This window comes from Lontra canadensis, unplaced genomic scaffold (assembly GCF_010015895.1).
Source record: "Lontra canadensis isolate GAN:19392208 unplaced genomic scaffold, GSC_riverotter_1.0 scaffold1, whole genome shotgun sequence".
Taxonomy (NCBI): domain Eukaryota; kingdom Metazoa; phylum Chordata; class Mammalia; order Carnivora; family Mustelidae; genus Lontra; species Lontra canadensis.
Window position 1 is genome coordinate 46,302,308 of NW_022630995.1, and position 288,358 is coordinate 46,590,665.

The window sequence follows — 288,358 nt, forward strand, 5'->3', positions numbered from 1 at the left end:
GCTTCTCTGCCTACTTGTGATCTCTCTGTCAAATAAATAAATTAAATATTTAAAAAAAAAAAAGATGCAAACATACCAGGACAGTCAAAACAATTTTGAGAAAGAACACAGTTGGAGAGCTAAAACTGCTTAACATCACATTTATGGGCATAGGTTTTTCATAATATTTCCTATAGTTAGAGCATGTCATTCATTTCTGATTCTGGTAATTTTTTACTTCTTTTCCTCCTAATCAATTGAGATAGAGGCTTATCAATTTTATTGATCTTGCCCAAGAAGCAGCTTTTTTGTTCTATTGATTTTCTCTATTTTTTTCTATTTCATTGATTCTTGCTGTGATCTTTATTATTTCCCCTTTTCTACCTATTTTTGGTTGAACACTGTTATTTTTTCCCCTAGTTTTTTAATGGAAGCTAAGATCCTTGATTTGGAATCTACTTTTCTAATATAGACTTCTATAGTATTTCCCACCAAACACTGTTTTATCTGCATTATAAAAATTTCCAGATACTGTGTTTTCATTTAGTTCAAGTATGTCTAATTTCCCTCTTCGATTTAGTCTTTGATTCATGGGTTTTTAAGCAATGTGTTAGTTTCCAAATAGTTCAAGTTTTCTCTAGATATCTTTGCTATTGATTTCTATTATAATTCCATTGTCATCAGAGAACACACTATATGGCCGGAGTCCTTCTAAATCTGTGGAGACTTGTTAGCTGTCCCAAGATATATTCTGTATTCCTAAGAGTTCTGTGTGCAGTTGAAATGAATGTTCATTTTGCTGTTGTTGGGTAAAATGTTCTAGAAATGTGATTAAAGTTGGTTAACAACATTGTTCTTTTATATCCTTACTGATTTTTCTGCCCACTTTTTCTGTAAATAATTGGTAGAGGAGTGTTGAAATCTCTGACTATAATTTTAGATTTGTCTATTTTACTTTTTTTTAAGGCATTTGTTATTTTTTAAAAGATTTTATTTACTTACTTAGAGAGAGAGGGAGAGCACAGAGGGAGAGAGGCAGACCACCCCTGAACAGGGAGCCCAATGTGGAGCTCCATCCCAGGACCCTGGGATCATGACCTGAGAAGAAGGCAGATGCTTAATCAACTGACCCACCTAGGCATCCCTAGATTTGTCTGTTTTTCTTAGCATTATCAATTTTGCTTCAGAAACTCTATTGTGTGCTTAAATGTTTGGGACTTCTATGTCTTCTTGACGACTTCACCTTTTCTCCTGGTGATGATCTTTGCCCTGAAATCTGATTTGTCTGATATTAATACAGACACTCCAGCTTACTTTTGATTGGTGATAGCAGACTATATCTTTTTTTCATTCTTTTGCTTTTAATATAATTATATTTTCATATTAAAATGGGTTTATTATAAGGACCATGTAGTTAGGTATTGGGTTTGTTTTTATCCAATGTGTAAATCTCTACTTTTTAACTGAAATGTTTGCATTTAAATCTTACATTTAATATAGTTATTAATATGGTTGAGTATTTTGTTATTTTCTATTTTCTCCATCTGTATTTTGTTTCCTTTTCATTCCTTTTCTGCCTTCTTTTGAACTGCATGTTTTTATAATTCCATCTTATCTCCTTTAGCTTATTAATTATACCTTGGTGGTTTTATTCTAGCGGATGCTTTAGGAATTTTTATATAAGTCTTTAACTTATCACAGTGTACCTTCAAGTGAAGGTGTTTTCATGCCATTCATGTACAGAAACTTACAACATATGTATATTCACATTTTTACCCTACTTGCTGTTGTGCTACATTGTCACATATTTACTTCTACTTCTATATAAACCTCAAGATTTATTATTATTTTTGCTTTACATGATTTATTTTTTATAGTTTATTTATTGATTTATTGACTTACTTAAGTAATCTGTACACCCAACCTGGGGCTTGAACTCATGACCCTGAGTTCAAGAGTCATGAGCTCTTCCAACTGAACCAGCCAGGTGCCTACATGGTTTATTTTTAAAATGAATTTAAATACTAAGAAAAAAGTTTTTTTTTTTTTTTTAAGATTTTATTTGTTTATTTGACATAGAGAGAGAGGGAAAGAGCACACAAGCAGGGAAAGCAGTAGAGGGAGATGGAGAAGCAGGCTCCACACTCAGCAGGGAGCCCAATACAGGGCTCGATTCCAGGACTCTGGGATCATGACCTGGGCCAAAGACAGACACTTAACCAACTGAGCCACCCAGGCACCCCAAGAAAAAAGTCCTTGTGTTTATTCACATAATTATTATTTCTGGGGCTCTTTATTCCTTCTGATGTCATTTTTCTTGTTTGAAGACTCCCTTTACCACTTCTTTTAAGGCATGCCTACTTGGTGAAGAGTACTTTCAGCTTTTCAATGTGTGAAAAGAGTCCATTTCCCATTCATTTTTGAGAGATATTTTCACTGGGTAAAGAATTCTAGATTGACAGTATGTTTTCTGCAGCATTTTAAAGATGTTGGTCCACACTCTTCTATTTGGCATGTTTCCAGCAGTAATATGCAGCCATCCTTAACTTTGCTGTTCTGCACAGAATGGGACTTCTTGGGCTGCTTTTAAGATTTTTCTCTTTATCACTGATTTTAATCAAGTTTATGATATGTCTTACAGTTTCTCCAAAGACAGCAAAATACACATTCATTTCAAGTACACATAGCACTCTTATGAATACAGAATATATTATGGGCCAGCTAACAAGTCTCCACAGATTTCAAAGAACTCCAGACATATAAAGTATATTCTCAATGACAGTGGAATTATGGTAGAAATCAATAGCAAAGAAACTAGAGGAACCTTGAACTATTTGAAACTAACCCATGAATCAAAGAATAAATCAAAGAGAGAAATTAGATAGTATTTGAACTAAATTAAAATACAGTATCTGGAAATTTTTAGAATGCAGCTAAAAGTGTTTAGTGGGAAATTTATACTGTATGCCCTATTTGGCACTGACTGGCATTTTATAGATGAAAAAATTAAGGCTTTTAAAGGTTAGGTAATTTTGCCAAGGTTGCAGAGCTAGCAAATGCTGGAGCTGGGTTAATAGAGTATATACAAAAATATAGGATTTTGTGAAAATATTTGCTTTCAAAGTGGTGACTATTCCCTCTGTGTCTAGCACAGGAGTTACTAAGATGCATAGTTCCCTGGCACAGGTACAGGAACTCTTCCTGTCTCTTCCCACAATCTCCATCACATGGAATAGATGTCTGTTGTCTGGTGGTTCCTTAAAGGCAGGGAGTCGTTCCTACTCAGCAGATGAGTCCACTGACCTTATCCTGGGGCTGAAGTCTAGGGTTGGCCTTCTGTCCAGGGAAGTTCCTGTTCCTCATACACTGTCCTGTTATTTCTGTACTTTGCCACCAGCCTGGCAATATCAGACCTCTGACAGAGTTGGGCTTCTATCAGCCTGTCCACTGATCCAAATGTTTCTTTCCATATATGTATTCAAGCCTTCTTATTTGCTTTAGGCTCTCATACATGAAATAATCATTCAGCCACTTTTCTCCTACACTAGGGGAGGTTGCCCAACAACACAAAAAATTGTGTGCCCCTTTTGAAGGTTAGGCACACAGTTCTTTGAAAGTTGAGAGAAAGAGAAAAACCTGCATGTTTCTCCCTATAGAATCTTACAATTGACGTTCTAATCCCCATTCATTCATTCCTTCATTCATTCTCTCTGTCTCTGGGTCAGTCCATCACCGTACATGCTATCGGTGCAAAATTAAGTTGTGTACTAAAGATAATTTGTTGCTTTCTGTATTTCATGAATACTTTGCAGTGATTTCATTTATAAAGGAGGGATCCTTTTGTCTAAGCCAAGAAAATAGTTTCTGAGTTGAAACAATGAATAGGCAAAAGCCAAAAGAGGGGAGGAGAACTAAATTCACTGGGTGGGGAAAAAAAAAGAAAAAAAAGCTAAGTCACCAAACTAGTGCAGTGCTCTCTCAGAGACAACCACAACTGCTGTCTGCAAAGGCAGCTGACTGTAATTAGCGCATGACAACCTTAAGTTGCCACAGGGAGCAGCTGCCCCACCAAGGAGAAATGGTCTGGACCACAGTGGTCAAACTGGTGGCTTAGTCACCTGTGAGAGGACCAGCCCATCCACACATCCCTATTTATCCCACTCTCCATCAGAATTCCAAGCTTCTCAAGTCATCAATTATCTAAACTTTCCTTTAATTGGACCTAATTCCCACCCCACTTTTCATTTCCCTCCCTGGGAAAGCATTTCCCTTTGTCTCTTGGAATTCCCAATTCACAATGTGAGGTGAATAAACTATTTTCCAACCTCTTCTCTGAAAGTTCTCTTCACCTTTTCACTTAACTAAAAGCAGGCTGTATCCTGGGGACATGGTTTCTTTGCTGCTCTCAAATGGATTATTTCTTTTCTCTTACATTCACAGTGATTCAGCACCAGGCTTACTTGGCAATGTCAATTTGAGTTTTACTCCCCCTTCCCTCTTGCAAACTCCTTCTGCTCCTTTGAGGCTCATACCATCTGGTCACACCACTCTTCCTCCTCCAAGTTACAGTTACTAACTAGTAGCTTTGGAGTCTTTTCTTCTGATTCTCAGAAAAAGTAACTTGCAAGTCTGTTTTCTTCTTCTCCCCTACTTCTGTCATCCTCTTTGGTGACTTCAATATTTATATGAATGATTCATCCAACACACCACAGACTCTTGGTTTCTTGACTTCCTCATATTTTCAGTGATGGTTTCCTCTACTCTCTGTCTGCTATCCACCATGCCTTTGATCTTGGCATCAACAAAAATGGCATCAAGTTCAAAATTTCAAATGCAAATATTCCATTCTGGTTACAAACATTATCATTCCAAGTTACTTGCTGAAGTACCCTTCCTTCAAAAATGCTTTCTCTTTTTTTGTATTTACCTTTAATCCTCCCACCCCTCTTTATCCATATCTATCATCACCCCCTAGTTATCCTTCATTTCTCTTCTTTTCTAGCTTACATCCCATGACCCATCATTACAATTTCTTCCTTGCAACCCTTAACTTTCTTATCCATGTGAGTAAAGCTTGAAGATCCAATGAACAGTACCTGTGTTCCTGCCTGAGTTCTGAGTACTTCAGAGATAAAATTAAAAACTAAGCAAATGAAAGCTTATGAAGATGATATATCAACTTAATTGCTGATAAAATTAATCTCATGGAGTGTGACTTAATTTTGCAGCAAGGACAGGTTTTTCAAAACTTATGCACTCAGTGTTGCACTGAACAACGACAGCCACCCCTCCAGGCACCTCCCCTGCCATACTGCGGGATCCAGACTTTCTAAAGCCAGGGTGTAGAGGAGCAGTACAGAATATATGCTTGCTTTGGGTTGTTGGATCCCAAGAGAAATAGAGAAAGGAATTGGCTTTATATGCCCACTCACTGATCCCAACTTCATCAATAATATAATCTACTCCTGGCCACGGGAGGAGGGAGTGAGGAACATTACACCAGTGAGCAACAACCACACCGAAGGAAATGTTAAGACTTGGCAATACATTTCCCCCAACACATCTCTTCCTCTCTTACACTTGTCTTAAAATAGCCCAGCTTTGTGGGGTCTTTTCCCTGTCAGTACCAAAGCCAAAAGTTATCTTCAAAATACTTTTACACGTTTTATCTTATTTGATCATTATAAAAACCCCACGAGAGACCCTGGACAGGTAGAATCACCTATATTATAGGTAAGAGAATTGAAACAATGTGAACTTATATCATATGTCACAGCTGATACAGTAAATCTAATTTATCTCAGAGGAGGTGGATTGATTTCCTGTTCTTGCTTCAACAAATCACCATACACTTAGTGGCTTCAAACAACACATAATTACGATCTTATAGTTCTGGAGGTCAGAAGTCCTAAAATCGAGGTGTCAGCAGGGCTGGGTTCCTCCCAAAGCTGTTGGGGAGAATCCGTTACCTTGCCTTCTCTAGCCACTGAAATGACCTGCATTCCTTCCTCCATTTTCAAAGCCAGTAGCACATCCTCCAATCCTTCCCTGACTCTGACACTCCTGCCTTCCCCTCCTTACATGACAAAGGACCCTTGTAACAAAGTGTCTTTTGTCATGTAAGGTCACATACTCACTGGGTTCAGGGACTGGAACACGAACTTTTTTGGGGGACCATTATTCTTCCTACTACTGGAGGGATGGCATCATTGCTTGCAAAAAGAGGGGTTACTATTTTATTTACATAAGAAGTTCTGTCTCTTACCATTGTTACTGAGAAAGGGAACATACAAATACATATATATCAACATTGAATGCTCAGCATAATACCTTGTTCTGAGTAAGCATTTAGTATTTGTTGAGTAAATATATACACACCACATTATCTAAGAACAAAGTTTTAAGGATAAACAGTAATTGAAGAAATAATATAAAAACAATCACCTAATTAACATAAGAAAGACATTGAAAATACTTTAAGTCAATTGCTTAAGTTAAAAGGAATAATTTGAAGAAGCCGTTTGGATGATTAGCAGCAAATTTATCTTTACTGTGTATCAGTACGTCTCCCCACCTCATTCTGAATCTGTTTCATTTCCTCCCACTGTTTTATTCTTAAATTAACCAAACTATTACACTGGTATATATTTAAAATATTTATTGCACTTATTCATGAAAGAAGTACATTTAAAATTAGGTGAGCTGTAAAACTTCTATATCCTATTGGAAATTCTAGTCAGCGAATTAAAAAAGCATATAGATTTGGAAAAAAATGTAAAATTGTCTTTATTTATAGATGACATTGTATATGTAGAAAATCTTAGGGAAGCTACAAAAAAAGGTTTTAGGGATGGTAAGTTTATCAAGGTCTCAGGATACAAGGTCAATATTAAAATATCAATTGTGTTTCTATATATTAACAGACCATTGGGAAGTGAAATTAAAAATAACATTTACAATAGCATAAAAATGTGAAAGAATTAGGAGTATTTTAACAAAATATGTACAAGAGCTCTACATGGAAGACTACAAAATATTACTAAATGGAATTGAAGAAGATGTAACTAAATGGAAAGCTATCTCATGATCATGGATTGGTAGGCTCCGTATTGTTAAGGTATCAATTGTCTCCAACTGATTTATAGATTCAATGCTATCTCAATAAAAATCCCAGCATCTTCTAAAAAATTTTTGGTACAAGTGGAAAAGCTGGTTCTAAAAGTTATTTAGAAATGCAAAGAACTTACAATAGCCAAAATAATTTTGATATAGGAAACAAAATTAGAGGATTTGAGACTACCTGATTTCAAGATTTACTCTAAAGTTGCAAAATCAACACGGTGTGGTATTGGAGAATGACAGATATAAATTGGAACAGAATAGAGTCTAGAAATAAGGCCACAGATTTATGATCAACTGATTTTATATAGAGGTGCTAACATAAAAGGGATAGCTTTTTTTTTTTTTTTTTTTTTTTTTCCAAATAGCACTGGGACAATTGCATATCTATATGCAGAAAACATGACCCTCAATCCTTAACTCTTGTACCATACTTAAAATAAACTTAAAAAAAAAAAAAGATTATGGACCTAAATATAAGAGCTAAAGCTATAAAGTTTCTAGAAGAAAACATAGGGAAAAAATCTTTGTGACCTTTAGTTATGGAAAAATCTCTTAGCTAGGACACAAAAAACATGAACCATAAAAGAAAAAAGATAACCTGTTTCAATAAAATTAAAATTTTTGCTCATTAAAAGACATTTAATAAAATTAAGAGATAAGCTATAGGGTGGGAGAAAATATCACAAGATGTAAGTGTACCTAGAATAAGAAATTCTTACAACTTAAGATAATTAATTAAAAATGGGCGAGATATTTGAACACGTTTAAAAAGATTATGTGTAAATGGCAAATAAGCATGAAAAGATGCTCAACGTCATTAGTAATCAGGGAAATGCAAGGTAAAACCACCTATCGGAATGACCAACATGATAACACCAAGTGTTGGTGAGGATTTGGAGCAATCAGAACGCTTACACACTGCTGGTATGAATGTAAAATGGTAGAACCACTTCAGAAGAGGGTTTAGAGGTTGCTTAGAAAGTTAAATTTATGCTCACGAATGACTCAGTAAGTCTACTCCAATGTATTTATTTACTCAAAAGGAATGAGGATCTACATCCACATAAAGGCTTGCACACAAATGTTTTTAGTGGCTGTATCCGTAATACACCAAAGTATGAGAACATGGATGCCCGTTAGCAACAATGGATAAACAAACTGTAAGAAATAGTGATACAGTGAAACACTGCTCAATAAGAAAAAGAAATGGACAACTAATCACACAACATGGATGAATCTCAGACATTACGCTGAGTAAAGAAACCAGACACAAGAGTACCTATATAGGGCGGTTTATAAGCATTTCTAGAAAGGACCAGTCTAATTGGGGACAGAGCAGATGAGTGGTTGTCTGAATGGGAAACTGAATGGGAAACCAAATGGGAACGGGCTTAAAGAGAATTGTTTCAGATGATGGCAATGTCGTATACGACAAGTGATTGTGGTGGTGGGTGTGATGGTGATGTGGGTCTATACATTTGTTAAACCTCATAGAACTGTACAATTAAAATGGATATTTCACTGTACATAAATTATACCTTAGTAAAATAGACTTAAATGCAAGAAGTTGAGTGAGCTAAGGTGTTATAAAGTTGTTTATGAAGTGTTTTCTTCTCTCAAGATATTCTTCCCTTTTGGAAGGGAAGATATTCTCCCTGTGGAGGCAACTCCACAAATCAACTTTGTGGGTAAAAGAGCTGCGTGACACTGAACAAGTTAAGTTATTACTCTGAGCAAGTTTCTTTCTCAGTATAATGAGTGAATTAGGTTAGATAATTTCATCTGTTCATTCAATAAACATTTATTAAAGCCCACTATGGGGCAAGCACAATGCGAGGTTCTAGAGATATAAAGCTGAAAAAGAAACCATTGTGGGCCTTGGGGAGTTATAGTCTAGTGCAAGAAAGACAAGCTAACATGATTATGATATAGCTTATGTATACTTAGGGTATGAGGAGAATTCGTAAGAAAGCAGTCTTCCCTGATGATGCAACACCTGAGTTGGATTTTGAGGTACAAGTAAGAGTTCAGTAAAGAGGGAAGAGAAGGCATTCTGAGCAGAGGGTGCTGCATGGGCAAAGGGCCGAAGTCGAGAGACATACTATGTGTTTAAGGTACTTCAGGTGGCTCAGTAGGTCTGGAACATAGAATTTATCCTTCTAAGGTCATGGTGTGTCTTGATTGAAAAAAGGTTTAAAAAAAATCCCTCCAGTTTCAGCTGTGTGTAGACAGGAGTCCTGTACCACCTAATGACATCCATGTTGTAGTGGATCATATAAAATGTAAAATGACTGCACCTTCAGTTAGGATCCTGTGTCAAAGAGAATCTTTTGGCTCATGTAACACAACACTCCTGGGGCAGATTGGTACGATGTGACTGGCGGATCAACAAGGTCAAGAGAGCAGCTTTTTACATTTTCCATTTCTAGGCTGCAGCTCCAAACACTATATCCTTTCTTTTTTATACCCAGCTTTCCCAAAAGATTAAACCAAAGTCTTATAATCAAGTTTCATCAGTCTTCATTTTTTAGATTTTTGCACTGATCCTGAAGCAATCTCTGTGGCCAAGAGGGATGGTACATGGTGACTGGCTTGAGCAGGACCCAGAGGTCCTGGGGTGAAGTCAGCCTCATCTGAAGCATATGGCACCAGGGGTGGGGGTGGAAATCTCCAAATAAAAAGGGAGACTAGTAGCTACTTAGGAGGAATTATGTTTTAAGAAAAGGAGACCCCCAACAATTTTTAGAACAGGGGATACAAACACAAATGAACAAATTCTTCTTTCATCCTCCATACTTAGGACCAGTAATGAAAAGTGACTTCAGAATAAGGTGATGGGAGGGCGCCTGGGTGGCTCAGTGGGTTAAGCCTCTGCCTTCGGCTCGGGTCATGATCTCGAGGTCCTGGGATCGAGTCCCACATCGGGCTCTCTGCTCGGTGGGGAGCCTGCTTCCTCCTCTCTCTCTCTCTCTCTCTCTACCTGCCTCTCTGCGTACTTGTCATCTCTGTCAAGTAAATGAATAAATCTTAAAAAAAAAAAAAAGAGTAAGGTGATCGGAGAATCAACATGTATACAAAAAACTGTCTCTCAATATTCTAAGCACCCATAGTAGTGGATGAGCAGTTTTAGGAGAGCAAAGAGAAGGGTGTAATTAATTCTAACATACAGACTCCAGGGTGTCTTCACAAGAGAGATTTTTCAGTTGGGCCTTGAAATATGGAAGTCCTTCTGGCAGAGACAAGTGCGTGGCCACAGCTGACTGAAGATGAGCAAGTAACCTGGTGAAACTCAAGTACAGGATAATGGACCAGAGTAGGGGCCTAGGAATAGAAAGCCCCAGCTGTGGAGAATCTGTCATGCTATGCTACGGAGCCCGGACTTTATCCTTGAAGCAGTAGGGTGTTGTTGAATTTTTAAGCATGGAAGTGACAAAACCAAGTGTAGTTAGAAAGCTGTAGGAATAGATTAGACACTTCCTGAGAGAAGAAGGAAGGAGGTAAGTATAGAGGGAATAAAGGTAAGTTTTGAAGCAGAAGGCTGAGGGAGGTTCAAACCTAATGGTCTTTATTTTCTCTCTGAACTAGGAAAAGAAAGTACCTGCGGAGTGTAAGAGGGTGCTAGGCAGTTAAGACCAGCTGGAAATTTCAGTTAGCCAGAGCACTGCACTACCAAAACATTCTATCAGAAAGATTGTTCAATAAACTCTTCCATCATATAAAGTCATACATATTACATTAGTGGGTGAACTGTTTTCCAGAAGAGCCAAATACAATTTGTCTACTAGCCTGTTTTACGGTCAGTGGGAATGCTGCAGATAGAAAGATTACATGAAATCTTACATGGTTAACACGGGTCACTTGGGTTCTCGTGACCACTAGCAGAACATTTGTGGGGGTTTTGGAGGTTGGTAGGAGGTGGCGCAGGAAGACACAGGAGGAAGGAAGCCAAGAGGGGTAGCGTGAGGAGTGCGGTGAGAGGTGTGTGTGTGGGGGTGCGTGTGGGCGAGACAGCCCTAGTGCCCTTGATGCACTATTTTAACAAGCAATTAAGAGCAGCACCTGGCCTGGAGGGGTTTGTGATGGCAGCAAGATGTGTAGCAGCTTTGGGATTCAGATTCAAAACTGCTGGCTGGAGCCACCTGTTTCAAATGAAAGGATCTGCTCTGCCATGTTCCAGGTTTCATTTTTTTATAGTCACAGTCTCAAATTATCAAAAAAAGTCAGACAGTTGCAAATGAAATTATGCATTTTTCATATGTATCTTCTACCGCTTGGCCTTAAAATGTCGTATTTAAAATTAATTACCAACAACATTTGTTTGGTGTTTTGCAGTTAAAAAAAAAATCACTTTCAAATATATTTTCTCATTTAGTCTTACTCCACCTGGAAAGGTAAATAAGAACAAATGCAATAATTTCCTTTTGCCAGCCCCTTACACCCTCCACCCCCTCAGCTGTAAATAAGAGAGATTAAATTATCTAGGGACTCACTGCTAGGACAGAACTCTCAGTCTGGAGTCTTTCTACTTGACCACTACATTGGAGCTTTGAAAAAAGGTTTATGAATATTCTCTTAAAGAAGCTAACAATGGGTGTATCTGTACACAGTTGACCTTAATCATTTCAAACTCTAACAAGGAAGAAAGTCAAAGGCGTGTGCTCATCTTTGTGATGAAATGCATTTGCATATACCCAACGGCAAAGCGCATGATTATAGCTGAATCACTTTCAGAAGCAATGAAATGTGGCTTCTTAAGAATCATTCACTGAGTCATAAATTATTATTTTGTTTTCAATAAGTACCTGATGAATAAAGCATATAATAAAGATTTTCAAATGAAGAACTAATTCTATCAAACTCCATCATACTTGCAGTCTTGTGCTAACCCTCCGACATTACCTAATTTATATATACTCTTTAAATAAGAGTGTCAGAAAATACTTCTGGACAAAACTTAATATAATTCTAGGCATTCAGTAAGAGCATCAATGTCTTGATTTGAAGTTGTGTTGAAATGATCAGCATCTTGAATTTGGACTTTTTTTTTCACATTCTGTCATTCCAAATTACAGAAATGGTAGGTCTTTAGGAAGTGATAGAAAATAAAACCCTTCATTTACAGTAAAGACCAAAATAAGGCTGATGCCCGCCATAATGTCTTCAGTTCTAAAATAAATTTATATCATACCTACTGCTAGTTTCTCAGCTGCTCTGTCCTGGAAGTAAATCTTGTTAAACCAAGATTCAGCAAAAGCTGATATGCCTTTGATTTTTCATTCCCTTCATTGACTCCGTGGGTGTCCTCTTTGCGTACTTCCAAAGTAACAGACTCCGGCAGGGTCAAGTCTTCTAAGCAAGAGGTGGAAGGTTGAGAAGTCTGAAGGGATCACTCCATAATTTTCTTTTTTCAGAAAGTGATGAAGAAAATACTGTTCGATGGAGACAACTGTCTTTGACCTGTGCCACTGAGACCTTTCAGGGAGAAATAAAGTGGAAAGGGATCTAGAAGATCTCCGTGAGACAAAGTCGCTAAGAACACCAAAGTACATTTGAATTCCATTAACTTTTCCAAATCTTCCCAGTCTACTCCACCCCTGGCTCTGAGCGAAGAGCAATTTACAAGACAAAATGATACATTATCTAGAGACAAATTTACAAACTGACATCAGAAAACTGTCCCAGAGGCTATATTACCTCTTCAAGTTTATTACAGTATCTTTAGTTCTTATTGCATATATTGTTACATGCCTTTTACAAGTCAGGAGTATATATATAGTATGCTCAATTCAGCAGAAGTCATGTCTATTGCTTCTCTTTTGAAAACCAGCAGCATGCAGTGCAGTATTTGGTGTGCGGAGTTATTGTTTCAAAAAGTGAAAAACTACTTAGGTTTAACTGAAGAGGGAACATGATCTTTATTGGCTTATATGCAAAGTTTCATTTTGGTTTTATGCAGAGTTTGCATAGTTCATGATTATTTTCTAATGAAAAACTAGATGTGTTGTCAGTGACCTTGAAGAAGATCAGGTGACAGTAGCAAACAGAAAAATTTGAAGAAGAGGCATAACTTTTAAAGTAGAAAGGTCAGCAAGAACTGCCTGAAACAAAAGAACAAAAAGGATTATTAATATCAGTATTCTAATGGGCAAGGGAAGCCACAACAGAAACACCACTGCAATGTAAGCCTGGCATTGACCCCTCCTCTAAGTTCTTCATGTGTGTCCTAAATCTGTACAGAAACTATAACCTCCCTTCTCTTTTCTGAACGTATTAATGTCAGAACATGGGCAAAATGCTAAAACCTGCAGTAGAAAACAACCTGGACTTTTGTCTTGAGCCTTCTTCAAATATACAAGGTAGCAGGAGTTTATAAGAGGTCTAACATTTCAACTTGCTTCTATAAATAAACGTACATTATGAATCTTGGTCCCGTTATTCTAGTATACGGAGTATCTGGCTTCAGGAAATCATTTGGAGATGGAACTAATGTTTATTCAATTGCAAGATGCATAAACATCCTCTTCCCTTTAAACAAAGAATGTAGGCAGCTATTTTAGGGGTAATATTTAAATTTCTATGTGAGATAACAAATAGACTAATATGGTAAGTCACTATTTAATTGAACTATGTTTCAACTGAAAACATATTGAAAAGAAACCAGCTTTAAAGAATTAACTCATTATTAAAAATAACCAAAAAGGCTTGTATCTTTACTGTATCATCTGAATGCATGCTCTTTAACTCTCTCAAATAGTTTTTCTTTGTTCTAGCAGAATACATAATAAGAAAATAATAAGAAGATGCAACCAAAGACCCAATAGTCGCTACTAAAATTACTGGGTATCTTGTTTCCCATAATGGTTATAATGGTTTCCTGTAATAAGCTTGTTTGTGATTCCTTCACATGAAGATTGTCTTCAACTAAGGAATTTCGAATACTTACTATGACTTAGATTGGAACTTACAGGTTTTAACCGAGTTAAAAAATTAGGTTATGAGTAATGTGTGTCCTATGCATCTGAGACTAAAGGGCCTGAGCCTGGCAATCTCTCAGGAACTATTTCCATCCCCTCCGAGTAAACTTATCCTTACTTCAGCTGCGGCCAGTGATGTCACCTCCATCAGGTTCACTGCTCGGAAAGCAAACACAGCAGCTGCCAGCACTGGAAAAGAATGCACACTATTTCAACAGCCTGACACACTGCCTGCGATGCCCACACCCCACCAGGAGAGCTCAGAACGCGCGCTTTACATGACTGCATGCACGCATTCTGCACGAAGGCCTCGTGTGGACTGGAAGTTGTCTCTAGAGGACGGAGTGCCTGATGGCTAGATAGACCAAAGTCCACAGTTTTGGAAAAAAGGAAAATTCAGTGGTCTTAAAAGAGCCATTTTATAAATTGCTTCTTTCCTACCTATCACTTAAGTTGTAAGTTTTTAAATATAAATAAATAACAAATACAATATAATAAATACAGATAAATAAAGGTTTATTTTGATGCAGGTATTTCTTACTAATGCAACAGGATTCTGAAGTTATATGAAGACTGTATTTTTAAATTCATCAGATTATGTTTTGTATGTATGAAGGAGGTGTCCTGATAGACATGTATAATAAACCTTTTCTTAAAAAATATTTTTTTAGTATTTTGTTATAGTTACACTTTTATATTCAGCATTGCCTTTCATAGAGTGTCATAAATGGATAGTTCTGTGGGGAGAGCTGCTGTGGACTGATCCTGAAAGTTATATTAATGTTGGCTATAGGAAAAAGAAGTTGAAACTTTGAAAAAAAATCATAGGACACCTCACAGGTTAATAATGTACACGGAGTAGAAACCAATATTTGTCATATCCATCATATACATGTGACAACGTGTAATCCTTCTTACTACATAATCTGCCATAAAACCCCATGTGACGGAATGCATCATACTGAACAGCAAAAGGACCCAAGTAAGAGGTGGGTACCCTGACCCAGAGATGGTGCTGCCTCAAGATAACTCTTGATCTTCCCTTATTTCTTCTTTTTTATCACCAGTGGTGGTAGTTTCCTCTCTACCCAATAAGTCATTGAAATTTGGGAAATAAATGGTAAGGAATCTTCAAAATTATTGAAAGACTGGCTCCCAAGTATATGGCACAGCTAATGCAAATATATATATATATATATGTATACATATATATACACACACACACATATATATACATATATATGTATATTGCCAGATACATATATATACACACACACACATATATACATATGTATTTTAAGTACATTTTTACTATGGGAAGAATAATAATAATGCTAATGATAATTTTCACTCCAATTCTATGAGTTAAGTACCACTGCTAGCCCCATTATATTAAGATGGAAATGGAGGCCCAGTGAGTTGGGAGGACATGTTTGGAGTCCCACAGGTAGAAAATAATAGATTGAAAACTAACCCTGGCTCTGGAGCCTGCACATCTAACCATTCACTCTGATGACTTTAGTGAGATTGAAGGTAAGTAGTAATGACCCTTCCCTGATATGAAAATCTGGGTGCTCTCCTATGAATCGTCATCTCTGCTATCCTTCAGAATGGTTTTCCAGAGATGGCCTGAAGCACAATGCTATGGTGACCCTGGGCTCTGACAGGTAGGTGGCTGTGCCTGAGGAGTGGAAGTCAGCATCCAGACCTCTTAATTTCCCCAGACAGACACTGAGTGCAACCAGACCAGACTGGGAAACATAGGCATTTTTCTAGGGTACAACAGATTTTGGACAGTCTGACAAAAAAAACCCCAAAACCAAAACCAAAACAAAACAAAAAAAACCAACCAAAAAAAACAACAACATTGTAATTAGTTAGGAAAACTCTGAGGAAAAAAAAAGATGATAGCAGTAAAACAAAATTTAAAAGGTCAGATCAAGCTGGGATTATTTAATATGTAACAAGGGATACAAGAGATCAGGGACAAAGAATTTACCTTTTAACTGAAAAGGAGAAAACTTAAGCACTTTAAAGTCACTAAGCTTCTAAATTTATAAGAATATCAAAGAAAAGAATTTCTGTGGACCAGCAACGTCTTTATAGATTCCTAATATCTGGAATCATTTTGACAATGGGGACATTTGAGAAGCTAAGGACTGTGTGACTGTTACTTCCTTTTTTATGTGTGATTTAAGAGAGTTGGTGAAAGCTTGACAGGATGGCCACATTTTCTGCTGTAGCAGGAAAGAGTTTTACATAGCGGGAAATTGTTTTTCCAAAGGTAGATAAGAGGGAGGAAAAAAAGATCAGTTCACTAATTGACCTCAGCATCCTAAGTGCTTATGTGCTCATAACCTTTATTTATCTTGGTGTCACATCACAGAAGTTCCTTTGCGTCTGCTTCATGTTTGATTTGCCCAGCCCTTCCGCAGAACACATTTTTTTGTCAAGGAGTAAAAATCTCCACTTTGTAATATTCTCAGCTGCAATCATGCTTCACAGGAAACACAGAAACTCTCACATTTACCTGTAGTTTTTTTTTTTTTTTTAAGGATTTTATTTATTTATTTGATAGATCACAAGCAGGCAGAGAGGCAGGCAGAGAGAGAGGAGGAAGCAGGCTTCCTGCTGAGCAGAGAGCCCAATACGGGGCTCGATCCCAGGACTCCGAGATCATGTCCTGAGCCGAAGGCAGCGGCTTAACCCACTGAGCCACCCAGGCGTCCCTTACCTGTAGTTTTTTAAGCTATTCCCATCATTTTAATTCTAAGCAACTCTATCATAAGCATCAAGACACCTATGCTTTAAACTGTTTTTAAAAAGACCCAATTAATTTAAAATTAAAGCCAGTAATATTTACTAACAATTTCAAAAGACTATATAATGACTAACTTGAGCAAAAAAGGTGGCCCCAAAATATCCATTTCAAAAACATCTGAAATAATAAAAACTAATTTGGGTGCACCTACATGAAATGATCTAACCCGTGGCTCCTTATTTGGATTCATGGTAGGGGAGTCCCCACCAGTCTAGTTCCATTTCTAGATGTTCTATAATTCTTCTCTGTTGATTTAAAAAAAGACTCAGGGAAAGGGGATGGGTACAACAGTGCAGACTGCATTTCTCTACCTATCAGCAGTAACATTTTTATTAATGTATTAAGTCACAGCAGAGTACTAGTTTAGAGCAAATGCGTTATTCAACATTTCATTTATTTCTCTCTCACTTGAGAATTTGCTGGGGAGTGGGGTGTGATAAGTCACAAAGTGAGAAAATTTAAACTGAAAGAGGTCTTGAAGTTCTTCCAATTCAACATTTCTTTCCCAGTAGAAAAGCTCTTAACTTTTGGGTGACAGTTAAAAGCCCATTCTAGTTTTAAAAAATCCTAATATTAGAAGGTACTTTCTTATACTGAACCCCCTTCTTTAACATGCTCTAATATCTTTTTGCAATAATATAAAAAGCTATACACAACACTCTTCAAAATTTATGACATACCCAGAAGAGGTTTATTTGCTAGAAAGTCTAAAATCCTGTTGCCTGAGAAATGGTAGCAGAAAACAAGGCTTCTTAGCTTGGAGAGTAGAAGCTTTGGGGAAAGGCAAGAGTAGAAAAAACATGATGATGACCACGGTTTAACAGGAGTACATTATAACAAGGTATATTGTCCAGAAGTGAAATGGGCTATGTTGGTAGACAAGGACTCCAACACTGACGAGTACAAGCAGAGGATGAGAACTGCCTATCAGAAACATCTAAAAGGAGTCATACCTGAGGACCTCTAGGATTCCTCTACCTCTAGATTATAAGTATCACTGCCATTCAGCCAAGAGAAATGAGGGCAGACCCTTCTTTCCTAAGTCGTATCTGTGTGGGCTTAAAACCCAATTGAGATAGAAGGATAGTAGGAGTTATTAACATCAGTGAGTGGTATCTGTGATTATACCAAGGGTGACATTGATCTTCCTGGCACTTTATTATTACTGTAATTTTCCTTTTTAAAATGCCATACAATTATTCTAGACCTCTCAGCATTCAAGAATATGTTAATATGGTACCTAAAGAATCTTCTGCAAGAAAAGGGTCTTCTTTAATTAAGCACTATTTCCACAAACCCAGAGAGGTGTCTTTACAATGCTATCAGTATAAGGTAAGAAAATGAAGGTCTCACACAGGTTATATAATTTATTCAATATTACACAACTGGAAAAGGTTGGACCCAGCACTCTGCCAACTTTTCTACTCTCCATCCATTATTGTGAAAACCTTGTGCTATTTATCTGAACTTCCTGATAATCCCAATGATTAAAAATAACTGAGCCTATTTTGGATAAGAGAAACAAAGTAATATAATTAACAAGAAATCTGTGCCCTATGTATTATCATACAGTTGTCTTGTGTGTATATCTATTGTAAGAAGTACTTAATTATAACTAAAAGATAAATCTGTGGCTTCCTAGAAAAAAAAAAAAATATTTTTTGGCTTAAGAGAATACCTAAGAGGGGAAACTCAACCACCAGGAGTCAGAGACTGTTAGCAAAAAGGAAAAGGTTGGGGTGCCTGGGTGGCTCAGTGGGTTAAAGCCTCTGCCTTAGGCTCGAGTCATGGTCCCGGGGTCCTGGGGGATCGAGCCCCAAGTCGGGCTCCCTGCTTGGTGGTGAGCCTGCTTCCCCCCCTCCCCCTGCCTTCCTCTCTGCTTACTTGTGATCTCTGTCTGTCAAATAAATAAATAAATAAAAAATCTTTAAAAAAAAAAAAAAAGAAGGAAAATGTCTTGAGTTCAGTAGAAGCTGAAGTCCAGGAGAGCTGAGATTTCCACTCTGTAGGGAGGCTCCACGTCAGTGTGGATTTTAGGCAGTGGTTGGGAAGGGGCACAGCCCAGACGCAGAGATATCAGGGAAGCCAGGAACAGAAATGGAGTATACAACCTGCCGCATGGACGTCACAGAGGTATAGAAAGTTCTGGCTCAACTAGAAATGAGGGAAGAGAAATGGACTTTCCTGGGAGCAAAGAAAGAAAGACAAGGAACACACTAGTGTTGGGAAGGTACAGAGAAGTATCTCGATCTTAGAACTTCAGTACTTGTTTTCTAAGGCAGACAAAGCTATTAAATATTTATGAATTAGAAATGACAGATAACTATAGACTCAAACTGCAGTTACAGATGATGAAAGTTAGAAAGGAAAAGGGCTTTATTATAGAAACATGTGTTTTACAAACAAGCACTTATTACCAGCAAGAATTTCCAGAGAGTTGTATCCTAGGATTCTATCCCACAAAAGCAGGAGTTGATCTGTAGCTAAGTATCCAGAGAAAGCTCGAACCATCCACTTAAAGGATATGCGAAGTCTGTAAGCAAAGAAAAAAGAAAATGCTTCTTAACAGGGGCTTTTCTTCTTACAAAAAGGCAGTATCAGAAGAGCCAACCAATTCTACTGTTCAGGTAACTTCTCTGTAAGGCTTAGAAATCACCTGATTTTAAATTTCACACGCCCTCTTAAAAGCTGCAGAAGGGTAATGGTGAGAAACCATGAGTCTTCAAATTATTGGTCTCGACATATTAAGAGGAAAAATTTGACCTGCTGTGTTATATAGTTCAGCTTTCAGAAAACTCACTTCTATGTTCTGTTTTTAGGGTCTGAACTCATTAGGTATCAATGAGGTGGTCTTAAGAGTCAATAGTTCTTAACAGTTGGAATCATGATTATTTGAATTTTTATTCAAAATGCTTGAACAAGTGCTTGCTAGCTGTACGCTTTTCCAATTCAATGCATTATATGCCTATATTTTTTAGTCAAACGGCTACATAGTATGAATAAAATAAAACAGGCAGGAGTCTTTGAAGATAAAGAAAAATAGTTTTAAAGCTATAAAGGACCTTAAAACTAGATTTCTGACTTCAAACCCTCCATTTTAATGGGAGGTTATCAGAACTCTGAAAGGTCAACCAGAAAATTCAACTGATTTTGCAAAAAACGACAAACAAACCCCCTGCCAAAACCCAAGAGATATGGGATCTCATTACTTATAAGTAGGTTATGTTATAATAATAATTTCTCTCTGCAATCAGGAAATGAACTCTGTACTATCTATTAGCATCTAAACATCACTCGATTGCCCCTGAGAGGTGCTAGGCAAACTCTTTGCTGGAGCTGTTACAATATTACATAGGTAAATATCTGTGCTATTTTCTTAAAGCAAGAGAACGGGACCTGGAGATTGCCATTGTTAATGTGGTATTAATTCTCTTAAGACCGAAAAATACCCCTAGGTTTTCAGAAATTCCTCAAGACTAGATAACTATTATTCTAATATAACAAAGTACATGCAGAGAGTAATATTGACAAATTAAACTTTTTGGTTGGTTTTAAGAGTATCTGTTTATAAATGCTGAAGAAAGTTTTGGCTACCAGATATTTTAAATTTAAAAAGATCATTTGACTTTTAAGTCTAAGTTATTAATGTCATCCAGTTTCATTTTACTGGATCCCTCATGGCGTGTTATTAGAACAACAGCACCACACACTGTGCTCCACCCATATATAATGCAGAATTAGTTTCTTGGAAATAGTTTATTGAGGTATAATTTATAGGGAGTAAAATTTACCCTTATTAAGGCACAGTTCTATGAGTTAAGAACCAAATGGAAACTTTACAACTGAAAAATACAATAACAAAAACAAAACAAAAAACAACCTTCACTGGATAGATCCAATAGCAAAATGGTAATGACAGAGAAAAGAAACATTGAATTTGAATATAGATCAACAGAAAGTATCTAATTAGAAGAGTAAAATGGATTGAAAATAAAATGAGTAGAGTTTCAGGGACCTCTGGAATGAGACCACAAGTTTCAACATTTGTATCACTGGAATCCTAGAAGAAAAGGAAAGTAAGTATGGTGCAGGAAAAAATATTTACAGATACATCCTAATTAAACTGCTGAGAACTAAAGACAAAGAGAAAAAACATTTTTCCTGAAATGTTTGGCAGAATTTACCAGTAAAGCCATCCAGGGAGTTTATTTGAAGGTAGAATGTGATTAATTAAAAAATGTATAGTGTGAGCCCTAAGACATTGTTATGGACTAAAAGTTTCCCGTCATTCCACCAGCCCCCCATTCATGTTGAAACCTACCCCCAGGGTGCCTGGGTGGCTCAATTTGTTGAGTGACCGCCTTCAGCTCAGGGCATGATCCTGGAGTCTGCTGATAAGTCCCGCATGGGGATCCCTGCTGGGGGGGGTCTGCTTCTCCCTCAGACCTTCCCCCTCTCATGCTCTCTCTCTCTCATTCTCTCTCTCTCTCTCAAATAAAAAAAAACAACAACAACAACAAAAAAAAAACCCAAACCAAGACCTACCCCCCCAGTGTCATGGGGAGTAGTCAAAGAGGGAGGGTCTTTGGGTGGTAAGTGAAATGAGATAGTTAGAGAATGAAGCATTCAGGGTTGGGCTTAGTGCCTTCATAAGAATCATGACAGAGTTAAGTTTCTCTTCTCTGCTCTCCACCATGTAAGAATACAATAAGAAGTTGGCAGTCTGCAGCCTAGAAGACTAGGCTCAGTAGAACTAGAACTCAACCATGCTCTATCACCCTGATCTTAGACTTTCAGTTTTCAGAACTGTGGGAACTGTTTCAGTAGTTTATAAGCTACACAGTTTATGGTAATTTGTTATAGCAGACTGAATGAACTAAGACAGGCATCTATCAAAACAATGGTTTAAGAAAGGTATAAATAATAATCCAATAGTAGAGATAAAATGGAATAAAAAATACTCGGTTCAAAAGCAGGCAGGAAAAGAGGAAAAATAGAATAAAAAAGACAAATAGGGGCGCCTGGGTGGTTCAGTTGGCTAAGTGTCTGCCTTCAGCTCAGGTCATGATCTCAGGGCCCTGGGAACGAACTTGCTGAACTGGGCTCTCTACTCAGTGCGGAGCCTGCTTCTCCCTTTCCCTCTTCTTGCCACTCCCCCTGCTTGTTCCCTCTCACTCTCTGTGTTAGTAAATAAGTACAATCTTTCAAAAAACAAATAGAAAATGTCTACCAAGATAGTAGATGATATTAATTGCTATTACTTTAATCAATAAAATCAATTATAAATATAAATGGAATAAACACAACAATTAAAAAGACAAATTGCTGTACTGGAAGGCCCAGCTATACTTTTGACAAGAAAGCCACTTAGAAAATAAAGAAATCGATAATCAATACACTAAAACCAAAAGGACATATGAATTATAATTGAAAGAAAGCTGGGATGGCTATATCAAATGCAGTAGATTTATTACCAGGAATAAAAACATTAAATAATGATAAAGGGACCAGTTCTTCTAAAAACAGAGCTTCTAATGCATGAAGTAAAAACATATATAGCAATGAAGGAAGAAATAGACACACTCCCATTAATAACTGGAGACATTTCTTTCTCAATAATTAATAGAGAAAGTAGACAGAAAATTAATAAGTCTATAGAAGGCTTCAATATTATCAAAAACTTGACTATGTTGCCATTTACAGAACATTCTGCTGAATACCAGTAGAATATGAATTCTTTTTAAGCGTACTTGGAATAGTCACCAAGACAGAACATATTCTGGGCCATAAAACAAACTTCAGCACATTTAAAAAATTGAAATCTCATGAAGCATGTCATCTAATTACAACATAATTAAAATAGAAATCAATAATAGAAAGGTTTCATAACTTTCCAAATATTTGGAAATTAGACAACACACTTCTATATAACCCATGATCAAAGAGAAAGTCACAAGCGAAATTTAGAAACACTTCAAGGGGCGCCTGGGTGGCTCAGTCAGTTAAGTACCTGACTCTTGATTTTGGCTCAGGTCATGATCTCAGGGTTGTGAGATGGAGCCCTGCAACAGGCTCTGTGCTGGGTGGGGGTGTGGGGGGAGTCTGCTTGAAATTCTCTTTCTCTCTCTGCCCACTCCCTATGCCCCTCCCACACACGTTCTCTTTCTCTTGAAAGAAAGGAAGGAAGCAAGGAAGGAAGGAAGGAAGGAAGAAAGAAAAAGAAAGAAAGGAAAAAACATTGTGAATTGAATTAAAATGAAAACACAACATATCAAAATTTGCTGCGTGGAGGTAATGTGGTGCTTTGAAGGCAATTTATAATAATATTCCTTATATTAGAAAAGAAGAAAGGTCTCAAACTAACGATCTTTAAACTTAAACAAGAAAACAAGAGCAAAATAAACCTAAGGCAAACATAAGGAAGGAAATAATAAATATAAAAGCATAAATCAGTGAAATTGAAGACAGAAGAACAATAGAGAAAATCAAAGAAAATCAAAGAAAACCAAAACATGTTTCTTTCAAAGAAGAATAAAATTAATAAAGCTCTAGCCAAACAAGAAAAAAGAGAGAAGATATAAATATCAATCTCAAGAATGAGAGAGGTGTTGTCACTGTGATTCTCTAGATATTAAAAGATTAATTAAGAATATTTAGGGAATATTATGAATAACTTTATGTCCATAAATATAACTTAGATTATATGAACAAAGTACTAAAGCTTATTCAAGAAGAAACAGATAACCTCAACAGTCTTATTATCTATTAAAGAAATTAAATTCTAATTAAAAACCTTCAACAGCATCAGTTTTAATTCATAAAAGCCTATGAGAAATTGATTTCTAGCTTGACAATTACATTTTTACGCTTTCTTCTACATAAGAATTTTAATGTTTGCTGTAAGTCATTGAAATAAATGTGTTCCGTTTTCATGATTAAAGAGTATAAATTGGCCAAAAAAAAAAAAATCAGGACTTTAGTTTTAAGCAGTAAACTAAATGTCTTCATCCTAGTAAAGCTTCATTATATACAAATATCCATTGCACAAGAGTAAAACAGAAGCCAATTTACTACAAGTTTAAGAAAAAAAGACTTATGTGCAATATAAAATATTTCTGCCACATTCTTGTTTTTATCATCTTAATCATTAACAGAATCTTGTTTTTTAATGGCTACAAAGGAAAGAGTATAATCTCAGTATTATCAATGGATGAAATGAGGTATTGTTTTATAAAAGGTATTTCTAAGATCTAAGATGTCTGACATTCAAGATCTAAGATGTGCTTTAGAGAAAGTATACATATATGTATAAAATTTTATTTTATTTACATATATATACACACATACATATGTATGTATGTATAAAATCCTTGACTATTGAAACAACCTCATGAGGTAGGAATTCTCTTGATTTTAAAGATGAGGAAGTTGAATTATCTTGATTTAAAGAAAGAAATTCAGACTTAGATGAATTAAATAACTTCATCAGGATTATACGGCTTAGTAGATAGAATTCAAGTCCTGGCCTGTCTTTTAAACTCACCCACTCATCCATCCCTCCATCCATCCATCCATCCACCCAATCCATCCATCCACTTGATGTGGATTCAAGTATGGAGAAATCAATACTAAACTACTGCATTTCCTATTAACTACATTTGTGATCTCAAAGAGTTAATGCTACTTTCAAATATGCCCTGCCAATAGGGGAAACTGGTTTCACAGAGGGGAAGACAGTGACAAAACATTAATAAATCATTTAGAAACTTCTGTTGCCTTAGACATTGTTATTTTAAACAAAGAGAAGGGACCAATAATATTGAAGCCCAGAGGTACCGTACCTACATGTTCACTGATAACTCATACTGAGATAAACGAACAAATATTCAAACTTCTGGAACAAGATAATCACAGTGTACAATCATTACTAGGTAACTGATACAGTTTCCTTGAACAAAAAAGCAAACTTTAACCTATATAGCTTTCATTAAGTTGTTCTCTGGTAAACTTAGCCTAAAATGACTTAATTTTAGTATTATCACATTTCTTACATAGTATTTGTGTTCAAAACTTTTTTCTCAATTTTGGCAATACCTTTCCTTTTGAATAGAAATCAGCTCATTTTGGTGATCCTTCTACCAGGCACAAAAATCCCAGCAAATAAGAATTCATTAGGATTTTGGAAGTTCTTCTGAGAATTTTTGGCACAACATAGAGCTACACTCTATTACTTGATAATCTGTGTTTTATTGGAGAAATTGTTAGTTTAATTTCCCTAAAGAATTGTTGTATCTTTACATTGTATGCTTTCAAGTGATATAATAGTACCTTCTGATGTCAATCTATTCTTTAATTAGGAGAGAAAGGCACTCACGGTTGAGCCCCAATTTCTCGTAGATGATAGAAGAGCTGAGGGAGATAGGTCTGAAGAAGAGTTTCAAACAGCAAACAGAGGGACACAATACCCTGGATATAATAAGAAAACACAAGAGAAATACATATTTTACCATTTAAAAATTAACTCTGACAATAAATTATTCAAATAGAAACGAGGAAAAAATTATCAACATATTTTTATATTGTCGAAAAGTAAAAAACAGGAAATGCTCTAATGATCTCCAATACTTTGTTTAAAGATACATTTTTCCCCCTCTTACTATTATAGGTATGCTAAGGAGCCTCCTTTTTAACACAATAGGATCCCCATATAACCTGGTGTATAATATTCAGAGAGTCCAAGGAAAACATCATTTTATAGAAAACCTGCTACTCTGTAAGCCCTGTATTATCACTTATGTCCAGCAAACCAGTTTTTTCTGGATACATTCCAGTTTCCAGGTATTTCTTTGTATTATGCCCACACCCTTTACTCTCTCCCTCCATAAGTCCCTTCCCTTTCAGCTGCCTCACCCATCCAGAAAAATATTTCCTGCTTTTTTTCACTCTTTCTTTGAAATCTATTCTCAGGGGAAGACTGACCAATGACTGTTTGAAACTTGCACCAGGAAGTTATCAAACAAGAATGCCTGATTACCTTAGTATAAAGCTCTATCTTTCTATCTATATATAAAAATCTACTTTTTATAAGGGCATCATTTGTAGAGGACAAAAAGTAACCAATTGAAGCAGATGGTTTTTCAAGTGCGTTTATTACTTGACGACTCTGAATAAAGTCTTTCTTGTACCTCAGCATTCCTCAGGGATCTTTGTGAGGAAGTCTGAATCCTCTTTGTGAGTTTCTAAGGAAAAAAAGGGCTGGCATGGTTCCAAATAGTTCAGTCTGGCTACAAGCCAGAAAAGGAGCTGACCGCCTGTAAGTCTATTCCATTGAATAAAGAAAGGGCAAGATGCAGGGCTGGCCCAACCAATTCACTGAAAAAGGACACCTCAGGGTCAGCATGGAGGTAGAGGAGGAGTATACAGGGTTGCTGGATGTCAAGCTTCAGTGCTCTGAACAAGGAAAACACTGTGGGTGTATCCTGGGCAGCCAGTTAAAAAATTTTTTTTAACTCTAAAGCATAAAATGATACAGATATGGGAGTAAGAAATCTGAGACTAAAAATAAGGTTATTAGAAAACAGAATTATTTATATATTTCTGATTACACTAGAAATTAATATAAGATAAGCACTAACTCAAGTTGTTTCAGAGAACTGGAAACCCCCCAAAGATAATGGGTGGTGCTTCATTTGTTCATTGGAGAAACCCTGGATTTCTGTTACTTGTCAACTTTTACCAGCAATGTAGGAGAGCAAAGGTGGAGACAGAGGGAGGTGGACTAGGAATACACAGGGTTAAACTGTGGGAGATAAAGAAAAGTGATTTAATTTAATAGTAGTGACAGAGTATTCTCTTCAGGGAAATCTGGTAGCCCTGATACATTCCCATTTAGTGTTTCTTCTGGAGAGTCAGCTGAGTTCACCACCGGTGGACCAGAGCAGGCCCAAAGGTGAAAAAGTATAATGAAAGTAAAATACTCTTTTTATTCAGGCTCATGGGTGGAAAAAAAGATGTGATAGAGGACCAGCCAACATAAAATAGATAAAAATGTTTGACTCCCGGGGTGCCTGAGTGGCTCAATGGGTTCAGGCCTCTGCCTTCAGCTCAGGTCATGATCCCAGGGTCCTGGGATTGAGCTCCGCATCGGGCTCTCTGCTTAGTGGGGAGCCTGCTTCCCTCTCTCTCTCTGCCTGCCTCTCTGCCTACTTGTGAACTTTGTCTGTCAAGTAAATAAATAAAATCTTAAGAAAAAAAAAAGTTCGACTCCCAGTAGGTTCCTCTTAGAGGTCAACGGAGCTATCTACTGAACACAAAGAAATTATCTAGTATGGTAACTGATAATTAGTCAAATATGAAATTGAAAAATAAGTGACAAATAAATGTTGGATTTTCATTAATAGATGACAATCACAACAATAGTAATAAAAACAGCAGTCATTTATTTACTGAACAGCCACCATGAGCCAAGTGCTACCCTGGCAGTCTATAGCCCTAGAGAAACATACTAATCTCATTTCCTAGATGAGGACATCAGCGTTCAAAGAGGGTAGGCATCCTTGCCAAAGTGAATAATAAAGACATTTTTATATGTTTTCTCAGTTAACAGACAAAAGACAATGTAAGTGCAATTGATAAACGCCCTTTTCCCTCCTAATTATCACCAAAAATATTTAAATATCAATTTCTTCTTCGCTTTAATTTCACTTATTTTGTAGAAATATGCTGCTTGACATTACAAATTAAAATTTGCTGCTTTACAATTTAACTGAGTAGGAGACTTTTCCTTAAGGAAAGGAAACAGATTAGAGTCAAATTTGATCCAATTTTTATGAACTTACAGAAGGATGAGAAGAGATGGAATGGAGTCTGAAGAAAAAACGCACATACATCTCACGGAATATCTGATACAATTTGGAAGGTTCATGGTAGAGAAAACAAAGTGGTGCAACTGAAAGAATAAAGAAATTAATCAATAACACCGCAGAACTATTACATTTTGAGAAAATAAGTTAATGAAACATGAAAGAATAAATATTTTACAGTAATATTCATTCAAAGACAAGTTTAAAATCACATATATTGTTTTTCCATGTTGAAAAGGAAATAAATACACATGTAAAAAGTTCAGTCCTTAAAAATGATAAAGAAAGGGGTAATTAAAAACTACCATAAACCCAACTTAATGGAATGACACAGTGGAATTACATATAGAGGGATATTAAAGTTCAAAGTAACTTTAAAAGACTATGTAAAGTCAAGTCTCTCTTTTTTAAACTGAAATAGTAAGAAAGTGAGACGGAGGTCATTCATTTTCACTTTGTTCCACAAAGGATGCAGAAGGTTTTTCAAAATTTTTTATTTTGGAAGTGAGGTAAGTAAAATATAAGATGATTTATGGATCCTGGATATCAACCTTTTGTCTGTACTGTCATTTGCAAATATCTTCTCCCATTCTGTGGGTTGCCTCTTTGTTTTCTTGACTGTTTCCTTTGCTGTGCAGAAGCTTTTGATTTTGATGAAGTCCCAAAAGTTTATTTTCGCTTTTGTTTCCTTTGCCTTTGGAGACGTATCTTGAAAGAAGTTGCTGTGGCTGATATCGAAGGGGTTACTGCCTACGTTCTCCTCTAGGATTCTGATGGATTCCTGCCTCACAGTGAGGCCTTTTATCCATTTTGAGTTTATCTTTGTGTACGGTGTAAGAGAATGGTCGAGTTTCATTCTCTTACATATAGCTGTCCAGTTTTCCCAGCACCATTTATTGAAGAGACTGTCTTTTTTCCACTGTATATTTTTTCCTGTTTTGTCAAAGATTATTTGACCGTAGAGTTGAGGGTCCATATCTGGGCTTTCTACTCTGTTCCACTGGTCTATGTGTCTGTTTTTATGCCAGTACCACACTGTCTTGGTGATCACAGCTTTGTAGTAAAGCTTGAAATCAGGTAGTGATTTCAAGGTAGTGATGCCGCCAGTTTTATTTTTGTTTTTCAACATTTCCTTAGCGATTCGGGGTCTCTTCTGGTTCCATACAAATTTTTGGATTATTTGCTCCAGCTCTTTGAAAAATACCGGTGGAATTTTTATCGGAATGGCATTAAAAGTATAGATTGCTCTAGGCAGTATAGACATTTTAACAACGTTTATTCTTCCGATCCAAGAGCATGGAATGGTCTTCCATCTTTTTGTGTCTTCTTCAATTTCTTTCATGAGTGTTCTGTAGTTCCTCGAGTACAGTTCCTTTACCTCTTTGGTTAGGTTTATTCCCAGGTATCTTATGGTTCTTGGTGCTATAGTAAATGGAATCGATTCTCTAATTTCCCTTTCTGTATTTTCATTGTTAGTGTATAAGAAAGCCACTGATTTCTGTACATTGACTTTGTATCCTGCCACGTTACTGAATTACTGTATGAGTTCTAGTAGTTTGGGGGTGGAGTCTTTTGGGTTTTCCATATAAAGAATCATCCAGGATCTATAAAGAACTCCTCAAACTCAACACACACAAAACAGATAATCATATCAAAAAATGGGCAGAAGATATGAACAGACACTTCTCCAATGAAGACATACAAATGGCTATCAGACACATGAAAAAATGTTCATCATCACTAGCCATCAGGGAGATTCAAATTAAAACCACATTGAGATATCACCTTACACCAGCTAGAATGGCCAAAATTAGCAAGATAGGTAACAACATGTGTTGGAGGGGATGTGGAGAAAGGGGAACGCTCTTCCACTGCTGATGGGAGTACAAGTTGGTGCAGCCACTTTGGAGAACAGTGTGGAGATTCCTCAAGAAATTAAAAATAGAACTTCCCTATGACCCTGTCATTGCACTACTGGGTATTTACCCCAAAGATAGAGATGTAGTGAAAAGAAGGGCCATCTGTACCCCCAATGTTTATAGCAGCAATGGCCACGGTCGCCAAACTGTGGAAAGAACCAAGATGCCCTTCAACGGACGGATGGATAAGGAAGATGTGGTCCATATACACTATGGAGTATTATGCCTCCATCAGAAAGGATGAATACCCAACTTTTGTAGCGACATGGATGGGACTGGAAGAGATTTGCTGAGTGAAATAAGTCAAGCAGAGAGAGTCAATTATCATATGGTTTCACTTATTTGTGGAGCATAACAAATAACATGGAGGACAAGGGGAGTTAGAGAGGAGAAGGGAGTTGGGGGAAATTGGAAGGGGAGGTGAACAATGAGAGACTATGGACTCTGAAAAACAATCTGAGGGGTTTGAAGCGGCGGCGGGTGGGAGGTTGGGGGAACCAGGTGGTGGGTATTAGAGAGGGCACGGATTGCATGGAGCACTGGGTGTGGTGCAAAAACAAGGAATACTGTTATGCTGAAAATAAAAAAAAATTTAAAAAAGATGATTTATGACTAGCATTTAGAATCACGGTCTTCAACTAATTTAATTAGAAAATAAAAATTTTGATTAACAGTTTAGAATAACTGGTCCTTGAGACTGGTGTTATCTCAACATTTGTACAAAGAAGTTTTTATAGACTTAAAATAAAACAACTCTCAGGCAGAGGATTTATTTCTCTAATGAATGTTGAATTAAGTTTTCCTTTGCACCCAATTCTTGGCAATTAAACACAGGTGAGCCAACTCAATCAGACATCCCCAAACTGAATGTCAAAAGTCCTCATCTCAGATGCTGATGTGACAACATGATTATTTTGGACTGACATGGTCATGCTTTTCATCTTTTCAAACCTTGAGAATTTTATGTAGCATGAACACATCCATAATGCAGATACATAAAACTGCATTACCTAAATATTAATTTTAAAACACAATGACTTACTGGGTAATTTTAGCTATGACATAAAATGGACAATTTAGAAATTCAGGCTCCATAATCCATCAATACCGTCCCTGGCAGTAGGCAGTTAAATTATCAGGGAAAGCAATAAGCCAACTCAACTCACTTCTTTTTGAAAAACCGAAAGGAAAAAATGATAAAAAATTTTAACTCTTACAAAAATAAAAATTCAACTATCTGGAATAAATGTCAGTGCACAGTATTATAGATGAGTAAATCATCAAAAGCTAGCATTGCAAGGGCGAGATTTCACTTTTTCTGAAGAAGAAAAGAGAGAGAAATCAATTTTAGGGGAGTAAATAAATACCTACAAAAATAAACTAATTTTATATATAAAGAAAAAAATTAAATTATATACATACACGTTTAAAAACTAACTGGCAAATCTTTCCATTTTAAAACTAACTTTAAACACTTACTCTACTATCAAAATGAATTGCTATTTGTTAAAATAGCCCAAATTAATGTATTCTACACATTTAAAAAGAGTAATTCATATTCTAGTTGCAACTACCTAAGAAAAAGCAATGTGGCATAAATACATGGCATTATTATAAATTCAAAGTGAAGCTTTGAAATTTACTTACCTTTTTAGGCATTTTTTCCCTTTAACTTTGAAAGTTATTGATATGTAAAAACCTATAATCTGAGTCTAAAGATTTTATGGATTCAGTACTCATTAATTATCATTTCCAGTGAAGGAATAAAAGAGATAATTTTAAAATCAGCACTTTTTAAACAAACATGTATAATGCAAACCTTTACAATTGGTTATTATTTAAGATACCACTACTGGTTTGTTGAATTCCCTTATAAAGCTATGAAATGGAAAAGCTTTTGTCCTTTATATGTGACATGTAAGAAATCTACATGAGCTTACTTTTTATTTATAGCACATTTCCCATTTGTTTCTTCCATAAAAATGAATTAGCTCATTATCTTTTTAATCAATTAAATATGGTATCATAGGAATTTCTTTGTGAAATCATCAAACTATATTAATTGGCATAAATGGGAGAGGGGAAGGCCAGTTTAAAAATAAAAAGTTTTGAATCAGTTTTTTAATGAGAGAAGTAGTTATATAATTATTAAGAAACACAGTAGCTAAAACTGAATTAGTAAAGTATTATGTGGAGTCCTTGAGGATGCTTGGGTGATTATTCTAATATACTAGTTCTGAATAAGCGGTGTTGCTAAGGTGTTTGTGGATGCTTAACATACATTTCTAAAATAGTATAAAGAAACTCTGTATCAAACATTTTGTATCATTTAATTCCTTAGTGAACATTAAACCTTCGCCTATTTAAGTAAGCATGGGAATAAGCAGAGACAGAGTCAATGATGTGTTTTGTTCCCTAAGAATCATTAGGTTTAAGCTTTTATAACATCATTAATATCCTCCAAATCTCTCAAGTTCACTTTTTAAAAACTGTTTACTTGAAAAATTCTTACAGTTGGAAATAAAATAGATAACAGGCTAACATTTTTATTATTAGATGTAAAACTTTATATTCTTAACCTTTTTGGGGTTTTCTATTTTAAATTCCTCACATATTTATAAAAGAGAAATGTGCTGAAAGGTGATTATAATTTTACGTATTATGTTATGAAATTTTGGTTGCTCAAGAGAAGAAAGCAGAGTGCCCTGTAATTCAAGCCTGTGATTAACACCGTCAAGGGTAGCATAATGCAATGTTCCTAGGTCTTCTGAACTCCTCCCATTGTCTGCTAGTTTTAAAAAATCTAACCTTCTGTCCTTCACCATTATTGTCTGATGCTGAACACAAAGAGGGGCTTTTACAAAGAAAAATGTTAATGTGTCACTGATTCCTTTTATAAAAGCAAAACATTAAAGTATTTCTGTTTAGTATAAAGGTGGGGAGATAGCAGGTGGGGTGACAACACTCTTCAACATGTTTATATGCAATGTGTGACAATGTAAAAATTATATCCATTGGAGTATAGAGCATTCTTCCTCTTGCTCATCTTCATTAAGCTTCTTGCATTCCTCATTCAATGACACCTGAGGCTGGAAGGCATGCATTTTTCACATGGTCCCTCGGGATGTGCAAGCCTTCAGTGAAATCTGATGTCTATGTCAGCAGTCTGGAGAAAGCATAGACTCAAACTCAGTCTTGGCCCTCCCTTCACATTCTTTCAGACCTATTATTTGTTTAAAAGACTTAGGAGAATTAATTCGGGAATTTAAGCAACCTCATTTTCCACCTATGAGAACTAAATATTAACATGTATCTCTAGTTTCCATCAGATTAGTACCTGATCAACACAGAAGCACTTTCACAGTATGTTCTGATTTTAATTCATCAAGCAATCATCATCTGAGAAATTATGAGGACACTTTACTTTTAAAATATTTAATAGGAGATATAAACAAATACTAAACTCAATGTTTAAAAATGTTCACAATAACTTGTTAAGTGGGTGGGTGATACGGTATAAAGTGTGATCTTCATGTTTAATTTTCTAAAGTGTGATAAAAAACAGTGACTATTTTAAAGCCAACTTACCATACATTGAAAATCCATGGAAAGGGATTACACCTAAAAAAAAAAAAAAGAAAAAAAAGTTTCTTTTCAATTAGTATACCCACTGAGTTATTAGGTAAACTTGAGAGGATTAAACTGAAATAGAAAGGTTTCCTATCTTTGCTTCGTTTGTTCACGAATGTTAGAAAGATTGAGTGATGGTAACCAACAGCAACAAAAATGCTTTTTAATACCTGTATAAAAACAAACTAGAAGTTTTCAAATAAAAAAGTCCAGTTAACTTTCTATTGCTAATGCTGAAAAACTAAAACTTTGAATATGTTACAAAAAGAAGACAAAAACAGAATGAAGCATATCACAGAACTAAGTTTAAGAACAAACTGTAATGGTCTCAGAAAGTCAATAGATTATGTCCTTCCTGAAACAACTTCATCCTGTATATTAGAATCCAATCTGTTAAAAAGATAAGTGGCCGGCTTATACAAACCAGCTGGGTAACCTCAGGAAAGTCACCCATTTCCTGAGTTTTAGTAACTGCTTGTCAAGCACAGGAACTAAGACTGTCTCTGAAATATCATCTAGCTCTAAAATTCTATGTTTAACAATTATGCTTAGAGCAAACACAGGAAAATTTGTGAGATCTAAGGAAAAGTGGACATAGGAGGATCTTCCAGTTTAAGATTCTTCAGCAACTTAAAGGTTTGTTGCTTCTAGAAACTGAAAAAATTCAAAACCAGATTAGGTTCTCATTACAAGTCAACATTCCTAATGTGATAGCCACCAGCTCAAATTCCAAGGAACACTTAGAATGAGGGCCCACGGGACACCTGGGTGGCTCAGGTGGTTAAGAGGCTGCCTTCAGCTCAGGTCATAATCCAGTTCCACATCAGGCTCCTTGCTCAGTGGGAAGCCTGCTTCTCCCTCTGCCTGCTGCTTCCCCTGCTTGTGCACGCTCTCTCTCTCTGACAAATAAATAAAATCTTTAAAAAAAAAGGCTGAGAGCTGAGGGCCCACCCACCATCTTTCTTCAAGTCTTTCTCTCTGCTTATATCTTTGGTTGAGCATCTTTTTTCTTCTTATGAATGACTATCTTTCCCTACCTTCCCTCTCAGCTACTTAATTTTGTTTCTTTTACTAATTATAGGCTTTTAGCAAATAATAAAAAAGTCTGTCTTTTCTAACTTTTCTAATAAAAATAAAATAAAATAAAATAAAAACAAAATAAAACTGTTGATGTCTGAAAATAAACTGAGAGGAAAATGAGTTAATAGTAGACATATTTTGATGCTTTACAGAAATGTAAGTACATATTACATCTTTCTAAATACTACATCTCAAAGCAAATGGATATTATACAAAATCCCTATATTCTTACTGCAAAGACCCTTTTTCTTTCCTCTGTTAAACTACTGCAGCAACATTCGAACAAGCAGGGAAAGGTAGTCAGAAATGGAGGTGGTACTATTATTATTATTTTCATATTCTACAAATAGGTATTAAGGATCTGCTAAGGATAGGAGTACCCTAGTCCAGACAAGATACTTTTTTTTTTTTTTTTTTTTAAAGATTTTATTTATTTATTTGTCAGAGACAGAGGGAGAGAGAGTGAGCAAGCACAGGCAGACAGAGAGGCAGGCAGAGGCAGAGGGAGAAGCAGGCTCCCCGTGGAGCAAGGAGCCCGATGTGGGACTCGATCCCAGGACGCTGGGATCATGACCTGAGCCGAAGGCAGCCGCTTAACCAACTGAGCCACCCAGGCGTCCCCAGACAAGATACTTTTAATTAGGAAGCTTATACTGAGTGAATTCATGAACTGCCAGGCAACAAAAAGGGATGCATATATTAAGACGACTTGTGGCCAATTGCACTTCCCCCACATTTTCCCCAAGTTCTGCAATCTACAGCTGCTTTATAAGCAGTTAGGTTATAAACTCTTTGAGGCAAGGGGCACAATTCATACTGTGTATTTTATCTTCAGCACCCAGCACAGTATCTTCTGGAAATGAGATATAAATTGATGGAAATTTGAGGATTTATAATCAGGTCTTTTAAATAAGATATTAAAATACAACAGAGAACCAAAATAATGGTTGCCAGGGCAAGAGAGTAGGGAGGGGGACAGGCAAATGGGCAAAGGGGAGTCGGGGAAACAGGTTTCCAGTTACGGAATGAGTAAGTTATGGAGACAAAAGGCACAGTATAGGGAATACAGTCAGTGGTACTGAAGTAGTGCTCTACAGTGACAGGCGTCGCTGTACTTGTGGGTGAGCACAGCATAATGTGTAGACCTATCCAATCAGCATGTTGGCCACCTGAAACTAATGTAACATTGTGTGTCAATGATATACAAATAAAAAAATTAAAAAGTGAAAAAACATTAAGGTGTAAGATTCATTTACGAATAAGTAACTAACATGTAGGATAAGATGCTCTCAAAAACTCAGTGTTGAAATTAGAAATGGCCAATGAAGTCATACAGACATGAGTATGAATTCTATGTGACTCCAGGCAAGTTACTGACAGCATCTGAGTCTCTATTTTCAGTTTTGAAAATGGAGATAAACAAGACCAACTTCACCAAGTTGTATAAAGCACATGTGAGTTAATGTCCTTAAAGTGCAAGAGTCCAGTATTTAGGACACAGCAGATGCTCCACAACTGTAGCTATTTTACGCTTTCAGAAGGGACAGCACCACTTTTAAGTATCAGCTTAAATCTAAGAAAATCTTTTTTTGGTGAGTATTAGGTAAGATTAACCAGGGCTTACGATTCCAAAAAAAAAGGGTGCATGGTCTGCTCTGTTGAGGAAGGACAAAGTGAAATTCTGGCCAACAAAAGTAGAAGGCATAAGAAGCAGTGATGAATCCATTAACACTCTCGGGCACGTATCGCCTAAAACATTTCTTTGATCTCAGAGGTTGTCATGTTCTTGGGTCAGTTTTCCAAAATCCTTTCCTTTGCCTCTCATCACTTCAGCCTTTCAAGGGTCAAGTTTCATACACGTGGCCATCATCCAAGAGTGTACTTCTAACAGGCGTCAGGATGCTTGGGACACCATCTCTTCTCTGGCCTTAGAGTTCTGCAAGTCTGCCATAACTGATTATTTTAAGATACTAGGCTTTGTCTATCTAAAGAAAGTCTAAAGTATGAACTGCCTGTCCCATTCAATAGGGAATAACTTTATAAAGTAATGGTTTCAGGGGCATTTGACATAGCTCAGAATGGTAAGCATGGTCAACAAAAATAAGATATAAATAGTAAATATGACTCAGAAAATACACCAAATATTAACATGCTTTGCACTTACTAAATATTTTCTCTTCATTTCCTTACTGTCTCTGTTAATACTCAGCATTTATAGTTGTGTCACAGATCTCACCTCTGACTCAATTTGATATCATTCCAAAGTTTTACACTCCTTCATTTGGGATTACTTAGTACAGTTTATTGAATTCATTTCTGGAAATAAAAATTTCCCTTGGTTATCCTCATTCTACACATAGGCAACAGGTAAAAGTAGGCATTAGGACAATGGTTACATTGTTTTCTAGCTGTTTCTGTCATTTTTCTGAATTAGAACTTCAGAATATGACCTTGTTACTTTATTTCAGTAATTAAAACTTCCCAAATACTGGAACACAACCATATTTAAAGATCAATCTAAAAATCATATTTTAAATACAATTTTCATTAGGTTTTCGATTTATGGCTCAAGTTACACATCAAATAAATTTTGGATTATGAGATGTTTTTATTTAATTCATAAAGATGACAAAGTACATTGCTATTTATAGACTTGACACTTGTAAGGGGATTTTTAAAAAGATCTTATTTATTTGACAGAGACCACAAGCAGGCAGAGAGTTAGGCAGAGAGAGAGAGGGGGAAGCAGGCTTCCCGCCGAGCAGAGAGCCCGATGCAGGGCTCCATCCCAGGCCCCTGAGATCATGACCCAAGCCTAAGGCAGAGGCTCAACCCACTGAGCCACCCAGGCGCCCCAACACTTGTAAGAGGATTTAAAATGACATATTTTCACTATGTCTTCTAAGAGCCTTTCCTAATCTTTGTTTTGAGGGGCTATCCTGTGTACTACAGAATGTTTAACCATATCCCTGGCCTCTACTCCTGAGATACTGGTAAAACCCCTCTTTCCTCTGACTCTGACAACCAAAAATGTCCACAGACATTGGCCAATGTTTCCTGGGGGTTGGAAGGCGGGGCATGGAATTACCCTTGGTTGATAACCACTGATTGAGAGTCCCCAAACTCCTCTGCTTAATGTTCACTAGCAACTAATTATTTTCTCTTTTCTTGTAGGAAACAAATGGTATTAGTGAATTGTAGTGTCTGTTTACCGAAGTCTCAAAAATCTATATGTATTTCTCTTGTTAAGTCTTGTCCCTTTGCTTCTATTTTTGTTCTCCATATTCTTCAATATTCACTCCCTCATTCATTTGCTCTCTCATTCAACGATGTCTACTGAGCAATGAGTGACTTTATGATATGCACGATTCTTGGTGCTAGATATGTTGGTCCTCAAAAGGTCTGTGTTCTCTTGGAGTTTACATTAGAGTGATACTTCTATTCCACACAGTAGGTAGGATGATTTCAGAATTGGAGAAGAGATATCACTGAGAATAGTAGAGTAGGGAACTCCAAAACTCTGTCCTTCTGTAAGGTGATGGCTAGAACTGTTAGATCAGTTTTTTTTGAGTTCTGGAATCAATAATAATAATAAACCTCACAATCAAGGAAATGCTTAAAAAAAGAAAGAGCAGCTGAATTTTGGAAAGAGAGCACTGTGGTATTTTAATTTATCTGTCTATCATCACCCACTGTCCAGTTTGGAGGCAATTGTGAAGATATAGCTCCCCATGTTCCTGAGGCAGTTTGCTGGTCCCAGAGTGGACAATATGGATCTTGAATCAAAAAACTGTGGTTGTGTACCTTGACCTGTCTAGTAGCTACCTGAGGGACTGGGCTGAAGTGGCCTACCCATCATCAAAAGCCTATAAGTGCAATTATACTCGCTACAGCTCCCTGGGGCAGCAAGAACAGATGGGGCAAGCCATAGACAGACCGGCAACCCTGGGAAGGAAGAGGCTAGGGAAGGAAGAGGCTGGAAAAAGCTCCTCTCTATTCAGGGGAATCTAGAAAGGACCTAAGAAGCACTTCAGCTTTCACTTCTGCCAGACTCCTGCACTCTGTGCAGGGAGGAAGTACAGGCTAAGGTGGAACCACAAATGGCCTGGCCTTGAAAGAATACCTCAACACAGAGCCAGTCTACAAAGCCTGGGGTAATTTTTTTTCTATTTGGTTTCAGATGTTTAAGGAAATCTCTATCAAATTATCAGCTCACCACTAAGCTAATGGAACAGAGACTTCAGTGGGCATTCCCTACAAAAAACACAATCCTGACAAAAGCAGTTTAGAAAAGTCACTAAACAAATAACTAGTGCGCAACAAACAACAAGAGATTCTGGGGAGGGGAGACAATCCGATTCCTAGTTACCACACTATAATAGTCAAGAGATCTAGTTATCAACAAAAAAGTTACCAGGTGTGCAAAGAAATAAGAAAGTATGGCCTAAGGGGATCAAGAGTACACTTAAATCATGACGAACACTGAGTAAGGTACGGAAGTGCTGAACCACCATATTGTACACCTGAACTAATACAACACTGTATGTTAACTAACTGGAATTAAAATTTTTTAAAAAAGGATAGCTCATTCATAGGAAACAAGGAATTAACAGAAATAGTCTCTGAGGAATCAGCCCAGACACTGGACTGACCAGACAAAATTTTCGATCAATTGTCTCCCTAGCTGACCTGGTCCCTAAGTCTCCTACCTCACCTTGTACCAGGTTATGTTTTGCTCACTGTCACCAGTCCCACGGGCCATCTTGTTCTTCAAAGCATTGGGTACATGTCTGTCATAGGCCCTTCACCAGGCTGTATATTCCTTCTGGAATGTTCTGCCTCTTTGCACAGCCCACTCTGCATATTCTGGTCACTGTTCATATTCTACCTCCTCAGAAGCACTTTTCTGATCACCTGACCTAAAATAGCCATGCCCGCCACTATCAATTTTTGTTCCCCTTTATTGTTCATGTCCTCTCTGAAATTATTTTCATTAGCTATTTATTTACTTATTTATTGGTTGTCTCCCTCAATAGAATGTAAGCTCCTTGATAGCAGGTGCTTCAGGTTATTACTGCAGCTCACCCAGCTAGAACAGAAGAGAAAGCCAGAGCAGGACTAAAGTATTAAATGAATAAAGTTATATAAAGTGAACAAAAAATAAAAACGATAAGTTTATGTAATTCCTGTGAAGAGTCTCCTCAGCTCAGAAATTATGCTCACCAGTTGTTCAGTGAATCTACTACAGAAAAGCCTGTCCACTAACAAGGCCTCAAATGAGGAGAGAGGGTAATGTCCAATGCCACTATGGCCTGTCATTTCAACCCTACGAAAGGTGATACGGGGAGGGAGGTGCCCCTGGGTAAGCACCTGCCTGATCAGGGACGGAGAGTGTGTCAGTGGGCTGTAGGCAAGCCTCTCTGTGTGGACCCCTGAGACCAAGAAAGCCAGGCCAATTCTGATGGCAGTGGTGGTAGAGGTGTCCTTAAGATTTTATACTTTTAATTTTCCAGATTTTATCTATTTACTATTTGAGAGAGAGAGAACATGCAGAGAGGAGAGGCAGAGCGAGGGGAAGAAGCAGGCTCTCTGCTGAGGAGGGAGTTTGATTCGGGGTTCGATCCCAGGACCCCGAGATCACGACTTGAGCCAAAGGCGGACACTTAACCAACTGAGCCAAACAGGCACCCCAGAGGTATCCTTAAGATTTTAAAGTATTCTTATCTTTGGCAGAAGAGAGTGAGTAATATAAAATGTTGCTTTGTATTGCCTTGAGTAAAGAATAAAGGGACAGCACACTAACTACTCTTTGTCTCTTCTTATTCTGCAACTTCAGACTCATTGCCCAGAGAGGAGAGTTCTCTTTGATTCTGGTAACATTCTAAAATAACCTGAAAGAAGAAATAATTCTGAAGAATTAAGTTTACGGAAAGCTGTGGGTTTACCCTATTTAGCAACAAACTATTTTTATTCTGAATGAATATCTTCCTAGAACCTATTATATACATCTAATTTTTCAATATATTTCAATATATTAGCCCCTTCCTTTTCTTCTGAAAGACACTCTAGCGTACACAGTAACATTTCCAGAGGCAAAAGGGCATGGTGATGGAGAACACTGCAGTCAAAGAGCTTTGGGTTCAAAGCCTGGCTTTGAACCTCACCAGCTGGACAAGTTGACATGCTATGCCTCAGCTTCTTTATCTACAAATAGGGATAATATTAATGCATGCATCCAAAGGTACCTGCTCTGTAAGCATTCAGTGAATGAACATAAGCAATGTGCTTAGCACCCTGCCTGGTACACAGTGCTGCTTGGAGAACACTGGCAGCTGCCACTGTGGCTACTCTTAACTGTTATTACAGCAATATTTTTCCTTGGTGTCTTGAGTTCCTAATAAAAGTCTTAAATTATGATAGTATGCTACACCCCCAGTGAGACCTTTTAAAAAGCTTTTACATAAAATGGTCCCAGCCTGATTTTCTGGAGTGCTCTTATGTGCTGGTTTATCGTTTTTCTATTTTCCTTTGTGAAGCCTCTGATTTTCATTTTTACTGTTGCTAGTCATCTTTCCTATCTTTATCGGCCCCTTTCCATGCTTCTAGTTTTGCAGGGGACCATAAACACTGCTAAACCAAGCTTGTTAGGCATGTGTGTGAAGTAAAAGCTAATATATATTTTTTAAGATTTATTTATTTATTTGAGGGAGTACAAGTATAAGCAAGCGAGGGAAGGGGGGGGAGAGGGAGAGAAACCCCAGCTCAGAGCTCAATACAGGACTCAATCTCACAACCCTGAGATCATGACCTGAGCTGAAACTGAGAGTTGGACACTTAACCGACTATGTTCTAAACTAAGTTGAAAAGCTCTCCTAGGAATGGAGAGAGGAAGAACTTGACTCCATGGACACTTCTTTGGGCTCTTCAGAGGTATTTTTCCTTTGATTTCCTGATTCTTGGATAAACATAAAAAGTTGTCTGAAAATTAGGTCTCTGAGGAGTCAGAGGTATAACATAAATAAAAGTTAAAATTAAAAATCCTCTAATTTATTTCAGTTAAATACTCATTAAACCCCTGTGATGACTAGATGCTGGGGGAACAAAAATTAATATGGCCTTATACCTCAAGGGTCTTGCAATCTAGAAAGGAAGATAAAGCATAAACAAATAATGTCAAGATAATATAATAAGAGTTATGAAAGATTTTTACACTGGATACTATGGGAGCTTAAAGAAAGTGTCCTTAACCTAACCTGGGGATGTGGGGAAAGCTTCTGGAAAAGGATTGTGCCTGAGGTGAGCCCTGAGAGCAGGTAAAGAAAGGTTTCTCCATACATGAGAATGGAGAGGTAATGAGGCAGGAAGCAGCACGGTGCTCTGACAGAGTGCACAGGGCTGCGTGTGTGTATGTGTGTGTGTGTAGCTAATCATTTGATATTGCTATCATAAAAGAAAAGTGAGATAGGAAAAGGGGAGATACAAAGCTAGGAGTCAGACTGAGTAGAGGCCTGAGTCAAAAGAGGTCCTTGAATGCCAGGCTGTGAGGCTTGGACATTACTTATAAAGAGATGGTAAGCCTGAAGAAAACTTTAAGGAGAAAAATGGCAATTTTCAGATTTTCCTTTTAGATGTAAAACTCAGACAGCACTGTGAACAGTAAAGCAAAGCTAGAAAAGGCTGGAAAAAGACAGACCAGTGAGGTGTCTATTAAAATTAATAAGCTAGAGACGGTAAAGCCTGGTTGAGGACAAAGCAGCAGTTACGGTGAAGAAGAGAGAAGGGAGAGGTCCCAGACGCCTTTTAAAGATGAAATGGGATGGCTCTGGTGACTTATTAGATGAGGGGATGCAAGACTGAGAGGAGTGAAGGATGACTACCTGGCATTTGGCCTTGAAGGACTGGTTAGATGAGAGTACAACGAACAGAGAGAGAAAAAGCACAGTTTTGTTTTGTTCTTAATTTCATCTTGTTTTTGCCTTTTTTTTTTTTGGAATAGTGGGTAGAGGAAGATAAATGAATGAGTTCGTGTTGAGATATGTTAAGCTTGAGTTAATTATTTTAGAGGTCAGAATTGAAGATGTAAATTTCAGAGTAATGAACAGACAGAACCAAGAAAGCGGGTAAAAAAGCCTGAGGAAAACGTGTGAAAAGAAGAGCAGCAGAATCGGGGTGCGATGGGCCATGGGAGAACACCGGTCCTTCAATTAAGAGGGGCAGAGGAGGATGGCTGGGGGAAGAACCTGAGAGGTCACACTGACAGATGCGTGGAGAGATCAGTGCTGTGAATGCCAAGTATGACTTTCACATGGAGAGGTTGACAAAGAAGCGAAATACACCAGTAGCAACTGTATTTTTTGAGCACTGGCTACTTATTAGTCACTGTGCCCTTTTTATAGATCGAGTCTCTTCTAATCCATGTGCTATCGATGATGCATCTGAAGCTCGGCAAAGTCATATAACTTATCCAAGGTCACAGGGTGAGCTGGCAGAACTGGGATCTGAACCCACATCTGTTGGATTGTAAAGTCCATTTTCTTAACTCTACTGGGGTCGACTTTTTCAGGATGCAACTTAAAATTATCAGAAAGAAGAATGTTCTATATTGCTTTTCCGAAAAGCAGATCTTAAGAAATGTCCAATAATCTCAAAGGAATACTTAATATCTAATGAGGTCATTACACATTTGATCAGTTTATACAGTCAAAATAGATTATCTTAGTGATATATTTCTTCAAAAATTTTTAAAGATTTTATTATTTGACAGAGAGAGTGTGAGAGAACATAGGCAGGGGAGGGGCAGAGGGAGAGGCAGAAGCAGGACCCCACTGAGCAGAAAGCTTGAGGTAGGTTTTGATCCCAGGACCCTGAGATCATGACTTGAGCAGAAGGCAGATGCTTAACTGACTGAGCCACCCAGGTGCCTCTTCAAAATCTTTTTATTTCATAAATACCACACTTGTAAAATTATGAGAATAACAAAGTTTAACACCAGGCAATGCACTCAAGTGATTTGAGCACTGTTGCAGGGAAATCAAAAGGAAGGCCCTGGGCCTGGGTGCCTCAGTTGGTGAAACATCTGTCTTCGGCTCAGGTCATGATCCTGGAGTTCTAGGGTCAAGCCTACATAGGGCTCCCTGCTCATTGGGGAGTCTGCTTCTTCCTCTGCCTGCCACCCCCCCTGCTTGTGCTCTCTGTGTCAAATAAGTAAATGAAATCTTAAAAAAAAAAAAAAAAAAAAAAAAAGGAAGGCCCTGGATGGACCCAGGCAGTGTCCTGCAGAAGAAAATGAAGCACCCTAGACCTAAGTCTGATCAGCTTTCTCATAAACATCATTACTGGTTTCAAGGAAAGCCAGAGAGGGTGTGCACAGATTAGCACAAACCTACCACAAACATGGGAAAATTCGCTAAAATAGATATTCTTTTTTTCTTTTCCTTTTTTTCTAAAATAGATATTCTATAAAAGGTTTACTTTAGATAATAAATTATCCATCTCAACATAGACAAGGTCACATTTGTTACAAAAGTTGCAATTTTCCTATTTCCCACTAGAGGAAGCAATGGTATTACTCTTACCATTTGGTGGATAAAAGACTGCATATTCTTCTAGTCCTAGTTTTCCTGTAAGAAAAACCATAGAAGGTTCAATATGATTAAAATAAATCTTTAAAAAACAACTAATTTTGTGGATGTACTCATAATGGTGTTTTGAAAACTACTAGAGTACCAGCTCCTTTGACTTCGTTTCAGGATATGGAATTAATTTGAAAATCTACCAGCTAATCTTTTGATATTAGCAAATCTTTTCCTCAAAGTCAACAGTATAAACTCAAGTATAAGCAACTGATACAAAGTAATTAAAAGAACAAATGCTTTCAACTTCCTTAAGAACTTAAGAAGAGAAGCGTCCATTTAGAAGCATAGACTTGTTTTGCTAACTATAAATAATTCTAATCTATTCATTAAAGTAAGTCCTAAGCCTCACAATGCCTCATTAGTTTACATGCCTTTGGAATGTGCTGAAGAGTTAAAAATTAAACGTCTTAAACCATATAGTGGTAATATTTTCTGAATCCTAAAACAGTTTATGTAGTCCAAGAATGAGGCTAAATATTGGGAATCAAGCTTGTTTCAGAAAATTAAAGTAATTTCACCATAATCAAACATTTAAAAGTAGTTCTAAAAAATAGCTTTCCCTCAAAAAAACAAAAACAAAAACAAAAAAACTAGCTTTCCCTCAACTCTTAAGGTTCTGAGTTTTTTCCTGCTTTCCACTGAATATGTTAAAGTAGCTTTTATCTTGACAGTTCCCCCCCCCCCCAATACCTTTGAGTCTATTGACTAGTCTCATGCATTCTTGCACTTGGCTTTAAGGTAAGTTTTTAGTGGAAAAATTTTTTTTTTTTTTTTTTTGGAGAGTGGTGACAGAGAGGAGAAAAGAATAAGGAGTATGAGCAATTTAGGTTAGGGTGGAGATAATAAAGATAACAAAGATAACAAAGACTGAGCTTGTGAGTAAGGAAAGATTGGAATAATGAAAAGTGGATGTGTGAGAGAGAGAGGGAGAGATATGGATGGTACAGAGCGCCAGCTGGATATTAAATATAGGGCTAGGTGAAAACCCTTGTAAATTTCTCAGTGGTAAGAGACTGGAAGCATCTGTTGTTCTACTGGAGTGACTCTGGTGGACTTCTGGATGAGGACTGGTCACCAGAAAGACCAAGTAATTATCAGAACCTTGGAATTTTCAGCCCCGTCTGCCATTTTCCAGAGAGGGAGACAAGTGCTGGAAATGAGGTCAATAACTGCTCATGCCTACCCCAGGAAGCCACCATAAAATCCCAGTAATAAGGCGTTCAGAGAGGTTCCAGGTAGGCAGACACACAGTCACTGGGAGGATGACAAACCACCCTGCCCATGGAGCAGAAGCGCCGACGCTCAGGACACTCCCAGACCTCATCCTATGTATGTCTTCATCTGGCTGTTCATCTGTGTCCTTTATCATGCCTTTTAAAAAACTGGCAAATGTACATGTTTCCCTTGGTTCTGTGAGCCCCTTTAGAAAATTAATTGAATTCAAAAAGCAAGTTGTTGAACACCCCCACCCCCCAATCTACAGCCAACTGGTCAGAAGGACAGCAGGTTATGTAGACCTGTCCTAGGGCAGGGACTATAGTAATCAGGTTAGACAGACTTGGGAGATAGAGGAGAAATAGTTTCTTTCCTTATGGGAACAGCAGAACCATCATACACAATGGGGTTATAAGCTCTCAGTGTTGGGTGTTCACCACTTAATAAAAAGGAGAAATTGGTAAAAGCTTCCAGCTGAAGTCAGATCTGTTATCAGGTGACAGCAAGATACTGAAATAGCAATATCTTATAGTCAGCTAGTGATAAAGAAGAGCAGAAAGCCCTCAAATAGAAATTAGAGAGCTAATAGCATATAGATTACATCAAATTATAAGGGTGGTAGACCATTCCAAGGGAAGGAATAAAGAAGGGAAAAAAGGAAGTAGAAAAAGCAAATTTGTGTGATAAACTCATAATTAGGAGGGAAAAGAAAAGTCAACAGATATGACAAAAACAGCAACAGAGAAAGAGGCAGGAAAAATAAGAGAGGCAACTCTAAGTGCTGCTTCTGGGAACCACTTGCTTGTGATTATGATGAGTTGCTTGAGCCCTGATTTGAGTAGGAGTGAAATCACAGTTACAATAATCTGAGAGAAATCTTAAGTACTTTATAATAAAAAGTTCAACACCAACAAATGCTATAAAATGTAACAGGCTTGGTATGACTTTGTAAGTCTTAAAGAATACTCCCTTAATGTAAATAAAATTTTACCTCTTATGTATACAACAACACCAATAAATGCTATAAAATGTAACAGTCTTGGTATGATTTTGTATGTCTTAGAGAATACTCCCTTTATGTAAATAAAATTTTAACTAAAATTTTACCTCTTATGTATGATTTCGGTGGTGAAGCACTGTTGTACGCAAAATGACCCAACACAGATGTGTCCCGGGAAAAACAAAGTAATACCTGGGTACAATAGTGTAAGAAACAAACAATTAAGCACTGTTTTATAACAGGTAATTTATTGCTATTTCTCCGCTTAGGAGGAACAGGGTGGAATCTTTGCAGATCAGTGTGGTGTCTGGAAATGGGAGGAGCGCCCTCTATTGGTAAACCTATGCTAAGTGTTTTAGTGGATGCTAATGTGATTTTTCACTCAAAGTTGACCCAAAGATTTCTCACTGTTAGCCACAGAAACCTTGAACAATAGCAGATAATGTATGGTACTAAATTACCATTTGATTCTTTTATTGTTTTCTATCTGGAAATGAGAAACAGCTGGGAGAAATTTAACCCAGTAACAAATGTGTAGCGGGGGGGACCCTAGTTTAACTAGAGTGGCACAGAGTCGTTTGGAAAGTGCAGGAAACTGGACCTAGAGTCTTCACAGGAATGCAGCAGCTGGCAATTGGGCATGTCAGGGTAGGATGGAAGGCAACCCATGGCATCTAGAAGGGAAGGCAGCTGGAGAACAAGTGGCAGCCCAATACAGGTTAGTAGCTGGTTGTTCTGCCCAGCAGGTGAAGTGTGGCATCTGCCTGGAGATGAAAATAGGAAGGGCAGAAAGTCAGAATCAAGGATATCCTTAGGAGGAACAGGGTTGCTGACATCAGCTTAGAACCTGGGGGCAAAATGTTGATCCCAAGGTGAACAGTGGCAGGAAATCTGGGTCCTGGTATTGGAAGACCTGGGATTCAAAAGATATTACTGAGAAAAGAATTGGAAATGACAGGAAAAAGGCAGAAGTCCAGTTAATAGAATAGGGGCACAAGGTCAGGGTTGGACTAGCCGCAGGAGCCAATAGAGAAACTGTAGATCCAAGGCCTAAGAACGGGGCCCAGCTTTAGAAAAAAAATAGATAAGGAGATTGCACATCAGTGAGGCCCGATGGTGAAATGTATACCAACCACTGCCACTGATTTATTTTTATTACATTTTAAAAGATTATACAAGGAATACATGGTTATGGTAAAAATTAGAAGTACAGATCATCAAATACTCCTAAGCCCAGCTGTGTTAACATTCTGATGTATATCCTTTCAGACTGCTCTTATATGTACATCCATTTTTCAAGAATTATGTATGCTATTCTAGAATCCATTTTTCTCAATAATATAAATATTCTCTGCTCATATTTTTAATGTTGCAGAAAATGTGTCACTATATGGATAAACAATAGTTTATTTAACCTGTCTTTTATTGTTGAACATTTAATTATTTCCACTTTTCCGCAGCTGTAACAATGTTGCAATAAACCTCCCTATAGTTAAATATTTATGTACAGCTTTACTTAAATTCCTAAAACTGGACTAGCTGTCTGGTGAAAGCAATGGGCATTTTATTTTATTATTATTATTTTTTAAAGATTTATTTATTTATTTATTTATTTATTTATTTATTTGACAGACAGAGATCACAAGTAGGCAGAGAGGCAGGCAGAGAAAGAAGGGGAAGCAGGCTCCCCGCCGAGCAGAGAGCCCGATGTGGGGCTTGATCCAAGGACCCTGGGATCGTGACCTGAGCCGAAGGCAGAGGCTTTAACCCACTGAGTCACTCAGGCACCCCGCAATGGGCATTTTAAATCTAAACCTTTTGATACACATTGCCAAACTGTCCTCTAGATAGAGTTTGCTTTGTTTTTGTTTTTAATAATTACAGTGATAACATAGTGTATCTTTTCTATTATTCTCATCAAAACAGGTTATCAGGATCTTATAAGTAAAAATAGCATTTTACTTTAATTACTAATAAAGTTGAACACTTCCACTTGCATTTCTTTTGCTATTTTCCAGCTCATCATCTTAGTCCATTTTAAAATTGATGTCTTTAAAATTATTCCTTTAAGTTTTTTTTATATGAAGAATTCTAGCCTTTGATCTAATAATATGTTAGGAATGGCTTTGCTCAAACAATTTGTTATTTCTTTTTTTTTTTTCAAGTTTTTTTTTTTTTTTAAGATTTTTATTTATTTGACAGAGAGATCACAAGCAGGCAGAGAGGCAGGCAGAGAGAGCCGAGGAAGCAGGTTCCCTGCTGAGCAGAGAGCCCGATGTGGGGCTCGATCCCAGGACTCTGGGATCATGACCTGAGCTGAAGGCAGAGGCTTTATCCCACTGAGCCACCCAGGCGCCTCCAATTTGTTATTTCTGACACAGAGATGTTATTTTTCAAATGCTGAAATCTACCAACACTTCCTTTCATGCTTAGAAAGCTCCTTCCCATATTTAAAATACTATTTTAAAATATAAAATAAAATCTTTATATATTCACCTAGATTATGAAAGTTTTTAGTGTTTTCACCAAATATTTCTGGTTCTTCCCCTTTGGGAATATATGTCAGCTTGTCTTTTCTGGCCACTTTGGGGTTAAATGTTGCCATGTGATTTGCTCTCTAGTCAATGAAATAGATACGTGTTATTTGAAAATTTCTAAATGGAAGTTTCAAGAACTAGAGCAATAACCATATTCCCTCTTTCCCTCTTCACAGCAACCATGATTACAGTAACAGTGGTTACTCCATCAGCCTAGGTTCTGGAGTGAAGACGACACAAAGCTAAGTCCCATCCTATCAGGTGGACATGACCATGAGCAAGAAATAAACCTGTGTTGTTTTAAGCCACTGAGATTTTGGATTTGTGCGCTATTGCAGTATAATCTAGTGCATCCTGACTAAAACAGGAAATTCTGTCTAGCATTTTTTTAGTGGCTTAAAACAACAAAAATTTATTCTCTCACAGTCCTAGAGACCAGAGATCCAAAATCAAGGTATTGGTAGGGCCACACTCCCTCTGAAGCTACTGGGGGAAAATCCTCTCTTGTCTCTTTCATCCAGTTTCTGGTGTCTCCAAGTGTTCCTTGGCTTGAAACTGTACAACTCTAACCTCTGCTTCTGAATTCACACATTCTTCTCTTCTTTCTCCTCTAGGTCTCTCTTTTTTGTTGAAGTATAGTTGACATACAATGTTATATTAGTTTCAGGTGTACAACATGGTGATTTCACAATTCCATACATTATGCAATATTCACCTCGTTAAGTGTACTTACCTTCTCTCAGCACACAAAGTTATTATAATACTATTGACTATAATCCTTATGCTCTACTTTTAATCCCTATGACTTATTTATTATACAACTGGAGGTTTTCACCTATTTTGCCTATCCTCCCACCTCTCTCCCGTCTGGCAACCACCAGTTTGTTCTCTGTATTTATAACTCTGTTTTTGTTTTTTGTTCATTCATTTGTTTTGTTTTCTTAGGTTCCACATATAAGTGAAATCACATCGTTTTTGTCTCCTCTGCCTGACTTATTTCACTTAGTATAATACCCTCTAGTACCCTGCAGATGACGAGAGTAATGAATGGGTAAAGAGGGTGTGGTATATAAATACAATGGAATATTACTCAGCCATAAAAAAGAGTGAAATCTTGCCATTTGTATAGCATTTCTGATAAATTCATTTTGTGGTAAAATCATTACCTATCTGGAATTTATTTTGAAACTGCACTGCTAGAGTTCAAATTAGAATTTGAACTCCACCACTTATTCGCTGTGTGACATTGGGAAGTTACTAGACTTCGTGGTGTTTCAGTTTCCTCACATGCAATATGCATACCATAATATCTACATCAAAGGATATTGTAGGGATTAATTAATATACATAAAGTGTGTTGAGGTGCCAGAGCGGCATAGTCAGTTGAGTATCTGACTCTTGATTTTGCCTCAGGTCATGATCTCAGGGTCATGATATCAAGTCCCATGTCAGGGGGAGTCTGAGAGTCTTTCTCCCTCTCCTTGACCCCCCTCCTTGTGCTGTCTCTCACTCTCTCTCTAAAAAAAACAAATAAATCTTTTAAAAAAAGTGTGAACAGTGCCTAGCACATGGTGAATATTATTAAGATGTTAGCTAGTATTACTACTACTATTACTTTAATTTTATTCTATATTCTGTATTTCCCCACTCCCTAGTATATTTTACTTGGTGTTTGTTTTTATTTATATGGCTCAAGACTGTCATGTTTCTTCAAATTTAAATTTTGTTTATCCCCATTTCTGGAAAATTCTCAGCTATTATCTTTTTGGATGATGCCTTTACCCCATTCTCTGTTCACTTCTACTTGACTTCTGTAAGATGTGACTGAGCTACACTTACTTGACCTGCCATATTTCTTAATTACTTTTATTTTGTGCTCCATTCTGAATGATTTCTATAGATGTTATCTTTTTAAATCAGTTCACTAATTCTTTCCTTCTGTTTCTAATATGCCCTGGACACTCTTCTAGGTGCCTGGTGTTTGGGATACAACAAAGGAAACAGACAAACAAATTAAAAAAAAAAAAAAAACACCTCTCTGTGGAGCTTAATTATGGTGGGGGTAATAAATAGCAAACATAACAAATAATTACACGATATGGTATTTTAGGTTGTAGGTGTTATGGAAACACAGTAAAGGGGAAATGGGAAAGGATGGTTAATTTAAGAGCAAGGGCTCAGAACTTTCTCATACTGTTGGTGAGAATGCAAGCAGGGGTAGCCACTCTAGAAAATAGTATGGAGGTTGCCCAAAAAGTTGAAAATAGGGCTACCCTATGACCCAGCAATTGCACGACTGGATATTTACCCCAAAGATACAAATGCAGTCATTTGAAGGGGCATCTGCATCCCAATGTTTATAGCAGCAATGTCCATAATAGCCAAATTATGGAAAGAACCCACCAGGTGTCCATCAACAGATGAATGGATATATATATTATTCATATATATATACACACACATACACACACACACATAATCTCCACACAATGGTATACTACTCAGCCATCAAAAGAATGAAATCTTACCATTTGCAATGATGTGGATGGAACTAGAGGGTATTATGATAAGTGAAATAAGTCAATCAGAGAAAGACAGTTATCATATGTTCTCACTGGTGAGTGGAATTTAAGAAACAAAACAGAGGATATAGGGAACTTGAGGGAAAAATAAAAGAAGACAAAACCAGAGAGGGAGACAAACTATAAGAGACTCACAATCATAGGAAATAAACTGAGGGTTGCTCAACGAGACGGGTGTGGAGGGATGGGGTAACTGGATGATGGACATTAAGGAGGGCAGGTGATGTAAGGAGCATTGGATATTATATAAGACTGATGAATCATAGGCCTGCTGAAATCAGTAATATATTATACATTAATTAAATTTAAATAAAAAATGTCTAAACGTTAAAACAAAACAAAACAAAAACAGAGTGCTCAGGGTAGAAATCATTTAGAAGATAACTTTTTTTTTTAAGTTCAGTTAGCCAACATATAGTATATCGTAAGTTTTTGTTGTAGTGTTCAATGATTCATTAGTTGTATTTAGATAGCATCTAATCAAAGACTTGAAAGGACTTGAGAAAGTTAACATACAGATATCCAGGGGTAGAGCATTCCAGGCAGAAGAGTCAACAATCTAAAAGCTGCTAAGGCTGGACAATGCCTGATATGTGAGAGGAACACCATGAATACAATTGTGGCTGGAGCGGATGAGTGGGAAGAGATACGTGAGGAAAGTAAAGAGAGACGGAATTATGCAAGGCATTGCAGGCCACTGTCAGGATACTGGCTTTCATTGTAAGTGAAATGGAGAGCCACTGCAGGCAGGGTTTTCAGCAGAGGAGTATAATGATCTAACTGATATTTTATAACGATCACTCTAGCCACTGTGAAGAAATTGCCATGGGGGTGGGGCAGGGGCAGAAGGATGGAGACCCTTTAGGAAACTACTGATAACAGCTTGGACTAAGCTGGTAGCAGTGTGTGCTGGGCACCTGGATGTGGGCACACACTATTCCTAAAGAGAATCAGGATGTGCCACCCTGATTCTCTTTAGGAATAAAGGACTTAGCTGCTAGTGGTGCTGAAGCAGACGATCCTCAACTGCCCTCAGCAGCCAGCTCCTTTCAGGGAATGCCTCTGCTCAAGAGAGCGATTTTGCTCAAGGATCATGCCCCTTTCCTGGAATGGCCTGCATCCAATGACAACTGATACTTGGCAAAAAGGTCTGAACTTCCTGCCCCCATCTCAGGATTAGCTGAGGCTTCCATTTATACTGTATTGCAACTAGACTTCTTCCTCTGCTCAATCCTGCTTTATTCATTGCCATTCTACAGGTGTTGATCGTAAGAGCACTCTGTAATAAATCTTTGGCATGCTAATCTCAATTTGGGTCTCCTTCCCTGGGAACTCATCTTGCAACAGAGTGAAAGTGGGGGGAAAATGGTCAAATGCTAAATATAATGTCAGAAAAATAGGAATCAAGAATAATGCCAAGTGGAAGGATGTTTGATTTGAATAAGTGTAAAATGGGGTTACCATTAACTGAGATAGGGAAAGCTGAGTGGAACAATTTTGGGAGTGATTTCAGGGCTTCAGTTTTCAACGTACTATATTTCAGGTTATCTGCAAAATACCTAAATGAGGTATTGAATAGGCAATTGGAGATACCAGTCTGGAGTATGGGAGAGAAGTCTGGACTCAAGGTATGAATTTAGAAGTTATCAACATACAGATGATAATGAAAGTCACAAGATAGTTGAGCTTGGAGAAATCAGCAAGTGAGTAGGTATTACTAGAGAAAAGATCAAGAACTGAGACCTGGGACACTTTAACCAAAGATATGAGGGAGAAGGGAAGGAACCAGTCTTGGAGATTGAGGAGTAACCAAGAGAGGTGAATTTCCCATGATGCTAATGCAGGGTCTCTTTAGGACCCCTCTTTAGGACCCCTCATTAGGATGGGTCCCTTTGAGTGCTGGGAATTGCTGGGAGGTGTAGTGTCCTCTAAGTAAGGAGGGCAAGTCAGGATGTGACCAGAAAACATTTCTAAGTATGCATTTCTAGTAAACTGCCTAATAAGATCTCAGAAAAAGGGTACCTGACACTCTTACTGTTCTAATAATTAGTTAAGATTTTCCCCCTTGTTCTAAACCATTATGCATGTGCTTACCTAATTACGATTTATTTGTAATATATTTTCTATGTTTCCCAAATCATATAAACTTTAGTTCCCAAAATGCTAGATTTGCCTCTGGTGACCAGAAAAGTAAGAGAAGAACCAAAAACAGTGTAGTGTCTTAATAGCCAAGTGAAGAAAGGGCACAATTAGGTCAAATGCTGTTGAGAGATCAATTAAGAAGAGGACTGGCCATTGGTTATTAGAATTAGTTATTGGGGACCTTCACAACAGCTGTTTCAGCTCAAAAGGTAGAACACCATATACAGTGTTCAGTATCTGACTTTTTTTTAACTTAATAGTGGATTTTAGAGATCCTTTCATACCAGTACATATGAATATATTGCTGCTTTATATAAAGCTATTTCATTTTAAGAGCTGTACTGTATTTCATTATAGATATATACCATAATTTAATGGGTTAGTCACCAATAAATGAACATTTAAGAAATTTTCAACTTTATGCTATTTCTGGCAGACCCAAAATAATTTGCCTTTGTGTCATTTTCACATATATATGAATATCTCTGTAGGACAAATACATAGAAATAGAATTGTCCAGAGGATAGGTGCATTGAAAACTGTGATGAATGTTTGGTTATGTAGTTACATTCTTTGGTATCTTCTATCCAGAATTTCTTTATATTTATAGTGTGAGTGAACTCAGTCTCTTTGTCATCCAACTCTTTATTTTCCACTGTATAGTCTAACTGATTACTTCTCATTTTTAAAAGAGTAATTTTAATATTTTATTGGGTAAACACATATTTAACTAAATTATTTTATTAGTTCTAATAGCTTTCAGTTAATTCCTTTGAATTTTTATGTATCTATACTTGATAATAATTTTATATTTTTTCTAATATCTGTAACTCTAATTTCCTTTTCTTATCTTGTTCATTGGCTAGGAATTCCAAAATGATTCATGCTCTTTCTTTGCTTTAGTGGGAATATCTCTAGTATTTCAACCTTAAGTAACATTAACTTATGTTAAGATGGCAAAGGTTGGTTTCACACAAATATTATTTATATGTCATGAAAAAATACTTCCATTCTTTTATATAAAGATTACAGAAAAAAAGGATGTTAAGTGCATAACAGTGTAAATATACTTAACACTACCAAACTGTACAGTTAGAAATGGTTAAGATAGTAAATTTTATGTTGTGTTTTTTATAAAAATGTAATAAAATAGTTGTTATTAAATACAGTTTCAAATATGCTTTGGGCATCTATTAACATAATCATATCTTTTTTGTTGAGATATAATTAACTCATAGTAATATTATAACAGTTTCAGGTATACAGAATAATGAGTCAATATTTGTATATATTGTAAAATGATCATAATTATATAATTTTTATTTTTAGACCTATAATTGTGATGAATATCTGTCAATAATTTAGTAAAATCACTAAGTTCTAAAAAATCCTAAATCTATAAAATTTTATCAAATCAGTAAATAACATTAATCTCTTCTCCTGTCAAACTTTCCTGTACCACCATGGTAGATAAAATAATGCTCCCCCAAGAAACACCCACATCTTAATCTCAACTCGGTGCTTGGTCCCAGGACCCCAAGATCATGACGTGAGCCAAAGGCAGATGCTTAATCGACTGAGCCACCCAGGTGCCCCTTAAGTATTTTTTTTTTAAGGTTTCTTTCTATTTATTTTTTTAAATTTTTTTATTTTTTATAAACATATATTTTTATCCCCAGGGGTACAGGTCTGTGAATCGCCAGGTTTACACACTTCACAGCACTCACCATAGCACATATCCTCCCCAGTGTCCATAACCCTACCCCTTTCTCCAAACCCCCCTCCCCCCAGCAATCCTCAGTTTGTTTTGTGAGATTAAGAGTCACTTATGGTTTGTCTCCCTCCCAATCCCATCTTTCTATTTATTTTTGAGAAAGAAAAAGAGAGAGTGCGTGCGCACAAGTGGGGGGAGGTGTAGAGGGAGAGGAAGAGAGATAATCTCAAGCAGACTCCAAGCTGAGAGTGGAGCCCAACGTGGGGCTCCATCCCACAACCCTGAGATCAGGACCTGAGCTGTCATTAAGAGATGGACGCTCAACTGATTGAACCACCCAAGTGTCCCAGGAAGGGATTATTCTAGATTATTTTGTTAGGTCCAACATAACCACAAGGATCCTTGTAAATGAAGGAAAGAGGGAACAGGGTCAGAATCAGAGAAATCTGAAGATACTATCTGCTAGCTTTGAAGATGGAGAAAGGGACCATGAGCCAAGAAATACAGGTTTATCCTAAAAGCTGGAAAAGGCAAGGGAATGTATTCTCCTTCAGAGCCTGTAAAAGGAACACAACTCTGACAACACCTTGATTTTAGCTCACTAAATCTCATTTTAGACTTCTGATCTTCAGAACTGTAAGAAAATATACTTGTTTTAAGCCACTAAATTTGTGGTAATTTGTTACAAAAGCAATAATAAACTAATACAATTAATATAACTAATACAGTAACATGGCTAATATAATAATAAACCAATGCAACCAATAATAAATTAATATAATTAAAGTAAAATAATGCAAAAGGAAAATATACTTACAAATATCTTTCCAGCATTGCCTGGAAAGAAAACAATTTCTAAAGAAATGTTCATATTAATTCTCCCTTAGCAGCTGGTGGGAACATACTAATGTTAGGAGAAGATCTGTGCTTAAATATAAGCACAGATATAATATAAGCCCTGAGTCTCTGTTGCCCTAGAGAAGACGATATCTGAGACTGCTCTAGAGAGAATCCTGATGACTGTAAGGTGATAATGCCGGAGGTGGTATGTCAGACATTATGTTCTGATGGGCCACCCCAGCATACAAGCAACGATCTGCCAACTTCCATTCTAACCCAGGTTTTTTAGCTTCCGAGATTCCAAATTTGTATCTGTAAGGAAGTAACACTTCCAGTTGTAAATTTGCTATAAAATTTTGTGATTATATAAAGACAACAATTTCAATTAACCAGACACTAACTAGCAAATTAACTAGGAAGTTTTACTTTGATTACTTACTAATTAAGTGAAAATTAAACTTTATGAGGTAAGGTTATACATGGTAATGATTTACTTTATGTAGGAGAACTATAAGAAACTGCTTTGTGATTCCTAGCTATGGTTTATACAGCAGAATTACATCTAAAATGTCCACATATAGCTACAAAAGATTGACTTGAACCTATAGTTTTCTTCAGTCTCTTGAAAACATACTTACAGTGAATGTTTCTAAGAAATAAGTTATTTATGTAATAAAAAGCACATAAGGAACAATTGATATCAATTGGAAATCGCTTTAACTTAGAATTATTACACAATTTTTTTCATTTGTGGCTTTTGCATTTTTATTCAAACCAACTTAGACAATTTCCAACGATAAATTTTCAAAAAAGATTCTTTAAAACGCTCTTCCCTGATTTAAATTTTCATAAATTAAGGGGCAAAATTTACAAGGACTTTGAAACTGGGCAGCCCTAGCTTGGGGTCATGGTAGCTGTACTGAGCTTGGGCTCTGAGCCTCTGCTTCTTCACCGGGAAAAACGGGAATAAACCTGCCTTATGGTTTTCGGGTAATTCTTATGGGTTAGAATAACTAATAACATAACATAATATATAATATTACTATGTATAATATATAGCAAATAACATAACTAATTCTTATGGGTAAGAATTAGTTATGAAATACATAAAGTATCTAGAGTAGATCCTGGAACTTAACAGGCAATGCATAAATAAATGATAAAAGGACTGACAATCTCTCTTGCAATGATTGGAGAAAACTGGGAGAAAAATAAAATACAAAGCCTTTTTCTGGACTAATTTCTTGCTTAGGTATTGGCTCTCATCTTCTTATCACATTCTTTTAGAGAAAAACAAACATTTAGAATCTTTCCCTTCTCTGTCTCGCTGGCTTCCAACCTATACATTCTTTCTGTATGACTAATCTGAATTCCTGGAACCACCAAGCTTGTAACTACCAAAAACCTGAAAATCTGGTCATTCTTGAATCTTACATTTCTCTCAACCTGCATATTTAGTCAGTCACCAGAATCTTCCTTTGATAGTTGCTCTTCCTTCCTTCATTCTCCCCTTCCCTCCCACAAGTATTTATTGAACACATACTGTGTGGCAGGCACTGGTTAAATTTATTATATGTCACATGGTAAAAGCAATGGAAAAAAATAATGCAGAATGAGGGATAATGCATGCACACATGCACAAGTATGTATTGGGAGGAGTTTGCTACTTAAATTAGGACCTAAAAGTAGTCAGGAAGATGTAGTCAGTACTCGAGTAATAAGGCTTTTGGCAGAAGAATAGCTCCTGGAGCACATAGGTAAGCCTGGAGTTTAAGGGAGAGGTCCAGAAAATGGGGAGTTGTTAGTACATAGGTGATATAAAGCTGTGAGAATAGATGAGATCACCAAAGGCAAAGACAAAAAGAAAAAAGAGGCCTGAAGACTTATCCTTGGGGTACTCCAGGATAAGACACTGAGAGGAGGAGAAACCAGCCAAGGGGAATGAGAATGCCAGCTAGTAAGACAGAAGGAAACCAAAAAGCAAAATATCCTGGAAGAGAAGAGAAGAGAAGAGAAGAGAAGAGAAGAGAAGACAAGGAGACTGGATGATTAACCAAATGAGATGAGTAAGATGAGAGATGGAAACTAAACTAATGGGATTCAGCAATATGAAGTCACTTGTGACTTTAGTGGAATAGCTGGGCAAAAAAAAAGTAATAAAGAAGGATACAAGAGAGAACAGGAGGATAGAAATTGAAAACAATATGGATTTTCTTTCTTTAAAAGACGTTATTTCTTTGAGAGAGAGAGAGCGAGCACGAGCACAGGCTGCTTGCTTATGACCTGAATCAAAGGCAGACTTGTAACCCACTGAACCACCTAGGTGCCCCAATATCTATGGATTTTTTAAAAGAAGTTTTGCTGAATAAGAAAACAGAGGAATGGGACTGTAGCTGGAAGGAATAGGGATCAAGAAAGATTCTTGTTTCAGGGTGTCTGGGTAGCTCATTCAGTTAAGTGCCTGACTTCGTTGAGCTCAGGTCATGATCTCAGGGTCCTGGGATTGAGCCCTGTATTGGGCTCTCTGCTCAGTGGGGAGTCTGCATCTTCCTCTACCTCTGCCCCTCCCCCAGCTCATGCTCACTCTGTCTCTCTCAAATAAATAAATCTTTAAAAAAAAGATTTTTGTTTCATTTTATTTTGCTTTGCTTTTTGGATGAGAGGAATAACAGCATATTTGTATACTGAGAGGAGTGACCCAATAGATACGGGAAAATGGACAATTGAAAAACAAACAATTGCACTGTTGTTGAGTATCTCTTTTGAGGTTAGTGGTCATGAACATAAAGCACAGCTGATTATCATGGTTGCATGTTTTTCTCTGGCCACATTCAAAAGCATACTACTGTCACAGAATTGGTCAAGAATTGTATTTAACCAGGGTTAAGGTTTGGTCAGGTCATTACTACTAGACAGTGGGAGGAAGGCAAGGGAGTTGAACATGTATTCAAGAGGAAGTGATTATAATGATTGATAGATCATGGTACTGACATTTCTTTATTTGTCCTCTCTTGTCTATTCACACAAACCTTGCTCTCTAACAGGTGCTCATTAACACTTACCTGAACCACTAGAGCCATTCATTGCCATGCTAATCTCTCCTCACCAGTCACTGTATGTAAGTGGTTCATGTGCATTTTTGTTTTTCCCATTCTCCTCCTAATTCCTTGCCTTTAAGAACCAGACATTTCTTATAACATTTCTATTCTGAAGTCACCACTAAACTGTACTACGCCTAGAATTTATGTCTACTTTAACTGTATTTGCATGGAACATTACATAGACTTAGAGCATTTATCAAATTATAAGTATGTATTTGCCTTTCCCTTCATTTTCCACTAAAATGCGAACTTAATAAAATCCTTTTATGTGGCACCTAACAGAGTGCCTGTATCAGAACACACTCAATATAATGTGACATGGATACATGAACAAATGATATATGATTGCCCCTCGGCCTTCCTTAAACTCCATTCAATGGCATTAAAATATCTGTAAGTATAGCATACTCTAAAATGTCTGTATGGCTGAGTATATGCTAGATAAGACAAGCATAGGATAGAAGATCTGTCACACAACAGAATGAGTAAATCCCCATGTCTTCCCTTTACTATATGGGGATTCTTCCTTATGGATATTTTATCTACTTTGGACCACAAGTTAACTTTTATAGGTTGTCATGATTTACTAGAACCCCAAAATGATTAAATTACCCAATTTACTTCTGTGGAATAAGGAGCATCTTCTGTTTGAACACATTTTAAAGCTGGCAATTTAAAATTTTTAACATCACAAAATATTTTTAAGAATTTCATGCAAAATAAAAACTAAACTTTGGAATACTAAAAAGTTTACCTATTACTCGAAGCATTATTTGTATAATAGTGTTGTTGCCTATAAAATTTAGGTAACTAGCATGAGACACTTGGGAACAGTGCCTGGTGTTTCCTTGTAACATAGGCCCAGATTTCCCCTAAAAAGAAAATCTACTGGAGGTTTTTTCATCTATCTATGGACACAGCAATGTCACATGTCATCTAACTTTGTAGTCTAGTCACAAAACTCAATAAATGGCTTAGGACCCTGGGCATGGCCAGAAACATTAAATTCACTTTATTATCATCAACAATTTCCTCACATAGCAGTTATGTAGCTAGGCAGTTCTGCCAAAGGAAAGCCTATAATTAACGATTAAAAAACAAAACAAAACTATGCCTTCTCTCTCACACACACATACAGGCACATCTATGAATAATTTTTTTTCCCAGAGAAAAATCAGAATTCAATTTCTGACAATAGAATATTGTTTTCAATACATATAATTACATATATTTTTACTACATAAGATGAACTTTTCTTTAGTCAGACTAATTATAAAATAAATCATTAAAAGGTATAATCATGGAAAGTGTTTCCTTAATAACTATGCATAATTCCCCAAGACAAAGCTTATGTATTATAATTATCCTTTTCTTTATTTTATAGGGATAAATATCCACATGAAAGCTTATTGAGTATTATTCCTGAAGTACTAAGAGTAGCAAAAGCCATGAGACCTATGGCTGAAAAAAACTACGTAAAATCTAAAAAAAAATTACAATCGGGACTGGACTATTGATAAGAATAAAAAATAAAAGTTAAAGCACACTACTACAGTATCACTGTCTGTGGTATGAATTAATATCCAATGCTTTACATAAACACCTTAAAACAATTTCAAAACATTTTTAATGTTGTTTTTGTCTCCTTAACTAGGATAGAATGTAAGCCCATCAAAGGTAATATAATTTATGTATAATATAGAGATCAATAAAGATCAATAAATAATTACTGATGACTACTCTGCTTTTCTCAGAGAACACATCCATTGTTCATAAATAATTCTGTTTGTCAGACTTAGAGTCACTTACAAGTTTTCCATGTTTGTGTGGGAAAATGAGTATCTTTTTATATCCCCTCTTAGCCATAGGGAGTATGTTCCAAGACCCCCAGTGGATGACAGAAACCACAGGTAGTACAGACCCTGTATACATACACTATGCTTTTTCTTACATATACATACTATGATAAAGTTTAGCTTATAAATTAGGCATAATAAGAGATTAAGAACAATAACTCAAAGAAGAACAATTATAACAATACTCTGTAATGTAAGTTATGTGGATATGGTCTATCTCTTAGAAAAGGTCTTGTACTGTACTCAGCTTTCTTCTTTTTGTGAGTATATGAGATAGTGAAATGTCTACGTGATGAGATGAAGTGAAGGGAATGATGTAGGCATGTGATGGAGCCTCAGGCTACTATTGACCTTCAGACTATACAGCAGAAGGAGGATCATCTGCTTCTGGACCACGGTTGACTATGGGTAACTGAAACCATGGAAAGCAAAACTGTGGATAAGCAGGTACCACTGTAACTTTAAGGGTTAATTCTGGAACTTATTTCAAGAAATTGTTACAACTCTCATTTCAAAGGATACCCTTACTGATTCTGTTCACTGAAGGAAGCAGATTTGTTACCTGGCAAGTCCCTTTTACCACCCCTAAAAAGCTTTTGTAATCGTAACTTGAAACTGACCATCCTCTTCTCCCCAATCACCAAAGGGGATGAAATTGTCAACTTTACACTTTCTCTTTATACTTTACCCACACGCTGAAGTAGAATAGTCAACATGCTATAAATCATGTCATTACTGATCTTTAGTTGATTTTATAATATATATATTCCTGTGTTTAGCGTTGTATCAATTTCATGTTTAGGATCGAAATAATTTGCACAGGAAGGACCAAAAAATTTAACAAGTTAAATTAAAATTTTTGCCAAGCAGTAGATATTTAGTTTGTTTGGTTTCATTTGTTTTATATCTTTAATATTGAGTAACATTAACTGATCTGTTTCCCTTAGGAGTGAGTTCACAAAAAGGATCTATCACATCTAGACCTAAACTCAACTTAAGGAAATCTTGAGCCCTGTATAATGACAGCCAATAATTCCTAAAATTCAGACTTCAGATAAAAGAAGAAATCTTCCTTCTCAACAATGAAAAAAAAAAAATCAAACCGTATCAATGGAAAAACATATGATGTTAAGATAAGCATTTTCATTCAGTATCTACAGCATGGTATGCACTGGGACTAACACTGAGGACCAAAACACTATGGAATTTATATGGGAGAGAAAATCTTAAATAATTAAGCCATAAGAAGAGCTATAAATATAAGGTATGAAAAGTACTACATAGTACTTTAAAAGCACACTTCAGATGGTCATGACCTTGTTGTGTGTGTTTGTGTAGGGAAGTAGGGTGTAGGTCAGGGAAGGTATATGTCAGGAACTGATATTTTAGCTGAAAGCTAAAGGAAAAATAGGAATTTACTTGGTGAAGAGGAGAGGGTAACGTCTTTCACATCAAAGGAACTGTAGATCTGATGGCCCTGGAGTAGAAAGGTACACAGGGAACTTGAGGAGTGAAACAATCAGTAGTTGGAACACACTGGGCCAGAGAGTTCAGGACAGAGGTAAGCAATGCGGCAGGGGAGCTGGGCCAGGCATGTAAGGTCATGTAGGCCCCATGAGGGATTCTCGTCTTTTTGGTTTTAATCACACAAGAGGCATGAATTGATTGGTGTTTTTAAAAGACCACTCTGGGCAATCAGGTAAGAAAAAGAAATAAAAGACATCTGAATAGGCAGGAAAAAAAAAGTCTTTATTTGTAGATGATCTTGAGACAGGGAACCTGAAGGGACCCCATGAAAAAAAAAAGAGTTGCTTTATTTTTTTCCCTTTGCTTCTTTTCTAGCTTCTATTCTTACTAGGACCTGCACCCCTGCCCTATGCATGCCTTAATGTATGTCCTCCTCATAAGGGATGAAGATTTAATGATTTCTTTGGAGGCTTCCAGCATGACAGATACCATCTAAGGAATGACCAGGTGAGGCCGTCATGTGCATATTCCAGACCACTGTCACTGAGCACCTTGACGCTAAAACCTTCTGGCTCTAGGGAATAAGTGACTACGATGGACACTCGGACCCTGTCCTTGTTTTGACCACTTCCTGGATGCCTGAGAAGACACGTGTACCAGACCACAATGTCAATAAAAACCCGGGGCCCCAAACACAGGCTGCCTTGTTTCCTCTCTGAGGCTCCCAGACACTATCTGATCTGCTCACTCTCTACTCTTTCAGTAAACTCTGCTTTTGCCTCCTGCTGGCTCGAGTTTGATTTCCATCCCATGTGCAGCCAAGGACCTTCTTGGCTGGTCCTATAGGACTCCCTCTGGGTCCTCAGACCCAGCTTGCCCGCATCATCTTGGCGACCACAAAGGGACCCACAGAGGAACATCGGTAACCCCAAATTGAGTCTGCGAAGCACAACTTGTCTTTTGGGAACTGGTAAGTTCCTCCTCTTGGAAACAGAGCTGGTTTAATGCTGATGTAATTTTTGTTTCAGTGCTTCTTGTTTTCTTCCTTCATTCTCCAGGAGGAAGAAAAACTGGGAAAACTGGTCTGTGAAGCTGCGTTTCTTACTCCCCACTCTCTCTGTGCTCTGAAATTCTTTTTACTCTGGCTTTCAGACAACTTCAAGACTATTAGTTGTCATGAGGGACTGAGTCACTCAGCTCTAAAGAAAAGGGACACTTGCCCCTTCCCGCTGAAAGGTGTTCTGAGACAACTAAGGACCAAGGGGAGTATTACAGATTATTTGAGACAGGTGTGGTCCCATAGAAAAACTTCTGCCCAACCACGGTAATCAATTTTTGGCTCACCCAGGGATATGCGTGCATACATGCGTGTGTGCACGCACACACACACACACACACACACACACACTAAAGAGTGATCCTGGTGCTCCCAGTGGCAGTGGGTTTTCAGCTTATAGGGATGAGACACATGGCATCTTATTGGATAAGGGAGGACAAATGTGGCAAACTAGAATCTTTTGCACCCTTTTGCTCAATATGCCAGACCCTATCACTCCTCTACACCTGTATCTATCCCTCTGAATTTTTGCCTTCTTCACCCACTGTTCACCCCATCATTGAGGAATTACATTGTCTGACCGTAGTATTCAGCATTAGCAGGCTTCTGTATCCTTAAGAGATTATGTTTTGGTTTCTAGGAAACTCCATGACTTCTGATTCATTTGGCTGGGGCCACTGTAGCCAATGACTTTCTCCTCTGCCTTAGATCTCTGGCATTCTGAACAATATTATCCTAGAATCTTATCCTCCCTGTGCCCTAATCTGACTCCTTGCTTACGGTCCTAAATGGGAGCAAGAATGAGCATTCCCACAGATTCCCGATTGTTTCTTAACATGATTAGGCACAATTTATGCTGAGAAGTTGAAAAAGAAGTTAATATTCTACTGTAATGGGGCTTGGTCCCAGAATCACTTGGGGGAGCAAGAAACCCAGCCTGCAAATGGGATTTTGAATTACAGTACCATTTTACAGCTTGATTTATACTGTAAGAGGGAAAGGAAATGGAATGAAGTACCTTCTGGGTTACCTTTAAGGCCCTGTATCAGGACCCCAAAGGACAATGTAGTTTGCATGGCCTGGGTTCCTAAATCAGTGGAGGCACTGGACATCCTGGAACTGATTTTGATGTTTGATCTGACTTGGGGGAAATCTACAGACCTTATCGTCTCATTGCTGCACTTTAGAGGAGGGAATGAGACCATGCATAGTTAAGCCAGTTAATTCAATAAAGTAAAGAAAGAAACTCAAGGAAAGGATGAAAATCCAGCTTTCTTTAGAGACTCTCTGGTAGAGGCTTTCCAGAAGTATACCAATACAGACGCCAATTCTCCAGAAGAGCATTTACTGTTTGCTGTGCATTTTATCCTGCAATCTGCAGCAGATATCAGGGGAAAATGACAGAAGGCAAATGGTGGGCCCCAAACTCCTAGGAACCAATTATTGGATATGGCTTTTGCTGTCTTTAATAATAGAGACAGGGCAGAGAAGGAGAACAAATTTGTCTAACATAAATAGCATGCCCAACTTTTGGCCATAGCACTGGTGATCACTGTATATGGAAACCTGTGAGGCTGGACTTGTGACAGCTCACAAAAGGCTGGGTCTCATTCAATATGCCTTCAGTAAGATGGACAGCCACTGGAAAAAGGATTATCTCCATCTTGGAAGGAAGGTGGGTTTAGTCCCAAAACTTTTGCCGGCCAAAGTTATGGAGGACTGAAGGGGCCTGAGCTTTCCTTATGACTCTTTCTGAACATCTCAACATAATGTACCAGGAGCCTCAGGCCATCTCTGATGGGGAAAGTAAGGATATTGAGTTTTTATTGGACACAGGAGCCATTTACTCTGTCCTGACTCAGCCTAATGGGCTTCTACCCCAGCACTCCTGTATAGTTACTGGCATAGATGGATGGCCACAGGTGGAACAATCTACTTGTCCATTAGCTTGTGGCATGGGCTGTCTCTTGTTTTCACATAGCTTTCTCCTGATACCTGAATGCCCTACTCCCTTACTGGGAGCAACTCACTTGTTAAGCCACAAGCTATCATCCAAAGAGGACTGACAGACCCAAATGTAGACAAAACAAAGTTTATAATGGCAATCGGCCTAAACCTGCAAGTGGTAAATAACATTTATGTGCCAGACAGTATACCATCCCATATTACAATCAGAATAATGCCCAATGTAGGGGAAACAGAAGTTCCCAGGCGAGCCAATAATGTTTTACCCATTGTTATCTCCCTAAGATGACATGTAGAATATTCTTAGAATACCTAAAAAGGTATTCAGCCTCTAATTAAGAAATTTTTGAAATATGGATTATTAACTTCTTGTCAGTCACCCTGCAATATCCCCATTCTACCAGTTAAGAAGCCAAATGGGAAGTACTGTTTTACCCAGGATTTGAGTGCAATTATTGAGGCAATGATTCCTATTCATCCTATAGTCCTTAACCCTTACACTATACTGACACAAGTTCCTCCAGATGCAAATTAGTTTATGGTATTAGACTTAAAAGATGCTTTCTTTTGCATACCAGAACACCCTGACTCCCATTGCTTTTTGCTTTTGAAAGGATTGATCCTGACACTTGTGAGACCTCCCAGCTGATCTGGACAGTGCTGCCTCAGGAATTCACAGACAGCCCAGATTTGTTTGGGAATGCTTTAAAAAGGGAATGGCAGGGGGAACAGGGGAATTTACAACTGATTAGTGGAACTCTACTTCAATATGCGGGTGATATATTGATTCCCAGCCCAACAAAAGAGGATTTTTAGAACCCAGACTTCTAAGGAGAAGGTTCAATATCTGGGCTATGTCCTCACTCCAGGGGTACAGACACTGGCCCAGAACAGAAAAATCAGCCATACCAAATATTTTAGTACTTCAAGCAAAAAGGCAATTGAGAACCTTCTTAAGTGTTGTAGGCTTTCGTTGCATTTGGATTCCAGCCAAACTTCTTTATAAAGCATTAGAAGGAAGTGATTTAGAACCCCTGGAATGAAATGATGACTGCTACCAAGGCTTCGAAGGTATGAAAGAAAAACTGAGCACTGTTCCTATCTTGGGGCTCCCAAACTGGAAAAACTCTTCACCTCAAATGTGTGAGAAAGGAAAGGAATAGCTTTGTGTGTTCCAGCTCAAAAATTCAGACCCGTTCCTAGGCTAGTAGTTTCTTTCTCTAAACAATTAGTTCTGGTAGCAGAAGGATGGCCAGGATGTTTATGAGCAGTGGCTGTGACTGCCCACCTAGTTGGAGAAGCCAGCATATTTACTCTAGGAAAACATCTGGATATCAGGATTCCACATCAAGTCCAAGGGGTTTTAGAAGCCAAAGGGCACAAATCCTTAAAAGGAGAGAGATTAGTGAGGTATCAGGCCCTCCTCCTTGACACCCCTGATGTAACTAACCCTCCAGTTGTGTGGAGGCTTAAACCCAGCTACCCTATTACCTGATGAAGGCAAGCAGGAGCTTCTAACCCACTCCTGTGCAGACACTGAACAACACATGTATTCAGGAAAGCCTGATTTAAAGGACAACTCTCTGCCCAATCCAGAGGCCGAATGGTTTACAGATGGAAGTAGCTTCATGCATGAAGGAACCAGAAAAATTGGATATGCTATTGTCAGCCTACAGGATATAATTGAGGCAAAATCTTTCCCTCCCCATACTTCAGCACAAAAGCCCAAACTGATTGTTTTAATCTGAGCACTACAGCTAGATAAAGGGTTAAAGTTAAATATATATCCTAATTCTAAATATGGCTTCTTTATTTCATGCCCATGCAGCCATCTGGAAAGAAGGGATACTATCAAATTCAAAAAGCTCCCTATGAAACACAAAGAGAAAATTTTAACATTATTAGAGGCTATACAGCTTCCTTGGGAGGGGGCAGTTATACATTGTAAAGGACACCAAACAGACCAAACTATAACGAGTACAGGAAATGATTTTGCGGATAGAATAGCAAAAGGGGCAGCAAAGAAGAAAGAGCTTGCTACACAGGTTTTAGCTTCCAGAAGGTCCTTTGCAAGAAAGAAACCCAAACTATACTCCCTCTGAGGCTCAATGGGCCTCACAAAAGGGATCTGAAATCGACTGGGATGGTATATATTAAATAACAAATATGTACTCCCCAAGGCACTCCAATGGAGAAGAATTAAGCCTTCTTCTGCCACTCCTGGTGCTGCTTGTGTGCTCGCTCGGTGTGGACCTGGCCCCTCTCTGGTGAAGCGGCAGCTGAGGAGACTCCAGTGCTCGCCATGGCCGAGGAAAAGCCCAAGGAAGAAGTCACGACTGAGAACAGCAATCATATTCACTTGAAGGTGGCGGGGCAGGATGGGTCTATGGTGTACTTTAAGATTAAGAGGCATACGCTACTTAGTAAACTGATGAAAGCCTACTGTGAACGACAGGGTCTGTCCATGACGCAGGTCAGGTTCCGATTTGACGGGCACCCGATCAAGGAAACAGACACGCCAGCGCTGCTGGAGATGCAGGATGAAGATATAATCGATGTGTTCCAGCAGCAGACAGGAGGCATCTGCTAAAAAGGGAACTCGCTACTTTATTCCAGGACTCCATTCCTCCTGACCAAGAAGACATTCTCAGTTAGAAAACTGCAATTTGGTCCCATAACACCCTGACTACTGCAGTATAGTTTTCTCTATTCTTACATTTTCTCCTGCCCCATTCCCTTTGTGGACACAAAGTAATCAGATATGTGCACAAGCACATTGCCTTTTTTTTTTTTTTTTTAGCTAAATGGCCAATGGTATGTTTTGATCGACATCAAATGGAGATGGGATAGGGGAAAATACTGGTTCTGTGAGAATACCTCCTCCTTCCATTTATGGCATGCTCAAGTCAGCTCTTATCTTTATATTCCAGCAAGTTGTTTTGTTTTCACAGTTTAACAAAAAAAGAACAACAAAGACATCTTTGCATGCCTTGTTTGATTGGAGAATTTTAATGTTTTTCATTTAGCATTGTAAAAAAACCAAGGACAATTTTATAACTTTTTTGTATGTAGCTGTTACATGTTAAGACGATCTGTCTTTAAGTGGGGATAAATTACTCTAAAAGAAATGAATCCTAGATTGTTTTCTTGTCAAGTCAAGCATCTTGTTGTTTAAATAAACTTCTTGTGTAAAATGAAAAAGAAAAGAAAAGAGAAGGAAAGAAGAGAAAAGAACTAAGTAAATCCAGGACTCCACTCAGAAGTTACCAGAGCATGTGAGATTTGTGTCAGAAATGACCCAAGGTCCTATCCTATGCCTTTCCTCTTAATTAAGTCTGTTCAGTTTAGAAGAACTTACCATGGGGAAGACTGGCTAACTGACTTCACTCAAATGCCGCCTTCTCTGGGATCTAAGTATCTGCTGGCTTATGTGGGTACGCTGACAGGGTAGGTAGGGACCTTCCCTATTAGGACAGACAGGGCTTTAGAGGTTTCTAAGATCTTATTAAAGGAAGTCCTACCTAGGTTTGAACTTCTCTGGAGTTTGCAAAGTAATAACGGACCCTCTTTAGCTGTTAAAATAACACAACAATTATCAGTGACTCAGTGATCATCTGTCTTGGAGGCCTCAATCTTCAGAAGTGGGCAAAATGAAGGACATCTTTAAATGAACTTTGGCAAAACTCTGCCAAACTCATGGAACATGGTGTAGGTGTTGCTGATTGCTTTTCTAACAATAAAAGTGGCTCCAAAGGGGAGTCTTAGATTAAACCCCTTTGCAATAACATACGGAAGACCTTTTCTCACTGCAACTTTATGGTTTGCTGAGGAACCCAATCACATTTTAAAATATATTACTAGTCTGGGTAAAGCACTAGTCTCTCCAAAAGTATGGGAATAAAGTACTTCCAAACCCCGCTGAAGATAAACAGTCTGTGCCAATGCCATCAGGGAGCAAGATATCATTAAAAACATGGAGAAAGGGGTCACCAGAAGGTCAGCTCAAACCAAGGTGGGAATGGCCCTAACCACTTTGACTCAGCACTCCCAGAGCAGTACAGCTTAAAGGTATCTTTAGCTGAGTTCACTTGTCCAGAATCAAACCTGTCTCCCCTGAGTCTCTGCAGGAGCCAGCTCTGATACTGCCTCCATGGGAAGAAAGGGACACACATGCCTGTGAGCCTGTCAACGAATTAAACTGTCTTTTCAAGAAAATACCTGCTGCAGTGTCTACCTGAAGCTCCTAGCATCCATCCACGCCTGAGAACCTGAGGAAAAGACTAAAATTGCTGTTCTGACGGACCAATAAGTAAGGTTCGATGGCGCTTTTAAAATCTTTCACTTTTCTGAATTTACTCTTTACTTACCTATCTCTAGGGAGAACTACTGGCCCCAATTTATTTTTGCAATGGGCTCAACACTATGCTGACAGTTTACAGAAAAGTTCCTGCTGGATTTGTGGCCTCCTCCCTTTATCCAGCACCTCAGGCCTCCCATGGTGGGTTTCTCCTTTACAAGGCACAGACTGGCAATACTTACACCAATATGTAAAGGATATGGTTTTCCAGCCAGATTCAAGCATATACAGGGACATCTCTATCACTAACAGAAATGTTTCTTGTTGGCCTATGGTAAATATTACCTGGAATTCTCCAGGCCATAAAAGACCTTTTTCCTACCCCCAGACTGTCAAAATCATGACTGAATATGCCAACTCTAAGATTGAAAATAAGAAAGCATTGTGGGCAACAAGTAAGTCTAATAATATGAGATATACTGAGGATGGTTATTTTCAAGTATGGGATGAATTTATGTGGCTTACTCCTACCATAGGCCAATTAAACAAGAAAGCTCTTTTATGTTGGGAGCAAAGAAATCATTCCTACGATGCCTGGCCTAATAGCACCCGTAAATTAGGATGGCTCCCCCCAGAAGTTTGTACCCATATCATTATTTTACAAGCAACTGATTGGTTTGCTACTGACTGGATGAGACGACCAGGCATCAGATGGTTAGCACCTAATGGAACTCAATGGCTATGTGGCACAAATTTGTGGCCATGGCTACCCCCTGGATGGATAGGGCGCTGTACCCTGGGCTTTCCCTGGATACAAGGGAAAGTGCGTAAAAAACTACCTATGCCTGCAAATTATCCCCATCTACTCCATCGCTGGACACGGTCAGTCTTCCACTGGTATGATCACCTGTTAGGTATTTTCCTGCCCCAAATAGGAATAGAAGATATAATCTGGCATGTAGAGGCCCTCACAAACTATACCACACATGCCCTTAATGATACTATGCTGGCACTCGGGCTATTAAATTCTGAAGTTACATTAATGAGAAAGGCTGTATTACAAAATAGGATGGCCTTAGATATAATAACAGCAGCTCAAGGAGGAACCTGTGCTATCATTAAGACTGAATGTTGTGTATATATCCCAGATAACTCAGCTAATGTATCTAAACTTTTATCAGACATGCACACCCAAATTAAAGAAATGTCTGACTCCTCTAGTTCCCTCAATGATTGGATTTATTCCTGGTTTAGTGGAAATGGATGGTCTTGGTGGAAAAAACTTCTTTTACTGGTAGTAGCAATAATTCTGCTAGGGCTTTTTCTTTGCTGCGGGAGCTACTGTTGTTGCATGTTCTGCATAAATATGTCAGAAAAATTATCAGAACGGATATTCTCTAGGAGGCGTTCTATTTTAATGATGCGGCCTCATGAACATCTCTGACAATCTACAAGTAGGAACCCTTCATTTAATCGGGATTTTTATGCATTCCAATAGGCAGGGTCTACAATCCCTTTCAGCCTGAAGAAGCTACAGAAGATGAGACCTTCGGCCTTCAACACCCCTTAAGAATAGGAGTATGAGGGGCACCTGGGTGGCTCAGTGGTTTAAGGCCTCTGCCTTTGGCTTGGGTCATGATCCCACAGTCCTGGGATCGAGCCCCATATCGGGCTCTCTGCTTGGCGGGGAGCCTGCTTCCTCCTCTCTCTCTTTCTCTCTCTGCCTGCCTCTCTGCCTACTTGTGATCTCTGTTTGTCAAATAAACAAATGAAATCTTTAAAAAAAAGAAGAAGAAGAAGAAGAAGAAGAAGAAGAAGAATTGGAGTATGAAAATCCCATACCAGGGAATGAGACAGTGAAACCAAAGGGGTTCCATGAGGAGGGGAAAGAAAAAAAAAAAGTTAGTTTTTTTTTTTTTCCCCTTTGATTCTTTTTCTGGCTTCTATTCTTGCTAGAACCTGCACCCTGCCCTATACATACCTTAACGTATGTCCTCCTTGTAAGGGGCAGAGTTAATGATTTCTCTGGAGTCTTCCAGCACGACAGATATTATCTAAGGAATGACTGGGTGAGGCCATTATGTGTACATTATAGACCACTGCCACCAACACCCTGATGCCAAGACACCTGGCTCCAGGGAATAAGTGACTTATGATGGACACCTGAACCCTGTCTTCATTCTGATCAGTTTCTGGACGCCTGAGAAGACACATGCACCACACCACAATCATCAATAAAAATCTCAGATCCCAAGCAAAGACTCCCTCTTTTCATTTCTGAGTCACCCAGATTCTCCATCTGTATCTGTTCTCTCAACCTTCAATAAACTCTGCTTTCACCTCCTTCTGGCTCATGTTTGATTTCCATCCTGTGTGAAGACAAGGACCAGCTAAGAGGGTCTGAGTCCTCAGACCCAGCCCACCTGCACCAATGTGAACTAATAAACATAAAAATCCTAAAGACGTCACCAACAAGCTGCTAGAAATAACTAATCAACCAATTCAGTAAAGTTGCAGGATATAAAACCAACACCAGGAAACAGCTGCACTTTTTTTAAAATACGTTGATTTGAGAAAGAGAGAGAGCATAAGAGAGTGGGAGAGGGAGAAGAAGAGGGAGAAAGGAGACTCCCGACTGAGCAGGGAGCCCAACACAGGGCTCAACCCCAGGACCCTGAGATCATGCCCTGAGCTGAAGGTAGACACTTAATCGACTGAGCCACCCAGGTGCCCAACAGTTGCATTTCTATACACTAATAACAAAACAGTTAAAAACACACACACACACACAATAATCCCATTCATAATAACATCTAAAAGAATAAGATACTAAGGAATAAATCTACCCAAGGAGGGAAAGATTTTTTACACTGATAAATTTAAGACTTTGATGAAACAAACTGAAGAAGACACAAATGGAAATGAAAAATCCCTGTTCATGGATCAGTAAAAATAACATTGTTGAAATACTGATAACCCAAAAGCCATCTACAGATACAATGGAATCCCTATCAAAATTCCAGTGGAATTTTTCACAGAAATAGAAAACCTGATCCTAAAACTTTGTATAAAGACAAAGGACCCCGAATAGCTAAGGCAGTCTTGAGAAAGAACAACAAAGCCAGAGGCATTACACTTCCTGATTTCAAACTACACTTCGAAGCCACAGTAATCAAAACATATGGCACTGGCATAAAAACAGACACAGAGACCAATGGAACAGAATCAAAGAGCACAGAAATAAACTCCTGCATATATAGTCAACTCATATTTGACAAGGGAGCTGAGAATACTCAATGCAGAAAGGATAGTACTTCAATAAATGGTGCTGGGAAAACCAAATAATGACATACAGAAGAATGGAATTAGACCCCTGTTTTACATCACTCACAAAAATAAACTTAAAATGAATTAAAGACTTAAATTTAAGACCTGAACCATAAATCTGCTAGAAGAAAACATAGAGAAATCTTCTTGACATTGGTCTTGGCAATGGCTTCTTGGATATAATGCCAAAATCACAAGGAACAAAAGCAAAAATAAATAAGTGAGACTCCATCAAACGTGAGTTTGCTTATTTGTTTACTGACTTGGTTGGAATATTTTATTGAAGTTCATTTCTCTCACAGTGTGAAGCCTCTGATGTATGTCAGAGGGCACAGCCTTGCCTATGCAGTCACTCCTCAATAACAAGTTTTAACAGGGCTCTCTCTAATTGTCTCCCTCTCTCTGACCTATCTGCTAAGCTTTCTGCCCCTGCCTGTATCACAACCAGATGTTAAGCTCCACTAACTGCTAGGTGATGCTCTACTGTTTTCAACAATGTTCTCGGGCATAAATTGTACCACAGTGTGACACAATTAAATTTTGAATCCTTTACCAAAGTCATTTTTGAAGCCAGTCTTTGAAATTTGTTACTACCCCGGCAAGGCTCTTTCCAGCTGTCTCTCTCTCTGGTCTCTTTGGTAAAGTGGGTAGCTTGTAATTTTAGCTCATTACCCTTATGAAGCTAATTGCTTCCTCTTAATTGCCTATTGGTAAAATCTCCATTGTTTTAAGAAGCCCATTAAGCTTGAACTTTCCCACATTCCATTTTTTTTTAAAAGATTTTATTTACTTATTTGGGAGAGAGGAGAGAGATCAGAGGGAGAAGCAGACTCCCTGCTAAGCAGGGAGCCTGATGTGGGACTCCATCCTGGGATTGCAGGATCATGACCTGAGCTAAAGGCAGTTGCTTAACCAATTGAGCCACCCAGGTGCCCCCACATTCCATTTAAGGTCAGTTCTTTGTGGACAGCTTCATTAGTCTCTTTTCTTATGTCCCTGGACAAAATCTCTTGAGTGACCACTCTGGAGCTAGGGGAAAGGGCAGTGGCCCACTTCTGATTTCTGAGAAGGGCACTGGTTGGCTACAGTAACTTCTAGTGTTCTTGGCTTGCCTCTTCCAGTGAGGAACTACCACCCTATAAGCAAAGTGGGGTGAGGGAAGGGGGCTCCAATATTCTCAGCCTATTGAGAGCAGGTAGAACATTTGCGGCAGATGCCTGCTCCATGAGTGGAGGCTAGGTGGAAGAAGGGAGCTTATGACTTCTTGGCAGAAATATTCTGGAATTTAGCATCTGCAACAAAGAGCTAAAGGATATGCAAAATACTAGCTATGTACACCTTCTGTAGAGCTACTATAGCCCTTGACTGGAAGTTAGAGGGAAAGGGAGCCCCATTTTCTTGGTCACACTCAGATGAATTGAAGCTTCTGTCTTGTTGATCTGGGGGTGAGGGGAAGGAGAGAGTGTTATGGCTCAAGTGCCACAGACTGTTTTTCCTGGGACTAAGTAGCTTCTCTTGAGCAATTTTCTTTTTTTTTCTGATTTGATGTATAACCTTAGGACCATTTTCAGATACTTAAAATGTTTCTGTTTTTAAAATAATTTTCACCAGTTATGGTTTTTCTGCTGGGGATGGTTCCATGCGACTCTTCTAAAAGTGGTAACATCCATTCAATTTTTTTAAGTTTAGAGGTAATCAATAAAATAACAATCTATAAATGAAATTCAGAATTTAACTGATTACTAACAATTAGACACTGGGGTATAATACTGGTGCCATAAGTAAATAAACTTTCAGATTTTTGTATTTTCTAAATTTTAATTAATAACTGACTTTACATTAAAAATAGAATTTTAAAACATTATTTTTTAAACTTAAAAATATAATCACATATGTGAAATTAAAATCCTCTTAAATTTGTTTCTAGGTTATTTTAAACTTTAATTTTATCAATGAAGTCTTTGGATTTCAGTTCTTTGAATGAATGATTAATTAAACCTTGAGAGATTCTTTTCTAACTCTTTTTCTTATATAGATGAATACTACTACCACTATTACTAACAGAAATCTGCTAATCCAAACAGCTGGAACTAATTTACATTTAATCAAGCTGAAATTACTATGTGAAAACTAGATATTTATACCATGAAATTTATATTGACACTCAAAATAAAATTATTAATATCTATGTGTGATCTTTTAAAAAATAATATCATCTAGGCAATTCTTTAGAAATTATAAATTTTCTACTTATGATAAAATGTTTTAATTTTAGTAGATATGAAAAAGACTTAGGTAAGGACCAAAACATCTACAACATCAGTACATGAAATGATCAAAGAATAATCAAGACACCTCAAATTGATTTCAAAACATTTAATTATTTACTCAATACTTTTAATAGAAAAGTGTCATGTAAAATGCTTTTCCTAAACATCTTGGGTTCTATTAAGTATGAATTTAATACCTAATTTAAGGCTCTGTGCCTACACCTCTCTTGGTCATAGCAAATATGACCAAAAGAAACAGTCCAAACACTCATTTGAGAACTCTTAATCTCCCACACAATTCCCACACATAAGAACAAATGTTAGCCTTATTCTAAACTTAGAATATTTGATAAAAAACCAATATGGCTTAGATTTCAGGAGGATTCAGCTAAAAACAGAGATACCTCCTAAAGTATGCTGAGTTAGAGCACTTAAAATAAGAACATTATATATTTTGATTTTTTGACTTACCTGATACAAATAATCTTCAAATACAAAATAATAATCATCGTTGCTTGCTGTCAACTTCACATCCTATAATTAAAGGTAGAGAGTATAGAAAAGAACCTAAAGGAGTATGTCTATAGTACTATGACATAAATGCATTATCTAGAAATAATACTGTAATGATTTTACTTATGTATGATTATAAATGTGTCAGAGTTCATCACTGCTATAAATTTACTTGACTAATACATGTGACACATTATTGGACCTCAATTGTTCACAACTTTTTAGGTTCCATTACCAATTCCTTACCATTTATTTTAATCTTTATCTTCTTTAATCAGATTTTTTTGTGTCTTAAAGTTGGAAAAGCAGATGTATCACAACAACCAGAAGAAACCATAACAAGTTAGCTCTAAATTACTGCTCCAAAATCATCGTCTACTGTTCAAGTTCACATTCTTGCCATTACCTTGAAATACAAAACATCTTTCACATGACAGTGATTATTTATTTGCAAGTCATTGTATATTACCCAACGAACAATTGCTACCTTCAAAAAGTCTATAATCACACCAGCAAGAAAACATATGTAGTAAAAATATGGGAACAGTTAGAAAAATTAAAGAAATCCAAGATAATATTGCTCAATCTACAAATTTCAACCAGGGTGTTGAGCAAAGCAGCAATCAAGGGAGGATGAAATGAATCATGGATGATCCTAGAGGGAGTGAACATGTGCTTAAATCTAGAAAAATTTAAAGGCACAAATTAAGAGAAAAGAAAGGGGTCAGTCTTCTAAGTCAGAAGATAATACGGGTAGAGATAGAGATCATGCATTCTCAATAGGGATGACATTACCTCCAAGGGGGTGAGTATAAGCTCTCTGAGGCCAAAAAATTTCATTATTACAATGGTTTATAGGCTTCTAAATCTTACTCTTTGGTATTATTTTTTTATATTAGAGAAAAATTAATTTTTCTCTTTAGGGAGCTAATAATGAAGAAAAGGTCAAGAAACTCTGGTATAAACTGTCAGATCATAGTAGGTGGTGCAAAACTGTGGAAAGTGTGGACACGAGGCAACTTTGTGGGAAAAAAAAATTCAGTCCAGAGAGAACAATTTAATAATTTAGCTTAGGGAGGGTTTGGTGATGTTCTAAATTTAGTATTGCCTTGTTACATCCATTCCTTCAACAACTAACATAATTTTGTTTTATTTTCAGTTAAATTAAAAATTAGTCTTTGTCATAGGGAGCTTTAATGAAACTTCAAATAATTTTTTTTAAATCCCCATTCCTTCAAAAGCTGACTTTAATAACATTTGGAGTTGCTCCCAAAAGATCAGCAAAGCTCAACACACTCAACTCAGGAACAACCAGAGACAGATATCTTCCTAAAAATACTTGTGCTATATGAACAGTCAGGATTCATTCTACTAACTTACAATTAATTTTTCAAATACAAACTGTTTACCCCTTCCTTCACTGATTCAAACTGAAATTCATCTTGTCAGCAAAGAGAACTCCCATGCTAGCCCTCCCTGACTTTCTGAACTTCTTTTTTGAGTCTTCTTTCGTTTGAATAGAAAAGGCGGTTGAAAGGTCTGAAAGCCCTGAAGATCTCTTAGGCTAGTGCTAAAATAATCCCCTCAGCATGACTAATTGACCTCAGTTAACAATAGTATCTGTGATCCAAACCTATGTAAAACTTCTGAGAGAGTCAAGACTTTGCTTCCTGTAGTGAATAGTGATTTTAAAAGTATGAAGTCAGATTATCTATATTCAAATCTTGACTTTGCTAATTATTATGTGAATTTAGCTAATTAATCTTTATTTACTTCAGCTCCCCCCATACGTAAAATGGTAAAAGAAGAGTACCTCCTATTTTGCCATAACACATGTCATATGTGGCTGGGGGGTAAGGGAACGATATATGTTATAACATGGAAATTGCGTTGGTTCATATGCAACTTTTCTTTTAATAGGGGTGCCAAAATTGCAAGAGTAGAATTAGAACCTTTGGCAAGAAAGGAAAAATGCCTTTCGCTCAGCGGCTGCACAGGAATGAGCCTTTATAATTGCATTTCAAGAAAATTAAAAATAAATGACCATATGAGGGGCTCCCTCTTCAGACAGACACACCCCTGGCCTACACATCTCCTAGTTGCTGTACTTCCTCTTGTGCCCACCTTAACAGCAGCCCCAGGGGCCCAGCACACCATTCCATCTGCATTCTGTTAGCATTTCTATTTGGTTATATTTGTACATTTTTAGTAACTCCTGCAGGAGCAGCCTGCTGGAGCTGTCCAATTCATCTTCCAAACTATCAATAATTGTTTTTGTTAGTATTCTGGTTATAAAATTGCAAAAGTTACCCCAATGCTATTTTTCCCAGGAGCTCTATTATCTTTAATGTATGATTTTACTGAACATATGGCTTTTTCTCCGGGGGAAAAAATTCATTCATCTATAAATGATACCTAAATGCTGGTATCTGATACTCTTAAGATAGCTTTCAGGATCAAGGACAATCTATATGAAGAGTTTGGAACACTGTATGGCACATGGTAGATAGTCACTAAATGCCAATCGTTATTAGCCTTGGTCAAGTTCTACCCATAAAAATCTTCAGGTCTTCTATGTGTTTTCTCTCTCCCATTTTTGAGACCTGAAATAATATGCCCTTCTTCTCTGTCTTTCAAGTCCTAAATTAAAAATCCAAGTCTTTTATTAATCTAGAATCAGGCATATCCTATTTCATGCTTATACTATCTATATCTCAACCCTCAACTCAGTATTAGATGCCTGGAACAAAAACTCGGTGTACTCCTATCATAAAACTTGACACGTGCTTGACCAGATGTCCAAAACTATAAAAAAATTAAAAATAAAAATGAGTTCAACAAAGAGAATAAGCAAGTAGCCCCTAAAGAATCATTAGATAATAAGATAAAAATATTAGTCTAATTTTGACTCTGAAAAATACAGTCTTATTTTTTCAGTTGCATTTTTATTTGGTTTGTGTGGAAAACTTGAATTTATAGGAAAAAGGAATGTTTATCATTCTTTTAATTAAAAAAAATGGAAGTATCAGGAAAGAATCATGAGGACAGTTTCAAAGGGAAGGAGGATAATATTGACTGGAGACTAAATATTTTGAAAATGAACCTTACCTTTACAGGTACAATGATCACTTAAAATTATTTTTAAGATTAACATGTATTATCATACAAAGTATAGGTCCTATATGTTAAAGACTCACAATGATTGTTTAATGATATTACTGAAGTGAAAAAACTGTGTACACCTTTACTTACTTTATAGATTAGACTGTCCACCAAAAGGTCATGTTGTATTACATTGGTCTTAAGCTGCTCATAATACAAGATATCCTAGATTTAAAAGTAAGACAAAAACACAAAATTAAAGGTCAGACACATTTATAAATTCAGCCTCAAATTTTAATAAATAATATTCATTAATAGTATCATAAACACTAAGAGGACTTCATTTTACTCACTTCTATATTCTCCATGCCTGGCCAATAGTAGATACTTAATAAATATACCTAATCCTATCACTTAGGATAAGAATTGGGGACCTGGTGGGTATTTAATCAATGTTTGCTAAACTGATTAACTATTATTTAACTTTAATAGCAAATACAGTAATATTTATTAATTATTAGATGACAGAAACTGTTTTACCCACCATACATGTTAACTCATTTAATCCCATACCAATATAATAATTCAGTGATTATTATTCCCGATTGTATTTGAGAAACAGACCCAGAGAAGAAAGCAACTTGCTGTCAAAGGCCACAAAGGTAATAAGAGTTGATTCCAGGAAACCTGGCCTGGAATCTATGCAAAAACCCAAAAGGACACTCTATACTGCTTTCCTAATATCTAAATTATTATAAAATAAAAAGGTTAAAATTCTTAAATCATCCCAGCAAGTAAAAGCAATCACATAGCATATGAAAGAAGTCAGCTTTTTTTTTTCTATTAGAATATGGTCCCATAACATCAAAAAATCTGATTAACAGTATGTAGTGAAAAGATTATGCTAATTTTTTTTTAAAAGATTTTACTTATTTATTCGACAGGCAGAGATCACGAGCAGGCAGAGAGGCAGGCAGAGAGAGAGGAGGACACAGGCTCCCTGCGAAGCGGAGAGCCTGATGCGAGGCTCGATCCCAGGACTCTGGGATCATGAGCTGAGCTGAAGGCAGAGGCTTTAACCCACTGAGCCACCCAGGCGCCCCTAAGCTAATGTTTAATTTAATAGATAATAAGATATAGAAGACAGAGAGGGAAGATGGAAAGGAGAGAAAAAAAACGAAGGAGGGAGGGAGAGGGAAGAAGGATTTGAGACTATAATCCAGTTAAGCATCAGGTTAATGTTGGTCAGGGCATTCAGAAAATAGAATGAAGGTAAGAATCAAGTGGATAATAGTTGTCTTAAAGACAGATGGAAATATCATCTCATTGCTTTAGCTGGCCCTTGTGTTTTTCCAATCCCTCCATTCATCTCTCAGGCACTTTTAGCTCTGGTTTCTGCTGATATCCAAACGCTGCTTAGCTCCGCTACACACCAATCTGTATGATTCTTTCTGAAGACATTTCTTCAGACAAATAAGAGGTGAGGGACAGGGTCATTAGGGACAAAGAATATCTGTTGTGAGCAGCTGCTTTAGCAGGATGGTGTCTGACCCTATGTTTCAAGAAATATGATTTTAATCTTGAAAGATGTTTAATACACAGTTCTCTGATTTGGGCTAAAATGCTCTTTGCCTAAAGATAATCTGGAGATTTACTGGCTATTTTTAGTCATTTTAATTTTAATAAAAAAGCCTTACTTTGCTCTTATTTATGATGCTTTGATTTCTTAACTAAGGCAAAATTATTTTGTTATTTTATTTAACTTCCACTGTATCTACTGAATCCATTTCTCTCACTAGAATGAAGAACATTCTTAAAGACAGGAATAGTACCTAATTCAAATACCAATCCTCAACAACTGACAAAGAGCCTAGTATTATACTTTAATGTTTTCTAGAGTGGAAAAGCTAGTAAGTCTAGAGTTATGCCTCTTTTTAAAAAAATCAAACAAATTTAAAATCACAAACTGATATGTGACTGTTAAGGAACTAAGACAATCTAAAGCTGGATAAAGAAAAAGGTAACAATCCTTCCTTTTTCCATTCTGCCTTCCCAAAGAAACTAATGTTATTTGCATTGTATTTATAATATTATTAGTAATTTGTATTTTTCCATAGCTTTCTCTATGCTTGTATAAATATATAGTTATATGTAGGGGTTTTGATTGTCATTTTTTTTTTTTAAAATTATATTTATGTATTTGACAGAGAGAGAGAGATCACAAGTAGGCAGATAGGCAGGTGGAGAGAGATGGGGAAGCAGGCTTCCTGCTGAGCAGGGAGCCTGATGTGGGGCTTGATCCCAGGACCCTGAGATCATGACCCGAGCTGAAGGCAGAGGCTTAACCCACTGAGCCACCCTGCCACCCCTTGATTGTCATTTTTTAAACATAAACTGGTATCACACTGCACTCCTTATTCAGTTTCTCTAAATTAGCTATATAGAAAGATCATCCCTCTAGGTTAATAGGTATACATCTATCTTTCTTCTTAATAGCTATATACACTTCAATATTTTTAAAGCTGTGCCATAGACAGATCACCATTTATTTAATCATTCTCTTATAGATGGATACTGAAGTGCTTGTCACTACAAATAACACTGTAATAACTATCCTTATTCACATGTGCTTTTGTATGGGATATACCAGCAAAGGAAGGGTTATACGCTGAAGGTTAAATATATATCTTTAGCTGGACTACAGTTTGCCTGATCATTTTCCAAAAATCATCAATTCAAATTCCCACCAGCAACAGATGAGAGCAAAAGTTTACCTATATCCTCACCACTTTTAACTTTCTCACAGATGGAAAATGGATTCTTTTTTTTTTTTTAAAGATTTTATTTATTTATTTGAAAGAGAATGAGAGAGAGAGAGAGAGCATGAGAGGGGGGAGGGTCAGAATGAGAAGCAGAGAGCCTTCCACCAAGCAGGGAGCCTGACATGGTATTCAATCCCAGGACTCCAGGATCATGACCTGAGCCAAAGGCAGTAGCTCAACCAGGTGAACCACCCAGGCAAAAAATGAGGTCTTAACTGTTGTGTTAATTTGCACTTTCCCAAATATCAATAAAGTTGAACATCCTCTCATATGTTTACTGAGCATTTGAATTTATACTTCAAAGATAATGCCTTTTATAACATTTCCCTATTTTTCTATTAGATTATATTTATTTTGTTATTTTTTGGGGGGGCTATTTATAATGAGGATTAACCCTTTGTCATTTGTATTACAAATACTTTTTCTTCAAAACAAAGGGGTTGTTTGATTTTTGTTTATGGTACACATTGACAAATTTTTAAAAAATTCCTTATGGCTTTGGGTTTCCTTCCTTGCCTTAGGTAAGGCATCCTACCACATATTTATGCAAATATTTTTCTATTTTTTCTAAAATTGCCATTTTTTACTTGAATATTGATAATCTTCCTGAAACTTATTTTTATATGTCATAAGCAAAGTTTTCTTTTTCATAAGCATATGTTTTCATTCAGGAAGATGTTTAATTATCAGCATCACTTATTAAATAAACCATACATTTATGATAATAAACCATACAGCTGAAATAAAACTTTATTACTTCTCTATCAGAAATAGACAAATTCAGCAGGCAAAAAAATCAGTAAAGGATAAAACTGAATACAACACCATTAACTGGATATAATGGAAATCTATACATTACTTCATCCAACAACATCAGAATACATATGCTTCTCAAGCTCACATGAACCATTCATCAAGACAGATCAATTCTGGGTCATAAAGCATCCTTAACAAATTTAAAAGAATGAAAATCACACAATGTCTGTTCTCAGAACACAACAGAATTAAACTAGAAATCAGTAACAGAAAGATAATGGAAAATGACTGAATACTTGAACATTAAACAACATATACACATGGGTCAAATAAGAACTCTCAAGAAAAATTTAAAATATTTTCAACTAAATGAAAATGAAAACAACATAAGAAAATTTGTGGGAGGCACTGAAAGTAGTGCTTAAAGATAAATTTACAAAAGCAATGAATGAATATATTAGAAAACAAGAAAAATCTAAAATCAATATCTAGGTTTCTACCTTAGGAAACTAGAAAAAGAAAAGCAAATTAAATTCAGAGTAAGTAGTAAAAAGCAATCATAATATTTAGAGCAGAAATAAATGAAATTGAAAACAGAAAGTCAGTAAAGAAAAACTGTCAAAACCAAACTGGTTCTGGGGCACCTGGCTGGCTCAGTCAGGCAAACATCTGACTGTTGGTTTCAGCTCAGGTCACGATCTCACAGTCATGGGATCAAGTCCCATGTCGGGCTCTGTGCTCAGTGGGGAGTCTGCTTGAGATTCTCCCCCTCTCCCTCTTTACACCTCTCCTACTCATACGTGTGCATGAATGTGCTCTCTCTCTCTCTCAAATAAATACAATCTTAAAAAAAAAGAAAAGGGCGCCTGGGTAGTTCAGGGGGTTAAGCCTCTGCCTTCGGCTCAGGTCATGATCTCAGGGTCCTGGGATCAAGTCTTGCGTTGGGCTCTCTCCTCAGCAGGGAGCCTGCTTCCTTCTCTTTCTCTCTGACTGCCTCTCTGCCTACTTGTGATCTCTTTGTCAAATAAATAAATTAAATCTTAAAAAAAAAAAAAAAAAGAAAAGAAAAGCTGGTTCTTTAAAAAGATCAATAAAACTGATGAACCTCTAGCCAGACTAAGAAAAAAAGAGAGAGGACACAAACCACTAATATTGGAAATGAAAGTGGGGACATCACATATAGACCATCACATATAGACATTAAAAGGATAATTAAGGAATACTATAAACAACTGTATAACCACAAATTTGATAACCTAGGTGACATGGACCAATTATATGAAGTACACAATTTTCCAAAATTCACACAAAAAAGAAATAGACAATCTGAATAGGTCTATAACTGTTAAAAGTAATTGATTCAATAATGGATAACGTTCCAAAACAGACAACACTAAGCCCTGAGGGGTTCACTACCAAACTTTTAAGAAAGAAATTCTACCAATCCTCTACAATTTCTGTCAGAAAACAGAAGCAGGGGAATACTTCTTAACTCATTCTGTAAGGTCAGCATTACTCTAATACAAACAAAAAACAAAAAACAAAAATAAAAAAAAAACATAAGAAAAGAAAAACACACCAATATCACTTATGGACATAGAAAAAAAAATCTTCAACAAAATATTAGCAAAACTGAATCCAACAATGTATAAAAAGAATTGCACACCATGACCACTTGGGCTTTACCATGGGTCTATAAAGTTGGTTCAACATTTGAAAGTCAATTAATGTCATCTATCACATCAGTGGATTAAAAAGAAAAATAACATGATTATATCAATAGATAAAGGAAAGCATTTGATAAAATCCAGCACCCACTTATAATAAAAACCCTCATAAATTAGAATCAGAACTTCCTCAACTTGATAAAGAATACCTATAAAAAACTTAAAGCTACTGTTAATCCTTATGCTGAGAAACTCAAAGTTTTCCTCCTAAAATTAAGTACAAGGCAAGGGTGTCCCCTCTCACCACCATTTTCAATATCATGATGTAAGTTCTAGCTAGTGCAATAAGACAAGAAAAGGAAATAAAAGGTATACAGATTGACAATGAAGAAATAAAACTGTCTTTTTTTGCAAATGATATGACTGTCTATGATGAAAATCCCAAAGATTTAACAAAAAAACCCACCTGGAACTAACAAGAAATTATAGCAAGGCTGCAAGATAAAAAGGTTAATATACAAAAGCCAATCACCTTCCTGTACACAAGCAATGAACAAGGGGAATTTGAAATTAAAAAACACAATATCATATACATAAGTCCCCAAAGAATAACTTCAACTTAGGTATAAACCTAACAAAATATATGAGCTATATGAGCAAATCCACAAAATTCTGATGAATGAAATCAAAGAAAAATTGAATAAGTGGAGAGATAGTCTATGTTCAATATTGTCAAGATTCAAGATGTGCATTCTTCCTAACTTGATTTATAGATTCAATGCAATCCCAATCAAAATCCCAGAAAGTAATTTTATGGACATCAACAAACTGATTCTAAAGTTTATTTCAAGAGGTAAAACCCAAAATAGCCAACACAGTGTCGAAATAGAAGGAAAAGATTTTAAAAGTCTATTTTAAGAGGTAAAAGACCCAGAATAACCAATACAATATTGAATAACAACAAAGTTAGAGGACTGATGTTACTGAACTTCAAGACTTACTATAAAATTATAGTAATCAAAATGTATAAGCCTGATGATTCACAGACCTGTACCCCTGGGGCAAATAATACATTATATGCTAATAAAAATAATTTTAAAAAATTATAGTAATCAAGGCAATATGGTATTGGCATAAGAACAGATAATAAATCAATGGGACAAAATACAGACTCCAGAAATAGACCCACATAAATATAGTCAACTGATCCTTGATGAAAGAGCAAAGAAAATATGAGGGAGTGAAAAAAACTAAAAAACAATCTTTATAAAAAATGATGGAATAAGTGGACATCCACATATAAAAGTTAATCTAGATAAAGACTTTATACCCTTCATAAAAATTAACTCAAAATGGATTACAGACCTAAGTGTAAAGTGCAAAACTGTAAAACTCATAGGAGGAAACCGAGATGACCTTAGGTATGGTAATGCCTTTATAGATATAATATCAAAGACATGATTAATAAAAAGAAAATGGATAAGCTTGCTGCATTAAAATTAAACACTTGTGCTCTGCAGAAGACAATGTCAAGAGAATGAGAAAACAAGACACAGACCAGGAGAAAATATTTGTAAAAGATACATCTGATAAGGGTGCTTACATGACTCAGTCGTTAAGCATCTCCCTTTGGCTCAGGGCGTGATCCCGGGATCCTGGGATCCAGCCCCACACTGGGTTCCCTGCTTGGCGGAAAGCCTGTTCTCCCTCTCCCACTCCCCTTGCTTGTGTTCCCTCTCTCACTGTCTTTCTCTCTCTGTCAAATAAGTTTTAAAAATTTAAAAAAATACAACTGATAAAGGACCGTTATCCAAAATACACAAAGAACTCTTAAAACTCAACAATATGAAAACAAACTAAAAAATGGGCTAGAGACCTTTACAGACACTTCAACAAAGAAGATGTACAGATGTCAAATGAGCATATGAAAAGATGCTCCACATCATATGTCATCAGGGAAATGCAAATTAAAACAACAAAATACCACTACACATCTACTGGAATGACCCACACCTGGAACATACCAAATGCTGTGGAAATGGAGAAATAGGAACTCATGTTCATTGCTGATTGCAGTGCAGAATGGTACAGCCCCTTTGGAAGACAATTTGGTGGTTTCTTACAAGACTAAATATTCTATTACCATATAATCCAGCAAGTTTTCTCCTTCGTTTTTACACAAAGGACTTGAAAATTTATGTCCACACAAAACCTTGCACACTCATGTTTATAGCAGCTTTATTCACAGTTGCCAAAAGCTGAAAGCAACCAAGATGTCCTTCAGTAGGTTAATGGATAAACTGTGGTATGTCCAGACAATGGAATATTATTCAGCATTAATAAGAAATGAACCATTAAGTCATGAAAAGACATGGAGGAACTTTAAATGCATATTACTATATGAAAGAAACCAATCTGAAAAGGCTGCACAATATATGATTCCAACTATGTGACATTCTGGAGAAGGCATAATTATGTAAGCAGTAAAAAGATAACTGCTAGCATGCTGAAGGGGAGAGATGAATAGGTGGAGCACAGAGGATTTTTAGGGCAGTGAAAATCCTCTGTATGATAGTATAAGGATAGATCTTGTCATTATACATTTGTCCAAATCCTAGAATGTACAACACCAAGATGAACCCTAAAGTGAACACTGGATTTTGGGTGATTATGATATGTCAGTATAAAAGTTCATCCATGGTAGCAAACGTACTACTCTGGTGGGGGATACTGATAGCTGGGGAGACGATGCATGTGTAGGGCACAGCAGGTATATGAGAGATGTCTGTATCTTCTTATCAGTTTTGCTATGAAACTAAAATTGCTTTAAAAAAATAAAATTTAATAATTTTAGTATGAGTGATTTGAGTGCTTTTAATTTATTTTTATACTTTTTATGGATTTATTTACTTATCTTGAAGAGAGAAAGCGCACACTTGCACAAATAAGGGAGGGGCAGAGGGAGAGGAAAAGAATGTCAAGCAGACTCCGTGCAGAGAGCAGAGCCCCACGCAGGGCTTGATTTCACAACCTTGAGATCATAACCAGAGCTGAAACCAAGACTTGGATGCTTAACCACCTGGGCCACTAAGACACCCTGAGTGATTTCAATTTATTATTATTTATTTAATTTGCTATTTTAAAATCTTGGGTTTACATTTTTATTAACATAAAAAAGTGAAGTAAAATCAAAGAAAATATTTCTTTAGGTAATATATACTACAAACATATATTCATAAGTCTATTATTGCCTATAATTCAGAAATTCCCACAGGGAATTTAATTTTAATTGCTATCCTAAATAGCAATTTGTAATTGTATTTGTAATGCCTTTTATTATAAATTAATAATAAACACACTTCATGACCAATGATAGAAAGCTAATAAATATTTTAATAAAAGTCCTTAAAATTCTAATTTTAGTAAGTATGCTTCCATAAAGAAATACATCTTCGGAATGCTGTGAATAACTCAACATCTATAACTCTTGACATATAATGGTGCTACTGACAAAAATCAACTTTTAATTCTAGAAGAAAAAAACATGTTGGACAATTTGAATCCTGGAAGGGACCTTGGAAATATCTAGTCCATTTGTCTTATTTGCACATTAAGAAAATGAGATGTGGTCAAGTTAATTGCCTTAGCCAACATTATAGAACTGGCTAGTGAGTGAACTAGTCTTCCTAATTCCAGTCTATGGTATTTGGTTTCAATAACCTTTAGTGTAATTTATCCATAGAAAATGAAAGAAAAACATGGGTAGGAGAGTTGAAATTATAACATGTGATGGTGATTAAGGGATTATTTTTATATTGATAGTTTAATTTTAGTCTATAAAATATATAAGCATTTATAAAGTGCAATGATTACCAATAATACAACAGGATATTCTTAAAGATTGTTTTGTATAAGCTCCAGTAATATAGATATTTAAGAGTAATAAATTATAATTATAAAAAGCAATCTCTGAAAACAAAGCAGCTCAAGTTTTTAGTATCAGAGAATATTTAAAAATATATTTGTTTGGTATTTTATGCAGACTTACACTACCTCTTTAAAGAAAAAAAGGAAATGTACTTTCAGGAAATGAAAGAGGTCAAAGAACATTCCTAACATTTTATATAGTTCATTAAACATCTAGACACAGTACAAGATACTGACATTCACAGATGGTGAAGAGAAAAAAAAAAAAATCTCTGTCCTCAGGCACTCAACTTAGAAAGAGTTGCGGCCAAATAGAGTAAGTACGGTACATTTTCCTCTGTCTTTAGGCCTTTGCTCCTGCCCTGGTTATGAAAAGAGAAACAAGTATCTAACTGTAATGGTGATGGAACCGGGAGAAGGCAAGGGAGAGGAGAGAATGTTAGAAAAGCTTCCCAGAAAAGAGGATGGAATAAGCTGTATTTGAAAAATGAGTAGGAGTCTCCAAGCAGACAAAAGTCTGAGTAGGTTTTTTTGCCTGGTGCAAAGAGAAACAACAGAGCATCTCTTGAAAAACCACAAACACATCGAGGTAAAGATTGTGCCTTTTCTTTTAGACATCTTGAGTCTGGCATACTTTCCGAACACATATTGGTGGGTTTTTGTTTGTTTGTTTTGTTTTGTTTTTGTTTTTAAGATTTTACTTATTTATCTGAGAGAGAGAAGACAAGCAGGGAGAGGAGCAGAGGAAGAGGGGCAAGCAGGCTTCCCACTGAGCAGGGAGCCTGACTCAGGGCTCCATTCGAGGACCCTGAGATCACGACCTGAGCCAAAGGCAGATGCTTAACCAACTGAGACACCCAGGCGGCCCCACATATTGGAGTTCTGTAGGCAACTGGAAATAAAAGTTTTAGGCTTATGAGAGAGTTTGGTTGAACACAGAGTCAAAGCCATTAGGGAGTAAATGACTTGTGGATGAGACAGTCCAAGAAACATGTCCAGAATGAAAAGAGGACCAAAATGGAATTCTTAAAAATACAAGCCCTTAAGATCTAAAAAAGGAACTCAAATGGGGACAGAAAAAAGGGGAACAAGAAATTGAAGAACTAAGAAAACAGGGCAAAGTAAATTAGAGACCAAGAATATTTCAAGGGCAGAGTAGGCAAGAGTATCAAATGCAGTAGACGTAAAGACTAAAAATGTGTCCACTGTTTCTTGGTGACTTTAGCTAGTGTGGTTATAGTCATGTAGTGGGGTGTATGCCAGGACTATGGTAGACTGAGTAATTGATGATTTTAAGGAAGTAGATGCCACCATCATAGACTTTTTTTTCAGAAGGGTTAGCTATAAAAGTAGAGGAGGTATGAACAGGTGCTAATGCAGTTAAGTCTACAGGTTTGGTAGAAGAAATCTGAATGAGTTTCTTAGGATGATTTCTATTTTCTCTGGGTAGGAGAAGGTGAGGTGTTTTGCTAAGACTCTAAAAAGAAGTGCTGAGGAGAGTGAAGGTCAGAAACAGGCACTGTGAAGACTAATTGAGCTGACGAGAAAAATCTAGGAAGCTCAGGAGTTGTGGACTTGTGTAAGGTTCTGGGGAACTTTATGAACTCACTAAAGAAAATGTTAAATATATATTTTTAAAGATTTTATTTATTTATTTGACAGAGATCACAAGTAGGCAGAGGCAGGCAGAGAGAGAGGGGGAAGCAGGATCCCTGCTGAGCAGAGAGCCTGATGCAGGCCTGATGCGGGGCTCGATCCCAGGACCCTGAGATCATGACCTGAGCCTAAGGCAGAGGCTTTAACCCACTGAGGCACCCAGGTGCTCCGAAAATGTTAAATATTAATAGTAGTCCTGGCTATTTTATCAGTAAGGGAGTACTTAGAGCAAAGTATAGAAAAATTTTTCTGCATTCTTTAATTAGCAAATTGAACTTAAGCAAAAAAGTTTAAAATTTGAATAATGTTTATTAAATATAGATATTTTTATATATACCTAGAGATTTGCATAAAAGAAAAAATATAAAAGCAATCCTTTTAAACATATCACATATTTTCTTGATAAGAGAAACAAAGTTAGTAATGTTCTAGTGAAATAAATAAATTATTAGGAACTTAAACCATTATATCCAGTCTTTCTGTTGAGATAAGATTTTTAAAAATATCCTTATGGGTGTGAAATGTGAAATATTCCACTTATCTAACTCCTTAATTATGATGCATTTGTATGTGTAGCTTATTTTAAGTGATTAAAAAGCAATTGAACAAAAAGTTCTGAATCAGTATTCTTATTAAGAAGCAACCATTCTCCCTCTCTTTCCCCCCCTCTTCACCCTCTAATGTATTACCTACAACCATTATTTTGGAACTGTTCCAGTTTGTTGAGGTCATACTTTAACAGCTGAAAACAAGTATAAGTGAAAGAAAGTGTTTTATTCAGTAAAATCAAAACTGTTTTTCTGATAATATTAATTTCTATTTATAAACTTGCCATTTTACATTTAAAAATTAGGATGACCATTAGCTCCAAAACTCAAGTGTAAAAACTGCCTTTGTATATTATAATAAACAATCATTATCTAGGATTACTACTTTTATTCTAGAGTGATACTTCTGGAAAATTCTAAATTTGTTTCTAAATAGCAGCAGTTTGTTCCTCTGGAGAGACAGATTTTTTTACTGTAGCTCCTGATTAGGGAACATGGGAGTTCATCTACACCATTAGGTCAGAACAAGAGTTACCATCTTTTCTCCAAGTGTTGATACACTCACAAAAAATGCCCAATATATGCTCAACATCTATTCTGTAAACTGTTACTTCTAGTGTCACCACAAAAGATCAGCAATATCATTTCTTATTTCAAAACTTCTCTGAAATAAATCACAATGTTTATTCTTTCAAAAAGGAAGAGAATAATTTTTGACAGTGCTGTTCATGAAGGGAGATTTAAAAGACACATATACACACAAGCGCACAAGTATATATATAATTTGCAAAAGTCAGAGGTGTAGTTTTTATAATATTAATAATATTTAATTTTCTTAACTGCATTATAAATTATAATTAGTTGTAACATAATAAATGCAACATGTAAGCATTATTTTATTACTATCATTAACGGTGATTATTTGTGTCAGGCACTGTGTTAAAAGACTAACATACATCATTTCACTTAACCACCACCCCTCTATGATATAAATATTATTTCCTATATATAAGTGTGGGTAAATTGAAGTTTCAAGAAATTTAACTTGCTCAATGGCTCATTTCAAATAAGTTGAGTAAGCTAGGAGTTGAAACCTGGTCCATATGATTCCAAAACCCATGTTTTTAAGGCCGAGGCTAGGGAAAAACTAATAAGTTTATTTATTAAAATCTTTATGTAGATGGATTATTTGATCAATGGGCTTAAAGTAAAAAAAAAAAAGAAAATTTTTTTTCAAAAGGAATTAATATCTTATATAATTTTTCCTTATTGAATCTATTACCAGTCTGTTGGTGATTTCTCTTCATATTCATTTTATTTCCTAAAATAAAATGTTCCTATACTTAGAAAAATAATATTCCTATATCATATATCACTTTTTAGAACCATAAAAATAGTAATATGTTTCAAAAGTAACTGTAGGGAGAAAGGGCTCATTTACATGTACTGGGTGGTCCTTCTTTATTTCTCCTTAGTCTAACAACACAGTTCTACCAGATGTCTTCACTGACCTCTACTGGAGGACTACATTTCTTACAATTTCATTTACCGGTTTTTGTAGCTTTACATTTAAAGTATACAACTAATTATCAATAACAAAAACTTCTGTGTTAAGCACACAGTGATTAAATTCTGTTAATCTTTTCTTGGAACTCAAAACTACAGTGATTTTGAAAATAAAAAAAGGGAGTGAACACATTAGACTAAGAAACCATAGTAGAGAAAAAGAAAACAAAAGTATTTCTATTTTGAATAATTTGTCACTGAAAAATAAATATTAATAGCTCAAATTTGGCCCATCCTTTTTCTTCTTACCTCCGGTTGACTGGAAATATTCAAAATGAGAGCCCATAATTCTGCTCTCAGTGCTGTGGGGCTTCCTTGTCTGATATACTGTTGAGCAGCAGCACTGTCTTGTTCTGCTAGAACTGTCAAAAGTATAGAAAAATCTCATTAGAAAATTCATAATTTAAGAAATAACACTGAAATCCTTAATTAAAAATCTTTGAGGAAGTTAACATTTCATCTTTATATCTAACATTACATCATGTCTTGACAACCTTCTTTTACTCTCTGAATTTTGATGTGGCCCTGTTTACAGCCCTATACATGTCAAGCTTTAAATTCCCCCACCTCTTACCTAAGTGGTAAAAGTTTTTAATATAGGTATCTGGAAATCACTTTGCTTTAACCATAGCTCACATATTTATTTATTTATTTATTTTTGGGTGGGTGCTCTGATTGTCTTCATTTTTTTTTTTAAATTTTATTTTTTTAAAATTTTTTAAAATTTTTAAAATTTATTTTTTCAGTGTTCCAGAATTCATTGTTTATGTACCATACCCAGTGCTCCATGCAATACGTGCCCTTCACAATACCCACCATCAGGCCCTCCCAACTCCCCACACTCCTCCCCTCCAAAACCCTCAGCTTGTTTCTCAAAGTCCACAGTCTCTCATGGTTTGTCTCCCCTTCCGATTTCCCCCAACTCACTTCTCTCCTTCACCCAATGTCCTCTGTGTTATTCCTTATGCTCCACAAGTAAGTGAAACCATATGATACTTGACTATCTCTGCTTGACTTATTTCACTCAGCATAATCTCTTCCAGTCCCATCCATGTTGATACAGAATTTGGGTATTCATCCTTTCTGATGGAGGCTTAATACTCCATTGTATATATGCACATATATAGTTAATCTTTGTATTCCATGATCAAGTAAAGTCATATTTACACAAAACTCAAATTTCTTATGCATATTCTCTAAGTCATGGATGCTCTAGTATTTGGAAGTAGTATGGTATTTGAAGTATTATGGTTAAGAATTATAAAGGTGATGAGCACTGGGTATTATATGCAACTAATGAAGCGATCAGAAACTAATGATATATTATATGTTGGCTAATTGAACATAATAAAAAAAGGAATTATATAGGATGTAAGATATCTATTAGATGATTTCTTAGCTACCTGCCAAAATCAACAGAAAAAAGAGATTTAAATAAAAAGAGGTAGAAAATAAAGGATCTGATAACCTTTAAGAAGGCCAAAAACTATTTGAAAGCAGCCAAGTATACAAAATTAATACATTATCCTGCTTTCATTTTCATTTTTATTTTCTTTAATGGAAATACCAGCTATTAGGTCTGGAAATAAAGGCTCTCCCAAACAAGCAAAACAAAAAAAAAGCAAAAAAAGATATTCCAGACAACTGCTGATATTTATCTAACATAATGTTTTCTTATTATTTTCTTCTTACTATTTTTTTTAAGATTTTATTTATTTATTCATTTGTCAGAGAGGGAGCGAGAGAGAGTGCACACACAAGCAGGCAGAGTGGCAGGCAGAGGTGGAGAGAGAAGCGGGCTCCCACCCGGGAAGGAGCTCGATTCGGGACTTGATCCCAGGACCCTGGGATCATGACCTGAGCCGAAGGCAGCAGTTTAACCATCTAAGCCACCCAGGTATTCCTATTTTCTTCTTAAAAGGGAAAAAAAACTTAGACTAAATGAAAATTACTTAACCTAAAGAAATAAAGGGATCATATAAAATTTGAAAAGCCAAGGCATATTCTTTAATTTATAAATGTGTTTAATGCAAATGTCAAGCATATGAAGGAAAAATGATGAAGTCTGGAATAAATATGATTTTGAAAACTGAACTAGTTAGTTTAGAATACGACAATGCAATTGCTGTAGAAGGTCCTTGTGACACAAAGACTTATCTGCACTTTGTATATCAAAGACAAAACAAGATTTATAAAAACAAGGAAAATAATCTTCAAAGGTGGGGAAAAATTATTCCCCAGAACACTAAGAGCTGCTTTGGTTATTAAGCCTTACCACTGTGAACAATCATAGAGAAGCATGAAAGTTATAGTTTCTCCTGATGCAGGGGCATATTCCCATTAACACTAATGAGAAGTGTGTGGGCACATCAAAGAGAGAGCCTGACTCTTTGATTTTAAAATGAAATTCTGTTGAATGGAATAAGCTAACATTCTTGAAGAATGTGTGTCTGCATTTATTATTTTCTTTTTAGTGAGCCATCTGTGTACTTCTTTATCTAACATTTATTGATGAAGTGAAAATGATGCATTTCTCCTCTTTATAAAGATTCCCATTATATTAACTACACAACTAAATATTACTCTTTTTAGATTTTTGACTTTTTAGAGATTGAATTTCAGTTGGAGGTACAGAATGCAGACATTTACTTCAGACTATTTCATTTTCAGAAAGTATAAATATAATCAAAATCTTACCTTTTTGCCCAATACGTACATGCTCATTTTCAAAAAGTTCTGAAAATGATAAAATAAAATTATTTGACACAAATATGATTAACCATGTTTAGAACAATATTAAGTATATTTTTCTGCTATTGATACTGTTTTAAAGCTAAACAGCTCTATGGAGAACTATAAGAATATATATCTTTATATGTAGAAAATCTTTTTTTAAAGTTGTTTAAAGTTTAAGGAAATTAAAAATGAGTTAAGTACATTTAATCAGAAAAAAAGGTGATAACTAATTTTCCTTTGTTAAAATAAAACAGTATCTTTTCAGAACAGAAAAATGTTTACTCATCTTGACAGCTTCATTTGCAAAGCCCTACTTTTGCTCTCTAATCTGCCAGGACAGCATAGCTAAAAAAAGCCTTAATGCTATTATAGGTAAAATCCCACTATACAAATGCCATTTTAAAAGATTATATTGGAAAAACAAAGACTTACTTTAAAAAAAAAGTTTTATTTATTTATTCATTTTGAGAGAGATAGAGAGCTAGCGAGCAAATGCAAGAGAGCAGGGGGAGGGGTGGGGGAGAGGGAGAGAGAAAATCTCAAACAGACTCCATGCTGAGCTCAGAGCCCAATGTGGGGCTGGATCCCATGATTCTGGAGATCATGACCTGAGCCAAAGTCAAGAGTCAGGTGCTTAACCAACTGAGCCACCCAGGCACCCCAAAGATTTGCTTTTAAAGTACCAATCATAATGGGGAAAGACTCAATAAATGAGACCACATTAAAAAAGAAAAAACTTCTATTCATCAAAAGACACCATTGTGGGGCACCTGGGTGCCTTAGTGGGTTAAAGCCTCTGCCTTTGGCTTAGGTCATGATCCCAGGATCCTGGGATCGAGCCCCACATCGGGCTCTCTGCTTAGCAGGGAGCCTGCTTCCTTCTCTCTCTCTCTGCCTGCCTCTCTGCCTACTTGTGATCTCTATCTGTCAAATAAATAAATAAAATCTTTAAAAACAAACAAAAAAACAAAACAAAAGACACCACTGAGAGTGAAAAGGTAAGTCGCAGAGTGGGGAACTGTATCTGCAATGCATGTACCTGACAAAGGACTTGTATCTAGAACATGTAAAGAACTGGTAAAGACAGATGACTATCTGACAAAATAGACAAAACATGCGAACAGGTTATTTACAAAAGAGGAGACCCAAAGGACTACTAAAGTTATGAAAAGAGACTCAACCACATTAGTCATCCAAGAATGTAATTAAAACCATTATGAAATGCATACCCATCGCAATGATGAAATGGAAGATGGACAATTCTACATGCAAAGAAAATGGAGTAAATGAACTTTTCATATAAAGGCAGTGGGACTGTAAATAGTGCAGCCACTTGGAAAACCAGAAGCACCTACTAACACAGAATGTATGCACATCCTAGGACAATTAGCAATCTGCTTTTGGGTATACCTTAATGCATTCATATGTGCCCCAAGGGACATATACTAGAACATTCATGGCAGCACTACTGCTAATAACCAAATAGTGGGAACAACTCAAATGACCATCAACAGTAGAAATCATCAACTGTATGGTCCCATACCTACAAAGTAAAAAATAGGCAAAACTAACCTACAATGTTAGAAGTCAGGATAGTTGTTACCCATGAAAGTTGCTAGAGTGTAGAATTGTACCTGGAGGCTTCTGGGATGCTGGTAATACTCTATCTCTTGATCTAGTCAGAGGTTTCACAAGTGTTTTCACTTCATAAAAATTCACTGATCTGTATACTTAGGATCTGTGTCCTTTTCAGTATGTATGTTATACTACTATAATGTTACTCAAAAATTAGAGGAAAAAAAAGGTTATGCAACTATGAGAGGGAAAAATTTTAGCTCTTTTCCCCACCCCAGAGAAAATCAGTTTTTCCATTTCCTCTTTCTCTTTCTCCCCACCAGCTGAGAAAGGAGGAGCTGTTAATTGGATTTGTTAGATTCTACAACAGTGATTCGTTTACCTCTTCTAATGAATGGGATAACCATGTGTTAAGGGCCATGAATTTATATGTGACTGTCTGGGTAAGTACAGCCTGGGTCCCCTGGCAACCTGATGACCATCTTGGCACTTGATTCCCTCCTCCCAATTTCTAGCAGTCCTGCTTTGAGGAGTAGAGAATAAAAACAACTGCATCAACTAAAGAGACTATCAGCCTCCTCTAGCAGATGTAGCGTTCCTTCCTCTGCTGTATGTATGTATGTAGGTAGGTATATATATATATATATATATATATATATATATGCATATGTATGTGTGTAATAATATACATATGTATGTATGTATATATGTAATATGTAATGTATATTATAACAGCAAATACCACACTGATTCTTATCTGAATCTTACTTTCCACTAATAAAAAATTTTTTATGTAAATATTAATAAATATTATGTCACACCTATGTGTTCACTAGTCTCTGGCCCTTAGCAGGGTCTTATATTTGTTGTGTTACAGTGAATCAAAAAAGAAAGAACTGTATTCTAGATTAAGAAAATAATTAGGCTTTCTAAAGCATAGGTACTACAGGATCTAGAATAATTTTAAGCAATTCTTAAGGGTTATTTCAAAAATGAAAAACATAAATATCATTCAAAGTTATATTATTATTATTTTCTTTTCCTTTTGTTATATGTATGGCTATCACTGGCCATGAACAGAAATACAAGGTATCTGTCTTAGTCTGTTCAGAATACTACAATAAAACACTCACAGACTGGGTTATAAACAACAGAAATTTATTTCTTACAGTTGTGGGGACTGGAAGTCCAAGATCAGGGTACCAGTATGGTTGGGTGCATGCCCTATTCTAGGTTGTAAACTGCTGACTTTTCTCTGTGTCCTCACATGGTGGAAGGGGCTTGAGAGATCTTTCACAAGGGCACTCATCTCATCCGTGAGGGCACCACCCTCCTGACCTAATCATTTTCCTGAGGACTCACCTAATACCATCACCTTGGGGATTAGAACTTCAAAATATTTCAGGACAAAAACATCTAAACCACAGCAATATCTTATTCTGTGAGATATATGATATCTTCTCATAAAATAAAAAGGACTATCAAAGGTCAAGGGGGAGGCAGCATATAATGGCAGACTTTGGAGGCAGACTTTTTAGTTTTGAATCTTGGTTCTAGCACTTACTAGCTTTGTGACCTTGCACAAGTTACTTAACATCTCCACTTCTTCAACTTTAAAATGGTAGTAAAACTTCTATCTCACATGATACTAGAAAATTAAAACCGTAATCAAGTATAACTATATACCACCAGAATGACTACAAAGAAGATGGCATACATTAAACATTAGCAAGGATATAGGACAACTACTTCTACTCTCATACCTTGTTGGTGGAAGTGTAAACTGGTATTATCCTTTTCGAAAATTCTTTAGAAATTATCTACCAAAGCTGAACTTATGAAAACGCCAGGAGAGAATAATCATCTTCCCGGGTATATACTTGACAGAGGTGTATACATACGTTCACCAAGAGAAACAAACTAGGATGTTCATGGCAGCCATATTTGTAATAGCCCCAAACTTGAAACTTCCCAAATACTCATCAACAGTAGAATACTATAATGCAAAAAAATTGCTCACAAATACACAGAATATGGCTGAACCTCGCAAACATAATGTGGAACAAAAGAAGTCAAACATCAAAGAGTACATGCTATATGCTTTCATTCATACAAAGTTCAAGAATTGGCAAAATTAATCTATTCTGCTAGAAATCAGAATAGTGGTTATCTTTGACAAAGCGAATAAAGATTGAAAGAGGATAGGATGGGGCTTCAGTTTATTGATCTGGGTGGTATTTTAATATTTGTGTCCACTTCATAAAAATTCAATGGGTCATTCTCTTACAATATATGTATTTTTCCTTTTTAATAAAAATATAATCTCTACACGTAACGTGGAGCTCAAACTCACAACCCAGAGATCAAGAGTCACATTCTCTTCCAACTGAGTCAGGCAGGTGCCCCTGTAATTGTCCATATGCATTATATATTAATAAAGTTTTTAAAATGGTAATAGAACATACCTTCTAGAGCTGGGGGTTAAAATTAGATAATACACATGTAACATATAGTATGTACTCAATGACTTTATTATATTTGTTATTGTTATTAATAATAAGAAACAGCCAACTTCTTTATTTTACAGAGAAAGAAACAAGTCCAGAAATGTAAAGTGACTTGCCCAAGTCACACAGCTAGCCAGTGGTGGAGGAGAGACCGGCACGATTCCACTACCATATAGGCCTCCATATTTTAAGCCAATTTTTACTTCTTGTTTATTAAAGCTAAATACCAATCTGGTCTTTTATGAAAATCACATTTATCCACAAAGAAGAAAAGTTGCGGAAGTTTTCTACTGGGTTAATATTTAAAAGATACTAATTTTACAGCCCAAGTTTATACAAGGTAGAATATATGTATACAATTAACTTGGTGATACAAATAGTTATGAAGATAGTAACGGCCAGTAAAGGAAAACATGAGTGCTGCCAATGACAGTTTTGCCAACCAAATGATGTATTTTTTTTAAAAGATTTTATTTACTTATTTGAGATAGAATGAGTGAGAGAGAGCATGAGAGAGAAGAAGGTCAGAGGGAGAAGCAGGCTCCCAAGGAGCTGGGAGCCCAATGCGGGACTCGATCCTTAAGTCCGGGATCATGACCTGAGCTGAAGGCAGTCGCTCAACCAACTGAGCCACCCAGGCGCCCAATGATGTGAGTATGTTTAATGACTTTTCAAAATTAAAGACCTTCAAATTAAAAGACAAAATCTAGTTGAATTCTGATAATAAAAACATACAGAATTCTATTCAATAATTAACAGAAATCAAGGAGAAGCAAAAAGTATGCTTGGTTTTCAGACATTAAAAAGTTACTAGATTAATTTGGAAATGACCAGATAAGCCTTCAACTCATTCTCATTTAGCATTAATTATATGGTGTATGGGAGAAACACTCACCAGGAGGCACTTGTGTAGAGTCATCTATACCCAGCTGTCCTGTAGTTAAGCCGAGTTCTACAAAGAATTCTTTCTGAAAAATAACATAGAATTAACATACATCTCAGACTTTGCTACACAATATTTAAAAAATCAGTCTCCTCCAAACATCAGCTTAAATAAAAATTACAATGTAAAATGAATCTTTGCTTCATTCAAATATCTTAAAAAGGTTTTTATTGAACTTTTCAAAAGTAATGCGTTAGTCAGAATTTTGCCTTTTTAAGTAATAGATTAATCAGTTAAGTAAGACATGATAATTATACTTTTTTTAAAAAAAGATTTTATTTATTTATTTGACAGAGAGAGAAACAGAAGAGATGGGAACACAAGCAGGTGGGAGAGGGAAAAGCAGGCTTCCCGCTGAGTAGGGAGCCCGATGTAGGGCTCGAGCCCAGGACCTCAGGATCATGATGCGAGTTGAAGGTAGATACATAATGACTGAGCCACCCAGGCACCCTGATAATTATACTTTTGAGTAAAGAACTAAGAACATTCAAATCTTTCCTCACACACACACACACACACACACACACACACAGTATGTATAGAACGCAACAATTTTATTTTTTAAATTCATTGCCTAAAATTACCAAAATGATTCTCTACCTGTTTTCTATGGTACTATACTTCACTTCACCTTTAATCAACTAAACACTGCAAATATCCAAAACAACTTAAATTAATTTTTAATTAAACTACCAAGCATTCTGCTAAACTAAGAACAAATTAGATTTATTCTCCAGACTTCCTCCACTTATCTAGTAATATCCAGGGAAAGTAAACATGTTGGTCTGTTATTTTTTAAATATACAACAACCTCATATTATTCACATTATGTTTATTCCTTAAGTAATTAAATATTTCTATTAATATTTGCCTCAGTGTTTTGTTATTATTCTAATTGCTAAAACCAAACTTCCTTATCCTTTAAAAGATGAAATTAGTTTTAATCCTTCATAATTATGTATTATTATTTAAGGTAGTGATTTATTTCTGCCCCTCATAAGACAGTTATCCAGCCTAACATGCATAGTCATTTTATTTTTGTATTGATTTAAGTAACTGATGTTATACTTCAATTTTTAACTAAATTTGAATTTTATATATACTTTCAAAAAGCACTTCAATTTATGTTTCTAATTTTTAACGACTAAAGAGGAAAAGTCCCTTCATACTACGGAAGGGACCTAGATCCGATAAACATGTCGATATTAGCTTTTGTAACCACAATGGAGAAGAGAATTTTACTTATGCTAAGTCATGTTAAGGTGCAGAAACAGAACTCTGAACATTCATTTTCTATCTCACTGCTCTGTACTATTTTTCACTCAATAGCAGTAGACCTGCACCCCAATCTCAGATTTCCTTCAAAACTTACCAAGATACTAGGCTTTCTGGGATGCCTTCCTTGAAATTCTGGGCTGATAGAAACAACTTTCTATGCTACATGTATTACCTTTTATACACCTCTAGCAAAGAACAGAATCATATCATATTGAAATTATCTTCTTACTGTCCATCTCCCCAGTAACCCGAAGCTCCTGGAAGACAAGGACTGTGTCTTACAAATATTTGCAGCCCCAGTACTTAGCAGTGTGCTAAGACATATTGCAGAGGGACCCCATAAATATTGAGTCACCGTGCTGAGCTCTAGTTTTCAACCTGTTGCCTCTTTGTGACTGAATCGGTAAATACCAATGAACTGACAATTTCACTTTAGAGTTAAAAATTTTTAGTTTATTAAAAATGCCCTTTTAACATGGATGAGTTTACATAACACTGTGAACTAGGTTTGAAAGCCATCTATTATAGGATCATTTGACTCAGGGAGCCTCAGTTCAATACTCACACACACAGACCAGGGTCTCAAATAAACTATGCATCATGGAGTCAGAACCATATCCCCAGGCCACATGACTCAAGGAAAGCGGAAACAACTAGCCCTAGTCACAGCAGGAAGAGAAGGACTAACTATACTTTTAGTGGGGACAGCCACAAGTTTTTTGAAAATTAGCCACAGGCTTTTGGTTCTTCAATAGCTAAGAACAAATCCACATCAACTCCAGGTCCCCCCAGACAGACAGAAGGCATAACTAGTCCCACTCACACACATACTAAACTTTTTCATACAGCAGCATCCTTTTCCTGCTTCTTTACCTAGCAAACTCCTTCAAACTAGTCCAAATAGCAGTACCTCTAAGAAGACCTCCTACCACTTCCAGCAGAAGAATCTGCCACTGCCTCTTCTGTATATTTTATATAAACTACTACAAACAGGTCTTCTAATATTTAAAAAAAATAACTTCTTAAAAATTAATTTTTTAATTGATTATTTTTTTTTTGCCTGTCCTTTTGTCTTTTTTTTTTAATTTTATTTTTTATAAACATATATATATATTTTTCCCCCCCAGGGGTACAGGTCTGTGAATCTCCAGGTTTACACACTTCACAGCACTCACCATAGAACATACCCTACCCAATGTCCATAACCCCACCCTCCCTCTCCCAACCCCCCTCCCCCCAGCAACCCTCAGTTTGTTTTGTGAGATTAAGAGTCACTTATGGTTTGTCTCCCTCCCAATTAATTGATTATATTTTTAACAGTAATGATGAATAGTTATATACTACTTACTAAGTGTCAGGTACCAACTATATGTCTTATATTTTAGTTTCTTAGGTATTCCATTAAAAAAAAAAAAAAAGTCCCACTTTAAACAGAAATTTATTCTCACAGTTCTAGAAGTTAGAATCAAGGTGTTAACAAGGCCATGCTCTCCCTGAAAACTCTAGGGGAGATCTGTTCTAAGCCTTTCTCTTAGCTTCTGGTCTTGCTGGCAACTTACAGTGTTCCTTGACTTATAGATGCCTAACTCCAATCTCTGCTTCTACTGTCTTTAGAAACTCTCCTTGTATGTCTCTCTTCTGTGTCTCTTCTCTTCTTATAAAAACACTGGTCATACTGGATTAGGGCTCACCGTATTTCTGTAAGATATCATCTTAACTTGATTGATCTGCAGTAACCCTATTTCTAAATGAGGTTACATTCACAAGTACTAAAGGTTAGGACTTCAACATATCTTCTTGAGGGACACAATTCAACTCATACTTTACATCTTAACTTGTTGATCTATATAATACTTCTATGAGATGTTATTATCCTTCTTTACAAATAAGAAAACTAAGGCTCAAGGAAACTTGCCCAAGGTCACATAGCCAGTAAGGGGAAGAGCAAAAATTTAAATCCCAGTTAGGTGGCTTCAGAATCTAATCAATTAACCATCATGCTATACTGTTTCCACATACAGCAAATAGTTGAAGACATCAAATCAGCTAAAAACATGTAACAACAAAATAGCAGTTCCTCATCTGATACATTCCTCTGCCATACGTATACACACACGTGCACACACAATCACAACTGGCCACTACTCAGGGACAACTATTTACAGCTTTTTTTTCTGGTATTTACCTCCATATTTCAAGTAACACTTATTGCTACTTTTATCAGTTTCAAATATCTATTGACTTTTTACTGTAAATAAGGATTTTAGCTCAGGTACATTCTCTTTTCCTCCATCATTCCAATATAATTACATAACAATTCTTTATTAAATCCATATTAAGAGTTTGCATTATGACTAAATATCCACTGCTGAGCCAGGCAGTATGTGATAAATGTTTCCTTTTTTGTACTACTTTTTTGTAGCTCTTAATTAAATCCTTTTTTCACATACATAATCTTCTCTAATCATTTATCTCTTCCTGTACCTCCAACACCTCTGAAAAGACCATCCACAATTGAATTTTTTAATTTAATTTTATTTATTTATTTGACACAGAGATCACAAGTAGGCAGAGAGGCAGGCAGAGAGGGAAGAGGAAACAGGCTCCCCGCTGAGCAGAGAGCCCAATGCGGGGCTCGATCCCAGGACCCTGGGATCATGACCTGAGCTGAAGGCAGAGGCCTTAACCTACTGAGCCACCCAGGTGCCCCACAATATAATTTTGCATGTGGTCAAACTTTTCTTGCAAACACTCATCCTGGAACCCTCCCAGTCTGGAATCCCTGTGCTCTGGTCTTATGCATACCCTTTGCCCTGAAACTTCTTTTCACTCTCATTCTGGAAATTTTTCTTCTCTTAGGTTGGAACCCTGTTTCCTGGGTCCCCTACTTTGCTCTTTTTATGAGCTTGTTTTGGAGGCTTTCTTCCAATAGGTCCCCTAATAAGAGTAAATATTTTAGATCATACACATCTGAAAACATTCACTCCAACCTCATATTTGATTAACCGTTGGCTACATACAGAATTCTTGGCTTGAAATCATTTGGATTGTTAAAGGGATTACTTTGAAATCTCCTCGCTTCCGGTTTTGCTGCTGAGAAGTCAGATGCCACTCTAATTCCTGACACTTTACATGTATTCTCTTTCTCTTCTATAAAATGTTTTTAGAGTCCTCTTTTCAGGGGCCTTTACATGGGTCTCCTTTCATTCATGGCATTGGAAAGTAGGTAGGCCTTTTCATTCACAGGATTCATTCATAGGAATCGGAGATTCCTATCTTTCAGATCTTGGGATTTTTTTTTTTTTAAGATTTTATTTATTTATTTACCAGAACAAGCACGAGAGAGAGGCAAGCACAAGCAGGGGGAACGGCAGGCAGGGGAGAAGCAGCTCCCCACTGAGCAAAGAGCCTGACATGGGGCTCGATTCTAGGACCTGGGATCATGACCTGAGCCCAAGACAGCCGCTTAACTGACTGAGCCACCCAGGCACCTGAGGTCTTGGCAATTTTAAGAATTCCCCTACCACTGTTTTCTTTTTCTGGAACTCCTATTAGTCAAATGTTAGTTCTTCTGGATTTATCATCTAGTTTAGAAAAAAAATCTTTTCCCTCTTATTTTCATCTCTTTGGCTTTTTGCTTTTGTTTTGTCTTCTGATAGAGATTTCTTCACCTTTGTTTTCAACTCTCTTACCATATTTTTGATTTCTAAATGTTCTTTCTCATTCTCGTGTTTTGTTTTATTGTTTTAATGAAACTCCGTTCTTTTGTAATTCTTGTTTCACGAGTAGTTAACTTCTCTGAGAATATTAATGGTTTAAGTCTCCTGTGGGGAAGAAATGTTTGACAGGCTAACTTCTTTGTCCATGTGAAGATGACCCTGGGTTTACCTTTACCCAGTACTGTTGCCCTGAAAATGTTCTGGATCTCACACACACCATATATACACACAGACACACAAATTACTGCAAGAAATGCCAACTATATTACTAACCAATGAGCTTTACAAAAAAAAAATATGACCCTTGATGGTAAATTACATTTGAAATGGGAGACTCTGAGTGGACTATAAAAATCTATTGGAAAACACAGGCGTTAGCTTTCTGGTGTGGTGTCCCTTGACAGGACTTGGAAGTTATGCTCATGTGCATTATAAGAAACAGTTCCTATCGTGTATGACTTCCCTATGTTGTGCTTATGTAACTGTCACTTCCAATTGCATGCATTACTTGTCTGGGCTGGGAAGTAGCATAGGATTGGCTATGAGGACACCCAGCGAAGATCTGCGTGATATACAGACATGCTGTGTCTTCTATCCTGTACTATTCTACAAATCTAAGGGAACCTGATGCCAGGTTATGACCTATTGTATCCTTTGAGTGTGAATGTAACTCCAAACCTAAAACAATTACTAGTGCTCATGATAAGTATTCACTCCCTAAACTGCCTATTTTTCTTTTCTTTCTTTCTCTCTTTTTTTGGGGGGGTAGGTGGTTTAATTTTGGTTTCTGCCTTTCAAATTGGAAGATTTCAAATAAATGTCTGGAGATCCTAGGCTGGTCAGTCATATTTAGGAATGAGGCAATTGACTAGAAGCTGTGTCAGCAAGGATGGGGCACAGGATGCAACAGAGGGAGAGAACTGGGCAGGCACAGTGATGGAGGTAGGGGATGAGGGTATTAGTCTCATCATTTGGTCAACTTTCACTTAATTTCTCTGTTTTCAAAGCAGTGTCTCATTCTTGTACTGCTGTAAATCTGAAATCTCTGAATTCTTCGCCTTTCTGATTCTCTCTCATGAATATGTCTCTGGTCTCCTGTGGGGAAGAAGGAATCACCTGAATGAATATACAACGTGGTAGGAGTCTGGGGGTCTGCTATCTCCTGATACAGACTTTCACGCAGTCTCATTTTCAACCCTATGGCTTAGCAACATGTGGTGTCTCCACTTCTTGAGCCTTTCCAAAGTTCTGTGAAGAAAATCATGCTGCTTCTTGTATCAGTCAAGTGTCCAGTAAAAAAACAGAAATCATACCAGAAATGTGAACAGGGAAAAACAGAATTAGCAAATGCAAAAAGCAACTATGACTTCTAGACTGATGAAGAGGGAACCAAGAAGGAACTAGGAACTCTGGAAAGGGTTCCCCCTGCCCTCAAGACTGAGATTCAGACTTTTTTTTTTTTTTTTTAATGAAATGCTCACCATGCTAAGTTGTAGTTACCATCTGTTATACAAAGTTATTACACTTCTACTGACTATATTCTCTATACTGTACTTTCCAGCCCATGCTTTATTTATTTTGTAACTGGAAGTTTATACCTCTTAATCCCCTTCACCTATTTTGCCCATCTCCCCACCACTCCCCACTCTGACATCCAATAGTTTGTTATCTATTCATTTCTGTTTTTTTGGTTGTTTTCTATCTTAGATTCCATGAGATTCAGTCTTCTTTTTTTTTAAGATTTTTATTTATTTATTTGACAGAGAGAGAGAGAACAAGTGGTGGGGAGGGGCAGAGGAAAGGGAGAAGCAGGCTCCTGGCTGAGCAGGATCCCAGGACCCTGAGATCATGACCTGAGCAGAAGGCAGACACTTAACTGTCACCCAGGAGTCCCAGATTCAGTCTTTTAAGGAGAGAGAATGGCTACCCCAAGAATGTGCATGGGGGTTTAGTGGGTGGGTGAAGAAACTTGCCAGAGGGCACAATTTGGAGCTGGCTTCTCCATGCTTCTGAACATAGGAACCAGGAAGGGAACCTCTTTTTTCCTGTTCAGTCTGCAGTGTCCCCTCCAGAACCCTCTACTGCTAAAGCCTAACATCAAGCCAGTTAGCAGAAGAGGAATGTTTGTAAGGTCTAGCTCTAGCATAATAAAGCAGAGCAAAACAAAGAGGTGGAAACAGAGCTGAAAGATAAACTGATTGTTGCCATGCCTCTCATCTGTATCTCCCATCTCCTACAGCAAAGCATTTGGGCTTGACCTTCTTTCATGTTTAAGTCATTTTCCTACCAGCTCTCCAAAGGAATATATTAACAGAGTTATAAGCTGTTTCCTAGTTTCACCAATGATGGTATTTATAGTTCTGTGCTCCTTATTGCTTTGGGGAGATTAGCAGAAGAAGGAGTGATAATTTCTTAACTCCACCATCAGGAATTCTCTTCACCTTTCTATAATTGCTCTATTTTAAAACTAACTTCCTCACTAAAATGTGATAGTTTCCAGAGCAAAGACAAGCTCTACCTCATCTTCCCTTCCCTTTATCTCCCTCAGTACCTCATCTTGTTAAGCTTAATATAGGTTGGTTGAATTGTTAAATGTAAATTGTTAAATGTTGAATTGGTTAAAATGTACATTCCTTAAAATTTTTAAAATTCACAATTTAAAAAAATTTTAAAATTTTTAAAAATTCACATCTTGTTTCAATGAGTTTTATTGCCATAGATCACACACCTGAATCCCAACAAGCTGTCTTATAAATCTATGCTGTTGATTAAAATGAGAAAAAAGCAAAAGTGTTTATAGGCCCATGAAAGCTCATTTTTAGTTGTACCAGCAAAGCAATTCACTGTCTATATAACATATTGACAATAAAAAAATAAACCTTTCACTTAATTTATTTAATAAGCAGTCTTGTTGCTTTAGATATATGCTTCAATAAATATTTTTCTAATGGCTGTCTTCTAAAATATGTAATATTTTGAAATGCCTATACTTACCAATTCAGGGATGTCTTTTACTTTCAGAGGTACTTGGATTAAGCCCAAATGGGTCCTGAAACTAAGAGAATCACCATTTTCATAATTTGGGTTGCGAAGATTAATTAACACCTTTAAAAACAAATCCAACAAAATTGGTTAGTTTCTTTATAGAATGTTTACACTTACAAAATTGGCAATAATATACTTGGTGTATCACCACAAAATTAAAAACTATTTGGGGTTATGCATATACTTTAATTACGTTCTAAAAAACTATTTAATTGTAATGAAATGTTAAAATACCAGAAACATGCTTTAAATTTAATATTCCAATGGATGATCTGCCATATGAAAGTCTAGAAAGTTAAGAATTTATTTAGAATGAAAAACCTTTTATGCTAATAAAAAATAAAAATTGTTTGATTTTAATATTTAACAAGGAAGGTGATAGAAAAATAAAAATTGCTTGATTGTAATATTTGCCAGATTTTAGACTCAATTCTAGCCCTTTTAAAAACAGCAATTAACAACATTTTTAGAGAGATAGGAGACTAATAACTGCAGGGTATTGCCTCTAAACCAAATCCACAAGGAAAAAAAATTCAGAAGTCAAGCTAACAAGAAAGACCATTTATATACTTCTCAAAATTATGCACATAAAAAAAATCTTAGACATTTACATACCTTTTAATCTAGAAATCATACTTCTATAAATATGATTTTGGAAATAATTAAGATGTTTACAAAGATAGTGCAGAAAGAATGTCAATGAAGTAGTTTATAGCAGAAAAATATGAAACAGCTTAAACATTCCATTAGAGGGAATTACTTAAATAAATTATAGTTAATTGATAAAATAAAATACAATGTCATTTGCCTCAGTTAATACAGGTAAGGTAGTAATGACATGAAAAAATATTCACAATACATTCAGTTAAAAAATGTATAATAATGCAGTGTTTTTTGCTATGTGATGGTATTAAAAATAATTTTTAAAAAATTTTCTTCTTATGTATGCTTTCTTATTTTTCCAACAATAACAATACATTTTTGGGAAAGAATAATTATAATTAAGATATTTTTTAAATTGAAACTCTTGAGAAAAAAAATTAAAAATCCAGTGCAATGACATAGATGGAATTAGAGTGTATGATGCTAAGTGAAATTAGTCAGAAAAAGACAAATACCATGAATTCACTCATATGTGGAATTTAAGAAACAAATGATCATAGGGAAAAAAAGAGACACATCAAGAAACACAATCTTAACTATAGAGAACAACCTGATGGTCACCAGAGGGGAAGCGGGTGGGGGACGGGTGAAATAGGTGATGGGATTACGGATGCACTTGTGATGAGCACTGGGTGATGTATGGAAATGTTGGATCACTATATTGTATACCTGAAACTAATATGACACTTTATATTAACTAACTGGAATTTAAATAAAAGCTTAAAAAATAAAAAGCATCCTGTGAAGGAGATTAGGTAACAGAAATGCTATCATATCTGAGGAAGGGATTAATGAACTGATAACTAATCACTGATGAACGGAATGTGAGATAATGCCAAAACAGTTTCTTAAAATTGCAGACACTAAATTGAAACTAAAAATATCAATGTTATTTGTTAAAAAAAATATAGCAAAGAATCAACAGTCTGCTAAATGCAGACTAATACAGAACAATACAATTTTAGCCTAATTACACAAGTAAGGGATTATACCACACAGGAACTTCACAAATGGATAGAAAAGAGAAAGAAATGATGAATATGAGGGTAACAGAAAAGAGAAAATATTAGAAATGCAGTAAGTATAAGGATATAATTATAGAAAATGTTTTTTAGTTAAAGAAGCATCTCAGCATGAATAATCAGAGATCAATTCATCAATAGTCCTGAAAGAAACAGAATGTTATGACTATTAAGGAGAAAACATAAAGATAACCATACAAAAACCACATGAACTTTTGGCCCTTAAGTGCTAGAAAGGGAAAGAGTTTGGGAGAAATCTTTAACAAGCCAAGAGAATTAAGGCAGTTTCTGATCAAACTAACTTCTCCTTAGAGTTATAAGGAGATTACAGGTGGAGAGTCGGGTGGCTCAGTCAATTACATGCCTGACTCTTAATTTCAGCTCACGTCATGATCTCAGGGGGTTGTGAGACTGAATCCCACTTTGGGCTCTGTGCTGAGCACTGAGCCTGTTCAAAACTCTCTCTCTCCCTCTCCCTCTGCCCCTTAAATCCCCCCACCTCCCACTTGGTCTTTCTCTCTCTCTCTCAAAAAAAAAAAAAAAAAAAAAAAAAAGGAGACATCCTACAGTTGACTTTTAAACAACATAGGTTTGAACTGCATGGGTCCACTCAAATGCAGACTTTTTACAGTACAGTATTATAAATGTGTTTTCTTTACTTTATGATTTTAATATTTTCTTTCCTCTAGCATATTTTATTGCAAAATTAGAGTATATAACACATACAATATATGCTCATTGACTATTATGTTATCAGTAAAATTTCCAATCAACAGTAGACTATCAGTATTTAAGTTTCAGGGGAGTCAAAAGTTTTCTGTGGATTTTTGACTATGCAGGGGATCAGAACCCCTGGGTTGTTCAAGCATCAACCATATGCCATATGTTTTATGCTGGCAAACTAGTATCAGGGGCAACAGTTCAGAAAAGAAATAAAAATAAATTGTGAAAGATTCATTACTTCTTTTACTCATTCATTCAACACCTATTTATTGAGCAACTATAGTGCTAAACACTATTCTACCATAGCAGCTGGTGTGTGGTAGCGCTATGCTTATCTCCAGGGACACCTGGATGTCCGGTAGTGACCCTTGGCCATGATGGGATGAAATATACTAACCAGTCATTTATATTGTGCTATTTAATGTCCCCTGGATATAGTCCATATCAGTTTACTTACATTGTTTCTTGAAAATGTACAGATAGCTCGTTTCACCTGATTTACCAGAGGGGCTATAAAAGACCCCTTGGGAAACTTGTGCCTCAACTCCCAAGGCCAGTGTATCTCACTTGTATCTTGACATTGCATAACCCAAAGACAAAGCATGTCCTGTGCAACTGAGAAAGAATCCTAGGAGCTCATCTGAAAGTTTGGATCTCTTTGTACTTGTATGTGCTTTCTTTCTCTTGCTGAAACAAAAACCTCCTATGGTTAAATCTTGTGAAGTCCTGTGAGTCTCTTGGATTATCTGACTCTGTAATTGTTGCAGCAGTGCACAAAACAGAAAGAGAAGCTCCTGCCCTTGTGGATCTTCCATTTAATAGGAGAAGGGAGGCAATAGGAGAAGGCAGAAAAAGACAATGTTATATAATGATAATGCTATGAAGAAAAACAAAGTAGGAAAAGGCTAAAGGGAGTTCCAAGCAGGAGGTACAGGGAAGACTTTGCTGAAAAGGTGACATTTAAAGCAAAGAGATAAGGAGTTGAGGGAACATGCAAACAAACATCTGAGGAAAAAAATCACTGTGGGCAGAGAAAACAAGGAGCAAAGACCCTCAGATGGGAGGAAAGCTGGGAGAAAGCAAGGAGGCTAAACTAGCTGGAGTAGAACAAATCAGGGAAAAGTTATAGGAGATGAACTCAGAGAGGTAATGGGGTACCAGATCAAATAGGATGTTTTAGACCACTGTCATGACTTTGGCTTTTAAGTAGAATGAGATGGGAAGCCGCTGGACATGAGAGGAGTGATTTATCTGGAATGGTACCTAAAGGGCTTCCTCTGGGAACTGCACTGAGAAGAGATTCTGGGTGGTCAAGGGTGGAGCAGGAAGACCAGTAGGAAGCCACTGCAGTGGTCCAGACAAGACACCGGAGCTTGGACCGTGGAAGTAGGAGGGATAGTGATAAGAAATGGGTGGATTCTGAATACATTTTGAAGGTAAAGTTAACAGGATTTGCTGATAGATTATGTGTAAGGTATAAAAGAAAGAGGAGAGTCAAAGAAGGGTCAATTAAAATAATTAATGAGTTCTAACTGGCTACTATAGAGTTGCACTTAATGATCGATGTACCTATCAAACTTAACTAAGCTCATCATCTTCACTAACCTGCTCCTCCTCCTGTACTCTCTCTCATGGGAAAGGTACTTCTGTCCAGCTACTCAATCTAGACACTTAAATCATCCTTATCTTTTATTTTTCTCATACTCCCCAAACCTAATCAGGTCCTAAATCCTCCTAAAAATCTCTTGCAAATCTGTTGAACTCTTTCCATTTCCAACACTGTTCTTTTGCAGCAGATTCTTTTCACGTCTTGCCTAGACTACTAAAACAGGAAAGGACTTAAAAAGGAAAAGATTCACTGAACATCTGTCTAGGCCAGGCAACAGGTTACCTGATTTATAATTACTGTTTTTTAATCAAAATCTTCCTAATTGATTTTCTTGCCTTTAATCTCTCCACATTCCAATGTATTTTCCGGGAGCTATTTCCAAACACAAATCCGATCATGTCATTACACTGCTTCAATGAATCTAGGGCTTTATACATGGCAATTCCTCTGCCTGGAGATATTCTTATATCGTCATTTCTTCCTCTTTTACCCTCATTAATATACCTATATTGATCCAATATAACCTACCTCCAGAAAATCCTTTGGTGCATAAACAGGTCTGAAAAGGCTTAAATCTGGAATTAATAAAATAGATTAGAACAAAATTTCAATACAACATATGAATGGTTATTAATAAAAAATGTTAATGACTCTTTCATATGTTACAATGCAGCTAGGTTAATTCAGACTTGTAGAGTATTGACAATTTGTCATTCATTGTCTTAAGTTTTGGGAACACAAAAATGAAAAGGCAGTCCCTTCCCTTAACAGCCTAAGATGACATATGCTGAAAGAAATTAAGAGACTGCCCTTCATAAATCTGTAATAAATTTATAACTGAATTGAAAAAACAATGTCAATATAACATAAAAGTTCTATATGAGAATTCTCAAAGTACATAGAACATAAATAATACTTTCTTAGTGAATTCCTCTAGTTGTATTGAACTGTTCTCCCTTTTGAACTTATATAACACACTGCTCCTCTAGTAGGGTACTTATTTCTTGCCCAGTCTCCCACACTTATTTTTAAAGGAGTGGTGGTGGGACGCCTAGGTGGCTCAGTTGGTTAAGTGTCTGCCTTTGGCTCAGGTCATGATCCCAGGGTCCTGAGATCGAGTTCCACACCTGGCTCCTTGCTCAGCAAGGAGCCTGCTTCTCTCTCTGCCTGCCATTCCCCCTACTTGTGCTCCCTCTCTCTCTACCTCTCTCTGACAAATAAATAAATAAGATCTTTAAAAAAAAATAAGGAAATAAAGGAGTGGTAAGGGATTATGTACATGTCTATCTATACAATTATATACATCTGTTTATCATAATAAATGAGACATAGTTGTCACTCATATGTTTATAAAATTGATTGATTCCATTTTAACATTAAAATAAACCAAAATACTTAAAAACATTTAGAAGTTTCAAAACTTTTCACCATTTAACCTACCTTTAAAGCCTGAAAAATATTTACCTTAATTATGAGTCTAAGAAATCCACTGAAAGATTTAATCTACTTTTCTATAAAGATGTTTTCAAATGCTGCTTTAAAAATGGATAACTGATTTAAATACTCTTGAAATAAGGCAAAACATTGGTCAAAGTTAGGAATTTTTAAATTGCAAAGTAGAAGTTTAAGCAATAAAAGTAGAGGATAGGAATTAGCAGGGAAGGAAAATTGCTCTCTTTCCAAAAGAATTGTTAACATTGTTATTTTGGACCCAGAATTAAGAGCGCAATTTGTTTCCTACTACCACATTTTGCAAAAAGTTGTTCGTATACCTGGTTCATCAGTTCCCATTTCATTCCATTTATTGAGAAGTTCTTTCTGTTCTCCAACTGGCCTCTAAAAAAGGTAATTTTAAAATTGGTTTCATTTTGTGAAGTTTAGCAATGCAGCTGAAAAATAAGAACCAATAACTTACCGAAAAGTTTGAATAAGCTACCATAACATAAGAAAAAAATAATTTTACTACATACGGAGAACTTTTTTTGGAATTACTCTTAAATTACTGTTATTTAACTATTATATCTAGTCTGAATGGCTCAGGTAGAACGTGATACTAATGAGCCCCCCAAAAAGAAGGTAAATGATCTCTACTGGACAGTAAATTTCACAAAGAAATACTGCTCCTCAGCCACATACTCCATCTCTTACCCCATCTAGCAACCTCAGAAAGGCATCATAAGGGGGACTGGCAAAGACAGTGTGACTCCGAGTCAGTAGCATCATCTTCCTATATGAAAGACAGTATATTGCCCAATACTATATACTTCAACTTTATATGGAGAACTTTATAATCCATATAAATTTATCTGCTTTTTACACCATCCTTCTGGTGCCTTCAGTGACTTGTCCTTGGGTATTACCCAAAGTTCATCCACTATATCCTGTCCCACAACAAGGAATAAATAGCAGGTAGGGAGAATAAAGTGAAGAGAAACTTGTGTTTTCCTATTCAGGAGCTGTCAGAAAGAATCTTGAGCATTCTTCAGGTGGCTTTTCTTTTCCTCTTTATCTCTCCCCGCTCAAAACCCATAGTGACATGTATGCAGCCACGGACTCAGCTAGAGGCGAGGGATCAAACCAGGCCCTGACTCGTGCCTCCTGAATATCAGTTGAGTTGCACTTGAGAAAGAGCCTGAGCTATGGACCCTAAGACTCGCTGACGTGACTGCCTGCATGTATTAAGAGGCAAAACTGGGTTGTACGTTTAACTGTTACAAGATTACCCTGTACTTGCACGAATTATAAATTGCACCATTGTAAGCTAGTGAATTGCTAGTTAAAGATTAGCTAAGTAAACAAAAGTTACTGGCGTCAGAAGATCCGCTACCAGCGCTTGGGAAATGGGTTTCGTAAAAGCTTAAGGGGTTTCATGTGAATGTTATGTGTGTATGAGCAATCAACCAAAAATAGATCCTTCCTTATAATTGTTTCTGTTAGCTATATAATGCCTCACAGCCTTGAATAAAATTGGCACTGCTTGGACATCATCCACTGTGTCCCTCCTGTCCTCATTTCTTTACATGTCTTACTCTCTCTCCATTCTCTTACCCTCTCGACCCTGCTTGTGTGGTCGCACCGGTGGTGACAGTGACAGATAAATGTTGAGAATTAGATCTAATAATACTATTATTAGAACTAAATAGTTCAACAGAGAAATGAAAAATCATCATTCCATTCTCTATGTTAATACTGAAAGATGGTACCATACTGGCTATTACAAGATGATAGTATGCCTCAACCCCATCTCCGATTCAAAAAATATGGTTATTGTGCTAATTAGCCAAAAGGAGACCAAAGGTAAGTAAAATTCTTAAAGACCATTTATAACACTTATAACCTTTATAACCAGATTTCTAAATAATCTATATGTAGATTATATATTGTATTTTTATTTATTCTCAAGATATGTTCATTACAAAAAGCATTACAATATATGTAATAGAAATCTATATAGAATATACCCACGTAAGTGGCCTTTTACAGATTTTTGTTTCAATATAAACTGGTATACTGGTTAAAAAAAAACAACTGCCTAACAGTTACAACTTCATGGTACTCCTAGTATTTGATTCACAATAAAATACTTAAATATTAAAATTACCTTTCGTGCCAATGGGATACTCAGTTCAGTGCACATGCTATTTAAACTCTTCAAAATTCTTTTTTCCCAACTTCCCTGAAATATAAAAAAATAACTTATTATTGTTTCTGGTTAATAATACCAAAACTAATTTTTTAAAAAATTAAAGCTATTATGAGTTATATAGAAATGGTGAGGTTGGTTGAGATTGGTTAACTTCATTCATTAGTTCACTCAACAAATATTGATTATTGCCTACTATGTGCCAGATACTACCCTTAGTGCTGTGAACTAAGCCATGAACAGAAGGTCTCAGTCTTCATAAAACTTATGTTCTAGGGGGAAGGATGGCAATGAGATTAGAAAAAAAAAAAAATCAACAACTCATATTATAAGAAAAAATAGCACGTAATAAAAAGGTAAATTACTTTTAAGCATTTTGTAAATATTTGATACTCAGAAATCCCATTAATAACCTAGTAAAAAATGAAATTTTATAGGAATTATTATATTGTGATTTTTCCAAACAAGACATTTCAGTCCTAAATACTTCACCATGCATGTTCTAATAAGAACCTTCTCCGACAATAATAACCACAATACTGCTATCACACCTAAGAAAACTAGTGTTAATATTTCACACCATCTAATACCTAGTCCACCATCAAACTATTCCAGTCGTCCCCAAAATATCTTTTATAGTTTTTAAAATCCATAATCCATTAAAAATGCATGCATTACATTTCGTTGTTATGTCACTTTCCATGTAGCTGAATCTAGAGTCTCTTTGTTCTTTTCTCTTTCATGATATTGACTTTATTGAGGAGTCCAGGCTAGTTATCTTCTAGAATGTGTTACAATATGGATTTGTCTTATTGGGTTTTTTGCAGCATTGATTACCTTCTTCTCTAGCCCCCATATCTCTTTTAAGCTTGAAATAATAAGTTCTTTTTAATAGCCAGTCATAAACTGAATACCCATGTATACCATGTTTTAGTAAATTATTCTTTTTAACAACAAGCTAAAATGTCATAATTTTTTTTTGGTCTTTTTACTAAAACATGCCTAGAGGCCACTTCTGGCTCACTGAAACCAAAATAAAATAATACCAAAGCTTCAAAATTTAGATCAAGAGAAGAGAACTATATATAACAGCATTGATAATGGACAGTTATATCCAGGCAATAAAAGTAGAATAATAATAATAATAGCTCCTTTATGTGGTTGTTATAAAGCTTAAAGATGTAAAGTGCCTGGAACAGTGACATAATAATGATGATAATAATAATCATTCAATAATCGATAGATTTTACTATAGCTATTATTGTTCACAGCTTCGTCTTTAACAGACATATTTAAATACATTACCCTCTTTATCTGGAATATACTCTCCATGTTCTACTCTAATCCCCAACATATTTTTTCCTATTATCTGAATAAATCTTATTCACTTCTCAGGTCTTCATCTCTATTAAGATTTCTCTTCCTGGTCCCTCACCCCAGATAGTAGTAGGTGCATTTGCTTATAGTCTCTCACAGCACCCCTTCCTTCACCTATCATGCACATAATCACACTTTCTCTAGCACATAATAGATGATCAATGATTGAATCGATTTTTACTCTAAGTAATGTTGCAAGCATTTTTAAAAAAATTTGATACAACAGCCTAAGCAATGAATGAACAAAAAAGCATTTATCTGTATGAGAAATATATAGCTGTGTGAAACGTATAAGCCTTAGTTCACTAAATATTTAGAAACAGATTTTCAGGAGTAAAAGAATAGTCTTCATAAATTATATGAAATGCTGACAAAACTAATCCCATTTACTGGTTTATTTTCAATTATCTCTCTCTCTCTCTCTCTCTTTTTTTTTTCTGTAAATACTTCCTTAAATCCAAGACCTAAATAAAACACATTTGAGCACCTTATTCATGATCAATGAATTAACAATTATATATTGTTAGTTATAACAGTATAATCTTCTTCCACCCTCAATGTCCTATCCTCAATTTATCTGAAGAAATCTTATTCAACTTTCAAGTCTCAGCTTAAATATCATCTCTTCTAATAAGCCTTCTGTCACTTGCTTCCCCCACTTCAGACTGTGGGGGAAGGAAATACAAAAAAGCTTATTTTGGGAAAAAAAAAAAAAAAAAGGAATTTTAATTCAGTCATTGCTATAAAAATAAAATTTGCATAAAGATTAAAAATCTAGTCTCTGGGGCGCCTAGGTGGCTCAGTCGGTAAAGTGTCTGCCTTCAGCCCAGGTAATGATCCCAGGGTCCTGGGCTCAAGTCCCACATTGGGCTCCCTGCTCATTGGGGAGTGTGCTTCTCCCTCTCCCTTTGCCCCTCCACACTGCTTGTGCTCACTCTCTCTCTCATACTCTCTCTCAAATAAACAAATAAAATCTTTTAAAGAATAAAAAAATGAAAAAGTCCAATTCCTGAATTCATATCACTTATCCTATTATATAAAGAAAAACTTAACTGAAATGGTTTAAGTTAGTGAAATCGTGAGTTCCCTGTTTCCAGAAGTACTCAAGCAAAGGGACATGAACTTCAGGGGTTGAATGAGATAAATTTGGGTCCCCTTCAACTCCAGTCATAGATAACTTTTTTCAGGCTCTATCTGCAGAAGTGCCTAAACAAGCCCAAAGTCTCAAAAATAAATGCTTAAAAAAAAAGTCCTATGCTATTTATTTAAATTAAAATGTTAATATATATTTAGCACACACAGAAAAAGTGGAAGTGGCAAATAAACTATTGAGAAATGACAGTGCACTAATGCAAGATACAAAGAAAATAATGGTTTCTACCCAAAAGACATGAAATAAAGCTTTAAAATGCTACTTAAAAGAAAAATGAATGGCCTTTTACGTTTAAAATGTTTAATAGGAAGACATTACCTTTTACTCAAACCCACATCCTCTCCAAATGAAATTATTGTTGCCTTCAAATCACTTCCCTAATAATTGCAATCTATGGTATTAAGTCAAAGGATTTCAAGAGTTTTATAAATAAGGTAATTTCTAAGCCATGAGATGCAAAAAAATTACAAAAGAATCACAATTGTATTGAAAACTCTAATTGGTTATTATCTATTGCCTTGCTACTTTTTTATAACGTTTGGGACTTCATCAAGATCAAAAGCTTCTGCACAGCAAAGGAAACAGTCAACAAAACAAAGAAGCAACCCACAGAATGGGAGAAGAGATTTGAAAATGACACTACAGGCAAAGGGGTGATATCCAAGATCTGTAAAGAACTCCTCAAACTCAACACACAAAAAACAGATAATCATGCCAAAAAAATGGGCAGAAGGCATGAATAGACACTTCTCCAAGGAAGACAAGCAAATGGCTAACAGACACATGAAAAAATGTTCATCATCATTAGCCATCAGGGAGATTCAATTCAAAACCACATTGAGATACAACCTTACACCAGTTAGAATGGCCAAAATTAACAAGACAGTAAACAACATGTGTTGGAGAGGATGTGGAGAAAGGGGAACCCTCTTACACTGTTGGTGAGAATGCAAGTTGGTACAGTCATATTGGAAAACCGTGTAGAGATTCCTTAAGAAATTAAAAATAGAGCTACTCTATGACCCTGCAATTGTACTACTGGGTATTTACCCCAAAGATAGAGATGTAGTGAAAAGAAGGGCCATGTGTACCCTAATGTTCATAGCAGCCAATGGCCACAGTCACCAAACTATGGAAAGAACCAAGATGCCCTTCAACAGATGAATGGATAAAGAAGATATGGTCCATATATACAATGGAGTAATATGCCTCCATCAGAAAGGATGAATACCCAAATTTTGTATCAACATGGATGGGACTGGAAGAGATTATGCTGAGTGAAATAAGTCAAGCAGAGAGAGTCAATTATTATATGGTTTCACTTACTTGTGGAGAATAAGGAATAACACAGAGGACACGGGGAGATGGAGAAGAGAAGTGAATTGGGGGAAATTGGAGGGGGAGACAAACCATGAGAGACTGTGGAATCTAAGAAACAAATTGTGGGTTTTGGAGGGGAGGGAGGTGGGGCTGGGTGAGCTTGGTGGTGGGTACTATGGAGGGCATGCATTGCATGAAATGGAAAAAAAAAAAACAATGAAACTAAATAAGTCTTTAAAAGCCATATAATTTAGTGTGTAAAAATTTTGAAATCATAAAATTAAAAAATGATTTCCTTCACACTGAAAAAAGTAAAGCAAAATATTTATAACCCTGCTATCTAAAGGAAAAAGATTTTAGTAATTCTCTGACTATACAAGTAATACATTTATTCAACATAATTTGGAAAAAAGTATAATATGTGAAGAATAGAATAATAAATAAGTATCTATAAGTTTCTATCAAAATAAACCATTGTTAATATTTTGTTCTCTTCTTTCATTTGTTTTATGCATGTGTGTGTACAGCTGAGATACACACCTGTGTATACATATTTAATTAGAGTGGAATTAAATTGTTTTATATTTTGCTTTTTCCATTTAAAATTATATTATATACATTATCCTATTTCATTATATTCTTTCAAAAGTAACATTTTTTTTTTTTTATTTGACAGACAGAGATCACAAGTAGGCAGAGAGAGAGGAGGAAGCAGGCTCCCCACTGAGCAGAGAGCCTGACGCGGGGCTTGATTCCAGGATCCTGGGATCATGACCTGAGCTGAAGGCAGAGGCTTTAACCCACCCAGGCACCCCAAAAGTAACATTATTAAGGACCATGTAACATTGTCTTTTGGAGATACCATGCTATATATATGCAAGCATTACTGTTACTCATTTAGATTCTTTTAATTTTTTTTTAAGATTTTTTATTTATTTATTTGACAGACAGAGATCACAAGCAGTCAGAGAGGCAGGCAGAGAGAGAAGGGGAAGCAGGCTCCCTGCTGAGCAGAGAGCCCGATGCGGGGCTCAATCCCAGGACCCTGAGATCATGACCTGAGCTGAAGGCAGAGGCTTTAACCCACTGAGCTATCCCAGCACCCCTCTTTTAAATTTTTAAATATTATCATGAACATAAATTTCTACATTTCCCCGATTCTTCCCTTTAGATAAGGTTCTAGAAATGGAATTACTAGGAAAAAGGGTGTGAATATTTTCTGAGAGGGAACAATTTTCTATTTTTTGTTTATTCAATTCATCCGTCATTCCATCATTAAAAAAAAAAAAAAAAAGGTATCTACTGAGCATCTGCCAAGAGGCAGGCACTGTGCCAGAAGTTGAAGATACAGTTCTGAAAGGAGACACTGATCCTGCTTCACAGAGATGGCAGAATCTAGAAGATAATATAGACAACCCAATATTGTGGGAAGAGGTCTAGGGAGCCTCCTGTATGGAGGATTGGAGACAAAGAAAAAGTACCTGAGAATCCGAGATCTCAGGGTCAGAGAGCCTTCCTACAGAAACCATCATGTAACCTGACACCTGAGAATGTGCAGAAGTTAGCCAGAATGTGTGAGATTTGTGGGGAGGCAGTTTCAGGTAGAGGCAACAGCATGAGCAGCAGTTCTCCTGCTGGAACTACTGAAGGAAGTCAAGTATGATTAGATAGAGGTAGATGTGGTGGAAGTATGCAGGGGAGTAAGGAGGGGGAGGAAAAATGTGAGGACACAAGAGATAAGACTTGAGTAGTAAAGAGGAGCAAGATAATTTATAGTTTTTATAAGGAAAAATAAGAAGTTGCAGTTGTGTCCTAAAAGTCTGGGAAGTCTTGGGTTTTTAAAAAAGATTTTATTTATTTATTTAAGACAGAAAGCATGCTTGCACTTGAGCTTGAGCAGGGTGAGCAGCAGAAGGTGGGGTGGGGGGAGAGAATCTCAAGCAGATTCCCTGACGAGTGTGGAGCCCTATGCAGGGCTTGATATCAGACCATGAGATCAACACTGGAGCCAAAACAAGAGTCGGACCCTTAACGCACTGAGCCATCCAGAAACCCCCTAAAAGTCTGGAAAGTTTTAAGAAATGGAGTAACAAAACAGAAGGTAGAAAGATCAATTAGGAAAAGGATGAGAATTGAAGTCATATAAAACTTTTCATTTTTATTTAGGTTACTGGATTCACAGAGAACTGCACAAATTCAACCACATAGCATATTTTGAATTTGTCCGAGCATTTCTGGAGTGGATAAAGAAACAGGCTGAATATCATCAGGTAGTACAGATTCTAAAGCCAGACTGTCCAGGTTGAAATTCCAACTCTTCCATATACTAGTTTTGTGAAACTGGACCAATCTAAGATCCTAAGAATAACACATCTCGGGCCTTGTCACAAACGTTAAATGAGTAAATAACTGTAAAGCACTAGAATGGTATGTGGCACATAATTAGAGCGCTATGTGCTCACTAGTACTATTTCACAAGGAAATAGTACTTAAGGATATTGAGAATTAAGTATAAGGATAATTATACTTAATCGCACACTGTATATGTTTCTTCAAATACTGCTTTTCTAAAAGGTGTAGCAAAGTAGTTCTCAAATTATTTTACATGGAAATAGGGTTTCACAGTCACATCAGTCTGAACAACACTGAATTAAATAAAATTAAACAGCTTCTTTATTGCAGAACATCTCAGAGCCCTTAACATGCCAAAATAAATTGTATGTAACAAAATTAAGGAGTATTGAACTAAAACCCAAAGTATAAAATAAACATCCATGAGCCCACAGTTATATAATAAATAAATGGGGGGGAGGGAGGAGACTCTTCCATGCAGAAACACCAAATAATTTCTGCATAGACTCCCACCTCACGGAGGTGGAACATAAATGTCTCACCTTACATGTGAACCATAAATAGTGACTTCCTCCAAAGAGTACAGTATACAAGGGGGTGGGGACCGAAAAGTGACTTTGCAGTGGGGCAGCCTCACAAATACTACCCAAGGCAGTAGAGCCAGGTCAGCAACAACAGTGCCAACCATGTCGACAGTATATACCCTGATGTGATATGAGGAACATAAAGGGCACTTTCTATCTGTGGTCCTCCTCCAAAAACCTCCCCTTGCAGTCTAATCATGAGAAAAACATCAGACAAATTCCAATAGGGGGATATTCTACAAAATACCTGACCAGTACTTCTCAAAACTGTCAAGGTCATCAAAAACAAGGAAAGTCTGAGAAACTGTCATAGCCAACAAGAGCCTAAGGAGACATGACAAAGACATGACAAACAAATGTAATACAGTATCCTAGAACAGAAAAAGGAAGGTTAAAACTAAGAAAATACAAATAAAGTATGACCATTAGCTAATAGGGGAGACTAGGTGTGGAATCTATCGGAACTCTATAATATCTTCTTAATTCTGTAAATCTAAAACTCTTATAAAAAATCAAGTCTATTAAAAAATCATAAAGTAAGTTGTGATTCTAGGAGTGAAAGGAACAGCACAGTACCACAATAGCAGCGTATGATGACAGATGGCAGCTATGCTTCTGGTGAGCATCGTGATGTGCATAGAGTCATCAAATCACTATGGGATACAGCCGAAACTATGCTCAACACCTGAAACTAATGTAACATTGTGTGTCAACTATACTTCAATAAAAAATAAATACAAATAAAAACCATGAATTTTTAATCAATCAATTAATTAATTAATTAAACTGTGTTCACCAAGTGGAAGGCGGTATGGGCCTCAATTTCCAAACTCATTTGTCCATCGAACCCTTTTTTGTGGAGCATCTCTCAGGGCTAGTATTCAGCAGAAAACCCTCCGGGAAATGCTGATGCACTATAAGAAACCTCTTTCCCTCATCAACCCAGAAAACTGAACACCAATCTAGCTTGCCAAAACCTGTAGAAAGTTGATTTACATCCAACTCTGAAGACACAAGAGCAGAGTAAAGTTCAAATAACTCATGAAACTTTAATAGAAAAAAAAAAATCAAATTTTTCCAGGCTCCAGTTCCAATATATTTTCTGCTGACTTGTTTAATGAATAAAAGTAGAAGGAAATACTGATTTTTTTAAAGTTCTTTTTGATTGTAAAGAGCAAAGAACAACTTAATAAGGAACCACCTATGCCCAGGTCCTCCCTAGTGCTCCTACAGAATGTTTTAGCCAGCTCCCCCATAGCACATAGTACTTTCTACCTTACGCTCCAACTAGTTATGCCCACGTCTTCTTTCAATGATTAAAACATGAGTTACCCACAGGCAGAATCTTTATCTAATTTCTTTCTTTCTTTTAAGATTTACTTATTCATTTGAGATAAAGAGGGAGAGACGGAGAGCGAGCTGAGGGGAAGGGCAGAGGGAGGCAGAGAGAGAAACCTAAGCAGACTTGACACTGAGCATGGAGCACAGCATGGGGCTCAATCTCACAACCCTAAGATCATGACTTGAACTGAAACCAAGATTTGGATGCTTAACCGACTGTGCCACCCAAGTGCCTTATATCTAGTTTATTTCTGAATCTTCATAGCACATAGTAGAGTGTCTTTTAGCAGGCATTCAGTAAAGATCTTTTAAATGAATATCACAATAACTGGTAGAAGAGATGACAAGCACCTTTACTATTAATTTGACATAAACTTCCCAAGTTTTTGCTACTTAAAGGTCAGTATGCTAGATGTAATGGGTATACAAAAATATTTTTAAATTGTTACTGCTTCCAAGAGGCTTATAACAAAAGCCAAAAAGATGTACATAGAAATTGCTCTAACAGAACACAATTTGTGATAAGAACTGTAAAATGACAGTGTGCTACAAGAGTCTAAAAGAGGGAGAGGTCCTTTTCAACAGGGATGATAACTATCACAGAGAAGAATGTCTTCTGAGCTGACCCTCACAAATTAGATGGATTTTCATAATGCTAAGCAGGCAGAAAGAGCTTTCTGGGACAAGAAAAAGAAATGAGGAAAGTGTTAAAAGATGCAAGGGGAAAAGGTAAAATGATTCACTTGGAAGGGCACACAGAACAGTTATAAGACAGTAGAGACTAATAAAGTAGAAGGGGAAGCTAGGGACAAACAGTAAAATTCTTAAATGTTGAGCTTTGGAGTAGGAACTTGTTAGGCATTGGTAGTCACTGAAGAGTTGGGAGAAGGCAGTGAGATACATTATAAGGTTTCACCTGCTTGTACCTAAACTTAATTGTAGTAAGAGTATATAGGATGATGGGGAGGGAGACAAGTTGAAAATCAGGAGGTGTAAGAATAAGACAAGGATGTGAATTAATGTTTGAAACAAAGCTAGCACTTGTCTTCCTCATCATCTCTGTGATCACCATGGTAACGGTCTCGAGGATAAAAAGAAAGAAGAGGCTATAAGACTATGGGAAGAAATAATTTGTAGAACTTAATGACTATTTGGATATAGAAAACAGAGATCAAAGATATTTCAAGTCTAAATTACTATAGTAACGATAAATTAATAGAAATAGAAGGTCAGGAAGAGATGCTCATTTTAGGAACAACGTAATAAATTCAGTTTTAGACATGTTGATTTTGACCTCACAGAAGAAATGTACAGTAGATAGTTGATTATAGAGGGTTAGAGGCAAAAAAGATGTGGCAGCAAAGAAGAGGGAAGCTGTGGAAATCTGAATGAGATGACCTGAATGTTCTTAATAAACTAAGTGGCAAATATTAAAAGCATTTAAACATTTAAAATGAGAGAGAAGTAGAATTAGGGGCTACACCAGCATGAAAAATTCTGGGAAAATCTAACCAGAAAGCAGGTAAGGCATGATGAATAATAAAATAATTGACAAGCAGCGAAATGAATCCACTGAAGGACAAATAAATGGATTTAAACTGATGGTAAATACACAATTCATGTAACTTTCCTAAGTAATTCCACAGTTAGGGAGAAGAAAGTAGATGACAGAAGGAGCCATAGGCTGGGGACTGGAAAGGCAGACAGAAGTCAAACGGGGCAAGAGGCGATGTGGTGCAAGGGGGCACACTGATGGAGTGGTACTTACGCCATTCAGACTAATGAGCTTTTGTGCAAAGAGGAGAGAACTGCCTAATACAACAGGGAGCTTAAGAACTAGATGACTCGGGTGCCTGGGTGGCTCAGTGGGTTAAGCCGCTGCCTTCGGCTCAGGTCATGATCTCAGGGTCCTGGGATGGAGTCCCGTATCGGGCTCTCTGCTCAGCGGGGAGCCTGCTTCTCTCTCTCTCTCTGCCTGCCTCTCTGTCTACTTGTGATCTCTCTCTGTCAAATCAATAAATAAAATCTTGAAAAGAAAAAAAAAAAGAACTAGATGACTATGCGAGAACAAGTAAAAGAAGATAGCCAGACACTGACTGGTAGAGGACGTATTTAGTGTGACTACAGTTAAAGAATCAATTATTTCAACAAATCGTGTTCCACGGGCTAAGTACTGTACCGGACGCCGAGAATTAAAAAACATAATCCCTGCCCTTAAAGAATGAAAAATGTGGTACGGGGATTGACAAGGTTCCTGTAAAAAGACAAGTGGCAAACATTTTAGACTTTGCAGGTCATAAGGTATCTATGCAACTACTAAACTCTGACATTGTTGTGTGAAAGCACCCACTGACAATGTGTAAATAAATGAACAAGACTATTTTCCAATAAAATATATTTTATTAATTCCTATAATTTTCATGGGTCACAGATATTATTATTCTGCGGGCTTTTCAGCCAGTTGAAAATGTAAAAGAAAACAGTCTTAGCTTGCCAGCTGTACAAAAATGGGCGGCAGGGCAGATCTGGCCCAGGGGCTGTGGTGTACCAACCCCTGAGTTAGTGGGTAAGTCTGGAAAGAAAAAAGAGGAGTAGCATAATATATAGCATAATATAGCAATACATATACTTACCCATCATACGTGTTCTCAGCAACTGCAGTGGGCTTGAAGAATGGACCTATTATTTACCTCTCTACCACTTCTTTTCCATCATGATAGAAAAATAACTTTAGTAACTTCTTTCTCACACTTAATATGCTAAAACTGATACTTTCTCCAAACCCTTTGGAAATTTTCAAATTTCACCAAAAAAATATTCATACCCAACCTTTTTACTTTTTTGAGTTTATATCTTTATAACAAAAGAGCAAACTATCTTTTCACACATGTATCATTTAATGATTATGCTTTATGACTTATCAATAATATTGTCCGATTGCTAGACCTAAAGTTACCACCCAGAGATAAGAATATATTACATATTTCCTCAAATATCTTCATGTTATTGCTTCCTTTCACCATCTGATTTTGAGAGCTTTTTAAACGAAAATAAAAGTTGAGAAATAAAAGAGCTGCCTCACATCCACTGCTTGAATGATGATAACTCAAAGCAGCAGATTATTTCCCAGGAGCAAAACAAACCACTATGATAACTGAGGTTGAGTGACGGGTTCATGGAAGTTCTTTGGGATATATTTGAAATTTTTCATGATAATCTCTGAGACTATGATCGAGAAAGGTCCACTTTGTGTTGCCCATTAAACACCTTGGCAGTGGCAGAGAGTCACACTCAGTGCCTTGAGGAAGGCTCACAGAGGCTACCTCAGAGGCTACCTTATAGGCTACTTCATAGGCAGGTGCACGAGGCCCTGCTGAGGTGAAAAACAGTCTAGAGGTCAAGGGCATGTGACAGAACGTGTTTCTATTTTAACAGTTCTTTACAATTTTCTGTGTAAAATCATTTCATTTTTAAAGTGAATTTTAGTTGTTTCAGCCCATTTTAGACAGCAGGTTCATTTGCGTTCCATGACAGAATACAGTTAGTATGTTAGCAGCCTGCTGTGAGAACAAACCAATTTCAAATACAGTATCAGTATCACTGGCTTCAAAAGCCAATATTTCAAAGGAAGAGTGAATCAGTTCATTCCCATCTCATTCCTTTACTATCACAGAGCATGAGAAATAAATGGTCACATAATACTTTTATCACATTTACAATTTTAGGCCAGTATGGTACATTATTTTTTCTCCTTCTACTCAACATTTTCAGGATAACTGTAGTTATGTACATGTGCTTCTTGGTTACTCAAAGTAAAATGGAAGAGCATGTAAATACTATTCAGATTGCCGGAGTGGGTCCTACCCAGGCTACTATACAATGAATAATATATACTCCTGATGTCCATAAGGATCTTCCATTCTGTATTATATAACTTGGCATGGAAAATAAAATTGAAATGAATGATAGCCAACCTGAGCTTTCCTCATGTAAACCAAAGGTTCTTTCAGATGTTCAGGAGGTGCAGCAGGGTGACTAGGTAAAGGAAACCTATGGACAAAAAGAGGCAGCTAAATATTGTGCATTACCTTGATAACTAATTAATTTTCTTTGTTAGAAATCACTTACCTCTGTGGTCCACGTCATAAGTGAACTAGAATATCTGTTAGCAATATTGTGTGTTTATAGAAGACACAACAACATAATAAAGCGTTCTTATCCTACTAGTATTGTAGTTTTAGATTAGAAATTTAATCACTTGTTAAAAGTTGAATTGCACAATAATCTGAATTCATAATTTGAGGTAATTTTAAAATCACTGATCTTTGTAAATGCTCATATAAAAATTGTCAGAGCTGTTACTTTTAGCATAAAAATATTGTAACATTTAGAGGAATTTTTTAAGAAAAAAAATCCATGAACTTGCTAACATATCCACTGTTTTCATTTCTCCCAATTTCCTTTTCAATATGATTATATATTTTTTACATAGTTGAAATGATAATATAAATACTATCTTTCAAAAGAGCCATGTTCTAATATATAATCCGTGAGTTTAATAAAATGTTAAAATGTTAATGTCTTATGGATTCTTTCTGTTTTCTATGTAACTTTATATTCATATTCAAAATATATTGTTTTTATTAAGAAAACATTTATTCAACAAATATTTGAGCCATTCTAGGTACTAAGTATACAGTGGCAATCAAGACAATATCCCCTGTTCTCATATACCCAACATTCTAGTGAAGAAAGACAGTCAATAATTATAAAAAGAAACAAATTAATATAACAATATCAGATAGTAATACATGCCATGAGAAAATGAGAGTGGGGTAATGAGATAGAAGTGATTTGGAAGGGAAGGTGTCTATGGGAGCTAATACTTGAACTAAGACATAAGTGAGAAGGAGCCAACCATACAAAGATCTAGGGGAAGAACATTCCAGGCAAGAACATTTCAGGCAAGACCCTGAGTTAGGAACATTTAGAATGTTTAAAAATCAGAAAAAGCCATAATGGTTGGAATATAATGATTGAGACACAGACTGACATGAAATCACAGAAAGCACAATAGGAAAACATAACAGTTCAACAGTTACTTAGAGATTCCAGTCTCTTTCATAGGAACAAATAACTCCTATCGAAATTAGTCTTAACACTTGTACCTACAGCAAAGCAACCATGTTCCAATACTCAAGAACCATACACTGAATTTCAAGAAATGTCTCATCCAAAGTGGGACACCAACACATAAAGTGTTTATGATATACCAAGCTTAATTATACTTATCCCAGGACTTAAGAGTAAAATGCTCAAACGTCCAAAGGAAACACATCTGGAATAGAAAAAGCAACTTGTTCAATCCAATCTCTAAAACAGTTTCACTAACTATTTCTAGCTAATTGTTTTTTCCACTAAAATCTATACTCCATGTACCTAAATAAATCATCTTTCCCCATTCACAAATGAAAAAAAAAACTGAACTTCAGTTTTCTCTTCTGTAAAATGGTTGTAATAAAAAATTCCACAATCATAGAGTTGTTGTGAAGATAACATTCCATAAGGCAATGTATTTAAAGTGCTTAGCACAGTGCTTACATAAATATCATTTACTCATGTAAATTACCTATTAAATATTAACTATTAACACAATAATTAAATAAGCTTGACCCCATGATCCCAAGATCATGACCTGAGGCAAAACCAAGAGTCAGTCACTTAACAAACTGAACCACCCAGGAGTTCCAATTAAGTAGTAAATATGAAGTGGGAAGAACTAACCTAGCCTACAATTACAGTTTCAGGTAAATAATAGAATACAAAATTTTTTCTCTCTCTTTTAAATAAGAATTGGACAAAAATCTTTGTCATGTTTTCTAAAATGAAGTTAACAATTTTCATGTATCATCTGTATAGTTCATGTGTTTACACCTTTATTAGGTAAGAGCATATTTTTTTTTACTTAACCTAGTAAATTCTTCTACTCTACTTTTTGCGTTCTTCACTTGTCCATCTAATGATTTCTGCCAATGAAAAATGCAACACAATATACTAAGTCCACTTTATTCTTCTGATTTATGTTAGTGGAAATACTTCTTCTCCACCCTGGATGTGTCCTTCCCTGTGAAAAGAGGTCCATTACTGTAACATTCTTGGCCTCTCTCTAGGGCTTTACTTGTTATACCACAGAAGAAGTATAATGCCTTATCCAACTTTTAAATTTTGGAATAATAAACTGACCATGCTCACCAATGTTATCTAACTAGAAAGTAAGTCTATTTAATTCTGGAGTTCAGTTAAAGGACTCATTTTGCTTTTGCATTAAGCTATGTCCTCTTATCTAGTCTTCACCAGTAATAAAAGTATAATTTTGATCACCCATTTACCTTTACGTTTTATCTTATTTCTCAATTTCTGCAGAACCCAAGTGAGTAAAAAAGGTATTACTCCTTCAAAAATCCCAACAACTTATTAAAAAATATTTATTTAATGTCTATTGTTAGGATACTGAAAATAAGACAATGAATGAAATATTGTCCTTCCCATCAAGTAAAAAGGCACTCACTGTTCACTCACAGAACAATTTTCAGGAATGAATTAGACAAAAATAGCAATCCCCAGTAATATCTCCTCAGATGAGAATTCAGTTTGTAATTACATAGAACCAGATGCTTTTATTCCACCAATACTGGACATAAAGACAAAGTTACAAGCTTTCTGTGTAATAGGCAAAGAGATAAATCACTATGTTCATATTAGTTTAAGTAACCTGTGCCATCTCTTTACATACTGTACATTTAAGACCTTACTTATCATGATAAACATCTATTCCTCGGTGACTAGTACCAGGGGTATGGTCACAGTCAACTTCCATTAACAGATAGCACTTAAATATAGTATTATTTAAGAATTTGTAAATCTGTTGGGAAAATGGTGATAAGCAAAGAAGTAAATACTAGTTTTTTAAATGTGGGTCTAAGCACAGGTCCACAGGCCTCCATCTGAGTCTCTTTATTTTTAAAAACAATCTTGATAAACTGGGTTATCTTGTTTCCTAGTTAATAGCAGATTAGAAGGGGCAATTATAAACAGAAGTGTTAGAATCTAGAGAATGCTAGAGACATAAGCACATTGATAGCAGTAAAAAAGAAAAGAAAAGAAAAGAAAAAGACATAAGAACTCCATTAGACTATAAGCTCCATGAAGGTAGGAATTGATTTCTTGTTCTATACTATATTCCCAGTGCCTAGTATAGGGCTAGCACATTGTAGGTGCTCAATGAATAAGCGATGAATAATGGGATATTGAATAAACTATAAAAGCTAACTCTAGATCTTTATTCTTTATAATAACAAATAGTTATATACACCTCAACACACTCTGAGGGCAAGTCCACATTAACAAAAACATTGATTTTTCCTAATGACACCAATTTTGCAAAAAAAAAAAAAAAAGGAAGTTAATTATATTTTATATTTAGAATGGTTGCTTTATAAAGATAGAAAAAGGGTAATATCCAAAATGGCAATAATAAAAAGAATATTGATAAGCTTCAGTTATCTGAAATATTAGCTTAATTCCCTTACTATACTAGATAAATGAATTGTTAATATAAAAATATTGGTGTAAAAAACAACACTTATTAATTCTTCATTCTCAGGCAAGACTTTGATTTTTAAATGTATTAACTTACATGAAATGTTATATAAATACTAATGAAAAATAACAATATAATGAGTGTACATAGCAATACTATATTCATTATTTACAAAGTAAATACAGCTAAACATAACAGTAATCTCAAAATACGTAGGAAAAACTCACACACTCAGTTCACTATAAACAGCATTCTGAAGTTTCTTCTCCCAACCTATTTTTTAAAAAAGAATAAAATATATAAACATATTAGTTTTAAAAATAAGCATACAACATAATTAAATTTATCTCACTAAGACTCTAACATTATATTCATTTGTGGAAAAACTTTATCAATTGCCAATTGCTGTGTGTTATTAAGGAATTATTTCCTATACATTCACTCTGTTGGCAAATACTGAGTACAAAATTATCAGTATGACACTATTTTTTAGGTAAAACTATTGCACCATTTTCTCAAGATGGGAGAAATCCTTCTTCCATTGCTAAGGTACCCAATGAATACCAAAACAGTGCTGGCTACTGTACTACCAGTCTATCAGGAATGTACCAAGGGAAGGGCAAGGAACAGCCAGGCACTTGACAAAGACTGATCATAAGCAATTAGTTACAACTAACGAGTCAATAAACTCCCGAAGAACAAAACATTACTATGGGTATTGGTGAGGGCACGGATTGCATGGAGCACTGGGTGTGGTGCAAAAACAATGAATACTGTTAAGCTGAAAATAAATAAAAAAATTAAAACAAACATACAAACAAAAAAACATTACTATGAGGTACCATCAGACCAGTGAGCTTGGCTGCTAACTACTTGAACTTTTCTAGGTAAGTAAACCACTTAACATCTCAATTTCCATGTGCAAAGGTTAGAATAGGGAACTTTTTCTTGTTCTAAAAGAAATCAGGATTTTCTTTTCTTTGAAAGGATAGAAAAGAGGAGGGGGAAAAAAGTATAGAAGGGAAAGAAGTATAGGAGAAAAAGAAGCCACAAATGAAAATAAGAGAGGGCATGGGGTGCCTGGGTGGCTCAGTGGGTTAAAGCCTCTGCCTTTGGCTTAGGTCATAATTCCAGGGTCCTTGGGGAGCTTCCCTTCCTCTCTCTCTCTCTGCCTATTTGTGATCTCTGTCTGTCAAATAAATAAATAAAATCTTAAAGAAAAAAAAAAGTAAAAGAGGAAGTACTTAGCGAGGGGGTCTCTTCATACATTCAGGATGTATTTTTATCAGGAAGCAAGCAGCATTCAGAACTGATTACTTTAATGCAGAGATTCCCACAGTGTTCCTGGATTTTTGCAGCATTTTATTGAAATATCTGAAAGTTCTAATTCTCCTCAAACAGAAACCTATCCAGCCACTGTTTCACAATTTTGAATAAGTAATTGGAAGTTTAACGATAAAATATTCCGTCCAAATAAAGTATTTTCTTATTTTGCCTTAAAGAATTAGGGTGGGGGAGCAACTTACAAACCTGATATTTTAAAGAATTCCTTAATATCTTCTTTTAGTGACTGAAGTTTAATCTCAGGTCTCTGAAGACTGGCCTAATTTTAGAAAGAAGAAGAAAAAGAAGAAAGGAAAAGACAGAGGTCAAAAGGAAGCCATTGGGTTATTTGATATGAAGGAAAATTTTTAAAAAGGAGTGTCTAAATGTGCATACAATTTTAAAAATTCCTTTTTGAAACCAGAGCACTTTAGAATTATCTAGAATAGCTCTTAAGAGAGAAAACTTTTTCCACCTACTCTTAAAATACAGGATCTGTGATGGTACACTGCAGTCTAATACTTAACATTTTTACCTAGGATTTTTACCTTTGTGAATACTTAACATCTATTTTTCTAATAGGAAAAATACTCAGATTTTATAAATTCTCTTAATATTATATCAAACATATACGGTAGCATTTATACCTAATGACCAAAAACCCAGTTGCCTCCCTTATAAATCTTCAAAAAGTGTCTTCCTCAATGTAAATGTCTTGCTCAATGGAAATCTTCATTTGCTATGCATACTTATGGAAAACACATAAAACTATTAGTTCACTAATGTCTCCTTTATCTTCAAGTGCATGCTTCCTATTCTGTTGGTTTTTCACACTGTAATTTTAACAAAAAGTAGTAATTTCTCCCATTTATAATGTCTTTGATTATTTTCAAAGTGTTGCTCTTTTACCTAGTTATTTTTATCAAATTCTAAAAGTCTACTCCTTAAGAAGGTATTAATATTAGAATAATTCATGATAAGCATTTTAAACCCAAGAAATAAAAAACTGATCTTATCTTCCACACATACTTTGTTCCTTCTCTTCTATTTCTTAATCCTCATCTATGAAATCACCATGCACCAGATCTTCTAAGTCAGAAATTTCAGTTATTCTTGATTCCACTTTAACTCCACAAAGATTCAACCCCTTTCTGGGAAGATGGCATTGGAAGCAGTGAGTTATTTTTTGGTTTGGGTGGGTTTTGGGTTTTTTTGTTTTGTTTTGTTTTGTTTTTTTAATCTCCCTGATTTCCACATAAAAACAGACCAAGCAACTCAATAGGAAAACCCAAATCCCCTGGAAAATATTTACAAAACTTGATGATAAAACTTAAAATACAAACAGTTGGGGACAAACCAACAGCTACAGACCTGATTGGTATTAGCATTTGTGCAGGAAAAAGCAGAAGGAGGCAATGGGTTATGTGATGGATGTGAAAACAGCAAGACCCCCAAAATAGCCAACACTGTTTTCATTGGAACATATCAAAGGCCAATTTTAGAACAGGAGCTAAAACTGAGAGGGGTTTTTGCCTAAGTGAATAAAGCAGATGAGGTCTGAAAAGACTGTGGCAGCCTAGCACCTATGAATTCTTGACACTGGCCAACCAGCACCCCTTTCCAGACAAGGCCATACTGAGGAGAAAATACTGATAGAGTAATAAAAATTGAGGATGACAGAGAACCAATGTATTACCTTGAAAATCAATAAATAAAGGAAAAGGCGTGTATCTTATCATTCCTATAGAAACTGCATCACAGGATAACTAAATAATAGATAAAGGGAAATGTCTCTTGATAAAAGTATTCCAGATAATAACTAAAACAGATATAATGAATATCAACATTTTACAGCCCCTAATAAATTACTAATTCTAGGCACTGAGCAGAAACAGCTGTTAATAATGCAAAAGACAACCAGACATTATGTGCTTCTTAATGAACTTAACAAACACTCCACTGCTAATAGTTATGGCCAAAGGAATGACACCTCAGTCTGATCAAGCCCCTAGTCCAGCTGTCAATTTACAAGTCACACAAAGGACAGAGGACCATGTTAAGCTGCACCATGAGGGTACAATCAGAAAAATCCACAATAACAAGTTGTTCTAAAGGTCAAATGGCTCTGCTCTTCGGCTCATAAAGTATAAGGAAAACAAAGGGAAGGAGAAAACCCATAGATTTAAAAAGATATCAAAATAAACTTCTTTAGGCATGGCTGGGTGGCTCAGTCGGTTAAGCAACTGACTCTTGGTTTGGCTCAGGTCATGATCTCAGAGTCATAGGATTCATCCCACGCCAGGCTTCATGTTCAGTCAGCTTGAGATTCTTTTCCCTTCCTTCTCCTTCCCCTCTGCTCCTCCTCTGGCTCGCACAAGCCCTCTCAATCTCAAATAAATAAATAAACTAAATTTTCCAAAAAAAAGTTTAAAAATAAAAAAAAGTTTAAACTTTTTAAATTGGCAAGATCAAGTTAGAGTGTCTTCATGTGAGGGATCTACATTTGGTAAATAAAACTACCAAATTCAGGAAAGTGATTACCACAAAGATGAGATTGCTTGGGAGAGAGGAGTTTATGATTGTGATGGGGTGGAGCAAACTGAGGGATCTGTGTGGCTGGCAAAGTTTCATTTTTTTTTTTTTTTTTACCAGAGTGGTTGTTACAAGTTCATTCATCTTATAATTGATTACATTATAGGTTTGTTTTATACAGTTTCTGTGTTTTATTTTAGGATAAAAAGCATCAAAAAAAGAAAAAGAAAAATATGTCTCCCAATTTATTCCTTCTCTCCATTTTAAAGTCCCACACTTAAGCCTAAGTCCTCATCATTTCTCATTTGGATCACTGTAACAGCTTCCAAACCATGTTTTGCCAGTTCATTCAAATTGCAGTTACTCCCCACCTGGCATTTTTACACTCCCTTAGTCTACCTTCTTTCCTAGTATTTATTACCTCCTTACATGCCATATGATTAATGTATTTACTATATTTATTGTTATATTGTCTTTCATCCTAAATTATAAGTGATAAGCTCCACTAAAACAGATATCTTTGTCTTTCTGTTCACTGTTATAGCTCAAGTTCTTAGAATAGTTACTTTTACATAGTAGGTTATCAATAAATATTTATTGAATAAATGAACAAATTTCTCCATTTATTAATCCATCCTCTGCCATTTCTTCCTAAAACATAAGGCTTTCTTAAATGCAAATCTCCACAGCATAAATAAGAAATCTAAATTTTTCAACAGGGCACACTTGGCCCTTCACAATGTTGACCAGTTTCTCTCTCCAAATTCATCAGCTGCTCTTCCACTAAACTAACTATATCTTCTCTTTTCTCACACTTTCTCTCCCCAAGACACCCTGCTCTCTAGTCATAGTGAACTACATTCAATTATCCCCCAACTGTTACATATTTTAAGGTTTCCAGGCTTTTGTTCATGTTGCTCTTCAGATACAAGTGCTCCCTCACCACCCTGACAAATACCTACTAGTTTCCAAGACACCTCTCAAATACCACCTCCTTTATCAATTTGTTCCTATTACTTCCCCACAAAGGTAGTACAGTTCGTTCTTCTGTTACAGCACTCATCAGATTATATTGTAATTTCCAGCTTACCTATTTTTTTTTTGACTCTTAAATTCTAAGGACCATGATTTCATTTTTGTATCTCAAGTATTAACTCAGTATTAACTGTTGCTTGGCAAAATTATGTTGATCAAATCACATTCTATCCTTTTTATCCAGTTTTCACCCAAATAAACAAGGAATTTTATAAAAGTTATTTTTAATTAAGGAAACTGGTTTTCAGTCTGTTATCCCTAGAATTTTAAAAGTTGCAAAACCTTGCTCATTATTCAAAAATATCAAAGCAAAAGGAAATAGGCTTTCTTTTACAAGTGTGTATTTGGAAATGACTCTAAGGCAGCAAAATTAAAAGAATTTTAAGAGAAAAAAATGGTTAATCCTTCTAAACATTTTCAGTATTTTAAGATTGCTAGACCTCCTAGATATACTTTTTAATCAAAGGCAAACCAAATTCATAATCATCAACATAATTATAAAAATCTTGAGAAATTTGGGGTGCCTGGGCAGTTCAGTTGGTTGGGCATCCAACTCCTGATTTCAACTCAGGTCATGATCTCAGGGTCATGAGATTGAGCCCCATACCAGGCTCTGCACTGAGCACGGAGCCTGCTTGAGATTCTCTCTCTCCCTCTCCCTCTGCCTCATACCCCCACTCACACACTCTTAAAAAAAAAAAAATTGACAAATTTGAAAATCAAAAGCAGGCCAGTGACAGGAAGACAACATGGTAAGGCAGTTTTCATACATGTTTTAGCAGCATAACCGTTTTTTCAAATGAAATCTGAACCCAATTAAAAACCTCACTATAAAAAAAAAACCCTACTATATGAAACTCATTGAAAGTGATACTAATAGACAATAAAAATGAGTATTCTCTCATTGCTAAGCTATAATTATGTTAGAAATTTGTAGATTTATTATGATACAGTTTCAATATCCAGTTTGTTTTTGTATGTTGTTTTGGTTGCTCAACATAAATAGTCTTAATACACAGAGATAAATGGTTGCACTTTTAATAGCCTTCTTGGCAATCTCAGCACACTCCCAAATTAAACTGCTGCAGGAAATCAAAAGAAGAGTACTTGGAAATATTTATTTTGAACACAAATCACTGAAGGGGCGCCTCGGTGGCTCAGTTGGTTAAGCATCCAGCTCTTGATTTCAGCTCAGGTCATGCTCTCAGGATTGTGGGACTGAGCCCTGTGTCAGTCCCCACATTCAGCTTGGAGTCTATTTGAGATTCTTTCTCTCCCTTTCCCTCTGCCTCTCCTCCCAATCACTCTCTAAATAAATAAATAAATAAATAAAATCTTTTTAAAAAGAAAACAAATCACTGATATTAGTTTTCATAAATACAAAAATCAGATGCAGAGCTTCTTACACTTATGATTGCAGAACTACACATATCATGATATTACTACCATATGACATGTTACTGGCTCACTAGTCCCACATTGTGGCAGTACACCATGAAGGGAGACTCTGTTGAGCAGATGAAACTTCACTCTGCCTACTACGTGAAGTAATATCCTCACCTGCACAATGAACCATGAGTGTACATCTGCAAATCCAAATATTTTGAAAGACCAGTGCAGAATTATATCCTTCCTCATCAATGACACATTTATAAGTGTCTCTAATATATGAAGAGGATGAAAGGAACAGGTTTTTTTCCTGGGACTTATCTAGAGACAAGTTAATTTGGAAGCACAACAGTGGATTATGAAGTATTTAATATAGTAACAATGCATTTGAAAGAGTGGTGCTTCTTAATATACTTTTTAAATTAAGAATTTTTAAATAAATAGGACATTTTCTGAGTCCTTGGGTATAACAAAGCACAATTTTAAAACTATTTGGAACTAAATGAGGATAGGATTTGGCATCAGAAGACCCTGAATTATCTCTCAACTTGATCAAGTCATTTAACCTCTCTGTATCTCAGTGTTCCTTACTTTTTTAACAGGGAAAGTAATACCTGAACTAGGTTATTGTGAGTCTTAAATAAAAAATTTTTCAAAGTTATTTTTAGTTGGGAAGTCCAGTGTAAATTAAAGTTGTGTTATAAAATATGAGATATCCAGATGACAATGGACTAAATGTAAAAGACTAGCAGGGAGGGAGTAACTAGAGATAGAGGTTTTTTAAACATTTACAACAAAATTTAACACTTTCTTTAAACAAAACACCTCTAACTCACTATAAGAGCTGGTAAAAATATGATAAAAAATAAAATCCAGGGGTGGCTGGGTGGCTCAGTTGGTTAAGCATCTGCCTTCAGCTGAGGTCATGATCCCAGAGTTCTGGGATCAAGCCCCTGTCCCCCAAGCGCTCTGCTCAGTGTGGATCCTGCTTCTCCCTCTCCCTCTGCCTGCAACCCCCCCCCACACACTGTTTGTACTCTCTCTCTCTGTCAAATAAATAAAATCTTAAAGTATATATATATTTATATATATATATGAGATCCAGCAAGCATGTACATTACCCTGCATATATTCATCACCCATTTATTTATGTTGACATTTCTGACATCCTCCACCATTCTGCACTCTAAAAACATGATCGTCCCTGCCCCTGACACACACACATGAATTCAGTTTCTTTCTACTTCTACCAGAATAGTCTTAATCCAAGCATTAGCCACTAGCAATCTTAAATTTCTAAACTTGGTAAGTAAAGGAAATGAGAAGCAAAGTGGCTGATGTTGTGGCTGAGTCCAAGAAGCTGGGAGGTAACCTGAGACTAAATATTCCATGTAGTACAACCAGGGCCTAGCATGTCTAAAAAGGTGGTTCCAAGGATCTTTTAACTCCCTTTAAAGAGGTCCCATCCTCTCCACTTCTCACTATGCCTTCATGCAAATCCTGGACTTCATCTTTCTGTGTCTGAAGACTCACAGAATTTCAGGATTAAATGAAGCTACAGAGTTCTTCTAGGTCAGCTAACAACTTAATAAAACTCTTCCCCAAGTGGTTTTTCTAGCTTAGAAACTCTAACTTAGAAACTCTAAACTTAAGACTTAAGATGGCTGAGAAACAAGGAAACCCTGGGTTTTCTTCATCCCTCAAACACAGCTGGGCCAACATCAAATCATTTTGAACAACTAGGAAATTAATCTGAAGATTAAGAAAATAATCTGTACAATTAAAGGGAGATGAAAGGTTCAGAGATGTGAATTGGGGGAGAGAAAAGCCACGGTGCCATAGAGGGAAGAGAGCCCTTTACATGGAGAGAAGTCACAGAAAGAGGGGAGGAGAACAGCAGGTAGGGTTCCTGCAAGATGCTGTGGGTGGGGATTCCTTGGGTCGCACTGGGAGAGAACATGGTCCTTCCTGAAGTCATTTGGAAGAGTGTATCTTGCCTCTCCAAGGACAAAAGGCCCACCAGGTGCCACTGAGTAGCTGTTGAACAAGCTGGGACAAAGGCTCACTTAGAAGGCAGATAACTTGATCACCGTTTTTCGCGGTGCTTCACCATAGACTCCAGGCACCAGTGTGGCCCTGCAACTGCTTTTCTGAGACAGAGAAGTGCCAGGCACAGTGCTGTGAGGCTCTCCTCCTTTAAGACTTGGAGTTTTGAATCCCAGCCACACTCCAAAGATAAAACAGGAGAACAATGGCTTGGGCACAGATTGAGGGCAGGAATCTGACAGAAGCCTGGGACCTCAGGGGAGGGGAGGGCAGATTGTTTGCCTTTCTATGAGGGCCTTCTGAACAACCACACCCCTGAATTCCCCTCCCTGGGGAAGAAAGAGCAAGGTGATGCCATTTTTCCCACCACACCCCACCCTGCCCACCAGCACTATCAGACTTCAGAGAGAAACACAGTGCCCCTGGTGGAGGCTGGAGTTGCTTACAGCAAACCTCAGTCCCCTGTGCCTGGCAGGGGCATCTTTACCAGGGCAGGTCTGACTGCGAGCCAATGCAGTGCGTCTCTCCCCCAGAGGACCAACACAGGCCCTTTGCAAGTACCAAATCAAATGAGCATAGAGTGTTCTAAAGCATCAGTTTCAGTTCTGGTGGAAATAGGACCAGGCTTTTTTTTTTTTTTTTTTTTTTAATTTCCCTCCCCTTTTTTCTTTGGAATCAGGCTTACAGGTTTTGTTCATTTGTTTGTATGTTGCTTTGTTTCCTTTTCTCATTTTTTGGATCAGGCTATTTTTTCATTTTCTTTTTTTTTCCTATTCTTTTTTTCTTCTTTCTTTTTCTTTGGAATCAGGCTTATAGTATTTTGTCTGCTTGTTTGTTTGGTTTTTTGTTGTTGTTCCTTTTCCTTTTCTCTTTTCTTACATCAGGGTTTGTTTGTTTTCAGGCTTATCTTAACAAACAAATCAAAGTACACCTAGTTAAAAGTCCAAAGACCCCTCACTGCAAGCAAGGAGGACTGACCTGTGGGAAAGAGAAGCCAAAACACAACAGCAGAGTGCATACAGAAAAACTTCCTGAAGTGCCAGGCCCTGGACAGTGTATGACCCCCTTCTTAATACCGTACTCTCAGGAGCAGGAAACATAACAAGCTTTCATAATATGCAAAAGACATAATCTAGACATAATGACAAAATGGAGAAATTCTCCCCAAAGTAAAGATCAAGAAGAAATCATAGCCAAAGATTTGCTCAAAACAAATATAAGCAATATACCTGAATAAGAATTTAGAACAACACTCATAAGAATACTAGCAATACTAACCAGGCTTGAAAGAAGCATAAAAGACATCAGAGAAACCCCTCCTGAGGAGATAAAAGACCTAAAAGCTAGTCAAGCTGAACTAAAAAATACTATAACTAGATGCAAAACTGACTGGATGTAATCATAACAAGGATAGAAGAAGCAGAGGAATGAACAGGTGATACAGAAGATAAAATTATGGAAAATAATGAAGCTGAAAAGAAGAGGGGGAAAAAAAACCTATTAGATCCTGAATACAGACTTAGGGAACTCAGTGATTCCACAAAGCACAATAATATCCATATCATAGGAGTCCCAGAAGAAGAAGAGTAGGGGACAGGGGCAGAAGGTTTGTTTGAATAAATTATAGCTGAAAACTTCCCTAGGGAAGGAAACAGGCATTCAAGTCCAAGAGGCATACAGAAGCCCCCTCAAAATCAACAAAAACAGGTCAACACCAAGACATATCATAGTGAAACTTGGAAAATACAAAGAAAAAGAGAGAATTCTGAAAGCAGCTAGGGACAAAAGGTCCTTAACCTACAAGGGCAGACACACAATGTTAGCAGCAGACTTGTCCACAAAAACTTGACAGGCCAGAAAGAAGTGGCATGATATTCAACATGGTAATGGGAAAACTGTGCAGCCAAGAATACAATATCCAACAAGGCTGTCATTCAGAATGGAAGGAGAGATAGAGTTTCCAAAACAAGCAAAAACTAAAGGAGTTCATGAACACCAAACTAGCTTTGCAAGAAATATTAAGGGGATGCTTTGAGCAGGAAACAAAGATGAAAAGCAACAAATATTAGAAAGAAACACTGACAATCTACACAAACAGTGACTTTATAGGTAATACAATGGTATTAAATTCATATCTATCAATAATTACTCTGAAAGTAAATGGACTAAATGCTCCAGTCAAAGAACATGGGGTGTCAGAATCAATAAAAAACAAGATGCATCCACATGCTGCTTACAAAAGACTCACTTTAGACCCAAAGACACCTCCAGATCGAAAGTGAGGGGGTAGAGAACCATCTATCATGCTAATGGACATCAAAAGAAAGCTGGAGTAGCCATACTTATATCAGACAAACTAGATTTTAAAACAAAGACTGTAATAAGAGATGAAGAAGGGCACTATATCATAATAAAGTGGTCTATCCAACAATAAGATCTAACAACTATAAATATTTATGTCCCCAACTTGGGAGCAACCAAATATATAAATCAATTAATGACAAACTTAAAGAAACAGATTGATAATAATACAATAATAGTAAGGGACTTTACCACCCCACTCATAGCAATGGACAAGTCATCTAAGCAGAAGATCAACAAAGAAACAATGGCTTTGAATGACACACTGGACCAGATGGACTTAACAGACATATTCAGAGTATTTCATCCTAAAGCAGCAGAATCCACATTCTTTTCGAGTGTACATGGAACAATCTCCAGGATAGATCACATATTGGGTCACAAATCAGGCCTCAACCAGTACAAAAAGATTGAGATTATTTCATGCATATTTTCAGACCACAACGCTATAAAACTTGAAGTCATAGAAAATTTGGAAAGACCACAAATACACGGAGGTCAAAAAACTTCCTACTAAAGAATGAATGGGTTAACCAGGAAATTAAAAAGAAATTAAAAAATACATGGAAGCAAATGAAAATGAAAACATGACAGTCCAAAACCTTTGGAATACAGTAAAGGCAGTCATAGTGGTAAGTATATAGCAATACAGGCCTTCCTCAAGAATCAAGGAAAGTCTCAAATATACAACTCAATCTTACACCTAAAGGAGCTGGAGAGAGAACAGCAAATAAAGCCTAATATCAGCCGGAGAAGAGTAATCATTAAGATTAGAACAGAAATAGTGATACAGAAATTTAAAAAGAGAGAGAAAGAGAACAGATGAATGAAACTAGGAGCTGGTTCCTTGAAAGAATTAACAAAATTGACAAACCACAAGCCTGACTTAAAAAAAGAAAAGAGGAAGAACCGAAATAAATAAAATCACGAATATAAGAAGAGAGATTACAACCAATACCAAAGAAATACAAACAATTATAAGAGAATGAGCAATTATATACCAACAAATTGGGCAATCTGGAAGACATGAATAAATTATTTGGATAAACTACAAAAATTGAAGCAGGAAGAAATAGAAACCTGAACACATCCATAATCAGCAAAGTAACTGAATCAGTAATAAAAGATTTCCCAACAAACAAGAGTCCAGGGCCAAATGGCTTCCCACAGGAATTCTACCACATAGTTAAAGAAGAATTAATACCTCTTCTTCTGAAGTTATTTAAAAAAAAATAGTAATAATAGAAAAGGAAGGAAAACTTCCAAACTCATTCTATGAGGCCAGTATTACCTTGTTCCCCAAACCAGACAAAGACTCCACTAAAAAAGGAGACTTATAGACCAATATCCCTGATGAACATGGATGCAAAATCATCATCATCATCATCATCATCATCCTGTTAATGTACTCTTGAATTCAATTAACAAGAGACTAGTTAACTGAATTCAAGAGTATACTAACAGGATTATTTACCATGATCAAATGGGCTGTATTCCTGGGCTGCAGAGGTGGTTCAGTATTTGCAAATCAATTAATGTGACACATCACATAAATAAAAGGAAGTTTAAGAACCATATGATCCTCTCAAAAGATACAGAAAACACATTTGGCAAAATACAGCATCCTTTCTTGATAAGAACCATCAAGAAAGTAGGGATAGAAGGAATATACCTCAACACCACAAAGGCCATATATGAAAGAAACACAGCTAATACCATCCTCAATGAGGACAAACTGAGAGCTTTCTGCCTAAAGTAAGGAACATGAGAGGGATGTCGATTCTCACTACTGTTGTTCAACACAGTGCTAGAAGACCTAGCCTCAGCAATCAGATAACAAAAAGAAATAAAAGGCATCCAAATGGCAAGAAAGAAGTCAAACATTTACTCTTTGCAGATGATGTGATAATCAATGTAGAAAACCTGAAGGACTCCACCTAAAAAATTGCTAGAACTCGCACAGCAATTCAGCAAAGTCATAGTATATAAAATCAACATACAGAAAACTGTTGCATTTCTATGCACCAATAATGAAGCAGCAGAGAGAAACCAAGGTATTAATCCCACTTACAACTGCACCAAAACCCATAAGATACCTAAGAATAAACCTAACCAAAGAAGTAAAAGATACATACTCTGAAAACTACAGAACAATTATGAAAGAAATTAAAGATATGAAGAATGGAAAAACATTTCATGCTCATGGATTGGAAGAACAAATATTGTTAAAAACTATACTATCCAAAGCAATCTACACATTCTATGCAATCCCTATCAAAATAACACCAGCATTTTTTATAGAGCGAGAAAAAAAAGTTCTAAAATTTGTATGGAAACAGAAAAGACTCTGAATAGTCAAAGGAGTGTTGAAAAAGAAAACCAAAACTGGTGGCCTCCAATCCTGGACTTCAAGCTCTATCACAAATCTGTAATTGGTACTGGCACAAAAACACATAAATCAATGGAACAGAATAGATAGTCCAGAAATGGTAACCCACAGCTCTATGGTGAACTAATCTTTGACAAAACAGGAAAGAATATCCAATGGAAAAAAGAAAGTCTCTTCAACAAATCGTGTTGGAAAAACTGGACAGTAATATCTGAAGAATTAAAATGGACCACTTTCTTAAACCAGACACAAAAATATACTCAAATGGATGAAAGACCTAAATGTAAGACAAGAAATCATCAAACTCCTAGAGAATAGCACAGGCAGCAACTTCTTTGACCTTGACTGTAGCAACTTCTTTCTACATGTATCTCCAGAGGCAAGGGAAACAAAAGCAAAAATGAACTATTGGAACTTCATCAAGATAAAAAAACTTCTGCACAGTGAAGGAAACAATCAACAAAACTAAAAGGCAGCCAATGGGATGGGACAAGATATTTGCAAATGACATATAGGATAAAAGGCTAGTATCCAAAATCTATAAAGAACTTATCAAACTCAATACCTAAAAAAAAAACAATAATACAGTTAAGAAATGGGAAGAAAACAGGAATAGACAGTTCTCCAAAGAAGACAAACAAAGGGCTAATGGACACATAAAAAAATGCTCAATCCCCCCGCGAATATCATTCTCAATGGAGAAAAACCGAGAGCTTTTCTTCTAAGGTCAGGAACATGGCAGGGAAGTCCATTATCACCACTGCTATTCAACATAGTACTAGAAGTTCTAGCCTCAGCAATCAGACAACAAAAAGAAATTAAAGGCATCCAAATTGGCAAAGAAGAAGTCAGACTATCACTCTTTGCATATGATATAATACTAAATGTGGAAAACCCAAAAGACTCCACTCCAAATCTGCTAGAACTTGTACAGGAATTCAGTAAAGTGTCAGGATATAAAATCAATGCACAGAAATCAGTTGCATTTCTTTACACCAACAACAAGAGAGAAGAAAGAGAAATTAAGGAGTCAATCCCATTTATAATTGCACCCAAAACCATAAGTTACCTAGGCATAGATCTAACCAAAGAGGTAAAGAATCTATACTCAGAAAACTATAAAGTATTCATGAAAGAAATTGAGGAAGACACAAAGAAATGGAAAAATGTTCCGTGTTCATGGATTGGAAGAACAAATATTGTGAAAATGTCTATGCTATCTAAAGTAATCTACACATTTAATGCAATCCCTATCAAAGTCCCATCCATTTTTTTCAAAGAAATGGAACAAATAATCCTAAAATTTATATGGAACCAGAAAAGACCTCGAATAGCCAGAAAATTACAGAAAAAGAAAGTCAAAGTTGGTGGCATCACAATTCCAGACTTCAAGCTCTATTACAAAGCTGTCATCGTCAAGACAGTATGGTACTGGCACAAAAACAGACGCATAGATCAATGGAACAGAATAGAGATCCCAGAAATAGACCCTCAACTCTATGGTCAACTAATCTTCAACAAAGCAGGAAAGAATGTCCAATGGAAAAAGGACAGCCTCTTCAACAAATGGTGTTGGGAAAATTGGACAGCCACATGCAGAACAATGAAACTGGACCATTTCCTTACACCACACACGAAAATAGACTCAAAATGGATGAAGGACCTCAATGTGAGAAAGGAATCCATCAAAATCCTTGAGGAAAACACAGGCAGCAACCTCTTCAACCTCAGCCGCAGCAGCTTCTTCCTAGGAACATCGCCAAAGGCAAGGAAAGCAAAGGAAGCAAGTTCATTCAAAAATGAACTATTGGGACTTCATCAAGATCAAAAGCTTTTGCACAGCAAAAGAAATAGTTAACAAAACCAAAAGACAACTGACAGAATGGGAGAAAATATTTGCAAATGACATATCAGATAAAGGGCTAGTATCCAAAATCTATAAAGAACTTATCAAACTCAACACCCAAAGAACAAACAATCCAATCAAGAAATGGGCAGAGGACATGAACAGACATTTCTGCAAAGACATCCAGATGGCCAACAGACACTTGAAAAAGTGCTCCACATCACTTGGCATGAGGGAAATACAAATCAAAACCACAATGAGATACCACCTCACACCAGTCAGAATGGCTAAAATCAACAAGTCAGGAAATGACAGATGCTGGTGAGGATGCAGAGAAAGGGGAAACTTCCTACACTGTTGGTGAGAATGCAAAGCTGGTGCAACCACTCTGGAAAACAGCATGGAGTTTCCTCAAAAAGTTGAAATAGAGCTACCCTACGACCCAGCAATCGCACTACTGGGTATTTACCCTAAAGATACAAATGTAGTGATCCAAAGGGGCACGTGCACCCGAATATTTATAGCAGCAATGTCCACAATAGCTAAACTATGGAAAGAACCCAGATGTTCATCAACAGATGAATGGATAAAGAAGATGTGGTGTATATATATACACACATATATATGTGTATACACACACACACACACACACACACATATATGCACAATGGAATACTATGCAGCCATCAAAAGAAATGAAATCTTGCCATTTGCAATGACGTAGATGGAACTAGAGGGTATCATGCTTAGCAAAATAAGTCAATCGGAGAAAGACAACTATCATATGATCTCCCTGATATGAGGAAGTGGAGATGCAATGTGGGGGGTTTAGGGGGTAGGAAAAGAATAAATGAAACAAGATGGGATCGGGAGAGAGACAAACCATAAGAGACTCTTCATCTCACAAAACAAACTGAGGGTTGCTAGGGGGAGGGGGGTAGGGAGAGGGTGGTGGAGTTATGGTCATTGGGGAGGGTATGTGCTATGGTGAGTGCTGTGACGTGTGTAAACCTGGCGATTCACAGACCTGTAGCCCTGTAGCTAATAATACATTATACGTTAATAAAAATAAAAAAAATTTTTAAAAATGTTCAACATCACTCATCATCAGGGAAATACAAATCAAAACCACAATAAGATACCACCTCACACCTGTCAGAATGGCTAAAATTAACAACACAGGAAACAATAGATGTTGGTGATGAAGGAGAGAAAGGGGAACCTTCTTACATTGTTGGTGTGAAAGCAAATTGGTGCAGCCACTCTAGAAAAGAGTATGGACATTCCTCAAAAAGTTTAAAATAGAGCTACCCTACAACCCAGCAATTGCACTACTACATATTTATCCAGAGGATACAAAAATACTGATTCAAAGGGGCACATGCACCCTGATATTTATAGCAGCATTATAAACAATGGCCAAATTATGGAAAGTGCCCAAATGTCCATCGACTAATGAATGGATAAAGAAGATGTGGTACAGCTATATACAGTGGAATATTATTCAGCCATCAAAAAGAATGAAATCTTGCCATTGGCAATAATGTGAACACAACTAGAGTGTATTATGCTAAACAAAATGCTAAGCAGAGAAAGACAAATACTATACGATTTCACTCATATATGGAATTTAAGAAACAAAACCAATGAATATAGGGGAAGGGGAAGAAAAATAAAATAAGGTAAAAACAGAGAGGGAGGCAAACCATAAGAGACTTTTACCTACAGAGGAGAACAAAGTGAGGGTTGCTGGAAGAGAGGTGGGTGGGTGTTGGGCTAAATGGGTCATGGATATTAAGGAGAGCACATGTTATGGTGAGCACTGGATGTTATATGTAAGTATGTAAGTGATGAATCACTAACTTCTAAATCACTAACCAACCAAATAAGAAAGAAAAGAAAAAACACCCAATGAAACTCTAAACCAGCTTTCTAGTTTAGAAACTCACTACATCCCTACCTTAGCCAGTTCCATCTTTGAATTATTACCTTAGAAAATTATTATGAGCTAAAATTGATTCCTCATACCATCTGCCACCATCACACCCCCCAACAACACACACACACAATGTCACAAAATATAAATCTAATCCCTTTTCTATAGGAGACCTTCAAATATTCAAAGAAAGCTACTGAGTCTTCTCTAAAAGCTTCTTTTCTCAAGGTCACATATATTTCCAGATTCTCCCAAGTTGTCTTCATATGACAGATTCTTCATACCACCCTTCCCATTCTTCTATAAGCAACTTGTCTGCTACCATAGTAACTTCCTAACAGATCTCTCTACTTCACTCCTTTCACTAGACCACTGATTCTCAAACTTTTAACCCTCAGGACCCTCATTCTCTTAAAAATTGAGGATATAAGAGTACTTCCTTTATGTGGATTGTATCTACTGATATTTACAGCATTAGAAATTAGAACAGAAAAAAAAACTATTTGTTTATTAGTATGGAATCCCCCCCCCCCAAATTAGAAACTGAATTATCTCATGATCCAGCACTTTCAATTCTAGGTACATACTTGAACATATATTTATACACTCATGTTCATAGCAGTACTGTTTACAATAAGTGCAATGTGGAAGCAACCCAAGTGTCCACAAACAAATGAACAGATAAGCAAAATGTGGTATGTGCACACAATGAAATACCACTCTCCCCTTAAAAAGGAAGAAAACCTTGACACATCTACAACATGGATGAACCTTGAGAGCATTATGCTAAGTGAAATAAGCCTGTCACAAAAAAACAAATCCTATATGATTTCACTTATATGAGGTACATAGAACAGTCAAATTTAAATTCAAAAATTCAAATTCAAATTCAAAAATTCAAATTCAAAAAGTAGAATGCTGGTTGCAAGTGGCTATGTGGAAGGTTGGAATGGAGAGTTAGTATTTAATGGGTACACAGTTCTAATCTGTGATGAAAAAGTACTGGAGATGGATGGTTATTGATGGCTGCGCAACAATGTGAATGTACTGAATGCCACTGAACTGTACACTTAAAAATGGTAAAAATGGTAAACATAACACTTTAGCCCATTATATATTAGCCTAAATATTTTTTAAGATTTTATTTATTTATTTTAGAGGGAGAGAGAGAGAGCACAAGCCAGGGGAGGGGTAAAGGGAGAAGGAGAAGCAAACTCCCCGCTGACCTGGGGCTCAATCCCAGGACACCTGAGCCAAAGGTAGACGTTTAACTGACTAAGTCACCCAGGCACCCCTGCCCTAAATAATTTTATTTCAAAGAACTGTATGTTCAGATACAAAAATAGTGAGAAAAGAGGCACTGTTTTACATTTCTGCAAATCTCTGATGTTTGGCTTAACTGAAGACAGCCTGGAAACTTCAATCTGCTGTGATACTCCATTTGCAGCACTAGGTTATTTTGATTGATGTATATGAAAAAAATCAGTGTCACACAGATATGGAATTGGAAAAGGGAAGAGTATTTTAATATCTTTTTCAGATATTGTAGATACTCTCCTGTGATAGTATATCAAAATTTGACTAAAAGTTCCCTAAAAATTAGTTGCACAATAGTATCTGAACCTCAGTAAAGTTTTCATGCTTTATTACACAAACATGTATCACTCTACCTTGCACTCTGAATCAATCTTCTACCTATACATGATTTCACAACATTATACACTGATCATTTTGAATATATTAAGTGATGCAGTGGACACAATTCATTAAATAATATAAAAAAGTAACATTCTTTAACATCACCATAAATGTTATCAGAAAAGTCTTTAAAGGGGCACCTGTGTGGTTCAGACAGTTGAGTGGTTGCCTTCAGCTTGGGTTGTGATCCCAGGGTCCTGGGATCAAGCCCTGCATCAGGCTCCCTGCTCGGTGGAGAGCCTGCATCTCCCTCTCCCTCGGTCTGCTTCTCTGCCTACTTGTGCTCTCAATCTCTCTGTCAAATAAATAAATAAAATCTTTTTAAAAAAAGAAAAGTCTTTAAGTATTAAGGAGCCATCAAATTCACAGTAGTGATTTCAAGTTTTCCAGAATCTAAGTGTCTTTAATCTCTGTACCCCAAGAATCAGCACAATAACTATCACATAGTAAGTACTTCATAAACATGTTCTCAATGAATCCATTTGCACTAAAGATTCCTTAGACCTACAACTGCAAAACCCCATGGGAAACACAAGATGATTGGCCTAGTTTTCTGGCATTTTTAGTCCAGACATGAAGATACCTAATATAAAATAATAATAATGCTACCATAAGAAAAAAAATGTTACAACAGAGGTATCATCCTTAGAGACAGAAACAATTAATTCTAACTGAAGAACTGGAAAAGGGGAACAAAAGAGTATAGGCTAAGTAAAGAGACTGAGTAAAGGCCTGGGGATGTTCTTGTACACTGTCACTTTGTGGAATAGCAAAAGTTCCAAGAGAATGCAAGAAAGAATAAAGTGGAAGATGAAGCTGGAACACTCTCTCTTATTCCCATCTATTGAACTCACCAGATTTCTTTATAAAATCCTTCATGTCTTCACCCTCCTCAAAATACCTCAATGACCCCTTCAATACCTACAGAATAAAAGAAAATTCATTCTGGCCCTTATGAACTTCTAAAAACCTAGTACTACCCAACGTACATAATCTTATCTTTTGTTGGGAAGAAAAAAATCTTCCTCTAGCCTTTTTTTTTTTTAAGATTTTATTTATTTGACAGAGAAAGACACAGTGAGATAGGAAACACAAGCAGGGGGAGTGGGAGAGGGAGAAGCAGGCTTCTCATTGAGCAGGGAGCCTGACGCGGGGCTCGATCCCAGGACCCTGGGATCATGACCTAAGCCAAAGGCAGACGCTTAACAACAACTGCGCCACCCAGGCACCCCTCCAGAGATTCTTCCAGCTGGTCTAAGAATTAAGTTGACAATAAACAGATTAACAGGAGAAAATAAAATTTAATTTCATTCATATGGGAATCCCACATACATAAAATGTTCAAAATAGAAAGGTAAAATGAGGTGTATGTGCCATCCTAAGCTAAAGAATGGGATAGAAGCCTGGGACTTCAAAGGGAAGGAAGGTAATTATAGAGCAGTAAGAGCAGCAGATGTTTCATAATTAGATGTTTGCCCTGCCATATAGATGGGTCACTCAGATAAAATTTATCTCTGGTAATAATTCTTATTCTGGGAAACACCTAATTTAGATTCTTCTAGGTAGTTAAGTGCAAAAGTTTCTTTTGAGGCTGCAGGATCTTGATTGCCTTCAGCTCAAAACAGTCCACATACGAAAGTGGTACATTTGGGGGAGACTTGTTCTGAACTCCTTCACTCTTTAGAAGTGCCCTATAATATAACAGAAAGCTTCTGCTTAACCTTCTCACTGTTCCTATATTGGGAATTCACTCCAGTCTTCCCACCTTGAGTGCTAACCAAGCTTTCTCTACCCCCATCTGTGTCCTTTCACTATATTTATATCCTAGTATATGCCTTTGAATTTACATTCTTCTTTCAATAATTAATTGAACACTTCCTATGTGCCAGTTGCTAAATATAAAAAGAAAAATAAGACATGATTCTCCCTCACTCTTGAGGAACCTACAGTTTATTGAGGGACATAAAAAGCTGGGGTGCTGGCTATTTCAGTCAGTAGAGCATGTGACTCATGAACCTGGGGTGATAAATTTGAGCCCCACATTAGGTGTAGAGATTACTTAAAAAAAAAAAAAAGCTAAGAAAAAGTGTGACAAATAACTGCTCTTTCCTGCATCAATCCACATTCTTCTCATTAACATCACTGTTTTGAACGTTGTCAAATTTTTCCCATCACCACCACATAAGAGAGGCTCAATTAAAACATGCTGAATTGGGTATCTCATTCCTTCCTAGTATTTTGGTTCTTTATGAAATGGTAGACCAAATCTGTTTCTGTAATCCAAGTAGTCCCAGTGGATATGCATTGTAGCCAGGAATGAGTTTTAGTTACAAATTGGAAATTGTGGCTCTGTACAAGCTGACTATGCCTAATACTCAGTCTGTGTTGTATAATTCAAACCCTGCTCTGGTTTCTCTCACCTGAAGATAGATTCCTCTCTGGTTTTCTTTTGCTGACATCTCAAAGCTGACCCACTTTTCTGCCAGCACTGTCTGTCTTATCCCTCTAATTCCACATCTTACTTCTTAGCCTCCTTTCATAATATACTTTATGCCTGAGCCTGTCTTCAGTTCACATTTAGTAATCAATCTTTTCTCTCTTGTTTCAGCTTGGCCTTACCTAATTCAAAAACCCTATTTGACCTTCTCTAAGCAAGTCAGTCCTGAAATAAAATTCAAAAAGATATACTTACTTATTCAAAGTAAACCCATATTTTAATAGTTATCTTGCCTACCACCCCCTGTCCCCAGTACATAAATTCTATGGAAAAAAAGGCTTCTTATTTTGAAATCTATATACAAATAATTCATTTCCATACTGTTGTTAGAAGATGGGAGAAAGACAGTAAAGTATCCCCCAAATTGAGAAGGTACTTTGATAGTACAACTGCTCTGGAAAACAGTATGGAGGTTTCTCAAAAAGTTAAAAATTGGGTTACCCTACAATCCAGCAATTGCGCTACTAGGTATTTACCCAAGGATACAAACATACTGATCCAAAGGGACACATGCACCCTGACATTTAAAGCAGCATTATCAACAATAGCCAAATTATTGAAAGAGCCCAAATGTCCATTCATGGATAAAGAAGATGTGGTACATATATACAATGGAATATTACTCAGCCATCAAAAAGAATGAAATCTTGACATCTGCAATGATGTAGATAGAGCTAGAGTGTACCATGCTAAGTGAAATGAGTCAGTCAAAGAAAGACAAATACCATATGATTTCATTCGCATGTGGAATTTAAGAAACAAAACAGAGTAACAGAGGGGATGGAGAAAAAAAAAGACAGAGGAAGGCAAACCATAAGAAACTTTTAACTTTAGAGAACAAATTGTGGGTTGCTGGAGGGGAGATGGATGGGGGATGGGCCAAATGGGTGATGGGTATAAAGTACAGCACTTACTGTGATGAGTACTGGGTGTTATAGGTAAATGATGAATCACTAAATTTCATTTCTGAAACCAATATTATACTCTATGTTAATTAACTAAAATGTAAATAAAGACTTGGTATCAAGTCAATCAATCAATCAATAAAAGAGAGATAGAAGGAACTTTGAGACAAGAAAATGGAACTCCACACAAGTTACATAGAGTTTTACCAGGTAACTTATTGATGGGGGTGGCAGGCAGATGACAATTCAGGCACCATACAGCTTTTCTCCACAAAGTCTAGACCTTTGTCCACAGATTTTATAGTGTGACAGAATGTGCAGAAGGGCAGAAGGGCACTATAGTGAGATCAAAGGGTCTGCATGCATTCACAGGATTTGCATGCACCTAATTAACAGCTAACCTTGAATTAGATCTTGTGGTACCACCTGTGCATCAGAAAGGAGAAAGACTGTTATCTTTAATGGATTCACGGGAGGTCAAAGCAAGCTTCTCCCCATCTTAGCCTTGGTGGGCATTTCTAAGTTATGTATATTAATCTCCAAAGAACCAGAAACACACAGCTCCAAGAAAGATCATCCAGTGAACATGAACAAAATGAAGGGACAAAGATGGAGTCAGAATTGTGAGCATTCCTACAATTGTCTTACTTTCCAATATTGAACACAATAAAAGCCATGACAGATACAGGTAAGAAAGACACAGTCCTTGGATCACACCAAACATAGAGTCCCTGAATTATTAATTTTATATCAACTGCAGTAGTTCAGTCTAAAGCTTAATAATATATATGCCAAATCCTACCCTAGAGAGAGAAAAAAAAAAAGATGGAAGTTCTACTCATGGCACAGGCCTTTCAATATCAATATATGTTCTAAGGCACCTGCATGGCTCAGTCAGTTAAGCATCTGCCTTCGGCTCAGATCATGGTCCCAGGGTCCCAGGATCAAGCCTCACTCTGGGTTCCCTGCTCAGGCGGAAGCCTGCTTCTCCCTCCCACTCTCCCTCTGCCCTTGCCCCTTGCTTGTGCTCTCTCTCTCTCTCTCTCTCTCAAATAAATAAAACCTTTAAAAATATATACATGTTCTATCTATGTCTTACAGAAAATATAGTTAATTAAAATTTATTTAAATCCATTAAATTTTCATTTCCTTAAAATAAATGATAAATGAATTTCAGTTTCTTCTCTTTTTATGATCGCTAAATTCCTTACACACGTATACATTTCTAATAATGATAAATGAAAAAACAATATTTGAAATATAATTTCTTAAGTTTTTTAGTAGGGACATTAGCATTGAGATGCTCTGGGGTTCTAGATTTATGACAACATCCTATCGATTATATTATTCCTTCTCTCTCCAAAGCTTATCCTCTTTCAGGTTCCTTCCTTTCACAATTCTATTATTATTATAATAACAATCAAAGCAACAGGATTTATTAAACACTTAATGGAATGCAAATAACATTTGAGGTTTTACATAACATCCATTTTAAATACAATAATGAATGATACAAAATAACAATGCTGATCTTTGTGCTAAACATCAAATTTAGATTAGGTTATCAAGCTATTGTCTAGAGGATGAACAAGCAAATTCGATTTTAAGAGTAAGTTGGCTTCATAACAAAGTACCTCAAGAAAACTCAGAAATCAAAAAAATCACCCCTTTCCAGAAACACAAAATTCCATGTTATCCACTAAGATCTTGATAATTAAACTTAAATCTACAAAAGGATATGTTAAAATACAGTTTAATTATACTATTAAAAAAGGAGTGCTGGGGCACCTGGGTGGCTCAGTGGTTTAAGTGCCTGCCTTGGGCTCAGGTCATGATCCCAGGGTCCTGGGATTGAGCCCCACATTGGGCTCCTTGCTCAGCAGGGAGCCTGCTTCTCCCTCTGCCTGCTGCTCCCCTCCTGCTTGTTTTCTCTCTCTGTGTCTCTCTGAAAAATAAATAAATAAAATCTTTAAAAAAGAATTGCTAATGGTGGGGGAAAAGTCTAGATTTCATTTACATTTCTCTTTGAAATCTTCTGTGTGATTTTATTTTTCTAATTAAGTTGAACCAATATTGCTCTAGCATTTTCACAGTATACCCAAACAGACAAAATAAAGATAGTACAGAAAAATGCTGGTGGCAGGAAACTGCCCTCATGATTAAAATCATAAAGGCATGTAACAAATAGCCAGTTGTTTAAAATTATGTTACTAAAACTGACTATAGAGTTGGCTTTTAAGAGTTAGCTTATTTCTATTAAATGTCTTCATTAGTGGATATAAGCTAAGGCAAAGTTGTCAACACATTTTTTCAGGTTCAAGTTTGTATTAATATTAAAAGATCTGTAATTATATACTTCTAAAGTATCAATCTGTAATATTATGGGTCTTTTACTTTAGTTATCTTAAGAATCAGCCAAATATTAGTTGAATTCCCATGTAATCATCTCCTTACCCTGCTGTATCTTTCTTTCTCTTTTCTTGCCCTAATTTTTATTATATCAAAGCAATTAGCTGATGTTATATTGCAGACACATTATCCTTTACTTGAAATTCTCTAAAAGCCAACGTTTTTTTCATAACTGAATAGGTGGCATAATCGGTCCTGACTTGACTCATTCGGCAGCAAAATCTGATCTGACCTGAATTGACATGAGACTATTTATAGTCCTTATTTATCACAATTAATGCGAAAATTCATATATTTTATTGCAGAAATATTAATTTGTATAATTACAAGGTACTATAAGACCATGGTAGGGTATTAAGTAACACAGAATATGCCTAAATTAACCTTCTAAAATTTGAAAAAAATCTGAATTCCAAAAACATACCTGGCCCCCAGATTTTAGATAAGGGATTACGGCCCTGTTTTACCTGTAATACTATCATCTCTCCATGATGGCAGAACTTTATTTTATTTGCTATTGTATCCCCTGGCAGTAAAACTGTGCTGACATATACTAAATGTTCAATAAATACTTGCTGAATAATCAAATAAATAATCATATTTAATTAATGTAAGTGGAGTTCAAAATAGAAAGCAACAAAAATACTTCCTCAGGGCAATAATCTCCAAATAAGGTTATATTATACACATGTCTTTAATCTCTTACTTGTAATTCTGAAATACAAAAAGCTTTAAAAATAAAAAGTTTTGTCATTCTTGCTTATTATCTGGAACTTTTAAGATTTTTTTTATAAATTGAGAAATAGCTATTAAGTTATTAGATCTCAAGTTTGAAAAAAAAAAGAAATATTTAAAGGAAAAAAATCTTTTCAAAGAAAAGCAGAGTCCCACATAAGACTTTGAATGGTTAGGATGCTTTCTGTAATCTTATATCACCTAGTAGAGTATCTGGCACATAGTAGATATACCATATATGTCATTACAATCAACATTAAAGAAGAATCTGGATTTATTCCATTTAATAAATACATGTTGAGCACCTGGCTCATGCCAGTCATTTTGGTAAGTGTAAAATACAGCAGCTCAGTGAAGACATTACACTCTTCATGCTTCCATGAAACATATACTTTAATGGGGAAAGCAGACATTTAAAAAATAAATACAGGCATGATAAATATTACAAAAAGAAAGTTCCAGGTACTATGGGCCACTAAACTGAGAGATTATAGAAGACCTACAGAGCTTAAATGGTCTTGGCTGAAATAGTAGAGTAGGTATGATCAAGGATTTTGACCATTTTTCTAAGGGCCATTAGAAGCCTCAAGGGTTTTAAGCAATCTTTTTGGACTTTGAAGGATACCCAAGCTCCCATTCACTAAACACTTACAACATGCCAGGAATATTATCTTCTTCAGTCCTCACAAAATGGGACTTACATTTCCAAGCTAATAAAAGAACTGGTGGCTGATCAGGACCCCTGAACAGAACTAGCAAAGCCAAGGGGGGGAGGCGTGGGGAATCAACTATCTGAAGGTAGAAGAGAATTGCTGAGAGAACAAGAACTACAGTAACAGAAATGGAAAAATACTGATAGATGAACTGCTGTTTATAGCCATGTTTTCCCTGGAATCATTATTGAGCACGGACAAGAGGCTGAGAATCAATACAAACCCAACATAAAGCAGGGCTACCAACAGTGGACAAAGAATTAAGGACAGCTTTGGCAAACAGTTGGAGGTCTTAAGCACATGGCTGGTTTTGTCCCCAAGAATTTTTTTGAATATTAGAATTCTTTGAAGTAGAAAGTTAAAAATCTAAGGAGGAAACCTGTGAAAAAGTCTTTTTAGCAGTCTGACAAGAGAAAAATTAGAGTTTGGGACCCACAGAGGAAAGGACCCCTAGAATACATCAAATTCTTATTTGAAAACTTTGGAGAGCCAGGAAAGAACTAGATGAAGATTGGCCTAAGAGGCTAAAACTCAGCCTCAACCCAGAGCATTCCCTAATTGGATTACAGTAACCAGGGACAAGAGTATCTTCCCAGTGGAGAGGGAACCCTCAATAAAGTAAGATATCATCTACAAGCTATACAGTTTTTCACACACAATGTCTAGCATAAAATAAAAATTTACTAGTCATGCCGACAGTAAAAATCCGATAGACAAAAGCTAAGAGAAAATAACACCACAGAAACAGATCTACATGTGATCCAGATATTGGTGTTAACTAACAAGGACTTTAAAATAATTACAAGCTATATGTTTTTTTGAAAAAAGAGGAAAAAATGATCTGTTCTACTGTTCTTTTGGTTTCTATTTCATTGATTTCTGCTCTGATCTTTATTAATTCTTTTCTCCTGCTGGGTTTAGGCTTTATTTGCTATTCTTTCTCCAGCTCCTTCAGGTGTAAGGTTAGGTTGTATATTTGAGACCTTTCTTGTTTCTTGAGAAAGGCTTGTATTGCTATATACTTCCCTCTTAAGACTGCATTTATGCATCCCAAGGGTTTTGAACAGTTGTGTTTTCATTTTCATTTGTTTCCATGAGTTTTTAAAATTCTCCTTTAATTTCCTGGTTGAACCATTCATTCTTCAGTAAGATGCTCTTTAGCCTCTATGTATTTGAGCTCTTTCCAACTTTCCTCTTGTGATTGAGTTACAGTTTCAAAGCATTGTAGTCTGAAAATATATAAGGAATAATCCCAATCTTTGGTACCAGTTGAGACCTGATTTGTAACCCAGTATGTGTTCTCTTCTGGAGAATGTTCCATGTGCCCTCAAAGAATGTATATTCTATCGCTTTAGGATGGAACACTCTGAATATATCTGTGAGGTCCATCTGGTCCAATGTCATTTAAAGCCCTTGTTTCCTTGTTGGTCTTCTGTTTAAATGATCTGTCCACTGCAGTGAGGGGGGAGTTAAAAGTTCCCTACTCCTATTTTATTAATATCAATGTGCTTATTTAATTTTGTTATTAATTGATTTATATAATTGGCTGCTCCCATGTTAGGGGCATAAATATTTACATTTGTTAGATCTTCTTGTTGGATAAACCTTTTAATTACGACATAGTATCCTTCCTCATATTTAAGTACAGTCTTTGATTTAAAGTCTGGTTTGTCTGAAATAAGGATTGTTGCCCCAGCTTTCTTTTGATGTCCATTAGCATGATAAATGGTTTTCAAACACCCCACCCCATTTTCCATCTGGGGGTGTCTCTGGGTCTAAACTGAGACCCTTGCAGACAGCACATCAATGGGTCTTACCTTTTTATCCAATCTGATACCCTGTGTCTTGATTGAGGCATTAGCCCATTTTCATTGAGTAAATATTAAAAGATACGAATTTAGTGCCATTGTATTACCTATAAAGTCATTATTGTTTCTGCATGTTGTCTCTATTCCTTTCTAATCTATGTTACTTTTGGGCTCCCCACTTAAAAGATCCCCTTTACTATTTCTAACAGGACGGGTTTAGTGATCACAAATTTGTTTAGTTCCTGTTTGTCCTGGAAGCTTTTTATCTCTCCTTCTATTTTGAATGACAGCTCTGCTGGATAAAGTATTCTCGGCTGCATGTTTTTCGCATTTAGCTCCCTGAATATACGATGCCAGTCCTTTCTGGCCTGCCAGGTCTCTGTGGATAGGTCTGCTGCCAGTCTAATGTTTCTACACTTGCAGGTTACAGACGTCTTGTCCTGAGCCACTTTCAGGATTTTCTCTTTGTCTCTAAGATTTGCAAGTTTCACTACTATATGTCAAGGTGTTGACCTATATTTATTGATTTTGAGGGGGAATTCTCTGTGGCTCCTTGTGACTTGAACACCTGTTTCCCCCTCCAGATTAGGGAAGCTCTCTGCTATAATTTGCTTTAATTTACCTTCTCCCCTCCTTCTCCTTCTTTCCTCCCTCTTCTGGAATCCCAATTATTCTAATATTGTTTTGCTTTATGGTATCACTTATCTCTCAAATTCTCCCCTCAGGATACTGTAATTGTTTAATCTCTTTTTTTTTTTTCCTCAGCTTCTTTGTTCTCTATCACTCTTTCTTCTATATCACTAATTCTCTCTTCTGCCTCATTTATCCTAGCAGTTACAGCTTCCATTTTTTATTGCATCTCCTTAATAGCCTTTTTTTATTTTGACTTGATTAGATTTTAGTTCTTTTATTTCTCCAGAAAGGGTTTCTCTAGTGTCATCTATGCTTTTTTCAAGCCCAGCTAGTATCTTTATAATCAGTATTCTGAACTCTAGTTCTGACATCTTACTCATATCCATAGTGATTAGATTCCTGGCAATCGCTACTGCCTCTTGTTCTCTTTTTTGAGGTGAGTTTTTCCATCTTATCATTCTTTCATAAAGTGGTTGCTTTTCTATTTGTAGAGCTGCAGCTATTCTTTTCTTAGATCTCCAGTTGAGTTCATAGTATTCAGAATGATCTGATAAGTATCTAGCTGAATTCCTGGGACCAAATGAAACTAAGATTTCCTACTCATCTGCCATCATAGAAAATCTCTCTCTTGAGGGATTTAAATTACACATAAAAGGCATGGCAAAAATAATGAAGGGAAAAAGTCATAAATGAATAAAATGTTCTAAGTTCTAGCATTAGCTAACAGGGAAATAGTAAAGTGATCATTTATATGAGACTATAATTAATCAAGAATAAATTCTGTGACCTCTAGGGTAGCTATTTAAAGAATAGTAAAACAATGTGTAACTATCACAGTAATGGAGAGAAAAATAAATAATAAAATATTTGAATAATATCTGAATAATCAAAACAAAAGAGGGAAAACAGAATATGAAGCAAATGGATCAAATAAAAAAAATATTAAGACCAATAATACAAACTAAATCAGTAACATATAAATACAAAACTAATGTCAGCAAACTCATTAAATACAAATAGACTAAATAATACAATTATAAGACTATGGCTATGAGACTGGATTTTAAAAATAGCTATAAGATGCTAAAGTTTTCAAGAGACACATTTTACATGCAGTAACAGTAGAGTGAAAATAAAAGTATAGGAAAAGTCATACCATGCAACCACTAACTAAAAAAAGCTGGCGTAATTATACTAATATCAGACAAAACAGACTCTATGGCAAGAAACTCACTAGAAATAAAGAAGGACATTTCATAATGATTAAGTGTTTAAGCTATCAGGAAGATAACACAATGTAAATCTTTCACAACCAATAAATTAGCCTTACAATATAGAAAGCAAAAAATTGAGAGTATTAAAGAAATAGACAAATATATAATCACGGTGGGAGATTTTAACCTATTTCTTATAATTGCTAATAAAACAAGCAAAAAAAAAAAAACAAGTCAATAAGATTATAAGAAAGTTAAACAGCATAATTAACAAGTGGACCTCAGAGGCACATGGAGAGAAACCTAACCCAACAGTGACAGTACACACATTCTTTAGAAGTACACATGAAACATTCAGCAAAACTGATTATGCACTGGGTTATAAAGCAAGCCCCTAAAATTTCTAAAATATTTAATCAATCAGAGGACGTTCTCGGACAACACTAAAATTAAGCTGTATATTGGTAACAAAAATAGAATATCTGAATTGCATAGAAATTAAGCAATATACTTCAGAATAAGTCAGAATAACCCTTGCATCAAATTAAAAATCACAAAAAATATTAGGAAATATTTTGAATGAAAATATGACTCATTAAAACTATGGGGATACCATTAAAATAGTGCTTAGTGGGGAAAGTATAACCTTAAATGCATATTTTAATTTTTTTTCTTTTGCATATTTTAGAAATGAAGAAAGGTTTCAAATCTTTGATGTAAACTTCCATTTGAAGAAACTAAAAACAAAACAAAACAAAAAACAGTTAATCAATCCTAAGGAATGTAGGAAGCAATTAATAAAGATATGATCCAAAATTAAGGCAAAATCATCAAAGCCTAAACTACTTTTTTAATGAGATTAGTAAAATTGAGAGACCCTTAGCAAAACTGTCCAAACAAACACACCACACAGGCACACATATGAATTAACATTATCAGAAACTGTAATCAAATTTTCAGACATTAAAAAAATATGTTTATTATAAACAACTTTAGGCCACTGATTTATATCATTTAAGTGGAATAAACAAATTCCTTGAAAAACACAACTTATTAAAAGTCACAATAAAAGAAATAGAAAATCTTAATATTCCTATATCTATTAAATTTAATGTTATTAAAAATCTTCCCAACACAATATTAAAGAATAAGAACAAAGTTGGAGGATTGATACCACCCAACTTCAACCTATTATAAAGCTACTGAAATCACAGTATGGTAATGGTGAAAGAATGGACAAACAGATCAATGGAATAGAATAGAGACCCAGAAATACCAACACAAATACAGTCAACTGATCTTTGACAAAGGAGCAAAGACAACTCCATGGAGCAAAGATAGCCTATTCAACAAGTCAACAAATCGTATTCAAACAACTTGACATCCACATGCAAAACAAACAAACAAACAAAATCTAGATACACACCTCATACCCTTCACAAAAATTAAGTCAGAATGGATCAAGGATCTAAATTTAAAGCCCAGAACTACAAGACTTCTACAAAAAGATAACATAAGAGAAAGCCTAAGTGACTTTGGGATTAGCAATTAATGTTTAGACACAACACCAGAAGCACAATCCATAAAAGAAAAACAATGATAAGATGGACTCCACTAAACTTTAAAAACTTCTTTGCAAAAGATATTGTTAAGAGAATAAAAAGACTAGCCACAGATTGGGATAAAATATTTGTACAAAACACAGCTGATTGAAAAAACAAAACAAAACAAAACAAAAATAAAAAATGTGTACCCAAATTTTACGACAAACTCTTAAAACAATAAGAACATACAATCTAAAAATGGGCAAAAGATCCAAACAGACACCCACCAAAGAAGATATATAGATGGCGAATAAACACCTGAAATGATGCTCAGTATCATATGTCATTAAAGAATTGTAAATTAGGGACGCCTGTGTGGCTCAATTGGTTAAACACCTGCCTTCAGCTCAGGTCATGATTCCAAGGTTCTGGGATCGAGTCCCACATCTGGCTTCCTGCTCAGCAGGGAGTCTGCTTCTCCCTCTGCCTGGGCTCCACCTGCTTGTGTATGCTCTCTCTCTGACAAATAAATAAATAAAAGCTTTAAAAAAAAAGAATTTCAAATTAAAACAACAGTGAGAATATCACAAAACATCTGTTAAAATGGCTAAAATCTAATGCACTGATAACACCAACTGTTGATGAGGACGTGGGGCAACAGAAACTCATTCACCGGTAAAGGAAATGGAATATGGTATAGCCACATTGGAAGATAAGTCGTCAGCTTCTAACAAAGTTAATCTGTCTTACCATACAAGCAGTCATGCTCCTTGGTATTTTATTTTAACACAAACATTTACACAGGAATGTTTTAGCCTTTTTATTCGTAACTGCCAAAACTTGGAAGCAACCAAGATGTTCTTCAATAGGTGAATGTAAAAATGACCTGTGATACATCCACACAATAGAATATTATTCCAAAAAAAAAGCTATCAAATCACAAAGAGACATCGAGGAACACAATGCATATCACTAAGTGAAAGAAGCCAGTTTTAAACTGCCACATACTGCATGAGCCCAACTATATGACATTCTTCAAGGTGAAACTACGGAGACAGAAAAGTCAGTGGTTGCCAGAGGCTTGGGAGGAATATAGGGAGGGATGAGTAGATGAGGCACAGAGGATTTTTAGGGCAGTAAAACTATTCTGTAAGATACTGAAATAGCAAATATATGACATTACACATTTGTAAAAACCACTAGAACAGTACAACACAAAAAGTGATTCCTGATGTAAACTATGGATATTATTTAATAATTATGTATCGATTGATTCACCAATTATTAGAAAGTACCACATTACTGCAAGATGTTAATAATAGGAAAATTGTATACAAGAGAAAAGGAAATATATTGGAACTCTGTACCTTTTGCTCAATTTTGCTGTAAACCTAAAACCATTCTTAAAAAATGAAGTCTGCTAATAAAAGAGAAAAAAAAATCTTCCGAAAAGAAAATCTAAGACACACAGTTTATTGGAGAATTCTTCCAAAAATCTAAGAAATAAATAACACAATCTCATAACACTCTTTCAGCGAACAGAAAATAAAAAAGGAGAGACCATTTCTCTACTCATTTTATCAGGCCAGCATAACCTTGATAATAAAGCTTTTCAAAGATATTATAAGAAATAAAAATTACAGACCAATTTTTCTCATGGACATAGATGCAATCCTTTAGCACTTGTTATTGGAGTTCTACTAATATATAGGATGTAGAAAGCCAGTACAAGAATGTCTCTCCCACCCTAACAATGAGAAGAAAAAAAAAAAAGGTATAATCTACCAAATCTTATTTTGTTCTTGAACCCATCAGAAAACTGAAGTTGTAGACAATCAAGTGAATTAAATTTCAAAAAAATAACAAGGCTCTCCAAGGACAGAAGGGACTCCAAACTATCTCACCTTTGGCAAAGAAGAGGAGGAAAAAAGCAAAAAAGACGAAATCAGTTAAAATTTTAACTGTAGTATGTATGTGGGCTAACATTTCAACTTAAAATAACTAAAAGTTCAAAACACATGGGGGTGGCGGGCATGTTTGGCTCAGGTCATGATCTCAGTGTCCTGGGAAAGATCATGATCTCAGGGTCCTGGGATCGAGCCCCACATCAGGCTCTCTGCTCAGCAGGGAGCCTGCTTCCCTCTCCCCCTCTATCTGCCTCTCTGCCTACTTGTGTGCTCTCTCTCTCTCGTCAAATAAATAAAATAAATCTTAAAAAAAAAAAAACACATGGGGAATTATACTCACATTCATTCTCTTTTCCATGGGTCTCTAGCTGGTGCTCATCCAAAAGAATGGGGGCAAAACCAGGAACTGCAGAGAGCCCTCTTTTGTGGCACAGGTGCACAAGAAGAGATAAACTGCCACTCTAGGACAGGCATAAAACCATGCTACCTTGCCTAACTTTCCACTGATTTAAGGAAAAGGCCTTAAACTTCTGAGAGTGGGCTCAGAAAACTTCCCACTCTGAAGACAACGCAATAATTAATTGCTTCTGGGGGTGAGATGGATTAAAAAATGATCTTCCTCATGGGAATTTAAGAAAAACTTTCCTAGGCCCAGGATCCTACACTGGTAGGATCTACACCAGATCCTACAAAGACAAGGTAAGCCAGCACTAGTGAGGATCAGGAATCTCTCTTTCACCCAACATCAGCAACAAATACAAGGCAGAGTTGGGTGCCAAGGGGAGAAGAGAAAGGAACGCTGAGAAAGACCCACTCCCAAGGCACATGGACTAAGACAGGACCAGTAGAATAGAGAATGCCTGTACCTACCATGAGCTTAGGACCGATAAACAAACAGCATTCTACTGCTGAGGAAAAGATTAAGAGCAGGAAGAAAGACTTCTCTCTGTGGCAGAGGCAAACAGAGGCAGACGAAAGCACAGGATGTAGAAAAAACACTGAGAAAAACCTTCCAGTCTTCCAGGGCCCTTTCTAAGCACAAAGTTACAGCAGCCCACCAACTTTGAAGCCTATGGTACACTGAAGCTAATGACTGTATTAACAAAACTCAAGCCTAGCTTGATCCCCAACTATACTGCCTGAAGCTTCCATACTCAGTCAGCCTCCACACTCAAACAAAATTGCCCCTCTACTTGACTACTTTAACTGACATTTGTAGAATACCAAGAGCGGAATGTTCATTCTTTTCAAATGCACGCAGACCATTCAACAAGATAAACAAACTGAATAGCCCTGCATGTATTTTTTTACTTAAACTTTTTATAAAAAAGTTTACAACCAAGAAAACTCCAGGCCCCAGTGACCTTACTAGGAAGTCTACCAAGTATTTAAGAAGGAAATAATATTAATTCTATACAAATTCTTCCACAAAATAGAAAGGAGGGAACACTTCCCAACTCAACTTATGAGATCAGCATTACCTGATAACAAAATTAGATGAAGTTGTTAAAGCTACAAACTAATATTTTTCATGAAAATATTCACATAAATTTCAATTATGCTAGTATTTTTACTAGCAGATCAAATCAAGAAATATATATATAAAGGATGATGCATCAAAACCAGTGGAATTTATCACAGGAATGCAAAATTGGTTCAACATTCAAAACCAATCAATATTATTTGCCATATCAACATATTAAAAAAGAAAAATCACATGAGCATCTCTACAGATACAAGAAAAGTATCTAACAAAATCCAACATCCATTCATAATAAAACCCTCAAAAAACAAGGAATAAAAGGGAGCTCCTCAACCTTATAGAACACATCCAAACACCACTGCAGTAGAGACACTAGGCAGTGTGACCAGGCAAAGAAAGGAAAAAAGAAAAGAAAGAAAAAAAAAAGAAAAGAAAAAAAAAAAGAAAGGAAGGAAGGAAGGAAGGAGATGAGAGAAAGGGAAAGGAAAGAAAGAAAAGGCATACAGATTGGAAGGAAGAAATAAAACTATCTTTATTCACATATGACATATGTTCTTAGAAAATCCTATGCAATCTACAAAAAGTGGTACTATAACTAATAAGTAAGTTTAGTGAGGCACAGGATACAAGGTAAATATACAAATATCAATCATATTTCTGCATACTAGCAACAAACAATTGGAAAATGAAATGAGAAAAAATCAGCATTTATAATAGCATCAAAAAATATTTAGGGAAAAATCTAAAAATATTTGCAAGATTTGTATGCTGAACTATAAAACACTGACAAGAAAAAAAATAGAAATAAAGAGATAAAATATGTTTATAGGCAGAAAATTCAACACTGTTTGCATGTCAATTTTCCCAAAATTGATCCACATATTCAACATAATCCCAATCTAAATCCCAGCAAACTTTGTGTAGTAATTTACAAGATGACTCTAAACTTTAATATGGAAAAGCAAAGGATGTAGAATAGTCAAAACAATTTTGAAAAAAGGAACAAAGTTGGAAAACTAATTATCTGATTTCAAGACTTTCTATAAAGTTACAAAAGTCAAAACAAATAGATCAGTGGAGCAGAGCAAAGAGCCAGAAATAGGGGTGTGTATGTGTGTGTGTGTTCTAAATCAATTTTCAACAAACGACCAATGAAATTAGTGGAGAAAGGATAGGTGTCTCAACATAGAGGTACTGGAAACAGGTGTGGTACTGCACATCAATCTATCTACATCAAAAAATTAACTCGAAATGGATCACAAACCTAAACGTAAAATCTGAAACTATAAAAATTCTAGAATGAAACATAGGAGAAAGTTTTTGAGACTTTGGGTCAGGCAAAGATTTGTAGGTAGGGCACAAAAAAACACAAATCATAAATGAAGAAACAGATTAAAAAATGGTCATCAAAATAAAAAAAAATTGCTCTTTGAAAGATCTAGTTAAGGAAAGGGAAAGATATGCCATAGATTGGCAGAAAATATCTGCAAGATGCATGTCTGATAAAAGACTTGTGTCATATATAAAGTATCCTTACAATCAAACAATAAGAGAACACCATTTTTTTAATGGGCAAAAGATTTGCACAAACTACTTGACCAAAGAAGATATTAACCTATGGTAAGATGCTCAGTATCATTACTCATACAGGAAATGTAATCAAAGCCACGATGGGATATCATAGTCCTACCAGAGGTATGTAATTAATAAATAAAAACTGATACCAAGCACTAACTAGGATGCAGAGCAACTGAAACTCTCATAATTGCTGGGAGAAAGGCAAAATAATACAGCCACTTTGGAAAAGTTTGGCAGATTCTCATACAATTAAACATACACTTACCATATAACTCAGCAATTCCCACCTAGATATTTATCCAAAAGAAAACAAATATTCAAGCAAAGAACCTGTATCAACATGTATATGTCAGTTTTATTCATAATCTCTGTAACTGGAAACAACCCATAGCTGTAACGGAAAATACCCAGCAACCAATGAATGGATAAACAAATCATAGTACATCCAAACATGAAATATTACGCAGCAGTAAAAAGGAAAAGAACTAGCGAAATACCAACAATACGATTAAATCTCAAAAACATTATGCTAAGTGACAGAAGCCAGACACGAAAATTCACATACGGTACGATCCCGTTGACATGACATTCACACAAAAAGGCAAAGACCAACCTCTGCATCCCAAGAAACCTAGCACCTTGGGAAAATACTCCGTGAACGCTGGATGCGGAGAAAGAGGAAGAAATCACTGCAGGGAGGACAGAGGGCAAGAAGGTGACGGACTAACGGTGAGCAAAAAAAAGCACCTGAGGGCCAAACGCCCTCCAGACGAAAAATGTGCAGGAAGGCGTGGCCCCATCCGTCTCTACTGATTCCAGAAGCTTAAAAAATTAGACCCTGGAAAGGACTATGGTCTCAATGAACAGCCTCAGCATTCTCTGGCCTAAAGAAAGGCGGGGTGCGCCCCACCCTTCTTTAAAAATCGACTACCCCACGCGCGAGGCTGAGCAAGTGCAGCCTGCACCCGCAAGGGAAGCTTTTCCGTGCCCAGGAGCGGAGCCGTGCAGACTAGGAGCCGGCTCCCGCCTAGGTTAGCGGGTTGCAGGCGGAGTGCAGGCATCCCCGCGGCCCCGCCCGTCTCCGTCCCTTCCCGCTCGGCCTCACTCACCCAGGCCTGCCGTTCCAACTGAGCGTATAAATTGGAGCCCTTGAGCTTTTGGACTATCTGGGCAATAATGAGAGACAAATCCGACTCCTCCTGCAACATTTCCGCTGCCCTAGCTCGCCAAGCCGCGGGGACAGCTGGCGCGGGGAGAACGGGCTACGGGGTCTCACTCGGGGCCAGTGACACTTCTCCGGGACCTTCTTACGCTGGGACTCCTCCAGCGGGCGTTACCAGGCAACTGCCTGGCGGTGAGTCCGTTCCTCTCTGGTCCCCCCGGCGGCTGAAGGTCCCAGCGCCTGAGTTCCGCTGGCGGAAAAAAAGACCTCGTTGGGAGTAGCTTTTCATTCCATTGTTCCTGCTTGGTTTACATCGAAAATGCACAAGAAGAGCTCTTTTCTCCAGAACTGCAGTGCGTCTAATGGGGAAGGCGAAGTCAGAGTCGCGTATTTTTGTGTTTTATCATAATGGAGCATGCCTTCCCCACCTTGGAATCTCTGCAGAAACAGGACTGTGCGCACAGTTACACGGGAAATTATTGCCAAGAATTATCCGGCTCTGACACTAGCTGTGTATACATGGGTGGGGTGCTTACATCTCAGAACTCAGTTTCTATCTCTGTAAAATAACACCAGTTCACAATGTTGTGATGATTAGCTGAGGTAACAATTGTGAAGGTGGCTAACTCTGTATGTAACCATTCATTTTTTTATTTCCACGTCTCCTGTTTCTATTCTCTGGGGTCTTATGCCAGGAATAAATAGACATCTTCTCCTCAAACAGCTACAACTTAACCAATAGGGATTTCTTTATTAATAGGCTTTCTGTGAGCCTTGGCAATTCAAGGATGACTAAGACACTGTCCCAGTCCAAAGGATGTACCATCTAGATGCCTCTTCTATGTATTTATCCATTCAATCATTATTCAAAATTCATTCAGCTTTCAAAAAGAAAAGTCATTCAGCTTTCAACTTACTGAGCATTTACATACAAGAAACTGTGTGGGAACAAAGGTAAATAAAACATGGTTCTTGCCTTCAAATAAACATATCAAAGGTTTTTAATAGAACTAGAAGAAACAGATTTAGCTAATTGAATGGCATTCCCAAAGGCAACTAGAAAAATCACTGTGGAATAATATAAACATTAGAATAATTTCACCAATATAATCAAGAATTAATTTCAAGTGTGAGTATGCATATATTTTAAGCAAAGCAAAGGTAAAATTCCAAGAAAACAAACCAAGATTACTGCAAAAATTACTCTAGCTTAACTACATTAAACTTTAATTTAATATTGAACCAGATCCTCTGACTCAATAGGCTTGTTGTAAGACCTGTTAATCTGTTTTCTGGCAAGTTCCAAGGAGATTGTGATGCTGGCAGTTCAGGAACTACACTCTGAACACCAAAGGAATAAAGCTGATACATGATAGAAATTCTAAAGAACTGGACCTTTGGCACCCATGCACAACACCTTGGCACTCAAACACCACTGTTCAGAATAGTTCAATGGTAAATACAGATTCCAAATAACCTATCTGGTCATGTTTGTTTATTAGAAACAAATTTGGAAAAAGGCAGGCAGGGAGAAAATAGTACTTAAAGTCAATTAATCATAGACTTCACAAAACAGGTAGTTTCTCTACAAAACATTCCCCCCACAATTCAGAATTTCTGCAAGTTGTAGATAAGTAAATCTCCTCAACCCTTTACAGCCTCTCCATCCCCGACACCCCCACCCATGAATGTCCAGCACAAATCTCACTTAGAAAAAAAAAAGGAAACTATGGAGAGAGTTCTTTTTGAGATTGGAAAGAGGAAAGTGATTAATAACTAAAGAGATAAGAATGCTTAGGTTGAAGAGGGTCATAAAGCCTAGGGAGAAAAGAAGATGAAACTGGGGAGTGGAAGGAAGCCATGGTACCTGGAGTCAGAAAACAACCTCACTTCTTCTCTGCTATGTACCCTTGGGTCTCTTCCCTTCTCAGAGTTTCAGCTTTTTTGTCTGTAAACAAGAGGATAAAATAATGACCTGAGGGGCACTCTGGGGAAGGATGTAGTTAGTGTTAAAATATTTTTTAAAGTATCAATAAATGAATTATTAAAAATTGTAGCAACATGTGTGAAAATGCCCAGCACAATTTTTTGTACAGACAGAAGCTTTAAGAAGTTTTTTTTTTTCCCTGAGGAGAAAACAATTTGCAGTCTTACAGAAACAATTGAGAAGTTTGGATTTGATTCTGAAGATATGCCCAAGCAAAAAAAAAAAAAAAAATCTTAATCCTAATAGTAAAGATTTGTTTCCTACACTCATAGAAGGGGATGTGTTAGGTTATAATTCAATTCTAGAATTCCCTCTGTTCTCTTTTTCCAATACAATTTAGCAAAACTTTTCAGAACACCTGCTCTGTGCTAAGAAAGGCAAGGAATACAAAGATGAGTAAGAAAGGGTCCTTTCTTCTAAGACATTCTCAATCTCAAAGGGATGGTGAGATCAGTCCACAAAGAGCTGAAATGTTAGACAGGCCACTTTAGACTCCCACATGTGTATCTGGAAATTTTATTACTCTAAAGTCATTGCCCAGTAAGAAGCAAAAGATGCAGATTTCCATCTCCATCTCACCAGCACAACTTTGCTTTGGAAATCCTTATTCTACTCAGAGTCGGGGGGGATTGGGAAAACACTCTATTTCTGACATTTTAGAGTGAACCATGACCCAACCTAAGAGATGAATAGCAAAAGGAATCCAGTGTCATCTGAGTAGCTAAAATCTTATGAACAGAAACAAAAGTAAAATAAATACAGAGAGAATTTTCCTCAAAATCCCCTCAAATTCAAAGCAAACTCACTTTTGGGCCAACAGGTGTAAGGTTCTGGGCTCAATCCTGCCCTTTTTCAGATCTGCTCTGCTTTGATCTATTTTATATATAATATTGTGTCAGACTTCACTGTGGTGAGGAGAAGAAAGGAAACCACTAACCAGTGGCCTCACACGAGCAAAGATGAGGAGCACATCCGAAACACCTTGTGAGCTCAACACAAAACTGAGGCTTGCATAAACTCCACAATCTACAATGAAGTATGTTCAGCTGTTGTTTTAGGAGACATTGCTATTAGCATGCTGTATCTGCAGAATAGATTGAATTGTGTGTTGTCAGGAATTCACTTAAATAAATAGAAAAGTATTTTCGTGTGTGTTCTATGTACCACAAATGTCACAGGCCTCCTTGTCTTTGGGAACAAATGAGCTCATTGTGGTACCAGTTACCTGTCACTGGATTGTTAGCGACCATATGCTAGCACAGGATCTCAGGCTCCTCTTCCAAGCCTCTTCCTGTTACTTCTGGGAGTCCTCAGAAAGTGGTACGTGTGTACTGAGGAGCAAATCTGGCTGTGATCTGCTCTGCCTGCTTTGGTGGTATCTGAGGTCTCAAAGCTACTGTCCAAGGTGCTGCTTTTCGGTGCTCCCAAACCTGCAAAACCCCAGAGATGCTTAAATCCCAAGTCTCACAAAACCCCTCAAAAACAAAGCCCCTTACAGTTCTGCTTGCCACCTCTCATTGCAAGGTGGTCAGATCTCCTTTCTGAACCCACGCTGAATATCAGACCATGCTACTGGATGAGAGCAGATTTTGCTACCCCAAAATATGTCTCTTTGGCATAAAGATTACTTTGAGCTAAGGCCATTTACAACCCAGGAGATTCACAAAAAGTTCTTTATTCAACTGCTTAGATTGATATAGGAAAGGGGACCTGTACCAGGAAGAAAGCTAGTACTAGAGACATCGTTTTCACTAAGAAATTTATCTGCGTAAGAAGTTGTCTGCAAAAGTTGTCACCTTTGTTTCCCAGGCATCTTCTTTGCCTTCCTGTGAATAACATTCTCCCCTTTGTATACCAAAACCTCTACCCTTTTCCTTAGCTCAGGATGTTATATTTTTAAAAAACTGTCTTTTGAGTCTTCATATCTCTCCCCTATCCATTAAATTTTGTTTGTTTTCCTCCTGTTAATCTTACTTATATCAATTTAATCATTAGACAAGCCAAAGAGTCTAGAATGAAAAAGGGAAAATTTTTCTGCCCTACACTATACTCCATTTCTCCATCTTTCCTGCTTCTGGCCCCAGGCACTTATGTGTAAATGGGGAGGATTGGGCTATTGGTTCCATAACACTCTCAGGGACTGTGTTGGTTTCATGCTAAATATAAAACTCATGAGAAAAATCCAAATAACAGTGGTTTAAATCATAGGATATTTATTACTACCAACAAGTCTAAAGGAATGTACAAAGGCTGTCCACAACATCATCACAAATCTAAGCTCTTTCCATTCTGCCCTCCTTAGCATGTTGGCCTTCACTATTCAGCTTACCGTCTTAAGTTCGAAATATGACATTCTTCCACCACTGCCTGCAAAGGGAGGCAAGAAGAAGACAAAATAAAGGAGTTCTCAATGACTTTGTATGTCTCTTCTTCTCCTGAGGAAAGATTATTTTTCCAAGAAGCCCCCCAAAAGACTTTCCCATGCATCTTATTGCCCAAAGCTGAGTCACCTGACCACCTGTAACCACAAGAGAGTGGCAAGAAATGATCTGGTATTTTATCCTCAATCCTGGGAGAAAGATGTAGGAGAGGAGTGGGTTGTTGATTCTACCATATTGTCCAAAACAACTTCAGGTCTCAGACTGGCATTGTGATATGAACGCTTGTAGCCGAGCATTCCTGACTGACATTCAGGCCAATTGGACCACAAATAAAGTAGAGCTGAGCAACAGCCAGATCATTTATTATCCACAAAACTGTTTGTATGAAGTTCAGAGTCTGGAATCTAAATTATAGTACTTATTGATGTGACATTTTCTCCATATTATGGTGACATTCTAAAAGCTAAAAATAAATAAGGTTGACCCATTTGCAAAATAAGATGTATAAGTAAAAGATGGTGTGACAAGAACAGAATATTTGCAAGTGTTATTACCTTTTAAAAAGACAAAATTGATGACCTGTGAAGAAAACAGCTTTTTCATAAATAACTTTCGTGAAGTCCTCCCTACCTCTAGAATTCACTCTAATGGAGTTCTAGGTTATTCTCTCTGGTTGTACAAGCAGAAGTGAGCACTGGAAATAACCTATTCTCTAATACAACCTGTACTTCTTGGAGCAAAAGAGGCTTACTATTGCAAAGTGAAGGATGGCCTAGTTTCTCCAGATACTTCCTCTAGGTTTCAGATAACACAGTAGAGCAGGATCTTCTTGACTCATTTTCTCTTCATTTCTCTAATCATAGCTCTACTTTCTCACCTGTCCCAGCCAAACTACATTCCCCCCCACACACACACTTCCATTCCACAATGCTTCCTTTTTAATTATCCTTTCTTGTTTTGTACAGCCTTTCCTCCATTGCCTCCTAGGAAACTTATATACCATCTGCCATCTTTTTTTCTTTCCAGTTTTTTTGAAGACAGCAACATGTAAAAGGCAATGTATGTATATATTTCTATTCATATACATATATATGTATATGAATAGAACAGCTACAATATTAAGTACTCGAGATCAAATTGAAGGTAGCAGTGGGGCCTGTCTCTGTCTATTAGGGAAGGAAAAATTGTCCATATGGTTGCATACGGGAATTAGGATTAAGTTATAGACCTAGAAAGAAGATCAAAACCTATCTGTCACAAGCTTAGTCATCTAGGAGCAGCGTCATTGAGGAGCAGAGGATGGAACTCTAGTGCATCACCAGCAGCCCCACTGCAGATGCTTGTTAACAGGAGGGATCCTAGGGAAGGGGCCGATGGGTCTGTTACCAGGACTTAAACCCAAGACAAGCTTTGTGCATTGCAAAGAGCAAAACCATGGGCTCTGGAACAAAGTGGGTGTTGACAAGGGTCTTGCCAAAGAGAAGTCTTTCAAGTGGGAAACAGGGAAAAAGGAGGACTTGGCATGGTGCCACCATTTCTTCCTCTTGGGTCTCAGTGCCTTTCACAGAACTTCCACCTGCACCATCTTGGGACAGAGTATCTAGAGATTCACACACAGGAGTCACTGTGAGGAGGGCCTAGGGAAGAATTTGCCATTTTCAGTGAAAAACAAGAAGCAGTTACTAATTATGATGACCGTGTACTTTGGATCTGAATTTGCTGCATCCTTTCTTATAGCAAAACACCAGCTACTTAAGAAATAAGAATGTTTAGTTAATCCATAAGATAGATAAGAAGAAAAGCCTTATTCTTCTGTTCCTGGTTTGTCCCTGCTGAATGGACTCCACTCTTAGGAAATGGCCTCTTGAGGTGATCCAGAGCCCCTAGCAGAGTCCCTCTTGGGTATCATCTGGGTCCAGAGTGGTCCATTCTGGTGGATCCCAGATGTTATTTCCTCCAGAGTCCCAAAACAATACAAAGTTTAATTCATAGAACTAAGCATGAAATATGTCAAATAGCACTTCTGTTAAGGGATAGGGAAAGTGGCAGAATCAAATTCAGCCCCAAGGAGGAAGGGAGGGGAGGCTGTGATTCATCACTGGTATTTTAGTCACAGTCTTGTGTGCGCACACGTGTGTGTGTGTGTGTGTGTGTGTGTGGTGTGACTTAGTATCTAAACACACTGGAAACATTTTAAAAGAATATCTTTGACACGTCACATCAAGTAAGTACCTTCAGCTCAAATGACTCACGTGCTGGAACAACTTCATTTGACAATACAAATAAAGCAGATAGGAAACGTGGATGGTGGAAGAACTCGTTTTAAGGTATTCAATATATGAGTAAAGATGTAGAGTTTTTTTAAATAAATTTTAAGAATTACAAATTTTAAGAGTTACTTTTTATATTCCTGCAACACATACTGTCAGAATTAGAACAAACCCGGGAAGTCAAAAATTTTATTTCCTTTTGACAAGAGTGAAATTTGTTCTTTACAGAGTAAAATTAAAAGAATTGTTTCACATCACGAAATAAGATAGAGGCAGAGTTCCAAGTTCACACCCAAATTTTCTAATAATTCCGCTCATGCTTTCTCATGATTCCTGGATATTTACTTTTGGTGCCTATGGTTTGTTGCTGACATCCTTTTCTATATTTCGTCCTTCCTTCCCTCCCTCCTTCCTTCTTTCTTTCCTTCTCTCCTTCCTTCCTTCCTCTTTCTCTCTCTCTTCTCCAGAGCTGCAGAGTTATTTTCTCTAAGTTTTTCAGATTAAGAAAATGAGACTTGAGAAAAAAGCCAAGAAAATAAGACTTGAATGTTAGATAACTTATCAAAATTCACAGTGAAGTTCATAATAACAGAGCTTGGATTTGAACCCAACTTCTTTTATATCACATCCCTCTCTGGGATAAATGAGGGTAATTTTTGCCTCAAAAATATTTAGGTCCTATTATTGCCTTATAAGCCCAACTAGTAAAACTAGTGGTACAAATGATAACTTCAGAAGTTTTCAGAAATCCTCTCTTTTAATAATGATAAATTTAAATTTGGGAACTTCTATTGACTAAAGAGTTTACAAAGTTTAAAAGGGGATAACATTTCCTTTTATTCATTGTGCATTTCTGCACATCTTTATAAGAAGTTCCAATGAACATCTTCCAATATCTTCCTCTACAATATTAATTTCTAGGCATTAGGAGAATAATAAGGTTTTATTAAATCTTAGAGATGCAATCTTGAAAATGTATGAAACATGATTAGTAAGAAAAAAAGAATGTGGGACTCTGCAGCTAAATAATACTATTTTGATCTATTCTTCTTGAAAATGTATGATGTTTTTCTAATAATAAATGGAGGGACCTAAGGTTCAGTTTGCTATTCTTCACTTCAAAGATAATAATAATATTCAGGGAATTATTAGTTTTGTATCTGAGAGCAATTATTCCTTCAAGCTATTGCTTGATTTAAATAGGTTTTATTAGACTTTGAAGTTTGTTGCACCTACCCTAGAGACTATTGTTTCGCTAGAAAGATTTTTGTTAGCCCAAACCTTTTCTTTAATAACTAAATGACCTGATCACAGAGACTGTGATATTGTTGTTGCTGTTGTTTTTGTTTTAAGATTTATTTATTTATTTGAGAGAAAGAGAGAGGAGGGGGTAGGGGCAGAGGGAGAGTGAGAATTTCAAGAAAACTCCCTGCTGAGTGCAGATCTCAATGTGGGGCTTGATCAAAGGAACATGAGCTCATGACCTGAGGTGAGATAAAGAGTTGGACACTTAACTGACTGAATCTCCCAGGCGCCCCAACACTGGGATATTGTTATGTTTTAAAAAATTATTTGGAGGAATCTGATTTAAATTTAAATGAGACTCACCTTAGGCTCTTCTGAGAAGAGAGAATTCATGCAGAAGAATGTAGTGGTCATGAGCTTGGGGGTCTAAGTCCCTTGGTTCTTGGGTTTAGGAACTAAAATCTACTTATGAACTGTGTGATCTTGGGTACTTTTCCAAGGCTCTTTAGTCCTTGGTTTTCCCATCTAAAAAAATGGGGATAATGCCACTTCCTACTTCATAAGGTCAATATGAGAATAAAAAGAGTCACTGGGTATCACACGCTTTGGAGATGCCTGGTCCCTAATAGGTCTGAGAGAATTTTAATCCAGAACTTCTCAAACTTTAGTGGTTATTAGAATCTCATAAGGAACTTGGTAAAAATAAAAATCTTATTTTTTCTTGGTGAGTCTGGGCCTTCATGTTCATTATTGGCTTCTAGGTAATGATGATACACATCAAAGACAAAGAACCACCAGTGTAGGCAACAATGATAAGAGTTTGTTCATCTACTACATATGCCAGGCATTGTGCTCAATGCTAAAGACACAAAGAAGAATGCATCAATCCAGGTTCAGTTGCAAAAACCAGACACTGCTCTAGCTTTCTTAAGCAGAAAGAGATTTTATACAGATCATTAAATACTTATGACATAGCGAGAGAGTCTTGAGGAGGTACTTCTAGACCAGGGTTCCACAAATGACTCTCAGAACATTGTCGAGGTGGCCTCACCAAGGTGGCTGTTACTTCTGCCACAGTCGGGGGTCGGGGGGAGAATCAGATGATCCCATTCAGGGGATGCCTGGATAGCTCAGTTGGTTAAATGCCTGACTTTTGATTTTGGTCCATGTCATGCCCTCAGGGTTGTGAGATCAAACCCTGTGTTGGACTCCGTGTACAGTGTGGAGCCTCCTTAAGATCTTAAGATTCTCTCTCTCCCTCTTCCTCTGGCCCTCTTCCTCCCTCTCCTTCTCAAAGAAGAGGAAGAGGAAGAAGGAGGGAGAGGGGAGGAGAACAGGGGGCTGGGGAGGAGGAGGAGGAGGGGGAGGTGGAGGTGAAGATCATCCTATTCAGGAGCTGTTGAGTTTGAGGATAAATTGCTTTAGCTGCCATCTGACAATCAAGAGTCTACCTTGATCACCACAATAACTGCCTCAAAACCTCTTTCCAACTAGGACTGTACATTAGCATGCTGCTAGAGAGCAACCCAGCACTTCATGACTGTGCCTGTCCCAGAAACACCCACAGCAGCCTGAAGATGGCCCTGCCTCACTTCCACCTTCTAGCTTTCCCTTGAGAGCATCTAATCAGTAAGACTAATTTACATTTGAGATGAAGGAGACTATTTTAAGCTCTCTGGTCTCTACAGTAAAGGAGGACACACTGGAAGGAAGTTGGAAGGGATGCTGAATGCCAATCTTCCAGTTTCATCATAGATAAATGTATTCGTTGGCTAAAGCAGCCATAACAAAGTACTCAAATACCAAACTGGGTAACTTAAATAAAAGAAGTCTATTTTGCAAGGTTCTGGAGGCTAGAAGTCCAAGATCAAGGTGTTGACATGTTTAGTTTCTCCTTAGGCATCTCTCCTTGGCTTCTGAATGGCTACTGCTCCCTGTGTCCTCACCTGGCCTTTCATCTATAAGTGTGCATCTCTAGTGTCTCTTCCTCTTCTTATAAGGACACAAGCCCTGTTGGATTAGGGCCTAACCTTTGTGACTTCATTTAGTCTTAATTACTTCTTTAGAGGCCCTATTTCCAAATACAGTCACACTAGGAGTTAGGACTTCAACTTATGAATTGAGCGGGGGAGAAGGCACATCTCAGCCCATAACAGTAACTTTGACAGGCCTCTTCCTTAAAAGAATTTCGTCTAAGAGAAAAGGTTATGAACACAGCTACACATGTTAAGAGCCACAACAGAAGTAGGTAGAGATTATGGTAAAAATACAGCACAGGACGGAGGTGACCTTTGATGATGGGTTGCATGTGTCTGTGCAGAGCTTATAACTAGAATTCTTATGCGTATTAATTCTCTTTTTCCATTTCAGAGGTAGAGTTCTAATGCAAATTCCAATGCCCAATAATAAGGGGAAAAGATAGTACAAAATGTTTCCTGTAGGAGATTGCTGACATTCTGTACAAATCTCTATTCCTTTGACTTCGGGAGCAACCTGGTGCCTGATAAGACAGTTTGCTCATTAGCAAGTGGCTAAGTACCCTGATTTAAAACACAAAATAAAGTACAAAATAAAGGTGACAGTTTTTAACACTAAGAAGCAGGTTCAGTGCTAAGACCTTTATATGTTTATTTCCTTTAAGCCTCATTTCAAAATCATCTAGGCTTTCCAGGATTTGAATCTGGGCTGTCTCCAATAACTGGTTTCTTATTTATGGTGTCAAGAACCAAGATTCTCTGCCTTTCTTATTCATCCAGGATTCTAATCCCTGAGGATCACTGCAGGGAGCATCCCAACCCTGCAGTTCAAACCTTCCACTTAATACCTTACCTACCTTTCTTTCTTTGCCAAATTTATTTTGCTTTTTAATCTTTTAGGCTTCTTTTGAATTTTACCCATAAAATCATTTAAATTATTTAATAATAATTAACAATCATTTCACTTTATTCTTTATTTTCCAAACATCTGGCTCTGTTTGTTTTATTTAGTCTTGTTCTGTAGTCATTCCTAACTGTTTCCAATTTCTCTATTTGTCTTAGAGGAGTTTCTCCTTTGCACAGCAACTTGGAAATTAGTTTTCATTCCAAAGGAAAAGAAAAGATATAATTAAAGCCATCTGCCTTCAGTTTTTGACTCATTTAACAAATACATACTCCATGTCTCTCATGTGTCAGGCTCCATCCTAGGCCCTGGAGATCCAGTAAGGAACTAGATCATCAAGAAAACTAACCTTATAATGCTCACACCCCATGGAGGAAATGGACAAGAAAAGAAAGGATAATCACATTTCCAAAAAACAAAACAGTGTGATGGGTGGAGGTGTCCGAATGTGGACTGGGTGGTCAGGAAAGGCATCTCAGAGGTGGTGACATTTGACAAGGCTGGCACAGGGTACTTAGCCATTGACGTCAAATTCTATTCATCACCCAAATAATTAACACACACTTGAAGGTAATTATCACTTCTGTGGAAGAAGTAAAAAACAAAGGAAACAAAGCTCAAGCTGCTAGTGGTTAGATGTTTGGTAGCTGTGAGCAGTAAAACTTCTGAAGACTCATGAAACGCTGTAGCTAAGAACAGACCTCCCTCATTTGATACAATCTCTTATTTTTGTGTGTGTTTTTCTCCCATTTTCTAGGCACTAAGAATTTCTTCACTGAACTCGTAGATGACTGTAAATCCTTGAAACTGCAAGTTATGTGTACATGTGTTTTCTTAATAGTAATCAGTGGCACTAAGGACTTAGCATTCCAGAAACCCTGCCATTCTACTGAAACATCTCCAACAATTTTTTAAAAAGATTTATTTATTTATTTGAGAGAGAGAGAGCACAGGGGGAGTGGAGGGGCAGAGGGAGAGAGAGAATCCCAAGCAGACTCCCCACTGAGTGTGAGCCCGATGCAGGGCTCCATCCCAGGACCCCAAGATCATGACCTGAGCCAAAATCAAGAGTCAGTTGCTCAATGGACTGAGCCACCCAGGTGCCTTATTGATCATGTACATTTAAAAAACACCATGGTTAAGCTAACAGTGTGCTGGCTTCTGATTACAAAGTTGCACTGGTTCATTTCAATCTTTTCTCTTACATGGTATTTTTCTTTCAGCGAGTTTTTGAGCATTTGAGTTGTGCATTGCACACCCAACTAAGCTATGTTCTTTCATCAAGCCCATAATCATCCAGATTGGTGCCTTAAATGTCCAATTATATTCTAGGTAGAAATGAATCGCTCCCTGATGCTACTACAGGTTTGAATTTGACTGTGTCCATTACTGAAAATCTGGATGATAAAAACTCAGGTTAGAGAGTATGATTCTAAGCCAAGTAAGTCAGTCAGAGAAAGACAAATATCATATGTTTTCACTCATATGTAGATTTTAAGAAATAAAACAAATGAACGTGGTGGGGGGTGAGGGAAGAGAGGAAAACCAAGGAAACAGACTTAACTATAGAGAACAAACTGATGGTCACCAGATGGGAGGTTGGTGGGGGACGGGTGAAACCGGTGATGGAGATTAAGGATGGTACTGGTCATGAGCACTGGTGTTGTATGGAAGTGTTGAATTTGCTGTATTGTACGCCTGAATATTACACTGTATGTTAACAAACTGGAATTTAAATAAAAAGTTGGGGAAAAAAAAAAACAAAACCTCAGACAGCCATTTAATGTTTGCAGATAGCTATCTATTTGTCATTATGTAGTCAAAATACCCAGACAATTGACTGTTGGGTTTTGTTTTTTTTAATATTCCAGATGATTCAGTGTAGATGCAGCCAAGGAAATCTTTGAATCATAAATGTCCAATTTTCATGGCAGATTACAAATTTCTACAACCAGCATGACTCATCAGTCTTTTCTCAGAAAGAACAGTTCCTCCAAGGACAGGATTTTTGTTTCTCAGTCAATTTTCCCAGAAATTTTTTAATGCTAATCTTAAATGTAACCTTTGTTCTTTAAGATGAACTTCTGAATTTTAAGCACAAAATCGGACTACTAAATGAGGAAAATATAGAACAAACAGCCAATTCAGATCTCATTGACTTTATCACTCAGTTACACATTTTCCTTCCTCATAAGGCCAAGCAAAACAAAAGAGAGCTGAATGGAAAAATCAAACCCTTAGAGGCTCACACATCATCTGTGAATATTTCTTGTGATCTCAGGAAGGCCGGGAGAAGAATAACTTTGTCTCTCCTCTCCTCTTCCAGAATTTGATCTACAACAAAGGAATCATACCAGTCACTATTCTCTAGGTTTGAAGTATATGGGATATGCAACTTTCTGGAGCCACAAGAGACTTCTGGGCTTATAAAATCATGCCATGTGGCATGGTGGGCAGAAACCTGGACATAGATTCAGAGGATATAGGCTCTCAGTCTGGTTCTGCTACAAATTAAGTGTGTGGCTCTTTGGATCTTAGTGTCGCATCTGAAAACATGATGTGGCTAACCAACAAGATCCTTCAAAACCTATGTTGATGTAAAGTTAACAAGGAATCCAGTGGCTCAACAATTTTAAGGAAGGACATCTTTGGTACTGTGATGAAAGAATCCAGCATTAAAAAGAATCTGTTGACTTTTCTAGTATTCTACTATACATTAAATTCCATGAATATACAGACAATTAGAAGAGTTTAATGCAAGTAATAATGATTAATCTAGGGATAATGATTATACCTATATAATCTAGGATAATGATTATACCAGATCAAAACAACACATCGATAAGCACAGGAATAGTAACATCTCCTACTGCTCAAATACAGTTGAGTTAGGTCTATGCGACGACAACAACAACACAAAGAACCCCAAGCATACTGTGTGTGGCCAGTGTCTAAATAACAAGAACACGCTTCAAGATATTTTCCTGATCAATTCAATGTTTAGTCTTCATATTATCAGCTCCTTGTTTACCAAAGCATTTGGATCTTCTGGCTTTAACTAATCAGTATGATTTAGACTTCCTTGTCTTCAATTTTCTTATCTATAAGATAAGCGCTTTGGCCAATAAAACTCGAAGATGCTTTCAGTCTCTAAAGTTCTGAGAGTCAATATTTTGAGGTCTCTAAAATTCTGAGAGTCTATTTTGGGGCAGGTTGAAAATCTGTTCTAATTAACTAAATTCAACTGGTCTAAGAAATGTATGCTATCAGATATACAGACTCAGAGAGAGGCATATCTTACCAGAGAACAAAATGACTTCCTAAATAGTTTCATTGCAGAGATATCAAAAAGGACACTGCAAGTCCTATGCCCTCCCTTCCCCCAGAAAATCTCTCCTGATGCCTGATTTATAAAATTATAGATTCATCTAAGACCTTATCTTCTGGTAAAATACAAATGCCTTCAGAAAGGTCACACATTAAATATTATCAGTCATTTTTACCTTTGTTTGAATGATTTTTTTTTTCCAATTTGACCCTGCCTTGTTCCATAAAGGATTTGAAGCAGCTTACTGGAAATGAATTGATCAGATTTGATGAAAGCCCATGGGGACCAGGAGGGAATGCAAGAAGGAGGGTGCCACCAACAAGAAAAGTTTTATGTAAATTGTAAATTGCAGTGTTGTAAAAATATTAGAAATTATTATTAAGAAAGGAAGAATCTGGATGGCTAAAGTTCATTTCCCAATGATTCAGTCTACTATTTCAACAGGTCAAATTATTCTCCATCCTTCTTATGAGGTTTAATGTTCTTTGTCTAATTCTTTGGGCAGTCTGTTAGAAAAAGAAATACATTCGTAATTTGCTCTTTACCTTGCTCATGTTGCTTTCCCATTTCCTGAATGGCATAAAATTCTGTTAGCCACTGTGCTGTCTGGGGGCACTATTTGCAGTCTCATGATCTATTTTCTGGAAATGCAAAGATCCTTTCTCTGTCTTTGCATAAATAGGTGTCTATTAAGCTCAGGAAGGAAAAAATGACTAATTTTAAATGGCTCTCTCAATGTTGCCAGAGCTGATTATAGCAAAATGAATAGTTCTAGCATAAGATGGCAAAGAAAACCAGAGCCCATTTTCAGAGATAAAATCTTTAACCAAACACAAAAAATTCATGTCATTTCTGTATTTTATTGTACAGATTATATTTTGTTTAGGTCACAAAGATAATGGAGCTTCGAAAAAAGAAAGCTTTAAACCCTGAGAATTAGACTGAAAATAACTTGCCTTCCTGGAAAATACCAGCCCATGAAGGAGATCTACTACAGGATCAGAGACCAAAAAAGAGAAGCAGGCCTTTTGAGCTAGCCTTTCTAACCCCACTGGTACATTCAGGGCACCTGGGTGGCTCAGTCATTAAGCATCTGCCTTCAGATCAGGTCATGATTCCAGGGTCCTGGGATAGAACTTTGCATTGGGCTTTCTGCTCAGCAGGGAGCCAGTTTCTCACACTCCCTGTTCCCCTCCACCCAACTCGTGTTCTCTCTATCTCTCTCTCTCTCTCTTTCAAATGAATAAATAAAATCTTGAAAAACAAACAAACAAACAAACAAAAAAACCCAAAAAACTAGGACTTTCAAAAACAACCACATATATAGGAGAAACTGGAAAGTCACCACACATGCCCAGGAAAAAGCTTAGATTCAGAAAAAAACTAACAATGCCTTAAGTTTACTCCTCAGGCTGATCCAGAAATAGCTTACAACAGTCAAAACAAAGCCAATCAGAACAAAACCCAGCAAAACCTAGCAATGGGGAACAATCTGACTTCATTTGACTCAAATGTTCAGTTTTCAATAAGAAAATCATAAGGCATATGAAAATATAGGAAAATATGACCCACTCATAGGGAAAAATAAACCAAAACACTGTCTCCAAGAAAAACCTGACAGATGTATTGGACAAAGAGTTGAAAATGACTATCTTAAAGATGCTCAAAGGCAAAAGAAAGACCTAAGGAAAATCAAGAAAATCATGTATGAACAATATGTAAATATCAATAAAGAAAGACAAAACTAAGATAGATGATAGATAGATAGATTGATTGATTGATTCTGGAGCTATAAGGTATAATAACTAAAATAAAGAATTCACTAAAAGAATCCAAAGGCAGCTTTGAGGAGACAGAAGAAAGAAACAGCCAACCTAAAGATAGGAGAATGGAAATTAGAAAGATAGAAAGATTTTAGGAAGAAAAAGTTAGAAGGAAAGAGAGATAAAACATTTCAGAAAAGTAAACAGAACCTAAGAGACTTGTGGGACATCATCAAGGAGAAGAAGAAAGGGAAATAGGCAGAGAGAATATTTTCAGAAACAAGGGCCAAAACTCCCCAAATTTAATGGAAAGCATGATTATAAACAATCAAGATACTCAACAAACTTCAAGGAGAATAAACTCAGAAGGACCTCCACTGAAATGCATAGTAATCAAACAGTTGAAAGACAACAAATCTTTAAAGTAGCAAGAAAGAAATAACTCATCACATACAAGGATCCTCAATAATATTATGAGCAGATTTCTTATCAGAAACTTAGGAGGCCAGAAGACACTGGGCTGATATATTTAAAGTGCTAAAACAAACAAACAAAAATCCCTGTCCATCTATATTTGGCAAAACTGTCCTTCAAAAGTGAAGGAGAACTTGAGACATTTCCAGATAAACAAGCTGAGGGAATTCATTACTTCTAGACCTTCCCTGCAAGAAATGCGAAAGAGAATTTTGCAGGTTGAAAGGAAAGGATACTAGACTGCAACTGGAATTTGCATAAAGAAATAAAGTTAGAGTAAAAATAAATACATGAGAAACTATAAAAACTAGTATTATTATAACTTTGGTTTGTAACTCACATTTTGTTCTCTACATAACTTAAGAGCCTAATTTATTTAAAAATAAAACAATTGGGTGCCTTGGTGGCTCAGTCAGTTAAGAATCTGCCTTCGGCTCAGGTCATGGTCCCAGCATCCTGCCATCCAGCCCCACACTGGGCTCCTTGCTCAACGGGGAGCCTGCTTCTCCCTTCTGCCTGCTGTTCCCCCTGCTTGCTCTCTTTCTTTCTCTCTCTCAATTGCTCACTCTGGGTCAAATAAATACATAAAATCTTAAAAAAATTATTAGTTTATGTTTTTGGAAACACAATGTACATAGATGCAGTTTTGTGACATCAGCAATCAAAAGCTTTGGGAAGGGAGCTATAAAGAGGCAGAATTTTGTATGTTATTGAAGTTAAGCTGGTATAAAGTCAAATTAGAGTGCTATAACTTTAGAATATTAAATGATATCCCCATGGTAACCACAAAGAAAACAGCTATAGGATATGCACAATAGGAAATGAGAAGGGAATTAAACATTTCATTACCAAAAAAATCAACTAAACACAAAAAGTCAGTAAACACAATAATGTGGGAAATAAGGAACAAAAAAAGCTATAAGGCACGTAGAAAACAAACAGTAAAATAACAGAATTAAGTAACTCATCAGTAATTAATTTAATGTAAATTGATTAAATTCTCTAATCAAAAGACAAAGATTGGTAGTGTGGATTAAAAAAAATCATCCAATTATATGCTGTCTACAAAAGACTCACTTTATTTTTTTATAGTTCTTTTTTTCCTTAAGTTTTTTTTTTTAATTCCAGCTAGTTAACATACAGGGAAATATTCATTTCAGGTGTAGAACTTAGTGATTCATCACTTACGTAAAATACCCTCCTTAATCCCCATCACCTATTTAACCCATCTCCCCCACCGATCTCCCCTCCAGTAACCATCAGTTTGTTCTGCATAGTTGAGTCTGTGTCTTGGTTTGCCTCTCTTTTTTCCTCCTCTCTTCATTTGTTTTGTTTCTTAAATTCCACCTATGAGTGAAATCATATGGTATTTGTCTTTCTCCGACTGACTTATTTCAGTTGGCATAATACTACCCAGCTCCGTCCATGTCATTGTAAATTGCAAGATTTCATTCTTTTTTTGACTGAGTAACATTCCCTTGTATACGTACATACCACATCTTCTTTACCCATTCATCAGTCATGGACATTTTGACTCTTTCCATAATTTGACTACTGTTGGTAATGTTGCTGTGAACAATGGGGTGTATATGCATCCCTTTGAATCAATATTTTTGTATACTTCAGAGATATCTTGTATACCTAGGAGAGCAATTGATGGATTGTAGGGTAGTTCTAGTTTTAAATTTTTGAGGAAACTCCTTTCCAGAATGTCTGTACCAGCTTGCATTCCCACCAAAAGTGTAAGAAGATTACCCTTTCCCACATACTGGCCAATATCTGTTGTTTCCTGTGTTGTTAATTTTAGCCATTCTGACTGGTATGAGGTGATATCTCATTATAGTTTCAATTTGTATTTCCCTGATGATGAGTGATGTTGAGCATCTTTTCATATATCTGTTAGCCATCTGTATGTCTTCTTTGGAAAAATGAAGAAATTCACTTTAGATCCAAAGACACAAACAGGTTGAAACTGAAAAGATTGAGGGGTGCCTGAGTGGCTCAGTCAGTTAAGCAGCCAACTCTTGATTTTGGCTTAGGTTTGCTGATCTCAGGGTTGTGAGATCAAACCCTGTGGTGGGCGCTATGCTCAGTAGGAAGTCTGCTTGAGATTCTCTCCCTCTGCTCCTCCCCGGGATCATTCTCTCTCCCTCTCTATCAGAAACTGAGAAGATTGGAAAAGAAATTCCATTCAAACAAGAAAAAAACAACAGGGGTGGCTATAATAAGGTCAGACAAACTAGACTTCAAGTCAGAAGAGGTTATAAGAGACAAAGAAGGACATTACGTATTAGTAAGTTTTAATACAACATTTACACACTTAATAACAGACCATCAAAATATATGAAGCAAAAACTAACAACTGAAAGAAGAAATAGACAATTCTACAGTGATAGAGACTTCAGTATCTCAATCCCAATAATGGATTGAACAACCAGACAGAAGATATGTAAGGATATAGGGGACTTGAACAACACAATAAACAAACTAGCTCTAACAGACATATATGGGATAGTATACCCATCAAAAACAAAATGCCCTTTTTTTTTTCAAGTGCACATAGGATATTTTCGAGAACAGACCATATATTAGACAACAAATTAAGTCTCAATAGACTGAAAAGGATAGATACACAAAATACATTCTCTGACCACAACAGGATGAAGTTAGATATCATTTAACAGAAGGAAAATTAGAAATTCAGAAATTTGTCAGAATTAAACAACACACTCTTAAACAACCAGTGGATCCAAGAAGAAATCACAAAGGAAGTTAGAAAATACTTAGAGGTGAATGAAAATAAAAGCACAATATACTAAAACTTATGGGACATAAAGAAAGCAGCGCTAGGGGGAGGTTATTTTTAGATCTAGACACTTACATTAAAAAAGGAGAAAGATTTCAAATCAACAACTGAACTAGAAAAAAAGAACAAATTAAACAAAAGCTAAAATGAAAGGAAATAATAAAGATTAGAGGAGAAATAAACAAAATAGAGAAAAACAATAGAGAAAATCAAACAAAAAATTGGTTTTTTGGAAAAAATCAGCAAAATTGACAAAACTTTAGTTAGATGGACTAAAAAAAAGAGAGAATACTTAAATTACTAAAGTTGGAAATGAAAGTGAGACATTACTACTGATTCTACAGGAATGAAAAAGGAAATCTTGTGCATTTTTGGTGGGAATGTAAAATAACACAGCTACTGTGGAAAACAGTGTGACAGTTCCTAAAACAGTTAAAAATTTAATTACCATATAATCCAGTAATTCTACTTCTGGGTATATATCCTAAAGAATTGAAAGCAGAGTCTGGAAGATATATTTGTATACCTGTGTTCATAGCAGCATTATTCACAATAGTTAAAACATGGAAGCAACCCAGGTGTCCATTGATGGATAAATGGGGCATTCTGACATACTACAACACAAATGAATTTGAAGATGATACGGTAAGTGAAATAAGCTAGGCAGAAAAAAGGCAAATGTTATTATGACTCCCCTTAAGGTTCTTAAGAGTGAGGTCCTTAGGGTAGTCAAAATCACACAGGCAGAATAGAATGGTGGTTGTTGGAGATCAAGGAGAGGGCATGGGGAGTTACAATTTAACAGGTGTATATACAGTGTTTAGTTTTGCAAGATGAAATAAGTCCCAGAGAGGGATGGAATTGGATAGTGGTGATAGTTGCACAACAATATGAATGTTTTGAACGCACATTTAAAAATGACTGAGATACTAAATTTTGTGTTATGTTTATTTACCACCAAAAAAAAGAAAAAAAAAAAGAATGCTTACAGAGTGCCTAGGTGCCTCAGTTGGTTAAACATCTGCCTTTGGCTCAGGTCATGATCTCAGGATCCTGCGATTGAGCCACACATCAGCCTCCCTGCTCAGTGGGGAGTCTGCTTCTCCATCTCCTTAAGCCCCATTCCCCTGGCTCATGATCTCTCTATCTCTCTCTCTCAAATAAATGGATAAAATCTTTTTTAAAAATTATTTATTATGTGATTTTAAAATAGGAACAACAAACCCATTACATATTGGACTGCATTTTCAGAAACAAAAATTAGTGAGAAAAAGGACATTATTTTAGATTTCTGCACATCTCTTCGATGTCTATCTTAATAGAAGACTGCCAGATTCTTTAATCTGCTGGGGAGTTAAATTTGTGGTGCTATGTTATTTGTGGGTGATGAAAAAAATCAATTTTCACACAGATAGGTAACTGGAAAAGGGAGGTGTGCTTTTATATATCCTTTTCAGCTATTGTGAATGTAATCCTTTGATAATAAACCAAGTCACATTAAAACAAACAAAAAAATCAAGTAGGCAAAACATGGAAGAGCCCTACCACTTTTCAGCAATATTTGAAATAATGTGATATCAATCTAGTACTCTTCAACATTTCATTAAATTGGATGATAAATATTTAGAATGCTTATATGAGATGTTTATTTGTTTGTTTGTTTGTATGTAAGATTTTATTTATTTATTTGACCAAGAGAGAAAGAACACAAGCAGGGGGAGAAGCAGACAGAAAGAAAGGGAGAAGCAGGCTCGTCATGGAACAGCGAACCGAATGGGGGGCTTGATCCCAGGACCCTGAGATTGTCACCTAAGGCGAAGGCAGACGCCCAACCAATTGAGCACCCAGGCACCCCACATGTGAGATGTCTTAAGGCTGAAACCCAAAGCCACACACCACCAGTGGAAACACTTGTTCTTCCCATGGTGGTGAAAATGGCCAAAACAATATATCGAAAGCAATATAGTTAAAAACAAATACATATTTATCTGTCAGAAGATACTGTCCGGAGTTTTATTTTTAAAAACCGCTAGGGGTGCCTGGGTGGCTCAGTCAGTTGAATATCTCACTTTTGATTTTGGCTCAGGTCCGGATCTCAGGGTCATGAAGTCAAGTCCTAGGGCGGGCTCCCCAAATAGCAAGGAGTCTGCTTGAGATTCTCATTTCTTTTCCCTCTGCACCTCCCCTCTCCTGCACCTCTACCTTCTCTCTCTCTATCAAATAATTTTTACAAAAAAAAAAAAAAAAAAGCTGTTGCAAAACTGAATCAATATCAGTATATGTTAAGCAGTTTGGGAAGTTTGTTATTCTGTTGGAGGAAACAGATGTTGCAGGCATGCTTCAACATGACAGTTTTCAAGGTTGGTGTCACTCATGAACAGAGGAAGGATTTTTGTATATCCATGAGAACCTCAAAGGAAATGTGTCCAGTAGAATTCAATGGGGAATGCTTTCCATTGAAAAACAAAAAACAAAAACAAAAAAAGTTTTAGCTTTGTTAAAACCCATGTAAGTGTAACTCCTGATGGGGCAAGAGCCTTGATAACTCACATAGGACATTCCAGGGGAAAAGTTACAAAGATAACACCCACTGCGGTGAAGTTTGTATAATATGTTTTAGAGAGATGAGAAGTGACCACAAAAATCTTAGGAACATGTGGTGAACTGAAAGACTGATCCCAATTCTCCATTTCCCTGCTAGGAAGGTATATTTTAATACTCCTGACACAGATTCGTGGTGGGCAGACTTTTTCCACTCCTGACTTTGGGTTTACTGTGTGACTCGTTTTGACCTATGGGATATTAGAGGCTGTTGCACTAACCAATCATGAGCCGAGGCTTACAATGCAGTAGCCAATCCCTGCTCACATGCTATTACCACGGGAAGACCATTCCCGGCTGCCCATCACCCGTGGGCTCTGTAGTAAGACGAATGCTGCAGCCGAGAGCCAAGCTCAGTGACCCACAGTATGAAGCAGAGCCTTCTTGGACCTGCAAGCAGGAAGAAATGCTCTGCCCTAGGCCATAGGTCCTCCACTTGTTTGTCAGTACAGCAACAGCAGATAACATGGTACCCCACGGAAAAGCAGTAATCTCAAGGTAAAATCATTGCCAAACTTAAAGATGATACTATTTTTTTTTTTACAAAAATTAGAACCATTACAAATCTGCTGACCTTTCCTGTGATGAGCAGTAAATGTCACTAGAATGCTAACTACCACATGTTTAGTAGATTTAATCTCATCTCAAGGTAAAGCTAATTTTTAATGATGAGTAAAAAAAAGTCTTTGTTTTAAAAAATATATTTATGCTATGGAAGGATCAATTCAAAACTGGTGCTGGAAGTGTAGTATTTCAGATGCTGCTCCGTATGACTTTTGTTTGTTCCCTGTAGAAGCAGCCAAATGTGCGCACTTGAGAAACCTGGAAACTGAATTTTCTTCTGCTTAGGAATCCTCTTTTGGGCTTAAGACCACTGTATTTCACTGTGTGTTAAGTTGTCACTCAATAAACAGTATTTTTTCCCATTTCCTTTTTTTTAACTGAGGAATAAGTGGCATAGAACATATTAGTTTCAGGTGTACTACGTGATTTGATATTGCATGTTTTACAAGATGATCACCATAGTAAGTCCAGTTAACATCTGTCATCACACATACTTTTCCCTTGTGACGAGAACTTTTAAAATCTACTCCTAAACAATGTTCAAATATGCAATATGGCATTATTAACTATAGTTGCCATGCTGTACATTTTTATACCCCCATGACCTATTTAAACTTGTTTTCCAAACAAAGAACTTCAGTGGCTTTTTAAATACATTCGTTAAAAATAGAGACAGAACACCTTACGGTTAGTTTGCAAGAACGAATGATTGACATGAGAGAAGATGGAAATTTCCCAGCTAAATTTTAATAACAACTCTTGCATAATTGATAGGTGGAAATGAAAAACAAGGATTGTGGTTTGGTAAGTCAAGCAAATGGCGCACTACTTCTAACCAGATCTACATATCTTTGTGAGGTATCTTTTTCAGCTATAACAGACCAAAAAAAAATCAAGTATTAAAATAAGCTGAAATTAGAACCAGACTTTTGGATTACAATATTACAAAATGTTAAATCAAGATTTTCCAAAAATAAAGAAGGATATTCAATCACTTGGCTGCCACTAAAAATATTATTATCACCACTAATAATATATAATAGTGGGTATAAATAATTTCAAATACAAAATACTTGTGTATGAATAACCTATTTTAAACTACTTTATTTTTACATCCTCACTTCTAAATATCCATTTTACACAATTTTTAAAAATGTGTATAACGATGGCATATGTAAGCAATTTTTAAATACGTAAACAGACTTGAAGTCAAAGTAAATCCTCAAAAATGTTTTACCCACAGCAATGGCACATTCTGAAGTTTCAGGACCACTCACCCAAAAATGTCTTCTGTCTATGGGCTCACACCTACGCATGCTTATCCAACATCTGTATTTGGAGACATCTCGGTGTTTCTTCCTTTCTATTTAATCATACACACCTTTATCCTTTCTTGAAATCAAACACACAAGAGCATCCTTATTTGATCCTTTAAACTCCTCTAGCTGAGATTCTATTTCTCACCTTTTTACTGTCAAATTTCTGCCCTTAGTGGGCATTAGTGATGCCTGTGTTGCTCTAACGTGTTACCTTCATGCCTCTTTTTCTCCTCACCACCATCCCCCGCATGCATACCTCACACAGACCCTATTTGTAAGACTCTGCAAATATGCCTCTGAGACTGGTGGTTTGGATGTTCTCTCATCAGATCTTAATGCCAAATCTAAAAATCTTTCCTTGGTCCTTGACATTCTTGCCCCCAGTCTAATTTATTGCCCTTTTGTATTACTTTTAAAAACTATACACAAATAAAATCTTTCACCTTCACTCCACATTATTATGAGAAATCCAGTGTCTTGTCAGATATAGCTAAAGATTACTTATGAGAGATGCTTGTCACTTGCCCCAAGATGGTTGTACCAGGCTGTGCTGTTGGATACCTCTTGTCATCTTGCCATTCTTGCCCAACAGTGGACACAGGCCCTTCCCCCATTCCCCATGTCCCTGCTGACACAAGTTACTGTGAGGAATTATCACAGAAGATAACAACAACAACAACAACAACAACAACAACAAATAAATATGACATCGGTCTTAAGTCACACACTAAAAATCCTAAAGTTCCCTGGCTGTGCCCTTTCAGGGCATGGAAGGCAGGGGTAGAATTGAAAGTTGGAGAGGACAGCCAATACTGGCTGTCTACCTTCTTAGCCTTAGGCGAGTTATCATGTAGCAGAGGGCCCATTCCTCAATCATATCCAAGACTACCTCTCGTCTTTTCACTTACCCAGTTTCTGACTCTACATCTCTAACCGCATGCAAAGGCTAAACTTCTGAAAGCCGCATACAATCCCTGCCTCCTAGGAAAACCATGCTTTGACCTTATCACATAAAACAGTTTAGTTCAGTGATTCTCAATCCTGGCTACACACTAGAATCACCCAGGGAGCTTTTTTTAAAATCCCAGTGATTGGACTGTACCCGCTGAGATTCAGATTCATGTGTTCTGAATTGCGGCTAGGGTATGGTTATGTTTGAAAAGCTCCCCATGTGGTTTAATGTGCAGCCAGAGTAAAGAAATCCCAGCTGTCTGCTCACTGTGTCCACTTCTCAATTCCAGTATAAAAGTTTGCATTCTTCTTTGCATAGCTAAAGACCTACTTTCTCCTTTCTCCACCAGAAACAAATCCCAACTTTTGACCTTTAACAAAATAAATAACAAGCAGAAGCTCTGAAATTATTCATTTTCCTTAAAGGCCTACAGTGTCCCTCAGATCAAGGCCAAGTGCTCAAGCTTTTTCTAAATGGTAAAGCTTTCTCTAACCTATGGGGAGACCAGTTCCAACTTGGGACAAGAGGGATTGTGGCAGTGGATTGAGTTCCAAAACAGACTTTCTCAGATTTTTATCCTTTTCCACTTCACTGTAGTTAACATTGCCATCTCTTTGTTTTCATTGAAACTTTATCCTATCTTGACTAGAGCAATGCCAAACAAGTCAAATCTCCCTCCTGGGGATTATCTCTGCTTGGTTCATCATCTGCCTCTTCTTCCTCTTGCTTGATCTATTTTAGGCCCTCTGCAAGGCTTAGCTCCTGGCTCTCAGCTTTGCTTTGTGTTCACGATTCCTCAAATAGGTTATCCATGATGATATCTTCAGCAATTACAATCATCCTTTATTCTAACTGTTCTAAGTGCTCGTGTTCATGATACAATGACAAGCTTGAATCAACATGGCCCTGCCTCACCGGGCTTATACTCTGGTGGGAAGACGCCAAATTATTCAGAAAAGGCACAGAAGCAAATATATAAATGCAAGTCCTTTTAAGGACAGGGACAGAGTTCCATAAGAGTGTACGACAAAGGAATGCCTCTAGTTGAAGACATAAGGGAAACTGACATTTGCCATGATTCTTGTAAAACTTGTATTAATTTTGTGAACTAGTGTAGGATCCACAATTAGTTTCAACCAATTTGAATTAAAATTCTGCCCCTTACAACTGACAGAGTACTGACTAATACATTCTGGCTCAACTCTGATTCACAAACAGATATTTCTGAGGGGGTTGAATTTGTCTTTAATTAATAGAAAGATCGTGGCCATTACTTATATCTAAATGATATGGCACTGGAACTACAGAGATGAAAAAGAAGTGGTTGCTACTGTTACAAGGCTCACAGTCAACAGGAAAAACACTCAGTGAATAATTCCGTACAGTACCAAAAAAGCAATGGCAAAATTATATACAGGATATGGTCATCCTACTACTATATTAACTCCAATTTCACCTTATCATTTAAAATTTATGGACAGGGGCACCTGGGTGGCTCAGTGGGTTAAAGCCTCTGCCTTCGGCTCAGGTCATGATCTCAGGGTCCTGGGATTGAGCCCCACATCGGGCTCTCTGCTCGGCAGGGAGCCTGCTTCCTCCTCTCTCTCTCTCTGCCTGACTCTCTGCCTACTTGTGATCTCTGTCTGTCAAATAGATAAATAAAAAATCTTTTAAAAAAATAAAACTTATGGCCAACTAGTATTTATATGACATTTGTCTCTGTCTTCTGATACCCAAATATAGAGGTGGATAATTTATTTTAAAATTCTTCCTATGGTATGGTATATCCATTCATAAGTTTAAGTCAAGTTGATCAGCATGCCTTTTTCTCAGGTACTAAGTGAATCATTTGAGAGTAGGAAGGTTTAGGAAACATTGTTTCAACACTTCTCTTCCTTCACCATGAATAGATGGCATTGACCCTTTCTTCACACATGTCCATTCTTTAAATCATTATGCATGGCTCCTTTTCAGGCTGCGTCAAGTTCTTTCTAAAATAGAAGGAATGAATTGGGACCCAAACCTCTCACTCAAGACAAGAAGAGCTTTCTCAGTTTCCTTGTGATTCCCTGGGAGTATATTGAGAGCAGGTGTGACCTGGAGAAAGTTATTAACTTCTGGGAACCACAGTTTGCTTATCAGTGAACCTCTCTTAGAGAATCCCATAGAGCCTGATCTCTTAAGAGTATCCAATGAAATGCCAGCTGCGATCTTTCTATATGTAGTGTTTGGTCCAGCGTGAGTGGCACTATGATGCCAAACCTCTATCTGTCCTCTGTATCTTCACGTCTTTCACAACCTGACTCACTGCCCTTCATTTACCCCCCAAATTTGTCTCACTTATTCTTTTTGAAACTCATTTTTATTCTTGAGAGATCATTTTCTCTTTGGAAAAGGTGACTTTGAATTACATTTATTTTCCCCAATGTGTTAACGACAAGGCTCAGTGGAATAATCAACAAGCAATATAAACAAGCTTTAAAATGTTTTCACTCACATAATAAGAACTAAATCATTTTGACCTCTATCTTATAGAGTACCAATCAGCATGATTCTCCAGGGTGACTTTCAGTCACCTGTCAGTCTATTCATACCACATCTTCCTAATTTAATGAGGAAAATCATTATCATCATCAGATTTTTATTAACTGCCTGAAGCAGTGGTAAGAAAGAGAGGGAGAACACCAGAAAGACCCATTCTTGCTTACAGAGACAGACATCCAGAATAAACTTCAATAGGCCATATAGGTGGCTAGAAATAAAACCAAGGATAAAATATTTAACTGCCTTTTGGAGTAGGAGCCAAGTTCAAGTATTTTACCTCTAAAAAATTACTCCCAGCCAAGCCAGGTCCTATTCTAGGTACTGGGGATATATGACTGAATAATAGAAATTCCCTGCTTTCATGGATTCACAATCTAGTGAGAGGTAACAGACCGAAAAAAAACAAACAAACATAGAAATATATATATTACATTAGGTGGCTATTGGGTCATTGTGAAGAAAATAAAAACAGGTAATAGGATAGAGAAGAATGGGAGTGGGGAGTAGAAGGATTACATTATTTTAGAAAAAATGGTCAAGAAGACCTTTTTTTATGAAGTGATATTTGAACTGAGATCTTAATGGAGTGAAATATCTGACCATGCAGGTATCTGCAGGAACACTTTTCATGAGGAGGGACAGAAAGTGCAAAGGCCCTGAGGCACTGTCATACTTAAGGAACAGTAAGGAAACCATTGTGACTGGAGCATGGGGGCAGGGGAGGGGCAAAGAAGAAAGAGGAGATAAAGTCAGAGATGTGGTGAGGTAGGGGTATGGATGACTGAATCACTTGGGGTCTTGTCAGACATAGAATGGCTTTAGATCTTGTTCTAAGTGGGCTGGGAGACCGTTAGAGGATAATGGCAGAAAGACCAATCAAGAGGTGTTTGCAGTAATACAGTTGAGAGACAATGATGGCTTAGACTACGTGAGTAATGGAGGAAGTGAAAAGAAATTGTCAGACTGTAGATAATTTTGGAGATAGAGCTGACAAGATTTATTGATGGATGCAACATGGAGGAGGGAAGAAAGCAAGGGATCAAAGTAGATTCAGAGTTTTGACCTGAGCAACTGGGAAAACAAGCTAATATTTACTGAGATGAACAAGGAACAAGTTTGAGATTGGGGGTAGAGTGAGTGGGGTAGGGAATTGAGAGTTCGGCTTTGCCATGCCAAGCAAGGTCCGGATCAGGCTGAAGCAAGTGTGGCATTTGCCTTGTACAGAAAATTTAAGGAGAACCAAAAAACTCAGTAATCAAAATAATATATTTTTAGAGATTTTATTTATTTATTTATTTATTTGAGGGAGAGAGTTGGCGGAGGGACAAATGGGGAGGGAGAGGGAATGGGAGAGAGAACCCTGAGCAGACTGTGCTGAGCAGGGCTTGATCTCATGACCCTGAGCTGAGAGCACAACCTGAGACTGAAACCGTAATTGCATTTTTAATTGACTGAGCCATGCAGCCACCCCAAAATAAATAATATTTTAAAATATACTTTAAAAGAATAAATATTTTAAAATACTAAAAAATAAAAATCGATGCAAAAAATTGATGTTGAACTGGGGCGCCTGGGTGGCTCAGTGGGTTAAAGCCTCTACCTTCGGCTCCGGTCATGATCCCATGGTCCTGGGATCGAGCCCTGCATCGGGCTCTCTGCTCAGCAGGGAGCCTGCTTCCTCCTCTCTCTCTCTCTCTCTCTCTGCCTACTTGTGATCTCTGTCTGTCAAATAAACAAATAAAATCTTTAAAAAACATTGATGTTGGGACGCCTGGGTGGCTCAGTTGGTTAAGCGGCTGCCTTCGGCTCAGGTCATGATCCCAGCATCCTGGGATCGAGTCCCACATCGGGCTCCTTGCTCGGCGGGGAGCCTGCTTCTCCCTCTGCCTCTGTCTGCCTGTGCTCGCTCGCTCTCCCTCTGTCGCTGAAAAATAAATAAAATCTTAAAAAAAAAAAAAAGAGTCTTATAGTTTAAAAAAAAAAACATTGATGTTGAAATAAATAAAAAATTTAAAGATAGGCTGTTATTGTTTGTTCATTTATGAACCTATATAATTATGCAACAGGAGCAATCGTTTGCATCAGCCTGTGTTTCCTGGTGGAGCCTTAAACTCCCCTTAATGAGGGCTGACAATGGCCTTTGCAAGGATTAGGTAACAGAGCTTTCCATATTGTCATTTTTTAAAACATAGAACTTCTGTTGCCTTTTACACTCAGTTCAGAACATGGAGCATATTTTGACAAGCATGGATAGGGGCTCACCTGCCTTCTTTTACTTTATGCTGCAAAGTACTCAGCAGGGCATTACATCGAGTGGAAAGGGCAAGTCTGGACTTGGAGTCTGGAGTGCAGGACACATAAACGTGGGAGTGTGGACAGATAAATGTGGTATTTAAAACCATGGGCTGGTTGAGTTTGGTTGGAAGAAGAGCAGGAAGGCAAAGGAAGTGAGCAGTTTGAGGAGTACATCTGGGGAAGAACATAAGGACAAGAGAGCAGACCTCCAGATGTGACCAAGAAGGAGCAACCAGGAAAGGGCATTAGGGAGCAGTGTCATAGAAATCAAGGAACAAGATTATTTAAGGAGGAAATAGAAAGCTATACAGAGATGCTACTTTTGCATCTCTGAGATTGGTAAACATTTTCTAAAGTTTTAGTAAACTTGTAGCAGGTGGAATGGTGGCTCCCAAAGAGGTGTACCCTGTCCTAATCCCAGGAACCTGTGAATGTTAACCTTATTTGGGAAAAGGATTGTGGCAAATGTAATTTGGTTGAGAATCTTGAAATGAGGAGATCTTCCTGAATTATCCAGATGGGCCTGAAATCCAAAGACCAGGGTCCTCTTGAGTGAGGTAGGGGGACATTACACATCATAAGAGGACAAGGTGCTGAGGATGGAGGCAGAGACTGGAGTGATGGTGTCACAAGCCAAGGATGCCCACGAATCCCTAGAACCACCAGGAGCTGCATGAGGGAAGGAAGATTCTGCCCCAGAACCTCTCAAGAGGGCATGGCTCTGCCAACATCTTGATTTTAGACTTCTGGCCCCCCAAACTGTGCAGAAATAAATTTCTGTTGTTTTAAGTCACTAGATTTGTGATCATTTGTTATGGTAACCTCAGAAAACAAATATAAAACTTTATAATCGAGGGGGTGGGGAAACCAAGTCTCTCACACATTACTAGTGGATGGTAAATTAGAGAGCACCTTTCATGGAAGGCAATCACTGAAGCAGTGTTTGTAGCAATAAACTAGAAGCAATCTAAATGTGTTGACCTTTGTGTTAAATGAGTTTGACTCTAATAGGGAAAAATAAAAACATAGCTTTATGTTTTCTCTCATTGTGGGTCTAGCTTTTTTCCATCCCTGGATGAAATCACAAGCTGTTCTCATGTTTTTTTCCCAGACACTTAAAATCATAAAAAATGTCTTTGGAGATTTTTATTACCACATTGGCCATGTTGTATGAGCCTGAATATCCAGTCTGGGGTAATATTAAAATTGTCATACTCTTGGCTTATTTAAGGATGTCCCCTCTCCCCAACCACGGCTTGGAAGTCTGTGGTGGAGGAAGGGGCTTATTTTCCTCCTCCCTGCCCCACACTGAACTCTGAACTCCCACACAGCCTCTGAACTTCTCTGGAGTCAGAAGGCTAGGGAGGGGATTGGGGAAAGAGAGGTAAGGGACAGAAAAAGCCTTAGCTGTTTGTCAGAGATACAATCTGGTAATGGTGTCTTCTAGGAGTCAGACTGTACTAATCAGTTTTACATGAACTATAATATCAAATGGCCCCCCATTTGAGTAACTTAACAGGGAACATTTATTTCTCACCCATGTCCTGAGCAACCTGGATCAGTCTTTGAGCCAGGTGGAGTGCCAGGACTCAGTTCTGGTCATTCAAAGCCATACTTCCTGCAGTGTGTGGCTTCTCCATTTTCTAGGGCCTCACCCTGCCGTGCTATGCATGGGAAGAGAAAATCACGGAGGATCCCGTGGGGTGTACTTCAGTTGGGAAGGTGTCTGTTACACCTCTGCTGCCCCCACATTGTTGGCTGGAACTCAGTCCTATGATCCCACTGAACTACAAGGGCAGCTGGGAAATACGATCTGACTGTGTGCCTGGGACATTAAGATGCGTAGCCTTGTCTCCACTGTATGGGGATTCTCAAACTGATTCTTTCTCAGCAGTGATGCTTTCATGGGTCCCCCAGAGATGTCCCGTGTGATTGCAGCATCCTTCATCACCACCACCCCATCCCACCCCCACAAGTGGGCATTTATCAACTCCTCCGCTGGGGTCACATTACCCCTCCATAAAGTTCTTTTGGGTGGAGTCCAAGATGACTTCAGACTGAATCCTTTCAATTTGTCCTCCAGTTAGTCCCCTCAGAAACATCTGTGCTCCCCAGCAGTGAAATGCAATTTGTTCCCAATGTGGGTCTTTCTACTGAGCCACCTAAGCCATCATCACTCAGCCACCTGCCTGTAGAATTTTTCAGAAATGGGTCAAGTACAAATCAGGGAGTCCCTTCACCTCCAGGAACATGTGCTAAGATCTCTTGTAACCTGCCAGATTCAGTGTAAGGATGGTAGGTAGGCAAGGTTCTCCTCTTAACCCTTATTGAAGAAAGATTGAATACACAGCACATGTAACTTCCATCAATGTTGACTCTCCAGATCATTCATGTGGGGTCACGAACCAGGTTTTCCAAAATTTCTTTCGCAGGTCCTACATAGATGGCCTCATATTTCGCTTTGGAATGTAGAGGTTCTTGACATAGTGTGTCGCTTGTGGTGTTTTTTGCCATGTAAAAGATTTTTGTTGTTGTTTGTTTGTTGTTTAATGTAATTTAATTTGTCATTCTTTTGACCCTGGCTCAAAAAAAAGGTTCTTAAAAACTTTGATTCTCCTTCCAGATCTCCCATTACTAACTGAACTGCGGTGAGCAAATTACACTATGGGCTTAAATCTTTGTTCCTTGGCCAGCAAAGCATGAAGTTAAAACTTCTCAGAATTATTGTGGAGGTTAAACTGAACACTGAAAACACACTAGCACTGTGCGCTGACAAACCAAACGTTCAACAAGAAAGATCTTCATTCTATTCTAGAAGAAAGATGTCCAAGCTGTTTCTAAACTATAAATCAATGAATAAGTAGTGGTTTTAGACTCGTGTTTGTGATTAAGAAATGGCTTTAGAATAGAGGACCTGACGAGAATGAGTTTGCTAGACATCTAAGCTGGATGTACCCTTTCATGTTCCTCTCAGTTGGGTGCTCTCATTTTGTGGACAGTGTGCCGCTCATTTAAACTAAGAGCCTGGAATGAAAAATAGGTTTAGATTTTACTTCATTTTGCCCACCCCAAGACCCTGTATAAACATTGCCAAACTGTAAAAGCTACCTACTGTTTCCTGGGAAGATCCTTTCTGAGTATAAAGTGCCCTGGGAATACTGATAACATGCTCTAAAAACAAAACAAAGAAAATACATCAGGGTTGCAACGAGCAGCCGGGTTCCAGTGTTTAGGTAATATTTACTCATGACATAACCGGGGAGTCCTGCCTATCAAGTTGGCATACACAGCAACAGTGAAATAGGTGGTCCTGGTGTGTTAAGCCAACCTCTGGCATATCCAATAACAAGCCAAGCTGGAGGCTTACTCTAACCTGCTGGGTGGTTTGTCTCACAGTTTGCTGTATAAAGCATCTTCTTCTTCTGGGAAAATGGGTAGCTCAGATCATTTCCAAAATCAGAGATGGAAATTTCAACTGTTTCAGATTCTTGGGGCTCTGATCAAGTTCTTACTATGTGTTGGGGTAAATTCTGAACCAATGGAGAAATTAGACAAAGGAGTTTTTTTTTTTTTTTTTTTTAACAAGCATGTTTATTTGCTAGTCTGCTATGTATTTGTCTCTTTAAATTAGGGAGGAACTTGACGCACACGTTCTCAGCTGAGGTCCAGTGAGGTAATGAATGCTCTGCCTTCTTGTTCCAGCTCTCCCGCCTTAAACAAGTGTCCCTTTGCAGTCTATTTAGTGCCCTGTTTTTTGCATTTTTTGATTTTTGTTAGTGATCTCTGTTTAAAATAGTCCCCGTGCATAATGGTGAGAGGCTTTCTAATGTTCCTAAGTGCCAGAAGGCTTTGATGTTCCCTGCAGAAAAAATACATGTCAGATAAGTTTTAAAAATACTCATGTCAGACAATGAATCAACAATACAGTGTCTTTAAACAGAAACACACATGAATAAGGTTATGTATTGGTCAATCGATGAAAATGATGTGACAGGAATTTTGTACGTACCTAACCTTTCTTTCCCCCTAAGAATAATGGTTTAGTATCCATTTATTTCAAGCTGTCAACAACTTTATAGGATATAACTACTGCAAACAATGAGACTCGACTATAATCATGGCAGTCACAGTAGTATACCAACATGGTCATTTTTTCATTATTAATATACAATAATCAGAACTACTATTATTAAGGCAGAACAATTCTCAATGGAGCATTCCAGTCCCAAGGCCTCCTGATAAAACCTGCACCCCTCCCTGAGCCAAGAAGAAAAGAGGCAGGGAGGGGGATTTGCAGTAACAACTGAAGGTGTGGTAGTCATATGAACATTATTGCTGGAGGCCTCTTGAACCCTATTTAGTCACTATGCCTTATTAACCTTTCCTCGACACTAGTGATGCGGTAAGATTTTATTTCAGAGTCTTCACATGTCTGTTGCTGGATGTGGTCAAACTGCTTTGATGTAATTTTTTTCATAGTTGGTGGGGTTGCCCATGGGAAGTGTTAATATGACAAAAGGTCTGGGAAAATTGGCTCCAGGAGAAAAGACTAACAAAACTGGCATAATTTTCCACAAGGAAAGATGCAAAAACATCATAATAGTCTTCCAACAGGTGGAGAGACTATCATGAAGGACTCTGAGTGGGTATTCTTTCTGTCAACTAAGGACAGATGGCTCGAGCTGGGAATACTGCACATACTATTACTAAAGTTGAAACTTCCAGGTGAATCCGTAAATCCCAAGTTAATAGTGAGTTCTGAGATTTTGTTTTCTTTGAAATGGCTTTCTTGTTTCTATTGACAATAAAAGCAATACATGTTATTTTTTAAAAAAATGAGAAATACAGAAAAGGATAAAGGAAAAAGGTAAGGATGCTTGTAATAAGAGATAGCCACTGTTTATTTTCTAAAGACTCTTTGATTTAGAGCCATTTTAAGTTCTTAATAAAATAGAGACAAAGGTGTAAAGATTTCTGGTTCATCTCCTGCCGCACACATGCATAGCATCCCCTATTACCAACAACACTCGTCAGTATGGTATATTTGTTATAACTGGTAAACCTATATTAACAGGTCATAATCACCCAAAGTCCGTAGTTTACCTTAGTTTACCATATTGTACATTCTGTGGGTTTGGGAAAATGTATAATAAGATATCCATCATCACTGCCCCAAAAATCCTCTGTGCTCTGCCTATTCATCGCCACTCCTCCCCCAGACAGACTCCGGGCAATCACTAATCTTTTTACTGTCTCCCTAGTTTTTTGCCTTTTTCAGGATGTCATATAGTTGGATCATACAGTATGTAATCTTTTCAGATTGGATCCTTTCACTTAATAATATGCTTTTGAGTTTCTACCCCACCATTTCATGACTTGATAGTCCATGCCTTTTTAGCCTTTTTAGCACTGAATGGTATTCCATTGTTTGAATTACCAGTTTCTTCAAGCATTCACCTGCTGAAGGACATCTTGGTTGCTTCCAACTTTTGGTAATTATGAAAAAACAATTTGGAAATTATGAATAAACATCCATGCATAGGTTTTTGTATGGACATAAGTTCTCAACTTCTTTGGTAATGCCAAACCGTACAATTGCTGGGTTGTATGGTAAGAGTATGTTTAGTTTTGTAAGAAACCACCAAACCATCTTCCAAAGTGGTTGTACCATTTTGCACCTCTACCAACAATGAATGAGCATTTCTATTGTTCCACATCCTCACCAGAATTTGTTATCAGTGTCTCAGGTTTTGCCCATTCTAATAGGTGTGTAGTGGTATCTCATTGTTGTTTTAATTTTCATTTTCCTGATGACACATGATGTGGAGCATCTTTTCATATACTTATTTGCCATCTCTATAACTTCTTTGGTGATGTGTCTGTTACAGTCTTTGGCCCATTTTTTAATTGAGTTGTTTGTTTCCTTATTATTGAGTTTTAAGAGTTCTTTATATATTGTAGATAACAGTCCTTTATCAGATGTGTTTTTTGCAATATTTTCTCCCAGTCTGTGTCTTGTCTTCTAATTCTTGTGACATTTTTTTACAGACCAGAAGTTTTTTTAATTGAATAAAATCCAGCTTATCAATTATTTCCTTCATAGATTATGGATTTGAGGTTATATCTACAAAGGCATCACAATACCCAAGGTCATTTAGATTTTCTCCTTTGTTGTCTTTTTTTTTTTTTACTTTTTTTTTTTTAATTTTCAGCATAACAGTATTCCTTGTTTTTGCACCACACCCAGTGCTCCATGCAATCCATGCCCTCTCTAATACCCACCACCTGGTTCCCCCAACTTCCCACCCCCCGCCCCTTCAAACCCCTCAGATTGTTTTTCAGAGTCCATAGTCTCTCATGGTTCACCTCCCCTTCCAATTTCCCCCAACTCCCTTCTCCTCTCTAACTCCCCTTGTCCTCCATGTTATTTGTTATGCTCCACAAATAAGTGACATCATATGATAATTGACTCTCTCTGCTTGACTTATTTCACTCAGCATAATCTCTTCCAGTCCCATCCATGTTGCTACAAAAGTTGGGTATTCATCCTTTCTGATGGAGACATAATACTCCATAGTGTATATGGACCACATCTTCCTTATCCATTCGTCTGTTGAAGGGCATCTTGGTTCTTTCCACAGTTTGGCAACCGTGGCCATTGCTGCTATAAACATTGGGGTACAGATGGCCCTTCTTTTCACTACATCTCTATCTTTGGGGTAAATACCCAGTAGTGCAATTGCAGGGTGATAGGGAAGCTCTATTTTTAATTTCTTGAGGAATCTCCACACTGTTCTCCAAAGTGGCTGCACCAACTTGCATTCCCACCAACAGTATAAGAGGGTTCCCCTTTCTCCACATCCCCTCCAACACATGTTGTTTCCTGTCTTGCTAATTTTGGCCATTCTAAGTGGTGTAAGGTGGTATCTCAATGTGGTTTTAATTTGAATCTCTCTGATGGCTAGTGATGATGAACATTTTTTCATGTGTCTGATAGCCATTTGTATGTCTTCATTGGAGAAGTGTCTGTTCATATCTTCTGCCCATTTTTTGATATGATTATCTGTTTTGTGTGTGTTGAGTTTGAGGAGTTCTTTATAGATCCTGGAAGGAAAACTTCCAGACTCTTTCTATGAAGCCAGCATTACCCTGATCCCCAAACCAGGTAAAGACCCTACCAAAAAGGAGAATTTCAGACCAATATCACTGATGAATATGGATGCTAAGATTTTCAACAAGATCCTAGCAAACAGAATCCAACAGCACATTAAAACGATTATCCACCATGACCAGGTGGGATCCATTCCTGGGCTACAAGGATGGTTCAACCTTCGCAAATCAATCAATGTGATAGAACAAATTAATATGAGAAGAGAGAACCACATGGTCCTCCCAATTGATGCAGAAAAAGCATTTGACAAAATCCAGCATCCTTTCCTGATTAAAACGCTTCAAAGTATAGGGATAGAGGAAACATTCCTGAACTTCATAAAATCTATCTATGAAAGACCTACAGCAAAAATCATCCTCAATGGGAAAAAGCTTGCAGCCTTCCCGTTGAGATCAGGAACACGACAAGGATGCCCAGTCTCACCACTCTTGTTCAAGATAGTATTAGAAGTCCTATCAACACCAATCAGAAAACAAAGAGAAATAAAAGGCATCCAAATTGGCAATGAAGAAGTCAAACTCTCTCTCTTTGCAGATGACATGATTCTTTATATGGAAAACCCAAAAGACTCCACCTCCAAACTACTAGAACTCATACAGCAATTCAGTAACGTGGCAGGATACAAAGTCAATGTACAGAAATCAGGGGCTTTCTTATACACTAATAATGAAAATACAGAAAGGGAAATTAGAGAATCGATTCCATTTACTATAGCACCAAGAACCATAAGATACCTGGGAATAAACCTAACCAAAGAGGTAAAGGATCTGTACTCGAGGAACTACAGAACACTCATGAAAGAAATTGAAGAAGACACAAAAAGATGGAAGACCATTCCATGCTCTTGGATCGGAAGAATAAACGTTGTTAAAATGTCTATACTGCCTAGAGCAATCTATACTTTTAATGCCATTCTGATCAAAATTCCACCGGTATTTTTCAAAGAGCTGGAGCAAATAATCCATAAATTTGTATGGAACCAGAACAGACCCCGAATCGCTAAGGAAATGTTGAAAAACAAAAATAAAACTGGCGGCATCACGTTACCTGATTTCAAGCTTTACTACAAAGCTGTGATCACCAAGACAGCGTGGTACTGGCATAAAAAAAGACACACAGACCAGTGGAACAGAGTAGAGAGCCCAGATATGGACCCTCAACTCTACGGTCAAATAATCTTTGACAAAACAGGAAAAAATATACAGTGGAAAAAAGACAGTCTCTTCAATAAATGGTGCTGGGAAAACTGGACAGCTATATGTAGAAGAATGAAACTCGAACATTCTCTTACACCATACACAAAGATAAACTCAAAATGGATAAAAGGCCTCAACGTGAGATAGGAATCCATCAGAATCCTAGAGGAGAACATAGGCAGTAACCTCTTTGATATCAGCCACAGCAACTTCTTTCAAGATATGTCTCCAAAGGCAAAGGAAACAAAAGCGAAAATGAACTTTTGGGACTTCATCAAAATCAAAAGCTTCTGCACAGCAAAGGAAACAGTCAAGAAAACAAAGAGGCAACCCACGGAATGGGAGAAGATATTTGCAAATGACAATACAGATAAAAGGTTGATATCCAGGATCTCCTTTGTTGTCTTTTATGAGCTTTATAGTTTTCTATTTTAAATTTAGGTCTGTTTTCCATTTTGAGCTAATTTTTGTGAAGGGTATAAGATCTGTGTCTAGATTAATTTTTTTGCATGTGGATGTCTAGTTGGTCTAGCACAATTTGTGGAAGAGGCTATCTTTGCTCCATTGAATTGCCTTTGCCCCTTTTATCAAAGGTCAGTTGAGTATATTTTTGAGGGTCTATTTCTGAAATCTATATGTTATTCCATTTATTTCTTTTTCTTCTTTTTTAAAATTTTAATTCTAGTATAGTTAATATATAGTGTTATATTAGTTTCAGGTGAAGAGCATAGTGATTCAACATTTCTATACATCACCAAGTGCTCCATCAAGACACATGCACTCCTTAAGCCCCATCTCCTATTTCACCCATTCCCCCAGCCACCTCACATCTCATAATCATCAGTTTGTTCTCTACACTTAACTGTCTGTTTCTCGTTCTGTCTCTTGCTCTCATTCTCGCTCTCCTTTTCTCTCTCTTTGCCTTTGCTCTTTTGTTTCTTAAATTCTGTATGTAAGTGAAACTATATGGTATTTGTCTTTCTCTGACTGACTTATTTAGCTTAACATTGTACTCTCTAGTTCTATCCATATTGTTGCAAATGGCAAATTTTCCATTGATTTCTTTGTTTATTCTTTCTTCAATACCATACTTTCTTGATTATTGTAGCTTTTTTAGTAAGTCTTAAAGTTGGGTAATGTCAGTCTCCAACTTTGTTCTCCTTCAGTATTGTTTTAGCTATTCTGGGTTTTTTGCCCCTCCATGTAAACTTTAGAATCCATTTGTTGATCTCCACAAAATAAATTTCTGAAATTTTGATTGGAATTGCACTGAATCTATAGATCAAGTTGTGAAGAACCAAAATCTTGAGGATATTTAGTCTTCCTATCCATTAACATGGAATATCTCTCCATTTATTTAGTTCTTCTTTGTTTTTGTTTCTCAGAGCTTTATAGTTTTCATCAAATAGGTCTTGTAGATATTTTGTTAGACCTACACCTAAACTGAATTTTTTTTTCTTTTTGGATGTTAATGTAAATGGTATTGTATTTTTAGTTTCAAATTGTACTTGTTCATTATTCATATATAGGAAAGCAATCAACTTTTGTATATTAACCTTGTATCCTGCCACCTTGCTATAATTGTTCATTAGTCAGAAGAAATATTTGGAATTTTGTACATATACCATGATGTCATCTGCAAAGATAGTATTATTTCTTAATTCTCAATCTGTTTACTTTCAATTTTCTTTTTTTGCTTTATTGCATTTGCTGGGACTTCTAGTATGATGTTGAAAAGAAGTGGGGTGAGAGGGAACATCCTTGCTTTGATCTTAATGGGAAAGCTTCAAAGCTCTCTCCTTCAGTATTTTATTGAACGATTTTCCAGAACATTTTTTGTACATTTCCTCTTATGGCAGAAACACAGAGAAAAATCCAGACAAATCCCCAAATTGCATCTGACACCTTGGATATGAAACTATAATGCTGTTTCCTTCTCATGGAAACAAATAAGTTCTTAAATGAGGTATGTCAAACAAACTCATTACCTCTTTTCCTTTAAGGAAGGAAAATTAGTGTCATCCAAAAATCTGTACTTCAGAGTTCTTGTTTAAATAAGCTTGTTTGTTTGCTCTTTTGGTATGTATTTGTCTCTTTAAGTTTTGGAAAAACTTGTTTCTTTTCATCCAATATAAAGAAAAAGAAAGTCTTAAATGGACTTCTTTGTTGGTTCACAGTTGCCACCCTGGGACATACTCTTCACTTGATGGAGACAACCTGACCACTTTAGGGAGCAGACAGTGCAGGTTCACTGCAAGGAGAGGGCATCCAGCCCCTCACCTCCAGTACAAATGAGGATACCAGTAACAAGCTCCAGGATAATTAAGAAAAATTAGTTTTCCATGCTCAGGAGGGGACTGAAACAGTGCAGGGGACATAATCATGATAGCAAATATTTGAGTAGCATTTACTATGTGCTAGGCACTGCCATAAGAACTTTAGGCATTAACTCACTGAAAATTCTTTTTTGTTTGTTTGTTTGTTTAAAGATTTTGTTTATTTATTTGAGAGACAGAGAATGAGAGAGAGAGAGCATGAGAGGAGAGAAGTCAGCAGGAGAAGCTGACTCCTTGCTGAGCAGGGAGCCTGATGTGGAACTCGATCCCGGGACTCCAGGATCATGACCTGAGTTGAAGGCAGTTGCTTAACCAGCTGAGCCATCCAGGTGCCCAACTCATTGAAAATTCTGAAAAATTAAAGAGGTAAAAACATCATCCCCATTTTATAGGTAAAGAAACACAGGCACAGGTGGGTGGGAAACTTGCCCAATAACACAAAGCCAGTAAATGGTAGAGCTGAGCTTTGAACCAAGGTAGTCTGGCTCCAGAATCTATGCATATGAGCAGTAGGCTAATATTCTCTCAAACAGCATTTAAATACTACTTGGGCACTGAATTCATAGAGGACAAAAGCCCTGAGAAACCAAGGTATAAAAGTCATATGAAACCCTGTTCAAGTCTGAGGATAGCTTATCTGAACAGTAAAAGATGAACAGAAGCACAAAAAGCAAGGTAGGGTGGAAAGAATTCAAGCAACAGTGTTAGGATGGAATTGGGTGTGAATCCCATTTGGCCATTTCTATCTAGACTGCACTACTTTGGAAACATTATTTCCCATCTTGAAACCTTGATTGGCTCCTCTGCTAATGAGTTGAATGATACCTGAGAAAATGAGGTATTGAATAATGCCTGTGTCCTGCACTCTGCCTTCTTGTTCTCTGGCTCCTGAGTAACTGTGGACAGCCACTGTCTGGTTGTCCCCTACTCACTTGTGTGCACAACTCAAATGACTTTTTAGTTTTCCCCAAAGAATGCACTTGCACAGAAGCATTTGTAAGTAATGTAGACTTTACTGAAGATTGTGTAGTGGCAACAAAGAAGAGCTTTACGTATCACTCACCATAGCACATGAGTTCATGTTTTTCCCCCAACTCCCTTCTCTGCTAACCTGCCTCAAGAGGAGACGAGGTCATGTGGGGTGATGGTTGAGCTCCCCCACCCCTGCAGTCTTTGTCTCCCTTTTTCTTTCTCCTTTTCACTACCATTTATTGCCCCAACTCCATACTCTCAACATGTAGACTCTTTTTCCCTCCAAGATCTTTCTGCTGCAACATTTCGTCAAACTTTTATTACCATATTATTTTGGCTCTAAGTCAGCTCTGAATTCTACATTAACACATGCAAACTTGAGGCACTGCTCAGCAAATAGAGGTCCTCCCCTTATTTTATCAGAACCCGTTATTTGGTTTTAGATTATTGCATTGAAACCCTACCCCCAGTCTTACTGGCATAATATAGCAACAAGCATTTATCTCTCACAATTCTTTGGGTTGATTAGGCTCAACCGTGTGGTGTCTCAGCTCTGTACGGTGTCAGCTGACCAGATAGTCATTAGGAGGTTGAAATGTTCAAGATGGTGTACTCACATGGCTGGCAGTTGGTGTTGGCCCTCTGCTGGAAGCCAAATTGGAGCAACTCAATTCTCTTCCATGCGGCCTCTCCACTTGCTTGGGCTTCTCACAGTGTGGCAACTGGGTTCCAGCATGGAGCATTCCCAGCACTTGGAAGCAGAAGCTGCAGCTCTCTTCAGGCACAGGCTTGAAAGTTCTACAGTAAAAATGTCTACTACTTTCTACTGGTCAAAGCTAGAGTCAACCACATTAAGGGGAGGAGGGGCAAAGAATTTGTGCTATCTTTTACCCACGATGTCCACCATTTTGAAAAAGGGTTGGCAACAGCATAATGATGTTTCTATTACCTTTTCAAACTGTTTGACATATAAATGCCAGAATGAAGTTTCCTGACTTTTTCCAACCCTTTCAAAGAAATGGGCGTATCAGTGGATTTATAGGAGTGGGAATACAAAGAATGGAAGATACTGGCTAGGAAGAGATGCTAATTTTAATATCTGTTTACAAGAACCCTCAATTGCTTAATCTTAGATTACAAACTCCAAAACCATTAAGATCATATTGATCAGATAGCTCTTCCTTATCTCCTCCCCAGCTGTGGGGTATTGTTCATCCCCTCACCCACCCTAGAGGGGATGGGATATGGCCGTGGGAGATATGCCCCCCATGTCTGCACTGCTCTTGGGCTCAGATTACCAGCATCACACCCATTAGCACATCTCTGTGTCAAGACCCTGATGTGTTCCTCTTCTTTTCTTCATTTTTTTTTTGGCAGATTAAGTTTATTATCATCTGAATGGTACGTTTGAAATCTGACAGGAAATCAAAAAGCAATGTATTTTATGTTGCCAGTAAAAAGCAATTGTCAGATCCTAGCTAGCCACAAGAGCTGAGTCCAAACATTGTCCAGTAGATGTAATGAAAAAAAAAATAAAGAGGATTCTTTTAACGGCCCCACGTCAGCCTTCATTTAAGCAATAATACATTCTACAATAACCTTGTAAACAGAGCTGAGGGAACTGGAGGAAAAGTCTACATTGTGACTCAAGTCATTCCTTTTGCTAATTAAAAGAATCTCATAAGTCTAGACATGTATTAACTTAAATTCCTCGAAAAGACAGAAAGTAATTTGGACAATAAAAATAATTAAACTTTCCAAATATGTAAGAGCAATTCTTAAGAGACTGGGAAAAACAAAATCTTCTTCCTTAGAAATAGAAGTAATTTTCTGAAGTAGAACAGAGCTGGTTTTTAGGCAATCCTGAGAGGACTGAAATAGTTTCATTTGGACTCAAATTATGTGATTTCTGATGACCTTCCAAATATATTTTATTCAGTTAACTTGGACATTATACATGTACACATTTTAAAGGAGGCACCTAACATGGGGTGAGCAGTCAAATTGTTCATGGTTTGCTTGATGTAAGCATTGGATTTTCAGGTAGTTGAATCTATTGATCTGTTTCTTTTTGATTTCTTCTGTTGCCTTTATGCTCAGAAAGTCCTTCCTTATTCCAAGATCAGTTCAATATTTGCCTATATTTTCTGCCAGTCCTTTTAGAGCTCTCTTTTTTACATTAATCGTTCAATTGCTAGAATTTATTCTAAAGCATTATACTGACTGTTTTTTACATGTTCAGCTAACCAGCCCCTTGGAAGCATCCTTCATGTGTGTTGGGGGTGGGCTGTGTCCCCACCTTATCTGTCTGTTCTTTCCTTCTTGCCCCATGGTAGAAGCCAGAAACTTGATATTCAGCTGCCTTCACAAATAAGGCACAGGCGTGTGACCAAGACTCTACCCATCCATGTGGAATTTCAATTTAAAAAACAGTGATGAGCAGAGTAGGGATCTCCAAAAATCCGTTCTGGGGAGGGTGGTGGCACAGAGCTCCAGACCTCAGAGGCAGTGACGGCAGAGGTTCTGGTGGTACCTGGCTATAGTGGTGAGATCTGGAGGTCAGTACTCCAAGGTGGAGGGTAGGGGAATCTCCACTGTAGCTGACCTGTGTTGTCATTTGGGCTGTTCTTGGTTGCATAGTACCCAGAACTGATTCTTATCTTCTTAGAGAGTCTTGGGGCTGTTTAGTATCTATTAATAATTTCCTTTTCTGCTTAAGCTAGCTAAACATGGTTCTGCTGTCTGCAACCAAGAACACTGACTAATTCAAGTATGCTGTAAGGAAGAATAGAACTTCATTTTCTTCAGATACTTAAACAATTTCCCCTATATGATTGTTAAATAATGATAATCATAATCTGTTTTCTCCCAACTAATTTGAAATGCCATCTGCTATAGATTAAATGTTTGTGATCCCCTAAAATTCATGTGTTGAAATCCAAATCCCCTGGGAGATGCTATCTGGAGATTGGCCCTTCACGAAGTGCTTAAGTCAGAAGTAGTAGAACTCTCATGAATAGGATTTGTGCCCTTATAAAATATACCCCTCAAAGTACCCTCCCCCATTCCACCATGTGAGGACACAGGGAGAAAACAACTCTCTGTGAATCACACAGTGTGCTTTCACCAGATACCAAATGTGCTGTCATATTGATTTTAGACTCCCAGCCTCCAGAACAGTGAGAAATAAATGTTGGTTATTTATGAGCTGCTTAGTCAATGATATCCTGTTGCAGCAGCCCAGTCCAAACAAACTAAGACACCATTTTACTTCCTTAAATATGTTGGGGTCAGTATCTGTGCTCTCGATTGTGTTTGACTGGTCAGCAGTCAGTTAAATTGTCTGGAAAAGGAAGGAAAGCAGACGACCACAAACCTTGATAAAGACTATGACAGCGTAGCTCTTCTTTCTGGTTCTACCTACAGATAATTGTGTTCTGGCCTTGACTGCTATTCATATCATTTAAAGTAATGTGATTTTTACATTCTGGGATGTCACTCTGAAATTTATTTTCTTCAACAAAACCAACTGTGGAGATGTCTAACCCTCTCCATACCTGTGTCAAACATCCTGATGTCAGTCAGAAAATTCTGCTATTTAGCTGTTTGGTACTAGCAAATAAAAATTCAAGTGATGCACAGAAATTTTCCATTTCATACAGCTTGTGTAGACAGCACTCTTCTTTTCCTCGTAGGAAGGGTAAAAATGAAGCAAAAAGTATACTGAACCAGCAAGTCTACGGGCAGTGTGGATGGTATCAGGGACTCTTTGCTCCTTGCTGCCTCACTTTCTACTTCGATCAGGTGTTCTCAAACACTCACACACTCCCCTCCCACAGCCTCATGCTAGAGATGTAGAGGAAAGAGTCTTAATTTGGGTTTGCTAAGGACCAGGTTCAAATCCCATTCTACCACTAACTGGCTATGGGGTGTTAGCAGCATATTCTATAAGAGGGTCTGAATAGGTATGTTAGTTTTCTAGGGCCGCCGTAACAAATCACCACAATCTGGGTGTCTTGAAACAACCAAAATTTATTTTCTTACAGTTCTGGAGGTCAGAAATCTGAAATAAAGGTGTCAGCAGTGTTGGTTCTTTCTAGTGGTTCTAAGGGAGCATCTATTCCATGTTTCTCCTAGCCTCCAGTGGTGGGTTTCCATCCTTGGCACTCCTTGGCTGACAGACACACCCCTCCAATCTCTGCCTCGATTTCCACATCCCTTTCTTTGCTGTGTATCTCTGTCCTCTCCAGATCTTATAAGGACATCTGTCATTAGATGTAGGACCTACCCTAAATCTGAGATGACCTCATTTTGAGATCTTTAATATAATTGAATCTGCCAAGACCCTGTTTTAAATTAAGGCCATATTCTGAAGTTCTGGTTGGACATGGTTGGTCAAGGGGGACACACTATTCAATCCAGTGCAAGTAATAAGTAAAGATCAAAGGCAAGCACCTGGCTGAGGTCAGTGCCTAATTCCTGCATTCTGATCTGGTTGCCTGGGAGCCAACACAAGTGATGGGTCAGAGCCAGAGGGCTAAATGAGGGGAATAAGAAACCCAGCTCACCACAGAGAAATAAAACAAGACAGAAAAATGAGGATATTATTAGCAGGATTAATGAGAAGGTCAGGGATACTTGGAGAAGTATGAACATAACCAAAGGACCAAAGGAAGTTAGGCTGAAGAGACAGTTTGCTGATGTAGCTACCTACACTGACCTCCCATTTCTGTGAGGATTAATTCCAAGTGAACTGGTTTGGATCCCAGCCTCTCCGAGTCCACAGGAGCCAAGTTGCTCATTCCTATGCAGCCCCTGAGCTGATAGCTTACAAGACGGTCAGCTGATAACTATCTGCAGCTGGAGTCTAAATTTATTTCTCAGGACAAGTATGTGTTTTGCCTAGAAAAGTTCTGCTCTACCACCAGCTTCTGGTCCATAAACCTCCTCTGTGCTTGCTCTAATCCCAGGTCCCTTCCACATCTCCTCCTTGATTTTCAGTAGAGCTTCTCACTTGGACTAAACCCCTGCTTATCTGTGAGGTTAGATACTCTAGCCAACATTTTCCACCACTGCCCAGGGTTGCATTCCAGACTAGTTTTTGCTGCTAACATGCCTTTGCCCTTTTCTGGATTTTCTCTGAAGGACCAATTCCTCCCTCCCTTTCTGTCCTTGGGCCATAGATGGACTTACCTTCTACTCTAGCTCTAGGGTGGGCATATGCCTTGGGGTTGGCAGATATTTTCCTGACATAGTGATGAGTTAAGCATGTCACCCAGTATAAGCCAATGAGACATAATTAAGCTACTGTTGGGACTTTCTGGAGAGGAGCAGACGCTCTTCTCTGCTGATTATGAACCCAGGAAAAATGGGCCTGGAGCTGCTGGTAGCTATCTTGCTGCCAAGAAGAGCCTGAGAATAGAGCAAATATACAGGAAGGTATTGCTCAGAGATGGAAAGACCAGATTTAGCAACATCAATTGAATCTCTGGATCAAGACAAATGCTTTTGAACATTTCAATTTCATTAGGCAAGTAATTTTTTTTGCTTAAAGTAATTGGAGTTTGTTTTAAATTCTTGAAATGCAGACTCCTGATTACTACCTGCTCCAAACTTGATGGATTCCCTCTACTTCAGAGTTAAAACCCTGCCAGTGTCTGGCTTCTGGGGTCGCCAATGCCCAGAGTCTCCTGCAATTGTGCCTTTCTTTTGCACCTCACTCTCATGTTGGGCTATCTCGATGGAGTGGGCACTCATTACTCTTGGCTACCCAGAATCTGCACACCTCACCTTTTCTATTCAAAGGGATTCCTCTCCCTGATTCCTGGCTGTTATACCATGGATGGATGGCCCATGGACACCTGGCCCATCCAGAAGGTGAATCAAAGATGTAGGGACAGTATTCATAACAGAAATGGCAGTTTTGAAACCAGTGGCTACAATTGCAGTGGTAGCCTATCCAAAAAGTTCCTGAGCTGTGGTTATGGATGTGTTTCTACTAACCTAGGTTCTTGCCAGTTTTTCCAACTGGCTCTCTAAATCTTCTGTCATTTCTATTAGAAATATAATATCTTTCTAATGACTCCCTTTTCTGCCCAGTTTACCAAACTGAGTTTCTATTGTTTACAAACAAAAGCCCTGATGATACATTTGATATGCATGTCAGTGCGCATGGGAGTCCAACTTAGTTTCCATGGCCTGCTGGGCACTAAATTTTGCATGGAAGTTGGAGGGGCTCAGGAAGAGACAAGCATGAGCAGTGGTGAACAATTCTTTCCTCCTGAATCAAATGTTACTTGGAGTTGAACCCAGGAATACGTACTGCTCACTGATGTAGGCACACGTCTACGATGGCTCAGTGAGTCAAAGAGAAAGAACTCCTTAACAGGAAAGAACATAACATTAACTTCATTTTGCTCATTTGTAACTATAATACTGTGAACCAGTGAGATTTTATGGACCTAAATCCCCCATTATTTTGTATATTGTATGGAGTAGTCACCATGTATATCTTGCTCACTGTTGAACAAGATCACTAGGTCCAACAGTGCTAGAATCTGGTGGGTACTCTGTAGATATTTCTTGAATAAATTAATAAAATAACATTTTTAGGGTGTCTGGATGGCTCAGTTGGTTAAGCATCTGCCTTCAGCTCAGGTCATGATTCTAGGGTCCTGGGATTGAGTCCCTCCCTAAGCTCCCTGCTCAGTAGGGAGTCTGCTTTTCCTTCTCCCTCTGCCCCTCCCACCTGTTTCTGCAAGCACTCTCTCTCTTAAATAAGTAAAATCTTCTTAAAAAATATTTGTACATCACTTAATTAGGCCACCATAGAAAACAACAATTACTATGACAAGATTACTAGGCCCATATAGTTTAGCCCCAGGATTATTCAAGTGTGATAGATCTCCAGGGTCAGGAAATCTTCCAAGCAAAATTTCTAGTTTCAAGGAAGGGCATCAGAAAAGTCAGGCATTTTCATTGGGTTTTCTAAACAATAACGATACCAGTGTTTATATTAGGACAAGTAACTCTAGCTTCTATAACGTATCTCCATGACTTCACAGAAGAACAATTATTTCTAGCTCATATAAAGTCTGATAGAGGTCAGACAATGCTATTGGGCAGAATGCCTTCGATAGTGAGTCAGAGATACAATATCCTTCTATCAACTGGCTCCATCATCTTTGGAAACCTTTGCTTCTAACCATGTAGCTAGGGAACAGAATAGCATAGAGAATGGTACAGTGTATTAATTGGGGTTCACCAGAAATAACAGAGCCAATAGGATATGTATATAGGAAAAATTTTTATTTTAAGGAATTGGCTAATCCAATTAGAGAGGCTGGCAATTCCAAACTTTGGAAGGTAGATAGCCAGGCTGGAGGCCAATGAAGAGCCAAAGCTGCAGTTTAAGTCTGGAGGCCAACTACTAGCAGAATTCCCTCTTGTTTGGGGAAGGTCAGTCTTTTGTTTAGTTCTTCAACTTATTGGATGAGGCCCACCCACATTATGGAATGTAATCTATTTTACTCAGAGTCTACCCATTTAAATATTAATGTCACAGAAACATCCACAATAATGTTTGACCACATATCTGGACACTATGGCCCAATCAGGCTGACATACAAAATTAAACATCAGGTACAGTATACTTTATTGTTAGATATGGAAGTAGGATGTATCACCTTTGAGCACATTCCACTGGTCATAACTCATCATCAGACTCCAATCCACCCATAAGGAAAGCCAGGGAATATAATTTTCCCAGGTGTCTAGGAAGAGGAAATAGGATTGGTGAACATATAGCCACTCTCTGCCACAGTATTTTTTAACATATAGAATCCTTGATCTGGGAAGAAATAATCCCCAAAGTGTTGGAACCAAGTGAGAAGGATGTCCAAGGAATTGCCAGAACTCAGAAGGTGGCAAGGTATAGGATGTCCTGGGAATTCAAAGCAGAGGGCAAACCAAGGTCACACTGACCAAGTCTATTGCCTGGAATATTATTTTAAAACTTTAGTGGAATTAAAATAATTTTAAGCCTTGGCCAACAGCCTATACTGAATATTCTTTTTGGTAATATAGCTATGAAAATCACCAGAGTAAAAAATGCATTACTATGTTTTAGAGCTACATCCCCCCAATTCTTAGTACATGAGAAGCCTTCAGGAAAACCAACTTTGATATAGGCATCTTTCCTCAGTATGGAAGCCAGCATGATCAAGAGAGTAAAAAGCAATGGTTTGGGGAAAAACTGGTTTCTCACCCTGGGGACTCAAAGGAAGAATATCATGGTCAGTGGCGCCTGCGTGGTTCAGTCTGTTAAGCATCTGACTTGATCTCAGCTCAGGTCTTGATCTCAATGTTGTAAGCTTGAGCCCCACTTTGGACTCCACACTGGGTGTGGAGTCTACTTAAAAAAAAGAATATTGTGGTCAGAAAATGTAAGATGAGTCATAAATGACCACTATTGCCTAGTGCTTGTTTAAAAGAAGGAGAATATAATGGAAAGATCACATGTTTTATAATGAGACACACAGTTCAGAACCATGGTTCCACCACACCACACATCAGGTAAGTATCTTAATATTTATGAATTTTATTTATAATGTTTTATAAGTAGAGATTTAAAAATACATACCCACCAAAGGAACACATCACACATGGTAGGTCCCTGGAAATGCATGACATTTTTTAAAAAGATTTTATTTATTTATTTATTTGTCAGAGAGAGAGGGAATGAGAGAGAGAGAGTACAAGCAGGGAGCAGCAGGCAGAGGGAGAGGCAGTCTCCCTGCTGAGCAAGGAGCCTGATGTGGGGCTCATTCCAGGACCCTGGGACCATGACCTGAGTGGAAAGCAGACACTTGACTGACTGAACTTCCCACAAATCCCTGGAAAAGCATGACTTTTAATGAGCCAGGCAAACAGATTCCATCTCATCTCATCTCCTCATCTTATCTTATCTTATCTTATCTTATCTTATCTTATCTATCTTATCTTATCTCATTTAATCATCACAACAACAGTATGAAACTGAGACTATTATTACTCACTGTTGTCCAGATGAGGAAAGTGTATTCAGGAAAGATTTAGTAACTTGCCTGAAGTCATAGAACTAATAAGTGGTATAGTCAGGATCTGAACCCAGGCAGTCTGATTCCAGAGCCTATGCTTTTGACTACATAATACATATAAAGGATAACTTAGAGCATAGGTAGACTGTAATGCTGGCTCAGAATACACAAATACATTATTGTTAGAACATAACAGGGAATCTAGGAATGAAATAAAGGCAGATTTAGGAGCTATGATAAAGACAGCATTTCAAATCAAAGAAAAAGGATAAACTGGTATTTCATAGAGTATGTTGGAATAATTGGCTACCAATTTATTAAATTAAAAATAAACTAAAAAATGCTACAAGTATATTGGAGAAAAATCAGTTATTGATTGAGGTTAGTTTTCCTTATGATGAAATGAAACCAAGAATATCACTATATCAGGAAAAACTGACAAATTTGCATGAAAATGGAAGAAAAATCTCTTTGGTAAATTAGAGTACAATGAATTATCATAGGTCATGATATAAATAATCCAATAATCTGAAATCTTTCAGAGATGTGAGATAAACATAGATAGATAGATAGATAGATAGATATTAAGATTCCCTACGAAACCAATAAGAAAAAGTCAAACAACCCAATAAAAATATGGTCAGATGATATATTCAGGAAGTTCACTGAAGAAATACTAATGGTTAGTAACTATTTAAAAAGAGCAAATTCCTACTAATAGTAAAAAAAAAGTATTTAAAGTAGCAACAAGACTTCATTTGCCACCTGTTGCCTAGCAAAAATATTAAAAAACTGATTACCTTTGGTGTTGGCAAGCATGTTAAGGAATAGGCACTTTTGTATGCTTGATGGCAGTATCAACTGATAAAGCCTTTTTGGAGCATAATTTCAGTATTTTTCAGATATATATGTGTGTTTACTCTGTGGCCCCCAAAATTCCACTTTTAGAGATAAAATTTCCACTTTAGAAATAGTTATGCCAGTGTGTAAAGATATGTATAGAAGGATATTTGTTGCTTTATTGTTTATAATTTAAAAAAAAATAGATGAAATGTAAGTGCTTACTAATTGGAGAATGGTTAAATAAATGATGGCATAAATAGACTATCACTATTACCCAGCCTTGGGAAGAATGAGGTAAAATTTTTCTTGCTGGTCTGGAAAGTGTCTACCACATATTCTTAAGTAAAAACTAAAACTATTGCAGAACAACTTGAAAGAGTCCCAATGGCTACACTAAGGGAGTGAAAATTGAGAATGAGAAAAAGGAATATTTTTTATATAGATATGTATCTTTTTTCAGAGAATGTGTTTGGAAAACATAAAAATATTATCAGGAAAGTTTCAAATATGATTTTTGAGCAGTGGTTATTTCTGGAGAGATGGACTGGGGAAGAAGGGTTAATGGAGAGTGAGAGTATGCTTTTAATTTTATGTTCTTTATTTGAAATCAGTGCAGGAAGTATGTGTGAATTTCACAGTAAAAGTAAGAGAAAAAACAAAATGGAAAAGAAATACACACAAAATATCATCCTAAAGTCAGTAGGTTTTACGGTTTTCTCTTTAATGTCTGGATCCTCAAATAGAAAGAATGGCAGAGAGTATTTAGAAGCAGAACGAGCTCCAGCGGAGCTGGATGGCATTGATTCCAAGGTATTCAAGGAATGAGAAGATGAGGCCACAAAGCCATAAACTATTATTTTTTAGTTCTTAGGAAGAATAAAGGAAGCTCTTGGAAAATGAGAACAGATCACTCCTCTCAAAAAAATTTTTTTTTTAAATGACGACTTTGGGTTTACAGGCTGGACATTTGAAACTCTGCTTATATCACTGCAAAGATAGTAGAGAAGAACCTTAAGCAAGTAGAAATACAACTGCTGGTATAAACAGGAAGTTCTGAGGGGAGCAGAGGGAGTGACGTCAGCATGAAGCGGCCCCTTAGACTTTCCAGTCACACTCCCATGGGCGGGACCACTAGCCCTTTGAAGGTGGCTACATGCAGGGCAAACACACCAGTCACACAATCAGGTGAGCTGAGTCACATCAGCTGTGCCACTTTTGAGCTCCAGGGTTATGACCAGAATTCAGCCAGAGAAACCCAGCTCACTGGTGTAATCCAGGAGTATTGGCCCTCTGAACTGTATCTTCCAGCTAGATCCAGATTATACAGAAGCTGACAGTCCCCAGTCATGTATCAACTGTATTTTCCGTCTCCCCTTTTCTCCTGGGACCCCACCTAAAACTTAATGTCTAGTGAAAAAGGGGCCCTTCTGCAGGCACTCCCAGGAGGAGATAGGTTGGATCTGAGGGAGTCACTGACCAATTTTCAGTGATGCTTGGGTGGTTAGTCTAATGTCTAATGAGTCCACTTGTACAACCATTGGCTGACTCAGCTTCACAAGGGCCTCACACCCTGAGACTGGGGAAGTTGGCTCCAGTAAAAATCAGGATGGTGTTAGGAAAAGGGGGAGATGTCAGAGGAAAATTAAATGTCCACTGTAACAGTCGCATAGCACAAATCACCAAAAACACCTGAATTTCTGTTTTCTCGTTTGTATGATCCATGTGAAACCCCATCTCATGAAACTATTGAGAGGATTCAAGTTATATAAATGAAAATGCTTGTAATTCAGAGAGCACTATTCAAATATGAGATATTAATATCACTGTTGACCTTTAATAATAGGAAGAAAAAAACTAAATGAGCAAGGTAAAAAGGAAAGAAAGAGAGAGAGAAAGAAAGAAAGAAAGAGGAAATGTCATATACAGGGGAAATTAATATGGCAGTGGAAAAAATGAAGGAGTAACATGACAGTTTGTTGAAGAATTACTCCTGACGTTTGCACAGGCGAGAAATATCTGTCTGGAGCTGGCAGCCAGGAAAGGCTCAGCATTCCGAGATGAAGGGGAGGGTTCAGGCTTGGCAGCCAGGGATTGGGGACGGCAGTCGCAAACAGCAATGAGAACCCAAAATGAGTGCCAAAGACAGATGTTAACATTCTTTTGTAGACAAGAAAAATGCTGAACTCTTCTCAAAATGTAAATAAAGGCTTACTCGGCCTGCCTCTGTTCCCTGGCTCCCTGAGCGGCCTTGAGTCGGCACTACACACATTTGGAAAGATAAAGGCATTAAGGTTCGCTTTATGAAAAGCAAACATTTGTCCAACATTTAACTTGTTAAGGGCTACCTGCGCAGGGTCATTAGATAATGCTTATTTTTCTGGAGGGAATAGGATTTTTCACTCCTGTGATAGAGCGACGTCTCGGTAGAATAGCAGCTTTGAAGGCCAACATCTGGTTTAAATGTCACCTCTGCCAAAACAAGACCTCTGTGCCCCATTATCTTACCTCCAGAATGGGGGTAACACAAATACTTGCTTTATAGGTATGCTGTGAGGATTTAGTGCATTAACACATGGACACCAAAGTGAATGCAACAAATATTGGCCAAGATTATTATTATCATAACTAATCAACAATATTATATCAATCAAGGAGATTGCTCATCAAAGCAGATGTGAAACCAGGATCACAAGGAGAGCAAACATTTCCTTTTGGTTGCATGAAATGCCCACCAAGATTAACAAAAGGAAGGTGAGAAAAATGAGAACTTGTTAAGATCCACAAGGGCCAGGATTTTATCTGTTTTGTTTATCGCTGTGTTCCTACCACGTTGAACAGTGATGGGTACATATTAAGTGCTCAACATGTCGTATGTCATACAATCCCACATGTTTTGCTTTATTTAGTCCTTCTCATACTGAAAGGTAGATGTTATCTCCATTTTTACGCATAGCCCAAATAAAACAAGGCCACCTTAAAAGAAGCACAAATCCCACCTGATGGCATGAAGGTAACATGAACCCTCAGGAAAGCTGGAGTAGGGTGGGAGCAGGATGTGGAAGTTCATGATGGTGAGGGAGGAACATCATTGCACAACTGTAGACCCTCCTTCCAAAACTCAAAATCTCACTCACCAAAGAGGGGTCCACCAACCTCTCTCTTCTTTTCCCTCTCCACCTCCTTCTCAGCCACCTGACATTCCCTGGTCCGCTCTACTCTCCACTCTCAAGTCTTTTCTCCCTGTGGTAGAAAATTTTCAAATTTTTCAAAAAAACTTATTTTTCCTTATACAGTATGCTAAATTAGTGATCAAGGGAAGCAATCACAAAACCTCAAATTTGGTTTGCATACAAGTCCTGCTGTGGTATTCCCCAAAGACATTGACCCTTCATTCCCATTTGCCTTGGTCTTACTTGCTTCTCTACATGGGTTCTGACACTAAAGGAAACATTTCCCTTGGGTTTCACAGACCTCCTTCTTGACACTTGTCCTTATTTTTTTCTCCCCTGAGTCAATTCTCATCACCATCGTGACTCTATCATCTGCCCTAAAGTCACCAGATTCTTGAAGGTTCATCCCACATCTTCCTAAAAAGGAGAGATCATCAGAAAATGGTGCCCCCTCCCCTGCTTTGCTCATCTGGAAACTTTTTACTCTAGAGTGATTCATTCTTCAATATCTCTTCAGAACCATGTAGAATAGATTCATAACTTTATCTATTAAAAACTGAACTAATCAATGATTCCTAGCATAGAAGTTATTAAAAGATATATCCTATAAAGACAAATGTGGTAAGCTTTTCTTATAACAAAGAAATTGCCTCTCTGCTTGTTGTAGTGGGACAAGGCCTACTTTCACCTACTGTCTCAATTAATATTTACTCCTAGACAAAATATTACCAACACTTATTGTGAAATGGGGAATGGAAACCATGTTTTTCCATAGGTAAAGGAATTTCTTCACATTTCACATGCTTTGCTGCCTGGGTCTTCAAGTTACTCACTTGTTCTGTGATTTGGACATCTCCCCAGTAAGAATTCTCTACTTGTAAATTACTTTGAGCTATGGCAAAAGACAGTGCTGAACTCAGAGGTTTCCCATCACTGTGAATTTTCTGATGTTAAATCAGTGACATTTGTAACTAAGATGAGTTCCACTTTTCATTCTTCTGCCTGAATTCTCTGTTATGAGTAAGGAGTGACATCGGTTAGAGATATTCTCAACTTCTTTGTATTTATTAGGATTTATTCAGTATATGAATTGCCAATGTTGATTCCAGGCTTCTCCGCATTCATTACGTACGTGGACTTTTTCCCCCTTTGTGAATTCTGTGATGTTGTTAATTGTTTACACAGTGCCTGAAGGACTTCTTACAATCATGACATTTGTAGGCTTTTCTCAAGTATGCATTGTCTCACTCTACGTGACTGGCATCATGTTTGAAGACCTTGCCTTCCAAAGTCATTCTACTCATTGGTTTCATCTTCATTATTAATTCTGTGGTGCCTAGTAAGGTGTGAGCATTTGCTAAAAGCCTTTCTATGCCATTACATTCACAGGCATCAATCACAATATGAATGCCCCAGTAGAGAGTAAACACTGAAGAGTGGCTAAAAAACCTTTCATATTTATCATATCTAGAGCATTTTCTCCCCAATATATATTCTTTGATATTGACTAAGGTGTGATCTGGGGCTAAAGACCTCCCTCCCTGTGTCATGTTCACACTTTTTTATTCCAGCATGAATTCTGCGATGTTGATAAAGCCGTGAACACTGATGAAGGCCAGCACCCCTTCCTGACTCTCATGAACTTTCCCACAGAATGAATTTACTGCTCTCGAGCAAAATAATTCAATCCTTTTCAAATTCACTGCATTTCCAGATTATCATTCTTACATAGGTAATTTTAACCTTCATTGTAAATGTGTTTCTTTTGGAACTGTGATCATGTGGATGGTAGTTATGCATTCTCCCTGTGGAAGAAAGGTGTTGGACAGAAAGAACTAACTTTGGGTGAAAGCTTTCCCTAAATTTGTTATCCTTGTGCTCTTTTCACAGAAGAAGTTCTGTTATGGTTACCTCTGCCTTCGAACTGATCACCTTCCTCCCAGTTTTTGGCTAAGCAAAACTATCTTTAGGAAATAGTTTATAAGATTTTCCATCACTAATCCCTACATAATTCTTGATACAAACCCAACATTGGAGTTCACCTCTTTGTCACACAGATCACTTCCCTCTCTATAGATGGCTGGCTCTGTGGAATGTGTTTCTGATGGGACACATTATTAGAACTGAAAACTCACAGCCACTGTGACAGGTAGAATAATGGCTCCCCAAAGACACCCATGTCCTAATTCCTGGCACCTGCAAAGATGTCATCTCACACAATAAACAGGCTTTTGTAGATGTAATTAAGTTAAAGACCTTGCAATGGAGAGATTATCCTAAATTATTTGAGTGGGCCCAACGTAATCAGAAAGTCCTTAAAAGTGGAAGAGAGAAGCAGAAATGGAAAGACAGGGAGGAAGATGAGATCAAAGAAGGAAAGTCCAAGTGATGGGTTGTAAGGACTGTGCCTGCTTTTTCTTGCTTTAAAGATGGAGGAAAGGGGCCATGAGCCTCTAGAGCCTAGGAAAGACAAATATTCTCCCCTAGAGTCTCCAGAAAAAAAAACATAGCCCTACTGACAGTTGCTGTTAAGCCTGATGAGACTCGCCTGACTCCTAACCTACAGAACTGTAAGGTAATTGTGTTGTTTTAGGGCACTAAGTTGTCAGTAATTGTTATGGCAACAACAGAATACTAGCACAGAAATGGTGACCACCAGCCCTGCAGCCATGATGACATATGGGGAAGACCATCTTTGCATCATCGTCTGTGGCAAATCTGGGAGCATGCCTCTCTGATGTCCCTTCAGGACAGAGCCTACTGTGATATGTGACACATGTAACAGCTGACAGCCTTAAAGGGCTGTGCCTACAGGACCCATCACAATGTTTACAGCAAGGACGTCTCCTCCCTGGGCTACTTCCAACTGATGACTGAGCATGGTGTGTGTCCCAGAGCCTGGCCATTCCTCCTCAGCAGCCTGACCAAGACTTCCACAGAGCTGCACTGCCAACTGAAACTCTTATTCAATCTGTCTTTCTTCACAGATGTCAAATTTCCCTCCTGCTTGTCCTGCTTCCTCTCCCTTTTATCCTACAAACATCCACCACCCCCCAGCAAATCTCAGTATTTCTAATTCCATCTTGGTGTCTGCTTCACAGAAGACCCAAAACAACACATCTTCCAAGGCCCAGCTCCAGAACTCCCTAGGTCTTACAGTTACCCATGAAAAAGTCTCCCATTTGCTCCTTTCTAATCACCACGGTCTCCCTTCACATCTTTCTTAAATAACTGCCCCCCCCTTTGTTGGTTTCTTTAATTCTCCTCTCTACTTCTCACCCTGATGGAACCCATCCAGAGCTCTGATTAAGCAGGCAAAGATCCTTGCTCATTTCAAGTGTGTTGTAATGTGGAATGTGTGTGTGTGTGTGTGTGTGTGTGTAGAAGAGTCTTAGTATTAATAATCTAATATCCTTCCTTCTTCCTCTGTCACATGAAGATAAGGGATCCAAGGCTTAGAAAGTTTGAATAACTTGACCAAGTTCACGTACTGAGAATATGATGAAATCACTTTCAATTCCAGATTTTGCTGACTGCAAACCCATGTTATTTCAAATAGTGTATATTCTGTGTGTGCAAATGTATTTGTGAAGACTCCCATAGGTGTTTACTCTAGGATTCAAATGCATCTAGAAGAGTAGGGGAAGAATCACATCAAGACCCCTTTTCATGAGGAACAAGAATCTTCATAAGAAAATACTCATCCCAGGCTAGAATTAAGTGTGCAGATGTGTCCAAGCTCAGCAGGATTACTATGAGGGGGGTGGCTAGAGCCCAGTGTGGGATTCCACACACACTTCTACAGTCTGCCTTCTGACCCAGACACCAGGGACTCACACCTGGGTCCTGGAAGAAATAATTATAGTAACAAGCTGGTTCTCAATACATGAATAGAACTAAAAGCACTCAGTGTTAGAATAACCAGGTTTAAAAAAAAAAGTTTCTTTAAAAAAAAAAAAAAGATTTATTTATTTATTTTAGAGAGAGGAGGGAAGCAAGGGAGCATGGGTTTGGGGGATGGGCAGAGGGAGAAGGAGATAGACTCAAGAGGACTCTGTGCTGAGCACAGGGCCCACAGGGCTCGATCTCATGACCCATGAGATCATGACCTGAGCTGAAGCCAGGAGTCAGATGCTTAACCAACTGTGCCACCCAGGTGCCACAATGTATCCAGTTTTAATAAAGCAAAGAGGAAAGACATCCACAACACAGACACAGGGTGAAAAATGTTTATCACAAATAAAGCCCCCTGTGCAGCCAGAAACAAGAGTGGGCTGAGATGGTCTGGGTAGTCAATTCCTTTAAGGGAGGCAAATTGCCAATAACACAGGAGCCAGAGGAGGCCAAGGGGATAGCAAGGTAAATATTCAAGGGAGCAGCTGCCCACCACGCCTGTGATGCTAATAACACCAGTGTCAGGCTCTAGAATGTTCAGTGCCCTGTAAAATGTTCTCCGTGCTCTTCAGGCAATCAGAATCACTCCATTATCTGTGGTTTCCCCCTGCTTTTTGTCCCTCATTCAAAAGGAAGGTGAGGCTTTCCAGGTTTTGAGACACTTGGGGTTTTGTTTTTGTTTTGTCTTTGTTTGTTTTTTATTTATTTGAGTATAGTTGGCATACAATGTTCCATTAGTTCCAGATGTACAACATAGTGATTTGACAAGTTTATACACTAGACATTGCTCACCACCAATATAGCGACCATCTGTCACCATACAGCACTCTTGCTATCCCTTTGACTATATTCCTTATGCTGTGCCTTTTATCCCCATGACGTATTCACTCTATGCCTGGAAGCCTGTATCTCCCACTCCCCTTCACCCATTTTGCCCATCCCAATCCTCCTCCACTCTGGCAACCATCAGTTTCTTAATTTAACCCCCAGTTTAGCACAGTGCTTGGCCTGTGAAGGTGTTTAATAAATGAAAGCTAGTCTATTTAAAATAAAAGTAGCACATGTGCACTCTAGACAGCTTGGAAACTAAAGGAGAGACCACCCTCACCCTCAAGGTCCTCCACTAAAGAGAAGTATAAAACTGTTCCTCTTGGTTCTAAAACCTGTGCACATGCTTTTCTTGTTTCACAATTCTACACTGGTTGGTCAGAATGGTTGACTCCTTGAACCATTCACCTGGAGGAGAGGTGGCATTTGGAGGAAAGAGAATGCCTTTGAAGATCTTTTGAGTGAGTCAGTAAATCACTGCTGGTGACTGTATTTTGCCTCCATTCCCAGTGTCAATGTTGATCTCGCTTTTCTTGTCTTATCACTACCTCTAATTCAGTGGACTCCAAAGTACATACATGAGACAATTTATTGATGGCTAGGAAGTTCTATTTCTCTTTTTCATCTTATCTTTTTAAAATTCCTCTATACTTAGTTTCTTTAAAAAAAAAAAAAAAGACCTAGAGTGAGGAGTGCATGATGAAACATTTTTGGCTGATGGGAGATAGATCAGAAACACTTGGATATCAATTTTAGTCTCTCATAGTTCAAGCTTTCCAGATCATTTAAGGTTATTCATTTTTTCAATCTTTCACTCCTCAAATATTCACTAAGAGCTGACTATGTGCTATACCTGTTCCAGCTGTGAGAATGCAACATTAAGATGGAAATTTTCCTTGTCATCATAGAACATACTGGGAGATACAAACATATATTTTGTATATCTTTATATAGATACAGTACTTAATGCTATATATTAACTATACATAGTTATAGTTATAGTGCTATAACTGTAGTTATAGTGCTATATTACAGGAACAAGGTCTCAAGGTCACAGGGCTCGAGATGCTGGAAGGTGCTATTTTAGATGAGGTGGTCAGGGAAGAGCGCTCTCAGAAGGTGGCATTCAAGTACAAGTTTAAAATAAATTCAGGGCAGGAGCCAAGCAAGTACAGGGTGGACTGCTGTAACAAAAACAGCCCACAACAAAGCTGCCCAAATGAGATAGATATTTATTACTCTCTCACCTAACAGACTAAATATAAGTTACCCAAAGCTGATATGGTAGGGACTGGGAATCTTTCTCCGACTTATGTGTCATCCCCTAGAGCAGGGCTCAGCACTTGCTGGTCACTGTCCCATAATGGCTTTTTTGTCATGACCCCATCACACTCACCATCCCACCCTCTGGTCCTTCCTCTTCACTGCTCCCTAGTCTATAAGCCCCAGGGCAAAAGTAATGAGGCCAAGCTTTGGGGTTGGCCTTGGGCAAAGAACTTGTGGTATGCGTTCCTCGGGGTCAGAGGAGGAGGGACCACAGCCTGAAGGGGTCTCTGAGCTAGAAAGCCTATGAGTAATCTGCTTCCTGAAATGCGGAAACCCCAGCAAGACCAGTCAGGGAGGAGCACTGTAGCCAGCAGGGGAGGAAGGTCTGAAGGGGGCCGTGGTGAAGCCTCCTTAAAACACCACCTCCACTAGGAACATCGCCAAAGGCAAGGGAAGCAAGGGAAAAAATGAACTATTGGGATTTTATCAAGATCAAAAGCTTTTGCACAGCAAAGGAAACAGTTCACAAAACCAAAAGACAACTGACAGAATGGGAGAAGATATTTGCAAACGACATATCAGATAAAGGGCTAGTGTCCAGAATCTATAAAGAACTTAGCAAACTCAACACCCAAAGAACAAATAATCCCATCAAGAAATGGGCAGAAGACATGAACAGACATTTCTGCAAAGAAGACATCCAGATGGCCAACAGACACATGAAAAAGTGCTCCATATCACTCGGCATCAGGGAAATACAAATCAAAACCACAATGAGATACCACCTCACACCAGTCAGAATGGCTAAAATTAACAAGTCCGGAAATGACAGATGCTGGCGAGGATGCGGAGAGAGGGGAACCCTCCTACACTGTTGGTGGGAATGCAAGCTGGTGCAACCACTCTGGAAAACAGCATGGAGGTTCCTCAAAATGTTGAAAATAGAACTACCCTATGACCCAGCAATTGCACTGCTGGGTATTTACCCTAAAGATACAAACGTAGTGATCCGAAGGGGCACGTGCACCCGAATGTTTATAGCAGCAATGTCTACAATAGCCAAACTATGGAAAGAACCTAGATGTCCATCAACAGACGAATGGATAAAGAAGATGTGGTATATATATACAATGGAATACTATGCAGCCATCAAAAGAAATGAAATCTTGCCATTTGCAACAACATGGATGGAACTAGAGGGTATCATGCTTAGCGAAATAAGTCAATCGGAGAAAGACAGCTATCATATGATCTCCCTGATATGAGGGAGAGGAGATGCAACATGGGGGGTTAATGTGGTAGGAGAAGAGTAAATGAAACAAGTTGGGATTGGGAGGGAGACAAACCATAAGTGACTCTTAATCTCACAAAACAAACTGAGGGTTGCTGGGCAGAGGGGGGTTGGGGGGGGTTATGGACATTGGGTAGGGTATGTGCTATGGTGAGTGCTGTGAAGTTTGTAAACGTGGAGATTCACAGACCTGTACCCCTGGGGGAAATATATATATATATATATATATGTTTATAAAAAATAAAATTATAAAAAAAAAAAAAAACACCACCTCCAGGGCAGGTGGTGACCCATATGGACCTCTCAGCTTCACACAGAGGAACTCAGGGGTGGGCCTCACTGACAGATGCCACCAACACTGCCATGTGGGGGGTGGCCCAAGTCCCACTAGAAGAATGTGGATCTGCGTTGTATCGAGATTTCACAAAGAGAGAAAGACAAAATGAACCTCTTCTTTCCATCCCCCGTGTTTGTGAAGTTGGTCAAGAATGAAGCAATTCGCATAACATCACGATTTGTGACCATGAGATCTGACATAATCACACTTCATTGCCAGGGCTGTGTTTAAAATCACAGATAAAATAAAGAGCAGGAGGCTTGAAATATTACACATAGATTATTTTAAGTGGCAGTGGTGCCTCTTCCAAAGTTTTAGAGGACAGGACCATCTTCCATCTCCTAGCCTGTGTTATATCAAGACTCCCCAGCCTACCCCCACCACTACGGTAAATTAGGAAGGATACATAACCAGACCCTAAGAAAGAAGCCATGATATGGGATGTAAATCTAAAAGCATTGAGGGGTGCCTGGGTGGCTCAGTGGGTTAACCCTCTGCCTTCAGCTCAGGTCATGATCTCAGGGTCCTGGGATTGAGCCCCACATCGCAGGTAGCCTGCTTTCCCTTCTCTCTGCCTGCCTCTCTGCCAACTTGTGCTCTCTCTCTCCATCAAATAAATAAATAAAATCCTTTAAAAAATTAAAATTAAAAAAATAAAATGAAAGCATCCCCATTAAAACAAAAGTTTAGTGAGGAAAAAAAAAAGCATCAAGATTAGTTCTCTGTGCTAATCACAACAACACAAAAGTTTGCATGAAAGGAATCAGCAGGAATGTGTTCATCATAGTAACCCATATAGGAAAAAGGAGTGGAGTGTGTGTTGCCCTGACCCCTTACCAAAAGTCAGAGTGTAAGTGAGCAAAACTGGCTCCAGACATTGAAACAGGGTCGGGCCCCCTCTGCCTTCCTCCCAGGCCCTCCAAATGCCCAACCACAGCCTTGTTGCTCCATTCCCAGAACCAAGCCTCAGGGAAAACCCCGAATGTGGTTTGTTCCAAGGAGAATGAGACTGATAAGAGCCTCGTGTGGTCCTAATCCTGAGCATCTGTTTTTTAATAAGAATGAAAGATGGAATCTGGTTCTGGGAAAGGGAGAGCATGCGAAAGCCAAGAGAGAGTCTTCCTTACCACACACCATGATGGATGGCAGCCTCCTCAGCCCTAGAGCTCAGGGAAGCCTGGAGAAAAGATCCTATCTCAAGAGACATATATAAAAGGAGAGAGTTTCGTTAAAAGGCTGTATGGTACCAAGGTGAGAATGCTTGATATAGCCACTCTGGAAAACAGTCTGGCAATTTTTTAAAAAAGTTAAATACTCGCTTACTGTAAGACTCCGCAATACCATTCCTGGGAATTTGCCCTAGAGAAATTAAAATTTAGGTTTACATAAAAAATCTGTCCGTGAGGGGCACCTGGGTGGCTCAGTCGGTTAAGCATCTGACTTTGGCTCAGGTCCTGATCTCAGGATCCTGGGATCCTGTCCTTGTCAGGCTCCCTGCTCAACATGGAGTCAGCTTGTCCCTCTGCCCTTCCCCTTCTCATGCTCTTTCTCTTTCTTTCTCTCTCGAATGGATAAATAAATTCTTAAAAAACAAACAACAACAACAACAACAAAAAATCAGTCCCTCAGAGTTCATGGCAGCTTTGCTCATAACCACCCCAAACTGGAAACAACCTAAATTGTCTTCTCTAAGGGAATGGATAAATGCCTTATGGTACAACCACACAGAGGAGTACTGCTCAGAGATTTAAAAACAAACAAACAAACAAATAAAAAAACAACTACTGATACACACACTTGAATGGACCTCAAATGCCTGATACTGAGTAACAGAAACCAGTCTCAAAAGGTTTACACTGTATGATTCCATTTACATAACATTATCAAGAAGACAAAAGGAAAGTGATGGAGAACGTACCCATTGTTGCAGGGGTGGGGGTAGGGGAGGATGCACCAAAAAAGGCAACATGAGGGAGGTGTTTCTGTGATGATGGAACAATTCTGTCACTTGATTGAGGCAGTGAGTGTATGACTTTATGTATATGTCCTAAAATTCATAGAAGTCTATATACACATCCCCAAAAAGTCAGTTGTATTAGATGATGATTTAAGACCTTTTTTAAAAAAATCATTAATACATCTAAGGAAGAAGTGCCTGATATGACTTATGAAGACCTGGGCACCACTTCTTCACAGGTCTGACAAGCATTCCCCCATTCATTCACCCATGAGTCAGCCAGCCAGCCCCGCATTCATGTCAGGCAGCCTTACAAATGCACAGAAGGTTGAGTTTCTGCTCAGAGCGAACTCGTCCAGCAGAGGAAACCAAGGCTTCCTTGGTTTTACGCATGATTTTAACGTGGTTTGATAGAGACTCGTACAATGGCAGGATGGAGGCACATAGAAGGGGACCCCAAGTCACACCGGGAAGGGCAAAGATGGCTTTGCTCTCAGAGCCTCTCTTTGCTCATTTAGAAGCGTGGAAGAAATAGTTCGTCCAGCCTCCTCTGCTCTAGAGGCTTGTTCGGAGAACCAAGTTCGTAAGAAGGTGTATGACCCGGAGAGCATGGTTATACAAGAGTCTTAGGATCTTTCAGATTCAGAGGGAGCTCTTTGCTCTCTCAGAACAAATGGGCAGATTAAAGAATGATAGTTTTATAGGTAATGTTATGGGCGCGGGGGCTGGGAAGATGGAAAAGAAAACAGGAAGTCTCTGCATCTTCCCAGGCTGTTTTGAAAAATGTTTTTATAAATTTTCTTTAAATTGTTTTCGATGAAAACTGAATCTTTTACTTTTATTCAGGCTTTTCCCTGCTGTGCTAACCATTGGATTTCTACAACATTGGCTGGAAACGAAAATAAAACAGACCTATTGTAGAAGTTGTAAACCAAAATCAGGCATGCTGGTTTTTTCTACTAGTCACCCTAAAAGATCTTTCAAACTTTCCTTTCTGTCTTCCTATAGAAAACAGATCTATAACCAATGGGTAAAAGATGAAGGTAGGCATTATTTTTGCTCATTAATAAAAAAACTTTCTAAAGACTATCCTTTTGAATACTTACTATATGCCAGGCATATATGCCAAGTGTTTTATAGGCATGGTCACTTTGGTTCTTAACCTATGGTTTATGGTGAACTTCCTGGAACTGTGCGCCCAGCTTCGTGTCTGGAGTGCCCATTTTTCCTTAGGTGGAGATTTAGAATATCTAGTTCCTGAGGGTGAGTCAACACCCAAAGGAAGCCAAGAACAACTTCAGCAGAACATGTTTCTGTTCATTGTAGCCTCAGCAGTTACCCAGCTTCTCTGGGAAATGGGGATCATAGAAATTCCTGCCTCATCGGGTCAGTGTGAGCCTGTGTGTATAAAGCTCTTGAAACCTAAGTCAATAGCATTAGCTATTATTATTCCTTTCATTGTTCCTGCTGTTAGTTATGGCTTGGAAAGAGCACTTCCTTCCAGAGACTTAAGTTCTGAAAACAGTAACATCACAGGTAAAATAAGGGAGACTTATGGTCTTGTTGTCGGAAATCCCACAATTCCAGACGCCTACTAAATTTTCTTCCATCTGGAAGAATGATTAAATGACATTAAAGGACGTCAGTCCTCCCATCTCTTCATCCTTTAACCGAACAAACATTTAGTGAATGCTTACAACGTGCTAGACATTGTAGGAACAGCTGGAGATGGGACTGCGGCAAACATGGCTGACAGGGCCCTGCCCTCCAGGAGCCCCTAGCCCACTGTGGAGATGTCGCCACAGACTAAGCTCTGAGACTGGGAACTTAGCTGCTGTAATTACTCTGTGACATGTTAGTAGCTTCCTAAGATAACGGACTTTCAAATTCAAGCTTTTATTATTGACAGACATAGACGTTGTATTTTTTAATCCTTAAATCTGACATTTCTCCTTTAATTTATCGGGTCATGAAGGGGGCAGAGCTCAAGAGTTCTCTTCTGAACCTACTTTCCGCAGTAATTAGGCCAGATCAGCATTATGGTGCTTCAACATTTCAAGGTACTTGTGCTTCCAATTGCTTTTACTTTGAGTCCAGCTAATGGATTTGGTAGCTGTTACAATCCCAAAATAGCGAGTGGACACGTGGGTCGACCAGATGCCAGCCGGGCACAACCCTCTAAAAGGTTCCCGTAAGAGCAATGTTGCTGGCTCCGCACACCTCAGAGGCATGTGAACCCCAGGTTTTTAGTGACCTGACAGTGTGCAGCAACCTTGTCCTGGTGCAGTTGGAACACATCACTGAACGATGATGATAGTGAATAGGACGTTTGGCTGGCAGAGCTGGGATGCAGACCTCTCCCGTGCCCAGAGGGGCACATCTAGCTCTTTACATCCACTGATATTCCTGGGGGATTTTTGTCTTTTAACTTAGGAAGGAGAATGAGGCTTGGATGGGGGAGCACCACAGGAGAGCAGGGGGATGAAGGGCCACAGTGTGCCTTTGGATGGAATAAAGTCCCTAAAGGGAGCACGTGCTCAGTGGGTGGTGCTTTTATCACTCACACATGTCTCCAGAGTTCCTACAGAGCTCTCAAACAAGTGCCTCATCCCATGCTGTCCCCACTCGACTCTGTGAGGTTCATATTATGATTGGTGCTTTATGGATGAGAAATTGGAAATTCTGAGGGATGAGGTCGGGGTGGAACACGGTGGAGGCCAGATGGTGGAGATGGCACAGTAAAGACACACACTAGATCCTCATGTGTTCACCTCACAGCAGGTGCTGCTCGGTGTCCGGTTCTGAGAGGTCCTCAGAGCCCCTGAGGAGGAGTGAGGACTCTTGTCTTCCTGCTGACTCTCAGGTTACCACAGCCTGAACCCGCAAGTGTCTCCCCGAGTGTCTGCCAAGCGCTATGAAATCCCATTCTGAGATCCATGCCCTTGAGTCTTAAAGGCTCCCAAGCCCCTCAGCAACTATGCAGAGAGGCTGGTGGGAGTGGGAGTCAGCGAGATGCCGGTCTCTGTCTGTCAGACGTGGCTGTCGTTAGGGTGGCATGGATGCTGCGGCTCTGAAGTGAAATGAGTAGAGATGTTGGCACCAATCCTCCCTGGGTCTGGGTCCTAATGCTGCTTTACAGCCTCTCTGAGATGTATCTTCCTCATCTTCCAAAGGAAATGATAATAACACAGTTGTAATTTCATAAGGTTTTATGAGGAATAACGCTGGGCGCTTACACTGAAGAATTACCGTAGCAATGGGCAGGTCAGACACGGTCCCTGTCTTCATGAAGCTTCAGGCTAATGGGGCAAGAGTAAGTGCTATGGAAGTGCAGAATACATGAAAGAAGAGACCTGGGAGACATTTGAACATCCAGCAGGGGCACTTGTTCTAGTCTAGGTCCAAGTGGAGAGTTGGCGGGAAGCCTGCTCCTTCTCAGTGGACGGGGCCTAATGAGTGAAAGCCAGCAGGCAGAGAGAGCCATGTGCCGCCCACTCTGGGGGTCAGGGAAGAGAGTGGGCCGGGAGGACGGCGCAGGAGGGAGGAGAAAGCATGTCTGGCCTACACAGATTGGGGGAGGGGATGAGGAAGAGTGTAAGATGAAGCCATGAAGGGAGACAGGTGCCATTTGTTCAGGGCCTTACTGGGTTGGAAAGTTTTAGGTAGGCAGTGACATCCTGCTCTGTCCACTCAAGTGACTGCATGAAGAGGGACTGGAAAAGTCAAAGGGAGGGTGGGAAGAGCAGTTATAGGGGCTACAACAATTCTCCATGTGAGAGATGAGGATCCCATTGGCTAGGGGTATAGCAGAGATGGAGAGATGGGGACAAGTGGAAAATTTGGGCAGAAATTAATCTTTAACCTGAGAACCAAGACAATTTGGTTAAGTCCCAGTGAGTGGGATCCGTGGGCAGGGCTGTGGCAGTGAAGGGGAAAAGGCAGAGCGATGAGGGCTGTAAACTGGAGAAGACTGCTTGAAGATGGGGTAACGTTGGACCCTCAAGAATGCTCTGAAGTCCATGAAGTGAAAGCCACCATGATGTATCCTGCATACAGGTGTGGGGTGGTGGGAGACAACCTCAGAAATTAAGATGCACAGACTCTAATTCACAGTGTTTTAGTTAGGATTAAGCTGCAAGAGGCAGAAAACCCAAAATAACACTGGCTTAATAAAGTAAATTTATTTTTCTTTCTCACATAAATGAAGTGTAAATGTAAGTAATCCAGGGCTAACTGGTGTATAAATACTAAGACCATCAAGGATCCAGATTCCTTGTAATAACTTGCTCTGCTACACTGAACCACCCACTTCCTCAGAATATAAGATGGCAGCTCCAGCTCCGGGGATCACATCTTCATCCTAGCCAGAGGAAGGATGAAGAAGAAAGAAAAGGGTATGGGTGCTCTCTGTAAAGATAAGTCTCAGAAGCTGCACATTTGTGTCTGCCTACATCCCATTGGACAGAACTTGTCATGGAGCCATGTCTAGCTGAAGAGGAGACTGGAAAACACTGTGCTAATTCTAAGCAGCCATGTACCCAATTAAAAATTGGGGATCCAGTTACCATATAAAAAGGGAAAATGGGAAGCAGTCTCTATTCCACTCAGCAGTTTATGACAGCAATTTGTAAGTTAAACATCATTATCTCTTTAAGTAGGGTTCCTATCAAGCAATGAGGAAAGCATTAAGACCACAATAAATATCCTGCCTGGAATGTTCTTCTCCCAGGGAGTCCTGAGACTCATTCCCTCAATTCATTCCGATCTCTGCTCCAGTGCCACCTCCTCTGATCACCTAACCCTCTCAACTCCCTCCTCTGGATTTGTTTTCCTTCATGGCACTTATCACTCTCTGACATTATGAACTCTGCTTATTTACTTGTTTATTGTGTGTCCCGCACTCAACTGAGAGCCCAGAGAAGGGAGCTCCCTGCTGTGAAGAGAACCTGTATCAGTTCCCGCCCCATAGTAGAAGTTCAACGAGCATTTTTTTGATCAAATAAAGAAATGGGCAAAGTACTTAAACAATTCATAAAGGACGCTCTGGTTTATCTTAGGTTTATATAAATAGCAAAAAAAAAAAAAAAAGAAAGAAAGAAACACAACTGGTCACAAAACCCATGGAAAACAAGAAGCGTCTTTGGTCGTGAAAGACATGCAAATAGAAACGATGAGGTGCCCTTTTTCAATTATTAAATAGCAAAAGGCAAGTGCTGATACTCTCAGATGCTGATAGAAGTATAAGGAATACTTATAAATAGCAGCTTTGCCAATGAGTACAATCTTTTGGAAAGCAATTCACCCAGGCCACGGGCTACCCGTGCAGGAGGGGTTGCACACTGCATTGGCAGCGCCAAGACGTGGCTCAGCCAGTGCATCCAGCGTGAATGCTGCCCCCAAAGCAGGTTAATGGCAGCTCTGACATTGGCAAGGTATGTCAAATGCCACACAAATGTGTGCATATGTGTTCACTACAGTGTCACTGACAGAAACAGGGGGCTAAGAATAATAACAAAATACCTAACTGTATGGAAATACGTCAGTAAATTGGAGTACATATTCTTTTTTTTTTAAGAATTTATTTATTTGAGAGAGAAAGAGAGAACAAGTGGTGCTGGGTGAGGTGCAGAGGGGGAGGGAGAAGCAGACTCCCCTCTGAGCAGGGAGCCCCTCATGGGGTTCAATGCAAGGACCCCTAGATCATGACCTGAGCCGAAGGCAGACACTTAAACAACTGAGCCACCCAGGCGACCCTGCAGTACATATTTCTCAAGAAAGACTAGACATCAGTGTAACATAACGCTACGGAGAAGAAATAAAACATGACACTGAAATAATGCTATAGTTAAAAAAAAATGAACATACGAAATAGTATGTGTGCAAAACACTTTGTAAATCCTCTGAGTAATACGTTATCGATTTTTTCCCACTTTCTTCTTACCTAACGTTTTAAAAAGTAAACACATTTCTTCCAAACCTCACAAAATTTCTATTTCCCGTTTTCAAATTTTTCACTGAAACTCCATTTTCAAAAAGCAGTAAGTAGGATGAAAACCATACATAGAGTATGATTCCAAATTTGCTTTTAAGAAGATGTATTAGGAGGGAAAGGTTGGGAGAATATCTACCTAGCCGTGAACAGACATTATCTTGAGGCAGTGGCATTAAAGATGATTTTAATACTCCTAACTACATGAAATAGGGTAAATGAAGGCTATTATCCTTTGGCGAACCTTTGTGACACACCAACCACTCCCCTGGGCGCTTTACACACAGGGTGACCTGTGATGTCCCAGCCATCCTCTGTTGGGGAGGGGGGTGGCAGGGTTTACCACTGTGAGAAATCAAGTTTGAGAGAGACAAAGCAGCTTGCCCAAACCCAGGCAGTGGGAGAAGAACTTCGGCGGGGGGCGGTGGGGGGAGGGGTGTCTGCATTCTCTGCAGGGAGCAGGGGTCCACACCTAGACCCAGCCCAGTCAGTCAGTTCCAGGAGCCTGGGGATGGCCAGAGGAAGGAAAAGAGGAGAGCCCTCCAAGGCGGTAGTCTGGCTGTGTTCGGAAGGAGAGTGAGGAATTAGGAATTTAGAGAGCCACATTCCAAGCAGCAGAGTGAGGTGGGAAATTGCAGAGGAAAAGCAAGATAATTCTTAGAAATGTCAAGGTGCCCTGTGAATCAGGTACCTCACGACGTACAATTTCCTGTCAGCTACCTCAGGCTCTGGACTGTGTCTCTGAAAGTGGCACAATTGAGAATAAATCATGCGAGGACCCGAAATTTCATGACTCTTATAATTGCACTTGTCTTTTTTTCTTTATTTACAAAATTTGCCATAACCTTGTGAGTGATGTGATGATGAGGAAAAAATACATAGAAATCTTTTTTGGTGTTTTAGAACAATTCTTCCTTAAGATGGAGAACGGTTTAGGGAGCAGCTACCGATTTCCTTTCTTAAGAACCAGGGGAGGTTGCTCATGGTCTGTCTTTCTAGTTTTTGGTGGAGAAGAGAGTCCCCAGCACTGGTCCTCACCAGCAAATCACCGAGCCACTCTGAGTCTTTGGGGAGCGCGGGAGACACTGGGCTTATGCTGCCCAGGACAGCATGCCTTGAAGAGGGGGGCACTTAAACCATTTCAACTCCATTTAGTAAATTATTATCAATTTGCCTGGAACTCTCCTTGATCCCAGGATAGGCTCTGAGGGGAGAGGGGCACTTCTATTTTGCCCAGTTTATTAATAATCACCTGTCGCCCACGGTGGACTAAGGATTTCATGAGGGCAGGATTTCCACCAGCTTTGCTCATAGCTTATCTCTTCCTGGACCTAGCACACTGCCAGGCACCTAAAAACTCATGATAAATGTGTGCTGAGGAAAGAAATAAGGACTAATACTCTGAAAAATGCATCCTTTCCTCCCTCGAAAGCTCTAACAGCTCTTGTGGAATTCCCTTTTCCGGTTTAATTCTTATGTAACACGGACTCAGAAACTCATGAGTGAAAAATCCAGAGCTGGCCAGGAAAAGAACCTATATAATAGGGTTATAAAAAGGCAGAATAAGCAATGAAAGATTGGTTCTGTCAATTTTTCACTCTTGATTCATTCACATCTCCTGAACACGTCCTTTACACCAATCACTGTGCTCAAGTACTAGAGACACAGACCTTTTCGCCTGGCTGTGATAACAGGGATAAATAGAGTATCCCTTAGCATTTACTTATCCACTAATAATAAGTGTCCGGCACTATGTTCTAGGCATTGTTCTAAGTGCTTTCCATGTACTGCTTTGTTTATGGGTAGCACTGTGTTATCCCCATTTTAGAGATGAGTGAGCTGAGGCTCAGAAAGGGTAAGTAGTTTGTCCGTGTTCCACAGTTGGCCAAAGGTGAGGGCCAGGCTTGGGTTCTTGCAGCTTGATGCTTGCATTCATGCTCTTAATGGGGTCCAGGGAGCTTCCCGAGAGAGGTGACCCTGAGATCACTGGCCTTGGAATCACCAGGGACGCAGGATTAAAAAAAAAAAAAGCAGATTCCCAGGTCTGGGGCTGAAGGGGTCAGAATCCCTGGGAGAGGAGCCTGGAAAACTCAGATTTTTTTTTTTTTTTTAAAGCACGAACCCAGGTGTTTCAGATGTGCACTGAAATTCATAAAGCACAGCACCCAAATGTGCCACACTCACTCCTGGGGAGCTCAGGGTATCGCTAGCACCCACCCTCGTTTACCCTTCCCATCCCTCCCTGTCACTTCCTGACAACCCTGGGACAGAAATGGAATAGAGAGGAAAGGAGGGATGGAGGGAGAGAACTTCAGGGCAGCTCTGGGGTTGACGAGACTCAGCAGGAGGCTCCCTCTACCACTAGGGATGTCTGCCCAGTTAGAGCCGCTGAGCAGCTGGGAAGAGCAGGAGGGTGACATTTAGCTGTTCCCAGGGCTCAAAACCTGAACCTTCATCCCTTCCAGGACGAGGACTAGGCAGCACTGGGTCCCCTCCTAGTGGGCAGGGTCCACATCGGTCTGCAGGCTGGAAAGATTCAGCTGACAGGACACATGGCAGGAAGGAGGAGCAGAGAGGAGGGTCCTGGCAACAAATGGGCTACATGCTCCTAGGATAACAAGGAAGGTTCCAAGCTGCAGGAAGTGGAGGAAGGATGCGTATGCCAGGTCCCCCAGGGGGTATCCAGCACTGGTTCTCACCAGCAAATCACCAAGCCACTCTGAGTCTCAGTTTCCTCCTGCATAGGAGGAAAATAACAAGTATAATTTGTTGTTGTTGTTTTTTAAGATTTTAAGATTTTATTTATTAGGACTCCTAGGTGGCTCAATCAGTTGGGTATCTGCCTTCAGCTCAGGTCGTGATCCCAGGGTCCTGGGATCAAGTCCTGCCTTGGACGCCTTGCCGGTGAGAAGCCTGCTTCTCTCTCTGCCCACTGCTCCCCCTGCTTATGGATGCGCGCTCTCTCTCTCTCTCTCTCTCTCTGACAGATAAATAATTAAATAAGTAAAAAATTTGTCAGAGAGAGAGAGAGAGCATACAGAGGGAGAAGGAGAGTTATTTGTCACTCTAGGTGCTACTCTATCTTCCCAGCCCACATCCTCAGCCTCCACTGCAAAAATGCCAATTAGTTCATCTGCATTCAGCAAAGATGCAGTGCGTAGCTCTGTCAACTGAGAGAGCTGTCAGTACACAAGATTCCCAGAGATATCTAGCAAATGGACCCAATGTTAGCCCTGTCATGTGGTGACACTGAGGGACTTTGGAGGGCAACAGAGCTATGCAGGAAACCCAGACCCCCAGGCCAGTCTTTTTCTCTCATCTTACCTCTCACTGTTTGCCCCTCACTCACTCCTACTGTTACCTGTTCCCCAAAGAGGTCAAGCTCATTCTCACCTCAGGGCCTTTGCACTTGCTATGTCTGCTGCCAAAAACACCATTCTTCCTGCCTGAAAGAAGCTTTCCCAAGATTTTCCCTAGGTTTCCTCCTCCTTGTATTCCAAGTCTCAGATCATGGTCCTCTCCCTCAGAAGACCTTTCTTGACCATCTCACCTAAATTAGTGCCCCCAATCCATTCCTCTCCATTGCATCATCTGGCTTGCTTTTCTTCATGGTGCTCAACACTAACTGAAAGGATCTTGCTTATTATTCGCTTCTGTTTAGAGAACGCCTGGCAAATGGTTGACTCTCAATGAACATGTGCTGAATGAATGGACAAATGAATAAATGAATGAATGGAAGATCTGAACAACTTTTCTTATAATAAGCATCTGGAACCCTATATCCGAAAGCACCCCCTCTCCTTTCAGTTAACAAGGGCAGAGACCACGAGAAATAACACTGTGGTTGGTAACAACTTAACAACCAGCGGGCAGTTATATCTACACACATTGCTGGGCACGGTTCCAAAGCTAAAAAGGCACTAATTGCTTTTATATAAGGAGGTAGAAACGCAGTCCCTCCATGCCCTTCAGTCCTGATGGTGTGCATTATCGTATCTGTTACCGTGTTGATTGTTCCTGTGTCACACAGCCAGTTTGGGCTTTATTCTGCACATGTCTGGGTTGGTGACAGGTTCCTATACAGAGGAGAGAGGTACCGGGGACGTGTGTGTGTTTGTGTCTGTGCGTATGTATCCGTGTGTGCTCAAGTGTGTATAAGAGCAGTGACACTCTGGGAAGGGTTAACTCGCAGTCAAGCTCTCTGTGCTCAGGGCCCTAAGACTGGCCCAGGAATGGGAGGGGTGGGCTCAGAAGGTGGAGCAGGCTGGCTTGCCTGAGCTCTCTTTTCCAAGACAGGAGAGCAAGCGCTTGCCTGACTGGACTGAGCGTGGTGAACTCACGTCGCCTTTAGGAATGGCTGCAAAAGCCCACACCTGGAACTCCCTCCCTCCCTGCCCCCCTACGGCAGGTTGCTTTCGGGAGGCTCTCCAGTCATTAGAGGAATGAGCCGAGGGTGAGCAATTCACCAGCTCGCCAGCACTTCGAGAACAGCCGGCAAGGATGGATGTGGTCGACAGCCTTCTTGTGAATGGAAGCAACATCACTCCTCCCTGTGAGCTGGGAATCGAAAATGAGACGCTTTTCTGCTTGGATCAGCCCAATCCTTCTAAAGGTAGGTGCCAGACACTGTTATTTTAATTCAGGAAATGATTAAGGTGTGGGAGAAATCCACAAAGATGGGGCTGATAGAGAAAATTATAACAAAGTCCTCTTGAGACCAGGCTGGATAAAGTCATGCGTTCACAAGTTTGGATAACAGATCAAAAAGCAGAACTGAGTCAAATATCCTGATTGTTCCCCACAGGAGAGTTGAGATGGAAGTAGAGGGCATGGGGAAGGGGTGGGGGGTGCAAAAGCCAAGGGAGGAGGAGCTGAAGTGTCATAAGAAGGGGGTCCAAGTGTCAAAGCTGGAACTTACCAGCATCACAGAAAAGGTGCTGTCACAATCTAGCTGTCACCTTTTCTTGGGGGATATCCAGCGTGAAAAAGTGATTAAAGTGAAATCAAGCTAAGCAGCTGGGAAAAGAAAGCAACCGGTAGTCACTGGAGAAGCTTTGTTCTTAAGAAAAAGTGGTTCCCTGAGCGATTCTTTAACAAACCAACCTCTCCGAAGCAACGGGATCACTCCGTACGCTCCTCAGTTTGTTTCTGCAGAATATTGGTGATAGAGGAATAGTCAGGTTCAGTGATGTAGACCCTTGCAAAAAAAAAAAAAAAAAAAACAAAAAACCACCACCAACGAAAATAACCTGCAGGAAATCACCGTTCGTTTTGTGCGCTGAGGTTTTCACATTCTGCTCCCATAACCTCCGTCCCTCTGTCTCATTCCCGTTACTCTTTGCAGAGTGGCAGCCAGCCGTGCAGATTCTTCTGTACTCCTTGATATTCCTGCTCAGTGTCCTGGGAAATACGCTGGTCATTACGGTGCTGATTCGGAACAAGAGGATGAGAACGGTCACCAACATCTTTCTGCTCTCACTGGCGGTCAGCGACCTCATGCTCTGCCTCTTCTGCATGCCGTTCAACCTCATCCCCAACCTGCTCAAGGATTTCATCTTTGGGAGTGCCGTCTGCAAGACCACTACCTACTTCATGGGTGAGTTGCTCCTGGGGGCTGTTTGGAGCTCGCCCCGGACCCTACTCGGCCCCAGACCTTCCCAACCGTCTGACAGCCTCAGCAGAGGCGTCCTGCTGAGCGCAAAGCAAAACAAAACAAACATCTGGCTGTGTGGGGCTGTGCGCAAGGATGCAGGTGCTGGCTTCAAGGTGGGTCGGTCCTCATGCGTCCCCAGAAGTCAGTCCCCCGTCGTCCATTTCAGAGGTCAGTTTCTCAGAGTGGAATAAGTTATTAACCAGCCATAGGAGAGGTTGGTTTTGCTGGCTTCTGCTAGAAAGCAAGAAGGATTCAAGCGATCCTCTCCTTCCTGGAAGCCATTGGTCATAGTTTGAGTTCTGCCCGAGCCAAGCCATGGCTTTTGGGGGTGATGGGATGGTGGAGGAAGGTTTTCTGTTCTTGCTCTTGCTCTCCTAGGGCTCAGGGGCTATGTGAAAACCAGTTTTGTCCCAGCTCTAGAGTCCTGTCTCAGGATTCACTTCCCAGCCTGATCCCCAGGGGCTGGGACCCTCTTGGGCAGAGAGAGAGAGACAGAGAGAGAACATGCCCTCTGGCACTAAATGAGGAACTGATTTTGCTCCCAGAGCCTGTGGGTCATTAAGCTCACCCTGACTGGCTAAGACATGCAGCTCTTTGCTTCTGCCAATCAAAATGATGATGATGATAAATAAAAATCACAAGAGCTGATATTTGTGATGCAGCAGATGTTGTACGAAGTGCTTTTACTCTCACGATCCCATCCCCCAACCCACCCTGCAAAAAAATATATATATATAAAACACAGTTATTCTTTCCCGTCTCACCAAGGAGCGGAGAGAGGCACAGAGAGGTTAACCAGGTGCCCGGGGACACACAGGTACTAAGCCACAGAGCTGAAATTTGAACCTAGATCAGGAGCCACCACAGTGGTGGATGAGGACAGATGCTGCCCCAGTTTGCCAGCAGCTGGTGCTTTCCTGAAGCCAAGCTAAGATGTCTCTCTGCCCTCTTTGGCTGCCAGATTGCCCTGTGCCTTCTCCCTTCTGAATACGAGCTGCAAGGAGGAGGGTGGTTTTTTGTTCTGACCTCAGCCTTGCAACAGGCAGAGCTGAGTTGGGCTGGGGCCATCCTCAATGACCGGAAAGCTTTCAAAGCCTTGATTTCTCCCGATCGAGGCAGCGGGATCCAGCCCTGACAAAACGATGATAGATTACTGATCCGTGTGCCACAGACAAACAACCAAGAGAATGTCCGTCCTCGTCCACGAATGAAAGGGATCATGATTAAACAATGAAGCGGTAACAGTTACCAGCATCTCCTCGCACTTTTGGCTGTCATTGCCCACCCATAGTATGATAATATTATTTAAGAATCTTAACTAGGGTCTGTGAAAGGAGTCTTAAAATGAGGGCTGGTGTGATTGCACAACACCCTAAGTGTGCCAAAGGCCACAGAATTGCCTGCTTGAAAGTGGTTAATTTTTGGTGATATTTCACCTCAAGAAAAAGAATAATAAAAGCAAGAAAATTCTGAAGCTGTGTCCAATGCCGTAATGGTTTTGTTGGATTTCTAAATCCAGGGATTTTGATTCTTCCCTTGATTTTGTGTTCTTTTCAATACTACTCCTAACAGTTAACATTCATTAAACTCCTTATAGCAGGCAAAAAAAGAAAAAGAAAAGAAAGAAGGAAGGGAGTTAAGTGAGGGAGGGAGGGAGGGAGGGAGAAGGGTAGAAGGGAAGAAGGGAAAGAGGAAAAAATGGAAGAGTGCTTGCCTGATGGGGGTTTATAATAACAGTGAGCCCATTATACAGATTTGACTCCGGAGATGCTGGGGGTACACTCTGTAATCTCAGTGTCATCAGTTCCTTGGGGGTAGAGTCCAGGAAAACACAGCCATCCGTCTCAGAACATGAGTTTTCATTTAATGTTTTTTGGGTTGTAGATTCCTTCAAGTCTCTAAGGAATACTGTAGGTATCTCCCCCGCCAAGAAGAACATTTTTATGCACAGTTTCAGAGAATTTATTTATATCCATTAAAGGCCCCAGACTAAGAGCTTCTTCTCCCCAACTTAGATTAATCCTAAGGTCTAAGAAATCATGCTAAAGATAATCAGATTAACCGACAGAATCCATGGATGAATAGTTAGAGGGAATTCTAAGGCGGTAAGACATGATAATAAGTATACACAAACAATATACAGAAATGAAAGAAAATTAAGCTTTTTGACTATGCCTAAGCACATCACTATAAATGAGGTGTTGTGATGTCTTTCTTACTGATGATGCATGCTCCTTATAGAAATATAGAAAAACAAACAGAAGAAGGAAAGCTCTAGTCCCCGCCCCTGCCCCCAAGAGCAACAAAGGCTGCTCTTCTCAGTTCTTCTTAGTTACGGCGTGGAGCCCTCTCCCTTTATCCTTCCTTTACTGTGTGTTTTCTTCAGTAGACTGCTTTTTCAAATTTATAATGGTTCATTCTCAAAACCGTCTGTACTAGGAACTCTCAGAGTTTTAATGCCTCCAGCTCAGACCCCTGTGACCTTTCAGGGTCACAGTCCTTAAGAATCTGGGCTACTAGGTCAATTTAACTTCAGGTTATGCTCAAAATAAGAGCTTCTTTCCAGGCGACTCAGAAATCTCTTGTGTAGGAGAGGAACGTATCTCCTCCCGTTGGTTATTAATTAATGAGCAACTTCAACCTGGGAAGCAGTTTGGTTGTAATCAACGTTCAATAAACTTATCTAAAAACTGGCAATCAGATATATTCATAAGTACATTTCTTCAGCTGCCTTAAATCCTTTTTGAAATGAAGCTGGGAATAAATCACTTAAAAAAAATAAATACAGGTACATGATATTTCTTTACCCTCTGAGTGTTGTCCCTTGATAGCGAGCCTGTGCCGAGCAGACATGCTTAAGCTAACATGCGAATAAACTTGGGATTTCAGAGCCGTCATAACCGACTTCTCTGTTCCTTTCCCAGGCACCTCTGTGAGTGTATCCACCTTTAATCTGGTTGCCATATCTCTGGAAAGATACGGTGCGATTTGCAAACCCTTACAGTCCCGGGTCTGGCAGACCAAATCCCATGCTTTGAAGGTGATCGCCACGACCTGGTGCCTCTCCTTTACCATTATGACTCCATACCCAATTTATAGCAACCTGGTGCCTTTTACCAAAAATAACAACCAGACGGCGAATATGTGCCGCTTTCTACTGCCAAATGATGTCATGCAGCAGTCCTGGTAAGGCGGTGTGATGTTTATTTGTGTAATGCAATTTGTTATCATTTGCAGTTTTTGTAAAAACGGGAATATATTGTCCAGAGTGACTGGAGGAGGTCTGTGTCCAGGAGACACGGATTATGAGAAGGATTATGCTAATTTCTTTTTAGGATAACAGTGATAGCAAACACTTAAGTGCGCTGTTTCAAACGCCATGTACATATGAATCCAATTAATTCCCTCAAAACCTGATAGGGTAGGTACTGTTATTGTCCCCATTTTGCAGATGATGAAACATGGAGATGAAACATGGAGACATGGAGAGGTAAGATGAGTTGCTCAAAGTCACAAAACTAGAAGATACAGAGCCTCTCTGCTGACTCGCTATGCAGAATCCCTCTGGATGATTTAGCGGGGAGGAGGGACTGAAGGGCTAGGATCTGAAGGGCTATGATTTTTCTAAGAACTGAAGATAAAGCAGAGAATGAGTCCCAAGTTCTGTGCATGTGTGTGTATTTTTTTTTTCTTAAGAGCTACAGCTACGGTGCTGGCATAGAACACTTCACTAGAAATAAACAGGCGAGATTCTAAGACTTTCTTTGCTTACTAGCCGACTGACGATAGACAAGTTCAAGTGACCTTACTGAGGTTCAGGTTCTTTATCTATGCAAGGATTTAATAATATAGTTTTTTTTTTTTAATCTACCTCATTGGGTGATTCAAAGGAAAGCATGTGTATGAAAATGTCATTAAATATCTTTAAAAAATACAAACGCAGGGTATTATGTTTACTAATTCCAAGCATATTTTAGAATCCGGGAACTCGACGTTCAAAAATGGCTCAAAACAGAGAAAATTTCTTTCTTTGCCTTCCTTTTTTTTTTTTTCATTTCAACCAAGTAACACACACACAGAGTTATGTTGTAAATGAGAGAAACATTTCCAAGACTTGAAAAGGAATCTTATCAAAACATGTCCAATTGAAATGAGAAATGGCCCAGCCACTGTGAGCCTCTAACTATTTTATGGCCTAATCCTGTAACCTTACACATGCCAGACTGCAAAAATGATTTAGGGGCCAACTCATAAAGGAGTCTGTGGGGCTTCAGGAATCAAACATGTTTAGAGAAAGCACAGCTCTGCCCCACCATGCCCTAGAAGGAGCCCGCCACTGTGCCCATGGGGGAGAAACAGCCAGAAAACCCTCTTTGCAAAACCTCAGAGGTCATCCATCATTCCTACCTCTGCTTTGGATGGTTCTGTTGTTGTAAAGTCAACAAATAGTATATTGTGATACTTTAGAGCTAGAATCGTATTCCCTGGGTTCAAATCCCATCTTTGCCACTAGATGTGTCTCTGGACAAATGATTTAATCTCTGTAAATCTTAGTTTCCTCACATATAAAATAGGTATTATGATAACAGTACCTATCTCAAGGGTCACTATGGGAGTTAAATCTAATATTACATACATATATATGAATTATTATTATATATATAATGCTTAGCCTAGTGGGTAGCACAGCAAGTCCTCGATGAATATAAGCTCTTATAAGTATTTATGTTTTTGGTAAGCCTTACTGAGATTATTCACATACATTTTGTTGTTAATTTCTCATTGGTTTTACATGAAGGTTTGTTTCAAGCACAGAATCACACCAGCCTTTTCCAACTTAACTAGTCCTTCGTAAGAGACTTTATCTGAAAAGAGAGAGAGAGAGAGAGAAGTAAACAACTTCAAAAGACTGAACCTCCAGACATAGAATTTCCAAGGTTATGAAATATTAGTAATTAATGTGTTTGCTCAGACCATTTAAAATGAAGATGAACCCTATTTATTCCACCCCATCTGAGTTTGAAGTACTAGAGATGATGATTATTGAATTTCTTTTTATTTTATTAGGCACACGTTCCTGTTACTCATCCTCTTTCTTATTCCTGGAATTGTGATGATGGTGGCATATGGATTGATCTCTTTGGAACTTTACCAAGGAATAAAATTTGATGCTATCCAGAAGAAGTCTGCTAGGGGTAACTATCTCTTTGCTGTATGTTTATGCCAAAATACCACAAAAGCTTGTTTCCTATAACTTAAATAGATACGCTCAGAGTGTATGTTGAGGATATTTTAAAGTATCCTCAGGAGACTCTGTGTCATAAGGCACAGTCGCGAGACATAGTATCCCTATTCCCTCATCTGTAAAATAGAGAAATTTTTCCTCTCAAAACAGTGCTGAGTAGGACAAAATGACATAACAGACATATACCCAATTATTAGCTGAGGGCCCTTGTGTCCCTCGCTGTCTGCTGTGTTGCATTCTAATGGACTCCTGTTTCCACAACCAGAAAGAATTGTAACCTTAATCCCCCAAACTCTCTCCTCCCTTTCTTTGTCACAGTGCAGTTACTCCAAGCCCAGCTTCTTCCCACTCATTATAATCCACAAACCACTAAAATTTAGCCCTACACCTTTGTTGATATAACTTTTTGCCTTTCTCACTCCACGCTTTCACTCAGCTCTTCTACCAGAATTTACGTGTCTCGCGAGCTTCTTTGGTTTTGGTTGATTTTTGATCATTATCCAGGTTTCCCAGTAAAAGCATTCTGGAAGCTTACCAATCAAGCAGGAACCTTTCCCCTGAGAATGTGGGGGAAAGAAAGAGTGTGAATATTCATTCTTTAGTAATTTTAATCCTTACAATTGATGTGCATAAAATATGCTTTTATTATATACTATGTATATGATAGATTATATATTATTGGGGTTTTTTAAAAATATTTTACTTATTTATTTGAGAAAGAGAAAGCAAGGGGAGGGGCAGGGGGAGAGGGAGAGACTCAAGCAGACTCTGGTCTCAGTGCAGGGCCAAATGCGGGGGGGCTGATCTCAAGATCCAGAGATCAAGACCTGAGCAGAGGGTGCCTGGGTGGCTCAGTGGGTTAAAGCCTCTGCCTTCAGCTCAGGTCATGATCTCAGGGTCCTGGGATCAAGCTCTGCATCAGGCTCTCTGCTCAGCAGGGAGCATGCTTCCCCCTCTCTCTCTCTGCCTGCGTCTCTGCCTACTTGTGATCTCTGTCTGTCAAATAAATAAATAAAATCTTTAAAAAAAAAAAAAAAGACCTGAGCAGAAACCAAGAGCTGGAGGCTCAAGCAACTGAGCCACCCAGGCGCCTCACATTACTTTATTAGTTTTAAGCATCTTTCCATTTGAAGGAGAGGAGTACTGTAGATCAGTACCTAACCATAGCAGAACAGGCCCAAGGATGCCTTCTCCCTGCTTCAGTTCCAGTTTGGTTTGATCCCCTTGATAGAGGGGGAGTCTGTCCCTCATGATCCGTCCCTGACAATAAGTGATGTCACTTGCCGCTCTAGACAGGAAGCCGAGCACCGGCAGCAGCGGCAAGTATGAGGACAGCGATGGGTGTTACCTGCAGAAGGCCAAGCCCCGCAGGAAGCTGGAGCTCCAGCAGCTGTCCACACCCAGCAGCGGCAGGGTCAACCGCATCAGGAGCAGCAGCTCCACGGCCAACCTCATGGCCAAGAAGCGGGTGATCCGCATGCTCATGGTCATCGTGGTCCTCTTCTTCCTGTGCTGGATGCCCATCTTCAGCGCCAACGCCTGGCGGGCCTATGACACGGCTTCGGCCGAGCGCCGCCTCTCGGGGACCCCCATTTCCTTCATCCTCCTGCTGTCCTACACCTCCTCCTGCGTCAACCCCATCATCTACTGCTTCATGAACAAACGGTTCCGCCTCGGCTTCATGGCCACCTTCCCCTGCTGCCCCAACCCCGGTCCCCCAGGAGCGAGGGGAGAGGTGGGAGAGGAGGAGGAAGGCAGAACCATGGGGGCCTCTCTGTCCCGGTATTCCTACAGTCACATGAGCGCCTCTGCGCCGCCCCCCTGAGCTGGACCCGCCTCCCGCGCCGCAGGAAGGAGTGGGCAGGGGTGGGGAGACAAGAAGGAAGATTCCATTACCAGTAGGAACTGTTCGTGGTCTGCTTTTCATCCTTCATCCTGGTTCCAGGGGGACTCAGACAGAGTAGGGCTGTGACTTCGTTTCTGGACAATTCAAGGCAGGAAATGCTTAGTAACACCCACCATCAGAAACACCTCAACAGGCCAGTCACAGGAGTCCAACAGGGCCCACACTACAAAGGCAATGCCAAACACATGGTCCAGATGGAGATGTGGACCCTACTTAAGCTTTAGAAGTTTCTAGAACATCCGAGGTGGGCTCTCACTCCCCCTAGTGACACAGCTCTTGCTCTACTTCATCTGCAGATGAAGAAGTGTGGAGCCTTGCTTTGCCCCTGGAGTGAGTCTATCATGTATATACTGTAACCACCCCTCTCATCATGACCACAAAAGGGCAACATGAACCAAAACCTCTTCTGGCCATTTTTCTGAAGCAAGACAACAGCCTTACTTTTTCTTTTTGAGGTTGGTGAGGGCCATTATGGTGTCATCAAAACAGCATAAGGAATGTTGTTTTGACGAATTGGGAATTTATGTTTCTAAAAAGAAAACAGATGTGTGGCAAATAGCCGAGTGGAATGCTGTCTTCCCATAGTGAACATTAAGAGCCAGTAGGCATACAGAATTTTTTTTTTCTACTTTTAATGACCTATATCGCTTAACTCCACCTTTATATGGTGATATGGAACGCCATGGCCTCTTTGCCTCAATTTCTCATACTCATCTGACACTGCCTCTTTCCAAGAAAGACTCCAGGTACAAAAGAGAGTTGTAACCTCTGTGTACCTGTCCAAGGGTGGAAACAGAAACATGTGAAGCCAGTCCCAGAAGAAAAACTGGCATACTTGTATTCCATTCGCAAATAGCTTTGAAGGTCAAAGTTGTTTGTCCATTAAATTCAATCTATGTATTTGTCAGTAATTGTATTAATTTTATGTATATGTATAAACCAAACATGTAAGTATGTTCCTTACATATAAATATATTCTTCGGTGTGTTTAAAAAAGAAAAAACAGTGAATGGATGTTGGAATTCAGTAATTGTTATTTTACATTCCTTCACAACATCTAGATTTCCGTGTGAAATTTTCCTTACAAAATTAAGGTTGAAATATCTCTTCTCCAATTTAGAAATTTCAATTAAAATAAGACATGAGCTATAAATTTAGATAGTAGGAAGTGCATTTCTAGAATAGGATTTATCAATGTGCTCTGCCAGCACCTCTGTCTTTTTCTTTCATTCTTTCTTTCTTTCTTTCAGGACAACATTGTCTTGACCACTTAAATACTTTAACACAGGCATTTTTGACACAAACAAGTGTGCATGTTAGCGTAGGAATAAAAAAGGAAAGAGGGAGAGAGGGAAGGAAGGAGGAGAGGGAGGGAGGTTGGAAGAAGGGAGGAACAGAGGAAGGGAGGAAGTTCATAGTGTCCATACCTCCAAGCAACTGACAAGTGAGCTTTTCTTTTCCTGGCTTTCATGCAACTATGACTATCCATTGTGCCAGGCCTGGTGTTCTTCAGGATGCACAAAGGTCGGCGATTTCAATCATGAAAAAAAAAAAAAAAAAAAAACTGGTGTGGAAAGGAGAAAGGGGAAGACATTGGCAAGAAGGGATCATGAATAGGGGAAGGGATGTTGTGTAACTTAATAAGATGTCAGCATCACCCTTTGATTTTTTGGGTGGGATGGCTGTGTGCTAATAGACGATAATTGAGGACATGACCATTAATTATAGGGGACTTTTCAAGCCAGGTGTTAGTTTTTCTATTTCTCAGGCTACAGTGTAATGTTAGTATTTATAACCAGTCATCTCAAATATTTCAAGGTAAAAATTCAACTGATTAAAGCACATACTGCTAAATGATCAAAGGAGTAAGACATGAAATTGTCTCCATTATTTAAGTAAATTCTACAAAATCTACAATTTTCCTTCCAGAAGCAGAAGTCTTCCCCTTTGTCAGTGTTAACTTATACATAAAGATAAATTAGGCCCTCCCCCCATTACTGCGGACTTCTGGAAGTTCCAAAGTTGTGTTAACCTTCACATAGGACCGCCAGATTTAGCAAATAACAAAATGGGTTGCCCAGTTGAATTCTAATTTCAAATAAACAACAAATAATTTTTTTTAGCATGAGTATGCCCCATGCACTAACATACATCCTGTATTTTATCTGGCAACACTACTTTAAAATAATTTTAAAAGTACATAAAAATAGAAATAAGATTTCCTGGATACAGGATAATAATATACCTTTGTTCACTAAAATTCATTGCATGGTCTTTCATATAATGGAAGCTCGTTTTAGAAAGAAGAAAAATGCTATTAACTTTCAGAATCTGGGTCTGACCTTTGGGAACAGTACTATCAACAGACTGATTTTACTCAAGAAACATTTTTATTAACATAAAGCTATTCTAGTACTTTGTTGACTCAACTGCCTTTATTTCATGCTGCAATGGATTACTAATTTGATTTTGAACTACAGGGTCCTATTACAGTGAAGAAAACTAATTCACCAAGTTCCTCATGTTTTCTAGTGTTTTCAGGTAGCTTCCACACATCACCAGTGCGGCCAATCACAAATTGTGTCCTTGATGTTTACTTAACCCATGTGTCCCCGTGGCTTCTGGTGCCCTGGTTACTGTGGTAATTTCTCAAGATAAACTGTAGTGGTGAATGAGCAATGCATGTATACATATGTTGGTCTCACATGTTTGCGTATGCTTAACACGTATCTCCTCCATTCAGTTAAAATGTAATCGTGAGGCATGTGACAATAGCTGTTGAACTGCTCACCTCCACTGTAATTCCTTCCAATGTTTTGCCCAGCACTCTGCACACTGAGAGTGCTCAATAAATGTTGTGACTGGTTTCTGCTCTGCTTCTTATGCTTTTGGGGGCACTGTTTCCATCTACAGCAGTGATTCTCAACAAGGGGGCACGTTCTTGGGGGAGTATCTGGAACTTCTAGAGGGCTTGTCCCAATACCCAAGAGCTGGCTTTGTGAGTACCTGCTGCTGTCTCCCCCTTCCCTGTGCTCTCTTCCTGGGTGTGTGTGTGCTCCTGGGAGCATCTGTGCGTGTGCGTGTGTCTGGGTGTATGCATGTGCAACTGGAGATGTTACTAATGGGAGGATGTTGTGTCTGTGAATTGTGCTAGACACAGATTTTTTAAAAAGGGCTGGGCAGGGGCACCTGGGTGGCTCAGTGGGTTAAGCTTCTGCCTTCGGCTCAGGTCATGAACTCAGGGTTCTGGGATCAAGCCCCGCATTGGACTCCCTGCTCAGGGAGCCTGTTTCCCCCTTTCTCTCTGCCTGCCTCTCTGTCTACTTGTGATCTCTCTCTGTCAAACAAATAAATAAAATCTTTTTTTTTTATTTTATTTTTTAAATAAAATCTTAAAAAAAAAAAAGGAGGGGAGCTGGGCAAAGGACATCTAAAGTGGTCAAAAGTCATAGAAACAGAAAGTAGAAAGGTGGTTACCATGGGCTGGGGGAGCAAGCAAGGAGGGGGAGTTCATGTTTAGCAAGTATGGAGTTTTTGTGTTGCAAGATGAAAAGTTTTAGAGATCTGTTGCACAACGATGTGAAAATACATAACAGTCCTGAACAGTACACTTAAAAATGGTTAAGATGGTAAATTTAACATTATATGTTTTTTAGCTAAATAGAAAAGTGGGGGGGGTGGTCTATCATATCCCCCGATTTTGTTCTTCTCTGCCCTCATTCTCTTTAAGGAGAATAGCAAAGAACATCACAATAATCCTAATCCATGCTGAAGTACCATGCAGACTCCTTAGGGCTATAAATATTATTAAAGCCCACTTGGTGTCCTTAAGCTTTTCCTTCCTATCCATTGTTCCCCTGTATGACCCCTCTGACAGCATCTCTGCTCCATCCCTCTGCTTCCTTGACATGGGTGTGTCTGGCCCTCTGGCTTCTTAGCCACCCTCAAGTGGACTATCGATTCCAAATTTCCTAAACCAGCTCCTTCAGCAAAGGGCCAGCTGCATTTCACACAGCTTCTCTTAAAGCCTAGCCTGGGAGAAATCCTAGCGCCTTCTTGCCCAGGAAGAGAGTTCAGATGAGCACAAATTATCCAGCACCCATAGCACATACAGGTGCTCTTCAGGGTTTGGGGGATGAATGAATGAGTGAACGAACAAATATACTTGAATGGAGTTGTTCCTCAAGGCTAGTTCTCTCTTGGCCACTTGGGAGCGGGGCGGCAGGAGGAGCATCTTGCACCAAGTATGCGGTGGTCTTGACAAGGGACAAGGCTGATGGCAGCCACACTGTGTTTCTAGTCCTCCACGATGTACATGAAATCCAGCTGATCCTGCATTCAGGTTCACTGACCATAAATGCCTCCTCTGTGGGCAAAGCAGATGTACTCTGGACCACAAGTCCAGAATCCTGTGTCCCTATTATAGCTGTCTTGCTTGCTCGATGTGTGGCTCCAGAAAAGTCACACCACCTCTCTGGGTATCAGTTCCTTCATGTGCAAAATGGCAGGTTGTCGATCTCTGTCTGATACTGTGTGACTCGGTGGCTCACAATTTGCTATGTCCTCTTCTTAGCCCACACCTGCCCTTTAATTTCATTCACTTCCCATTGACTTTGCAATTAGAGAAGCTCCTTGACACCCAAGCACATGACCACCTCTGAGGAAGCCTTGACCTCTGGAACACCTCTGATGGAAGGCTGCCAGAGAAAGAAAGAACAGGGTCCAGGGAGAGATCTGCAAACCCTCAGCCCCTTCTAGGCCACAGCTGCCCACAGCTTCCCACATGTGGCTGTGAGCAGCTAGTCCCTGCAACATCAGCCCCATTGCCACTGAAGTACAGGCATAAAAAGCCACCCCTGATTCTTGGTTCTTTCCACAGTTGGGCAACTGTGGCCATTGCTGCTATGAACATTGGGATACAGATGGCCCTTCTTTTCACTACATATGAATCTTTGGGGTAAATACTCAATAGTGTCCTTCAACAGATGAATGGATAAAGAAGATATGGTCCATATACACTATGGAGTATTATGCCTCCATCAGAAAGGATGAATACCCAACTTTTGCATCAACATGGACAGGACTGGGAGAGATTATGCTGAGTGAAATAAGTCAAGCAGAGAGAGGCAATTATCATATGGTTTCACTTACTTGTGGATCATAAGGAATAACACAGAGGACTTGGGGAGAAGGAGAGGAGAAGTGAGTTGGAGGAAATCAGAGGGGGAGACAAACCATGAGAGACTATGAACTCTGAGAAACAAACTGAGGGTTTTGGAGGGGAGGGTGGTGGGAAGTTGGGTGAGCCTGGTGGTGGGTATTAAGGAGGGCATGCATTGCGTGGAGCACTGGGTATGGTGCATAAACAATGAATTCTGGAACACTGAAAAGAAATTAAAAAAAAAAAAAAAGCCACTCCTGGGGCATCTGGGTGGCTCAGTGGGTTGAGCCTCTGCCTGCGGCTCAGGTTATGATATCAGGGTCCTGGGGTTGAAACCCACATCAGGCTCTCTGCTCAGTGGGGCGTCTGCTTCCCCTCCCTCTGCCTGCCTCTCTACTTACTTGTGATCTCTCTCTGTCAAATAAATAAATAAATAATCATAAAAACAAATGAAAAAAGCTACTCCTGAGGTAAATTTAGCCTAAGTAAGAGGGGACCAACACTGATTACAGCCCACTCTATGCACTGCAGCAAGTCACTGCAGGTGACAGCAGGTGACAATAAACACTCATAAAAGGGAGGAATGAATGTTTGCTATGCATTTAATTCTCAGAGCAAGGTGTGGCAGGCATCATGGTCCACATTTCACTGGTGAAGAAACTGTGGCTCTGAGAGGGTGGTGATGTGTCCGAGGTCACGCAGCTAGTAAATGACAGACAGGATGGGGCTGATTCTAATGCCACCAGGCTGCTGTGGAGATGAGGTGACAGCTAGTGGTTCAAGCAGTCAGTTGGCAGTTCTGTTTCTGGTGATGCTTTCCAGTTCCTAGTCCTTGTGCTGTGACGTCCCCAAGGAAGAGAGGTCCTGTCTGTGTCCCCCTCCTCTCCCTCCCTCCGTGGACAGTGGTCCTTTCTCTGAGCTCCCTGAGTGGAGGATTTGAAAGCTGGCTTTGTGCACAGTGACCTGGATACCCTGTGTTTATTTTAAGAAGAAAGATAACACACTTTGCCATCTCACAGGGAAGCCAAGAGATAATGTCAGTAAACAAGCTTTTACCCCTTCGTGGATCATCGACATTATTAAGGCACATATATTTTCTCAGAATCACTGGAAAGAAGACAAACACGGGGCCAACTTATCCAGCAGCCTGCACTGTAGAACTCCCCGCTCTGCCCATTCACCTGGTCCCTGTTTACCAAGTCCCCCTTTCCCAGTGAAATCAGCAAATTATTATTCCCTGCTGGGCACCACTAGGCTGCCGGGATGTCCCCCACAGCCCCAAACTCATCATATCTGAGATGCAGTCCTTTGCCATATCCCACAATGCTTCTCCCAGTTCTCTCTGCCTCCTCACGGAACCCTCACTCTCTCAGACCCTCAGGCTCAAAACCAGATTCATCCTTTACAAGGTGGTATCAGAAAGCAGTGGAGAACATGGACTCTGATGTCAGCAAATCTTGAATTCCTAACCCAGACCCAACAGCCCTCCCCAGGTGTGGGGTTGCAGGCTATTATGCAGGGCCAAGCATGCGGTCCTTGTCCATAGTACTCAGTTCAGGGGTGTGAAGGACATTAGTGATACTAAATTTAAAATAATATTAAAGGATCTTAAAGAAAACGTTTTCAGACTCAGATTGTGGCTGCAAACAGAAGTGACAAGTCATCCAACATTCCAAAAGAGGAACTCGCTGCAGTCTCATGATTTGCAAGGAAATAGTGAGACGTGTTCTAGAATACATGTTTCTTCACCTTTCTCCTGCTTATATGAACACAAAAGAAAGAAAGAGAGATTTCTTTGAAGAGTGTTTTAAGTTAAGTGGGTGGGGAATTCTGTGCCAATTCTCACCATAGAACCGAACAAGAGAGACTTCCAGAAACATTTGGAGATGGCAGAATTTGTGCCAGCAGGGAAAACTGACATCTCATCCTTCTTTTCATGGGACATCAGTTTGGGGAAAAGTTCCAAGGGAATTTGTATCTCCTAGATTCAGTTTTTTTTTTTTTTGGTTTTTTTTTTTTTTTTTTTTTTTTGGTTCTCATGTTGTAAAAGCTTGAAGAAGAGTCTGGCTGGAACTGGGTTCCCAAAGATGGAGAGTGTCTCAGCTGGTTTGAGCTGCTATGGCAATAATCCCCTAAACTGGGGGGCTTATGCAACAGAAATGTATTCCTCACAGTCCTGAAAGCTGGGAAGCCCAAGATCAAGGTGCTGGCTGGTTTGGTTCATCATGAGACCCTCTTTGTGGTTTGCAGAAGGATGCCCTCTTTGCTTCAAATGAGGGAGAGACTCCCTTTGGTCTCATCTTATGGGGGCACTAATCCCACTGGTGAGGGTTCCATCCTCATGCCCCAATTACCTTCCAAAGCCCCCTCTTCCTAATACCCCCATGCTGGAGATTGGGGTTCAACATGTGAATTTCATGGGAACCTTGGAATTTCAGACCATAGCAGTGAGGAAAGAGGATCTGGTTCCATGGACACAGCAGACATCAAAGAGAATTGCCAGGTTTACTCAGTCGGGGACAGCAAGCAGTCATGGGAGCTGATTGGAGAATGCAGCACCTCCCTCAGAAAATCATGTGGTATTGGAGGAGCCCCATATTATGTTGTTGGGCATGGGGTATGGTAAGGCGAGTGTAGAAGGTTCTGAAAAACTTACAGGGCTGCCCCCCAGGGGAAAGAGCTAGCATTTGCACATCTGGCATGACAAAGGTGATTTGTCCACTGAGGAAGAATCACAAACGACCTCATTTTTGCCATTTTATCATGTACCACCTGCCCCCACCATCATACCTTCAAGAGGAGGAGACTGAGCAAGGAAGAGAGAAAAGACCACCAGCTTCTTCTTCCCCGGTTGCTGTCTCTTGCCTGGGACCAGGGTGACTTAGAGGAAATGGGAGAAGCTGCAAACTGGATGTGAGATAAAATGTTTGATTTATGTCATATTCAATACCTAAAAATTAAGATGTTCTAATGAAGGGAGAAAAGGGATGGGGGAAGAGATGGGAAAGCTGTGGGAGCTGTCAGAGGTAATCATGGTGTGGGCAGGAGTAATCTAACAGATAGGAACTGAAGACAGAAAAATAAAGCTATTTCCTGATTGATCCAAATCTTGTTGTTGTTGTTGTTGTTGTTCATCAGTCTTATATTACACCCAGTGCTATTACATCATGTGCCCTCCTTAATGTCCTTTACCTATAAGGACCTATTTAGCCAGAGCGACTCCATCTTGGTTAAAAGCCATTTTGTTGTTTGTGCAGTAAAACTTAAACTGACCCTGCCCCACCCCCCAACCCCCACCCCCAGAGAAACTTAATTAGAAGCAAGTCTGGGAAACCAGTAAAATATGGTCGGCTAGTTCCTGATAACAGAGCCCAGAATACAAGGACGAGTTAGGCCAGGTGGAGACATCCAATCAGTAAAAGTACACATATTGTCTCCCTAACCACCAAAGAATGTAAACCCCACCTTCTGGGCACCAAACTTGAGCGCCAATTCTGACCAGAGTAATAGGCTAGTTCAAACAACTACTATAGGGTAAATTGTAATTCAATTGGCCACCTGCGTGTGACCTAACATGACTATGCAACTTTCTCTGTGTGTTACAATCTCATTGGCCACCTATGTGTGGCCAGGCTTTTGCTCTATAAAAGGTAGTCTGTAGGATGGGGAGGGGTCGCTCTCTTCGGAGGCGGCCCTGACTGGTCAGTCTCACTTCTAATGCTTAGCATAGAACAGAGCTTTGCATAACTTTAACTTTGTTTCAGTCTCGTTGCCCTGGCCAATCAGTCTGACTTCTAATACTTGTCATAAAATAAAGCTTTAAATAACTTTCACTTTGTCTCAGTCTCGTTTCATTTAATAACGGACCTAACATTACCCAATTACCCCATCCATCCACCCCCTCCCATCCAGCAGCTCTCAGTTCATTTCCTATGATTAAGCCAAATATTTCAACACATGTGCTACACGTCAAGGGCATCTGGCAGAGAGTATGCACTTAGGGAACGATAGCCATCATAAGGGATATCTAACACACCTGTGTCCATTATTAGCCCAGTCTGGCTGGTATATTGAATTGTCATTGAGAACACTCTAATTAGAATTACCTCTGTACTTAATTACCCAAAAAGCCACAGTAGCTGTTCAGCTGACCTCTCAACCCCTAATTCTCCTCCCTCCATTTCACCGCACTCTCCCATTGCCTTAGCCTGGCTTCAAAGTCCCCAGCAACTGAGAGTTCACCCTCCTTCCCAACTTCCTTCCTTATCAGTCAGGAACATTTTCCTTTTGGAACAGAATGATCTGCTATTCTCCAAACGTCTTCTGTCACTCATGCCTCCCCCAATTTGCCACATGCTCCCTTTCTCTTTAGCTCTTCCTGATAAAACCCTATCACTCTTCATAGCTCAGCTCACGTATTATCTTCTCCAGAAAACCTCCAAAATCTTCAGTTGGAAAGGATTTCTCCCTTTTCTGAGCTCCCATAACACTGCCTTTGTATCCTTTTAGTTGTCCAACAAAAGCTTGTTTACCCTACCCTGCTCTTCACTGCTTGCATTATATACAGGCAGAAATGGTATTATGTCCAGGGGAAAAAAAAAAAAAAGTCCAGTTGTGAGGAATAAATTATGGTGGAGTTACAGTAGACATGACAAGTTCATTCTCTTTTGCTAGGTGTTGGTTTAGGGGAAAGTTTGGGTCTCAGTTCTCACAAGGAACATTTAACGATGTCCATCCAGTTAAAAAAAAAAAATGTGCAGCAAAAGTTTGCTGATTTCTATGGTACCATGACTCCCACCATGGCCAATTTCAAGTTACCAGTGAGACATTATTGGAGATGTGCAGTAGCACACCATTTTAGAGTATTTCCACCATTCCAACACAATGACATCCAGAGCATAGATAATAGCTAAGTGTAGTAAAATAATTAGGAAGTGAGGCATTTTGAGTGTTTATTACCATGTTTCCTGAAAATTTAACAATTGGTTCCTACAAGCCAATAAAAGCCTAGTCTAACACACCACTGGTTCTAGCCAATTGCTATAAACATGCTTGTGTCCACGGTGCCTGGGGGGCTTAGCGGGTTGAGCCTCTGCCTTCAGTTCAGGTCCTGATCTCAGGGTCCTGGGATGGAGCCCCTGGGATTGAGCCTGCTTCCTCCCCCCCACCTCTCTCTGCCTGCCACTCTGCCTACTTATGATGTCTGTCTGTCAAATAAATAAATAAATAATCTTTAAAAAACAAAATGTTTGTGTCCTCTCAAAATTCATATGTTGAAATCTAAGCCTCATTCGGATGGTGTTTAGAAGTGGGGTCTTTGGAAGGTGATCAGGTCATGAGAGCAGCACCGTGACGAGTGGGATTGGCACCCTTGTAAGAGACCCCAGAGAGCTCCCTTGCCTTTTTCACCATGTTGAGGACACTTGGTTATTTAAGAACCAGGAAGTAAGTTTTCACCGGACCTGAATCCACCAGCACCTAATCTTGGACTTCTCAGCCTCTAAAACTGTGAGAAATAAACGCTTGTTGTGTGAGTCACCCAGTGTGTAATACTTTTGTTATAGAGGCTGAATGGACTAAGATACCAAGGAAATGCAAGAAGAAATCTGCTTGGAGGTTCTGGATTTATTGGTCAGTTTTTATTGCATTTGCTTCAATAACAAAAACCTCTAAATCTAGCACAGGGCATCATATATGCAGGTTTTCAAAACAATATGATGAATGAAACCCTTACCTCTAAAAAAAGTATTTGGAATAAATTAGTGGTTTCTAAATTTTAACACAGAGAAACTTCTCTTTTCCCCCCAGGAAATTCCGTTTGGAAGCCCAAAGAGGAAAGAGATAATGGTATAGTTGTTCTAGTTGAAGGAACAGGGCTCTGAGACACTTTCCTGAAATCTTAGTGGAACCCCCTGGGTTCCACAGAACATAGTTTGAAAACCACTAATCTAGCTCCATTCCAGGACTAATAAACTACGGTCCTAGGATCTGTAATATATCCGTCAATATATCAAGACTAGCCAGTGACTTGAATAAAGCTTAGCCTCACAAGTTCAAGGCCTCACCTTCCAGACTTGCTGTGCCCTTGGCTTTGTTGAGTGAACAGACCACTTTCCATGAGGCGCTCCATTACAAATGCTTTCATACACCACACCAGCCCACCAGCCCCTCCCTGTGTGGTTTCCTGCCAGAGATGCCTTGCTCCAGCATGTCTGGCTGGGGCCTGCGGCTCATGTATCTCCTACCTCAGAACAACTCTTCACACCATTTAAGACTCAGACTTTCCCCAGCTGGCCTGTCCAAGCAGCCATTCCAGGGCTCCTCAAGCCAACTGAGATGACTGGAGTTTCCCCATCTTGACCCAGCTGAAAAGTAAAGGCCCCGACGAGGTTCTATCCCTGCATTACAGGACTGTGATGTCATAGTTTCAAATCTCATCTGGGAGGATCAGCCACCTCTGACCGAAAGTCTATCCCGACCTCCCACCCCTCAGTGCTGAGGTGAGTTTTCCAAAGGTCCCTCCCGAAGGGCTTTTTATGACATGCTCTCAAGCCCTTCCACAGTAGCAATGGTGCCCCTTCCGGGTTTTGTGCAGCCAGGATCTCAGGCCCTGATTTATGCCACTCACATTTAGCACGTGGAAGAGAAGAGGCCCCGCATCTGGTGGAGGCCCTCTGGTCAGGAATACGAGAACCTTCCCCATGGGTCATGGCATGCAGCTGGAAGGAAACCCTGGGGACAGTGCATCCAACATGTCTCCTGTCAGGGGCTGCACCATAGCCCTCTAAAATTCATACATGAAAGTCCTAACTCCCGGGACCTCAGAATGCAGCTGTATTTGAAGAGAGGGCCTTTAGGGGCACCTGCGTGGCTCAGTCGGTTAAGTGTCTGCCTGTGGCTCAGGTCATGATCTCAGGGTCCTGGGATCGTGCCCCACATCTGTCTCCTTGATCAGTGGGGAGCCCGTTTCCCCCTTTCCCTCTGCCAACACCCTGCTTGTACTCTCTCTGTCTCTCTCTCTCTCAAATGAATAAATAAAATCTTTTTTAAAAAATAAAGAGGTGGGGCGCCTGGGTGGCTCAGTGGGTTAAGCCGCTGCCTTCGGCTCGGGTCATGATCCCGGGGTCCTGGGATCGAGCCCCGCATCGGGCTCTCTGCACAGCGGGGAGCCTGCTTCCCTTCCTCTCTCTGCCTGCCTCTCTGCCTACTTGTGATCTCTGCCTGTCAAATAAATAAATAAAATCTTTAAAAAAAAATAAATAAAGAGGTGATGACATTAAAAAGAGGCCATCTGGGGAGATGCTAATCTGATCTGATTGATGTCCTCCTAAGAAGAGGAGACGAGACATGCAGAGAGCCACCAGGAACGTGACAGCACAGGAGACGTGAAGAGGCAGCCATGTGCAAGCCGGGACCTTGAACCTGGACTTTCAGCCTCCAGAACTGTGGAGGAAATGAATTTCTGTTGTTTTAAGGCATGCTGTTCGTGGCATTTTGTAGTGGCGGCCAGAGCTGACTAATCCATCTCCCTCCCCGGCGAGGGCAGTGCTCAGAAGGCCACTCTCTTTCCCATAGCCCAGAACTAGCCAGAGCTGGCCAGAGAAGAGGGAGCCTCCCCAAAGCCCTGCAGTGGACACCAGCCAGAACCCCCCGGGAACCAGGGCTAAGTCCTTCCACCTGCTCCCAGACCTCATCTCCCTCAACTGCTCTTTCCCACTTGGGCTCTAATTTCATCCCTCAAGCCCAGAAGCAGCAGCTGTGATAAGAAAACAGCTGGTCAGGGGATAAATAAACGAGATGGGCAAGCGATGGGTTTCCAGCCCAGCGGAAAAATTCTCTGGGTTGGAGCCAACAGCTCCCAAGACCTACTTCAGCAGGTGTTCTCCGGGGCACCTTCCAGGTGTAAGGTCACCAGAGAAAATACAAGAGGCCACTTGAATTGGAATTTCAGATTCCCAATGAATAGCATTTCCGTAGAAGCACGTCCCATGTAACGTTATTTTTATTTGCTACAACTGGCAACCCTGTCCAGGAAGTGTTTTTGGGGAGGTGCTGGGAGTGGGGAAGGAAGGTCAGGAAATTGAGAGAAGAGAAATCAAACAGGCTGTGGCTCTGCACCCCCAGAGGAGAGGGCAGGCACTGGCACATAATAGGTGGATAAACCAGTTCAGGAGGAAGGGAGGGAGTGCCTCACGTTGATGTGTCCCTGGTAGGTCCCAGGCCCACAGCCCCTAATCTGAAGTCGAGGCAAAGAAGCCGTGTTGTCTTCTGTTGCTGCTGTAACCAATTACCACAGACTTTGTGGCTTGAGATACCACTAGGAAAATATCTTACTGTTCGAGAGGTCAGAGCCCGAGATGGGTCTCCCTGGGCTAAAATCAAGGTGTCTGTGAGATTGTATTCTAGGGGAGAACCCATTTCTCACCTTTTCCAGTTTCTTTTTTTTTCCACTTTTTTTATTACGTTCAGTTAGCCACTGCATAGTACATCATTAGTTTTTGATGTAGTGTTCAATGATTCACTAGTTGTGTATAACATCCAGTGTTCATCACAAAACGTGCCCTCCTTAGTGCCCAGTGGCCACACCCCCCAGCCCCTCTTTCCCTCTGAAACCTTCAGTTTGTTTCCCAGAGTCCATAGTCTCTCATGGCTCATGTCCCTCTCCAATTTCTCCCCTTCAGTTCTCCGTCCCTTCCCCTATGATTCTCTGTGCTATTCCTTGTAGTCCACATATGAGTGAAACCATATAATTGTTTCTCTGCTTGACTTATTTGACTTAACATAATCCCCTCCAGTTGCATCCATGTTGATGCAAATGGTAGGTATTCATTTTTTCTGATGGCTGAATAATATTCCATTGTATATATGAATCACATCTTTTTTTATCCATTCATCTGCTGAAGGGCCTCTCAGCTCCTTCCACAGTTTGGCTATTATGGACATTGCTACTATGAACACTGGAGTGCATATGCCCCTTCTTCTCACTACACCTGTATCTTTGGGGTAAATACCTAGTAGTGCAATTGCTGGGTCATAGGGTAGATCTCTTTTTAATGTCTTGAGGAACCTCCATCCTGTTTTCTGGAGTGGCTGTACCAGCTTGCATTCCCACCAACAGTGTAAGAGGGCTTCTCCACATCCTCACCAACACTTGTTTCCCGTCTTGTTAATTTTTGCCATTTTAACTGGTATAAGATGATACCTCATTGTGGTTTTGACTTATATCCTGCCACATTGTTGAAAGGACAGCCTTTGCAGTATCCCATAGGTTCTGGACCGATGTGTTTTATTCTCATTAGTTTCTATGACTTGTTTAAGGTCTTCCTTTATTTCCTGGTTGACCCAGTCATTCTTTAGTAGGATGTTCTTTAATTTCCACATGTTTGAATTCCTTCCAAATTTTTTCATGTGATTGAGTTCCAGTTTCAAGGCATTGTGGTCTGATAACATGCATGGAATAATCTCAATCTTTTGGTATCGGTTGAGACCTGGTTTGTGACCAAGTGTGTTATCTATTCTGGAGGAAGTTCCATGTGCATTCAAGAAGAATGAGTATTAGGTTGTTTTAGGGTAGAATGTTCTATACGTATCTACAAAGTTCATCTGGTCCAATGTGTCATTCAAAGCTCTTGTTTCTTTGTTAATCTTCTGCTTAGATGACCTGTCCATTGCTGAGGGGTCTCCTACTATTAATGTATTATTATCAATAGGATTCTTTATTTTGGTTGACAGTTGGCTTATGTAATTGGCTGCTTTCATGTTGGGGGCATAGATACTTACAATTGCTAGATTTTCCTGTGGGATAGACCCTCTAAGTATGATAATAGTGTTCCCTTACATCTCTTACTACACAGTCTTTGGCTTAAAAATTCAATTTGTCTGATATAAGAATTGCTACCCCAGCTTTCTTTTGAGGTCCATTTGCATGGCAAATGGTTCTCCATCCCCTTACTTTCAGTCTGGAGGTGTCTTTAGGTTCAGAATGAGTCTCTTGTAGCCTGCATAGCTTTTTATCCAATCTGAAACCCTGTGCCATTTCATTTTTCAGGCTGTTCATGTTGAGAGTAACTATTGAAAGATATATTTCCTGTGAATTCCCTGTTTCTGTAGATTATCTCTGTTACTTTCTGGTCTATGTTACTCTTGGGGTCTTTTTTCTTTTATAGAACCCCCACCCCAACTGGCTTGGTGATCACATATCCTTTCACTTTCTGCCTGCCCTTGAAACTATTTGTCTCTCCATCCATTCTGAATGACAGCCTTGCTTGATAAAGTATTCTTGGTTGCATGTTCATCTCATTTAGTACCCTGATTTTGTCTTGCCAGCCCCTTCTGGCTTGCCAGGTCTCTGTGGATGGGTCTAATGTTATTCTGATGCTCCCCCCCTCCATAGGTAAGCCATCTCTTCCCCCTAGCTGCTCTCAGGATAGCTAAGGATAGCTAAGGCCCTAAGATTAGCAAGTTTTACTATTATATACTGGGGCTTGGTTCTATTTTTATTGATCTTGGGAGGGGTCCTCTCTGCCTCTTGGACATGGATCCTTCTTTCCTTCCCCAGATTAGGTAAGTTCTCAGCTATGGTTTGCTCAAGTATACATCCTTGCTCTCTCTCACTCCACCCCCTCAGGGATCCCAATAATTCTGACTTTGGAATGTTTCATGGTGTCATTGATCTCTCTCTACTTCTGATCTCATGAGCTTGTAGTTGTTTATCTCTACCATTTTTTACTTCCTTCCTTTCTATCAACTTATCTTATAGACCGCTAATTCATCTTCTTTCTCATTTAACCTGGCATTCAGAGTATCCAGTTTATTTTTATTTTTTTTTAAAGATTTTATTTATTTATTTGACAGAAAGAGATCACAAGTAGGCAGAGAGACAGGCAGAAAGAGGGGGTATGGGGGAAGCAGGCTCCCTGTTGAGCAGAGAGCCTGATGCGGGGCTCAATCCCAGGACCCCGGGGTCATGACCTGAGCTGAAAGCAGAGGCTTTAACCCACTGAGCCACCCAGGCATCCCCAGAGTATCCAGTTTAGGCAGCATCTCCTTCACAGCATTTTATCTCCTTCACAGCATTTTTAATTTTGGTGACAGCAGCTCTACATTCTGCCCTTAGAGATTCTATACTGTCTATACTGCTAATACTCTTCTTCAACCTAAATAGCAACTTTATAAATGTTACTTTGAAGTCTTTTTCTGACATCTTCCTTAGATCCATAACCATTAAGTCTGTGGCAGAGGCCATTGTCTCTGGTTCTTTCCTTCGTTGGGAGTTCCTCCTCCTAGTCATTCTCTTGAGGGATGTTGAGGTAATGTACAGAGTCTAAAATATCAACCACGACTCAGGCAAGATGAACCCGAGGAAAATCTTGAGTGGCGGAAGCCGCCACTCACCCTCGGTGGAGTTTTTCTGCATGTAGAGATCCAGATAGGTATTCTTACATCTCACGCTGATTTCTTCGGTGTTCGGGATGGTTTAGTAGATATCCAGATCAATTCAGGGGACCAGTGGTGGCAACAAGGTTCCCTACTCCTCCACCACCTTGCCTCTGTCCTCCTAGTTGCAGATAATTAAATTCTCCCTTTTCCAGTTTCTTAAGGCCATCTGCTTTCCTTGGCTCTTGACTTCTACACATGTGAGATGCCAGCAGCTCAAATTCTTCAAACCCCGTCCTCCTCTCTCTGGCTTCCATGGTCTCCCCTCCCCTCCCTCTCATTTCTCCCTCTTCTGGTCCAGCTGGAGAATGGTAACACACAGAAAGTCCCATCTGAGACACATGCCTTCACTGGCCTCATTCAGAACAGGGAAAAGGACCCACCAAAGGAAGTCCCTAATAGAAAACTGAGTCCCCAGTAGGGAGCTGAGCAGGTGCCAAAGTCTTCTGGCAAATTCTGGGAAGTGCAAAAGTTCTACCAGCCCAGGAACAAAATTCATTGGGGAGTAGTACATGGGAAGCATGAGTGTATGGGGAGCCCAGCTTCCAGGGACAGAGGCGCCTACACCTGTGCCTAAAGAAGGAAGATAAGGCACAGGGCACACTCACACAGACACAGCAGCTTGGCCTTTGCCATTCTAAGCTCCCAGATGCCACTGTAACCTACCCTCGGGAAGGGTAGATCTTCATAACCTGGGTATAAGTGACGTCACTTTCCCTGCCCAAGGCAGTACTGCAGGGATTCCCTGGTAAAAAGTGGAGGGAAAAACGTGTTCTCAAACATTATTTTGTAGAACATGGGACAAATTCAGATTCCTGGGCCTCATCCTTAGGGGTTGGTGTGGGGCTCAGTAATATACATTGTTAATAAACTTCCCCAGTGGTATTTATGCGATGGCTCATAGGATGCACTTTCAGAATCTCCGTTCTGGAGCTTTCTGTTCTTTAGGTTTGACTCCCTGTTGACCTCAATGCAGGCCCTTGCCCATGAGCCGCTGTGGGGCAGCTGAGTCACAGGATGGGGCTGACCAAGAGGTGAATGGGCCAAAGGCAGAGAAAGAATCTTCTGTAGACATCTGACCCCCACCATTGGACTCCCTGCCATCTGACGCCTGCCAGTGGGACCCCCAGCCTCTGATACCCCCCACTCCTTCCCCACCTGCACCCTCTACCGCTCATGGGGAGAGTTCTCTGTGGCATTGCCTGGCATTTGCAAACCTTGCTTGCTGTTCCTGTCTCCACGCTTCCATCCAAAGTAGCGGCGGGGCAGGCCTAATGCCCTCTGAATGCCTCCAGTGTCCTCTGCACAGGGTTTGCCCAAGACACGTGTGAATGACACTGACCCACCCCCACCCCATTTGAACAAAAGCCCAGATGGAAATGGATCCCATGGGATAGTTGTATCATTTTCTCTGCCCCCCCATGGACTTACTGGGAAATGTGTGTGACCTCACCCCCCTTGCTGCCCGCCCCCCAGTGGCCCCTCCAGGCAGCCAGCAGGGCGGGTTCCTGTGCCCGACTCTCCCACTGGGTGAGTCTTCACAGTGTGAACCGGGTCCTGCTCATTCACAAGGGGCTGGGATGGGTGTCAGGCATGCTGGTGTCACCGATCATAACCAAGGACGAGTGTCACCAGAGGAAGAAAAACGCTGCCCTTGTGTCCTGCAGCCCCTGACAGTTCCCATTCCTCTTCCTTCCCTAGGTGGGTGCCAAGACTGGGCACAGCACAAAATGGAAGCCAAAGGCCAGAGGGTCTGCGCATGCGCACTCGGGACACATGGGAAAATGTGTTTAGGCCTGCTGTTGTCAGTTTTGATCTGTCAATTTCTTACTTTTTTTTTTTTAAAGATTTTATTTGTTTGACAGAGATCACAAGTAGGCAGAGAGGCAGGCAGAGAGAGGAAGGGAAGCAGGCTCCCCGCTGTGCAGAGAGCCTGATGCGGGGCTCGATCCCAGGACCCCGGGATCATGACCCGAACTGAAGGCAGTGGCTTAACCCACTGATCCACCCAAGTGCCCCTCAATTTCTTACTTTTACCTTGGCAATAACAAATTACATTTATTAACTATGAAAATAACCTTTATCATTGAACTTCTTGTGGGAAAGATAATCTCATTGGAGTCACACTGAAACTCCAGTTCCTGGTCTTCTAATCCCTCATTTTGAGAAATTCAGGGATCCTGGACAATGGCTGGTTTTTAATTTTATTTGTTGTGCCCCTCCCCCAGGGGCACCTAGAGAAGGGGCACCTGGGTGGCTCAGCTGGTTATGCATCTGACTTCAGCTCAGACCATGATCCTGGGGTCCTGGGATCAAGCCCTGCATCATGCTCCCTCTTCAGCAGGGAGTCAGCTTATCTATCTGGTCCTCCCCCTGCTCATGCACTCTCTCTCTCTTTCAAATAAATAAAATAAAAATCTTAAAAAAAAAAAAAAGGCCTAGAGGAGGAAATGGAATCTGATCAATTTTAGCCCAAAGAAATAAGGAAGCAGGGCCTGGAGTCCTGGTATTTGGGGTGAGTGGTGGAAAGGGGAGGAATAGTGAGGAGAAGGGAATCCTTTGCAGACTATAATTACGATGCATGAAAGGGTTAACATGACCCAAAGACCCTGAGCACCATTTGGGAGTCAATGTCCTAATTCTGTGAGAACCAGTAAAACTGAAAGGGATTACTGCAAAGTGAGGCACATTGTGAGGTTGTCAAAATGGCCTTCAACACCCAGGTTGCCTGGGGAAGTTTCAATCGTCATTCAGCAGATATCCTTTCTCTTGACACCACCAGCTCCTCCATGGGAAGCATGTACTTCCCTGTGCCCTCGATACTGGGATTGACCGTGTGACTCACTTTGGCCAAAAGAATTTGGGAGAAGGACAGTGATCGTGAGCAAGTTTTGAGCCTCAGACCAAAGGAGCCCTGAGTGTTTCCATTTGCTCTCAGTTTGCTGCTCATCCAAGAAAGATGACAGACTCAAAGACACATCTGGAGCCAAGATGAGCAGAGCCTAGCATGGATCAGCTGAACCCAAGCTGACCAACAGACACCTGAGCAAAAAAGTAAATGCTTAACATACATCACTGAGTTTTGGGTGATTTGTTATGCAGCATTACTATAGCAATAGCTGACCAACACAGAGTGCTTTCCTTGTCGCCTACCACCTCTCTCTGTATGTCTCCCCTCCTTGGTCCTCTGTCTTCTCCCAATCAAAATCTTTCAGCCTAAAAGTTCTGAAGTCAATCTCTCACCTCTTAGACTGAGTTTCAATTACAGACTCTCACCTCCCAAATGTATGTGTTTTTCGAGTGACTGTCTTTTTGTGGAAAGAAAGGCTTTGATATAAGATTTCAGGAATCAGCTAGCAGGTCAGAAAGGCATTTACAAATGGGGGACACTTTTTTGGGGGGTCTCCTGATTTGGAGGGGGAAGGCTTAGAATACAGAAAGAAGGGCTTGGTAAAAGTATGCATCTATTTCATTCTATCATTTGCTCTGAAAAAGTTGAAGCACAGTTTGGCAATTCTTGCTGGGTGTATTAGGACTTCTCCCCCTCCCCAGTCCTCCCAGAAAGTTTGGCCAGATCCCCAGTCCAAATGACAGCATGTGTTTGGGAGGATGATTAATGTTAGCACAAGGCTCCAGAGACTCTCTCAGGGCCCTTTTGTTTATTAAATATAAAAATCCATGTTTAAATATAATGTCAAGGGTATGAAATGGACCAAAATGATCTAAGACAGACTGCTGGCCCTAAACTTTAATAACTACATGTGCTTTGAGTTTTGACTTCTGGGCTAAAAGCCCTTAAAGGTTTCCCAGGAAGGCTCAAACTACTCAAGGAAGAGGTCAACAGACACCAACAAAGGCCATCTATTTCTTTCATCCTCTGTTCTTCATGGCAGAGGCTGGAGCTTTCACATTGCAGATAAAGCACATAGTTGGGTCCAAATCATGATCCGTAGAAGGTGGCCATTCCTGACTGCCTGGTGTGGGCTGGAGAACACAGATCTGTTCTGCCATGGGACCCACACTTTATGTTCATTCATTCACTCCTTTAGTAACGAGTTATTGAGAACCTGCTCTGTGCCGAGCCCTGCTCTGGTACCTAGAGACACATGAAACACACACAATGCTCAGGTTCCCTGTTTAGGTTCCGGAGGTGCAGAGACAGGCAGCTCGTGAGTAAACACATAGTGGTTTGGTACTAAGAACCATGCGGGAAACAAACAGGACAATATGGTGCATGTAGGTGAAAGGAGGTGCCTTACATTAGGTCAGGTGGTCAGGGAACAACGGGAGCAGAGGCTCCCACACTGCTGACCTTGGGACCAACACTACCATGAGTACTTCATGTATATTCGAGTATATATGTGAGTACTTCATGTATATTCACTCATTCAATCCCCATGGCAACGATGGGGGAGGCACTGTTCCTGCCCTTTCACAGATGAGAAAGCTCTTGCTCAGGGAGCAAGTAGCATGCCCTGTATCACAGAGATGGGAAGTAGAGGGGCTGGGATGGAGGCCTAGTCTTGTGGCGACAGTCTGCACTTTCACCTGCTATGCCACACGCTGCCTCTCGGAGCAGGTGACCAGGTGACATTAGAGCTGAAACCTAAGTCAGAGGAAAAGGCCGCCCACATCAGGATCTGGGGAGGAGTGTCCCAGATGAGGGGATGAGATCACCGCCATCTCCTAGGCGAGAGATGAGGAGACATAAACCAGGGTGACAGGAAGGGACACTGTGACAAGTGGCAGTTTGGGATCTGTTTTCACTCTTGGTGTCATTTTCCATTTCAACATCATTTGTCCCGCTAAACTCTAAGCTCCACGAGCACCAGAACCTCATCTGTTCTACTCATCTTAGATCCTAATGCCTCGTACAAGGCCAGGTTTATAGATATATTTAGTAAATTTTTTGGATTAATGAATTAGTTTAATTAATGAACACAGGGAGCCACCTAGGTGGCTCAGTCGGTTAGTCATCCAACTCTTGGTTTTGGCACAAGTCATGATCTCCAGGTAGTAAGATCAATGCCCGAGTCGGGCTCTGTGCTCAGTGGGGAGTCTGTTTAGATATTCTCTCTCTCTCCCCCTGCCCTTCCACCCTCCACCATCTCAAATAAATTTAAATAAATAAATCTTTAAATTTAAAAAAAATGTAATAAGCATCTGATCATTAAACTGATCATCAGATCAGGCCAGTGTTGATTTGAATCCCAAATCCTTCATCTGTTAACTGTCCCACTTTGGTTAAGTTACTTACTTTACCTCTCTGACCCTCACTTTCATTTTCTGTACAGTAGGAATTAAAAGACGATCACAGGGTTGGGTGTCGAGAGCATTAAATGAGATAGCTTTTGTAGAGTCAAGCACAAGACCGCCAGAGGACAACCCTATGGAAATGGTGGTGTCTGTCTTCTTTCCCCTGTTTCCTACAACCAGAGTTGTTCCAGGGACATGAACCCACTGTAGAAGAGCCAGTCGAAAGGGACTTTGAGCCCTTGTTACTTGAAGTGTGGTCCAAGGACTGGCCTATCAGTACCCTGTGGGAGCTTTGTTAGACATAAAAAAACTCTTCCCCCAGACCCCCTGAATTAGGGTTTCTGGGGAGAGACCCAGTTATATGTATATTTAATAAGCACATCCCCACGCTCTTATCCTGGGTGATTCCTACTATAAAAGAAAAAGTTGGGATAGGTTTATCTTGCTCCAGTCCAAGTTCCCACCTCCTTTATACTGTTCCGAACACATGAACTCCAGCCCACTCCCCCCGGTGTTGCTGCCTGGGCCTCCACACATCTCCACTAGCCCATGTTCTGGTTGCCATGCTTTGGACACCTGCTATTCCTAACTGAGCCCCCACTGCACTGACAACCACCGCATGAGATGTCCATGCTCAACCAATCAGCTAGGCTTAGGATGGTCCAGTAGCATCCCACAGAATGGGAGCATGAGCCTGGCTGAGTCACCGATCAGTGTCACGGACCTGTGAGTAATGCCTTCTCTCCTTTGCAATCTTCCTGGCTCCCCTGCTAGGCTTGAGAAGACACGACAGAACAGGATGCTGACTGATGGGAAGGCAGCTTCGTTTCTGAATCTCCCATGACATAAACAAATCCTAAAGATAGATGTCTAAGACAAGACAAATCCCTCCTACCCCAACAAACATTTTCCAGGCTTGTCCATGCTCTCTTCTCATTAATCAACTCAGAGTCCAGGGTGTCATAAAAATTTGTTCATTTCTAAGATATGATCGAATCTTCCAGAAACGAAATTTTCTTCTCCTAACTGGTGCAGAACTCACTTTCATGACGCATGGAAACTGCTTTTCATCCTTGGTGACCGTACCCATTTGGAACTGACAGACATGCTGAAATAAGAATGCCTTGCGTACCAGCCTGCAATACTTTTGCCATGCACCTCAATACACCTGCTTTTAAAAATCACTTGGTGTGGGTGCCTGGGTGGCTCAGTCGGTTGAGTGTCTGCCTTTGGCTCAGGTCATGATCCCAGGGTCTTGGGATCAAGTTCCACATCAGGCTCTCTGCTCAGCAGGGAGCCTGCTTCTCTCTCCCTCTCTCTGCTTCTCTCCCTGCTTGTGCTCTCTTTCTCTTTCTCTTTCTGTCAAATAAATAAATAAAATCTTTAAAAAGAAATCACTTAAAGACCATCTGCATTGGGATGCTAAGCTAAGAATTCATGCTAAGACATACCTTCCGCCACGACCACCCCACCTGGCACAACCTGGGCGTTTGACGTACACAGCGTGATAAATGCCATCAGACATAGAGATGTGAATGGATGTTAGAAAGGCACTCATCAAGATGATGCCTGGAGACCACATGCGGTTCCTGATTTCACCCAGGCTTTTACCGTGTGTGCCCTGGCTGGCTGGCATCCTCAGCTACAAGGAGCAAGAAATCTAGTTTCCAAGCCAAGTTCAAACTTGCTGCCATCTACTGGCAGAAACTTAACACTACCTTTGCCCAAGTACATTTAAATTTCAACTTCGCCCCTGTGAGACTTCAAACATTTGCAGATAATTAGGGAAATGAGATCGATTTAAAAAGACTTGGCAGTAAGATTCCATTTTCAAAAGAATGGGTATAAACTGTTTCAGATGAAGTTTTTTAAGGGCTTAGATTATAAATTAGAGTTCAATGAAATTTCCCATCAATAAACTATGTATACCTTTGTAGGGCGGATGTGCTTTTCTACTCCTCCATAGTCTCTGAGTTGGGAAGAAAGCAAACTGGGTCTTAATGTGTCTCTTGAACACACTCAAGTCCATAAACGTAAGGATGCAGAAGTCAGGCAGGTACTTAGCAGTACCTGCTTAGTACTGCTTAGTACTAAGCAGCCTGCTTAGTAGGATAGGCTGGGAAGTCCATCTTCCCTGTTCCCCATGGTGACAAAGAGAGAATATTTACTCCACTTCTTAAAAATAAAATGTATTTATTTATTTGACAGAGAGAGGGCACGTGCAGCTGGGGGAGCGGCAGACAGAGGGAGAAGCAGGCTCCCCGCTGAGCAAGAAGCCCCATGTGGGACTCGATTCCAGGACCCTAGGATCACGACCTGAGCTGAAGGCAGACACTGAACAGACCGAGCCAGCCAGGTGCCCCTACTATACTTTTTTTATACGTGATCTGTCATGCAGGGGTGCTTGCAGGGAAACAGAGATCCCTTCACACTACTTCCCACTGCATATCAGAGGGAAGTCTGGGCCAATAAGTACAATTCCAGAAAGAAAAAGCACGGATGCCTTCACTCACACACATTCTTAATTTTGAGGATTCTTCCAAGACTCAGGAACAGCCACCAAGAAGTTGATGGTCCTGAAATGGGCCCTGGTTTTTATACACCGAGATGATTTTTATACACCGATCTGGTTACTGATTCTTTAGACTGATCAGAGCTGCCATCGCCTCCCAGAACCACAGAAAGCCCACTCTGGTCCCAGCGTTCCAGCGGCAGGGAGACCCACTGTATGCTGTAGTCCAGGAAAGATTCCCCTTCCTAAAAATAGATATAAAGTCTCCAAGAATTGAGTGTTTTTCCTTGAGAACAGGCGTGTTCTGTGTATGTGTGTTTGATTTAAGAGGTATCTCTTGGACAACTTCTCACTAGCAGGGATTCCCAAATTCCCCCTCCCCCTGTCTCCCAGTGACCTGCTAGGTAGTCCCCATGTAGTTCATTCATTCTACAAATTCATCCAATAAATATTTATGGAGCCATAATAGGCCCTGGGAATACAAAGGTGAATGAGAGTGTCTCCTCTCTAGGCTCTCGGCTTCTAGTGGGAGAGAAAGGCAATACACAAGTTCACAAATGGCAGGAGTGGTTAAGTGCTACACAGAAAAAAACAAAAACAAAAACCAGGGAATGCAGGGGCGCCTGGGGGGCTCAGCTGGCTAAGTGTCTGCCTTCAGTTCCGACCTGATTCTCAGGGGCCTGCGATCAAGGCCAGCATCAGACTCCCTGCTGAGTGTGGACTCTGCTTCTCCCTCTCCCTCTGCCCCTCCCCCTGCTCAAGCATGTGTGCGTATTCTCTCTCTCTCAAAAACAAAAACAAAAACAAACCCATCAGGGAATGCAATAAAGAGTGAATGAACTAGGGGGTTGGGGGAGAGAGATTTATTATGTCGGTCATCTTTGGAAGATGCTATTTGAACAGACACCTGAATGAGGTGAGGGAGACAGCCATGCCAAGATCTAGGAAAGCAAACCAGGTAGAAAGAATAGCATGTGCAAAGGCCTAGAGGTGGGAGCCTCTGGGATGTTTGAGGAAACAACAGAACAAATGTCCCATACATAACCTCAAAATATTGTCACAGAACCCCTAAGAAGTAAATACTATTATTATTCCCATTTTACAGATGAAGAAATTGAGGCTCAGAAAGGTTAAGTCAATTACCCAAGGTCATTCAGCTAGCAAATGGCACACGAACCCAGGTAGGCTGACTGTGGAGTCCAGGCTCTTAAAAATTTTGAATTATGTGAGAAGACGCAACTGGCATGTATTATGTGGAAGAACTGTGTGCGTGGTGGGGGCGGGGTGGGGCAGTAGGGGCAAACTAGTCTTTGTGGATAAAGGGTGGATTTTCCTTCCTCTTTTGGAGACTTTGAAGAGGGCATATGAGCTGACAGGAAAGGAAAATGAGGACCTAGAGTGCACCAGTGTGGGTCCCCAGTATGCCGTGTGTTTTCTCTTGTATGACTGTGGGGACTGGCACCCCCCTCTCCACTTAGATCCATGGGTCCTAATTACCTCCTCCCTCTGTAGAGTCTGATGGCTTTGTGCAGCGCCACGGGACACTGTCATGGAGGAATGGAGACCCCAACGTCTCTGCCTCCCATGAGCAGGTGAGAAAGTGGCAGCAGAGTAGTTCTGGGGTTTCAGAGGATGAACAGAGCCCATAGGTTGCAGTTGAGTCGGCCATAAATGTAAGACAAAGGCTTTTCCCCCAAATGTTCTGAGAGCGGGTCGCCTTGGGGAATTGGGGGAAGCAGACAGCGCTGAGGTCTCACGGTCTCACCTTAGAACTCGGCACCTAGCACAGGTCCTGGCAGGTAGCAGGCACTCAAAAAAGGGATGCTATATGGATGTGCGAAGGACTATTCAGACCTTCTATCCCAAGAGGCAGAACATTTCCGGTTTGAGCCAAAAGATAATTTCTTGCCTTGGTAATGAAACAGCTGCGGACTAAATTGGGCTTCTCACCCAACAGACATGGAGCTTCTTTGGTGAACCCAGAGCACTCCCTAGGAAAGGTCAGGCTTTCGTTCTCAAGTAAGATGGTGGCGGCAGCTTCAGCCCTGACCCAAATCTCGCCAGAGAAAGCCAGAGGCCTGGGAGTCCCTCGGATTGCAAGAGCGCCCATCACTTTCCCAGCCTGGAGCCAGCAGCTGCGGGCCAGGAAATGCGGTGTTTTCATTGGCTGAAATCTGGGTCATGTGCTCCACCCCAGATTCCTAAATGCAGCCAGGTGCTGACCCCCAAGGACCAGCAGAAAGCCGAGGGGATATCACTTATGAAATCAAGTGGTGATGCAGCCCTGGTAACAGTCTTATGTGTTGGCAGTATCATGAGTCTATGCTCCCCCCATCCAAAAAAAGGCAGAACCAGCAATCAGACCCAGGCAATCAGCTACAAAGCCCATGCCCCTAACCACACCTATGTAGATAATATTGCACCTGCTGACCTGCTGACACCTGCAGCTGGGTGGAGCGCCAACACATAACAGGTGTTCACTGTTTGTCCAAGGAATAAATAAATGGTGCAATGGTTTCACCTACATGTGTTTGATAGCCTCGGACTGCAAAGTGACTTGATTTCTGGGAAAATGCTTTATACTGCTTTCATATACTCCTAAGCTGGAGTTTCGTGGCAGGGGCTGACATTTTTTTAATTTTTAGGAGGAAATGAATAAGTGATCCTGATTAAAAAAAAAAAAAAATGCCCTCCCCATGCCACCTTAGATTTTATCCACCTTAAATTTGTACCATAAGCAGCACTTCCGGAAACAACTCTTCTGGGTGATCCTGATAACATTTCCTGGCTCTGATCTTCTGGGAAAGCTTTCTTCAGAGACCTTAATCATGCCACTAGCCAAACACTGGGTGAGGGCTGCCAGGTCCCACATTTTGTAGACTCACAGATCCAAGCCAGGCAGAGCTCCACTGAGGGCTCTGGATCCTGAGGGTCGTAGGGACAGAGAAAACCTGGGGTCTGAAGCTGGTCCCCTTCCTGGTCAGGGTTCTGCGAGGCACCAGGTGGGCATGGCCCACGATTGGAATCAGCAGATCTGCTGGTTGGTGCTTTTCCTCTAAGTAAGCACTGTGCTTGAGTCTACTGGAGGACTAGAGGCTACTGGAGAACTCCATACAGGAGATGGCAGAGGTTTGGACAAGGGCCATGACCTTGGAAAAGGATAGTGTGAAGAAACGTTTAAGACACAAGTCTGCAAGACAGCTCTGTGATCAGAGCAGATTCAGAAATGTACTCTGTAGTCCCACCCCTCCCACCAGGGATAATTATAAGACTTCCTAGGCTTGAGAGCCTCAGTCTTCTTGGAGGCTATCCCCACATTCATATCAAATACCCACATCCCACGTTAAATAAACAAGGTTCTGTAGTTAAAAAAAAAAAAAAGCTTCTGAAAAGATCCTTATAATTTTGCTTTTTGAATTATTTAGCTACATGTTTAATACATTTAATCAGCAAATGGTCAGTTTCTTGGCAATCATCAGGCATACCTCAAAAACCCTAGTGAAGTGAGAAAAATCTAACCATAAATTGTTCCCAAATATAATATCACACTTCATTATATGTTACATGTATTACACATTATATTTTACTACATAAAATACAATATAATAAATAAAAATATTTGAGTGTTATGTTGGAAAATTAATTAGGTTAACAATGTAATATTTTGTATCCATTCTGCACCAGGCTCCACTCAGCCCCCTGGTTTAATTTGGCTGTTGCTGCAAGAGCCACCAGGGGCAGAAACCACCTGCCAGCCCCTCACCTGGGTCACACCTCTGCCTTGCACCTTCCCTGCCTCTCCTTTCCCTAAAGGAATTACAGAGGACCAAGTTGATCATCTTTTTAAAAAGCTCTCACCATACGTAAGGTGCTCAAAAGGGTTCATTAGAATTATGCACCAATGAGTCTTGTTTGGAAATTTTACAAGGGAACCCCTTGACCCCTTGACCAACGGGGGGAGGGATAAATGTCATCCTCTCTCTCCCCACTCCAGCAAGGGAAACATCTCAGTCATGTTGCACTTGGCCTTCAGGATGGTGGGCAACAGGGTGGACCCTGCTTTTCTGCCGCAGTGACCCCTTTATTGTGCTCGTCTACACGGCTCTCCCCCTTCCTCTGCCCACCGTTCCTAGTCTCCCATGGCTGTTTCTTGGGATTCTTTCACAAAATAAGCTATCTGCTTGCAAGCTATTGTCTCACGCTCTGGTTTTTGAGGGAACCTAGGCTAAGACAACTGGTACCAAAAGTGGTTCTAAAATACAAACCCTACCATGAGATTAGGGGACATTGGTGACAAATGGATTTCCTCAGATCCCCTTCCTCTGGAAGGAGCAGTAATTGTCTTTTCTGGGTTGATGCTAATGTCAGAGGGAAGTTTGCTTTCCCTGAACGCAGCACCACTGCCGGGACAGCCACCCTGCAGGTCAGCGCTTTGGCTGAAGCAACCAATCCACGGCACAGAGCTGTGGCAGTGGGTGCATGCCCCTGAGAGCCACTGGTTCTCCCACATACTGTGTCAGCTGGAAGCAGCCACTGTAGAGAACAACAGAAGGAACTACTAATGTTTCAGCTAAGATAGCAACTCAAAGAAGCACCCAGTGGGGTTGGGGTCCTGTCCTTCAGAATGAAATACATGTGCTGAGTATGGCTCGGTCGGTTGAGCGTCCGACTCTTGATTTTAGCTTGGATCATGATTTCAGGTCATGGGATCAAGCCCCACATCAGGCTTTGCACTCAGCACAGAGTCTGCTTGAGATTCCCTCTTCTTATCTCTCTCCGCACCTCCTCCAGCTCGTGCTTTCTCTCTCTGAATACACAAATAAAATGTTAAGGAAAAAAGAATATCATATATGCACTGAATCACAGACCAAAATACGATATTCTCTTCCCAAGAGAAAATACTCCGGTCCAGGAAACAAAGAATGGAAGTGGAATTTTTCCCTTTCCCTATCCTTCCTGGGGGGAACCCCCTTATAGATTTTGATTCCTGCTCCTCAAATTGGAGGCTTTGCCCAGTACCTGAAAAGTTTCAGTCACTGGTAAATTGAAAGAACCCACATTCACATCTTTCTGAAAAGATGGTGGATCTAGGGCTGGCAAAACACATAGGGAGGTGAAGAGGGAGAGAGATGAAGATGAAGGTATCTCCTGGAAGTATCTGGGAGAGTTGTGGGTCATGGGTACTGGCCATAGAGGTGGAGGTCACCAGCCAGAGACCCAGAGGAAGTGGGCACAGGTGTAAAAGGATTCTGCACCCAATTCTACTGTGTGGGATTTCCCCACCAAGTAATCCTGGGACACGAGGTGGTGTCCTACAATTTAATTCAATCCTGTCCTGGCGATAGCATCAGATTCCACAGATAAGGGCTCAGCCCTACAAGACTGAACCCCTGCCTCCTCACTTCAGAAGTCAGTTGAGAATCCAGATCCTCACCTGCACTTCTGTGAGCATAGCAGCCACGAAAGAATTCTTGAGACATTGTGTGGTGCAGCTTGGTGAGTTCACTGAAGTAGCAGGGGAGCAGGACCCTTGGGCAGAAGGAAGTGCACTTCTGCACTGTGGAGCTGGTGGTTATATGCTTAGAGCTCAAAGCAGAGGGGACATATAGGGAGTAATAGATCATAAATGTTTTCTTCAAATTTCTACTAGTAGGAGAACCTGGGTGGCTCTGTCAGTTAAGCATCTGCCTTCAGCTCAAGTCATGATCCCAGGGCCCTGGGGTTGAGCCCTGCATCCCTGTATCAGGCTCCCTGCTCAGCAGGGAGTCTGCTTCTCCCTCTGCCCCGCCCCCCTCCTCACGCTTTCTGTCTCTTTTCCCTCTCTGAAATAAATAAAATCTTTAAAAAAAATTCTACTACTAATAGTAAAACTACTTTTGGAAGACTGGTGTTTATCACTCAGTTCAATATTAACTATTGGTGAGATATAGAGGTCATCATGAGACCCTTAAAGAATGTAGCAACCAGCATGTATTTGATCCTTATCAGAACTATACAGGTCAGCTTTCTGGGCTAAAGGTGAACACTTTTCTGCTTCCATCCCTCATCACTTCTGGCCGACCAACTGGCTATAGATTGGGGGTTCCAACGACCCCCTCCTTGGGTTTGATTAATTTACTAGAGCAGCTCACAGAACTCAGAGAAACATTTTACCTACTAGATCACCAGCTTATCATACAAGGGTATAGATTGCTAACAGCTACATGGAAGAGAAACACAGGGCACAGTGTGGGTAAAGGGTATGGAGCTCCCATGCCCACACCCACCCCCCTCCCCCACTCTTTCTCTCCTCTCTCTGAGTGCACCATTCTCCCTAAATCTCCTGGTATTCACCAAGCCAGAAACTCTCTGAACCCCTCCTTTGGGATGTTTATGGAATCTTCATTACATAAGACGACTGATTGAATCATGGACCATTGGTGATTGAACTGGACCTCCAGGCCTCCTTCTCTTCCCTGGAGTTTTAAGGCAGGGGTATGGGGGTGAGAGTAGTTGGCTCAACCTGATGGTTCACAGTCCTGCGGTTGGCTCCTTCAGTGCTTTTGAAAAGTCATCTTACCAACATAACAAAAGAAACATTGATCTCTCTTATCATAGGAAATTCCAAGGCTTTTTAGGAACTCTGCACCAGAAATGAGGACAAAGACTAAATACATATTTCTTTCTTTCTTTTTTTCTTTTTTCTTTTTGAAGATTTACTTATTTATTTTGGTGGAGCGGGAGAGAGAGAGAGAGAGAGAGAGAGAGAGCAAGAGCAGTGGGGAGGGACAGAGGGAGAGAGAGAATCTTAAGCAGACTCCCCAGTGAGTTCAGAACCCTATGCAGGGCTTGATCCCAGGACCCCGAGAATCATGACCCGAGCCGAAACCAAGAGTCAGTTGCTCAATTGACTGGGCCACCCAGGCACCTCTTCAAGGATTTATTTATTTATTTTAGGAAGAGCCAAATATATATTTCTTATTATAAATCACAATATCACACATAAGCAAAGGCCACACACAAGCCAGGTCCAAAGTCTAGGGCAAAACTGAGGCATAAAGGAACTTGTTGAGAAGCGATCTGAGCCTGAAGATTCCAGTTAAAGACAACCCAGTAGCTTCCAAAAATCCAGGAGGGGAAGGGCACCCAAGTGCTTCTGCCTCACATCCTAATTGTTAGGGTACCTTCCAGATGAGGCCCCTAATGTTTCACCTGGAGGCTGGTGTTTCCAAGGAAGACAGCATCCTCAGGAGTCCCTGGCCATGACCCACTGGCCCTCTAGCAGCCCTCAGGCAAAGTCCTGTGACAGAGCAGGGACCACAGAGGCCTTCACTACAGGTCTCACTGCCACAAATTTAGACCTCCCACATGACCTTCACCAAAGGCTACATGCAATATTTCCAATGAAATTCAATCTTTTTATATGGGTTTCATGAAGAGTTGTGTACCTGTGACCACAATCAACACGTGCACCATTTCCTTTACCCACCCCAAAGTTCCCTATACCCCCTCTCTGTTCAGTCATCTCCCTTCCCGCTCAGCCCCCAGCAACCACTGCTTTGAAGTCTGTCCCCAAAGTTTTGCTTTTTCTAGGTCATGCGATGGAATCAGAGTCTGGAGGCTTTTTCGAGTGGCTTCTTTCACTTGGCAAGGGGACTTTGAGATCAATCCAATTATTTCACATAATCAGTAGTTCATTCTTTTTTGTTGCTAAGTAACATGGCATTATATGATACGTTACCACAAACTTACTTATTGCTTATACATTTATTTACAGGAATTATTCTTTCACAATTCTGGAGACCAGACGTTCAACATCAAGATGTCTCTGAGAGATTCTATTTCTTATCTCCTCCAACTTCCGATGGCTCCGGTGTTCCTGGGTTGGGACCTGCATAACTCCAATCTCTACCTCGGTCCCCCCATGGCCTTCTTCTCCTCTTCTTCCTCTGTGTGTCACTTACAAGGACAGTTGTCTTTGCGTTTGGGACTCAGTTCGGATAATCCAGGATGATCTCTTCTCAAGGAGCTTAATTTTTTTTCTTCAAATTTTTATTTAAATTCTAGTTAGTTAACATATAGTGTAATATTGGTTTCAGGAGTAGAATTTAGTGATTCATCACTTATAGACAACAGCCAGTGCTCATCATAGGTGTTCTCCTTCATACCCATCACCCATCTAGCCCATCCTCCACCTCCCTCCCTCCATCAACCCTCAGTTTGCTCTCTGTTGTTTAGATTCTCTTTTTTCCCCTTCCCATATGTTCATCAGTTTTGTTTCTTAAATTCCACATGAGTAAAATCATATGGTATTTGTCTTTCTCTGACTTATTCGCTTAACATGATACACACTAGCTCCATCCACATCGTGGCAAATGGCAAGGTTTCATTTTTTGGTGGCTGAGTAATATTCCATTGTATATATCTATACTACCTCTTCTTTATCCATTCATCAGTCGATGGACATTTGGGCTCTTTCCGTAGTTTGACTATGGTTAATAATGCTGCTATAAACATTGGGGTGTATATACCTCTTCAAATCAGTATTTTTGTATCCTTTGCATAAATACCTAGTGGTGCAATTGCTGGGTCATAGGGTAGCTCTATTTTTAACTTTCTGACGAACCTCCATACTGTTTTCCAGAGTGGCTGCAGCAGTTTGCATTCCCACCGACAGCGTGAGAGGGTTCCTCTTTCTCTGCATCCTCGCCAGCACCTGTTGTTTCTGTGTTGTTAATTTTAGCCATTCTGACAGGTGTGAGGTGGTATGTCATGATGGTTTTGATCTGTATTTCCCTGATGATGAGTAATGTTGAGCATCTTTTCATGTGTCTGTTGGCCCTCTGTATGTCTTTTTTGGAGAAATGTCTATTCATGTCTTCTGCCTATTTCTTAACTGGATTACTTTTTTTTTGACCTCGAATGTAGCAACTTCTTACTAGACAAGTTGCCGGAGGCAAGGGAAACAAAAGCAAGAATGAGCTACTGGGACTTCAGGAAGATAAAAAGCTCTTGCACAGTGAAGGAAGCAATCAACAAAACTGAGAGGCAGCATGCGGAATGGGAGAAGATATTTGCAAATGACATATCTGATAAAGGGTTAGTATTCAAAATCTATGAAGATCCTTACTTTAATTACATCTGCAAGGACCCTAAAAAAGGTCCCATTCACAGGCCCCAAGGATTAGTACGTGGGTATAACTTTGGGGGGGTGGTGGCTACCATTCAACCTAGTCCATTTGGATAGACTAGTTTGTTTCTTCTTTCACCAGATGATGAACAACTGGGTTGTCTCTAATTTGGGGACATTATAAATGCAACTTCTCTAAACATCCACAAGTCTTTGCAAAGACCTATACTTTCATTCCTTTGAGTGTGGGGTTAGAGGGTCGTTCTATCACTTTGTAACATATAAGCTGCTTCAAGAAATGGAAATGGCTGGGCGCCTGGGTGGCTCAGTGGGTTAAAGCCCCTGCCTTAGGCTCAGGTCATGATCCTGGGGTCCTGGGATCGAGTCCCGCATCGGGCTCTCTTCTCCACGGAGAGCCTGCTTCCCCCCTCTCTCTGCCTGCCTCTCTGTCTACTTGGGATCTCTCTCTCTGTCAAATAAATAAAATAAAATCTTAAAAAAAAAAATGGAAATGGCCTATCTTTCTCTGTCCACCTCGTGCCCAGAAGTGCCCAGAAGTGCCCAGAAGCCCCAGCCCCAGCTCTTACCACTCTTCTCCGCCCTGGCTTCAGGCAAGTTCCAGTTTGGTCTTCCTACCCTGTCCCTTGCCCCCAGGCCCCTGTCCTTCCAGAATCAAGGAAATTTATAGAAACCAGTTTTTAGAGAGGAGGAGGCTGAGCAGGGCCCCAGGACCGAGTCTCATTTCCCCTAGCCTGCTTCTTCAGGCCCAGGCACCAGCCCCCAGGCTCAGACGTGGCAGTGTCTCTTTCTGTCACTGTGCCTGGCTCAGGACTATGGAGCAGGCCAGGGAAGCCACAGAGAGATGGGTGGGCTGTGGTGCCCTGCTCAGCCAGCCCACCCTGGGACCACAGCCGGGCGCCCCCAGACAGACCCGCCGAGATGCCATTTCATAATCAATTCTTACTAGTAAGGTAATTGCATTATCTCAAAAAACAAATGAACAGTCATTATGGCTAATCTGCTCAGACTCCCCCACCAAAACAGGAAGTCAAACAGCCTGGCCTGTGTTTGGTTACACGTGTCCTCCAGTTGGTTCAAAGGAGTCTTCTGTTTAACGTCAACATTTGCTTTTGAAACTTTTTTGTTGTGCAGTTTTTTCATTATTTGCTCCTGCTTTGTCCTTGCCCGGCGTGAGAACACCCGGATGCTGGGGCCCTAACCTGCTCATTCGGCATCTGTGAGATCCTGCACACCTGCGTGACCCTCGAACGCCGGCTTATCTCACCCAGACTAGGAGACCCTCAGACTCCGGGAGCCAGTGGGACTGTTTGGCCACATGGCTCGCTGGTGGCCCACCTGTTCTCCCCTGAAGGCAGCCTCCTCCCCTGCTGGTGAGAAAGCTCTCGCTGGGGACCGAGAGCCCAGACACAGTCTCCACCTCCCGCTTGGAACACTGGCTCAGAGGCTCTTCAATGTCTCTGTCCTTGACCTGGCTACACTGGAGCCCTAACTCAGCCTGTTGCTGCTCTGCACGGTGTGGTTGGAGGCTCCACGTCATCCCTTACCCTCCAGGATTCATTCCTCTCCACTTGAAAAGCCCCCTGTAACCAACTGTGTGTTGTGATGCCTCGGTGTTTGCAGGACTTGGAAATCCTAACAGAGGGTCTGTTTCCAGGGCAGGGATGGAGAAACCCGCCTCCTTCCCTCCTAGTTGCGCTGTTATACTCCGAGGGCATCCTGAATCGTGTGCAGCCTAATCTACCGTGACAAACGTGGTTTCTGGGAGGCTGAGAACAGGGAGCATTCGCCCTTCTTACTAGAGAATGCAGGTGGCTGTTCAGACGCCGGTGACTCTGCCCCGCCCCCCGCCCCGCCCCCACTCCTCCGTCTGCTGAGAAATCTCGGGGGATGAAAGCCCCTCGGCTTCAAGCATAAGGCGGGGTTGCCTTTTCTCTGCCCAGCAGGTTGCCCTCCACCTAAAAGTGTAGATGAGTTTCCACTTGACCCAAATTCAAATGTAGCGTCCCACGAATGGCTGCTTTACCCATTCGACTGCATTTTTACGTTTATCAACAACCTCTGTGGGGCAGATTTCATCACTCATTTCAGAGATGAGAGGGCTGAGGCTTACAGAAGGAAAGTGAGGTGTCCGAGACAGCAAGCTAGGAGAGACACGGAACCTGACCCTGAGCCCAAGTCTGTGCCCCGAAGGCACAATGGCCTTTTCTGTGCGGAGCGGCCTTCCCCAGCTCTGACATAACTGACAATATGCTCTCGCACCAGTTAGTCGCTCTGAGCCTCAGTTGCCTCCTCCATGAAATGGGAATAATTATGGAGCGTTTTAACACAAGCTCAGCGGGGTAGAGCTGTTAGCTCAGTTTGTGGCATATGGGTACTCAGCAAGTAGTACCGACGTCTGTTCCCTGGTAATAGACTTCCAGCTTTTGAAGAGAGGCCATGGAATCTGCACCTTCGTGACCATCTATGGCAACCCCCCACGTTACAGATGAGGAGACAGAGGCCAGAGCTTTTAGGGGAACTTCCTGTGGCCAGGCGTTGTGTTCCTGAGAGACTGAGACTGACACACTTATCTCCTGAATTCACATTCATGATTTTTTTTTTTTTAAAGACTTTATTTATTTGACAGAGAGAGACACAGCTAGAGAGAGAGCAGGGAGAGTGGGAGAGGGAGAAGCAGGCTTCCTGCTGAACAAGGAGCCTGATGTGGGTCTACATCCCAGGACCCTGAGATCATGACCTGAGACAAAGGCTTAATGCTTAACGACTGAGCCACCCAGGCCCCCCGGTGTTCATGCTCTTTCAACTACAGATTGGAGTTCATCAAAGCCGACTTTGGAAGAAAGGAACGCTTATATCTTGGCCTCTGAGCTTCTCAGCTGCATTCCAAGCTCCTCCTTGACCCAACTTCCTTCCCTCCCTCCCTCCCTCCCCTCTTTCCCTCCCTCCCTCCCACCTTCCCTCCCTTCCTTTATCTTTTGATAACAAATTGCAATTGAGGAAAAAATTACAAAGGAAAGACAGATGTGGGCGGATAGTTCTTGACCCTTGGTTCCCAACGTGGGGTCCCTGGATCAGTATCAGCATCACCTAGAAACTCATTAGAAGTGCAATTTCTTGGGCTCAACCCAAGCCACTTGAGTCAGAAACTCTCTTAAAATGAATCTTATGATAAATACTTCAGAGAGATTAAAAAATATATATTGTATCCTTCAAATGAACTAAGAACAGGATATTATAAAAAAACAAGAAAGAACTTTAGAAAATGGAAAAAAAAAAAAAAAGCGCGGGGCGGGGGGGGGGGGGGGGGGAGAGAAGAACCAAAAGAGAAAATAGAGAAGGAAGCTAAAAAAAAATAGAGTGATCTCTCTGAAAATGGAATAAAAAGACAAAGAAATTTAAAAAAAGAATAAAAGACAAGAAAATTAAAGAATCCATTGGGGTGGTAGGGTTGGGAAGGTTGTCTGACTGGTAGGAATTGTGGAAAGAGAGAACAGAGACAACAGAGGGGAATAAAATTTCAAAGAACAAACACCATAGAAAACTGTACCAAAGCACCAAAGTTCATAAATCCTACCCACTTCCTTTTACCTAATAATGGAAATTCATTGAAAAAAAACCCCAAAACCCAAGACACTAAATTGATTTTTTACCATCCCATATTCTTGGCTGCCAAGAATCCCTTCATTCCTACTGCTGATATTCTTGTCTCTGCATTGTGTCTTTGGTCAAGAGGAGTTCCTGTCACCTCTAGACTTCCCGAGTAAGTCATTCTTTACCAAGCTTCTGGATTAAAGCTTAAGCCTGGGTTTTCAAGATAGACTGGACACATCACCCAAACGTGTGACTAAGAACAGTCATCTGTTTAGCAAATATTTACTGAGCACCTACTATGGGCTAGGCACTGTGCCAGGGCCTGGGGACAGAGCAAGGAACAAAACAAAGCTCCTGGTCTCAACGAATTCTCATGCTGGTTCGCAGGCAGAAATAAACAAGTTGATGAGTAAATACACAAAGTGTCAGGTGGTGCTAAGCATGGTGAAT

At 38.9% G+C, this 288,358-nt stretch overlaps 3 protein-coding genes across 8 annotated transcripts; 2 read left to right on the forward strand and 1 right to left on the reverse strand.

Annotated features, from left to right (window-relative positions):
* Nucleotides 1–12,772: 12,772 nt before the first annotated feature.
* Nucleotides 12,773–168,446, reverse strand: TBC1D19 (TBC1 domain family member 19). Of its 5 annotated transcripts, XM_032853720.1 has the most exons (21): nucleotides 168,230–168,444; nucleotides 132,670–132,742; nucleotides 131,367–131,412; nucleotides 127,514–127,589; nucleotides 115,371–115,445; nucleotides 113,542–113,605; nucleotides 112,298–112,344; nucleotides 107,702–107,812; nucleotides 99,663–99,735; nucleotides 94,647–94,685; nucleotides 92,199–92,311; nucleotides 79,158–79,232; nucleotides 75,864–75,926; nucleotides 46,345–46,429; nucleotides 43,963–44,007; nucleotides 33,266–33,298; nucleotides 27,735–27,844; nucleotides 25,271–25,362; nucleotides 19,314–19,429; nucleotides 14,194–14,264; nucleotides 12,773–13,199 (listed from the first exon to the last, which is right to left on the reverse strand). In XM_032853720.1, exons 1-21 carry the CDS (start codon nucleotides 168,326–168,328, stop codon nucleotides 13,125–13,127), a joined length of 1,581 nt encoding a protein of 526 aa, XP_032709611.1. In that variant the 5' UTR covers nucleotides 168,329–168,444; the 3' UTR covers nucleotides 12,773–13,124. The 5 variants fall into 5 exon arrangements, with proteins under 5 accessions (XP_032709611.1, XP_032709622.1, XP_032709616.1 ...); XM_032853731.1 differs by lacking the exon at nucleotides 19,314–19,429 and having other exon boundaries at nucleotides 168,230–168,446; XM_032853725.1 differs by lacking the exon at nucleotides 75,864–75,926.
* On the forward strand, nucleotides 67,801–68,088 carry LOC116865540 (small ubiquitin-related modifier 2-like). The gene has a single exon (XM_032853759.1). It carries the CDS (start codon nucleotides 67,801–67,803, stop codon nucleotides 68,086–68,088), a length of 288 nt encoding a protein of 95 aa, XP_032709650.1.
* Nucleotides 168,447–242,026: 73,580 nt separating the features above from the next.
* CCKAR (cholecystokinin A receptor) lies at nucleotides 242,027–250,741 on the forward strand. 2 transcript variants are annotated; one of them, XM_032867715.1, is made up of 6 exons: nucleotides 242,027–242,111; nucleotides 242,427–242,630; nucleotides 243,363–243,614; nucleotides 246,596–246,857; nucleotides 248,739–248,866; nucleotides 250,209–250,741. In XM_032867715.1, the coding sequence occupies exons 2-6, from the start codon at nucleotides 242,519–242,521 to the stop codon at nucleotides 250,739–250,741; spliced, it is 1,287 nt and encodes a 428-aa protein (XP_032723606.1). In that variant the 5' UTR covers nucleotides 242,027–242,111; nucleotides 242,427–242,518. The 2 variants fall into 2 exon arrangements, with proteins under 2 accessions (XP_032723606.1, XP_032723697.1); XM_032867806.1 differs by lacking the exons at nucleotides 242,027–242,111; nucleotides 242,427–242,630 and adding an exon at nucleotides 242,942–243,158.
* The last annotated feature ends 37,617 nt before the right edge of the window (nucleotides 250,742–288,358 follow it).

Bases quoted from the DNA above. Each gene is read 5' to 3' on its own strand.
- LOC116865540 (XM_032853759.1), top strand. From the start codon at position 67,801: ATGGCCGAGGAAAAGCCCAAGGAAGAAGTCACGACTGAGAACAGCAAT.
- TBC1D19 (XM_032853720.1), bottom strand. From the start codon at position 168,328: ATGTTGCAGGAGGAGTCGGATTTGTCTCTCATTATTGCCCAGATAGTC. The intron at 27,845-33,265 runs GTAAGTTGGCTT...TTATTCTTTCAG, and splicing joins CCATGGATTTTCAATGTATG to TTGCACCACTTTGTTTTCTC. The intron at 19,430-25,270 runs GTGAGTGCCTTT...CTTTGCTTACAG, and splicing joins CGAGAAATTGGGGCTCAACC to ACTTCGCATATCCTTTAAGT.
- CCKAR (XM_032867715.1), top strand. From the start codon at position 242,519: ATGGATGTGGTCGACAGCCTTCTTGTGAATGGAAGCAACATCACTCCT. The intron at 242,631-243,362 runs GTAGGTGCCAGA...TACTCTTTGCAG, and splicing joins TCAGCCCAATCCTTCTAAAG to AGTGGCAGCCAGCCGTGCAG. The intron at 243,615-246,595 runs GTGAGTTGCTCC...TTCCTTTCCCAG, and splicing joins GACCACTACCTACTTCATGG to GCACCTCTGTGAGTGTATCC.